Source organism: Anolis sagrei, chromosome 3, assembly GCF_037176765.1.
Source record: "Anolis sagrei isolate rAnoSag1 chromosome 3, rAnoSag1.mat, whole genome shotgun sequence".
NCBI lineage: Eukaryota > Metazoa > Chordata > Lepidosauria > Squamata > Dactyloidae > Anolis > Anolis sagrei.
In genome coordinates this window covers 2,171,662-2,460,019 of record NC_090023.1, presented here as the reverse complement: position 1 = coordinate 2,460,019, position 288,358 = coordinate 2,171,662, and the positions used below count along the sequence as shown (strand labels likewise).

Below are 288,358 nucleotides of genomic sequence, written 5' to 3'. Positions count from 1 at the left end.
GGAAGGCCAATGTAGAGGGCGTTACAGTAGTCCAGTCTTGAGATGACTGTGGCCTGGATCACCGTAGCCAGGTCGTCCCTGGACAGGGAGGGGGCCAGTCGTCTAGCCTGCCGCAGGTGAAAAAAGGTGGTTCTGCTTACGGTGGAGACCTGGGCCTCCATCCTCAGCAGAGGGTCCAAAAGGACTCCCAGGCTCTTGACCAACGAGGACGGGCATAGCGCCTCCTTGCCATCCAGGGTAGGCAGCGGGATGTCCCCACTGCCTGGTTGACCCAGCCATAAGATCTCCGTCTTTGCCGGATTCACCCTCAACCTGCTGGCACGCAGCCATCCAGTCACGGCCTCGAGGCACTGAGGGAAACAATCGGGTACAGAGTCCGGTCGGCCTTCCATCTTCAGCACCAGATGAGTGTCATCGGCATACTGATAACACCCCAGCCCAAAACCTCGAACCAGCTGAGCAAGTGGTCGCATATAGATGTTAAACAACAGAGGGGAGAGAATGGCCCCATGAGGAGGAACCCTACAAGAGAGAGAGAGGGGACCTCTCAGAGACCAGACCTCCCCTGGAAATGGCATTGATAACCCAGGAACAAAAATCCTAGTCCAGGAAAGGGGGGGTTTCTTTTCACAAAGAAAACGGGTGGGAACAACGCTCTACAATGTGATGGCAAATCAACTGAGAGATATAGAATGTGGGATGCCTGGCTCGAGAGCAGTACATGTGAAAAGGATCTTGGAGTCCTCGTGGACAACAAGTTAAACATGAGCCAGGAATGTGATGTGGCGGCAAAAAAAGCCAATGGGATTTTGGCCTCAGGCATCAATAGGAGCCTAGTGTCTAGATCTAAGGAAGTAATGCTCCCCCTCTATTCTGCTTTGGTTAGACCACACCTGGAATATTATGTCCAATTCTGGGCACCACAATTCAAGAGAGATATTGACAAGCTGGAATGTGTCCAGAGGAGGGCGACTAAAATGATAAAAGGTCTGGAGAACAAGCCCTATGAGGAGCGGCTTAAGGAGCTGGGCATGTTTAGCCGGAAGAAGAAAAGGCTGAGAGGAGACATGATAGCCATGTATAAAGATGTGAGAGGAAGCCACAGGGAGGAGGAGGGAGCAAGCTTGTTTTCTGCTTCCCTGGAGACTAGGACGCAATGGAACAATGGCTTCAAACTACAAGAGAGGAGATTCCATCTGAACATGAGGAAGAACTTCCTGACTGTGAGAGCCGTTCAGCAGTGGAACTCTCTGCCCCGGAGTGTGGTGGAGGCTCCTTCTTTGGAAGCTTTGAAACAGGGGCTGGATGGCCATCTGTCAGGGGTGATTTGAATGCAATATTCCTGCTTCTTGGCAGAATGGGGTTGGACTGGATGGCCCAGGAGGTCTCTTCCAACTCTTTGGTTCTATGATTCTATGATTCTATGATTCCTGAATAAAACTGATAGTTTGCTAGTGTGTGACGGGGGTAGGAAAATTCTCCATTTAATGTCACCTGACAACGTTGCTTGCCCTTTCCTTTTTTGTTGGTAGCAATTTGTCCGAATTGTGGCAGTCGCTCACAAGGGAGGAAGTGGTCGAAGAGCAGCTGATGGACAACCTTCTCGACCGGTTGGATACCCACCACTGCGCTGAGACCCAGGCTTCGGCCGTGTCGATCGCGGTGAGTTCGGCCTTCTCCTTAGAAGGCGATTATTTGATTGTGTTGTCGAAGGCTTTCATGGCCAGAATCACTGGTGGCCCTTCCACACAGCCATATAATCCAGAATACCAAGGCAGAAAATCCCACAATATGAGCTTTGAACTGGGTTGTCTGTCTCCACACTGTCATATATTCCAGTTCAGAGTGATGGGGAGATATTAGAAAAATAGATATTTATTCATGCATATATTGTATGTACTTTACCAGCACTGAAATGTATAGAAAAATCAGGTTCTCTCTGTGTAAGAAAGCCAGCAGGACAGAGAAGGAATGTTGAAAGAGGGAAGAGAAGGGGGACCTGTTATCTATACATTCCAGAGAGATTGGTACAACATAGCCCAGTGTATTCCTTCTAAGTAAGGAGCCTCTCTCTCTCCCTCCTGACAGGTCAAAGTAGGCCCTTTGATTGATGAATGTAAGCTGTAAGATACCCTCAGAAAAAATATAGAGACATGCCTTTTGTATGTTGGAAGATAGAATTTGATATTTCTATGATGCTGAAGTGACGTAGTGAATGATGTCAATGTATGTAGAAGCATGTTTCTTTGTTTGCCTGCATTTGTAGAGTTATAAAAGGCACAGACAACACCTTTATCGGGCACTCTGGTTGCTTTTGGGCACGGCTCCACTCCAGGGTCCCAGCTGGAAATAAAGCTGTACTTTTCTTTCTCCAGAAAGGATCTCTCTTGATATTCTCTCTCCTATCATTGTGCTGGTACGGCTGTACCAAAAGCTCCAACATCTTTTCTTTCTTTGAGTGTTTGCATGTACTCCAAAGTCCCATGCATTTTGTTATAAGGTAGCTTCCCTTGGTTTGCAATTATAGGGCCATTGTTAAGTTTTGGTTCTGCCCCTTTCCCCAAGGCTTTGGGAGGAGAGGGAACCATTTTAGGTCAGTCTTGCATTGGAAAGCTTAACTACAGGACGTGGATTAGCTCCACCTGTAGAGAAGCTTCGTTTCTCACAGCATCCGGGGGAAATCAGTTCCAAAGGACTCCAGCTGGAGAATCTACAAAGTCTTGACTGGTAGGTCTACTCGGGACCCAAGAAGCAGTTTGGAGCCGGGAGTAGAGCCCACACCAGCAAAGTTTAGAAAGTAGATTGCCGAAGGAGGGGTTAAAAAGGGATTTCCTCTTAAAGAAAAGAAACAGTTCACGAAGCCAGTTGCCTGTCCCTTGTGGACAAGATTAAGAAAGCCACCAGTTGATTCAAAGCCTTGAAGTATTTGTTTGACCTGTTGAAGATCTAAGAAGTATTTGATTGTTTGTTGAAGACTTAAGCAATAATAAAGGACTTTGTTAAACCTTCAAAGTTTCTAAAGACTGTATAGGAAAATCCTTAGGGCCTCTCACTCGAGGCACCCCGGCTTCCCTCTGGGCACAAAGAGCACGTCCTGTTCAAAAGCCAACTGCTATAGGCTCAGTGCGTGACAGCACTATCATGCTGCAACAAGAGCAGATAATTTGGGATTTTATTCAGCTGTGTGGACGGGGCCTGGGTTACTGTGAGTTTTTTGGGCTGAATGTTCATTTTCCAGCAACATTATCTCCTGACGTTTCACCTGCATCTGTGGCAGGCATCCTCAAAGATTTGTTGGAAGTGAGGCAAGTGGGGTGTATATATGCCTGTAGAATAATGTCCAGGGTGGGAGAAAGAACTCTTGCCTGTTTGAAGCGAGTGTGGATGTTGCAATTAGCAAGCTTGATCAGCATTGAGCAGCTAAGTTTGTAAAGACAGGAAGCAGAGAGGCTGTGAAGCTACAAGGCCATCCAATGCTAATCAAGGTGGTCAACTGCAACATTCACACTTGCCTCAAACAAATAAGGGTTCTTTCTCCCTCCCTGGATGTCATTTCACAGATTATAAATCTCACTTGCCTAGTTTCCAACAGACCTCACAAACTCTGAGGATGCCTGCCATAGATGTGGGCGAAAGGACAGGAGAGAATGCTTCTGGAACATGGCCATACCACCCAGAAAATTCACAGCAACCTAGTGATTCCGGCCATGAAAGTCTTCGATGTTGGGAATGACAATGAGGTTCATGCAGGTAATGATGAGGTTGCTCTAGATGTGGAGAATGACAATGGGATTCCTGTTCAAAGTGTCTTTTGTGATGAGAATGTTCCTGAAGGGTTTGGGGATGATGGTATGGTCCATTCTGTGAACAGCTCGGCACCTGGGCCAGTTGCAGAAATTAATGAGCCAGTAGATAGAAGGCATGTTTTCAATCAGTACAGGTAAACAACCCACTCTGTCAGACTGATAACAGAGTCAAGGCTGAAACGAAACCCGTTCCTTTCCGCTTGGGACAATGATCAGATTAGGGCAGTGGTATTTTCGTTGCTACTTCATAACGGTAATTTTGCTACTCTTATGAAGCATAATGGAAATATCTGATATGCAGGATGTATTTTCATTGTTACAAATTGAACATAATTAAAGCATAGTAATTGATCACAAAAACAATATGCTTGGGATGATGGGATGTGCAGTACCTTCAGCCGATTCAGCTCTGACTTCTACAGACCACTGAGACTCTCTCAAATTATAGACCTGGAACAAACTTGGCACACAGAACCCCAATGGCCAACAGAAAATACTGGAAGGCGTTGGGAGGAATAGATAATGATTTTTGGGAGATATAGTTCACCTACATACGGAGAGCACTGTGAACCCAAACAACTGTGCATTTGGACCAAATTTGGTACAAATACTCAATATGCCCAAATATGAACACTGGTGGAGTTTGGGGAAAACAGATCTTGACATGTGGGAGTTGCAGTTGCTGGGATGTATAGTTCCCTTGCCATCAAAGAGCATTCTGAACTCCAACAACAATGGAATTGAACCAAACTTGGCACACAGAACTCCCATTACCAACAGAAAATACTGGAGATGTTTGGGGAAAATAGATCTTGGCATTTGGGAGCTACTGGGATGTATAGCACCCCTGCCATCAAGGAGCATTCTGATCTCCAGCATAAATAGCAAGGGCCGGGTAGAAAGGCTGCCCACACAACCTTGCAATTTGGGCAGCCCTCCATCTGGCCCCCATGCCCTTCCGAGCTGGGAAAGGTGCGGGGGCTGGGCGGAGGGGCTGACCAGGAGTGCTAGCTTTTTGTCTGGCACAGGGGGTCGGCAGCCATTTTGGAGGGGGCAGAGCCAACCAAGGTAGCTTCGCGACCCCCCGAAAAGGGCCCAACGACCCCTCTGGGGGTCACGACCCCCAGGTTGAGAACCACTGGATTAGGGGATAAAAGTGCCAATTACAGAATCTGTGTTCAGACGAAGCATTGTTGGGAATTGAGAAGACCTCTTTCCTGGTCCTTGGAAGCCTTGCCTTGGATAGATTCTTGTGTTAAGTGTTTTTTGATTCATGATTCAAGTTTTGGAGTATTGCCTTGGAAGTTTCTGTATTTGTTTTTCATGAACTCTGATGGACTAATTTCCTGTCCTATTTGTTCCTGCTTATCTTTCTACTTAATTGGATTGACCTATTTTTATGGAGTGCTTTTTACTGCTACTGGTTTTAAACTATCTTCAATAAACTGCGGGCATTTCTATTCAGCTGTGTGATGTTTAAAGTCAGAAGGCTTTTCTGGCCTAGACTGCAACACAAATAAAGCAGGGAATGAGCAGCCTCCTCTTCCTCTCTTTGCCCCCCAGATCACGCAGGCTTTGTACCAGGTCATCTCCGTCCCAGAGTCCATAGCGGCCGTCCAGAGGCTCTACCCGGACCTCCTCATGACCTTCCTCGCCGAACTCTATTTCAGCAGCCGGGCGCATTTTTTGCCAGATTTTAACCAACTCTTGAGACAGAGCGGACGGGAGGAAGGCCTGGCAAGGTGTAGTACATGTCTTGGTGGAAATCTGAAGACCATCGCTCTGGAGTCCTGCTTGTCAGAGTAGCATTAGTAGCCCGCAGAATGTCCCTTTACTCTCAGTGTGATAAAAAACCCCAAAATACCCATGTTTGTTGCTTTAAGTAGAAACAAAATTATAGTTCTATTCACTGTAGGTCAAAAACACAAAACAAAACAGAAGAATCGTTATCACCAATATACAACAAACAATATCTCCAGTGAGTCTTCTTCTTTATACAACGATATGCAAACATATAGCAAAATAATACGGTCTCTCTACTTAATTATAAGTAGACTGTCCTAGTCTTGCCATAAACAGTTTCTCTGGCATTCCAAACTGCTCAGCTTCAGGACGCTGCATAACCACTCCCAGCAACAGCTAAAGGTTTCTTCAGCTCAAAACGAGCCATCAAGCTAAGCCAAAATGCAAAGCTCAAAGCTTGCAAGCCGTGCAGTGGTTCTCAACCTGGGGTCCCCAGATGTTTTTGGCCTACAACTCCCAGAAATCCCAGCCAGTTTACCAGCTGTTAGGATTTCTGGGAGTTGAAGGCCAAAAACATCTGGGGACCCCGGGTTGAGAACCACTGCGTTAGTGCCTTGTTGTATGCAGGAAGTGATAACACACCCAATTAACTTGTAGCAGCTGTAACAGAAAAGGTTCTGATCCCCCCTGCTACTTAGAAAAAGCCTGTTGTAAACCCCTAGTAGCAACACTGCATTCCAAAATCTATCTATCTCTCTATTTATGAAATCCAAAACACATCTGTTCCCAAGCATTTGGGATAAGAGAGACTCAACATGTATAATTCTTATAACCAAACCCTGTTTATGCTTTGGTTGGAGCTCTTTGTACAAACCAAAGTTTGCAAACATCCTTCAAGGGCAGCCCCACGTAGAGTGTTGTACAGTAGCCAAACAAGAGTCTAGTATAGTAAGAACGGGAGTAAAGGTATTTTTATATTTATTCTCAGCCCAATATGCCATTTTTGGCCTTGGTCCAAAATGAGTGGTTATGGTTGTGGTTGTGGTTGTGGTTGTTGTTGTTGTTAGGCCTGTGTGATCAATGCAAAAATGTTTCAATACTCATTACAAAATTTGGGGTTGGGGTGAAAATCATTTCCAAAGTGTTTCCGAAATTGGACGGGGTCCACATCGTAACAATAACAAATTAATAAATTTTATAAATAAATAAATAATAATAATAATAATAATAATAAATTATTATTATTATTATTATTATTATTATTATTATTATTATGTGTTGTGACAGTGGGGTAAACTGAGTGAGAAGTAGTTAACTTGTTATTGTTACAATGCGGACCCCATCAAATTTCGGAAACACTTTGGAAATGATTTTCACCCCAACCCCAAATTTTGTAATGAGTATTGAAACATTTTTGCATTGATCACACAGGCCTAACAACAACAACAACCACAACCACAACCACAACCACTCATTTTGGACCAAGGCCAAAAATGGCATATTGGGCTGAGAATAAATATAAAAATACCTTTACTCCCTTTCTTACTATACTAGACTCTTGTTTGGCTACTGTACGACACTCTACATGGGGCTGCCCTTGAAGGAGATTTGCAAACTTTGGTTTGTACAAAGAGCTCCAACCAAAGAATAAACAGGGTTTAGTTATAAGAATTATACATGTTGAGTCTCTCTTATCCCAAATGCTTGGGAACAGATGTGTTTGGGATTTCATAGATAGAAAGATAGAGAGATAGAGAGATAGACAGACAAATAGATAGATTTTGGAATGCAGTGTTGCTAATAGGGGTTTACAACATGTGATGCATATTTCGGAGGGAAAGGGAAACTACACTGTCACAGGGTTGTTGTGTTTTCCGGGCTGTGTGACCATGTTCCAGAAGCATTCTCTCCTGACGTTTTGACTGCATCTATGTGTCATGTATCATGTTCTGCAGTTGATGGTGGTTAGTGGTGGTAGGCCTTGCAGTTGGTGATGGAAGAGTTATTGCAAGTCTTAGTTCTAAAGGGTTGAGTAATCTCTAAGTAAGAGTTTATGGGTGAAAGCAATAAAGGGTGGAGGCATGCAAGAGATAGGCTGTGTCATGTGTTCTGCAGTTGATGGTGCTTGGTGATGGAAGGATTAATGTAAGTATTAGTTCTAAAGGGTTTAGTAATCTGTAAGTAAGAGTTTATGGGTGAAAGCAATTAAGGGTGGAAGTAAGCAAGAGATAGGTTGCAGTTGGGTATTTGTGGATATAAGGAGCGAGCCTTGGAAATGACCTTCGGGAGAAAAGTATTATCATGTTTTGGTGGTGGATGCTGCTGGTTTTTCCCCCAGGTCTGTTGGATTTTTGGATTTTTGGTATCCTGATCTTGGAACCCTGGAACCTTGAACCTTTGGACTGGCTTTTGACTACGGCACAGACTCTTGATCCGTGGACTTTGTTTATTGAACCAAATTTGTTTGAACACTGGACTGGACCCTTTGACTATGGTGTAGCTTTTGCTATTTCGGTGGTAGATGCTGCTGGTTTTCCCCCAGGTTTGTGGATTTTCGGTATCCTGAACTGTCTCCTCTACTCTTGGAACCCTGGAACCTTGAATCTCTGGACTGACTTTTGGCTATGTGTTGGGGTTCGGCCTGCGTGTGAACCTGAACCTCATTCTCTGATTGTATTTCCTGATGCTACTGAACATGTATTTTTCCCTGATGATAATGAAAATGTTGATTCTGAGGTCAGTGGCTTGGAAAGTGAAACTACACATTCTGATGAGAATGTTGCAGAGCCAAGCGGTGATAGCTCTCCAGAGGAGTTAACACCTGGCTTCCTTAATGAGGATAGAAAAGGACAGATTTGGAACAACAGGAGTGAATCGCAGAGTCTGTGAAGGTCAAGCAGATTAAGAGAAAAGGAAGCACAGGCTTCAAAGCCTGGAGGCGTGTCACGAAACAGTTTCTTCAGTTTTAAGTGCCTCTCGCTGGGTTGTCTCGTTAGATCAGGCATCGTTTAGACTGAGGCATTACCTTGGCAGATTTCCCGTTTCCCGTGGCCTACATCCCAAGAGGCTTCTAGTGCTCCAAGTACGGTTAGTGGATTGCTAACAGGTTCCAGGTTTTTACAGTGTTGCTTTTGGATTTTGGATCTAGTTCATGGATATTCTTGACTGCTGAATTTTCCTGTGGCTTTTTGACTTTGCATTTTCTTCTATTTTGTAACCATTTTCATCAATAAAAAGGGATTGTTTTTCCCCACAGTCAAGTGTGGTGGATGGTTATCTAATGGTCTCATTTCCTGCTCTGGGTTGCAACACTATGGTATAGACTCTTGATCCCGGGACTTTGCTCATTGAACTCTCGGCATTTGACCACTGGACTGGACCTTTTGACTATGTTATCTTGAACCTGCAACAGTGTTTGCTATCAGTTTTTGTTTTATATTCTTTGGCTGAGTGCTATCTTTATGCTTTATTTTTTAGACTATTCAAACAGCCAGACAGTAAGTGCTGCTTTAACTAAATTGTTTAACTCAAACTGGGAGTTTGTTTGATTCATTTCTGCCTCTATACCGGCAGAGTTCTGGCATCATGACACAGTGGCAGGCATCCTCAGACGTTGTGGGATCTGTTGGAAACTAGGGAAATGGGGTTTATATATCTGTGGAATGTCCAGGGTGGGAGAAACAACTCTTGTCTGTTGGAGGTAATTGTGAACGTTTCCATCGGCCACCCTGATTAGCATTCAATGGCCTGGCAGTTTCAGGTGTGGTATCTTACTGCCTGGGGGAATCCTTTGTTGAGGGGTGATTAGCTGTCCTTGATTGTTTCTTGTCTGGAGCTCCCCTGTTTTTTGGTGTTCTTTTTTGAGTGTTTTGAACCTGCAACCCAGATTCGAACCTGCGAACTTTCGGTCAGCAAGTTCAGCAGCTCAGCAGTTTAACCCACTTTATTTCTCGTGTCAGGGCAGCCAGTCAATTATATTACATTTCTAACAGAACAAAGCAAACAAACAGACAAAATACAAAATTTGTGAGTTTGGTAGTTGATTAAATGTCCTTTGACCAGTCTCTGGCCGCTTGGCGTGCTTCTGGTGTTGCTGCAAGAAGGTCCTCCCTTGTGCACGTGGCAGGGCTCAGGGTGCATTGCAGCAGGGGGTCAGTGGTTTGCTCTTCTCCACACTCACATGTTGTGGATTCCACTTTGTGGCCCCATTTCTTGAGGTTGGCTCTGCATCTCGTCGTGCCAGAGCACAGTCTGTTCAATGCCTTCCAAGTCACCCAGTCCTCTGTGTGCCCAGGGGGGAGTCTCTCATTAGGTATCAGCCATTGGTTGAGGTTCTGGGTTTGAGCCTGCCACTTTTGGACTCTCGCTTGCTGAGGAGTTCCAGCAAGTGTCTCTGTAGATCTTAGAAAACTATGTCTAGATTTAAGTCGTTGACATGCTGGCTGATACCCAAACAGGGGATGAGCTGGAGATGTCTCTGCCTTGGTCCTTTCACTATTGGCTGCTACTTCCCGGCGGATGTCAGGTGGTGCGATACTGGCTAAGCAGTGTCATTTCTCCCGTGGTGTGGGGCGCAGACACCCCGTGATAATGCGGCATGTCTCATTAAGAGCCACATCCACTGTTTTAGTGTGGTGAGATGTGTTCGACACTGGGCATGCATACTCAGCAGCGGAGTAGCACAGCGCAAGGGCAGATGTCTTCACTGTGTCTGGTTGTGATCCCCAGGTTGTGCCAGTCAGCTTTCGTATGATATTGTTTCTAGCACCCACTTTTTGCTTGATGTTCAGGCAGTGCTTCTTGTAGGTCAGAGCACGGTCCAGAGTGACTCCCAGGTATTTGGGTGTGCTGCAATGCTCCAGTGGGATTCCTTCCCAGGTGATCTTCAGAGCTCTGGATGCTTATCTGTTCTTTAGGTGAAAGGCACATATCTGTGTTTTAGATGGGTTAGGGATCAGACCTTGACCTTGAGGGAGCTGGGGGTGGTAACGGCCGACAGGGAGCTCTGGCGTGGGCTGGTCCATGAGGTCACGAAGAGTCGGAGACGACTGAACGAATGAACGAATGAACGAATGAAAGAGATCAGATGGTTTTCCCTGTCATAGGCAGTAAGAGCACCTAGAGCTTCGGAAAGCTTCTGTTCTACCATCTCAAAGCTCCCTGCTTGTGCAGTTTAACCCACTGCACCACCGGGAGGTATTAGCAGAGGAAAACTAAAGAGCTCATGTTTCTATTTGTCCAGCTTTGCAGTGGAGACGATCAAGCTGCTTCTGATCCGCATGGGCTGCCGCTACGAAGTCACCTTCATGGAGAAGATGCGTGGCTGGGTCATGCTCCAAAGCGCCAAGGAAGTGCTCGAAGGCGCCGCTCTGCTGGCCAAGTGAGGAATGAGCCGCCCTGTAGAGAAGTCCCCCAAAAGAGAATACAGCATTAGGGCAGAGCCACGGGACTACGCTCAGGCAATCAAAATGAAATGCAGAGATAGATCTTTAACATATGTAGTGCATAGTGTCTTCCGCCTGACATCGGCTAGTCTGTTTTCCAATGGCACATTATGGTAACGACCCTCTAACACTGTAGTGAGCATTATTTGGAATTCCGTGGAGGCAATTCTTAAGGAATTAAGTTTAATCTGATGGAAAACAATCCTTTTATTGAAGATAATTAAGAAGCAGGAAGGTAAAAAAAAAGGCACTTTAAAGAAATAGGTAAATCCAATTAGGTAGGAAGATAAGCAGGAACAAAGTAGTCCAGGGTAATAATCCAGCGAAGTCCATAAAAACAAAGTCAAAACATCCCAAATAAAATGCAAGAAATCAGGAAACATGAATCCAAGGTATGAATATAAAAGCATAGAATCCAAGAATCAAAACGATGAAACAAAGGCACTTAAAACATGAATTTTCCAAGCAAAGTTTTCATGAATAAGGATGAGATCTTGACTTGATTCCAAATGATGCTTCATCTGACTACATATCCTGTACTTGGGAGTTTTATCTCTTCGTTAGCTATGTCTCTAGCGCTCAGAAATTGGTTTAGCTTCATCTGAGAATTTTTTATCTTTTTCTCTCGGAGCCTGGCAGATCTCTGAAGCCACTGTTCGGCTCTCCTGTTTTGACTGATCTCCTCCCGTCTTTCTATTTGCTCATTAATTTTTGCAGCTGGGCCAAGTGCTGAGCTGTTTTTATGTCCCCTATCATGGGAACTCTCTGGTAACAATTCAGAGAGCACACCATGATTCCCATACCCCTCAGGGACATTCTCACGGGAAACTACACTTTGAAAAGGGATGTCCTGGTCATTCTCTGCATCAGTATCACTGGCAAAACCATTGCCATCTTGAAACTCATCCTGCAACTCATTGACATCACTCCCCATATCCAAAGCATCCTGATCCTGAAACACAATCACAGGCTGAGCTCCAACAAGTAGGTACTGAAACCTTCAGAAAATTTTAAAGACCCAATCGAGAGAAGGAGATGAGCACTAGATCGTCAGCATATATCAGGATGAAAATCTTTCTTTTCCTGATTACTAGTCAAGGAGAGTCAACTTTAGCTAAACAAGGCACTAAATCATTCAGATGTTAAAAAGAGACCTTGAAATCCTATTCACATGGCTTGAAAATAGTTCATGTGAATAGGATCTAGGAATCTCAGTAGACCACAAGCTGAACATGAGTCAACAGTGTGATTCGGCAGCTAAAAAGTCCAATGTGATTCTAGGATGCATCAATAGGAATACATTCTAGATCAGTGTTTCTCAACCTGGGGGTCGGGACCCCTGGAGGGGTCGCAAGGGGGTGTCAAAGGGGTCACCAAAGACCACCAGAAAACACAGTATTTTCTGTTGGTCATGAAGGTTCTGTGTGGGAAGTTTGGCCCAATTCAATTGTTGGTAGGGTTCAGAATGCTCTTTGTTTGTAGATGAACTATAAATCCCAGCAACTACAACTCCCAAATGTCAAGGTCTATTTTCCCCAAACCCCGCATTTGGGCATATTGGGAATTCATGCCAAGTTTGGACCAGATCCATCATTGTTGAGTCCACAGTGCTCTCTGGATGTAGGTGAACTACAACTCCCAAAACTCAAGGTCAATACCCACCAAACCCTTCCAGTATTTTCTGTTGGTCATGGGAGTTCTGTGTGCCAAGTTTGATTCAATGCCATCATTGGTGGAGTTCAGAATGCTCTTTGATTGTAGGTGAACTATAAATCCCAGCAATTACAACTCTCACAGGACAAAATCAATACCCTCCCCCAATCCCACCAGTATTCAAATTTGGATGTATTGGGTATTTGTGCCAAATTTGGTCCAGCGTATGAAAATACAGCCTGCATATCAGATATAAATAATAATAATAATAATAATAATAATAATAATAATAATAAACTTTATTTATACTCCGCCTCCATCCCCCCAAATAGACTCGGGGCGGCTTACATAAGGCCACACCCATCAATACAGTAAACACAATATAAACACAAAGAACACAACAGATAATCAAAAAATAAATTACATAAAATGCAAAACCATATTTGCATTACTATTCATAACAGCAAGAAAATGACAGTTATGAAGTAGCAATGAAAATAATTTTATGGTTGGGGGTCACCATAACATGATGAAGCGTATTAAGGGGTCGTGGCATTAAGAAGGTTGAGAACCAATGTTCGAGATGCAGGAAAGTCATAGGCCCCATCTACACTGTCATACAATCCGTTTTGAATCCAGATTGTCTGATTCGAACTGGATTATATGACAGCATAGACTCCAGTGTAGAATCCAGTTCAAAGCAGATAATCTGGATCCAGGAACTGGATTATATGGCAGTGTAGATCCAGCCATAGTCCCACTCTCTTCTGCTTTGGTCAGACCAGACCTGGAATAACCCTTTGGCCAGTTTTGGGCAACGCAATTCAAGAATGTAATGCATTTGGCTTATTTGTAAGACCATAGACTCACTTTGGCGACCTCCGTTGTCTTCCAGAGGCATGCTGCACTTTTCTTGCCCCGAGACCATACGGATCCTGGACTCCTTGTTCTCTCTGCTCACCAAAGGGACCGAAAGGCTCAAGCCAACAAACATGGCCTTCTTTGTGGAGGTAAGGAACCAAGAGGCCAGAAAGAATAGAAATGTAGCAGCCTTTAGAAGGAAAATAAAATAATAAAGGGAAATCATAAGAATTTAGAATAATATAGAAGATTTTTGTTCCTACCTGAATCTGAGAAGACCAGTTCTAAATTTGCAAGCATACAAAACCTGCAGATGATTGACACGGGGTCAGGTTGCTCTCGCCATTTTTGCTTTAGCCATGTTTGCTTTAGCCATGTTTGTTCTAGCCTGTTTATTCTAGTCGATGTTGACATAGATATGAAGTCAAGAAGAGAATTTGGCAGGACAAAGTAATCAATAATATCGATCCAAGACTTGGAACATCTAAGGTCATATGGTGAGAGAGCACCATCCTCTGACCACTTAATGTAAATAGCAGGCAATTTCAGAAATGCTTTTATTTTAAGTACATTCCTTCATGATTATTCATATTAAGAAATAAGTTATAATGACGTAATTAAGGCTGGATTGATTAGGAGATTGCCTTGATCAAATCTTATGTTATAAGCATATAAAAGTTATAATTCAATTAGAGATTTAAAGGAATTGAATATATACATGTCATATTAGGACAACGGGTGAAAGTTGAGATAAGTTATATAACCGAGCAGATGTTTGGGGTCACAATGTGCCTGCCAAGACCTGGTAAAGATGTCCTTGGCAACTATACATGAAAACACCTGTTAATGATTGTATTGTGCAAATGTCAGATCTTTTCTGCGCATGTGTAAAACAAGTAATTTTATGCTATCAAAACTGGAACAATTGCGACTTCAAAGTTGTGACAGACATTGGAACTGTTCACCCTATCCTCCGCGGAGATAGTAATAAACGCCAAGCTGCCTCCATCTTCCTTCCTTCTCCAAAAGCACTCTAATTATCTTGGGTAACGTATGTTCCGCAACAGGAAGAGATGAGAACCAAAGAAGAGAGAGAGAGAGAGGAAGAGATGGTTGGTGACTCCATAGCATCCAACATTTTGTGGAAAAAACCAAGATGCACCTGACCAACCAACATCACAATGGCAATAGGTCTTAAAGAGTTGGTCCTCCACTTTTGCAGAATGGCCATCTGTAGGAAGGGATTTAGTGGTGTCTTCTTCCTTGCCAGAACTGGGTTGGGCTGGTTGTCCTCTAGGGATCCCTTTCAAGTCCAGGATTCTAAGATTCCTTTCCATTTTTTCACTCCCTTTTTTGCTTCTGTCCTTACTTCCTATTTTAGTTGCTCCACTTCCAAGAGATTGACCAGCTCCCTTCCGAACAGATTTTTGAGATTCTCGACAATTGGACAAAGAATTCCTGTCCAGAGGTCCGCTCTCTGGCCCTCCGGGCATTCGGCATCCTGGCCATCCATCCAGATAAGGTGAGAAAGAAAGTTGCTACATCCAGAAATCTGGAACTACTGTATTTTTATGTCTTTCCCCCCAAAAAACATTAATTGTACAGGAAACAGCATTTTGATACATGTTTTCTGTAGAAGAATCACATCTCCGTTGCAGAAAAACCACATATATATCTTCACCGGGATTGTGGCGCAACTGGCTGGGAGTCAGCTGTATTAAGATCACTACTGACCAAAAGGTCATGAGTTCGAAGCCAGCCCGGGTCGGAGTGAGCTTCTGACCAAAATTGTGTAGCCTGTTGTTGACCTTTGCAGCCCAAAAGACAGTTGCATCTGTCAAGTAGGAAATTTAGGTACCACTTATGTGGGGAGGCTAATGTTGCACCTCAGAGTAGATTCACCTTGCTGAAAACACCAAACTGCACACAGCCAGAAGTCTTTATAGTTTATTAAAAAATAAAAAGGTAAAAAGTTCTTAAAAGCAAAGGTAATGTTCCAAAAGATCAATACAAAATAGCACTTTGAGAACACGACTAAGTCCTGAAACCATGAACACAAGAACTGCAAGATAATCCACACAAGCAAAGGCAAGCTTCTTGGTTAAGCGAAAAGTTGCTCTGACAAAAGTTTGGTCCCAAACACACAGCTTAATACCCTTTGCAAAACATGAAGGCATTTCTTTGGTCTCTGGCCTCCTTCTTGTTAGCTATTCTCACACTCCTTCGAACTCTGAATCCCAAACGGTCAGCCCAATCTAAGGTTCCCATTTCGTCAAAGTCAGTCTGTTCATTAGTGTCAGCCTGTTTCCCTTCCTGCTCATTATCAGGCTGAGAACTCTCCTCCTTCTCTGAGTCAATCTGCACCTGCCTATTTTCAGTATCAACAATCTCATTCCTTGCTGTGGGAAACTCACTATCTATAACAGGAACATTGTGAACCTGAATCCCATCATCCTCATCAGAGACACTCTGTGGTTCCAGCTGAGTCACAACAGCTAATTTAACAGATTTACGAGGCCATAAAAATCTCCAGGAAGTATGCAAAGAATGAGGAAGTACTTCATCAGTGTCACAAACGGACGGTGAAGCAACAGCTCCCCCGGTGGCCAGAATACTCTCATGAAAAAGCTGGAATGTTAAATAGCCTCTGTGTGTCTGTCTATATATGTTGTGAGTCTATGGCATTGAATGTTTGCCATGTATATGTACATTGTGATCTGCCCTGAGTCCCTTGTGGGGTGAGAAGGGCAGAATATAAATACTGTAAATAAATAAATAAATAAATAGATCTGTGCAAAATAACTCCCTAGAAGATTATTTTGGCATGTGCAGAAACCTGGCAGAAATTTCCCCCTGCGATTGGGAACAGTTCTTTGTATTTATCTATTTGTTTACAGGGTTGTTGTAGGTTTTTTCGGGCTATATGGCCATATTCTAGAGGCATTCTCTCCTGACGTTTCGCCTGCATCTCTGGCAAGCATCCTCAGAGGTAGTGAGGTCTGTTGGAACTAGGAAAAAGGGGTTTATATATCTGTGGAATGACCAGGGTGGGACAAAGGACGCTTGTCTGCTGGAGCTAGGTGTGAATGTTTCAACTGACCACCTTGATTAGCATTTGATGGCCTGGCAGTGCCTGGAGCAAACCTTTGTTGAGAGGTGATTAGATGTCCTTGTTTGGAATGACCAGGATGGGACAAAGGATGCTTGTCTGCTGGAGCTAGGTGTGAATGTTTCAACTGACCACCTTGATTAGCATTTGATGGCCTGGCAGTGCCTGGAGCAAACCTTTGTTGAGAGGTGATTAGATGTCCTTGCTTGTTTCCTCTCTGTTGCTGTGCTGTTGTAATTTTTGAGTTTTTTAATACTGGTAGCCAGATTTTGTTCACTCCAGGCTTTAGTTTTCCATTCATATCAATATGGTCTTGGCTCACCTTGTCTTTGTCCGAATACGTCTCAGCCCTCGTTACTGGGACATGAAAAAGGAACTGATGCTCGTCTGCTTCTTGTTTGTAGGTGGAGGATGTGAAGGCTCAGGTGCCCACCATGTTGTCCAGTTTGGAAGAAACGGATGCCAGGGTGGCCTTGGAGAGCATCCTTGCCATTCAGAGCATTCTGAAATTCATGCAGAGGAACGACCTTGTCAACCTGGCCGAGAAACTCCTTCCCTTATTCAGCAATGTAAGATGGAGAGTGCTTGCTTCGATGGCAAGGGGGCTGGATTAGATAGCCTTTGGGGGTCCCAAAGTGACACATCCCATGATTCCATAATATTGGACCATAGCAGTTAAAGTGGTGTCAAACTGCATTGATCTGATATCCCAAGTATTCTAATACTATCCCAAGTATTCCAATGGTATTCCAATGTGTTCCAATGTATTCCAATGTGTTCGCAGGCAGACGCCAAGGTCCGTGATTGCGCCGTCTCCCTCTTTGCGGAGCTGCCAGGTGTGGTGAAGAGGAAGGAGAAATACCTCATCCAAGAGCAGGTGACCCAAAGCCTGGTCCCGCTGCTCCTTCACTTGCAGGATGAAGACCCCGAAGTGGTGAAGGTGAGGCAGGCTTCGAGGTATTCACTCAGTCTGTTTGTTTTGTTTCGTTTAGTAGTGTATCAGGACTGCTGCCTTCCTGCTTTCTCCCTTCTCCAGCTCTGAGCTGGACATTAGGCTTGGGCGGTTTCGTTCGTTAATTTCGTAATTCATTATTAATTCGTATTTGAATTAGTTACGATCCAATATTGAGCCATGCAGGACTACTGTGAGAAGTAATTAAAAATCGAAACAATTTTTCCAATTTATTTCGTATTGTTTCGAAATCGATTCGTAATTGTTTCGAAATTGTTTCGAAATTGTTTCGAAATTGTTTTGTAATTATTTCCGTATGTCTGGTGCAAGTTTTATAGTTGTTGTTTGTTTAATCAGTGAAAAAAAAATATAATTATCACACCAACAGTCAACAACAGAGGGAGAGGGAAGCTTCAGAAGTTCCCTCTTTCCCATTTGGAGGGGTTTTTAGCGTATTGCGCAATCGCGTCCGCCATTAACGAATCGATTCGTAATTGTTTCGAAATTGCTTCGAAATTTTACGAAATTTCGTATATTTCAAACTTTTTTAAAGGAAAATTTCGGAATTCTTTTAAAAAACGAAACGCAAGGGCCCCCTAAAAACGAAACTAGTTTAGAACCAAATTTTTCCGTGGTTACCCAAGCCTACTGGACATATCTCGCAAAGTTCTGGCAACCCACGGTGGGCACGGTGGGCATAACTCTTTCTTTCCTTCTCCTCTTTCCCTCACACACCTTCTCCCTCTCTCTTTTCTTTTCCCTCCTTCCCTTGCTTTTCCTTATATATCTTCCCTCGGTTTTTCTTTCTTTTCTTTCTTGTCCCTTTCTTCTCTTTCTTTCTTCCCTCCCTTTATTAATTCACTAGCTGTACCCTGCCACGCGTTGCTGTGGCCCAGTCTGGTGATCTGGAAAATAATGCGGGATTGTGGCGCAGCTGGCCGAGTGTCAGCTGCATTAAGATCACTCTGACCAAAAGGTCATGAGTTCAAAGCCAGCCCGGGCTGGAGTGGGTGTCCAGCCATTGTGTAGCCCGTTGTCGACCTTTGCAGCCCGAAAGACAGTTGCATCTGTCAAGGAGGAAAATAAGGGACCACCTTGTGTGGGAGGCTAAATTTAACTAATTTATGAGGCCATAAAGAAAGAAGACTCCGGGGAATGTGGAATGCGGAAGAACTTCATCGGTGTCGTTGATGGACGATGAAAAGCAGCAACTCTCCTGGCGGCCAGAAAAAAGTTAAATAGCCTCGGTGTATTTGTGTGTTAAATGTTGTTTGTCAACTGGCATTGAATGTTTGCCATATATGTGTTGACTGTAATCCGCCCTGAGTCCCCTGCGGGGTGAGGAGAAGGGCGGAATATAAGAATTGTAAATAGATAAATTGTAAATAAAGTAATGGTTTCTAATATATGTAATTCCTTTATGCTTGTGGGTCAACAGTATTCCTTGTTGTTTCTATGTCAGTGTTCATGTGGAGAGTGTCTGGTTTCCCTACTCTGGAACATGCGACATATAATTGTCCTTCTTTAGGGGTCCCTTTCAAATCTATAATACTATATCTCTGTGTGTGTGTGTGAATCATATCTATCTATATCTATATCTATCTATGTATGGCTGGATGGCTCTTTGTCAGGAGGACTTTGATTACGTGTTCTTGCCCTCATGAAAGGAGTTGGATTGGATGGCCTTAAGTATTTTCTGTTGGTCATGGGGGTTCTGTGTGAGAAGTTTGCCCTGTGTGAGAAGTTTACCACTGACATCAACTTTAACCTTTTACTGTGAGATCAACAATTTTAACCTTTAACAAAAGAAAACAATTTTTTTTGTCATGGAAAGTACTCTCTTTCCAGCCCCTCTCCCTTGACCTTTTGATGGAAAGTACCTTCTTGTACTCTGCACTTTACTACAACCTTTGAAGTTAACCACAACACATCCTGTGTAAGAAAGTACTTTCTTGTACCTCTACATGTCACATCTTGTTCCTTAAAAACATTTTCTTCCATATCCCTCTTTTAAGTCAGAGAAAGGGTATGTTTCTCTTTTGCTGTTAATTTCATCCAACCCCTTGAATTTCACTCAAAGACCCTTTCATAGAATCATAGAATCATAGAATCAAAGAGTTGGAAGAGACCTCATGGGCCATCCAGTCCAACCCCATTCTGCCAAGAAGCAGGAATATTGCATTCAAATCACCCCTGACAAATGGCCATCCAGCCTCTGTTTAAAAGCTTCCAAAGAAGGAGCCTCCACCACACTCCGGGGCAGAGAGTTCCACTGCTGAACGGCTCTCACAGTCAGGAAGTTCTTCCTCAGGTTCAGATGGAATCTCCTCTCTTGTAGCTTGAAGCCATTGTTCCGCGTCCTAATCCCCAAGGAAGCAGAAAACAAGCTTGCTCCCTCCTCCTCCCTGTGGCTTCCTCTCACATATTTATACATGGCTATCATATCTCCTCTCAGCCTTCTCTTCTTCAGGCTAAACATGCCCAGTTCCCTAAGCCGCTCCTCATAGGGCTTGTTCTCCAGACCCATTTTAGTCATTTTAGTCGCCCTCCTCTGGACACATTCCAGCTTGTCAATATCTCTCTTGAATTGTGGTGCCCAGAATTGGACACAATATTCCAGATGTGGTCTAACCAAAGCGGAATAGAGCATGGGGAGCATTACTTCCTTAGATCTAGACACTAGGCTCCTATTGATGCAGGCCAAAATCCCATTCAACACCAGTAACTGTGCCATTGTTGTGCCTCCAACCTGAAGGTCCCCTCCTTCTTCTCCTTCATGCTACAGAATTGCCAGGATGCCCTCGCCAAGTGTTTTCGGTTCTTGGGTTGGTCCCTTCCGAAGAAGATCCACAGCAAAAAAGCATGGCACGACCACCCCCAGATTGCAGAGAACCTCTGCCGGCAAATCGTAAGTCCTCATCCATTTGGATCACCTTCTTCTCAGTGTATTCCACATTATCCATCTCCATCTGGAATTGCTTGGCCCAGAACTGGACACAGGGCTATTATTCCAGGCGAGGAAGTCTGACCAAAGAGAAGAGAGTTGGACTAGAACGTCCCTCGATCTTGACACAATATATTCCTACTGATGCAGCTCAGAATCACGTGTCAAGGGTCCCCAAAAAGTAGCTGGATTTGTATTACAGACACAAACGATATCTGCAGCATGCATGTTTCTATGTACTGTCGAAGGCTTTCATGGCCGGAATCACTGGGTTGTTGTAGGTTTTTTCGGGCTATATGGCCATGTTCTAGAGCAGTGTTTCTCAACCTGGGGGTCGGGACTCCTGGGGGGGTTGCGAGGGGGTGTCTGAGGGGTCGCCAAAGACCATCAGAAAACACAGTGTTTTCTATTGGTCATGGGGGTTCTGTGTAGAAAGTATAGCCCAATTCTCCCATTGTTGGAGTTCAGAATGCTCTTTGATTGTAGGTGAACTATAAATCCCAGCAACTACAACTCCCAAATGTCAAGGTCTATTTTCTCTAACCTCCTCCAGCATTCACATTTGGGCATGTTGAGTATTCGTGCCAAGTTTGGTCCAGATCCATCATTGTTTGAGTCCACAGTGCTCTCTGGATAAAGGTGAACTACAACTCCAAAACTCAAGGTCAATGCCTATCAAACCCTTCCAGTATTTAATGTTGGTCATAGGAATTCTGTGTGCCAAGACTGGTTCAATTCAGTCGTTGGTGGAGTTCAGAATGCTCATTGATTGTAAGTGAACTATGAATCTCAGCAACTACAACTCCCAAACGACAGCATCCATCTCCCCTTCAATCCCACTAGAATTCAAATGTGGGCATATCAGGCATTTGTGCCGAATTTGGTCCAGTAAATGTAAATACATCCTGCATATCAGATACTTACATGATGATTCATAACAGCAGCAAAATTACAGTTGTGAAGTCGCAACAAAAATGTTATGGTTGGGGGTCACCACAACATGAGAATTGTATTAAGGGGTCACGGCATTAGGGAGGTTGAGAACCACTGGTCTAGAGGCATTGTTATGTCGCGCGCTGGGCTTGAAACGAATTGCCTTTAAAACAGGACGTGCAACTTTAGCCCAGTGGGAAGCCAGGGGGCCCGAAGAGAAATTCTTAAGGATTTTCACCATGAACAGTCTCTAGAGGGCTTGTAAAACATAACAAAGTCTTTTTATTGGTGAACAATCAACAGAAACGTCTTTTGTCTTCAAAAGGTTAAACAAATGCTTCCAGGCTTTTGTGCAACTGGTGGCTTCTAACTGTTACCTATACTCTAAAGCAGTGTTTCTCAACCTGGGGGTCGGGACCCCTTTGGGGGTCGCGAGGGGGTGTCAGAGGGGTCGCCAAAGACCATCAGAAAACATAGTATTTTCTGTTGGTCATGGGGGTTCTGTGTGGGAAGTTTGGTCCAATTCTATCGTTGGTGGGGTTCAGAATGCTATTTCATTGTGGGTAAACTATAAATTCCAGCAACTACAACTCCTAAATGCTGAGGTCTATTTTCCCCAGACTCCACCAGTGTTCACATTTGGGGATATTGAGTATTTGTGCCAAGTTTAGTCTAGATCCATTATTGTTTGAATCCACAGTGCTCTCTGGATGTAGGTGAACTACAACTCCAAAAATTCAAGGTCAATGTCCACCAGACCCTCCCAGTATTTCCTCTTGGTCATGGGAGTTCTGTGTGCCAAGTTTGGTTCAATTCCATTGTTGGTGAACTTCAGAATACTCTTTGATTGTAGGTGAACTATAAATCCCAGCAACTACAATTCCCAAATGACAAAATCAATCCCCCCAACCACACCAGTATTCACATTTGGGCGTATTGGGTATTTGGGCCCAATTTGGTCCAGTGAATGAAAATACATTCTGCATATCAGATATTTACATTACGATTCATAACAGTAGCAAAATGACAGTGATGAAGTAGCAACGAAAATAATGTTATGGTTGGGGGTCACCACCACATGAGGAACTGTACTAAGGGGTCGCGGCATTAGGAAGGTTGAGAGCCACTGCTCTAAAGGAAAATCCCTTTCCAAATTTCTCCCAGGCTAACTGTGAACCTAAACCTAACTGATGTGGATCCACTACCGGGCTGAACTGCGTCTCAAAACCGAGTGGACCTACCAGTAGGCCTGTCGTCACTTAGCTGGAGTTCTTGATGTTTAAAGCTGCTATTCCCTCCGAAATTCCTCAGGGCTGTAAGGCTGTTTGCCTGGGAACCTCTGGGAATCATAGAATCATAGAATCAAAGAGTTGGAAGAGACCTCCTGGGCCATCCAGTCCAACCCCATTCTGCCAAGAAGCAGGAATATTGCATTCAAATCACCCCTGACAAATGGCCATCCAGCCTCTGCTTAAAAGCTTCCAAAGAAGGAGCCTCCACCACACTCCGGGGCAGAGAGTTCCACTGCTGAACGGCTCTCACAGTCAGGAAGTTCTTCCTCATGTTCAGATGGAATCTCCTCTCTTGTAGTTTGAAGCCATTGTTCCATTGCGTCCTAGTCTCCAGGGAAGCAGAAACCAAGCTTGCTCCCTCCTCCTCCCTGTGGCTTCCTCTCACATATTTATACATGGCTATCATATCTCCTCTCAGCCTTCTCTTCTTCAGGCTAAACATGCCCAGTTCCCTAAGCCGCTCCTCATAGGGCTTGTTCTCCAGACCCTTGATCATTTTAGTCTTAGATGCTCTTAAGACTGTTCTCCCCCGGGAAGTCTTAAGGGTTGAAGCCTTTGTACAGGAGAAATCTATACATGTCCTGTACATTGACTTTCTTTGCTGAGACTGACTGAAAATGGCTCCCTTCCCTTCTCAATTATCCTGAACGGGGGGCGGAACCAAACTTAACGATGATGGACAGGGGGCCTGCCCTATAACTGCAAACTTTCACAGGAAGCCACCCTTCTGCAAAATCCCAAGCCTTGGGCTGCAAGCAAACACTTAATACAAGGCAAATAAAGCGGGAGCTTCTGGTACAGCGGTACCAGCTCTGGCATTCTCTCCTGACATTTTGCCTGCATCTAGAGTGCCTTGGACTGCGAGAAGATCCAAGATCCACATCATGAGGAGACAGCAAAGCCTAGAGAAGGGAATGATGCTGGGGAAAGTGGAAGGCAAAAGGAAGAGGGGCCGACCAAGGGCAAGGTGGATGGATGGCATCCTTGAAGTGACTGGGCTGACCTTGAAGGAGCTGGGGGTGGTGACAGCCGACAGGGAGCTCTGGCGTGGGCTGGTCCATGAGGTCACGAAGAGTCGGAGACGACTGAACGAATGAACAATAACATGGCAAGCGACAGCGTTGAATCTGTTGTTTTGCTGTTGTAATTTTAGAGGTTTTTTTTAATACTGGTAACCAAATGTTGTTCGTATTCATAGTTTCCTCCTTTCTGTTGAACAACAGCAAAACAACAGAGAGGAAACAATCAGGGACATCTAATCACCTCTCAACAAAAGATTGCCCCAGGCACTAACAAGCCACACCAAACCACTGCCAGGCCATCAAATGCTAATCAAGGTGGTCAGCTGAAACATTCACACCTAGCTCCAACAGACAAGAGTTCTTTGTCCCACCCTGGTCATTCCACAGGTATATAAACCCACTTTCCTAGTTCCAACAGACCTCACAACCTCTGAGGATGCTTGCCACAGATGCAAGCGAAACGTCAGGAGAGAATGCCTCTAGAATATGGCCAGACAGCCCGAAAAAACCTACAACAACCCATGCATGTTTCTGCTGCTCCTCTCTGCTCTTCCCCTGCCTCTGTGTTCCTTTAATCAAGTGCACTGAAACAAGCTGAAAGTAAGTCATGACTACAAATAACCCTTTTCCGTACCTTTCTGTTTGCATGGCTAGTCGTGGAAGGTCAAGGCGATCCCGGCCGTCTTGCTGCAGTGTTTGGATCACCTTCAGTGCCCCCAGGTTTCCATCCGGAGAGCGGCCGCCATCTTTATTGGTAAGATAAAAAGCATTTAGTTTCCTAAGGCTGGATCTACGTTGCCTGATATCCCAGGATCTAATCCCAGATTATCTGGCAGTGTAAAAAGGTAAAGGTTGTCCCCTGACTGTGCCGATACAATTTTGTTTGCTTTGCATTTAATGTTTGTTGTAGTCCTAAGTTTGAGGGACTCTGCAGATAGGTGGCTTCTTTTGGCTGCAATCATAGGGCAAGCCACCTAGGACTAGGACGCGGAACAATGGCTTCTAACAACAAGAGAGGAGATTCCATCTGAACATGAGGAAGAACTTCCTGACTGTGAGAGCCGTTCAGCAGTGGAACTCTCTGCCCCGGAGTGTGGTGGAGGCTTCTTCTTTGGAAGCTTTTAAACAGAGGCTGGATGGCCATCTGTCAGGGGTGATTTGAATGCAATATTCCTGCTTCTTGGCAGAATGGGGTTGGACTGGATGGCCCAGGAGGTCTCTTCCAACTCTTGGATTCTAGGATTCTATGATTCTATGAATTATAGTTAGGTTCCCTGGTCCCGCCCCCTTTTTGGGTTTTGGAGGGAATAGGAGCCAATTTGGGTTCAGTCCACACAGAGAAGCCTTCCATGCAGGACATAATACCAAGAGCTCCTGTAGAAAGCTTCGTCTTCTACGGCTTGGCCGGGGAGATATACAGCCCACAGCTTGGACGAGGATCATATAGCCCTACAGTTTCTTTGCTGAAGGACTTCAGTCAGCCATCATGGAAACCTGAGTTCTTTTTCCCCTGGAAGTCTACAAAGCTCTGCTTGGTAAGGGTCACTCGCGGAAGCCAGACGCAGTTGGTACCGGGTGCAGGGGCTCCACGCCAACAGAGGCAAAGACAGACTGCCCAGATTAGGAGTTAAGGATTTCCCTATTAGTTACAGTTATGAAGATAGTGCCTGTTTCCTGTGGACAAGCTTGAGAGAGAGCCAATAGACTGTTAAGAAAGCCTTAAAGTACCTGTTTGTTTTCATTAATAAGGAACTTTGTAGAACCTTTGAGCAATCTAGAGACTCTGTTTTAAGGAAATCCAAAGGCCTTTAATCTGAGGCAGCCCCGGCGTCCCGTTGGGCACACAGAATTTATGTCCTGTCTACAGCCTTATGCACAGGCCCAGCGTGTGATAGCACACTGACATTAAGTCCAGTCATGTCTGACTCTAGGGGTTGGTGCTCATCTCCATTTCTAAGACCTTCCTGAAGGTCACTCCCAGTTGGTGAAGCTGGGGAATGCATGCTCGGACCCGTGGGGTCCCGCAAGGTTCCATTCTATCCCCCATGCTTTTTAATATCTACATGAAAACACTGGGTGAGGTTATCCGGAGTTCTGGAGTTGGGTGCCATCTGTATGCAGATGACACCCAACTCTACTACACATTTCCACCAAACTCCAAGGAAGCCTCCCAGACCTTGAACCATTGCCTGACAGCTGTGATGGACTAGATGAAGGCTAACAGGTTGAAGCTTAATCCAGACCAGACAGGTCCTCCTGGTCAGTCGTGGGGCCGACCAGGGTATTAGGTGGCAACCTGTGCTCAATGGGGTTACACTCCCCCTAAGGGCGCAGGTCCGTAGCTTGGGGGTCCTCCTGGACTCAACGCTGTCGCTTGATGCTCAGGTGTTGGCGGTGGCCGGGAGGGCCTTTGCACAACTCAAACTCATGCGCCAGCTGTACCATACGCCGTGAAGTCTGACTTGGCCAGGGTGGTCCATGGCTTGGTTACATCTAGATTGGACTATTGCAATGCACTCTATGTGGGGCTGCTCTTGAAGACGGCCCGGAAGTTTGATCTGGTACTGATGAGGAGATATTGGAAAAATAGATATTTATTGATTTATGCATAAATTGTATGTGTTGTTGTTGTTGTTCATTCGTTCAGTCGTCTCCGACTCTTCGTGACCTCATGGACCAGCCCACGCCAGAGCTCCCTGTCGGCCGTTACCACCCCCAGCTCCCTCAAGGTCAGTCCAGTCACTTCAAGGATGCCATCCATCCATCTTGCCCTTGGTCGGCCCCTCTTCCTTTTGCCTTCCACTTTCCCCAGCATAATTGTCTTCTCTAGGCTTTCCTGTCTCCTCATGATGTGGCCAAAGTACTTCAACTTTGTCTCTAGTATCTTTCCCTCCAGTGAGCAGTCGGGCTTTATTTCCTGGAGGATGGACTGGTTGGATCTTCTCGCAGTCCAAGGCACTCTCAGCACTTTCCTCCAACACCACAGCTCAAAAGCATCGATCTTCCTCCGCTCAGCCTTCCCTAAGGTCCAGCTCTCACATCCGTAGGTGACTACAGGGAAGACCATGGCTTTGACTAGGCGGATCTTTGTTGCCAGTCTGATGTCTCTGCTCTTGACTATTTTATCGAGACTGGACATTGCTCTCCTCCCAAGAAGTAAGCGTCTTCTGATTTCCTGGCTACAGTCTGCATCTGCAGTAATCTTTGCACCTAGAAATACAAAGTCTGTCACGGCCTCCACGGTTTCTCCCTCTATTTTCCAGTTGTCAATCATTCTTGTTGCCATAATCTTGGTTTTTTTGACGTTTAGCTGCAACCCGGCTTTTGCGCTTTCTTCTTTCACCTTGATTAGAAGGCTCCTCAGCTCCTCCTCGCTTTCGGCCATCAGAGTGGTGTCATCTGCATATCTGAGGTTGTTAATGTTTCTTCCAGCAATTTTCACCCCAGCTTTGCATTCATCCAGCCCCGCACATCGCATGATGTGTTCTGCATACAAGTTAAAAAGGTTGGGTGAGAGTATGCAGCCTTGCCGTACGCCTTTCATGTACTTTAAATATATAGAGAAATCAAGTTCTCTCTGTATAGGAAACACAAGCTACGTCCCAGGCACGGCCAAGAGGGAGGGGGACATTCCAGGAGAGAGATAAGCTCGTACTAGGAGCCACAGGCTGGTACAGCTAGGCTCTAAGGAAGGAGCTTCTTGACAGGTCCAAGTGGGCCCCTTGGTTGATGAAGCTATGCTTGCTCTTTAGAAACACAGACACATGCTTTTTGCATGTTAGAAGGTAGAATTTGATGCTATGATGACGCAGTGAGTGACGATAATGTATGTAGACGTATGTTCTTTGTTTGCTTGAACCTGGAATCTATAAAAGCCACAGTCCGTCCCTCTATCATTTGCTCTGGTTTGCTTTTGGGCGCTAGTCCACTCCAGGGCCCCAGCTGGAAATAAAAATCTGTGCTTTTTAGACCTCCGGAACTCTCTTTGCCTCTCCTAACAGCCTACATCTGGAGGGAGGGCCCAAGCTTGCTCACGCCTAGTCCACACACAGACCTTTGGTGCTAACATCATGGGATCTGGCACGTGTGTTCCTGATATGTCATATTTGGAGCCATAATAGTTACCTCCTTGACCAACGAGTCAAATTCCTGTCCTTTCCAGGCTGCATTGTCCAAAGCACCGAGCCAGCCGCCATCACTCCGGAGAAGAAAGAGCTGATCATACTGTGTAAGTCAAAGTAGCACAACAAGCACCAAAATATAGTTTCAGATCTATTTGTGGTGGGAAAGTCAAGGAGAAACCTGACTTGGGGAAGGGAACAGAGGGGATATGATCCATTTACACATTTATGGACGTTGATTGATAAGGATTTAGGGAGTTTGTGGGAAATTGTTGCTATTATTATTAGTAGCATTATTATTATTATTTATTGTGTTTATTTATGCCCCACGAGGAGGCCCATAGCATTGAGCCATGGCACATAGTGATGTCCATCTGCATCCATTGCACAGTGCAGACTCCACTTCTGATCCATTTTCTCTCCCTTGTGGCCTTTAGCCCTCTCCAAATTGCACCAGGATCCGGACCCTTCCGTCCGCTTGGCGGCCGTGCAAGCCACACGAATGGTGCAAGAGGCGTACGGGGCGTGCAGTGCTTCTCCTCGCAGCCAGACCTCCTTGCACCGCTTTACTGGGCAGGAGCGGCCAGAGGGCTTCTCCAACCGGGGACGATGGGACACTTTGGACCCGGCGTTGACCCACCGGTGGAATCCGGCCTCTCCCGCCTCCCACCGGATCGTGCCCAGCATTGCCAAGAAGAGGCCGTCCGGCTCCAACCGCCAGGCCTGATGCCACGACCCGGAAGAAGGGTCACCGCATTAGTGTGAAGAATTGGAGGACAACCCAAGGAGAGAGATGCTCAAGGCTGCAGCCAAACAGAACCGGAGATGTAGGTGAAAACAGGCAGAGACTGGAACTCTATGGGCTGAGATTCCGTTCCTGTCCTGGAATGAAGAGTGCTGTCCACACTCGTCCCAGTATATTCCGTCTTCCCCATCCCAAGGAACTGGAAACTCAAGGCAAACTCTTGGAAGGTGAGCATGCATTGCAGGACAGAAAGGGTTCTCCGACAAATCTTTTCCAACAACACAGGGAGTTTATTTATTTGTTTGTTTGTTTGTTGTGTCAGGGCAACCAGTCAATTGTATTACATTTCTAACAGAACAAAACAAAGAAACAGACAGATGTCTGTGTTTTAGATGGATTAGGGATCAGCTGGTTTTCCCTGTAATAGGCAGTCAGATCACCTAGAGCTTCAGAGAGCTTCTGTTCAGCCATCTCAAAGCTCCCTGCTTGAGTGGTGATGGCACGATCATCAGCATAGATGAAACTCTCTGTCCCTTCTGGCAGTGGCTGGTCATTTGTGTAGATGTTGAACATGGATGGAGCAAGCACGCTCCCCTGAGGCAGGCCGTTCTTCTGTTTCCGCCATCTGCTTCTCTGGCCCGGGAACTCAACAAAAAAGCTCCTGTTTGGTAGCAGGTTTCCTATGAGGAGGGTGAGGTGGTCGTCCTTTGTGATATTATACATTTTTCTCCGGAGGAGGCAGCAGTGGTTCACAGTATCATAGGCTGTCTTCATAGACCTGTCAACACAGGGAGTAAAACAGGGAATTATAGAACCATAGAATAGAGTTGGAAGAGACCCCAGAGGGCATCTAGTCCATGCAGGAAAAGTATTAAGGCAATTTGCTGGCCAACTTGCTAATCATCCAATTAACTGATTTCAGCCAGTTGTTTCTGCTTCAACAAGCGGCTCTTATCTTTATTTACGTTTCATTCATTGCAATAGCACTTACTCATTAGCACAATAACAAGAGAGAGAGAGAACAAATGATGTCTGCTATGGGTTGTTGTAGGTTTTTTCAGGCTGTCTGGCCATGTTCTAGAAGCATTCTCTCCTGACGTTTCGCCTGCATCTATGGCAAGCATCCTCAGAGATAGTGAGGTCTGTTGGAACTAGGAAAAAGTGGTTTATATATCTGTGGAAAGACCAGGGTGGGACAAAGGACTCTGGCGTTTTGGACTTCAACTCCCACAATTCCAAACAAACAGTAGGCTGTTAGGAATTGTGGGAGTTGGAGTCCAAAACACCTGGAGGGCCCAAGGTTGCCCATATCTGATCTATATGAATGATTTAGTGTCACATTTAGCTAAAATTGATTCTCCTTCATCAGTAATCAGAACAGAAAGATTTTCATCCTGATGTTGGAGTTTAACCTGGGATTGTGTTTCAGGATCAGGGTGCTTTGGATGTTGGAAGTAATGCTAATGAATTTCAAGATGGCAATGGTTTGGTTAATGATACTGATGCAGAGAAGGACCAGGAGACCCCTGTGCAAAGTGTAGTTTCCCATGAGAATGTCCCTGAAGGGTGTGGGGATGATGGTGAACTCCCTGAATTGCTACCTGAGGGTTCCCAGGATTTGGGGCTTGAAAACAACTGGGTAACTGGGCCAGCTGCGAGACTCAATGAGCAAATAGATAGACAAGAGGAAATTAGTCAAAACAGGCAGACCGAACAGTGCCTTCGGCGTTCTGCCAGGCTTCGACAGAAAAAGATAAGGGGATCTCAAGTAAAACGAAACCAATTCCTGAGTGCGTGGAATAGCTTAACGAGAGGATAAAAGTTCCAAGTATGGGAAATATAGTCAGATGAAGCATCATTTGGAATCAAATGTAGTCTTGTCCTTGTTGTATGGAAGCCTTGCTTGGAAGATTCTTGTCTAAGTGTCCAATTCTGGGCACCACAATTCAAGAGAGATATTGACAAGCTGGAATGTGTCCAGAGGAGGGCGACTCAAATGATCAAGGGTCTGGAGAACAAGCCCTATGAGGAGCGGCTTAGGGAACTGGGCATGTTTAGCCTGAAGAAGAGAAGGCTGAGAGGAGATATGATAGCCATGTATAAATATGTGAGAGGAAGCCACAGGGAGGAGGAGGGAGCAAGCTTGTTTTCTGCTTCCTTCGAGACTAGGACGCAACGGAACAATGGCTTCAAACTACAAGAGAGGAGATTCCATCTGAACATTAGGAAGAACTTCCTGACTGTGAGAGCCGTTCAGCAGTGGAACTCTCTGCCCCGGAGTGTGGTGGAGGCTCCTTCTTTGGAAGCTTTTAAGCAGAGGCTGGATGGCCATCTGTCAGGGGTGATTTGAATGCAATATTCCTGCTTCTTGGCAGAATGGGGGTGGACTGGATTATGGCCCATGAGGTCTCTTCCAACTCTATGATTCTATGATTCTATGATTCTAAGTATTTCTTGTTTCATGGTTTGGATTCTTGGATCGTATGAATGCCTACTCATGCCTTGGATTAATGTTTCTTGGTTTTCTGAATTATATTAGAGAAGGGTGGACTTTGTTTTTACGGACTTTGCTGAACTTTACTCTGGACTATTTTTGTTCCTGCTTATCTTCTTACCTAATTGGATTTACCTATTTCTTTTAAGTGCTTTTGTACTTGCTGCTTTTTAATTATCTTCAAGAAAAGGATTGTTTTTCAATCAACGGTGTGGTGTTTACAGTCAGAGGGCTTTTCCTGTTCTGGAGTGCAACAGATGTATGCAGACGATCTAGTGCTCATCTCCCTCTCTCAGTTGGGTCTTAAAAACCTTCTGAAGGCTTTCAGTACTTACTGCCAAGAGGAATATATGCTAATAAATTACTCCAAGACCAAGGTTATGGTTTTTGACAGACATTGCATTGCAGAAGAGAGAAAGATGGTGGCATTTTTGCCAAACACATATTTATTTCCATATCTCTTATCACCTTCACTTCTGTACCAAGCAGAACTATCTCTTGTCTCTTTCATATAATAACTATTTTTATTTCCAGGGCTTTAATGACCGGATGCATTCTGGACCCATTTTGGAGGCATGTGCGCTGGAAGGCCTGATCCGATGATGCTGAATGGATCACCTTGTCAACCATGTCCTTTGACCCAAGAGGACTCCATAGCTTCATTGTGGATGGTACGTTGACCACCTCCCATAAACACTTCATCCAAAGGCTACATCTACACTGGAGAATGAATGCAGTTTGACACCACTTGAACTGCCATGGCTCAATGCTATGGCATCCTGGGAGTTGTAGTTTAACAAGATCTTCCACCTTCTCTGCCAAAGAGTACAAGTGCCTCATCTAACTACATCTCCTAGGGTTCACTAAGACTGAGCTATGGCAGTTCAAGTGGTATCAAACTGAATTAATTTGACAGTGGAGATGCACCCAGAGACATCTCTATGTGTCGCTTGCCATGATTCCATGGGATTTATGGGCTCTTAGAATCATAGAATCATAGAATCAAAGAGTTGGAAGAGACCTCTTGGGCCATCCAGTCCAACCCCATTCTGCCAAGAAGCAGGAATATTGCATTCAAATCACCCCTGACAGATGGCCATCCAGCCTCTGTTTCAAAGCTTCCAAAGAAGGAGCCTCCACCACACTCCGGGGCAGAGAGTTCCACTGCTGAATGGCTCTCACAGTCAGGAAGTTCTTCCTCATGTTCAGATGGAATCTCCTCTCTTGTAGTTTGAAGCCATTGTTCCATTGCGTCCTAGTCTCCAAGGAAGCAGAAAACAAGCTTGCTCCCTCCTTCCTCTCACATATTTATACATGGCTATCATGTCTCCTCTTAGCCTTCTCTTCTTAAGGCTAAACATGCCCAGCTCCTTAAGCCACTCCTCATAGGGCTTGTTCTCCAGACCCTTGATCATTTTAGTCGCCCTCCTCTGGACACATTCCAACTTGTCAATATCTCTCTTGAATTGTGGTGCCCAGAATTGGACACAATATTCCAGATGTGGTCTAACCAAAGCGGAATAGAGCATGGGGAGCATGAGTTCCCTGGACCTAGACACTAGGCTCCTCTTGATGCAGGCCAAAATCCCATTGGCTTTTTTTGCCGCCACATCACATTGTTGGCTCATGTTTAACTTGTTGTCCACGAGAACTTCAAGATCTTTTTCACACGTACTGCTCTCGAGCCAGGCATTGTCCCCCATTCTGTATCTTTGCATTTCGTTTTTTCTGCCAAAGTGGAGTATCTTGCATTTGTCCCTGTTGAACTTCTTTGTGTTAGTTTTGGCCCTTCATCTCTCTAATCTGTCAAGATCCCTTTGAATCCTGCTCCTGTCCTCTGGAGTCTTGGCTCTCCCTCCCAATTTGGTGTCGTCTGCAAACTTGATGATCATGCCTTCTAGCCCTTCATCTAAGTCATTAATAAAGATTGGATTTATTCTTGGATTGTATTTATTTATTTATCGTACCAGGAGCAAACCAAGGGTACAGTTGTATTCTTGGATAAGGAATCCTCAGAGGTGGTTTGGCCCATTCTGTCCTCTAATATATAGCCTAAAGCATTGACCCCCAAACTTTGGGGGTTTTGAACTTCAACTCCCAGAACCCTTGGCAAGTTGACCAATACACTCCAATTCTGGGAGCTAAAGTCTAAAATATCTGGAAGTCAGACCTTTGTGAATCAACGGAGTGTGTTTGAAACTCATTTGCAGTTTCCATTCAAGAACTAAAGCCGGAGCTGACCCTGCTTGGCTTCAAAGATTGGATAGGAACTGGTTCTTTTCTTGTTGTTAATTCAGGCCAGAAATACAGCTTAATGGTGTAACATTAGAAAATGTGGACCATTTTCACTCCCTTGGCAGCCACCTCTCCACAAAAGTCAACATTGACACTGAAATACAACACCGCCTGAGCTCTGCGAGTGCAGCATTTTTCCGAATGAAGCACAGAGAGTTTGAGGCCCGGGACATCCGCAGGGAGACCAAGGGGCTTGTTTGTAAAGCTATTGCCCTCCCAACCCTGCTATATGCCTGCGAAACGTGGACTGTCTACAGATGTCAACATTGAGGCTGAAATACAACACCACTTGAGCTCTGCAAGTGCAGCTTTTTCCCGAATGAAGCAGAGAGTGTTTGAGGACCTGGACATCCGTAGGTAGACCAAGGTGCTTGTTTATAAAGCTATTGTCCTACGAACCCTGCTATATGCGTGCGAAACATGGACTGTCTACAGACATCAACATTGAGGCTGAAATACAACACTGCCTGAGCTCTGCAAGTGCAGCGTTTTTCCAAACGAAGGACAGAATGTTTGAGGACCGGGACATCCGTAGGGATACCAAGGAGCTTGTTTATAAAGCTATTGTCGTCCCAATCCTGCTAAATGCCTGCGAAATGTGGACTGTCTACAGCCGTCAACATTGAGGTTGAAATACAACACTGCCTGAGCTCTGCGAGTGTAGCATTCTTCCGAATGAAGCAGAAAGTGTTTGAGAACCGGGACATCCATAGGGAGACCAAGGGATTTGTTTATAAAGCTATTGTCCTCCTAACCCTGATAAATCCCTGCGAAACGTGGACTGTCTACAGACGTCAACATTGAGGCTGAAATACATCACCACTTGAGCTCTGCAAGTGCAGCTTTTTTCCGAATGAAGCAGAGAGTATTTGAGGACCGGGACATCTGTAGGGAGACCAAGGGGCTTGTTTATAAAGCTATTGTCCTCCCAACCCTGCTATATGCTTGCGAAACATGGACTATCTACAGACGTCAACATTGAGGCTGAAATACAACACCGCCTGAGCTCTGTGAGTGCAGCTTTTTTCCAAATGAAGCACAAGAGTGTTTGAGGACCAGGACATTCGTAAGGAAACCAAGGTGCTTGTTTATAAAGCTATTGTCCTCCCATCCCTGCTATATATGCGAAACGTGGACTGTCTACAGATGTCAATATTGAGGCTGAAATACAACACCACCTAAGCTCTGTGAATGCAGCTTTTTTCTGAATGAATCACAGGGTGTTTGAGGACCGGGACGTCCGTAGGGAGACCAAGGTGCTTGTTTATAAAGCTATTGTGCTCCCAACCCTGTGAAACGTGGACTGTCTACAGATGTCACATGCAACTCCTGGGACGCTTCCATCAGCGTTGCCTCCGAAAAATCCTGCAAATCTCTTGGGAAGACGAACTTTCTCCCGTAATTCTTTCAAGTAGTACCTTTAGTGTCATCAAAAATAATAATTAGGAATGACCGTCCTCTAGTGGCCTTGTAGAAAACAGCATCCAAGACTAGATTAACAAGAATACCTTACAACAGGCATGGGCAAACTTTGGCCATCCAGGTGTTTTGGACTTCAACTCCCACGATTCCTAACAGCCTACAGCTGTTAGGAATTGTGGGAGTTGAAGTCCAAAACATCTGGAGGGCCCAAATTTGCCCATGTCTTCCTTTCAAACACCAGATTCCACCTAAACAAGAAAGCTAAGCAGGGTTAGCCCTGGTTAGTACTTGGATGGGAGGCCAACAGTGAATCCCAGGTGATATTTCAGAAGAAAAAACTGGAGAGAAAAAAACCCACGAAATTCATACCATTGCCATACATTGGCAGGCAACTTAATTGTTTGAAATTTTGTTAATTTCTCCATTTTTAGTGACTTGGTTTGCAGACAAAATATTCCTATATTTTGGCACAGGACTTAACTGGGTGCTGAGAAAAAAAGATGTTTTTATGCAGAAAAGTTTTTCCTGCAAAATGTACCAGTTTTGGCAAAAAAAAAGTTTTATTTCAATGTATTATATCATCATCATCATCATCAGAGGGATTCTGGGAGTGAAACCAACGGTAGAAGAAGAGAAACATGTCCTAGCAGATGATGGGAAATGCAGTCAAAAACCAACATTGAGGGAAGTCAAGAGTAGAAAACTGCTTTAAAGTGCAAAAGACAAAGAGGGAATACCGTAAAAATACAATCCAGAGCTGAAGAGAAAACTGGCCAAAGAAGGCTCTCTCTCCATGGACAGTTCCTGGGGAAAATTGAGAGCCAAATGGACAAGGAAAAAACATGGCTGTGGCTCACCAATGGGACTCTGAAAAAGCAGACAAAGGAGGGCCTGATTCTGGCAGCCCAAGAACAAGCCATTCGAACCAAGGCCATCAAAGCCAGAATTGAAAAGTCAACAACAGATCCCAAGTGTCGACTCTGCAAGGAAGCAGGTGAAACAATAGATCCCATCCCCAGCTGCTACAAGAAGATCGCACAGACAGACTCCAAGCAGAGGCACAACACTGTTGATCAGATGATCCACTGGAACTTGTCACAAACACCATCAGCCTGCCACAAAGAACTGGTAGGGTCACAAGCCGGGAAAAGTTACAGAAAATGAACACGTCAAGCTACTCTGGGACTTCCGAATTCAGACTGACAGAGTTTTGGAGCACAAGACTGCTGACCTCACCATTGTGTTAAAAAACAAAGTATGGATGGTCGATGTTGCAATCCCATCCGACAGTAGGATTGAAGAGAAACAACTGGAAAAGCTGACACGATATGAGGGTTTAAAGATTGAACTGCAAAGACTCTGCCACAAGCCAGTCAAGGGGGTCCCAGTGGTGATCGGCACACTGGGTGCAGTGCCTAAAGACCTTGGCCTGCACTTAAACACAATTGGCTCTGATAAAATTACCATCTACCAGCTGCAAAAGGCCACCTTACTGGGATCTGCATGCATTATTTGCTGATCCATCATACAGCCCTAGACACTTGGGAAGTGTCCAATGTGTGATCCAATACAACAGCCAGCAGAGTGTCTGCTGTGGACTCATCTTGTTATGTTTCAAATAATAATAATAATAATAATAATAATAATAATAATAATAATATCACACAGTTCTAAATGCTTGGGAAGTGTTTGACTTGTGATTTTGTGATACAAAATACAGCACATACTGTATATCTCGTTAGTGGTGACATTACTGTGTTTTTGTGTCAGTAAAATAATATCCTTTATTATACTTTTATAATTACTGGTGTTATTGCTTACAACCTCTATATAGGTTGAAAAATAACAATAACAATAATACTAATACTACTATTAATAATAATAATAATAATAATAATAATAAGCTACTTTACTGGGATCTGCACACATTATTTGCCGATACATCACACAGTCCTAGACACTTGGGAAGTCTTACTCTCTTAGGCGATCCCTCGCTTTCCGAGGATGATTGTCTTCCAATATTTTTGTGGGTCCGTATGTGGCTGTGGAGCCCTCTTCTTGCTCTGCATCTTCTTCCGCAGTGAGGTCATTGGTTTCCATGTGGAAGGCAGTCCCGGTCGGGGTTGGCTTGACGCGCCTTCCTCCTGGCACGTTTCTCTCTTTCACCCTCCATTCGTACCTCCTCAAATTCTGCAGCACTGCTGGTCACAGCTGACCTCCAGCTGGAGCGCTCAAGGGCCAGGACTTCCCAGTTCTCAGTGTCTATGCCAGAGTCTTTAAGCCCATCTTTAAATCTCTTTTCCTGCCCAACAACATTCCGCTTTCCGTTCTTGAGTTCGGAGTAGAGCAACTGCTTTGGGAGACGGTGGTCAGGCATCTGGACAATGTGGCCGGTCCAGCGGAGTTGGTGGCGGAGGAGCATTTCTTCAATGCTGGTGGTCTTTGCTTCTTCCAGCACGCTGACGTTTGTCCGCTTGTCTTCCCAGGAGATTTGCAGGATTTTCTGGAGGCAGCGCTGATGGAATCGTTCCAGGAGTTGCATGTGACGTCTGTAGACAGTCCACGTTTCGCAGGCATAGAGCAGGGTTGGGAGAACAATAGCTTTATAGACAAGCACCTTGGTATCCCTACGGATGTCCCGGTCCTCAAACACTCTCTGCTTCATTCGGAAAAATGCTGCGCTCGCAGAGCTCAGGCAGTGTTGTAATTCGGTGTCGATGTTGACTTTGGTGGAGAGGTGGCTGCCAAGGGAGTGGAAATGGTCAACATTTTCTAATGTGACACCATTAAGCTGTATCTCTGGCATTGGAGAGGGGATGGCTGATGTCTGCTGGAACAGCACTTTGGTTTTTTTCAATGTTTAATGAGAGGCCGAGCTTCTCGTATGCTTCTGCAAAGGTGTTTAGAGTGGCTTGTAGATCTTCTTCTGAATGCGCACAGACGACATTGTCATCAGCATACTGGAGTTCTATAACAGATGTTGTTGTAACCTTGGTTTTGGCGCACTTTGGTTTTCTCGATGTTCAATGACAGGCCGGGCTTCTCGTATGCTTCTGCGAAGGTGTTTAGAGTGGCTTGTAGATCATCTTCTGAATGCGCACAGACGACATTGTCATCAGCATACTGGAGTTCTATAACAGATGTTGTTGTAACCTTGGTTTTGGCTTTCAGTCTGCTGAGGTTGAATAGCTTGCCATCTGTCCAATAGATGATTTCCACTCCGGTGGGAAGCTTCCCGTCAACAAGGTGAAGTATCATAGCGATGAAGATGGAGAATAAAATGTCCGACGTGTGATACAATTCAACAGCCAGCCGAGTGTCTGCTGTGGACTCATTTTGTTGTGTTTCAAATAATAATAATAATAATAATAATAATAATAATAATAATAACATCATCATCATAAAATGGGGAATTGGAAATGGAATTGGAAAAAGTTGGCATTTCAATTGCCACTGTCCTTGTTTGGCATTGGAGCACAAAAATAACAAATTGCCTTCTGTCGCTTTCTGTTTCCATTCAGGAGTGGCCCAGAAGAGACTGGAGAACGTACGGGGAAAAATAGAAGGAACCACAGAAACAAAGAAATGTCAACACAAGTCAATTAGTTTTGCTTTTAGGAGAATCCTTTTGTAAGCCAAGGCGGCAAAAAGTGCTCGTGAAAGGCACCTTCTTCCTACATTAGGATATCATAATGTGCTGAAATAAGCCATGTATTCATGTGTATACTATATAAATTTTAAACTGATGCCTTAGAACTTGTAGTCTTGCCTTTCTCTGTTTGTGTCTCATGAACACTTTTATTTCGGTCATAGAATCATAGAATCCTAGAGTTGGAAGAGACCTGGTGGGCCATCCAGTCCAGCCCCATTCTGCCAAGAAGCAGGAATACTGCATTCAAATCACCCCTGACAGATGGCCATCCAGCCCCTGTTTAAAAGCTTCCAAAGAAGGAGCCTCCACCACACTCCGGGGCAGAGAGTTCCACTGCTGAACGGCTCTCACAGTCAGGAAGTTCTTCCTCATGTTCAGGTGGAATCTCCTCTCTTGTAGTTTGAAGCCATTGTTCCATTGCGTCCTAGTTTCCAAGGAAGCAGAAAGGAAGCTTGCTCCCTCCTCCTCCCTGTGGCTTCCTCTCACATATTTATACATGGCTACCATGTCTCCTCTCAGCCTTCTCTTCTTCAGGCTAAACATGCCCAGCTCCTTAAGCCGCTCCTCATAGGGCTTGTTCTCCAGACCCTTCAATGACCAACATTGAAAGAACCAGTAAGACTTGAGTAAAAGATACATTTGGGTACAAAAATACCACAGTTTATAGAATCATAGAATCAAAGAGTTGGAAGAGACCTCATGGGCCATCCAGTCCAACCCCCTGCCAAGAAGCAGGAATATTGCATTCAAATCACCCCTGACAGATGGCCATCCAGCCTCTGCTTAAAAGCTTCCATGTATAAGAATTAGACCCTTATAGTCCAATCTATCTTCGAGACCGTATCTCCTTCTATGAACCGGCGCAGGCTTTAAGATCTACCAGAGAGGACCTCCTCTCGGTCCCACCTCCGTCTCAAGCTCAGTTGGTGGGGACGAGAGACAGGGCCTTCTCAGTGGTGGCCCCCTGGCTTTGGAATGCCCTCCAGAAGGATTTCACGATAGCCTCCACTCTCCAAACCCTCCACACACAATTAAAGACATGACTTTTCCAACATAATTTTAGAGTTTTTAAATTATTTATAATAGTAAAGAAAGAACAAAACGCAAACACAGGGGAACTCCAGACAAGAAACAATCAGGGACAGCTAATCACGTCTCAACAAAGGTTTTCCCCACGCCTAAAAACTATCTGGCCGTTAAATGCTAATCAAAGTACGTTTCCAAAATAATTTTAGAGTTTTTAAATTATTTATAATGGTAAATAAAGAACAAAACTCAAACACAGGGGAACTCCAGGCAAGAAACAATCAGGGACAGCTAATCACTTCTCAACAAAGGTTTCCCCCAGGCAGTAAGAAGTCACACCTAAACACTATCTGGCCATTAAATGCTAATCAAAGTACTTTTCCAAAATAATTTTAGAGTTTTTTAAATTATTTATAATGGTAAATAAAGAACAAAACTCAAACACAGGGGAACTCCAGGCAAGAAACAATCAGGGACAGCTAATCACTTCTCAACAAAGGTTTCCCCCAGGCAGTAAGAAGTCACACCTAAACACTATCTGGCCATTAAATGCTAATCAAAGTACTTTTCCAAAATAATTTTAGAGTTTTTAAATTATTTATAATGGTAAATAAAGAACAAAACTCAAACACAGGGGAACTCCAGGCAAGAAACAATCAGGGACAGCTAATCACTTCTCAACAAAGGTTTCCCCCAGGCAGTAAGAAGTCACACCTAAACACTATCTGGCCATTAAATGCTAATCAAAGTACTTTTCCAAAATAATTTTAGAGTTTTTAAATTATTTATAATGGGAAATAAAGAACAAAACTCAAACACAGGGGAACTCCAGGCAAGAAACAATCAGGGACAGCTAATCACTTCTCAACAAAGGTTTCCCCCAGGCAGTAAGAAGTCACACCTAAACACTATCTGGCCATTAAATGCTAATCAAAGTACTTTTCCAAAATAATTTTAGAGTTTTTAAATTATTTATAATGGTAAATAAAGAACAAAACTCAAACACAGGGGAACTCCAGGCAAGAAACAATCAGGGACAGCTAATCACTTCTCAACAAAGGTTTCCCCCAGGCAGTAAGAAGTCACACCTAAACACTATCTGGCCATTAAATGCTAATCAAAGTACTTTTCCAAAATAATTTTAGAGTTTTTAAATTATTTATAATGGTAAATAAAGAACAAAACTCAAACACAGGGGAACTCCAGGCAAGAAACAATCAGGGACAGCTAATCACTTCTCAACAAAGGTTTCCCCCAGGCAGTAAGAAGTCACACCTAAACACTATCTGGCCATTAAATGCTAATCAAAGTACTTTTCCAAAATAATTTTAGAGTTTTTAAATTATTTATAATGGGAAATAAAGAACAAAACTCAAACACAGGGGAACTCCAGGCAAGAAACAATCAGGGACAGCTAATCACTTCTCAACAAAGGTTTCCCCCAGGCAGTAAGAAGTCACACCTAAACACTATCTGGCCATTAAATGCTAATCAAAGTACTTTTCCAAAATAATTTTAGAGTTTTTAAATTATTTATAATAGTAAAGAAAGAACAAAACGCAAACACAGGGGAACTCCAGACAAGAAACAATCAGGGACAGCTAATCACGTCTCAACAAAGGTTTTCCCCACGCCTAAAAACTATCTGGCCGTTAAATGCTAATCAAAGTACGTTTCCAAAATAATTTTAGAGTTTTTAAATTATTTATAATGGTAAATAAAGAACAAAACTCAAACACAGGGGAACTCCAGGCAAGAAACAATCAGGGACAGCTAATCACTTCTCAACAAAGGTTTCCCCCAGGCAGTAAGAAGTCACACCTAAACACTATCTGGCCATTAAATGCTAATCAAAGTACTTTTCCAAAATAATTTTAGAGTTTTTTAAATTATTTATAATGGGAAATAAAGAACAAAACTCAAACACAGGGGAACTCCAGGCAAGAAACAATCAGGGACAGCTAATCACTTCTCAACAAAGGTTTCCCCCAGGCAGTAAGAAGTCACACCTAAACACTATCTGGCCATTAAATGCTAATCAAAGTACTTTTCCAAAATAATTTTAGAGTTTTTAAATTATTTATAATGGTAAATAAAGAACAAAACTCAAACACAGGGGAACTCCAGGCAAGAAACAATCAGGGACAGCTAATCACTTCTCAACAAAGGTTTCCCCCAGGCAGTAAGAAGTCACACCTAAACACTATCTGGCCATTAAATGCTAATCAAAGTACTTTTCCAAAATAATTTTAGAGTTTTTAAATTATTTATAATGGTAAATAAAGAACAAAACTCAAACACAGGGGAACTCCAGGCAAGAAACAATCAGGGACAGCTAATCACTTCTCAACAAAGGTTTCCCCCAGGCAGTAAGAAGTCACACCTAAACACTATCTGGCCATTAAATGCTAATCAAAGTACTTTTCCAAAATAATTTTAGAGTTTTTAAATTATTTATAATGGTAAATAAAGAACAAAACTCAAACACAGGGGAACTCCAGGCAAGAAACAATCAGGGACAGCTAATCACTTCTCAACAAAGGTTTCCCCCAGGCAGTAAGAAGTCACACCTAAACACTATCTGGCCATTAAATGCTAATCAAAGTACTTTTCCAAAATAATTTTAGAGTTTTTAAATTATTTATAATGGTAAATAAAGAACAAAACTCAAACACAGGGGAACTCCAGGCAAGAAACAATCAGGGACAGCTAATCACTTCTCAACAAAGGTTTCCCCCAGGCAGTAAGAAGTCACACCTAAACACTATCTGGCCATTAAATGCTAATCAAAGTACTTTTCCAAAATAATTTTAGAGTTTTTTAAATTATTTATAATGGGAAATAAAGAACAAAACTCAACCACGGGGGAACTCCAGGCAAGAAACAATCAGGGACAGCTAATCACTTCTCAACAAAGGTTTTCCCCCAGGCAGTAAGAAGCCACACCTAAAAACTATCTGGCCGTTAAATGCTAATCAAGGTGGCCAATTGAAACATTCAGGAGGAGTGGAACCCCGATCTGATTTCACTGGGGAGTGAATTCCACAGGCGAGGGGCCACCATCGAGAAGGCCCTGTCCCTTGTCCCCACCAGCTGTGTTTGCGAAGCTGGCGGGACTGAGAGCGGGGCCTCCCCAGCGGATCTTAGACTATGAGGTGGAACATAGAGGGAGATACGTTCGGACAAATAAGCTGGGCTGGCGTCGTATAGGGCTTTATAGGCCAAGACCAGCACTTTGAATTGTGTTTGGAAATGGACCGGCAGCCAGTGGAGTTGACATAACAGGGGGGTGGTATGCTCCCTGTATGATGCTCCAGTGAGCAATCTGGCTGCCGCTCGCTGGACCAGTTGAAGTTTCCGAACAGTCTTCAAGGGCAACCCCATGTAGAGTGCATTGCAGTAATCTAATCGGGATGTGACAAGAGCGTGGACCACGGTGGCCAGATCCGACTTCCCAAGGTACGGGCGCAGCTGGCGCACAAGTTTTAGTTGTGCATAAGCTCTCCTGGCCACCGCCGAGACCTGGGGTTCCAGGCTCAGCGATGAGTCCAGGATCACTCCCAAGCTGCGAACCTGCGTCTTCAGGAGGAGTGGAACCCCATCTAACACAGGCTGTAACTCTATGCCCTGTTTGGCCTTACAACTGACCAGTAGGACCTCTGTCTTGTCTGGATTCAGTTTCAATTTGTTAGCTCTCATCCAGTCCGACACAGCAGCCAAGCACCGGTTCAAGGTCTGGACAGCCTCCTTGGTGACAGGTGAGAAGGAGTGACAGATTTGGACATCATCTGCGTAGAGATAACATCTCAATCCGAAACTCCGGATGATCTCCCCCAGCGGCTTCATGTAGATGTTAAATAACATCAAGGACAGTACCGAACCCTGAGGGACTCCACAATACAACGGTTGTGAAGTCGAACAGGTGTCACCCAGTAACACCTCCTGAGACCGACCTTCCAGGAAGGATTGGAGCCACTGCAGAGCAGTACCTCCAAGTCCCATTTCTGTGAGGCATCCCAGAAGGATACCGTGGTCAAAGGTATCGAAGGTTGTAGGTTTTTCGGGCTGTCTGGCCATGTTCCAGAAGCATTCTCTCCTGACGTTTCGCCTGAGGCATCCTCAGAGGTTGTGAGGTCTGTTGGAAACTAGGAAAATTGAGTTTATATATCTGTGGAATAATGTCCAGGGTGGGAGAAAGAACTCTTGTCTGTTGGAGGCAAGGAAGGAAGGAGGTCACCTCTGAGGTGACCTCACCTCTGAGGATGCTTGCCATAGATGCAGGTGAAACGTCAGGAGAAATGCCTCTAGAACATGGCCATATAGCCTGAAAAAACCCACAAGAACTGAATTACGAAATAATTACGAAAATTGGAAAAAATTGTTTCGATCCTTAATTACTCCTCACACTATTCCTGCATGGCTCGATATTGAATCGTAAGCTAATTTAAATATGAATCAATAACGAATTACGAAATTAATGAACTGGATTGCCCAAGCCTAATTGTTAGCCACTCTGAGTCCCCCTGCGGGGGTGAGAAGAGCGGGGTAAAAATATTGTAAGTAAGTAAGTAAGTAAGTAAATAAATAAATACAACAACTCAGTGATTTCGGCCATGAAAGCCTTCGACAATACAAAAAAAATGTATCTCTTCCAATGATAATTCCCCGTATTCCATCGCATTGAGCCATGGCACTTTAAGTGGTACCAAATGGCATTATTTTGGCAGTTTAGCTGGCACCACAGCCTACAAAAGAGCCTTGCTTGGGATGAAGGCGTAGAGTCCGAAACAATTCTGATTTACGATTCCATCCGTTTGCAATATCCAAAGAGTTGCTATGAAAGTGTCATAGAATTCAATTAGGCATGGCATTGCAACCAGCAAAACAACACGCTATTGAAGTCTCCGGTAAAGCAAATTAGGGAGGGAACACTGCCCGCCCGTGGAGTTCATGTGGCAACCTGGCCCCACTGGGGATCTGCCACCTGGGGCCAGTTGCTCTCTTACCTGCTGATGACAACAGCACACCTGCCCAGGTAGCACACCTGGGAGGAAAAGCCAGCAACACCTCAGACCGAAGCGGAGAAGCAATCTGCTGCACTTTCTTGGATTTGGAGAGAGAGACGGAGCCAAAGCATCTCAATTTTTTGTCTGCAACCACCAAGCCAAGATGGCATCGGAATTTGAAGGCATCATGGTGAGTGTTTGGATGGAGGAGTGGGACAACTTGGGACCTCCATGTGTTTTGGACTTCAACTCTCACAATTCCTAACAGCCAGTCATAGTCCAACATTTCTAATCTCTGTTGTAGTCCTCCCTAAATTTCAAATTTCAGAACTCATGCTGCCTTGGGTCTCACTTGGACAGGAAGTGGGGATGTTAATGCAAATACAATAGAGATAGATGAAGAAATAGATGGGTGGATGGACAGATAGAGAGGTGAAAGAGCTGCTCAAAGAAAGGGGAAGTCTGCCATTATGAAATAAGGCAAAAGCTTGGCTCCAGTGACCAGGAAAATGATTGGGATTGAAAGATAGATAGATAGATAGATAGATAGATAGTTGGAATGGATGGGTAGATAGAAAGATAGATGGATGGGTAGGGAAATGAAGTTAAGAAGGAAGGCAAAGGCTCAGGTCCAGATACTGGTGAATGGACAGATTAGTAGATGAAGAGGAAGATGGATAGATGGGTAGAAGGATGGATGGATAGATAGATGGACGACTGGATGAAGTTAGGAAGAAAGACAAAGGCTCAGGTCAAGACACTGGATAGGTGATGGAGATTGATGGAATATTGGTAGATAGAAGGATAGATGGGTGAATGGAAAAAAATAGGTGGATAAAAGAATGGAGAGATGGAAAGGTGGCTGGATGGACGGATGGACAGAAAGACAGCCAGACAGATAGATAGATGAAGTTAAGAAGGAAGGCAAAGGCTTGGGTCCAAAACACTGGGTGATAGATGGATTGGCAAATGAACCAATGGATGAATAGATGGAAAGATCATCTGGAGAGGCCCTGCGCGGCTGGTGGGGACGAGGGACAGGGCCTTCTCGGTGGTGGCCCCACGACTCTGGAACTCTCTCCCTCTGGAGGCCAGAACCGCCCCATCCATCCTAGCATTTAGGAAACGGGTGAAGACGTGGCTGTGGAGTCAGGCCTTCGAGGAATGAGACAACACCATAGGAGTGGAAGTGGATATAGATCCATCTTATTAGGACGACTGACCACTGTAGTTTTATATTTAGTGTTTTTAAAGTTGTTTTGTAATTTGTGATATATGCTATTTTAATGAATGTATATGTTTTTATGGCTGTAAACTGGGCTGAGTCCCTCAACGAGGTTGAGAAACTCGGTATACAAAACTATGAAATAAATAAATAAATAAATAAAGATAGATGGATGGATGGATAGAAGGATGGATGGATGGATGGATGGATGGATGGATGGATGGACAGAGGTATGGGTAGAAGGAAAGCAAAGCCTTGGGTCCAGACACTGGATAAGTGATATAGATGTATAGATTGGTAGATGAATGGATGGATGGATGGACAGAAAAATAGGTGGATAAAAGAATGAAGAGATGGAATGTTGGCTGGATGGATGGACGGACAGAAAGACAGCCAGACAGATAGATAGATGAAGTTAAGAAGGAAGGCAAAGGCTTGGGTCCAAAACACTGGACAGATGGATTAATAGATGGAAAGATAGATGGATAGAAGGATGGATGGATGGATGAATAGAGGAATGGGTAGATGTATGGGTAGAAGGAAGGCAAAGCATTGGGTCCAGACACTGGACCCAATGATGTATGGATTGGTACATGAATAGATGCATGGATGGATGGATGGATGGATGGATAGATAGATAGATAGATAGATAGATAGATAGATAGATGATTGATAGATAAAGTTAAGAAGGAAAGCAAAAGCTTGGGTCCAAACACTGGGTGAGAGAGATGGATAGATGGATTGGCAAATGAACAGATTGATGAACTGATGGAAAGATAGATGGATAGAAGGATAGATGGATGTAGGGAGGGAGGGAGGGAGGGAGGGAGGGAGGGAGGGAGGGAGGGAGGGAGGGGGGATGGGTAGAAGGAAGGCAAAGCCTTGGGTCCAGACACTGGATAAGTGATATAAATGGATGGATTGGTAGATAAACAGATTGATGAATAGATGGATAGAAGGATGGATGGATGAATAGAGGAATGGGTAGATGTATGGGTAGAAGGAAGGCAAAACCTTGGGTCCAGACACTGGATAAGTGATATAGATGTATGGATTAGTACATGAATAGATGCATGGATGGATGGATGGAAAAATAGCTAGATAAAAGGATGGATGGATGGATAGAGGAATAGAGATAGATAGATAGATAGATAGATAGATAGATGATAGATAGATAGATAGATAGATAGATAGATAGATAGATAGATAGATGAAGTTAAGAAGGAAAGCAAAAGCTTGGGTCCAAACACTGGGTGATAGAGATGGATAGATGGATAGGCAAATGAACAGTTTGATGAATAGATGGAAAGATAGATGCATAGAAGGACAGATGGATAGATGGATGGAGGGAGGGAGGGATGGGTAGATGTATGGGTAGAAGAAAGGCAAAGCCTTAGGTCCAGACACTAGGTACGTGGTATAGATGGATGGATTGGTAGATGAATAGATGGATGGATGGAACAATAGGTAGATAAAAGGATGGATGGATGGATGGATGGAGAGGTGGGTAGATGTATGGGTAGAAGGAAGGCAAAGCCTTGGGTCTAGACACTGGATACATGATATAGATGGATGGATTGGTAGATGGATAGATGGATGGATAGATGGAAAAATATGTAGATAGATGGATGGGCAAGTAGGTAGACGAAGGCAAAGACATGAGTCCAGAGACTGGGTAAGAGATAGAGATGGATGGATGGATGGATGGATGGATGGATGGATGGACAGAAGGATAGATATATGGTTAATTAGATTAATGGATGGATAGATGGATGGATGGATGGATGGATGGATGGAGGGAGGGAGGGATGGGGAGATTAAATATTTACTAAAAAAAGGGGGAAGCCTGCAAATAGGAAGAGAATGAAAGTCTTGTGTCCAGAGTCCATGAAAAGAGACAGAACAACAAAATAAAAATGCTGGACTCTGGTTTCATGGAATTCTATAGCTGGAAGGGACCCCAAGGGTCATCTAGTCCAGCCCTTTCCCCTTGTTGTTCCTCTGCAGCCCAACTGGAAGGAGATTGTCAACAAGAAGCTCCGGTTCCCCGAGGGCCTGCTGTCTGCCATCCAGGATGGACACCTGGTGCGAGTCCAGCAGCTTCTGCAGGTGAGCGACGGGGTGTTGCGTCAGCTGGACGAGGCCGAGGACCGATCGTGGAGGGAAGCCCTCAACCTGGCCATCCGGACGGGTGGCGAGGAGATGACTAGGACCCTTCTGCGCATGGTCAAGTTCAATTTCCGCCAGGTAAGAGATGTTGACTAGTGGGATAGGCTGTTGCCTGGGAGTCTAGTGGAGTCTCCTTCTCTAGAGCATTTTAAGCAGAGGCTGGATGGCCATCCATCAGGAGGGCTTGAATGTTGTCTTCCTTTCTGGCAGAAAGGGTTGTACCATGTGGCCTTTGGGAGTCCACTCCAACTCTAACATCCTATCTATCTGTCCATCTATCTATCTATCTATCTATCTATCTATCTATCTATCTATCTATCCATCCATCCATCCATCCATCCATCCATCCATCTATCTATCCATCCAACCCTTCTTTCTTCCACCTACCAGTCTATCTATCCACCCATCTATCTTCCCACAGAGGCTGGATGGCCATTGTTGGGAGGACATGGATTGTGTCTTCCTTCCTGACAGAAGAGGGTTGGACTGAATGGCCTTTGGGGGTTCCTTCCAGTTCTAAAATTATGTCTATCTATCTGTCCATCTATCTACCTATCCATCCAACCATCCATCCTTCCACCTACTATTCTATCTATCCATCCTACCTACCCACAAAGGTTGGGTGACCATGTGTTGGGAAGGCTCCCTGGCTGAAGCGGGATGGACTGGCTGACTTTTGGGAACCCACGACCCTTCCTCCACCTCTAGGTCCATGAGGCCCTGCTCGTGGCAGTGGACACCAACCAGCCTGCAGTGGTGAAGCTGTTGCTGGACCGGTTGGACCAGGAGAAGAGCCTGAAGGTGGACACCAAGTCCTTCTCCCTGGCCTTCTTCGACAACGCCATTGACGACTCCCGCTTTGCCCCCGGCGTGACTCCGCTGACCCTGGCCTGTGAGAAGGACCTCTACGGGATCGTGGGCACACTGCTGAGCAAGGGCCACGCCATCGCACCACCCCATAAGGTCTCCTGCGCCTGCCTGGAGTGCTCCAACGGGCGCAAGTTCGACCTGCTCAAGTTCTCCTTGTCCCGCATCAACACCTACAAGGGCATCGCCAGCCGGGCACACCTCTCCGTGGCCAGTGAGGACGCCATGCTGACCGCCTTCAAGCTCAGCCGGGAGCTCAAGCGCCTCTCCAAGAAGGAGCCTGAGTTCAAGGTCTCTACTGCTCTCCCTCTTCATGCTTACTTCTCAGGGTGCATCTACACTGTAGAATTGGGTAGGTAGGTAAGCAGGCAGGTAGGCAGACAGATAGACAGATGAAGTTAAAAAGGAAGGCAAAGGTTCAGGTCCAGATACTGGTGAATAGACAGATTACTAGATGAAAAGGCAGATGGATAAATGGGTAGAAGGATAGATAGATCGCTAGATCGCTAGATCGCTAGATCGCTAGATCGCTAGATCGCTAGATCGCTAGATCGATAGATCGATAGATCGATAGATCGATAGATTGATAGATGAAGTTAAGAAGGAAGGCAAACATTCGGGTCAAGAGATTGGTTAAGTGATAGAGATTGGTGAATGGGCGGATTGGTAGATGAACAGGCAGATGGATAGATGGAAAGAAAGATAGATACATAAATGCTTGAATGAAAGAAATGGATGGATGGATAGATAGATAGATAGATAGATAGATAGATAGATAGATAGATAGATAGATAGATAGAGATAGACAGATGAAATTAAGAAGGAAGGCAAAGACTTGGGTCCAGAGACTGGTTAAGTGATAGAGATTGGTGAATGGACGGATTGGTAGATGAACAGGCAGATGGATAGATGTAAAGAAAGATAGATACATAAATGCTTGAATGAAAGAAATGGATAGATAGATAGATAGATAGATAGAGATAGACAGATGAAATTAAGAAGGAAGGCAAATACTCGGGTCCAGAGACTGGTTAAGTGATAGAGATTGGTGAATGGGACGGATTGGTAGATGAATAGGAGGATGGATAGATGATAGAAGGATAGATAGATGGTTGAATACATGGATGGATGGATGGATGGATGGATAGATAGATAGATTGTCCCCAAGGCTCCATCCACTGGCTGTCTCTACACTCTGTTTCTGCATCAATTCCACAGTGTTGTAGGGGCAACCAGTGGATGAAGCCTTAGGGTCAATTTGACCCCTGAAGGTGGGGTCTGGGGATCTTGTCTTCAACGCCTTCTCCTTCCAGCCGGAGTACCTGGCGCTGGAGCAGCTCTGCCAGGAGTTTGCCTTTGAGCTGCTGGGGATGTGCCGCAACCAGAGCGAAGTGACCGCTGTCCTGAACGATGACAATGACGTGGGGGACGCAGAGGAGGAGGGTGCCCTGGATGACCAGGCCTTCGAGGAGGGCATCCCCAACTTGGCCCGGCTCCGGCTGGCTGTCAACTACAACCAGAAACGGGTGAGCGGGGTTTGAAAATTAACTGCTCTGTTTGAGGGGAGGGGCTTCCTGAGTCTCAGAGGCGGGGCTTCCTGGTTATCCTATATAAACCAGTGTCTGAACCCAAGGGGCAGCTGGGCTTTCCACAGAAGTTGAGGAAGCAGGAACCCATTTTGTTTCCTTCTGCTTCAGGGTAAGCTTTATTTAAATTTAACAGCTTTCAGCGCTGCTTTCTTTGAGAGGCGGGGCTTCCTGAGTTTGAAAATTAACTGCTCTGTTTGAGGGGAGGGGCTTCCTGAGTCTCAGAGGCGGGGCTTCCTGGTTATCCTATATAAACCAGTGTCTGAACCCAAGGGGCAGCTGGGCTTTCCACAGAAGTTGAGGAAGCAGGAACCCATTTTGTTTCCTTCTGCTTCAGGGTAAGCTTTATTTAAATTTAACAGCTTTCAGCGCTGCTTTCTTTGAGAGGCGGGGCTTCCTGAGTTTGAAAATTAACTGCTCTGTTTGAGGGGAGGGGCTTCCTGAGTCTCAGAGGCGGGGCTTCCTGGTTATCCTATATAAACCAGTGTCTGAACCCAAGGGGCAGCTGGGCTTTCCACAGAAGTTGAGGAAGCAGGAACCCATTTTGTTTCCTTCTGCTTCAGGGTAAGCTTTATTTAAATTTAACAGCTTTCAGCGCTGCTTTCTTTGAGAGGCGGGGCTTCCTGAGTTTGAAAATTAACTGCTCTGTTTGAGGGGAGGGGCTTCCTGAGTCTCAGAGGCGGGGCTTCCTGGTTATCCTATATAAACCAGTGTCTGAACCCAAGGGGCAGCTGGGCTTTCCACAGAAGTTGAGGAAGCAGGAACCCATTTTGTTTCCTTCTGCTTCAGGGTAAGCTTTATTTAAATTTAACAGCTTTCAGCGCTGCTTTCTTTGAGAGGCGGGGCTTCCTGAGTTTGAAAATTAACTCGTACACTCAGTAACCTATACTTTCACCCCTGCATACAGACAACAACATCAAACACACACCAAGAGGAGGTCATTAGCAACCTCCAGATGGAACAAACACGAAAACTTCCCATCTCATGCACAAGCTGTGGCATGTTCAGCTTTTTCGCACTACAATTACTCAATTACATCTGCCCCAAGTGTACACAGATCACTCGCATGGAACACAGGATACGACAACTCGAGGACCGTATTAACACCCTTAAGGACATTCAGGAACTTGAGCTGTTCTTACACACCACACACCACACTGGCCTAGACACGCGGCCCATATCACACCAACATTACGGGGAGGCTCAACAGAACAGCACCTCAGATGTGGACAACCCTCAGGCTTGGAGAAATGTCACCCTTAGAAGGACACATAGGACCCGGAAGCCTCCTCAGAATACTTCCGCTCAGCTGCAGTTACACAATAGATTCCAAATTCTCACACAACTAGCACCTGACCAAGAAACACAACATATTGGGGAAGACCAGAATGGCTTAGATACTGATCAGTGGCTCATTCTTGATCAGTGTGCGGGGGATAGCCCTGACCGGGACAACACTTCACAACATTCACACTTGCACAATCCTGCAGGTGTACCATCCCCAACCATAGACCAGGAGCAACAGGAACACATACAGGAGAACTATAGGCTCTTGGACGAATCTCAATGGATTGTCCTTGACGAATGCACCGGGGATGTCGAGGAGGAGGACAACACTTTTCACCTACACAATTCACACCAACAGGATCACTTTTCTGGAGACCTACACACTACATTGCACAAAAGGGGCCCTGCCATTCCTGAAAGTAAACAGGTCTTGGTAGTAGGCGACTCCCTCCTTAGAGGAACGGAAGCTGTCATTTCCAGACCGGATGGGATGGCTCGAGAAATATGCTGCCTACCGGGGGCAAAAATACACCATATCACTCAGAGGCTCACCAGGCTCCTCAAGCCCTATCACCGTCCTCCCCTCATGTTGATTCATGTAGGAACCAATGATACTGCAAGGCATACGTTTCAAAAGATCACAAATGATTTTCGAGCTCTAGGAGCAATGCTAAAAGAATGTAATGTACAGGTGGTCTTTTCATCCCTCCTCCCTGTTGTAAGACACGGACCCACAAGAGCCAGAAAAATAGTACAGGTCAATGACTGGCTTAGAAAATGGTGTCAGGAGGAACGCTTTGGCTTCCTCGACCATGGCCTGCTATTCCAGGAGGATGGCCTACTGGCAAGGGATGGGGTGCATCTCACACAAGTAGGAAAACACCTTTTTGCTCACAGACTCGCAAACCTCATTAGACGCACTTTAAACTAGGTCCACCGGGGGAGGGGGACAACAGCCTTGCGAACACTACTTTACCCATAATGTCTGGGAATCGCCAGAAGGCTAAACGGAGGGCTGCACAAACACAACAAGGACCAAGTACCAAAAGCACAATAATCCCAATTAAACAGCTCAAGGGAAGATCCCAGGGGCTCACAAGTCTTTACACTAATGCACAGAGCATGGGAAATAAACAAGATGAACTCCAACTTCTAGCACTACACCACAAATATGATATCATAGCCATCACTGAAACCTGGTGGGATGACTCCTATCGCTGGAATGTAGATATCGAGGGGTATAACCTCTTTCACAGAAACCGAACAAAGGGGAGAGGAGGCGGAGTAGCCTTATATGTCAAAAACTCTTATGCGGCAGAAGAAATTCAAGACAGCAATCTGGGAAACCAGCTTGAAATCATCTGGATAAGAATCAAGGGAACTGGGACTCAAAAAGATGTCGTTGTAGGCGTCTACTACAGACCCCCAAGCCAGGAGGAAGATCTTGATGAAGTCTTCTGCCAACAGTTGACCAAACAGGCACAGAAAAGAGATGTAGTAGTCATGGGCGATTTCAACTATCCCGATATTTGCTGGAAAACAAACTCGGCCAAGAGTACAAGGTCCAACAAATTCCTCGCTTGCCTTGCAGACAATTTCATGGTCCAAAAGGTAGAAGAGGCAACAAGGGGATTGGCTACTCTTGATCTCATCCTAACAAATGCGGAGGACCTGATCATAGAATCATAGAATCATAGAATCATAGAATCATAGAGTTGGAAGAGACCTCATGGGCCATCCAGTCCAACCCCCTGCCAAGAAGCAGGAATATTGCATTCAAATCACCCCTGACAGATGGCCATCCAGCCTCTGCTTAAAAGCTTCCAAAGAAGGAGCCTCCACCACACTCCGGGGCAGAGAGTTCCACTGCTGAACGGCTCTCACAGTCAGGAAGTTCTTCCTAATGTTCAGATGGAATCTCCTCTCTTGTAGTTTGAAGCCATTGTTCCGCGTCCTAGTCTCCAAGGATGCGGTCGATGCGGTCGAAGTGGTAGGATCCTTAGGGGCAAGTGACCATGTGCTCCTGCAATTTGAGGTACAAAGGAAGGCCGAAACTAAGACAAGTCAAACCCGCATTTTGGACTTTAGGAGAGCTGACTTCCAAAAAATGAAGGAAACGCTGAGCAGCATTCAGTGGACACAGATACTAAAAGACAAGGGAGCTACGGATGGATGGGAATTTCTCAAGAGTGAAATACTCAAGACGCAATTGCAAACCGTGCCAACAAAAAGAAAAAATAGGACAAGTGCAAAGAAGCCAGAATGGATGTCCAAAGAACTTCTAACTGTGCTAAGACACAAAAGAGACATGCACAAGAAGTGGAAAAAGGGAGAAATCACCAAAGAAGAATTCAAACAAATAGCCAACACCTGTAGGGAAAAGGTCCGCAAAGCTAAAGCAAAAAACGAGCTCAGACTTGCCAGGGACATTAAAAACAATAAAAAGGGCTTCTATTCTTATGTCAGTAGAAAAAGGAAAAACAAGGAGGCGATAGGACCTCTTCGAGGAGAAGATGGGGCAATGCTGACAGGGGACAGGGAAAAGGCAGAACTACTTAATGCCTTCTTTGCCTCGGTCTTCTCACAAAAAGAGAGTCTTCAACCTCAGCAAGATGGAGTGGATGAGGGATTGGAGGACATCCAACCCCAAATTGGGAAAGAAGTCGTCCAGGAATACCTGGCCGCTCTTAATGAGTTCAAGTCCCCAGGGCCAGATCAACTACACCCAAGAGTACTGAAGGAACTAGCGGAAGTCATTTCGGAACCATTGGCAACCATCTTTGAGAGTTCTTGGAGAACGGGAGAAGTTCCAGCAGATTGGAGGAGGGCCAATGTGGTCCCAATCTTCAAGAAGGGAAAAAAGGATGACCCAAACAACGACCAATGTCCGGTCAGCCTCACGTCGATACCAGGCAAGATTCTGGAAAAGATTGTTAAGGAAGCGGTCTGCAAACACTTAGAAACAAATGCGGTCATCGCTAATAGTCAACATGGATTTATCAAAAACAAGTCATGCCAGACTAATCTGATCTCTTTCTTCGATAGAGCTACAAGCAGGGTAGATGCGGGGAATGCCGTGGATGTAGCGTACCTGGATTTCAGGAAGGCCTTCGACAAGGTCCCCCATGACCTTCTGGCAAGGAAACTAGTCCAATGTGGGCGAGGCAAAACTACGGTGAGGTGGATCTGTAATTGGTTAAGTGGGCGAACACAGAGAGTGCTCACTAATGCTTCCTCTTCATCTTGGAAAGAAGTGACGAGCGGAGTGCCGCAGGGTTCCGTCCTGGGCCCGGTCCTGTTCAACATCTTTATTAATGACTTAGATGAAGGGCTAGAAGGCAGGATCATCAAGTTTGCAGACGACACCAAATTGGGAGGGAGAGCCAATAGTCCAGAGGACAGGAGCAGGATTCAAAACGATCTTGACAGATTAGAGAGATGGGCCAAAACTAACAAAATGAAGTTCAACAGTGACAAATGCAAGATACTCCACTTTGGCAGAAAAAACGAAATGCAAAGATACAGAATGGGGGACGCCTGGCTCGAGAGCAGTACGTGTGAAAAAGATCTTGGAGTCCTCGTGGACAACAAGTTAAACATGAGCCAACAATGTGATGTGGCGGCAAAAAAAGCCAATGGGATTTTGGCCTGCATCAATAGGAGCATAGTGTCTAGATCTAAGGAAGTAATGCTACCCCTCTATTCTGCTTTGGTTAGACCACACCTGGAATCACATTGTGTCCAATTCTGGGCACCACAATTCAAGAGAGATATTGACAAGCTGGAATGTGTCCAGAGGAGGGCGACTAAAATGATCAAGGGTCTGGAGAACAAGCCCTATGAGGAGCGGCTTAGGGAACTGGGCATGTTTAGCCTGAAGAAGAGAAGGCTGAGAGGAGATATGATAGCCATGTATAAATATGTGAGAGGAAGCCACAGGGAGGAGGAGGGAGCAAGCTTGTTTTCTGCTTCCTTCGAGACTAGGACGCGGAACAATGGCTTCAAACTACAAGAGAGGAGATTCCATCTGAACATTAGGAAGAACTTCCTGACTGTGAGAGCCGTTCAGCAGTGGAACTCTCTGCCCCGGAGTGTGGTGGAGGCTCCTTCTTTGGAAGCTTTTAAGCAGAGGCTGGATGGCCATTTGTCAGGGGTGATTTGAATGCAATATTCCTGCTTCTTGGCAGAATGGGGTTGTACTGGATGGCCCATGAGGTCTCTTCCAACTCTTTGATTCTATGATTCTATGATTCTATGGTTTGTTGCGAGGTGGGAGGTGCATCACACCACAAAGAGGGATTTGCAGTCAGAGTTAGGAGGGACCCCCAAATACCATGCAGTCTGACCCCCCTCATGCCTGGCAGGAAAGCACAATCCAAGCCCTCCCAATAGAAGTTCATGCAAAAATTTGACGATATATTTCCATGTTTTGAAAAGGCAAAATCTTTTGAATGAATTAGCAGAAATTGATGAACTAACTCAGCAGTTCTCAACCTGGGGGGTCACGACCCCCAGGGGGGTTGTTCAGGCAATTCGGAGGGGTCGCGAGGCCACTTCCCTCTTCACCTGCTCAAAATGACTGGGCAAAGTCTCCCTTGCCTACCCGCCGGCAAATAAATAAATAAACTCCTGTGTAAAAGGTTGCTAGTGCCTCTCCAACTCCCAGAATCCCATTGTAGAGATGTGTTCCATATCCATTTATTACCAAGTAGCCCAAACTTCCAGGGTCATTATTCAATCAGACACTGAAGGCAAAGAGATCGTTCAATAGGTTTATTTGATCAAATCACCCTGCTGGGTGAACAAGAAAAGTGCCGCACAAAACTAAGACACAGCTCAGTTTTATGGTCAACACTTTGAGCATGCGCACAGGCTATTTTTGTGCCTCATCTTTATCTCTTCCTTTGTTTTCTTCTGGCACCAGTACTTATCCATATTCCTACGCCTGCGTTTCTTAGCAGCTGATTTCCCCTCCTGCGCCTGCTTGTTACTAAGCATTTCCCTTGTCCGAACTCTCTGCTTTGGCTGGTAATTTTCCACTCCTACCTCAACCCTACTCCCTTTCCTAGGGGTATCCAACTTCTAGTGTTTTGCCACATAGAAACAGGTTGGCCTTTGGTCTGACTGAACTATATACCTTGTTGGAATTCAACCCCACATCACTCAGTTCTAACTCTCGATGAGAAGCAGATAGATAGACTTAAGATAGGCTGAGTGAATCCCTTCCCCTTCATTCCTGAATATCTGTTGTAGCATTTTCTCTCACTCTCTATCCTTTCTCCTCCCATCCTAATGGATGACAGGATGCATTTGTTTAACACCTCGTAGTTGTTATTTTCATTAACCTTCCTTCCATTCAGAGTCTCTCTTTAGTTGTGTGTGAATTGGGAAAATGTAGTTTTGAGAGATTTTTCCTTTTGTTTGTACTTAGAAGTCACGGAGTTCAAGAGAAAGCTTCGACCCAATACTTTTCTATTCAGAAATGTAGTTCTTATATTTTTTAAAACTTTTAAGACTTTCATGCTAGCAACCCCTCTGCTATGTGCTCTTAACTCAAAACACTGCCCTTTTGTCAAAGCAAAACCCAGGCCAAGCAACAGCTCTTAACTCAAAACGCTCTTAAGTTGGAATGCTCTTAAATAGTGATTACTGTTTTGGGGAAATTTTCCTAACATACCTGTCATCTCCTCTCTCTCCCAGTTTGTAGCACACCCCATCTGCCAACAGGTCCTCTCCTCCATCTGGTGTGGGAGCCTTCCCAGCTGGAGGGGCAGTAACAGTCTCTGGAAAGTCTTTGTCTCCTGCTTCATCTTCCTGACCATGCCCTTTCTCTGCCTGGTCTACTGGTTCGCCCCCAAGTCCAAGGTGAGCGGCCCACATGGTAACTCTTTTTTCGATAGAGTTACAAGCTGGATAGCTGTGGGGAATGCTTGGATGTGGCGTACCTGGATTTCAGGTAGGCCTTCTTCGACAAGGTCCCCCATGACCTTCTGGAAAGGAAACTAGTCCAATGTGGGCGAGGCAAAACTACGGTGAGGTGGATCTGGAATTGGTTAAATGGACAAACCCAGAGGGTGATTCTCCTGAATGCTTCCTCTTCATCCTGGAAAGAAGTGACGAGTGGAGTGCCGCAGGGTCCCGTCCTGGGCCCGGTCCTGCTCAGGATCTTTATTAATGACTTAAATGAAGGGCTAGAAGGCGGGATCATCAAGTTTGCAGACGACACCAAATTGGGAGGGAGAGCCAATACTCCAGAGGACAGGAACAGGATTCAAAATGATCTTGACAGATTAGAGAGATGATTGGCCAAAACTAACAAAATGAAGTTCAACAGTGACAAATGCAAGATACTCCACTTTGGCAGGAAAAACGAAATGCAAAGAGACAGAATGGGGGACAATGCCTGGCTTGAGAGCAGTATGTGTGAAAAAGATCTTGGAGTCCTCGTGGACAACAAGTTAAACATGAGCCAACAATGTGATGTGGTGGCAAAAAAAGCCAATGGGATTTTGGCCTGCATCAAGAGGAGCCTAGTGTCTAGATCTAAGGAAGTAATGCTACCCATGCTCTATTCTGCTTTGGTTAGACCACACTTGGAATATTGTGTCCAGTTCTGGGCACCACAATTCCAGAGAGACATTGACAAGCTGGAATGTGTCCAGAGGAGGGCGACTAAAAGGATCAAGGGTCTGGAGAACAAGCCCTATGAGGAGCGGCTTAAGGAGCTGGGCATGTTTAGCCTGAAGAAGAGAAGGATGAGAGGAGACATGATGAGAGCCATGTATAAATATGTGAGAGGAAGCCACAGGGAGGAGGGAGCAAACTTATTTTCTGCTTCCTTGGAGACTAGGACGCAATGGAACAATGGCTTCAAAATACAAGAGAGGAGATTCCACCTGAACATGAGGAAGAACTTCCTGACTGTGAGATCCGTTCAGCAGTGGAACTCTCTGCCCCGGAGTGTGGTGGAGGCTCCTTCTTTGGAAGCTTTTAAGCAGAGGCTGGATGGCCATCTGTCAGGGGTGCTTTGAATGCAATATTCCTGCTTCTTGGCAGAATGGGGTTGGACTGGATGATGGCCCAGGAGGTCTCTTCCAATTCTTGGATTCTAAGGTCTGTGTACAATTCTGGGCAAAGCAATTCAAGAGAGACATCCACTCTAAGCTGGAAGGGGCCCAGAGGAAGAAAACAACTCAAAGGATTTAAGGTCTGGAGACCCTGAATAACACTATGCAACAAAATTTGAAAAATGCCTGTTCTTGGTTTGAAAGGGTTGCTTCCTGTTTAATTGTGCGGCCCTTACTTTGAAAGTAGTTTTTGTGGCTGCCACAATCAAGGTTGAATTGGTTGAGACTTGGTGATATATTCATTGAAAAACTAGAGCAAAATGTGTTGCAAAGGCTGGGTGTCCATCTGTTGGGAGGGCTTGATGGTGTCTTCCTGTCTGGTAGAAAGAAGGGTGTTGGACTGGATAGCCGTTGGGGTCCCTTCCAACAGATTCTATGATTCCACAATACTCTTTGTGCTGGTACGTCTGTACCAGGTGCTCCAACTTCATTTTCTTTCTATTGAGTGTTTGCATATATTCCAAGGTTCCATGCAATTGCAACAAGGTGGCTTCCCTTGGTTTGCAATCATAGGGCTAGCCACCTGTCTATCATCGTTAGGTTTTGGTTCCGCCCCTTGTTCAGGGCAATCGGAAGGGAAGGGAGCCATTTTTTAGTTAGTCTTAGCGAGGAAAGCTAAGTTAGAGGACGTAGACAAGCTTCACCTGCAGAAAAGCTTCATTTCTCAAGACATTCCGGGGGGAAATTCCCAAAGCTCTGGCTGGGAGCTTGCAGCCTCTCAGCCTTACAACATCTGAGGGAAACAGCCCTAAAGTCTTAAAGAAATTCCAGAGGGGAAACAGCTTTACAGACCCAAAGAACTCCAGCTGGAGAATCTACAAGCTTTGTCTGGTAGGTTTACTCAGTACCAAGACGCAGTTTGGAATCGGTAGTAGATCCCACACCAACAAAACGTAGATAACAGGCGGCCTGGGAGAGGTTAAAAAAGGATTTTCCTCTCAAAGTATAAGAACAATTAACGAAGACAGTTGCCTGTCCCTTGTGGACAAGATCAAGGAAGCCACCAGTTGATTTAAAGCCTTGAAGCATTGGTTTGACTCATTGAAGATTGTTGGGGTTCAGCCTGAGTTTGAACTTGAACCTGATTCTCTGTTTGTTCCTCCTGATGCTAATGAAAGTATATTTACTGATGCTAATGGAAATGTACCTCTTGATGCCAATGCTCCTGAAATTAGTGAGGAAGAAACTGCTGTAGGTTTGGAAAATGCCAATGTTCCTGAAATTAGTGAGGAAGGAACTTCTGTAGATTTGGAAAATGAAAGTACCAGTGTTCATGAGAATGTTTCAGAGGGAGACCTTGAACTTTCCCCCCCTTCTGCACCTGCTAACTGTAATGACAACAGAAGGGGCCAAATCTGGGAAGACAGAAATAAAACACTCAGTTTGCGTCGATCCTCCCGAATTCAAGAATTAAAAACATTGGCCTCAAGACAGAAGGGCGGTTCACGGAACCGATTCTTGAGTTTTAATTGCAATACGCCAGGCTGATTCCCTCAGTTCAGGCATCGTTTCAGAATTGATGAAGACCTTGGCAGTTCTCCCTGTTCCCTGGCCATAGTTTGGGAAGATTTCTAGGATATCAAGTACGGTTAGTGGATTGCTAACAGATTCCAGTATTTCTCAGAGAGGCTTTTGGTTTTGCTTTGTCCATTTAAATTCATGTTTGCTGATTTTGCTGTGGCTTTTGACTTGCATTTTTTCCTTTATTTTGTAACCATTTTTCTTCAATAAAAAAGGATTGTTTTTCACAGCCAAGTGTGGTGGATGGTTATCTTAGGCCTCGTTCTCTGCTCTGGATTGCAACAAAGATTTGAGAAATATCTGTTTAATTTGTTCAATAATAACGGACTCTGTTTAACCTTTCAAGCCATCTAAAGACCATTTCTTCAGGAAAATCCATGAGGGCCTCTTTCGTGGCGCCCTGGCTTCCCGCTGGGCACAAGGTGCAGGTCCTTTTTCAAAAGACAATTATTACAGGCCCAGCGCAGGACAGAACACTCCTATTTTACTATGAATTTCTTTATGAGGTTGGATGGACATCTGTCGGAAGGGCCTGGAAGTGCCCTTACAACAGATGGAGTGAATGCTCCTTGGTGTCAGAATAGCGTTAGTAACCTACAGAAAGTCTCAGCCCCTTTTACTCTCAGTGTGATAAAAACTCAAAAAATAGACATGGTTGTTGCTTTAAGTAGAAACAAAATATATAGTTCTATTCATAGAATCATAGAATGATAGAATCAAAGAGTTGGAAGAGACCTCCTGGGCCATCCAGTCCAACCCCATTCTGCCAAGAAGCAGGAATATTGCATTCAAATCACCCCTGACAGATGGCCATCCAGCCTCTGCTTAAAAGCTTCCAAAGAAGGAGCCTCCACCACACTCCGGGGCAGAGAGTTCCACTGCTGAACGGCTCTCACAGTCAGGAAGTTCTTCCTAATGTTCAGATGGAAACTCCTCTCTTGTAGTTTGAAGCCATTGTTCCATTGTGTCCTAGTCTCCAGGTAAGCAGAAAACAAGCTTGCTCCCTCCTCCTCCCTGTGGCTTCCTCTCACATATTTATACATGGCTATCATATCTCCTCTCAGCCTTCTCTTCTTCAGGCTAAACATGCCCAGTTCCCTAAGCCGCTCCTCATAGGGCTTGTTCTCCAGACCTTTTATCATTTGAGTCGCCCTCCTCTGGACACATTCCAGCTTGTCAATCTCTCTCTTGAATTGTGGTGCCCAGAATTGGACACAATATTCCAGATGTGGTCTAACCAAAGCAGAATAGAGGGGTAGCATTACTTCCCTAGATCTAGAAACTGTATTCACTGTAGATCAAAAACACAAAGCAAAACAGAAGTATTGTTCTCACCAACATACAACAAACAATATCTCCGGTGAGTCTTCTTGTTTATATGACGAATGTAAAGTAGAATGTTCTTAATAATAATAACAATAACAACAACAACAACAACAACACTTTATTTGTACTCCGCTACCATCTCCCCAAGGGACTTGGTGCGGCTTACATGAGGTCGAGCCCAATACAACAATACAAGCAATAATAACAATACAAGCAATTAAAAATAAAAACATAGACAATAAAATATGCAACAATTAACAATAAGACAACACACAATTAAAACTGTGGGAAGGCAAAATATAAAGTTAAAATAGGAAGTAATCTTGCCATAGACAAGCAGTTTCCTTGGCACTCCAAACGGTTTCCGGCTTCAGCTTCAGGACGCTGCATAACCACTCCCAGCAACAGCCAAAGGTTTCTTCAATTCAAACAAGCCATCAAGCTAAGCCAAATGCAAAGCTCAAAAACTTGCAAACCCAGTGCCTTGTTATATTTGCTGAAGCAGATAACGCAGCCAATTAACTAGTGGCAGCTGTGAAAGAAAAGGTTCTGATCCTCCCTGTTACTTAGAAAAAGCCTGTAGTAAACCTCTAGTAGCAACACTTGGGGCTGCCTTTTTGGCTGGCCAGAAATGACAATACAAAAAGCAGTCCTAGATTAAAGGGATCATAGAATCATAGAATCCTAGAATCATAGAATCAAAGAGTTGGAAGAGACCTCTTGGGCCATCATCCAGTCCAACCCCATTCTGCCAAGAAGCAGGAATATTGCATTCAAATCACCCCTGACAGATGGCCATCCAGCCTCTGTTTAAAAGCTTCCAAAGAAGGAGCCTCCACCACACTCCCTCCGGGGCAGAGAGTTCCACTGCTGAACGACTCTCACAGTCAGGAAGTTCTTCCTCACGTTCAGATGGAATCTCCTCTCTTGTAGTTTGAAGCCATTGTTCCATTGCGTCCTAGTCTCCAAGGAAGCAGAAAACAAGCTTGCTCCCTCCTCTCTGTGGCTTCCTCTCACATATTTATACATGGCTATCATATCCCCTCTCAGCCTTCTCTTCTTCAGGCTAAACATGCCCAGCTCCTTAAGCCGCTCCTCATAGGGCTTGTTCTCCAGACCTTTTATCATTTTAGTCGCTCTCCTGTGGACACATTCCAGAGGATCCCCAGAGGTCATCTAGTCCACCCCTATTCTGCCCAACATAGTCTCTTCAAATTCTGGGATTCTATGATTCTATGAATGCCGTGCATGGTCCTACAATAGCGCCCAACCTTTGCTTCCTCTTCCTCTTCCTCTTCCTCTCCTTCCAGGTGGGCAAGATGCTGAAGATCCCAGTGATCAAGTTCCTGCTGCACTCGGCTTCCTACGTCTGGTTCCTGGTTTTCCTTCTGGCGGAGTCTCTCGTTCTGGAGCACAACCACGGGACCTTTTCGGGGCGCAACCAGAGCCTCCTGGAGACCTCCCTCCACATGATTTGGGTGGCAGGTGGGCCTTCTTCTCCTCCTCTGTGACTTCGTTCTATCAAAAGTGCAAAGAGTTTCCATGTGCAAAAGCTTCGAGTAGAGAAACCTCATATTTTTCATCCCTGCACATTTCCCTCAATCTCTTGCTGGCTACTTGAAATCCTTGTGTTATTTTATGGGGGAAATAACCTTTTGAGTAGAGAATGAGCCTACAAGGAACATGCTTCAACGCATCATTCACCATCAACACATGATAAATTGCGATTTTCCCGAGGATTATTATTATTAGTAACAATTTCATCTTAGTTATTTGATCCTTGTACTTCAACTGTCCAACAGCACTAGGGGTCAGTCTAGATGACCTTGCGATGACTTCCAAGTTGACAATTCCCTGATTCTATGAAACCTTATAAGTCTCAAGCTCAGGTTCTTATAGTTCCCCGAAGGCCCTGTTGTAAGGGCCGCTGTAAGGGCAAGATGGAGAGGTCAGACTAGATAACCCTTGGGATGCCTTCTAACTTGATAATTCTCTGATACCATGAAACTTTGTAAGTCTCAGGCTAAGCCTTGCTGTAAGGGTCACTGTTTTGATTCGAACTCCTGCACCATTGAGGTGTCAGACTACATGGCCCTTGGGGTCCCTTCTTCTGATTCTGGACCTTCCCCAAAGGCTTTGTTCCAAGAGCTGCTATTGGAAGGGACCCCCAAGAGTCATCTAGTCTGACCTGTAGTGTGACAGGAGACTAGTTTAGTCTCCTTCAACCCTGCAGGTTAGACTAGATGACCCTTGGGGTCCCTTCATCTCATTCTGGTCCTTCTATCCCCCACAGAGGCTTTGTTCCAAGGGCCACCATTGGATGGGGAACCCCAAGGGTCATCTAGTCTGACCTGCAGTGTTGAAGGGGACTGGCTCAGCCTCCTGCACCATTGGGAGATCAGAGTAGATGACGCTTAGCACCCCTTCCTCTCATTCTGGAAGTTATATAACCTAAAGGTTTGTTCAAAGGACTCTCATTGGAAGGAACCCCCAAGGGTCATCTAGTCTGACTTGCAGTGGGTCAGACTAGATGACCCACTAGATGACACTACAGGTCAGACTAAATGTCCCTTGGGATCTCTTCTAACCCTTCAAGTACAAGGTAAACAGGCTATGGAGAGAGACTTAATTGGAGCAAAGGCACCAAGAAGAGTCCCAGCTGGCCCAATGGTGGCAGCCAGAGCTGACCCTTGCTTGCCTTTTCTCTGACCTTCCAGGCTTCTTCTGGTTCGAGTGCAAGGAGGTGTGGATCGAGGGCTTGCGCAGCTACCTGCTGGACTGGTGGAACTTCCTGGACATCGTCATCCTCAGCATGTACTTGGCCTCCTTTGTGCTTCGGGTCCTGATCTTCCTCAAGGGAGAGATCTCCTGCAAAGATGGTGGCGCTTCCTCCCAGGAGTGCCACTACTACACCCAGGCTGGTGAGACACTTTGGGAATAACACCCAAACCTTGTAATAAAAATAATTATCCAAAAGGTGTATATTTTTCCAGGTGGAGCACCCCTTGTGCTGGGGTGTCCCTCTTTCATCAAATGGCCCCAAAATACTGAAAGCAAGGAGATCATTCCATACGTTTATTTGATCAAAACACCCTGCTGGGTGCACAGAAGAAAGTGCCACACAAGACTGAGATAAAGCTCGGTTTTATAGTCAAAACCTTGAGCATCTGTGCAAGCTATTTTCTCTTATTTGTGCTTCATCTCTATTTCTTCCTTCTGTTGGGAGCAGGCATGTAGCTGGGGGGGGGGGGGGGGCTTGGGGAGCTTCAGCCCCCCCCCCCCCCCGAAATTCTGATAGTGGTCCGCAAAAAGGCCTTACTGGTACATTATTTAAACCGTTATGTTTATTCATATCATGATCTGATCACCATTCTCAATATATCCCATATGTATGGGGGTATTGGGGTAACGATACAAAAGGTTTGCTAGGGTAGACCCTCTTTCATTCAGACTCAGCCCTCCCCCCGAACCAAACTCAGCCCCCCCCCCCCCCGAAACAAAATCCTGGCTACGGGCCTGGTTGGGAGGGATCGGATGGTGTCTTCCTGCCTGGTAGAAACGGGTTGGACTGGATGGCCTTTGGGATCCCCTCCAACTCCAGGATTCTCTTACTACAGGAAAAGATACTGGGTGGCCATCTGTCGGGAGAGCTCGGATGGTGTCTTCGTTAATGGCAGCTGGGGGGGTGGACTGGATGGCCCTAGGGGTACCTTCAAATCCTAAGATTCTCTGATTACATAAAAAGAGGCTGAATAATCAGCTGTTGAGAGAGCTTGGATGGTGTCTCCCTTAATGGCAGATGGGGTGGACTGGATGGCCTTTGGGGTCCCTCCCATCTCAAGGACCCCCGGTTCTCTGTGTGCATGTCTGTGTGTTACAGTCCGTAGGGAGTGGCGGGCAGAAGACCCCCAGTTCCTGGCAGAGGTGCTCTTTGCGGTGACCAGCATGCTGAGCTTCACCCGCCTGGCCTACATCCTGCCGGCCCATGAGACCCTGGGCACCCTCCAGATCTCCATAGGGAAGATGATCGACGACATGATCCGGTAACCCTGTTGTTGTTGTTGTTGTTGTTGAGTAAATTGTGAATTCTTCACGATCAAGTAACATTTGCAAAACAAATTCCTCACGATCAAGCAATTTGCTAAGCAAAACCATGCACCGTGCAAACGTTTTTGCAATTTGCTTAGCAAAACCATGCTCCGAGCAAAACTTTTTGCAATTTGCTTATAAAAAACCATGCTCTGTGCAAACCTTTTTGCAATTTGCTTAGCAAAACTGTGCACTGTGCAAAACATTTTGCAATTTGCTTAGCAAAACCGTGCACTGTGCAAAACTTTTTGCAATTTGCTTAGCAAAACCATGCTCCGAACAAAACTTTTTGCAATTTGCTCAGCAAAACCATGCTCTGTGCAAACCTTTTTGCAAATTTGCTTAGCATAACCATGCACCATGCAAAACTTTTTGCAATTTGCTTAGCAAAACCATGCTCTGTGCAAACCTTTTTGCAATTTGCTCAGCAAAACCATGCTCTGTGCAAACCTTTTTGCAAATTTGCTTAGCATAACCATGCACCATGCAAAACTTTTTGCAATTTGCTTAGCAAAACCATGCTCCGAGCAAAACTGTTTGCAGTGCTTTGCACACCTGTCTGGAGCTGTGCAAACCTCGCACACTCTGGTATCTAGTGCCGCACGAAGGGTCCTTCTCCTCTTCTTTCTTCCAGGTTTATGTTCATCATGATGATCATCCTGACGGCCTTTTTGTGTGGGATGAACAACATCTATGTCCACTACCAAGAGTCCGAGCGGCTGGGAAGGTGGGTTGTCTGCCCCTCCTGAGGGTCAGCCTTGGCTTTCTTTGAGGTTCACCATCGCTTTTCTCTGAGGCTGAGAGAGTGTGACTCTCCAGGGTTCACCCAATGCGTTTCTATTTGTGAAGGAGCGTAAAACTTCTGCCACCAAATTTGTGAGGAAAGCCGGGCAATGATCAATATCAGCTTAGGAGCTGATTTATAAAGGGACTATTATTTACGGAAGTATTTATTTATTTGATAGCGTAGCGTTTAATGTCCCTGGTTTGGTTTTACTACTTATGCAGGCTGTTTGGCTTAGGAGTAAAGGTAACAGAGGCAAGGCTTGTAAAAAGAACAGTAACAAGCTTTATTAGAATACAACCAATTCAATGTTTCTTCACTAGAAGCACAAACTTAGTTGGTTACAATAGTAAGGTTTCATGAGTAACTTTAGGTACAGACTTTAAGAGGTTTCTGTAAGCAGATGTATCTTTCCCGGACAACTGTCCTAATAAAACAAATAAGCTAAAAGGCTTATTTAACAGAATTGGCTCCCAGCCAAACCTTGATTCTTAACCCAGAATCAATAACCCCTCTGTAGCTCTATCACTACTGGGTCGTTTCCTGTAACCCTTTTGGTCACAAATTAGTTCCCTGAAACTCCCACCAGAGATTTCAGTCTTCTCTGTAACTCTAACGGTCACAGACTTTTCCCTGTTTCTCCTACTAGAGAAATCAGTCTTCTCTGTAACTCTAACGGTCACAGACTCTTCCCTGTTTCTCCTATTAGAGAAATCAGTCCTTTCTGTAACTCTAACGGTCACAGACTCTTCCCTGTTTCTCCTACTAGAGAAATCAGTCCTTTCTGTAACTCTAACGGTCACAGACTAGTTCCCTGAATCTCCCACCAGAGATTTCAGTCTTCTCTGTAACTCTAACGGTCACAGACTAGTTCCCTGAACCTCCCACCAGAGATTTCAGTCTTCTCTGTAACTCTAACGGTCACAGACTAGTTCCCTGAATCTCCCACCAGAGATTTCAGTCTTCTCTGTAACTCTAAGGGTCACAGACTAGTTCCCTGAACCTCCCACCAGAGATTTCAGTCTTCTCTGTAACTCTAACGGTCACAGACTAGTTCCCTGAATCTCCCACCAGAGATTTCAGTCTTCTCTGTAACTCTAACGGTCACAGACTAGTTCCCTGAATCTCCCACCAGAGATTTCAGTCTTCTCTGTAACTCTAACGGTCACAGACTAGTTCCCTGAACCTCCCACCAGAGATTTCAGTCTTCTCTGTAACTCTAAGGGTCACAGACTAGTTCCCTGAATCTCCCACCAGAGATTTCAGTCTTCTCTGTAACTCTAACGGTCACAGACTAGTTCCCTGAACCTCCCACCAGAGATTTCAGTCTTCTCTGTAACTCTAACGGTCACAGACTAGTTCCCTGAATCTCCCACCAGAGATTTCAGTCTTCTCTGTAACTCTAAGGGTCACAGACTAGTTCCCTGAATCTCCCACCAGAGATTTCAGTCTTCTCTGTAACTCTAACGGTCACAGACTGCCTATTTCAAACAGCTGTGCAGCTAGGTGACAGTTGGCTCCACCCCCATTGCTATGGCAACTCAGCTCAAGCCAAGCCAGCCACCATCTCTAACAAAATATAATCCTACATACTTACCATTTATTAACTACTGTTTAAACAACACATAACCATAGGAATAAAAATACACATCGTCACACTATGGTTGAGTGGGGATTCAAACCCAGGCTTCCAGAGCCCTAGGCCAACACCCCAATTATACCTCCTTCTCTAGAAATATTTGAATATGGGAATGCTTCCTGCTAGGCAGAAGGTGGCTGGATTGGATGGCATTTGTGGGTCCCTTCCATATCTAGTGTAAGGTAGTCTATCTTTGCTTTGTCGGCATGAAACACTAGTAAACGTTAGAGGTATGCAAAGCGGTTGGAATCCAATTAGTAATTTATTTTGTAAATTTGGGTATCCCCGGGAGGGGTCCATTTTGTTTCTTAATCCAAATCTCCAAAGTTTTGTAATTGTTTCATTAAGATTTGTTCCATTAGTAGCAATGACAAAAAAATTTGAGGCTCGTTTCTCCAACATTTTTATGGCTGTCAAGATGAAACTTGGCACACTTTTGAGCAACATCTTTGACTTTAAGCCTGCCAAGTTCCAGAAAATTTTGATCATCCACTGATTTTTTGAGAATTTTTCAATGCTATGGGAATTTGGAAAATGTAAGTTTGGGGTTAGGTAATTTCAACAGAGGAAGGTAATAGACTGGATAATGCTTCAGAGGGATCCTGTTCCAATTCAGAGATTTGTATTAACGAATCATAGAAAACCTCTGAATTATGAAGCTGACTTCTGAAGCTTTGCACAGCCCTAGTAGGCATCTTCCAGGAGCGATTTAGTTGTGTGTTCCTGCTTGATCGACTAGGGTTAAGCTAGATGACCTTTGGAGGTCCCTTCTATGTATATATGAATCTGAATGCAAGTGGCTGGAAAGGTGAAGGCTTTCTTATACTGACAGAAGACAATGACCTGAAACAGACTGTTTTTAAAGAGCGGTGAACTCTCCTTCTGAAAGGATCTTTGAATGAAATTTGCCAATGCTAAGCAAGGGGCTTTGAATGAAATTAACAACAAAAGAGAAATATACCCTTTCTCTGTAGAAAAGGAGCAACACGGAAGAAAATGTTTTTAAGAAACAAGATGTGACATGTAGAGGTCAAACAAAGTTCAAACTCACATAGGAAGTTGTGTTGTGGTTAAGCCAAAGGTTGTGGCTAGGCACAGAGTCTGCAGGTACAAGAAGGTGCTTTCCCTCAAAAGGTCAAGGGAGGGGGGCTGGAAAGAGAGTACTTTCCATGACCAAAAAAAATGTTCTTGTTTACTTGAGTATAAAGGTCAGCAGAAACAGAGGAAGAACGCGGCAGTCACTTGAAGGGTAGCATCTCCGTATGCTGCCAGGCTGTCCGTCTTCTTCATGAAGAAACTAAAATAAACCTTGTTTTTTGATCTTTTTTTGAGGTTGTCTCCTTCCTTACGTGCTCCCGTGATGTGGACCTAAGAAGACCCAATTTAGGGTCTCTAACACTTCTTTTCCTAGTGTTATTGTTCTTGAGTGCACTTAATTCATTTCAAATTAATAGCAACCCAATCATGGGATTTTCATACGGTGTTTTCCATTGCTTTCCAATTTGGCTGAGAGAGTGTGACTAGCCCAAGTTGACCTGGTTGGTTTCAATACTTGAGTAGGAATTCAAACCCAGATCTCCCTAGTCCAACACTCAAACCATGGTAAATCCAAATTGGCATCTCTCTCCTTGGGTTCTCTTGGCTGGATGCCTTCAGAGAAGGTTTGCCACCATGGCTTGGTCTCCTTCTTAACTTGAGGTTAGATGGCCATCTTGGGGGAGTGCTTCCTGCACCTTCCTGAATGGTAGAATAGGGTTGGACTAGATGACCTTTGGGGTCCCTTCTGCCTATAATGGAATATAGAAATCCAGTGGACTCTCCTTCTCTGGAGGCGTTTAACAGAAGCTGGGTGGCCATCTGTCTGGAAGGCTTTGATTGTATGTTCTTGCATGGCAGAATGGAGCTGGACTAGATGACCTTTGGAGTTCCCTTCCAATTCCAGTAGAACATAGGGAGCCTTAGAACCTGGTGGACTCTCCTTCTCTAAACAGAGGCTGGATGACCATCTGTCAGAAGGGATTGGATTGTAACTTCCTGCCTGGCAGAAGGGGGTTGGACTAGATGACCTTTGAGGTTCCTTCTGTCTCTACTGGAATATAGACTGCCTAGAAATCCAGTGAAATCTCCTTCTCTGAAGGCTTTTAACAAGCAAGATGACCATCTGTTGGGAGGGCTTGGATTGTGCCTTCCTGATTGACAGAATGAAGCTGGACTAGATGACCTTTGGAGGTTCCTTCTATGTATATATGAGTCTGAATGCAAGTGGCTGGGAAGGTGAAGGCTTTCTTATACTGACAGAAGACTATGACCTGAAACAGACTATTTTTAAAGAGCGGTGAACTCTCCTTCTGAAAGGGTCTTTGAGTGAAATTTGCAAATGCTAAGCAAGGCTCTCTGTATGAAATTAACAACAAAAGAGAAATACACCCTTTCTCTGTAGAAAAGGAGCAACACGGAAGAAAATGTTTTTAAGAAACAAGATGTGACATGTAGAGGTCATGCAAAGTTCAAAGTCACATAGGAAGTTGTGTTGTGGTTAAGCCAAAGGTTGTGGTTAAGCACGGAGTCTGCAGGTACAAGAAGGTACTTTCCACCAAAAGGTCAAGGGAGGGGGGCTGGAAAGAGAGTACTTTCCATGACAAAAAAGATCTTCTTGTTTACTTGAGTATAAAAGTCAGCAGAAACAGAGGAAGGGCGCGGCAGTCACTTGAAGGGTAGCATCTCCGTATGCTGCCAGGCTGTCCGTCTTCTTCATGAAGAAACTAAAATAAACCTTGTTTTTTGATCTTTTTTTGGGATTGTCTCCTTCCTTACGTGCTCCCGTGATGTGGATCTAAGAAGACCCAATTTAGGGTCTCTAACACTTCTTTTCCTATTGTTATTGTTCTTGAGTGCCCTTAATTCATTTCAAATTAATGGCAACCCAATCGTGGGTTTTTCATATGATGTTTTCCGTTGCTTTCCAATTTGGCTGAGAGAGTGTGACTAGCCCAAGTTGACCTGGTTGGTTTCCATGCCTGAGTAGGAATTCAAACTCAGATCTCCCTAGTTCAACACTCAAACCATGGTGAATCCAAATTGGCATCTCTCTCCTTGGGTTCTCTTGGCTGGATGCCTTCAGAGAAGGTTTGCCACCATGGCTTGGCTTCCTTCTTAACTCAAGGTTGGATGGCCATCTTGGGGGAGTGCTTCCTGCACCTTCCTGAATGGTAGAATGGGGTTGGACTAGATGACCTTTGGGGTCCCTTCTGCCTATAATGGAATATAGAAATCCAGTGGACTCTCCTTCTCTGGAGGCATTTAACAGAAGCTGGGTGGCCATCTGTCTGGAAGGCTTTGATTGTATGTTCTTGCATGGCAGAATGGAGCTGGACTAGATGACCTTTGGAGTTCCCTTCCAATTCCAGTAGAACATAAGGAGCCTTAGAACCTGGTGGACTCTCCTCTAAACAGAGGCTGGATGACCATCTGTCAGAAGGGATTGGATTGTAACTTCCTGCCTGGCAGAAGGGGGTTGGACTAGATGACCTTTGAGGTTCCTTCTGTCTCTACTGGAATATAGACTGCCTAGAAATCCAGTGAAATCTCCTTCTCTGGAGGCTTTTAACAAGCAAGATGATCATCTGTTGGGAGGGCTTGGATTGTGCCTTCCTGATTGACAGAATGAAGCTGGACTAGATGACCTTTGGAGTTTCCTTCCAGTTCTAGTAGAATATAGACTGCGTCAGAACCTGGTGGACTATCTTTCCCTAAACAGAAGTTGGATGGCCATCCGTTGGGAGGGATTGAGATTGTGTGTTCCTGCCTGGCAGAAGAGGGCTGGACTAGATGACCTTTGGGGTTCCCTGCATATTGGAGCTTTCTTCCCTCGTTCTACAGCTTCAACGAGACCTTCCAGTTCCTCTTCTGGACCATGCTGGGGATGGAGGAGCACAACGTGGTGGACATGCCCCAGTTCTTTGTGGCCGAGTTGGTGGGCAGGATCCTCTATGGGATCTTCACCATCATCATGGTGGTCGTCCTCCTCAACATGCTCGTGGCCATGATCACCAACTCCTTCCAGAAAATCGAGGTGAGACCCAGGAACAAGGTCAAAAGTCTCTGCCTTTGAACCTCGGCCCAGGTCTTGGAGAAGAGGAGACGTGAGAGACAGGCTTAAGTGATGGCAAAGGAGGAGGAGGAAGGGCAAGGCTGCTTTCTGCTGCTCTGGAGACTTGGACACAAGGGAGCCATGCGTTCAAATTCCAAGAAAAGAGGTCCCACCTAAACATTAGGAAGAACTTACTGATAGTAAGAGCCATTTGGTGGGAATTTGCTGCTGTGGAGTCTCCTTCTCTGAGGGTTTTTAAGCAGAGGCTGGATGGCCATCTGTTGGGAGGGATTGGATGGTGTCTTCCTGCCTCACAGAAAGGGATGGCCTTTGAGGATCCCTTCCAACTATATGATTCTTCCCTTCCTTCCTCCCTCCCTCCCTCCTTTCTTTCCTTCTCTCCTCCCTTTCTTCTTTCTTTCCTTTTTCCTTTCCTTCTTTCCTTCCTTTTTCCTTCTCTTCTTCCTTCCTCCTCTCCTTCCTTCTCTCCACTTTTCCTTACTTACTCCCTCCCTCCCTCCCTTCTTTCCTTCCTTCCTTCCTTTTTCCTTCTCTCCATCTTTCCTTACTCCCTCCCTCCCCCTCCCTCCTTTCTTTCTTTCTTTCTTTCTTTCTTTCCTTCTCTCCTTTCTTCTTTCTGTCCTTCTTTCCTTACTCCCTTCCTTCCTTCTTCCTTCTTTCTCTCTTTCTTTCCTTACCCCCTTCCTTCCTTCTCTCCTTCTTTCCTTCTCTCCTACTTTCTTTACTCCCTTCCTTCCTTTCTTCCTTAATTTCTTCCTTCTTTTCTTTCTTCCTTCCTTCATTCTTTCCTTCTCTCCTTCCTTCCTTCCTTCCTTTCTTCCTTCCTTTTTCTTTTGTTCTTTCTTTCCTTCTTTTCCCCCCTTCCTTCCATCTTTCCTTCCTTCTTTTCTCTTTCTGTCCTTCCTTCCTTCTTTCCTTCCTTCTTTCCTTCCTGCAGAATGATGCTGACGTGGAGTGGAAGTTTGCCCGCTCGAAGCTCTACCTGTCCTACTTCCGGGAGGGCCTGACCCTGCCGGTCCCCTTCAACATCCTCCCCACCCCAAAGGCCGTCTTCTACGCTGCCAGGTAAGGCAGTCAGTTGGGATAATGGGAGGTTTTGTGTGAGTTTTGGGAGCCATAGCAAACAGAAATGCAATGGATGCACCCACTGGCCACCAATAGATGCAGTGGATGCACCCACTGACCACCAAGAAATACCAGGTGTACATCCACTGACCAATAAATGCAGTGGATACTTCCACTGACCACCAATAAATGCTATGGATTCAATGGCCACGCAGCTAGGAAAACAATACAATTTAGTGCCTAAAAGTCAATTTACTCCTTTGGTTTCCTTAGAAAGATTTGTTCAGAAGAGCTTTGCCACCACGGCCACCCTCTGAAGCAGAGAGAGTGTGTGACCTGTGCCCACCATCACCCACTAGTTTCTATGGAGGATTCAAACCCTGATCTTAGTCCCAAACCTCCCTGTTTGATACCACCCTTTCTGTGAATGAAGGATGACTCTGAATCCTATCAGTCTGAGGAAGAGAATCACCTCTTGGAGGGTGTAGGGTGCCCAAAGGCCACTTTCCCCAATGCAGTTGTGTATCATGCTTCCAGTCCATTTGCCGCGCTTGTTTCTGTCTCTCTGCTTTGTTCCTCAATCGAGACCTAACCTCAGAATATAAATGAAGTCGATAGGAACTTTAGAAGGGTCTACCCCAGGAGGAGAGACCCTGCGGCTCCACCAAAGAGGGATCGCTACGTTGGTGAGCAAAGAGAAGCCTAATTTTAAGCAATTTATTTTCCCTAAGTTCCCAAACAGAATCTCACCAAAGTTGAAGAAAGTGCCACCGAGATGGTTTATTAGCGATTCAGCTGAAAAGGATACAAAGCGGCAATCATTCGCCAAGCTAAGCATACATGTACACAAATAAATGCCATTTTTATAGAAAAAACAGAGTGTGTGGTTTGAATCCCCCACTCCCCGCCTGGCTTGAAGGTGATTGGCTGGCGCCTCAACAGCTGGGAGGAGGCTCGTCTGCCCCTCGAGTGCCTGGGCCAATCACAGGGCTTCTGCCGCCTTGGCGCGTCGACGAATCCGGTAGGGAGGAAGGTGAGACAAGGGAATACAATGCATTCTTGAATGGATTATGGAGTTACAGGAAATGTCTAGGGGGCCTAACGAGTCCAAACCGGCCTTCAAGAAAAGCCAACCTATTGTGTCGTGATTGATCTGAGATAAGCATTGATCACTTAATCCAGGTTTTCCTCTTGTGGTCAAACAGGGGCACAAAGGGGGAAACTTTGGTGAATGTCTTCAATGGAAAGGCTTGAAAGGAAACGGGTCAGGAGGAGGAGACTTTCCAAAGGTCCTCTTTCTTCCTATTGTAATGTGATTAAAAAGCCACAGAGAGTAAACCCAATTATCCTCCCTCAGTGTCCATAGTTCATATTATTCATAGGAAGGTCCATAAAGGGAAATATATCCACGAGGGGGAAAGAGAGTCCCTTGTTTGTGAGATGGGGGACCATCAGGAGCCCAGGTGTGCCTCAGGTGGAAAAAGTCAAATACTTTTGTGGCATGATTTTCACCAAATTGACCAAGGCTTAACCCTTATTATCCAGTCTGGTGTCCTTGCCCTTAGCAAAACTATAAGTTACTATCTCTTATGGCGGGGGGGGGGGGGTCATGTTCGACTTCATTCGTAACAATCATCCTTATCGTTGGCTGACCGCTTGCTCTTCTGCCTCCGCAGGGGCCTCCTCCGCTTCCTTTGCTGCTACAAACCCAAGCGGTCGCAGAAGTACCCTCCGATTGCGACCATCGTAAGTTACCTTTGACACGTGATCAGCATTTCTTAGAATCATAGAGTCTTCTATGGTTCTAAAGGCCATCTAGTCCCACCCCCCTGAAATGCAGGAAAAGCACAATCAAAGCACCCCAGACAGATGGCCATCCAGCCTCCAAGGAAGGAGGGAGAAGTCCAGGATGGATTCCAGAAGAACTGGGAGAGAATGCACATTCTGGCACCTTGGCCCTTCCTGCAGCCATGATAGGTTTTGCATTTGGATCTGCCAGTCCAGGTGACCAATAACACTATGTAACAAAATTTGGAAAATGTTCTGTTCCTGGTTTGAAAGTGTTATTTCCTATTTAATTGTGCAGCCCTTACTTTGAAACCAGTTGTTATCCTCCAGAAACTTTGTTTTTGTGGCTGCCATTGTGGAATTGGTTGCGCCATGAATTGCCCTTCAAAAACAGTCTTTAGACAATGTTGAAAGTAAAAAGGGTAAGCAAATGCAATTGAAAAGTGCAAAAGAAAACAAGGAAGTCTTAATCCAGACACAAATTAAAGTCTCTAACAAAGTCCCAAAAGAAACAGCAATCTTCCATCACACAACGGATGATGAACTAAGTCCTTAGCAACAGACACAAAGCAGATTCAATTGGAGTGAAAACAGCAGTATCAGGGGCGTTATTACCAGCAAAAGCTGACTGCTCCTGCTACTGATTTATAGCCCTGAATTCCCCATGCAGGGGTGCTAGGGCGTCTCCCAATTAGCTCAGCATTTTTATTTATTTATTTATTATTTATTATTTGCATTTGTTAACCGCCACTCTCAGCCCGGAGGCGACTCGTGGCGGTTTACAGAACATAGAACATAAAGACAACAGTTACAATAATTAGGAATATAACACACATCTTACTAACACACAACTAATTAAACTAAAAATCCGCTTCGTCTTGTTTGGGTCATAATCCATCTCGTCGTCATAGTCCATTCCGGTGGTCACACCAAAAAGCATAGCACATTAATTAAAGGCCTTTTCAAAGAGCCAGGTTTTCAGGCCCCTACGGAAGGCCATGAGGGACGGCGCCTGTCTAACTTCAGCAGGGAGGGAGTTCCACAGCCGGGGGGCCACCACGGAGAAGGCCCGCTCTCTAGTCCCCGCCAAGCGTGCCTGTGAGGCAGGCGGGACCGAGAGAAGGGTCTCCCCGGATGATCTCAAGGTCCTCGTGGGCTCGTAGGCCGAGATGCGGTACTCAAGGTATTTTGGGCCGGAACCGTTTAGGGCTTTGTAGGTTAGCACCAGCACCTTGAATTGGGCCCGGTAGCTGATCGGCAGCCAGTGGAGCTGGGACAGCAAGGGCGTTGTGCGCTCCCTGCGTCCCGCTCCGGTTAACAACATGGCTGCCGCGCGCTGGACTAGCTGGAGCTTCCGGGCCGTCTTCAAGGGCAGCCCCACGTAGAGAGCGTTGCAGTAGTCGAGGCGGGATGTGACCAAAGCGTGTACCACCGTGGCCAAGTCAGACTTCCCAAGATACGGGCGCAGCTGGCGCACGAGCCGAAGCTGTGCAAATGCTCCCCTGGTCACCGCTGAAACCTGGGGATCCAGGCTCAGCGATGAATCCAGGGTCACACCCAAGCTGCGAACCTGCGCCTTCAAGGGGAGTGCGACCCCGTCCAGCACAGGCTGTAACCCTATACCCTGTTCGGCCTTGCGACTGACCAGGAGTACCTCCGTCTTGTCTGGATTTAATTTCAGTTTGTTCGCCCTCATCCAGACCGTCACAGCGGCCAGGCACCGGTTCAGGACTTCGACAGCCTCCTTAGTAGCAGGTGGGAAGGAGTGACAGAGTTGGACGTCATCTGCGTACAGATGACACCGCACCCCGAAACTCCGGATGATCTCACCCAGCGGCTTCATGTAGATGTTAAACAGCATGGGAGACAATATGGAGCCCTGAGGAACACCACAGGTCAAAGGCCGTGGTGTTGAACAGGAGTCCCCCAATAACACCTTCTGGGTACGACCCTCCAGAAATGACTGGAGCCACCGCAAAGCGGTGCCCCCAAGGCCCATCCCTGCAAGGCGTCCCAGAAGAATACCGTGGTCGACGGTATCGAAGGCCGCTGAGAGGTCCAGGAGCACCAACAGGGACACACTCCCCCTGTCTAGCTCCCGGCGGAGATCATCCACTAAGGCGACCAAGACCGTCTCGGTACCATGCCCCGGTCTGAAGCCAGACTGTGCCGGATCCAGATAATCCGTGTCTCTCAAGAATACCTGGAGTTGTGAGGCCACCACGCTTTCCATGACTTTGCCCAAGAAGGGAAGATTGGAAACAGGCCGAAAGTTGTCAAATTTAGTGGGGTCCAGTGATGGTTTCTTCAACAGCGGCTTTATAATAGCCTGTTTTAGGCTCGCTGGAATCGTGCCTTCCCGAAGGGAGGCATTCACCACCACCGTTACCCACTCAGCCAATCCCCCTCTGGCCTCTTTCAGAAGCCAGGATGGGCAGGGGTCTAGGATGGACGTGGTAGGCCTCATTCCTCCAAGTATCTTGTCCACATCCTCGGGTTTCACAAACTGAAAAGAATCCATCAAAATAGGACAAACGGGTGCTTGTGTCACATCCACAGAGACTGCATTTAATGAGGCGTCCAGCCCAGAGCGGATCAAAGCGACTTTGTCTGCAAAGAACCGAGCAAATGCTTCACAGCGCGTGTCCGAGTTGTCAGGGCTCCCACCTGAAGTGGGGGGAGTTAAAAGACCTCTGACAATCCGAAACAACTCCGCCGGACGGTTTTTTGCAGACGCAATAGTGGCCGCAAAGAAAGTTTTCTTTGCGGCTTTTATTGCCGCGGCATATGCCCTTAAAAAGGACACAAACCGTGCTCGATTTGGCTCGCTTGGGTCCGAGCGCCACACGCTCTCTAGTTCCCTCTTCCTTCGCTTCATCGCTGCCAGCTCCTCAGTAAACCAAGGAGCAGGTTTAGCTCGGTTACTTGAGAGGGGACGTTCCGGAGCGATCCTGTCAATTGCCCTGGTCATCTCCCCATTCCAGAGAGCGACCAGGGCCTCGACATGGTCACCTACCGAGGTGGCGGGAAAATCCCCAAGAGCCATCAGGAATCCGTTCGGATCCATAAGCCTCCTGGGGCGGACCATCTTAATGGGTCCTCCACCCCTGCGGAGGTTAGGGGGCGCAGTGAGCCTAAATCTGATCAGGAAGTGGTCGGTCCATGGCAACGGAGAGATGGACAACTCCTCCACACCGCCACCCTGCTCCCATCCCTGACAGAAAACCAAGTCCAATGTGTGTCCAGCACAGTGGGTGGGGCCAGATATTTGCTGGGACAGCCCCATGGTTGCCATGGCAGACATGAAGTCCTGAGCCGCTCCTGTGAGGGTCGCCTCGGCATGGATGTTGAAGTCCCCCAGCACAAGAAGCCGTTGGGACTCCACCACCAGGCTCGAGACCACCCCCGCTAGCTCAGGCAGGGAGACTGTAGTACAGCGAGGTGGACGGTATACTACAAGAATCCCTATTCTGTCCCGGTCACCCACCCTCAGGTGGACGCATTCGAAATTTGTGGTCTGCGGGATGGGGCTCCTGGTCAGATGGATGGAATCCTAGCTAAACGCTGTCTGTGCTCTTCTCTTTTCGTCTCTTTAGAAATGAATTCTTGTTGGCTATTCTCACACTCCTTCGAACTCTGAATTCCAAACGGTCAGCCTGATCTAAGATTCCCGTTTCATCGAGGTCAGGCTGCTGACCTCCTTCTTGTTGGCTATTCTCTCACTCCTTCGAGCTCTGAATCCCAAACAGTCATCCTGATCTAAGATTCCCATTTCATCAAGGTCAGGCTGCTGACCTCCTTCTTGTTGGCTATTCTCACACTTCTTCGAACTCTGAATTCCAAATGGTCAGCCCGATCTAAGGTTCCCATTTCATCAAGGTCAGGCTGTGGGAGGGAACCTTAGATCGGGCTGACCATTTGGAATTCAGAGTTTGAAGGAGTGTGAGAATAGCCAACAAGAAGGAGGTCAGCAGCCTGACCTTGATGAAATGGGAATGGCGGGGACGAGAGATAGGGCCTTCTCGGTGGTGGCCCCCCGGCTGTGGAACACTCTCCCTGTAGACATCAGACAGGCACCCTCCCTTATGTCATTCCGCAGGAGCCTAAAGACTTGGTTATTTGAGAAGGCGTTTAACTAAGTGCTAAAACAATTGGTAATGACGACTGGAATGGAATATGGACTACGAGATGGGTTTATGATTCTACGAAGAGACGGTGCGGATGATTTAGTGTAATTATTTGATTGTTGTATTATTGATAGTTGTTGATATTTCGTTGTGCTATTGCTTTATTGTAAACTGTGTTTTTATATGTTGTACACCGCCGTGAGTCGCCCTAGGGCTGAGAACGGCGGTCAACAAATGAAGTAAATAAATAAATAAATAAGGTCAGCAGCCTGACCTTGATGAAACGGGAATCTTAGATCAGGCTGACCGTTTGGAATTCAGAGTTTGAAGGACTGTGAGAATAGCCAAGAAGAAGGAGGTCAGCAGCCTGACCTTGATGAAACGGGAATCTTAGATCGGGCTGACCGTTTGGAATTCAGAGCTTGAAGGAGTGTGAGAATAGCCAACAAGAAGGAGGTCAGCAGCCTGACCTTGATGAAACGGGAATCTTAGATCAGGCTGACCGTTTGGAATTCAGAGCTTGAAGGAGTGTGAGAATAGCCAAGAAGGAGGAGGTCAGCAGCCTGACCTTGATGAAACGGGAATCTTAGATCGGGCTGACCGTTTGGAATTCAGAGTTTGAAGGACTGTGAGAATAGCCAAGAAGAAGGAGGTCAGCAGCCTGACCTTGATGAAACGGGAATCTTAGATCAGGCTGACCGTTTGGAATTCAGAGTTTGAAGGACTGTGAGAATAGCCAAGAAGAAGGAGGTCAGCAGCCTGACCTTGATGAAACGGGAATCTTAGATCGGACTGACCGTTTGGAATTCAGAGTTCGAAGGAGTGTGAGAATAGCCAACAAGAAGGAAGTCAGCAGCCTGACCTTGATGAAACGGGAATTTTAGATCAGGCTGACCGTTTGGAATTCAGAGTTTGAAGGACTGTGAGAATAGCCAAGAAGAAGGAGGTCAGCAGCCTGACCTTGATGAAACGGGAATCTTAGATCGGGCTGACCGTTTGGAATTCAGAGCTCGAAGGAGTGTGAGAATAGCCAACAAGAAGGAGGTCAGCAGCCTGACCTTGATGAAACGGGAATCTTAGATCGGGCTGACCGTTTGGAATTCAGAGCTTGAAGGAGTGTGAGAATAGCCAACAAGAAGGAGGTCAGCAGCCTGACCTTGATGAAACGGGAATCTTAGATCGGGCTGACCGTTTGGAATTCTGAGCTTGAAGGAGTGTGAGAATAGCCAACAAGAAGGAGGTCAGCAGCCTGACCTTGATGAAACGGGAATCTTAGATCAGGCTGACCGTTTGGAATTCAGAGCTCGAAGGAGTGTGAGAATAGCCAAGAAGGAGGAGGTCAGCAGCCTGACCTTGATGAAACGGGAATCTTAGATCGGGCTGACCGTTTGGAATTCAGAGTTTGAAGGACTGTGAGAATAGCCAAGAAGAAGGAGGTCAGCAGCCTGACCTTGATGAAACGGGAATCTTAGATCGGGCTGACCGTTTGGAATTCAGAACTTGAAGGACTGTGAGAATAGCCAAGAAGAAGGAGGTCAGCAGCCTGACCTTGACGAAATGGGAACCTTAGATCAGGATGACCATTTGGAATTCAGAGTTCGAAGGAGTGTGAGAATAGCGAACAAGAAGGAGGTCAGCAGCCTGACCTTGATGAAATGGGAACCTTAGATCAGGATGACCGTTTGGAATTCAGAGTTCGAAGGAGTGTGAGAATAGCCAACAAGAAGGAAGTCAGCAGCCTGACCTTGATGAAACGGGAACCTTAGATCAGGCTGACCATTTGGAATTCAGGTTTCAAAGGAGTGTGAGAATAGCCAACAAGAAGGAGGTCAGCAGCCTGACCTTGATGAAACGGGAATCTTAGATCAGGCTGACCGTTTGGAATTCAGAGCTCGAAGGAGTGTGAGAATAGCCAAGAAGGAGGAGGTCAGCAGCCTGACCTTGATGAAACGGGAATCTTAGATCGGGCTGACCGTTTGGAATTCAGAGCTCGAAGGAGTGTGAGAATAGCCAAGAAGAAGGAGGTCAGCAGCCTGACCTTGATGAAACGGGAATCTTAGATCAGGCTGACCGTTTGGAATTCAGAGTTTGAAGGACTGTGAGAATAGCCAAGAAGAAGGAGGTCAGCAGCCTGACCTTGATGAAACGGGAATCTTAGATCGGGCTGACCGTTTGGAATTCAGAACTTGAAGGACTGTGAGAATAGCCAAGAAGAAGGAGGTCAGCAGCCTGACCTTGACGAAATGGGAACCTTAGATCAGGATGACCATTTGGAATTCAGAGTTCGAAGGAGTGTGAGAATAGCGAACAAGAAGGAGGTCAGCAGCCTGACCTTGATGAAACGGGAACCTTAGATCAGGATGACCGTTTGGAATTCAGAGTTCGAAGGAGTGTGAGAATAGCCAACAAGAAGGAAGTCAGCAGCCTGACCTTGATGAAACGGGAACCTTAGATCAGGCTGACCATTTGGAATTCAGGTTTCAAAGGAGTGTGAGAATAGCCAACAAGAAGGAGGTCAGCAGCCTGACCTTGATGAAACGGGAATCTTAGATCGGGCTGACTGTTTGGAATTCAGAGTTCGAAGGAGTGTGAGAATAGCCAACAAGAAGGAGGTCAGAGGCCAAAGAAATGCTTTCATGTATTGCAAAGGGTATTAAGCAGTGTGTTTGAAAACAAACCTTTGTCAGAGCAACTTTTCGTTCAACCGAGCAGCTTGTGCGCATTTGCCTGGATCATCTTGTAGTTCTTGTGTTCATGGTCTTGGGACTTTGTCATGTTCTCATGAGATTTTGTTTTGCAGGTGCCTCTGGAATCATGCTTCATAGTGCTTTGTTATATTGATCTTTTGGAACATTATTTGCTTTTAAGGACTTTTTTATCTTTTACTTTTCAATAAACTACAAATACTTCAGTCTGTGTGCAGTTTGGTGATCTCATCAAGATGAAACTATTCTGAGAGTGTTTTTCTCCCTCCGCTGGGCAACTAATTCCATCCATCTGCATGGAATTGGGACTCAGCTCAGGGCAAACCCAGGTGTCTCTGCTCTCTTTTCCCGTCTTTAGTCAAACCCGTCCATTGAAGAGGGCATCCTGAGGTCCGAAACGCGGCTGTCTTACCGTCGCCAGGTGCTGAAGGCTTTGGTCCAGCGCTACATCGACACGGCCAGGCGGGAGTTCGAGGAGGGACGCAGGAAAGGTCAGCCCCAGAGAGGGATGTCAGGAATACCCTTTGGACCTTAACAATGTTCTTGAACCCATGCTATCCGCCACCTCCCTTTGCACTCTCACATTTGCTATACACAGTTTTCTCTATGGAAGTCCACAAAGGTACACCGTCACACCCTTGTCATAATGTAGCATGGCAAAATCCTTTTACATATTTTTGATAGATAGCAATAGGGAGCTGAAGCAAATAATGGGGCAGGGTTTACAGTGGGGTTGGTATGGCCAGATCTTTGGGGAAATTGGTTCAGTTTGCCTCAAATTTGTATTAATAATTAAATTAGGGAAAACATCCATAGTCATAGTAAGTAAATACTAGTAAGCCCAATGATGTGGGCTTGTCCATGAGATCACGAAGAGTCTGAAGTGACTCAACGAATAAACAACAACAAGCCAAATGTCCTGGCTATTTGCATAAGTTGTCTCAATGGGTTCACAGTTATTTGCACAACCTTGCCTTGTGGTTTTGTCCTAATCAGCTTATATTGAGCAAATCTCAAGCAGAAATGCTCTGGGTTGTTGTAGTTTTTTTCGGGCTATATGGCCATATTCTAGAGCAGTGTTTCTCAACCTCCCTAATGCCGCAACCCCTTAATACATTTCCTCATGGTGTGGTGACCCCCAACCATAACATTATTTCCATTGGGTTGTTGTAGGTTTTTTCAGGCTAGATGGCCCTGTTCTAGAGGCATTCTCTCCTGATGTTTCGCCTGCATCTATGGCAAGCATCCTCAGACCTCACTACCTCTGAGGATGCTTGCCATAGATGCAGGTGAAATGTCAGGAGAGAATGCCTCTAGAACATGGCCATATAGCCTGAAAAACCTACAACAACCCAGTGATTCCGGCCATGGAAGCCTTCGACAATTATTTCCATTGCTACTTCATAACTGTTATTTTGCTACTGTTATGAATCGTAATGTAAATATCTGATATGCAATATCAGATATTTCATTAACTGGACCAAATTTGGCACAAATACCCAATACACCCAAATTAGAATACTGATTGAGTTGGGGGGGGGGGGTCATTTTGTCATTTGGGAGTTGTAGTTGCTGGGATTTATAGTTCTCCTACGATCAAAGAGCATTCTGAACTCCACCAATGATGGAATTGAACCAAACTTGGCACACAGAACTCCCACGACCAGCATAAAATACTGGAAGGGTTTGGTGGGCATTAACCTTGAGTTTTGGAGTTGTAGTTCACCTACATCCAGAGAGCACCGCGGACTCAAAACAATGATGGATCTGGACCAAACTTGGCATGAAAATCAATATGCCCAAATGTGAACTCTCCTGGAGTTTGGGGAAAATACGCTTGACATTTGGGAGTTGTAGTTGCTGGGATGTAGAGCTCACCTACAATTAAAACACCTTCTGAACCCCACCAATGATAGCCAAACTTCCCACACAGAACCCCCATGACCAGCCGAAAATGCTGTGTTTTCTGGTGGTCTTTGGCGACCCCTCTGACACCCCTTTGTGACCTCTCCAGGTGTCCCGAGCCCCAGGTTGAGAAACACTGTTCTAGAGGCATTCATAGAATCATAGAATCAAAGAGTTGGAAGAGACCTCATGGGCCATCCAGTCCAACCCCATTCTGCCAAGAAGCAGGAATATTGCATTCAAATCACCCCTGACAGATGGCCATCCAGCCTCTGCTTAAAAGCTTCCAAAGAAGGAGCCTCCACCACACTCCGGGGCAGAGAGTTCCACTGCTGAACGGCTCTCACAGTCAGGAAGTTCTTCCTAATGTTCAGATGGAATCTCCTCTCTTGTAGTTTGAAGCCATTGTTCCGCGTCCTAGTCTCCAAGGAAGCAGAAAACAAGCTTGCTCCCTCCTCCCTGTGGCTTCCTCTCACATATTTATACATGGCTATCATATCTCCTCTCAGCCTTCTCTTCTTCAGGCTAAACATGCCCAGTTCCCTAAGCCGCTCCTCATAGGGCTTGTTCTCCAGACCCTTGATCATTTTAGTCGCCCTCCTCTGGACACATTCCAGCTTGTCAATATCTCTCTTGAATTGTGGTATTGACAAGCTGGAATGTGTCCAGAGGAGTCTCTCCTGACATTTCGCCTGCATCTATGGCAAGCATCCTCGGAGGTAGTGAGGTCTGTTGGAACTAGGAAAAAGGGTTTATATATCTGTGGAATGACCAGGGTGGGACAAAGGACTCATGTCTGCTGGAGCTAGGTGTGAATGTTTCAACTGACCAATTTAATTAGCATTTGATGTCCTGGCAGTGCCTGGGGCAATCTTTTGTTGAGAGGTGATTAGATGTCCTTGTTTGTTTCCCCTCTGTTGTTTTGCTGTTGTAATTTTAGAGTTTTTTAAATACTGGTAGCCAGATTGTGTCCATTTTCATGGTTTCCTCCTTTCTGTTGAAGTTCTCCACGTACTTCTTGTGGATTTCAGTGGCTTCTCTGTGTAGTCTGACATGGTGGTTGTTGGTGTGGTCCAGCAATTCTGTGTTCTCAAATAATATTCTATGTCCAGGTTGGTTCATCAGGTGCTCTGCTATGGCTGACTTCTCTGGTTGAAGTGCCAGAGAAGTCAGCCATAGCAGAGCACCTGACGAACCAACCTGGTGTAGATCCAGCCCAAAACGCATAAAAGCAAGATAGTGATGATGATGATGATGATGATGATGATGATGATGATGATGATGCCTGTGTCTCTTTGGCCGCAGATCTGGGCAACCGCCTGACGGAGCTGAACAAGTCGGTGCAGCGCCTGCATTCAGAGGTGAAGCAGCTCCGGCGCTCGGTGGCCACCAACTCCATGGCCACCAACCCTTTGGATGGGGCTAGTGTCCTGCGCAGGTACATCATGAAGGTGCGCAACAGCTTCCAGAACTACGACTCCCATGACCCGGGCAGCTCTGGCCAGGCCTCTCCCGAGGAAGCCGTGGTGGTCCACCAGGAGGAGGAGAGCCTACCAGAAGGGGGAACGGACCCTCCAGAAAGCGCCAAAGGAGCGGAGACTGAAGAGGAGGGACCCCCAAAAGAGGAGGCCCCAACGGAAGAGTTGGATGTCCCCCAAAGTGGTCAATGATGTGTCTATGGAAAGGTGTTTGGTGTTGAGACTAGAGTCCCATAGAATCCTAGAGTTGGAGGGGTTCCCCAAAGGCCATCCAGTCTGACCCCTTCATCCCTCCCAACAGATAGTCATCCAGCTTCTGCTTAAAAACATCCAGAGAAGGAGACTATCAGACTCCCAGGAAGCATTGGAAGGGGGTCTCCAAAGACCATCCAGTCTGACCCCTTCATCCCTCCCAACAGATAGTCATCCAGCTTCTGCTTAAAAACATCAAGAGAAGGAGACTATCAGACTCCCAGGAAGCATTGGAAGGGGGTCTCCAAAGACCATCCAGTCTGACCCCTTCATCCCTCCCAACAGATGACCATCCAGCTTCTGCTTAAAAACATCCAGAGAACGAGACTATCAGACTCCCAGGAAGCATTGGAAGGGGGTCTCCAAAGACCATCCAGTCTGACCCCTTCATCCCTCCCAACAGATGGCCATCCAGCTTCTGCTTAAAAACATCCAGAGAAGGAGACTATCAGACTCCCAGGAAGCATTGGAAGGGGGTCTCCAAAGACCATCCAGTCTGACCCCTTCATCCCTCCCAACAGGTAATCATCCAGCTTCTGCTTAAAAACATCCAGAGAAGGAGACTATCAGACTTCCAGGAAGCATTGGAAGGGGGTCTCCAAAGACCATCCAGTCTGACCCCTTCATCCCTCCCAACAGATGACCATCCAGCTTCTGCTTAAAAACATCCAGAGAAGGAGACTATCAGACTTCCAGGAAGCATTGGAAGGGGGTCTCCAAAGACCATCCAGTCTGACCCCTTCATCCCTCCCAACAGATGACCATCCAGCTTCTGCTTAAAAACATCCAGAGAAGGAGACTACCAGACTTCCAGGAAGCATTGGAAGGGGGTCTCCAAAGACCATCCAGTCTGACCCCTTCATCCCTCCCAACAGATGGCCATCCAGCTTATGCTTATAAACATCCAGAGAAGGAGCCTATCAGACTCCCAGGAAGCATTGGAAGGGGGTCTCCAAAGACTATCCAGTCTGACCCCTTCATCCCTCCCAACAGATGACCATCCAGCTTCTGCTTAAAAACATCCAGAGAAGGAGACTATCAGACTCCCAGGAAGCATTGGAAGGGGGTCTCCAAAGACCGTCTAGTCTGACCCCCTCTTTGCTAGAAAGTAAGGCATCAGCCAATCCCTCCCGACAGATGGCCATCTAGTATCTACTTAAAAACCTCCAGAGAAGGAGACTCCATCAGAGTCCCAAGAATCCCTTTAGAGTTGGAAAGGAGTCTCCAAAGACCATCTAGCCCACCCCTCCCCTTCTGCTAGAAAGGAAGGCACAATTCAATCCCTCCTAACAGATGGCCATCCAGCCTCTGCTTAAAACCCTCCAACCCAGGAAGTATTAGAAGGGGGTCTCCAAAGATCATGCAGTCTGATCCTTCTATCAAGTGGGAAGGCACCATCCGATCCCTCCCAACAGATGGCCATCCAGCCTCTGCTTTAAAAGCTCCAGGGAAAGAGACTCTATCAGATTTCAAGGAAGCATTGGAAGGGGTCTCCAAAGATCATCCGCCCTGACCTCTTCTGCTACAAAGTAAGGCACCACCCAATCCCTCCTGACAGATGGCCATCCAGCCTCTGCTTTAAAACCTCCAGAGAAAGAGACTTGATCAGACTCCTAGGAAGCATTGGAAGGGATCTCCAAAGACCACCTAGTCTGACCCCTTCTGCTAGAAAGTAAGGCACCATCCGATCCCTCCCGACATATGGCCATCCAGCCTCTGCTTAGAAACCCCCAGAGAAGGAAGGAGACTCCATCAGACTCTCTAGAGTTGGAAGGGGGTCTCCAAAGGCCATCCAGTCTGACCCATTTTGCTTAGGCAGGAAGACACAATCCGTTCCCTCCCAACAGATGGCCATCCAGCTATCTGTTGGGATGGAGACTTTAGGAGACTTTCTAGAGTTGGAAGGGCGTCTCCAAAGGCCATCCCATCCGACCGCCTTCTGCCAAGCAGGAAGGCACAATCCGATCCCTCCCGACAGATGGCCATCCTCATAAAGATTTGTGGCTTTTCCCAGGTCGTTGTCCATTTTGGCCTCCCTTCTCTGGAAATAATAATAATAATAATAATAATAATAATAATAGATTTGTGGCTTTTCCCAGGCCGTTGTCCATTTTGGCCTCCCTTCTCTGGAAATTATTATTATTATTATTATTATTATTATTTCATTCCTTACCTGCCTCACCTCGTGGCTCAAGGCGGGTCACAACACAATCAATACATCTCAAAATACACAACCTCAGAGTCCATTTCCGTCCTGAAATACCGACAAGCTGCATATCTCCAAAACGTAATAGGGTTTCCTTAGCTCATTGTATACTTAGATGTAAATGCAGGCTTTCCAAAATCTGGAGGAAAACCTACTATTTAAGTCCTGAATTCTTTTGGCTGATATGTCTTTTCTCTGTATCTTTTCTGTTTGTTATTTGACTAATAACAATATTTTCTAATATTGTATTACTACCTTACATAAGTAAATGCACATGAACCTTAATAGAATAAATATATTATTAATATTATGCATTCTTGTGGCTTTTTTAATGATTTGACTGCAAACAACGGGGGGGGGGGGGTTGAAGATGGCAATATGCCTTTTATCCCTTATAGCAGTGTTTCTTAATTTGGGGTTCGGGACAGGGTGTCAGAGGGGTCGCCAAACACCACCAGAAAACACAGTATTTTATGTTGGTTGTGTGGGTTCTGTGTGGGAAGTTTGGCCCAATTGTATCACTGGTGGATTTCAGATTGCTCTTTGATTGTAGGTGAACTATAAATCCTAGCAAGTACAACTCCCAAATGTCAAGGTCTATTTTCCCCAAACTCCACCAGTGTTCACATTTGGGCATATTGAGTATTCGTGCCAAGTTTGGTCCAGATACATCATTGTTTGAGTCCACAGCGCTCTCTGGATGTAGGTGAACTACAACTCCCAAACCCAAGGTCAATGTCCGCCAAACCCTTCCAGTAATTTCTGTTGGTCATGGAGTTCTGCGTGGGAAGTTTGGTTAGTGGAGTTGAGAATGCTCTTTGATTGTAGGTGAACTATAAATCCCAGTAACTACAACTCCCAAATGTCAAGGTCTATTTTCCCCAAACTCCGCCAGTGTTCACATTTGGGCATATTAAGTCTTTGTGTAGAGTTTGGTCCAGATCCATCATTGTTTGAGTCCACAGTGCTCTCTGGATGTAGGTGAACTACAACTCCCAAACTCAAGGTCAATGCCAATCAGACCTTCCCAGTATTTTCTGTTGCTCAAGGGAATTCTGTGTGGGAAGTTTGGTTAGTGGAGTTCAGAATGCTCTTTGATTGTAGATGAACTATAAATCCCACTGCCAAATGTCAAGGTCTATTTTCCCCAAACTCCACCAGTGTTCACATTTGGGCATGTTGAGTATTCGTGCCAAGTTTGGTCCAGATCCATCATTATTTGAGTCCACAGCGCTCTCTGGATGAAGGTGAACTCCCAAACTCAAGGTCAATGTCCGCCAAACCCTTCCAGTATTTTCTGTTGGTCATGGAGTTCTGCGTGGGAAGTTTGGTTGGTGGAGTCCAGAATGCTCTTTGATTGTAGGTGAACTATAAATCCCAGCAACTACAACTCCCAAATGTCAAGGTCTATTTTCCCCAAACTCCACCAGTGTTCACATTTGGGCATATTGAGTATTTGTGCCAAGTTTGGTCTAGATCCATCATTGTTTGAGTCCACGGCGCTCTCTGGATGTAGGTGAACTACAACTCCCATACTCAAGGTCAATACCCATCAATGCCCATGCTGGTCATGGGAGTTCTGTGTGGGAAGTTTGGTTAGTGGAGTTGAGAATGCTCTTTGACTGTAGGTGAACTATAAATCCCAGCAATTACAACTCCCAAATGACAAAATCACACACACACACCAGCATTCAAATTTGGACATATCTTGGGGAAAGTAGCCTTCTTTCGGACTGCAACTCCCAGTATCCCCAGCCAAGACCACCAGAGGCCTGCAGCACGCAGAGTGTCTTTGGCCCCGGCCCTTTGCCAGCCACATCCTTCGGGGACTTGTGATCCTCCCAGAGCCACCGGCTATAAATAGCCCCATAGCGAGGCGGGGACTTCCCAAAAAAGCCCCTCCAGTTGGGACAACACCTGTCGCGTCAACAACAACAACAACGTCCAGCGACCGAGAGAGGCGGCCGGAGGAAGCCAAGCAAATTCCAAAGTGACCCCGAAGTGACGGTCTCTCCCTCCACAAAGCAGGTAAGGGGCTCACCATCCATTGCAGGGCAGCCAGGTTCCAAGACAACAACAACAACAACAACAACAACAACAACAACAACAACAACAACAATTTATTTCTTACCCGGCTCTCCTCATGGCTCGAGGAGGGTTACAGAAGAGTAGCCACTGGTCAGCATTTCTGATAGACCGCATTGGATCCATGTGCAAGGGCATCTTGTGTCAGGGCAACCAGTCAATTGTATTACATTTCTAACAGAACAAAACAAACAGACAAAACACAAAATTTGCAAGCTTGGTAGTTGATTAAATGTCCTTTGACCAGTATCTGTCCCCTTGGAGTGCCTCTGGTGTTGCCACAAGAAGGTCCTCCCTTGTGCATGTAGCAGGGCTCAGGGTGCATTGCAGCAGGTGGTCAGTGGTTGGCTCTTCGCCGCACTCGCATGTCGAGGATTCCACTTTGTGGCCCCATTACTGAAGGTTGGCTCTACATCTCGTGGTGCCAGAGCGCAGTCTGTTCAGCGCCTTCCAAGTCACCCAGTCTTCTGTGTCTCTCATTTGGTATCAGCCATGGATTGAGGTTCTGGGTTTGAGCCTGCCACTTTTGGACTCTCGCTTGCTGAGGTGTTCCAGCGAGTGTCTCCATAGATCTTAGAAAACTATTTCGTGATTTAAGTTGTTGACGTGCTGGCTAATACCCAAACAGGGGATGAGCTGGAGATGTCTCTGCCTTGGTCCTTTCACTATTGGCTGCTACTTCCCGGCGGATGTCAGGTGGTGTGATACCGGCTAAGCAGTGTAATGTTTCCAGTGGTTTAGGGCACAGACACCCTGTGATAATGCAGCATGTCTCATTAAGAGCCACATCTACTGTTTTAGTGTGGTGAGATGTGTTCCACACTGGGCATGCCTACTCAGCAGCAGAGTAGCACAGCACAAGGGCAGATGTCTTCACTGTGTCTGGTTGTGATCCCCAGGTTGTGCCAGTCAGCTTTCGTATGACATTGTTTCTAGCACCCACTTTTTGCTTGATGTTCAGGCAGTGCTTCTTGTAGGTCAGAGCACGGTCCAGAGTGACTCTCAGGTATTTGGGAGTGTTGCAATGCTCCAGTGGGATCCCTTCCCAGGTAATAATCCTCAGAGCTCAGGATGCTTGTCTGTTCTTGAGGTGAAAGGCACATGTCTGTGTTTTAGATGGGTTAGGGATCAGCTGGTTTTCCCTGTAATAGGCAGTAAGAGCACCTAGAGCTTCGGAGAGCTTCTGTTCTACCTTCTCAAAGCTCCCTGCTTGAGCAGTGATGGCACGATCATCAGCATAGATTAAACTGTCCCTTCTGGCAGTGGCTGGTCATTTGTGTAGATGTTGATCATGGATGGAGCAAGCACGCTCCCCTGAGGCAGGCCATTCATCTCAAGATGACGAGAATTCTTCCTTGTGTGTATGTATACATGTATTTTAGATTGTGTGCCTTGTATAATGACCTCTACTCTTCTTTGGTGATTTCTCCCTTTTTCCACTTCTTGTGTACACTGGTAGCACTTTATAGATATAGATTCCCTAGAACCCAAACCAGTATAGTCAGTGTTGTGTATGATGGGATTTGCAGTCCAACCGCAGCCTGGAGGGCCATGCTTTCCTATTCTCTGTGCATTCCTCCACAAGAATGTTGGTCTTGGCAAATGCTAATAGCTATAGCAATTGGCTGCAGACAACTGCAGTGGACAAAACTTCAGCTGAAGTTTTGTCTGTGATCTTCGTCACTATATCCTTTATCACAGACTTCCTCTCTTTGCCTCCTTGCTTAAGTGGTGCCTAATTTCTCTACTCACAGCTCACAGCTGTTTTCAAACTGCTTAGGTCAACAGTGAGCTGGGCTGAAGGTTGGGTGCTCATCCCGACCCAGGCTTCGAACTACCAATCTTTCGACTGGCGTAATCTATTGCTGCTGCCAATTAACCAGCTGTGCTAAAGCCTGGCCCTTTATTGTTTATTTATTTATTTTTCGTATTTATATTCCACCCTTCTCACCCTGCGGGGGACTCAGGGCAGATCACAATGGACACATACATGGCAAACGTTCAATGCCATAGACACACAACAGATATAGACTCAAAAAGGCGTCCCTAGATTCCTCGGTCCTAAATAACTACCAGCCAATTTCTAACCTCCCTTTCTTAGGCAAGGTTCTAGAGCGGGTGGTTGCCTCCCAACTCCAGGGATTCCTGGATGACACCGACTATCTAGATCCATCACAGTCTGGTTTTAGACGTGGCCATGGTGACATCGAGCATGCCCCCCCCCCAACAAGGGATGGTGACTTATAGTTCTGCAAAGGACAAAGGTACCAGACTGCACAATAGGGATTAAGTCTTGCTCAATTTGCCAAGGCCTTAACAACAATGAGGACCCCATGAAACTTCGGGAATAGCTAGACCTTGGCGTCTCTGCCTCTCTCGGGAGCTGTAGTTCTCCAAGGACAGGGAGCAAAGCTTGTTTCCAGAGACACCAGGTCCATTTGGGCCACTCAAGAACTCCTGCCAGGACCTTTGTGCAACACCCTTGCGTTTTAGCCATCCCCTATGGACACTCTTTCCCCACACATGGACAAACCTTATGAAATCTTGCCTTTTATGAACTTTAGATGTATGAAATGTGTTTTCTGATTTCTTTGTGTGGCAGAAGCCTTTCTCCTTTTCTTCTGCCCTTTGTTTCCCCTATATACACAAAGAAACTCCATCAAAGGGACTGCAAAGCCCCAAACATTCCAGGAATTTTTTTATCCACAACTTCCTTTTGCATGAACAATAGCCTGGGCAGCTGGTGGCCCTCGGAGGAATTGCCCAGCCCTCAGCTTGCCCCTTTGGCAAAAATCTTAATCATATTTCCTCCTGAAGGACAAAAGGTCCTCGAAAAACCTTTTGCCTTCGCACTGATTAACTCAGCTATCTCCACCAAGAAACAGTCACCCCAGTCTACACATGTTGATAGATCAGGCTGGCTTGAGATTTCCCCTTTGTCTCGCTGGCCACATGGCATTTCCTTTGTTCACTCCTTTCCCAGATTCCTTTGTGCTCCCTCATCCCGCCTCCATCTCTCCTGATTGGCTGTCGCCACCAGGTGGCAGAGGTCTCCCCATTGGTTCCTATGGACCACTGGAGCTTCCTGACTGGTCCAGAGGCACCGGGGGCAGGGAACAACAGGGAAGCCGGGGCGGGGAGTCTGAACTCTGCAACTTTGAATTTGCTATAAATATGCCTCTGATCAATATACTGGTATGTTTGTGGGTGAGCTATCCCCGCATTTACATCCAACTCAGCTGAATCACTCATTAAACCTCGATGCCTCTTCTTCGCCTTGGCAAGAGTATCATTTCAATTATTAATATTAATAAAATTGCTGGAATCAGGCTTCTCTGACGGCTCGCCAAGGTCATAGACCCTCTTTGGTGCGGTCCCAGGGGTCTCTCTTACTGGGGAGACCCTCCTAAAGTCCGTATTGACTTCAATGATACTGAGACGGCTATGGTCGCCTTGGTGGATGACCTCCGAAGAGAGCTTGACAGGGGGAGTGTGTCGCTATTGGTTCCCTGGATATCTCAGTGGCTTTCGATACCATCGACCATGGTATCCTTCTGGGGCAGCTCTCCGGGATGTGTCTTGGGGGCATTGCTCCTTCCTGGAGGGTTGCTCCCAGTTGGTGAAGCTGGGGGATACCTGCTTGGACCTGTGGCCTTTGACCTGTGGTGTCCCGCAAGGTTCCATTCTATCCCCCATGCTTTTCAATATCTACATGAAACCGCTCAGTGAGGTTATCTGGAGTTTTGGAGTTGGGTGCCATCTGTACGCAGATGACACCCAACTCTACTACTCATTTCCACCAAATTCCAAGGAAACCTCCCAGACCCTGAACCAGTGTCTGACAGCTGTGATGGACTGGATGAGGGCTAACAGGTTGAAGCTTAATCCAGACAAGACAGAGGTCCTCCTGGTTAGTCGTGGGTCCGACCAGGGTATTGGGTGGCAACCTGTGCTCGATGGGATTACACTCCCCTTGAAGGTGCAGGTCCATAGCTTAGGGGTCCTCCTGGACTCAACACTGTTGCTTGATGCTCAGGTGTCAGCGGTGGCTGGGAGGGCCTTTGCACAACTCAAACTTGTGCGCCAGCTGTGACCATACCTCGTGAAGTCTGACTTGGCCAGGGTGGTCCACGCCTTGGTTACATCCAAACTGGACTATTGCAATGCGCTCTATGTGGGGCTGCCCTTGAAGATAGCCCGGAAGTTTGATCTGGTACAGATTGCTGTAAGGTTGCATTATGATCAAGAAAAATATATAACCTCATTTTTCTTTCTGTGTAAAGGTGCAGAGAATGGAGAGGACTGTTTTGCAGATGTTGCTGGCGATGCATCTGATGTGGATCTTCCCAGGAGACATCCAGGTATGAAGGGGTTGCAAAGGGTGAGAAGCAGAGCAGAGTAGGCCAAAATGTAACTTTTCCAAGCATTGCATACATTACAATGGTCTGCCCCCCCCCCCCCCCCCTTAGCATCAGCATAAATGACTTGTCCAAGGCTGGCTAGTGAGCTTTTATTACTAAAGGACAACTCTAAACCCTGTTCTCCCAGGTTGCATCTACACTGTGGAACAAATAGTGTTTGGTGCCACTTCAACTGCCAAGGCACACACACACACACACCTTTTCAAAATATACGTCTTCATTAAATCACATTGAATCCTTTCTATCTATAGTCTGACCCCTTGTGGTTCAATCTGAGTGCTGCATACATATATATCTAGAGCCCAGCAGCTAATCCTTTCTAACTACATATTGCCCTCTTGTGGTTGTATCTCAACATTGCATCCATAGATACCTAGAGATTTGCAGCTAATCCTTTCTATCTATATACTGCCCTCTTGTAGTTGCACCTGAGTATTGCATCCATACATACCTAGAGATTTGCAGCTAATCCTTTCTATCTATATACTGCCCTCTTGTAGTTGCACCTCAGTGTTGCATCCATACATACCTAGAGATTTGCAGCTAATCCTTTCTATCTATATACTGCCCTCTTGTAGTTGCACCTCAGTGTTGCATCCATACATACCCAGAGGCCAGCTGCCAATCCTTTCTATCTATATACTGCCCTCTTGTAGTTGCACCTGAGTATTGCACCCATACATACCTAGAGGCCAGCAGCCAATTCTTTCTATCTATATACTGCCCTCTTGTAGTTGCACCTTATTGCATCTATACATACCTAGAGACCAGCAGCTAATCCTTTCTATCTATATACTGCCCTCTTGTAGTTGTACCTCAGTGTTGCATCTATACATACCTAGACCAGCAGCTAATCCTTTCTATCTATATACTGCCCTCTTGTAGTTGCACCTAAGTATTGCATCCATACATACCTAGAGACCAGCAGCTAATCCTTTCTATCTATATACTGTCCTCTTGTAGTTGCACCTAAGTATTGCATCCATACATACCTAGAGGCCATCAGCTAATCCTTTCTATCTATATACTGCCCTCTTGTAGTTGCACCTGAGTATTGCATCCATACATACCTAGAGGCCAGCAGCTAATCCTTTCTATCTACATGTTGCCCTCTTGTTGTTACACCTCAGTGTTGCATCCAGACATACCTAGAGGCCAGCAGCTAATCCTTTCTATCTATATACTGCCCTCTTGTGGTTGAGTACTGGATGCATGCATATCTATAGGCCAGTAGTTAATCCTTTCTATCTACATACTGTCCTCTTGTAATGGTGCCTGAGTGCTGCCTACATACATACCTTGAGACGAGTGACTAATCCTTTCCATCTATATACTTCCTTTGTGTGGTTGCACCTGAGCATTGCATACATAGAAACCTCATACATACAAACCTAGTGGCCAGAAACTGATCCTTTCTATCTATACACCATCCTCTTGTGGTTTTTTCTCAGCACTTCATCCATACATACCTAGAGGCCAGCAGCTAATCCTTTCTATCTACATACTGTCTACACCATCCTCTTGTGGTTGTATCTCAGCACTTCATCCATACATACCTAGAGGCTAGTAGCTGATCCTTTCTAGCTATATACTACCAGGTTTCACTTTTGGGGGCTCTCACCTCAAAACAGTGGTGGAGTGCTATTTGAAACCTCACACTGGATTTAAGTTGGCTAATGGAGGGTCTGTGTGCCAAGTGTGGTCCAGATCCATCACGTTATGGAGGAGCCTTTGAGGAACCAACCAACATACATAGATACATTGACCTATATGTGTGTATGTTAGATGTAAGCCAGGCATGGGCAAACTTCGACCCTTCCTCCAGGTGTTTGGAAATCCGAGACACCTGGAGGGCAGATGTTGGTCCATGCGTGGTGTAAGGGAGATGCTGTCTTTGGTCGCAGGTCTCTGGCTTCCCCATCCACCGACGTGACCTCTTCCCCGCCAAGGAGTCCCCTCTGGACCTGGCGTCCACTTCCTTTGATGACCAATACAAAGGTTGTGGGGAGCAGATGGAGGCCGAGCTGGAGGCCCTCAACCGGACCGAGTTTGCTGCCAACCGGTTGTATGCTGAGGCCTGGACGGAGGCAGCTTCCAGGTGGACAGAGCGGCGAATGTCCACCCCAAACCTGCCCCAAGGACTGAGGCCAGAGTACGCCATGGCGGTCATGGCCTACACAGCACAAGGACGTTTCCACCGGGACTTCAACGCAGCCGTCAGGGAGGCTGGCCGGACTAGGGAAGCCTATCTCCAGGGCTTCCACTTCAAGACCTTCCATTTCCTCTTGACCCGAGCCCTACAAGCCTTGGGGGTCACATCCCAGCCCCGTTGCCAGAAGGTCTACCGTGGGGTCCGCAACGTCCGCTTTGTCTCTGAGCGGCTCCGTCCAGTGCGCTTCGGCCACTTTGCTTCCTCTTCGCTCAAGAACGAGAGTGCAAAGCAGTTTGGGACGGACACCTTCTTCACCATCCAGACCTGCTTCGGGGTCAACGTCCAGAACTTCTCCTTCTTCCCCGGAGAAGAGGAGGTCCTCATCCCGCCCTTCGAGAAGTTCAAGGTGGCCAACTTCACCAAGACCCCCGAGACCACCTTCATCCACCTGCTCTCCCTTGAAGACCACAGCCTCCACAACTGCGTCTTCGTCAAAGGTAGGAAAAAGGGGTTCCCAAGCCACATGTGGCCGTGGTACTTCTGGCCATAGGATTTTATTCAACTGGGCTTCAAGCAGGATCACTCCATTCAGTCTTCGGCATCCCCAGATTAGATTACAGAGGGTTATATAGCTGGCATGCGTACAACATTTCATTGTCATTTGGTTAGAGATTATCTTATTAGATATTGGCAGGTCTCTTTAATGAGGCCACCCAACCCATTCCGTAAGCATTCACTGGTCACACTAGCTTACGTGACTAACACCACTTACACAGTGTGTAAAATCCACATTGAACTGGATTATATGGCAGTGTGGACTCAGATAATCCAATTCAAAACAGATATTCTGGATTATCTGACTTGATATTCTAGGTTATAGATATTGACAAGTTGGAATGTGTCCAGAGGAGGGCGACTAAAATGATCAAGGGTCTGGAGAACAAGCCCTATGAGGAGCGGCTTGGGGAGCTGGGCATGTTTAGCCTGAAGAAGAGAAGGCTGAGAGGGGATATGAGAGCCATGTATAAATATGTGAGAGGAAGCCACAGGGAGGAGGAGGGAGCAAGCTTGTTTTCTGCTTCCTTGGAGACTAGGACGCGGAACAATGGCTTCAAACTACAAGAGGGGAGATTCCATCTGAACATGAGGAAGAACTTCCTGACTGTGAGAGCCGTTCAGCAGTGGAACTCTCTGCCCCGGAGTGTGGTGGAGGCTCCTTCTTTGGAAGCTTTTAAGCAGAGGCTGGGTGGGCATCTGTCAGGGGTGATTTGAATGCAATATTCCTGCTTCTTGGCAGAAAGGGGTTGGACTGGATGGCCCAGGAGGTCTCTTCCAACTCTTTGATTCTAGGATTCTATATGGCTGTGTTCTTGTAGCTGCCCAGCTGTGATCCATGGAGATGCAAACTATTCAAAGCCATAGCTACTATGGAATTATGATAATTCATTCATTCATTCATCATTTGAACGTCTATGCGGCCACTCCCCTGGGGCTCGGAGCGGCTTACAAGAATGGCTAAAATCTAACAAAATTTAAAAACAATTTAAAACAATTTAAAAACAGCAATATCAAACATTAAAAGCCTGACGAAACAGGTATGTCTTCCATGCCCTGCGGAAAGCTGGTAAGTCCCGCAAGGCACGGACTTCAGGTGGCAGAGTATTCCAGAGTGAGGGTGCCACTGCTGTGAAGGCTCTGCGCCTGATTGCTGTTAGACTGGGAATTTCCAACAAATTTTGGTCCTCAGAGCGGAGGGATCTCTGGGGTTGGGAGGGGGTGAGGCGGTCCCTCAGGTCCATCGGCCCCAGACCATGCAAGGCCTTCAAGGTGAGTCCCATCCCTTTGAAAGTGATCTGGTGCTCAATGGGTAACCAATGCAGCTGCAGGAAGATTGGGGTGATGTGGCATCTCATCGGAATTCCCGCAAGAAGCTGAGCAGCTGCATTTCGTACCAACTTGAGCTTCCGGATCACCGACAGAGGAAGGCCAATGTAGAGGGCGTTACAGTAGTCCAGTCTGGAGATGACCGTAGCCAGGTCGTCCCTGGACAGGGAGGGGGCCAGCCGTCTAGCCTGCCGCAGATGGAAGAAGGTGGTTCTGCTCACGGTGGAGACCTGGGCCTCCATCGTCAGCAGAGGGTCCACAAGAACTCCCAGACTCTTGACCAACGAGGACGGGCGTAGTGCCTCACCATCCAGGGTAGGCGGCTGGATGTCCCCACTGCCCGGTGGACCCAGCCATAGGATCTCCGTCTTTGCTGGATTCACCCTCAACCTGCTGGCACACAGCCATCCAGTCACGGCGTCAATGAGGCACGGATGGAAACAATCGGGGACAGAGTCCGGTGGGCCTTCCATCTTCAGCACCAGCTGAGTGTCATCGGCGTACTGGTCACACTCCAGCCCAAAACGTCGGACCAGCTGAGCAAGTGGTTGCATATAGATTATGATTATTTCCTGCCCACTTCTCCTGCAGATTAAGGTGAAGAACAATAAATAACCTAATGTGTAGCACGAATAACAACAAGAACAACTAGGTTATATGGCTGTGTTCTTGTAGCTGCCCAGCTGTAATCCATGGAGATGCAGACTATTCAAGTCCATAGCTACTATGGGATTATGATTATGATTATTTCCTGCCCACTTCTCCTGTGGATTAAGGTGAGGAACAATAAATAACCTAATGTGTAGCACAAATAACAACAACAACAACAACAACAACAACAATGATATTCTAGGTTATATGGCTGTGTTCTTGTAGCTGCCCAGCTGGAGATGCAAACTATTCGAGGCCATAGCTACTATGGGATCATGATGATGATTATGATTTTTTCCTACCCACTTCTCCTGCAGATTAAGGTGAGGAACAATAAATAATCTAATGTGTAGCACGAATAACAACAACAACAACAACAACAATGGTATTCTAGGCGATATGGCTGTGTTCTTGTAGCTGCCCAGCTGCGATCCATGGAGATGCAAACTATTCAAGGCCATAGCTAGCTACTATGGGATTATGATTATGATTATGATTATTTCCTACCCACTTCTCCTGCGGATTAAGGTGAGGAACAATAAATAACCTAATGTGTAGCACAAATAACAACAACAACAACAACAATGGTATTCTAGGCTATATGGCTGTGTTCTTGTAACTGCCCAGCTGTAATTCATGGAGATGCAGACTACTCAAGTCCATAACTGCTATGGGATTATGATTATGATTATTTCCTGCCCACTTCTCCTGCGGATTAAGGTGAGGAACAATAAATAACCTAATGTGTAGCACAAATAACAACAACAACAACAACAACAACAACAACAACAACAACAATGATATTCTAGGCTATATGGCTGTGTTCTTGTAGCTGCCCAGCTGCGATCCATGGAGATGCAAACTATTCAAGGCCATAGCTACTATAGGATTATGATTATGATTATTTCCTACCCACTTCTCCTGTGGATTAAGGTGGGGAACAATAAATAACCTAATGTGTAGCACAAACAACAACAACAACAACAACAACAATGGTATTCTAGGCTATATGGCTGTGTTCTTGTAGCTGCCCAGCTGCGATCCATGGAGATGCAAACTATTCAAGGCCATAGCTACTATAGGATTATGATTATGATTATTTCCTACCCACTTCTCCTGTGGATTAAGGTGGGGAACAATAAATAACCTAATGTGTAGCACAAACAACAACAACAACAACAACAACAATGGTATTCTAGGCTATATGGCTGTGTTCTTGTAGCTGCCCAGCTGCGATCCATGGAGATGCAAACTATTCAAGGCCATAGCTACTATAGGATTATGATTATGATTATTTCCTACCCACTTCTCCTGTGGATTAAGGTGGGGAACAATAAATAACCTAATGTGTAGCACAAACAACAACAACAACAACAACAACAATGGTATTCTAGGCTATATGGCTGTGTTCTTGTAGCTGCCCAGCTGCGATCCATGGAGATGCAAACTATTCAAGGCCATAGCTAACTACTATGGGATTATGATTATGATTATTTCCTACCCACTTCTACTGTGGATTAAGGTGGGGAACATAAATAACCTGATGTGTAGCACAAATAACAACAACAACAACAACAACAACAACAATGATATTCTAAGTTATATGGCTGTGTTCTTGTAGCTGCCCAGCTGGAGATGCAAACTATTCAAGGCCATAGCTACTATGGGATTATGATGATGATTATGATTATTTCCTACCCACTTCTCCTGTGGATTAAGGTAGGGAACAATAAATAACCTAATGTGTAGCACAAATAACAACAACAACAACAACAACAATGGTATTCTAGGCTATATGGCTGTGTTCTTGTAACTGCCCAGCTGCGATCCATGGAGATGCAAACTATTCAAGGCCATAGCTAGCTACTATGGGATTATGATTATGATTATTTCCTACCCACTTCTCCTGTGGATTAAGGTGAGGAACAATAAATAATCTAATGTGTAGCACAAATAACAACAAGAACAACAACAACAATGATATTCTAGGTTATATGGCTGTGTTCTTGTAGCTGCCCAGCTGGAGATGCAAACTATTCGAGGCCATAGCTACTATAGGATTATGATTATGATTATTTCTTACCCACTTCTCATGTGGACTAAGGTAGGGAACAATAAATAACCTAATGTGTAGCACAAATAACAACAACAACAATGGTATTCTAGGCTATATGGCTGTGTTCTTGTAGCTGCCCAGCTGCGATCCATGGAGATGCAAACTATTCAAGGCCATAGCTTCTATAGGATTATGATTATGATTATTTCCTACCCACTTCTCCTGTAGATTAAGGTGGGGAACAATAAATAACCTAATGTGTAGCACGAATAACAACAAGAACAACAACAACAATGATATTCTAGGTTATATGGCTGTGTTCTTGTAGCTGCCCAGCTGGAGATGCAAACTATTCAAGGCCATAGCTACTATAGGATTATGATGATGATTATGATTATTTCCTACCCACTTCTCCTGTGGATTAAGGTAGGGAACAATAAATAACCTAATGTGTAGCACAAATAACAACAACAACAACAACAATGGTATTCTAGGCTATATGGCTGTGTTCTTGTAGCTGCCCAGCTGCGATCCATGGAGATGCAAACTATTCAAGGCCATAGCTACTATGGGATTATGATTATGATTATTTCCTAGTCACTTCTCCTGCAGATTAAGGTGGGGAACAATAAATAACCTAATGTGTAGCACAAATAACAACAACAATGATATTCTAGGTTATATGGCTGTGTTCTTGTAGCTGCCCAGCTGTGATCCATGGAGATGCAAACTATTCAAGGCCATAGCTACTATGGGATTATGATTATGATTATTTCCTACCCACTTCTCCTGTAGATTAAAGTGGGGAACAATAACAAATAACCTAATGTGTAGCATGAATAACAACAACAACAACAACCATAATAAAGTGTTTCCTCACTTATCGCAGGCGTTATATTCCAGGACCACCTGCGAAAAGTGAAAATCTGTGAATTATTTCTAAAAATGTTTTAAAAAATTCTTTAAAATTGGTGGATTGTCTGAACTTGTTGAAATTTGGTATGTTAAGAGAGGAGGATGTGCTGTAGCAGTATATCAAGTTTCATCAAGACTGGTGTAAAAATGAGGGAGGGAGAACACCCTGGATTTTCCCCAGTGCCAGTGCTGTTTTCCACATAGTGTTGGGGTTCAGCCTGAGTTTGAATTTGAACCTGATTCTCTGTTTGTTCCTCCTGATGCCAATGAAAATATATTTACTGATGCTAATGGAAATGTACCTCTTGATGCCAATGCTCCTGAAATTAGTGAGAAAGAAACTTCTGTAGGTTTGGAAAATGCCAATGTTCCTGAAATTAGTGAGGAAGGAACTTCTGTAGATTTGGAAAATGAAAGTACCCGTGTTCATGAGAATGTTTCAGAGGGAAGCCATGACCTTTCACTCCCTTCTGCACCTGGGAACCTTAATGAGAATAGAAGGGGCCAGATTCGACAAGGCAGGAGTGAATCACTCAGCTTGCGAAGGTCTTCCAGATTAAAAGAAATACAAACATTGGCTTCAAAGCAGAGGGGCGGTTCACGGAACAAATTCTTTGGCTTGAAGTGCCTTCCGCCGGGCTGACTTTCTCAGTTCAAGCATCGTTTCAGATTAATGAAGACCTTGGCAGTTCTCCCGGTTTCCCCTGGCCATGGTTTTGAAAGATTTCTAGGATATCAAGTACGGTTAGTGAATCACTAAACAGGTTCCAGTATTTTGCAGTGTGGCTTTGGGTTTTGTTCTTGTGCATTTAAATTCATGTTTGCTGATTTTGCTGTGGCTTTTGACTTGCATTTTTCCTTTATTTTGTAATCATTTTTCTTCAATAAAAAAGGATTGTTTTTCACAGTCAAGTGTGGTGGATAGTTATCTTAGGGCCTCGTTCCCTGCTCTGGATTGCAACACATATTGTGCTATCACCAATATCACGTTTGCCATTAACGAATCAATTCGGAACTTTCGGAAGTTTCGGAAAGTTCCGACTTTTTTCGGAAAAATTCAAAAATGACTTTAGAATCGAACCACCAGCGTCCTCTAGATCCTAAACGAATTTTGATCCATTTTTTGATCAACCAAGCCTAATTTCCAGCTCTGATTTTATCCTCAAAGGGTGAAATACTTTTATAAAAATGCATGCTCTGTTTACGATCACTTGCTTTCTTTTTTTTCTCCTTTGCAGAGAAAAGGTGCAAAACGCAAAGGTGCAACTTCAGTTCAGGTGAGTGACTGACAACAATGGAGGTTTCCCTTTCATATTTGAGGAGCACTTCTGTGCTGTCGCACGCTGAGCCTGTGCATATGACTGTAGACAGGACATAAATTCTGTGTGCCCAACGGGACGCCGGGGCTGCCTCAGATTAAAGGCCTTTGGATTTCCTTAAAACAGAGTCTTTAGATTGCTTAAAGGTTCAACAAAGTTCTTTATGAATGAAAACAAACAGGTACTTCAAGGCTTTCTTAACAGTCTATTGACTGTCTCTCAATCTTGTCCACAGGGAACAGGCACTATCTTCTTAACTGTATACTAACTAATGGGGAAATCCTTAACTTCTAATCTGGGCAGTTTGTCTTTGCCTCTGTTGGCGTGGAGCCCCTGCACCCGGTACCAACTGCGTCTGGCTTCCATGAGCGACCCTTACCAAGCAGAGATTTGTAGACTTCCAGGGGAAAAGAAGGAGTTCACGTTTCAGTAATGACTGGCTGAAGTCCTTCAGCAAAGGAGCTGTAAGGCTGTATGATCCTCGGCCAAGCTGTGGGCTGTATATCTCCCCGGCCAAGCCGTAGAAGACGAAGCTTTCTACAGGAGCTCTTGGTGTTATGTCCTGCATGGAAAGCTTCTCTGTGTGGACTGAACTCAAAAAGACTCCTATTCCCTCCAAAAACCCAAAAAGGGGGCGGGACCAGGGAACCTAACTATAATTGACAGGTGGCTTGCCCTATGATTGCAGCCAAAAGAAGCCACCTATCTGCAGAGTCCCTGAAACTTAGGACTACAACAAACATTAAATGCAAAGCAAACAAAATTGGAGCTCCTGGTACAGCTGTACCTGCACAACTTCTCTCTGCCAACGCCTCTGCTTCTCTCTCTACAGGTGCCGGCCTCAGCCACCTCTCTGCACATGCCCAGGTGCCCTTCCTTCTCTGGGGAGCCCTATTCCTTGTGGCCATCCTCTTCGAGTCCCCAGGACTCCTCTGACCGCTGACCTGGGGCCTGTTTTGCTCCTGGAAAAAGCAAAACAACACAAAACTAAGACAATATAATCATATTATAAATATTTCTCTTGCATTAGATTCAGGATCTGGTGCTGGTTGTCACTGCGGGTAGGCTCACAATGTAGCATGAATGCATTTTAACCACCATGGCTCTATGCTACAGGATTGTGGGAGCTGTAGTTTTACGAGACCTTTCGCCTGCTCTGCAAAGAGTGTATCTTCATTATAGCATGAACGTGGTTTGACTCCATATTAACTGCCATGGTGCAAATGTCAGAAGAAATTCAATGTACAGATTTGACAAACATGAATGTAATATGATGTGTGGGAATGAATGGAAGAATGGAAGGGTGTGTGGTTGGAGTTAATAATTTTGGAAACACCAATATAATATCAAGGCCTGCAATGACTAACTACCTGCTTGCTGGAACTGTGATCAAAACTTGCTAATGAGAATTGATAAGAGCTGTGACAATGGTTCTTTCAAGTTACGGAAATGTTTGTAATATTCCTTATGTTAAGAAGGAAGTCAACATAAGATCAACACCAATCAAGAAGAGTCAACATCTGGCCAGGAAACTGAGATGGAGCCAGGATGGAAGTCATCTATTATTAATCTACAACTTTGGGATGACACCAGCAGAATATTCATATAAAAGACTCAGTCTAAGAATGCTCAAAGTGTGGCAGACCTGAGGAGTCTGGTCCACCCGCCATGCTCTGCTCCATGGGAAGGAGAGTGATGGTGTATTCGGAGAGTGTCAGATATGCTCTGGGAAAGCATGATTCTGGTCACTTTGGGCCTTCTTTCTCAAGGGAAGAGGAAGAAGTGCGCTTTTGGAGTCTTGGATTTTGTGCAGGGAGTCAGGTTCTGCGGTAGGGAAAACAGAGATCTGGTCCTTGGCACTGTACCTAGGAAAAGGATGCATTTTGGAGTTTTGAAGTTATAAAGTTATGCAAAGTTTGGAACTGTGCGTTGGCAGGCTGCAGGAAAGCAGGGTCTGCCAAAGTGGAGTATCTTGCAGAAAAAATGAAATGCAAAGATACAGAATGGGGGACGCCTGGCTCGAGAGCAGTACGTGTGAAAAAGATCTTGGAGTCTTCGTGGGCAACAAGTTAAACATGAGCCAACAATGTGATGTGGCGGCAAAAAAGCCAATGGGATTTTGGCCTGCATCAATAGGAGCCTAGTGTCTAGATCTAGGGAAGTCATGCTCCCCATGCTCTATTCCGCCTTGGTCAGACCACACCTGGAATATTGTGTCCAATTCTGGGCACCACAATTCAAGAGAGATATTGACAAGCTGGAATGTGTCCAGAGGAGAGCGACTCAAATGATCAAGGGTCTGGAGAACAAGCTCTATGAGGAGCGGCTTAAGGAGCTGGGCATGTTTAGCCTGAAGAAGAGAAGGATGAGAGGAGACATGATAGCCATGTATATAAATATGTGAGAGGAAGCCACAGGGAGGAGGGAGCAAGTTTCTTTTCTGCTTCCTTGGAGACTAGGACGCAGAACAATGGCTTCAAACTACAAGAGAGGAGATTCCATCTGAACATGAGGAAGAACTTCCTGACTGTGAGAGCCGTTCAGCAGTGGAACTCTCTGCCCCAGAGGGAGTGTGGTGGAGGCTCCTTCTTTGGAAGCTTTTAAGCAGAGGCTGGATGGCCATCTGTCAGGGGTGATTTGAATGCAATATTCCTGCTTCTTGGCAGAATGGGGTTGGACTGGATGATGGCCCAGGAGGTCACACCTCTGAGGATGCCTGCCATAGATGCAGGCGAAACGTCAGGAGAAATGCCTCTAGAACATGGCTCTATAGCCCGAAAAAACCCACAAGAACCTAGTGATTCCAGCCATGAAAGCCTTCGACAATCTCTTCCAACTCTTTGATTCTAGGATTCTATGATTCTATAATACAGCACAAAACATTTTATCCCCTTTGGCAGCCATTGAAAAGACCTGCTCCCTCCCCTGATTGGCTAGGAACAAGCTAGGTTCTTACCAGTCATTGGTTGGGGATTCCCTATGATGTCAGAGGTGGGTGGAGTCTCCCTTCTAGCGGGGAAAAAGGAGAGCTGCTATTCGTCTATTTGAAGCTGGAGTCATTTGGAAGACCCTCCCAGGAAGAAAAGGGCAAGACTTGAGAAATGGTCTGAAATAGTCCAGGATGGGATTATGGTGTTTACAATAGCAGCCAGCTTTGAGGACAAAAATCAAATCTTCTGCAAATATACACACTGAATAGGAAATATATAATGCAATACAGATCTCACTGAAGCACATCTCCCATCTGGCTATGGTAGCACCCTGTTTTTGTGTGTACATGTGTTTAATAATAAAGCATAAACCCGAATCAAAACACAATATTTTTTTTAATGTTTTGTCACAGCAAAGCTCTGTAAGTGGTGTGCGGTCATTGTCATCTTTGGATGGTCATTGTCTCTAGCCTGAGGAGCAATGCCCACCCAGTTTTTCTATTCAATTTGGTAAATGATTAGATTAATCCTCCCAGGAATGCTTGGGGCTGGGCTGAGGCCTGAAACCCAGCTAAGATCTGTAAAAACATGTGTGTGTGTGTGTATAGCTATTAGTTATAGTTATAGTTATAGTTATAGTTATAGTTATAGTTATTATTATTGGAGGAGGGGATCAATTTTTCAGTAACACCAGGATTCCCAAGCATGGAGTCATGTCAGTTAAAGTGATGCCAAACATGTCAGAAAACCACTGGATAGGTACGTGATTTATAGTTTTCTCCTTCACAATCATGCCCTCCCTAAAGATACTATGCACCAGACTGATTGTCTCAGAGACAAACTAGAAAACTCAACCCAAACATAGCAGAGTCCTTATCAGTTTTCAGCAGAATCTTTACTGCACAGCCTGACCTTGAGCCGCTCACTATTTAAGAAAACTCAGTTTTCATCCAAACTCAAGAGTGGAGGCTTTTAATCTTGACACATTGCTATACACACACATTAGGATGGCCTGATCTCCTATCGGTCCTTTAATTACATGTCATCACCTACTTAACCCTTAAGTAGGTGTGCAACCACATGTCCATTAGAACTGTATTTTCAACCAGTTTTGCACAATAGGGTTACAATCAATGCAAACCTATCAAAGCAGTGCATGATTTACCTTTAAAAAAAGCAGTAATCCCAGGGGTGATCGGCACACTGGGTGCAGTGCCTAAACACCTTGGCCTGCACTTAAACACAATTGGCGCTGACAAAATTACCACCTGTCAGCTGCAAAAGACCACTTTACTGGGATCTGCACACATTATTCACCGATACATCACACAGTCTTAGACACTTGGGAAGGATCCGATGTGTGAACCAATACAACAGCCAGCAGAGTAATCTTGTTTGCTGTGGACTCATCTTGTTGTGTTTCAACTAATAATAATAATAATAATAATAATAAATGTATGACCTGCCTCTACCTGCAGCTCAAGGCAGGATGCAACATCATTTTAAAAAGGGATCAAAGACTACTAAAAGACATACAACAAGATACACAAAGTGAAAATACAAGTTAAAATCCACTAGTGAAATGCAGATTAAAATTCACAACTTAAAATTGGCCGGGTGGGTAAACAAAGTAATATTTGAAGACAATATCCTTGAAACAAGAGTTCAAGGGCCAGAATCCCTGGCAGGTGGCAAGCTTCCTCTGCGACATCTGTCTTGAAAAGCACAACAACAACAACAACAAAACATCGATGCTATGTGTGACACATAGGTAAACATCTTCTCTCCCTGCCTGCTTTTCTGCATGGCATTTGGGCCTTTGGGGCTTGCACAATAAACGTTTCACCACAAAATAGTCTTGGGATTTTGCTTTATGAGTCCAAGTGTATTTGCAAATTTTTGAAGCACATAATCTCTCTCTCTCCCCCCCCCCCCTTCTCTCTCCCCCTCTCTCTCTCTCTCTGACCATCTTTTCTTGGGAGGGCTTGCGTTGTGCCTTCCTGCATGGCCGAAGGGGCTGGACTGGATGGCCTTTGGGGGTCCCTTCCCACTCTAGCATCCAATGGTTTTAGGCTGGACTGGATGGCCTTTGGGGGTCTCTTCCCACTCCAGGATCCAATGGTTTTAGGCTGGACTGGATGGCCTTTGGGGGTCCTTTCCCACTCTAGGATCCGATGGTTTTAGGCTGGACTGGATGGCCTTTGGGGGTCCCTTCCCACTCTAGCATCCGATGGTTTTAGGCTGGACTGGATGGCCTTTGGGGGCCCCTTCCCATTCCAGCATCCGATGGTTTTAGGCTGGCCTGGATGGCCTTTGGGGGTCCCTTCCCACTCTAGCATCCGATGGTTTTAGGCTGGACTGGATGGCCTTTGGGGGTCCCTTCCCACTCTAGCATCCGATGGTTTTAGGCTGGACTGGATGGCCTTTGGGGGTCCCTTCCCACTCTAGCATCCGATGGTTTTAGGCTGGACTGGATGGCCTTTGGGGGTCCCTTCCCACTCTAGCATCCGATGGTTTTAGGCTGGACTGGATGGCCTTTGGGGGTCCCTTCCCACTCTAGCATCCGATGGTTTTAGGCTGGACTGGATGGCCTTTGGACCCCCTCTCTTTGGTCGTCTTTTCTAGGAAGGGCTTGTGTTGTGCCTTCCTGCATGGCTGAAGGGGCTGGACTGGATGGCCTTTGGGGGTCCCTTCCCACTCCAGCATCCGATGGTTTTAGGCTGGACTGGATGTCCTTTGGGGGTCCCTTCCTACTCTAGCATCCAATGGTTTTAGGCTGGACTGGATGGCCTTTGGGGGTCCCTTCCCACTCTAGCATCCGATGGTTTTAGGCTGGCCTGGATGGCCTTTGGGGGTCCCTTCCCACTCTAGCATCTGATGGTTTTAGGCTGGACTGGATGGCCTTTGGGGGTCCCTTCCCACTCTAGCATCTGATGGTTTTAGGCTGGCCTGGATGGCCTTTGGGGGTCCCTTCCCACTCTAGCATCCGATGGTTTTAGGCTGGACTGGATGGCCTTTGGGGGTCCCTTCCCACTCTAGCATCTGATGGTTTTAGGCTGGCCTGGATGGCCTTTGGGGGTCCCTTCCCACTCTAGCATCTGATGGTTTTAGGCTGGCCTGGATGGCCTTTGGGGGTCCCTTCCCACTCTAGCATCCGATGGTTTTAGGCTGGACTGGATGGCCTTTGGGGGTCCCTTCCCACTCTAGCATCTGATGGTTTTAGGCTGGCCTGGATGGCCTTTGGGGGTCCCTTCCCACTCTAGCATCCGATGGTTTTAGGCTGGACTGGATGGCCTTTGGGGGTCCCTTCCCACTCTAGCATCTGATGGTTTTAGGCTGGCCTGGATGGCCTTTGGGGGTCCCTTCCCACTCTAGCATCCGATGGTTTTAGGCTGGACTGGATGGCCTTTGGGGGTCCCTTCCCACTCTAGCATCTGATGGTTTTAGGCTGGCCTGGATGGCCTTTGGGGGTCCCTTCCCACTCTAGCATCCGATGGTTTTAGGCTGGACTGGATGGCCTTTGGGGGTCCCTTCCCACTCTAGCATCCGATGGTTTTAGGCTGGCCTGGATGGCCTTTGGGGGTCCCTTCCCACTCTAGCATCTGATGGTTTTAGGCTGGACTGGATGGCCTTTGGGGGTCCCTTCCCACTCTAGCATCTGATGGTTTTAGGCTGGCCTGGATGGCCTTTGGGGGTCCCTTCCCACTCTAGCATCCGATGGTTTTAGGCTGGCCTGGATGGCCTTTGGGGGTCCCTTCCCACTCTAGCATCCGATGGTTTTAGGCTGGACTGGATGGCCTTTGGGGGTCCCTTCCCACTCTAGCATCCAATGGTTTTAGGCTGGACAGGATGGCCTTTGGGGGTCCCTTCCCATTTTAGGATCTGATGGTTTTAGGCTGGACTGGATGGCCTTTGGGGGTCCCTTCCCACTCTAGCATCCGATGGTTTTAGGCTGGACTGGATAGCCTTTGGGGGTCCCTTCCCACTCTAGCATCCAATGGTTTTAGGCTGGACAGGATGGCCTTTGGGGGTCCCTTCCCATTTTAGGATCTGATGGTTTTAGGCTGGACTGGATAGCCTTTGGGGGTCCCTTCCCACTCTAGCATCCAATGGTTTTACTCTGGACTGAATGGCCTTTGGGGGTCCCTTCCCACTCTAGCATCCGATGATTTTAGGCTGGACTGGATGGCCTTTGGGGATCCCTTCCCACTCCAGCATCCAATGGTTTTAGGCTGGACTGGATGGCTTTTGGGGGTCCCTTCCCACTCTAGCATCCGATGGTTTTAGGCTGGCCTGGATGGCCTTTGGGGGTCCCTTCCCACTCTAGCATCTGATGGTTTTAGGCTGGCCTGGATGGCCTTTGGGGGTCCCTTCCCACTCTAGCATCCGATGGTTTTAGGCTGGACTGGATGGCCTTTGGGGGTCCCTTCCCACTCTAGCATCCGATGGTTTTAGGCTGGACTGGATGGCCTTTGGGGGTCCCTTCCCACTCTAGCATCCGATGGTTTTAGGCTGGACTGGATGGCCTTTGGGGGTCCCTTCCCACTCCAGCATCTGATGGTTTTAGGCTGGACTGGATGGCCTTTGGGGGTCCCTTCCCACTCCAGCATCCGATGGTTTTAGGCTGGACTGGATGGCCTTTGGGGGTCCCTTCCCACTCTAGCATCCGATGGTTTTAGGCTGGACTGGATGGCCTTTGGGAGTCCCTTCCCACTCCAGCATCCGATGGTTTTAGGCTGGACTGGATGGCCTTTGGGGGTCCCTTCCCACTCTAGCATCCGATGGTTTTAGACTGGACTGGATAGCCTTTGGGGGTCCCTTCCCACTCCAGCATCCAATGGTTTTAGGCTGGACTGGATGGCCTTTGGGGGTCCCTTCCCACTCCAGCATCCAATGGTTTTAGGCTGGACTGGATGGCCTTTGGGGGTCCCTTCCCACTCCAGCATCCAATGGTTTTTGGCTGGACTGGATGGCCTTTGGGGGTCTCTTCCCATTCCAGCATCCAATGGTTTTAGGCTGGACTGGATGGCCTTTGGGGATCCCTTCCCATTCCAGCATCCAATGGTTTTAGGCTGGACTGGATGGCCTTTGGGGGTCCCTTCCCACTCCAGCATCCAATGGTTTTAGGCTGGACTGGATGGCCTTTGGGGGTCCCTTCCCACTCCAGGATCCGATGGTTTTAGGCTAGACTGGATGACCTTTGGAGGTCCCTTCCCACTCTAGCATCCAATGGTTTTACTTGCTGTCTAAGAGCTACATGGTCCTCATCCTTGCTGTAAGCTTTTGCTTGATCATCTCACATACTTAAGGACCGCAACTTTGTGCTGCAAGTGACGACAACACCTAGATAGGCCAGACAAATGCAAGGAGCATGAGTTCAACCAATGGCGTCCCCTTGACTTTCAAGCTATCTGCAATGCGACACAATGCCATGTCCTATATCCTTTTGGGCTCCCTCCTGACCCATCATCCACCTTCCTTCCCTCTCTTCTCTTCTACCAGCTCTGAATAATGGATGTCCCTGTCCAAAGCCATCAACGTGTGAGATGCTTCTTGGGGCGGAAGAGGACGGGAAAAGAGAGGAATGCTAGAGCTCGAGAGATGCCACTTTGGCTCCTAGTTTGGAATTGCAGATGGTTAGATGGGACACCAGAAGGCCATCTAGTCCAACCCCTTGTCATGGATGCAGGAAACCCATCCAGGGCTGAGCAAGGCAGTCTGCAATCAGTTAGAAAGGAATGCTATGGTTACTAAAAGCATGGATTTCTGAAAAACACCTCATGCCAGACTCATCTTGTCTCCTTTTTCGTGCTTGGTAGGTGCAGGGAATGCTGTGGATGGAGCATGAGAGCTCACAGAGAGAGGGAATGAACCATCATTGCGAGACCCAGTTGTTGCAATCCAGAGCAGGGAACGAGGCCCTAAGATAACTCTCCACCACACTTGGCTGTGAAAAACAATCCTTTTTTATTGAAGAAAAATGGTTACAAAATAAAGGAAAAATGCAAGTCAAAAGCCACAGCAAAATCAGCAAACATGAATTTAAATGGACAAAGCAAAACCAAAAGCCTCACTGGGAAATACTGGAACCTGTTAGCAATCCACTAACCGTACTTGATATCCTAGAAATCTTCCCAAACTATGGCCAGGGAACCGGGAGAACTGCCAAGGTTTTCATCAATTCTGAAACGATGCCTGAACTGAGGCAATCAGCCGGGCGTATTGCAATTAAAACTCAAGAATCGGTTCCGTGAACCGCCCTTCTGTTTTGAAGCCAATGTTTTTAATTCTTGAATTCGGGAGGATCGACGCAAACTGAGTGATTTACTTCTGTCTTCCCAAATTTGGCCCCTTCTGTTGTCATTACAGTTAACAGGTGCAGAAGGGAGGGAAAGGTCAAGGTCTCCCTCTGAAACATTCTCATGAACACTGGTACTTTCATTTTCCAAATCTACAGAAGTTCCTTCCTCACTAATTTCAGGAACATTGGCATTTTCCAAACCTACAGCAGTTTCTTCCTCACTCATTTCAGGAACATTGGCATTTTCCAAACCTACAGCAGTTTCTTCCTCACTAATTTCAGGAGCATTGGCATCAAGAGGTACATTTCCATTAGCATCAGTAAATATATTTTCATTAGCATCAGGAGGAACAAACAGAGAATCAGGTTCAAGTTCAAACTCAGGCTGAACCCCAACACCAGTAGGGATATTCTCATGAGAAACTGCCCTTTGCACTGGGGCCTCTCTGTCATTGTCTGCCTGAAAATCATTGACCAAACCATCTCCATCTTGCACCTCAGCCTCGGCACCATCATTTAAGATCTTGGAGTCTTGGTGAATCATAGAATCGTAGTATCTTAGAATCCTACAGTTAGAAGAGACCTGGTGGGCCATCATCCAGTCCAACCCCATTCTGCCAAGAAGCAAGAAAATTGCCTTCAAAGCACCCCCGACAGATGGCTATCCAGCCTCTGTTTAAAAGTCTCCAAAGAAAGAGCCTCCACCACATTCTATGTGGGTTCCACCACAGTGGAACCCACATAGCAGAGGGTTCCACTGCTAAACAGCTCTGACAGTCAGGAAGTTCTTAATGTGGAATCTCCTTTCTTGTAGTTTGAAGCCATTGCTCCATTGCATCCTAATCTCCATGGAAGCAGAAAACAAGCTTGCTCCCTCCTCCCTAGGACTTCCCCTCACATATTTATACATGGCCCTCATCCTGTCTCCTCTCAGCCTTCTCTTCTTCAGGCTAAACATGACCGGCTCCTTAAGCCGCTCCTCATAGGGCTTGTTCTCCAGACCCTTGATCAGTTTAGTCACCCTCTTCATCTGAACACATTCCAACTTGTCAATATCTCCCTTCAATTGTGATGCCCATAATGGGACACAATATTCCAGGTGTGGTCTAACCAAGGGCATGGGGAGCCTGACTTCCCTGGATGTAGACACTGGACTCCTATTGACGCAGGCCAAGACACCATTGGCTTTTTTAGCTGCAGCATCACATTCCTGGCTCATGTTTAACTTGTTGTCCACGAGGACCCCAAGATCTTTTTCACACGTACTGCTCTCAAACCAGGCATTGTCCCCCATTCTGTATCTTTGCATTTCGTTTTTTCTGCCTAAGTGGAGTCTCTTGCATTTGTCCCCGTTGAACTTCATTGTGTTCGTTTTGGCCCATCCTCTCTCTCATCTGTTCAGATGGTTTTGAATTCTTCCCCTGTCTTCTAGAGTATTGGCTATCCCTCCCCATTTGGTGTCATCTGCAAAGTTGATGGTCCTGCTTTCTAAGCCTTCAAGAACAAGTGGAACGTGAGCCAAGAGTGTGATGCAGCAGATCAAAAACCCAATAGATTCTGGGCTGCATCCAAAGCAGTCGAGTGTCCAGTTCAGGAGAGGTCATGGTACCTCTCTATTCTGCTTTGGTCACACCTCTTCACCTGGAATCACACTGTGTCCAGTTCTGGGCACCACAAAGGCATTCGACACAGTGAATCGCAGCGCTCTCTGGACCATCCTCCACAAAATCGGGTGCCCAAACAAATTTGTGAACATCCTGCGGCTCCTCCATGATGACATGATGGCAACAGTCTTGGACAGCAGTGGCTCCCAAAGTGACCCATTTAAGGTGGAATCGGGTGTCAAACAGGGATGTCTTATTGTCCCAACTTTTTTCTCCATCTTCATCGCTATGATACTTCACCTTGTTGATGGGAAGCTTCCTAGCAGAGTGGAAATCATCTATTGGACAGACGGCAAGCTATTCAACCTCAGCAGACTGAAAGCCAAAACCAAGGTCACAACAACATCGGTTATAGAACTCCAGTATGCTGATGACAATGTCGTCTGTGCGCATTCAGAAGAAGATCTACAAGCCACTCTAAACACCTTCGCAGAAGCATATGAGAAGCTCGGCCTGTCACTGAACATTGAGAAAACCAAGGTGCTGTTCCAGCAGTCGCCAGCCAATCCCTCTCCAATGCCAGAGATACAGCTTAATGGTGTAACATTAGAAAATGTGGACCATTTCCGCTCCCTTGGCAGCCACCTCTCCACCAAAGTCAACATCGACGCCGAAATACAACACCGCCTGAGCTCTGCAAGTGCAGCATTTTCCAGAATGAAGCAGAGAGTGTTTGCGGACCGGGACATCCGTAGGGATACCAAGGGGCTTGTTTATAAAGCTATTGTCTTCCCAACCCTGCTCTATGCCTGTGAGACGTGGACTGTCTACAGACATCACATGCAGCTCCTGGAGCGTTTCCATCAGCGCTGCCTCCGGAAAATCCTGCAAATCTCCTGGGAAGACAAGCGGACAAACGTCAGTGTGCTGGAAGAAGCAAAGACCACCAGCATTGAAGCGATGGTCCTCCAACATCAACTCCGCTGGGCCGGCCACGTTGTCCGGATGCCTGACCACCGTCTCCCAAAGCAGTTGCTCTACTCCGAACTTAAGAACGGAAAACGGAATGTTGGTGGACAGGAAAGGAGATTTAAAGATGGGCTCAAAGCCAACCTTAAAACCTCTGGCATAGACACTGAGAACTGGGAAGCCCTGGCCCTTGAGCGCTCCAACTGGAGGACAGCTGTGACCAGCAGTGCTGCAGAATTTGAGGAGGCACGAGTGGAGGGTGAAAGAGAGAAACGTGTCAGGAGGAAGGCGCGTCAAGCCAACCCCGACCGGGACCGCCTTCCACCTGGAAACCAATGCCCTCACTATGGAAGAAGATGCAGAGCAAGAATAGGGCTCCACAGCCACATACGGACCCGCAAGGAAATCCATAATGGAAGACCATCTTACTCGTCCAACGAGGGATCGCCTAAGTAAGTAAGTAAGTAAGTTCTGGGCACCACAGTTTGAAAGCAAGATTGACTCTAAGCTAGAAGGTGGATAGAGGAGGAGAGTGACTAAAAGTGCCAAAGGTCTGGAGACCATGAATAATCCCTCTGAGGAGCGTCTTAAAGAGCTGTGCCTGTTCTGCTTGGAGAAGAGAAGGTTGAGAGGAGACATGAGGAGATCCATGGATCAATATGTGAAAGGATGCTAAAAGGAAGAGGGAGTAGTGCTTCCTCTCTGCAGCCCTTGAAACTAGAACTCAATGGAGCCATGGGTTCAAATGATAGGAGAGGAGATTCCACCTGAACATTAAGAAGAACTTCCTGACCGTAAGAAGAGATGCTCAGCAGTGGAACTCTCTGCCTCGGAGTCTGAAGGAAGCTCCTTCCTTGAAGGCTTTTAAACAGAGGCTAGGTGGCCATCTGTCAGGGGTGCTTTGGTTGTGCTTTTCCTGCATGGCAGAAGGGGGTTGGACTAGATGGCCCATGGGGTCTCTTCCAAGTCTAGGAATCCGGGATTCTAAGGATTCCTATCTCTGGGTTAAGAACTTCAGACAAAATAGAGGACATACCTGCCTAAGGTTGTCTTTCCCTCTTAGATGCCAATTGGAAACAGAAATATGGACAACCTGGTGGATCCCAATAGTCCAAATGTCCTGCACCCTAGCTCCACAATCCTACATCTCCCATCTTCGAGCCCCTCTTTCCTCCTTGCAAGACTCTTGATTCATCCTCAAGTTTCAGGACAGGAACACTGACCCACCTTTGGCCAAGTATCCATGACCAATGAGGACCTGTTGCCTCCCAAGTCAACGAGATAGCATAAGAGCCAAAGCCAATCAAGCTGAGAAAGATCTTCAATGTGGCCCTGGCTTACAGTATAACCCCATTATTGTGCTTCCTTGGTGAGACTTTTGCTGGATGGCCATCTGTTGGGAGAGCTTAGATGGTGTCTTCCTGCTTGTCAAGATTGGATTGAATGGCCTTTGAACATATCCTCCAACTCTAGTGGAATATAGATTGCCTGGGAGTCTGGTGGAGCTTCTTTCTCTGGAGGCATCTAAACAGAGGCTGGATGGCTTTCTGTTGGGAGGGCTTGGATTGTGTCTTCCCATATAGCAAAACAAGGCTGGACTGGAAGCCCTTTCAGGGTCTCTAGGATTTGAGAGCCTGAATGTCTATCTGTCAGGAGGGCTCAGATGGTGCCTTCCTTCCTGGCAGAAGGGGGATGGACTGGATGGCCTTTGGAGGTCCCTTCCATCTCTAGGATTTTCTGATTAGATAAAAGGAAGATGGATGGCCATCTGTTGGGAGGGCTCTGGTGGTGCCTTTCTTCCTGGCAGAAGGGGGATGGACTGGATGGCCTTTGGAGGTCTCTGTCATATCTAGGATTTTCTGATTATATAAAAGGAAGCTGGATGGCCATCTGTTGGGAGGGCTCTGGTGGTGCCTTTCTTCCTGGCAGAAGGGGGATGGACTGGATGGCCTTTGGAGGTCTCTGTCATATCTAGGATTTTCTGATTATATAAAAGGAAGCTGGATGGCCATCTGTTGAGAGGGCTCTGGTGGTGCCTTTCTTCCTGGCAGAAGGGGGATGGACTGGATGGCCTTTTGAGGTCCCTTCCATCTCTAGGATTTTCTGATTACATAAAAGGAAGCTGGATGGCCATCTGTTGGGAGGGCTCGGATGGTACCTTTCTTCCTGGCAGAAGGGGGATGGACTGGATGGCCTTTGGAGGTCCCTTCCAAGTCTGTACTTCTTCCTTCCTTGGAGAAGGTGAGACCTGCCCAAAGCCACCCTGTGAGCTCCCAGGACCGAGCAGGGATTTGAACCCAAATCTCCCAAAGTTTTAGCCCAGCACTAACTCAACTCAACTGGGGTGCCTTTGGGGTTCCTACTTGAAGTGGGGGCAAAATCATGGTGCCACCAATGCCCCCACTGCCTGGCAGTCAAAGGGCAATGAGCTGAGGTGTGTTTCTTCAGACCTTCTTGAAGGAAGGGAGAGAGTTGCCCCAAGAAGTGTTGCATAGTCCCATCAGAAGGCAGGCCCAGAGCAAAGGAGCAGCCCTGCAGTGCGGTGGCCGAGACCCAGGCTGACCCTTCTCCATGGGGAGCTCTTTGCACCAAAGTCCTTGAAGGATGTCCTCTCACCTGAGATCCCCGTGCAGCCGGTGGAGCGGAAGAGGGTTGATGGGTGAGAGGAGAGGAAAGAAGAGAGGAGAGGAAGAAACACAAAGGGAAAGGAAGGAAAGGAGAGAGGGAGAAAGGGAATAAGGGAGGAGAAAGGAAAGGAGAAGAAAAGGAGAGGAGGAAGGAAGGAAGGAGAGGAGATTAAAGATGAAGGAGAGGAAGAAACACAAAGGGAAGGGAAGGAAGGAAATGCAAAGAAAGAAAATAAGAGAGGGAGAAAGAGAAATAGAGAGAAGAAAGGAGAAGGAAGGAAGGAAGGAAGGAAGGAAGGAAGGAAGGAAGGAAGGAAGGAAGGAAGGAGAGGAGATTAAAGATGAAGGCGAGGAAGAAACACAAAGGGAAGGGAAGGAAGAAAAGGCAAAGAAAGAAAAGGAGAGGGGGAGAAAGAGAAACAGGGAGAGGAAAGGAGAAGAGAAGAAAGGAAAGGAATGGGAAGGGAGACAAGGGAAGGAAGGAAGGAAGGAAGGAAGGAAGGAAGGAAGGAAGGAAGGAAGGAAGGAAGGAAGGAAGAAGAGGAGATGAAAGATGAAGGAGAGGAAGAAAAACAAAAGGAAGGGAAGGAAGGGAAGGCAAAGAAAGAAAAGGAGAGAGGGAGAAAGAGAAATAGGGAGGGGAAAGGAGAAGAGAAGAAAGGAAAGGAACTGGGAGGACAAGAAAAGGAGAGGAGGAAAGAAGGAAGGGAGGGAGGAATAAGAGGAGATGAGAAGAAAGATTAAGGAGAGGAAGAAACACAAAAGGAAGGAAAGGAAGGAAAGGCAAAGAAAGAAAACGAGAGAGGGAGAAAGAGAAACGGAGAGGAAAGGAGAAGAGAAGAAAAAGGAAGGAAGGAAGGAAAGAAGGAAGGAAGGAAGGAAGGAAGGAAGGAAGGAGAGGAGATGAAAGAAGGAGAGGAAGAAACAAAGGGAAGCAAAGGAAGGCAAGGAAGGAAATGCAAAGAAAGAAAAGGAGAGAAAGAGAAAGAGGGAGAGAAGAAAACAAAGGAAAGGAATGAGAAGGAAGAAAGACAAGAAAAGGAGAGGAGAGGAAAGAAGGAAGGAAAGGAGAAGAGGGGGAGGAGGGAAGGAAGGAGAGGAGAGGAAAGAAGAGGAGGGAAAAGGAGGGAAGAGGAAATAAGAAGATGAGGGGGAAAGAGAGAACAAAAAAGATGCACAAAGGAAAGCAAAGAAGGAAAGGAAAATAAAGAAAAGAAGAGGGGGAGAGAAGAGGGGGAGAGGAGAGGAAAGGAAGACAAGAAAAGGACCATAGAGGAGAGGAAACAAGAAAGAGAAGTAAAGGAGAGGAGAGCAAAGGAAGAAGCATAAAGGAAAGCAAAGGAAGGCAAAAAGGGAATGAAGAAAAAGGCGGGGGCAGGAAGAGAATTAGGAAGAGGGGAAGAGAACAAAGGAAAGGAGCAGAAAGGAAGGAAGAAAAGAAAATGACAAGAAAGGAAAGGAGAGGAGAGGAGAGCAAAGGAAACTAAAGGAAAGCAAAATAAAGCAAGGAATGGAGAAGACAGAAGAGAAAAGGAAAGAGAAAGAGGGAGATAAGAAGAGAGCAAAGGAAAGCAAAGGAAAAGAATATAGTGTTTAGATCAACCTTCCTAATTCTGCGACCCCTTAGTACAGGTCCTCATGTGGTGGTGACCCCCAACCATAACGTTATTTTTTTGCTACTTCATAACTGTAATTTTGCTACTATTATGAATTGTAATGTAAATATCTTATATACAGGATGGATTTTCAGTCACTGGACCAAATTTGGCACACATACCCGATACGCCCAAAATTTGATTATTGGTGGGGTTGGGGGTGATTGATTTTGTCATTTGGTAATGCTGGAGTTGCTGGGATTTATAGTTCACCTTAAATCAAAGAGCCTTCTGAACTCCATCAATGATGGAATTGAATCAAACATGGCACACAGAGTTCCCATGACCAAGAGAAAATACTGGGAAGGTCTGGTGGACATTGACCTTGAGTTTTTGGAGTTGTAGTTCACCTATATCTAGACAGTGGGCTCAAGCAATGATGGATCTGGACCAAACTTGGCACCAATACTCAATATGCCCAATATGTGAACACTGGTGGAGTTTGGGGAAAATAAACCTTGACATTTGGGAATTGTAGTTGGTGGGATTTATAGTTCACCTACAACCAAAGAGCATTCTGAACTCCACCAACAGTGAAATCAAACCTAACTTGGCACACAGTACTCCCATGGGTGATAGACAATACTGGAAGGGTTTGGTGGGCATGGACCTTGAGTTTGGGAGTTGTAGTTCACCTCCATCCAGAGAGCACTGTGGGCTCAAACAATGACGGATCTGGACCAAACCTGGCACAATATGCCCAAATGTGAACACAGATGGAGTTTGGAGAAAATAGACCTTGCCATTTGGGAGTTGTAGTTGTTGGGATTTATAGTTCACCCACAATGAAATCATAGAATCATAGAATCAAAGAGTTGGAAGAGACCTCATGGGCCATCCAGTCCAGCCCCATTCTGCCAAGAAGCAGGAATATTGCATTCAAATCACCCCTGACAGATGGCCATCCAGCCTCTGCTTAAAAGCTTCCAAAGAAGGAGCCTCCACCACACTCCGGGGCAGAGAGTTCCACTGCTGAACGGCTCTCACAGTCAGGAAGTTCTTCCTCATGTTCAGATGGAATCTCCTCTCTTGTAGTTTGAAGCCATTGTTCCGCGTCCTAGTCTCCAAGGAAGCAGAAAACAAGCTTGCTCCCTCCTCCCTGTGGCTTCCTCTCACATATTTATACATGGCTATCATATCTCCTCTCAGCCTTCTCTTCTTCAGGCTAAACATGCCCAGTTCCCTAAGCCGCTCCTCATAGGGCTTGTTCTCCAGACCCTCTAAGCCGCTCCTCATAGGGCTTGTTCTCCAGCATTCTGAACCCCACCAATGATAGAATTGGACCAAACTTTCCACACAGAACCCCACATGACCAACAGACAATACTGTGTTTTCTGCTGGTCTTTGGTGACCCCTCTGACACCCCCTCGCGACCCCCACAGGGGTCCCGACCCCCAGGTTGAGAAACACTGGTTTCGATGGAGGGAAGGCTCAGTCCCGCTCTCTTTTGCTTTGGACAAACCTCACCTGGAATAACACTATGCCACCCATTTTTGGTTCCTGGGTTATCAATGTCATCTCCGAATTGGTTCTGTCATAACAACATGGACAAAGTTTATTAAACTGCACCAACTTTGTTTTTGTGGGAGGGTCATCATCCCGCAGCCCATTTGGCTCTCGTTTTCCAATGAATTTCTCATCATCGAGTCTCAACCAATTCAACCTAGTTTGTGGCATCCACCAAAACAAAGTTTCTGGACTAGAACAACCACGTTCCAAGTAAGAACCGCACAATTAAACAGGAACAAAGACATAACTGTGAAATCAGAGGTGACCCCACCCCACCTGGATTCAAAAGCAGGGAATTCATAGTTTTGCCAAGGACACCAGGCTGGAATGATCCCATAATCCCCTATCTCTCCTCCATGTGGGAACCTAACGCTCTTTCCATGGCCCCACATGGCAATGCCCCTGTAATCCACACTTTATGGACCTTTCTATGAACTTTCAGAAACCTTTTCCTCCCCAAGCCTGATGAACTTCCACTACGATGGTTAGACTTTTTGCTGAGTGGGATGGGTTGATATGATTTCTTTCCCCTCTTTTATGAATGTATACCTTATGAACCCCATATGTGTCTATAAAATATGAAATGTCACCTTTTCGTGAACTCAGTCACACATGGGCTCCAGGAGACTTCCTCTTCCTTCCTGGGCCAGATAAGCCCCCAAACAATAAGGACTCAACAGAAACTCTTGCATGAACAATAGGACAATGGGCACCATCTTTCAGACGTCAGAGTTTGCCCATCTGGAGGATGTGCCCCATAGCCAATTCAATCATTCCTCACCACAGGGGACATCCTGCCTTAGGAGGGTATTGATGTCCCCACAGCCTCCTTCTTTGTTGACATTCTTTGGGCCGATACCAGAAGTCAGATACTATCAATGGAACCATATCTCCGACCCAAGATTTCAAAGAGTCTGACTTTTGGGTCAGACAAAGACATATATTCCAAACACTCAGCACAATAGAAGAAGCCTGCTTGAGGACTTAAAAAGTTATCGCCAGTAATTGTACAAACATTAAGTCACCTAATCCACTCATCTTTTCCTCCTGGTTCATTGTTTCCCGCTCCCCATTGGCTGAGAGGCCGAAGCGGCGCTGACTTTCTCATTGGCTGAGGTACGCCTAAGCTGGCCACACCTCCCCTCCAGCTGATGACTCCAACCAATCAGCATGAAGCCGGCTAAGGGGGGCGGGAATAGGAAGTTTGAATTTGACAGCTCTGTTTCTCTATAGAAATGTACTATTCTGCCTTGCAAAACATGTCAGTTTTTGGCAAGGGATTGCAGCTTGACATCCGTAGCAGCTGGAATGAAAATAAAGGCAACTCGGTGGCATTTTCTTCAACTTGTTGAGACTTTTTTATTGGAAAATCAGGGAAAACTCTATTGGGTGCCTCCTTTCTCACCAGGGCAGAAAGGACTCTCTTTGATGGGTCTGACTGGTCTCTGCCTTCTGGCAAAGACCCCTAAATTCTTGCTCGATATCACTACTCGCTGAAAGGTCATGAGTTCAAATCCAGCCTGGGTTGGAGTGAGCTTCCGACCAATTTGTGTAGCTTGCTGTCGACTTTTGCGGCCTGAAAGACAGTTGCATCTGTCAAGTAGGAAATTTAGGTACCGCTTACGCGGGGAGGCTAATTTAACTAATTTACAACAGCATAAAAATCTCCAGCAAGCATGCAAAGAATGAGGAAGTACTCCATTCAGTGTCAGAAATGGACGGTGAAGCAACAGCTCCCCTGGTGGCCAGAATACCCTCATCAAAAAGCTGGAATGTTAAATAGCCTCAGTCTCTATAAGTTGTATGTCTATGGCATTGAACGTTTGCCGGGTAGATATATCCACAGATATATAAACTCCTTTTTCCTTGTTCCAACAGACCTCACTACCTCTGAGGATGCTTGCCATAGATGCAGGCGAAATGTCAGGAGAGAATGCCTCTAGACCATGGCCATATAGCCCGAAAAAACCTACAACAACCCAGTGATTACAGCCTTTGACAATACATTGGAAGGGATTGATAGCTCAGTGACGACACAAAGAAGAGCCTTTATTGTTACCTTTATTGTTACCACTTTTTCTCTCTCTCTCCTGACTCCCTGCTTTTTATTAAAGGAGAAGATCTGCCAGGTGGGACATACAGGTGAGAAGCGAAGGGGCAAAGCGGTGCAGCAGGGAGCAGGTGTGTCTCCTGAAGCCGAAATGGGAATGGGAACCATCTCCTGGCTTCCTAATCTTCTCGGCAACCCTTGTGGCAATCGGTTCCCTTTTAGTGGGACTGCAAATCCATTCCACGTTTTGACACAGTCCTTAAAAGAGAGATCCAGGCAAGTCCAGCTCTTTCCATCCAAACCTAGAATGGATTCATTGGCCTGGAAACCATTTGGCCACCATTATTTCCATTGGTACACCATCACAGAAAGTGGAAGCCAGTGGGAAACACTAGGGGAAAGCTACATTATTACAGGAGTATTGACTCCATCAAGGAAAGCTCGAGTTTGCAAGGCAGTAGAAGACCAGGAGTGCATCTACATAAGAATCCTACATAAGGAGACCCTTTTCCTTTTCGATTGTGTGCCAGATCTGTGAGGAATGCAGCATTTTGAACACTTGCCTCCTTCCTTCCAAGAAGCCTGAATGAAGAAGGATGGTGAGCATGAATGAGAGAATGAAGGGATTATGAGTGGATGTTAGAGTGGATGTGATGTTTCCCCCTTTTGTTTGCGGGTCCAATTCTTTCTCTGAAAGTGTCTGTCCCACTGACAATGGATTAAAGAACATTTTCAGGTTCAAAAAGTATTCACGATAGAGGGGTGCCAACACTCTTCTGCAGAAGAGGCCTTGCAAAATTAGCACTCCCAGGATTTCCCAAAGCATGGAGCCATGGCAGGTCAAGCAGAATTCAAACAGCATCCATTTCACAGTGTGGATGCCTCTCCAAGAATTCTTGGAGGTTATTGGTAGTTTGAGTTTCAAGGTGCATCTCCACCAAATGAATGCAGTTTGACAACCACTTTAACAGTTGCAGCTCAGTGCTTTGGGATCCCAGGAGTTGTAGCTTCACAAGACCTTTCTCTGTCAGAGTGTGCTGTTGCCTCCCCAAACTACAACTCCCAGGGTCCCACTGCAAGGAGCCATGGCAATTTGAGTCTCCTTTGGGAGAGAAAAAGCAGGGTATAAATACTAATATTATGAAGGAGAAGGAGAAGGAGAAAGAAGAAGGAGAAGGTGAAGGAGAAGGAGAAGGTGAAGGTGAAGGTGGTGAGGGAGAAGGTGAAGGTGAAGGAGAAGGAGAAGGAGGAGGAGAAGGAGGAGAAGGAGGAAGTGAAGGAGAAGGAGAAGGAGAAGGAGAAGGAGAAGGAGGAAGTGAAGGAGAAGGAGGAAGTGAAGGAGAAGGAGGAAGAAGTGAAGGAGAAGGAGGAGAAGGAGGACGTGAAGGAGGAGGAGGAGGAGGAAGTGAAGGAGGAGGAGGAAGTGAAGGAGAAGGAAAAGGAGGAAGTGAAGGAGAAAGTGAAGGTGAAGGAGAAGGTGGAGGAGAAGGAGAAGGAGGAAGTGAAGGAGGAGAAGGTGAAGGGGGAAGAGGAGAAAATGAAGGGGTGGAAGTGAAGCTACCACTATCCTATAGCACTGAGCCATGGCAGTTCAAGAGGTGTCAAAACAGGTTAATTCTGCAGTGTAGACGCTCCACAGGACTCTTGGAGGTCCACTGATGGTGTCAGCTGGAGAGCAGACAAGAGGAACACAACTTCACAATTTCCACGCCATAGTTTGCACAGTACTCCCCAAAGGCCATGCAGTCCAACCCCTTTTCTGCCAGGTAGGCGGATACCATCCAAGCTCTCCCAACAGATGGCCATACATCTAAAAACCTCCAGAGAAGGAAAGAGACTACGGGCAGTTCTTTAGATTAGTTTTCTTAAGTGGAATTTCTTAAGGTACATTTATAAGTGTAACTCCAGCCATATATATATATATATATATATATATATATATATATACACACACACACACACACACACACACACACATATACATGTGTGTGTGTGTGCGTGTGTGTGTGCGTGTGTTTTAGGGAGCATTTCTGACCCTGTGTGAATGGGATTTCGGGAAATGTGGCTTGTTGTGGAAACAAGGAGATAGAGCTTCAGTGGAGTGACCTGTTCCCACTGATAATAACTCTTCCAGGAGTGAATGTCTCTTCTTCAAGATGGATTTATCTCACTTCCTGCTGTCTCAGCCTCGTTGTTCTTAACTAGGAAGAACAACGTCCTGTAACTGAGCTTCCAAACTGTAAGACTGAACTAAAAGCTTTCTTTTCCCTCCCAGAGCCCTGAGGAAAGGGGCGGAACTAAAGAACTTAACGATGATAGACAGGTGGCTGGCCCTATGGCTGCCCTATGGGAAAAACTCTCACATCCTGTAACTGAGCTTCTAAACTGTAAGCCTGAACTAAAAACTTTCTTTTCCCTCCCAGAACCCTGGGGAGAGGGGCGGAACTAAAGAACTTAACCATGATAGGCAGGTGGCTGGCCCTATGGCTGCAGCCTGGAAGGAACCACCCAACTGCAATATGCAGGGCCAAAACAAACACATGCATAGAAAGGAAGTTTAGGCTTCTGGTACAGCTGTACCAGCACACTATCTGGTACAGCTGTAGGAGTCATTTGTAAGTCAGGGACGGCCTGCCCGTAAACCTCGGATCCGACACACGGAGACTCAGACGGCCTGCCCCATGATGAGGACGCTCATGATGAAGACCATGGCGAAGAAGACCCACATGAAGAAGCGGTCCATGACCTTGGCCACCTTCTTCCACTCCCCAGTCCGTTTGGAGGCCGCCTTCTGGTCCCGGAAGCAGTTGGCGATGTACTCCACGTTATGGAGGATGCTGCTGCCCTGGCGGCAGAGGCACCCACCCTTGGCACAGGGTGCAGCCCCCCCGGGACCCCCCTCCAGGTCCACAAATGCCTCCCCAGGAGAAGCCGGGCCCCTGGCTTTCTCGCCGACCACCTGGGCCTTGGATGAAGAGTCCGGCTCCGGTCGAGGGCTCCGGCAACTCTCCCCGACTTCGTAGACGAAGAAGATGCGGGCCATGTAGTGCAGGATGAGGGTCTTGGCCCACTGCGGGACCGGCTTGGCCCCGGGGCCACAGTGGTGGATGTTCATGATGAAGATGGTCAGGGCGGTGGAGGCCGTGATCATGGTCATGGTGGCGATGTAGTACTTCCCTGGAGTGGAGAGAGGGAGAGACACAACAGAGGAGGAATGGGAGTTGCAGAGTGGGAAGGGCCCCCCAAAGGGCACCCAGTCCAACCCCCTTTTTTCTACAGCCATGGTACCAGAAGCCTAAATCTCCTTTCTATGCATGTGTTTGTTTTGGCCCTGCATTTTGCAGTTGGGTGGTTCCTTCCAGGCTGCAGCCATAGCGCCAGCCACCTGCCTATCATCGTTAAGTTCTTTAGTTCCATCCCTTCCCCCAGGGTGCTGGGAAGGAAAAGAAAGCTTTTAGTTCAGTCTTACAGTTTAGAAGCTCAGTTACAGGACGTGAGAGCTTTTCCCATAGGGCAGCCATAGGGCCAGCCACCTGCCTATCATCATTAAGTTCTTTAGTTCCGCCCCTTTCCCCAGGGTTCTGGGAGGGAAAAGAAAGTTTTTCGTTCAGTCTTACAGTTTAGAAGCTCAGTTACAGGACGTGAGAGCTTTTCTCATAGGGCAGCCATAAGGCCAGCCACCTGCCTATCATCATTAAGTTCTTTAGTTCCGCCCCTTTCCCCAGGGTTCTGGGAGGGAAAAGAAAGTTTTTAGTACAGTCTTACAGTTTGGAAGCTCAGTTACCGGACGTGAGAGCTTTTCCCATAGGGCAGCCATAGGGCCAGCCACCTGCCTATCATCATTAAGTTCTTTAGTTCCGCCCCTTTCCCCAGGGTTCTGGGAGGGAAAAGAAAGTTTTTAGTACAGTCTTACAGTTTGGAAGCTCAGTTACCGGACGTGAGAGCTTTTCCCATAGGGCAGCCATAGGGCCAGCCACCTGCCTATCATCGTTACGTTCTTTATTTCTACCCCTTTCCCCAGGGATCTGGGAGGGAAAAGAAAGTTTTTAGTTCAGTCTTACAGTTTGGAAGCTCAGTTACAGGACGTGAGAGCTTTTCCCATAGGGCAGCCATAGGGCCAGCCACCTGCCTATCATCGTTACGTTCTTTAGTTCCGCCCCTTTCCCCAAGGTTCTGGGAGGGAAAAGAAAGTTTTTAGTTCAGTCTTACAGTTTGGAAGCTCAGTTACAGGACATGAGAGCTTTTCCCATAGAGCAGCCATAGGGCCAGCCACCTGCCTATCATCGTTAAGTTCTTTAGTTCCGCCCCTCTCCCCAGGGTTCTGGGAGGGAAAAGTAAGTTTTTAGTTCAGTCTTACAGTTTAGAAACTCAGTTACAGGATGTGAGAGCTTTTCCCATAGGGCAGCCATAGGGCCAGCCACCTACCTATCATCGTAAAGTTCTTTAGTTCCGCCCCTTTCCCCAGGGTTCTGGGAGGGAAGATTTTTAGTTCAGTCTTACAGTTTAGAAGCTCAGTTACAGGACGTGAGAGCTTTTCCCATAGGGCAGCCATAGGGCCAGCCACCTGCCTATCATCGTTAAGTTCTTTAGTTCCGCCCCTTTCCCCAGGGTTCTGGGAGGGAAAAGAAAGTTTTTAGTTCAGTCTTACAGTTTAGAAGCTCAGTCACAGGACGTGAGAGCTTTTCCCATAGGGCAGCCATAGGGCCAGCCACCTGCCTATCATCGTTAAGTTCTTTAGTTCTGCCCCTTTCCCCAGGGTTCTGGGAAGGAAAAGAAAGTTTTTAGTTCAGTCTTACTGTTTGGAAGCTCAGTTACAGGACGTGAGAGCTTTTCCCACCTGTAGAGAAGCTCAGTTTCTTACAAAGCTCCGGGGGGAAATAGTCCCAAAGCTTCTGGAGAAGACACTTCTCAAAGCTCTGGCTGGGGAACTTACAGCCTCACAGCTCTACAAGCCTCTGGGGAAGACAGCCCTAAAGCTTCTGAAGAAAACAGTTTTACAGATCCAAAGGTCTCCAGCTGGAAAATTTTGGCCAGTAAGGTTTACTCAGGTACCCAAAAAGCAAATTGGAACCGGGAGTAAGGCCCCACGCCAGCCAGCTTGCCCAGGGAGGGGTCGGAGGGTTTTCCTTGTAAAATAAAGAAATAGTTCACGAAGCAAGCTGCCTGTCCTTTGTGGGCACGTTAAGAAGAATGTGTGTGTTTTGTTGAAGATCTAAACAATAATAAAGAACTTTGTTAAACTTTCCAAGTTTTTAAAGACCTTGTTTAGGAAAAACCATAGGGCCTCTCAGCCGAGGCACCCCGGCGTCCCGCTGGGCACAAAGAGCTTGCCATAGATGCAGGTGAAACGTCAGGAGAGATTGCTTCTAGAACATGGCCATATAGCCCAAAAAACCTACAACAACCCAATGATTTAAGAATAAACTTCCAAAGGAGTTTGGATGAAAGCCAGAGCTCAAGTGTGCTTATTCGAGCCGTAGCAAACTAGGATTTTGCGAGAGCAAACTAAGCCAGCACGAGCGATGCTCCGCCTCTTTCTCCGCCTATTTCCCTTTGCTAGGGCAGCGTTGTGAGCATAAGCTTGTGCCGCAGCAAACTACAGGAAGCTTGCGCTCGGGCTTGCTCCGAAGCCCCGCCTTTTCCCCCCCGAGGCTGCTCTCTCTCTTGCTAGCGTGCCTGTTTTCCATTGCAGAGGGCAGGGATGTGAGCGTATGCTCACAGTTGAATTCTGCCAACTGCGAGAGTACACTCGCATCGCTTCCCTAGCAAGGGAAAACAGGCACACTAGCAAGAGAGAAAGCAGCCTCGGGGGGAAAAAGGTGGGGCTTCGGAGCGAGCTCAAGCACAAGCTCGCTCTCGCTTCCAGTAGTTTGCTACGGCTCTTAAAGTGGTGAGCTACTATGCAAGATCAGAGACCATGCTATTAACTCTCTGCTAACTGTAACCAAGACTCTGCAGTCTTTCAGGGATCAGAACTAACTACAACAACCCAACGATTGAAGAATAAACTTCTAAAGGAGTTCGAATGAAAGCCAGAGCTCAAGTGTGCTTATTCAAGCGGTGAGCTACTCTACAAGATCAGAGACCATGCTATTAACTCTCTGCTAACTGTAACCAAGACTCTGCAGTCTTTCAGGGATCAGAACTAACTACAACAACCCAACGATTGAAGAATAAACTTCTAAAGGAGTTCGAATGAAAGCCAGAGCTCAAGTGTGCTTATTCAAGCGGTGAGCTACTATACAAGATCAGAGACCATGCTATTAACTCTCTGCTAACTGTAACCAAGACTCTGCAGTCTTTCAGGGATCAGAACTAACTACAACAACCCAACGATTGAAGAATAAACTTCTAAAGGAGTTCGAATGAAAGCCAGAGCTCAAGTGTGCTTATTCAAGCGGTGAGCTACTCTACAAGATCAGAGACCATGCTATTAACTCTCTGCTAACTGTAACCAAGACTCTGCAGTCTTTCAGGGATCAGAACTAACTACAACAACCCAACGATTGAAGAATAAACTTCTAAAGGAGTTCGAATGAAAGCCAGAGCTCAAGTGTGCTTATTCAAGCGGTGAGCTACTATACAAGATCAGAGACCATGCTATTAACTCTCTGCTAACTGTAACCAAGACTCTGCAGTCTTTCAGGGATCAGAACTAACTACAACAACCCAACGATTGAAGAATAAACTTCTAAAGGAGTTCGAATGAAAGCCAGAGCTCAAGTGTGCTTATTCAAGCGGTGAGCTACTATACAAGATCAGAGACCATGCTATTAACTCTCTGCTAACTGTAACCAAGACTCTGCAGTCTTTCAGGGATCAGAACTAACTACAACAACCCAACGATTGAAGAATAAACTTCTAAAGGAGTTCGAATGAAAGCCAGAGCTCAAGTGTGCTTATTCAAGCGGTGAGCTACTCTACAAGATCAGAGACCATGCTATTAACTCTCTGCTAACTGTAACCAAGACTCTGCAGTCTTTCAGGGATCAGAACTAACTACAACAACCCAACGATTGAAGAATAAACTTCTAAAGGAGTTCGAATGAAAGCCAGAGCTCAAGTGTGCTTATTCAAGCGGTGAGCTACTATACAAGATCAGAGACCATGCTATTAACTCTCTGCTAACTGTAACCAAGACTCTGCAGTCTTTCAGGGATCAGAACTAACTACAACAACCCAACGATTGAAGAATAAACTTCTAAAGGAGTTCGAATGAAAGCCAGAGCTCAAGTGTGCTTATTCAAGCGGTGAGCTACTCTACAAGATCAGAGACCATGCTATTAACTCTCTGCTAACTGTAACCAAGACTCTGCAGTCTTTCAGGGATCAGAACTAACTACAACAACCCAACGATTGAAGAATAAACTTCTAAAGGAGTTCGAATGAAAGCCAGAGCTCAAGTGTGCTTATTCAAGCGGTGAGCTACTATACAAGATCAGAGACCATGCTATTAACTCTCTGCTAACTGTAACCAAGACTCTGCAGTCTTTCAGGGATCAGAACTAACTACAACAACCCAACGATTGAAGAATAAACTTCTAAAGGAGTTCGAATGAAAGCCAGAGCTCAAGTGTGCTTATTCAAGCGGTGAGCTACTCTACAAGATCAGAGACCATGCTATTAACTCTCTGCTAACTGTAACCAAGACTCTGCAGTCTTTCAGGGATCAGAACTAACTACAACAACCCAACGATTGAAGAATAAACTTCTAAAGGAGTTCGAATGAAAGCCAGAGCTCAAGTGTGCTTATTCAAGCGGTGAGCTACTATACAAGATCAGAGACCATGCTATTAACTCTCTGCTAACTGTAACCAAGACTCTGCAGTCTTTCAGGGATCAGAACTAACTACAACAACCCAACGATTGAAGAATAAACTTCTAAAGGAGTTCGAATGAAAGCCAGAGCTCAAGTGTGCTTATTCAAGCGGTGAGCTACTATACAAGATCAGAGACCATGCTATTAACTCTCTGCTAACTGTAACCAAGACTCTGCAGTCTTTCAGGGATCAGAACTAACTACAACAACCCAACGATTGAAGAATAAACTTCTAAAGGAGTTCGAATGAAAGCCAGAGCTCAAGTGTGCTTATTCAAGCGGTGAGCTACTATACAAGATCAGAGACCATGCTATTAACTCTCTGCTAACTGTAACCAAGACTCTGCAGTCTTTCAGGGATCAGAACTAACTACAACAACCCAACGATTGAAGAATAAACTTCTAAAGGAGTTCGAATGAAAGCCAGAGCTCAAGTGTGCTTATTCAAGCGGTGAGCTACTATACAAGATCAGAGACCATGCTATTAACTCTCTGCTAACTGTAACCAAGACTCTGCAGTCTTTCAGGGATCAGAACTAACTACAACAACCCAACGATTGAAGAATAAACTTCTAAAGGAGTTCGAATGAAAGCCAGAGCTCAAGTGTGCTTATTCAAGCGGTGAGCTACTATACAAGATCAGAGACCATGCTATTAACTCTCTGCTAACTGTGACCAAGACTCTGCAGCCTTTCAGGGATCAGAACTAACTGCTTGCCTTTGAGACAGTCTGTCCCATTGAGAAGCTGGAGGAGGCTGTGAGAGGAGAAATTCACGTGACTACCTAGCAGGGGTGTTGTGTGTGTTTTTTTACTCTTTCTCCCTTCAACTCTCATGACACAAACAACCCTGTTCCTCTCTTGCATTGCTTTTCTACCCCATTTTGGGTGTGCCCTGTTTCCCTCTGGCAGGTCAACTTACCGATGAGGGGTACGTTCTCAGAGGGAGGCATGCTTTCGGCCACCAGGAGCTGGAAGACGGTGAGGGCCAGGAGGACGGTGACCCCAAGGGAAACCTTCTCCCCTGAGTCAGCCGGCAGGTAGAAGCCCAGCGGGGCCAGGAAGGAGATCATGACGCAGGGCAGGAGCAGGTTGAAGATGTAGAAGGAGGCCCGACGTTTGAGGTGCAACGTATAGGTAACATCTGGGTAGGGCTCTGAGCAGCAGCCATAGGTGATGACGTTGCGCCGGGCCGGCATGCCCAGCACCTCCCACTCCACATTGGCCACAAAGTCCGTCAGATCCCCGGTCTCCTGTTTGTTCAGCAGGTCAATCTGGTTCCCGTTGTAGGTCCACGAGCCGTAGGTCAGCCGGCACTGCTGCCCATCGAAGGGGAAGTAGGAGACATCCACCTTGCAGGAGCTTTTGGTGATGGCTGGAGAGTCCCAGGTGATCTGCCCGTCGTGGCGGATGACCACGTTGGTCTCCATGGAGCCCGTGAACTGGTCGTCCGCACTGGAAGGGGACACATGGGTCAGGGAGTTCAGGAAGAATATGTCAGTTTCTGTATTTTGGGTTATGTACTAGATTTCCAAAATGTGCTTTTAAAGCTGGAAGCATGTGTATGTAATAATGTCCAACCGGGATAGTGTTAACGAACCACTGAATGTTGTATGAATCCTAGAAAGGTATATGTGTGTCAGTTCGTGCTTCCTGTGTGTGACGCCGGATGCTTTCAATGGAATGTGAAGGAGGCGCGTCTACTGTTTAAGCAGTGAGCTACTATACAAGATCAGAGACCATGCTATTAACTCTCTGCTAACTGTAACCAAGACTCTGCAGTCTTTCAGGGATCAGAACTAACTACAACAACCCAACGATTGAAGAATAAACTTCTAAAGGAGTTCGAATGAAAGCCAGAGCTCAAGTGTGCTTATTCATGCGGTGAGCTACTCTACAAGATCAGAGACCATGCTATTAAGTCTCTGCTAACTGTAACCAAGACTCTGCAGTCTTTCAGGGATCAGAATTAACTGCTTGCCTTTGAGAAGGCTCAGCGTAGCCATTACTGATTTGTCTCTTGCTGGAGACAGATGCTGAAATGTAACTCTGCTGTATATAGCTGTAAATAAAGCTAATTGTTTTATTACTTTATGGCTATGTGCCGGGACAGCTTGATTGCCTCGCCAAATTAATCTTCCCTCAATCTGGACACGAGACCCCTTTGGATGCATCTGCTGGAAGATGACCATACAGCGCAAAATACTCACAGCAACCCAGTGATTCCAGCCATGAAAGTCTTCAATAATACATCCTAGGATTGCATTGGGCTTTTGAGCTGCTGCATCACACATTTGACTTATATTCAGTTTGAGGTCTACTAAGACTCCTAGATCCATTTCACATGGACTGTCTTAGTAGCAGAATTCAAAGCAATCACAGATCGGAGAGATGGGCCAAAACTAACAGAATGAAGTTCAACAGGGACAAATGCAAGATACTCCACTTAGGCAGAAAAAAAAGAAAATGCAAAGAGACAGAATGGGGGACGATGCCTGACTTGAGAGCAGTACGTGTGAAAAAGATCTTGGAGTCCTCATGGACAACAAGTTAAACATGAGCCAGGAATGTGATGCGGCGGCAAAGAAAGCCAATGGGATTTTGGCCTTTGGCATCAATAGGAGCATAGTGTCTAGATCCAGGGAAGTAATGCTCCCCATGCTCTATTCTGCCTTGGTGAGACCACACCTGGAATACTGTGTCCAACTCTGGACACTACAATTCAAGAGAGATATTGACAAGCTGGAATGTGTCCAGGGGAGAGCGACTCAAATGATCAAGGGTCTGGAGAACAAGCCCTATGAGGAACGGCTTAAGGAGCTGTTTAGCCTAAAAAAGAGAAAGATGAGAGGAGATATGATAGCCATGTATAAATATGTGAGAGGAAGCCACAGGGAGGAGGAGGGAGCAAGCTTGTTTTCTGCTTCCCTGGAGACTAGGATGTGAAACAATGGCTTCAAACTACAAGAAAGGAGGTTCCATCTGTACATTAGGAAGAACTTCCTGACTGTGAGAGCCGTTCAGCAGTGGAACTCTCTGCCCCGGAGGGTGGTGGAGGCTCCTTCTTTGGAAGCTTTTAAGCAGAGGCTGGATGGCCCTCTGTCAGGGGTGATTTGAATGCAATATTCCTGCTTCTTGGCAGAATGGGGTTGGACTGGATGAAGGCCCATGAGGTCTCTTCCAACTCTAGGATTCTATGTTCAGCAGTGGAACTCTCTGCCCCGGAGAGAGTGTGGTGGAGGCTCCTTCTTTGGAAGCTTTGAAACAGAGGCTGGATGGCCATCTGTCAGGGGTGATTTGAATGCAATATTCCTGCTTCTTGGCAGAATGGGGTTGGACTGGATGAAGGCCCATGAGGTCTCTTCCAACTCTAGGATTCTATGTTCAGCAGTGGAACTCTCTGCCCCGGAGAGAGTGTGGTGTAGGCTCCTTCTTTGGAAGCTTTTAAGCAGAGGCTGGATGGCCATCTGTCAGGGGTGATTTGAATGCAATATTCCTGCTTCTTGGCAGAATGGGGTTGGACTGGATGGCCCAGGAGGTCTCTTCCAACTCTGTGATTCTAGGATTCTATGATTCTATGAAATGATTGGGGTCTGGCCAAGACTGAAGATATCATCCTAAATAGATTAAGGCCTAAATGGCATTATGGAAAACTGCAAAAGGAAGTGAAGAACTCATGAACTGCTGAACTGAACTGTGATAAAAACATACTGGTGAGAACTCCTGACATTGCTGACCTGTTGAACTGTGGTTGAAAACAACATGTTTACATGGTCAAAGACAATAACTCTTTAAGTTAAGAGAGTCAAACAATGGTTCCTTACGTTAAGAAGGAAAAGCAACACCTGTCCGGGACTGATGGACTCAACATGTTATAGCTGGATAACAAATTAATCAATTTAGAACAACGGCAGAAATCTATATATATAAATCTGTTAAATTGGTTCAACGGGACAGCAAAACTCCACAACTCCCCAGCGAAACTGCACCAAAATTGCCATGCCCATAACACAACCCACAAGGTACAAACATATCTACTCAAAATGAAAAACAACACAACAACACACTCACAAGGTACTCAAAATATCTACTCAAAATGAAAAACAACACAACAACACACTCACAAAACGGCAAAACAACACAACTCAAAAAAACCCCAATGAAACTTAACCAAAAAAATCTGTTAAATTGGTTCAATGGGACAGCAAAACTCCACAACCCCCCAATGAAACTTAACCAAAATTGCCATGCCCATAACACAACCCACAAGGTACAAACATATCTACTCAAAATGAAAAACAACACAACAACACACTCACAAAATGGCAAAACAACAAAACTCAAAACCCCCCAATGAAACTTAACCAAAATTGCCATGCCCATAACACAACCCACAAGGTACAAACATATCTACTCAAAATGAAAAACAACACAACAACACACTCACTAAACGGCAAAACAACAAAACTCAACCCCCCCCCATGAAACTTAACCAAAATTGCCATGCCCATAACACAACTGACAAGGTACAAACATATCTACTCAAAATGAAAAACAACACAACAACACACTCACAAAATGGCAAAACAACAAAACTCAACCCCCCCCCAATGAAACTTAACCAAAATTGCCATGCCCATAACACAACCCACAAGGTACAAACATATCTACTCAAAATGAAAAACAACACAACAACACACTCACAAAACGGCAAAACAACAAAACTAAAAAAAAACCAATGAAACTTTACCAAAGTTTTCTATATATCTACAAAATATAACTAGAATAATAATTTCTTTATTTGACCAGTCATATGACCATTTTAAGATTTACACACGAGTAAAAGGCAAGGCAAAAAGGAGAGGACAACAGCTGACCTTCTATTTCCAGTCAGAGTCTTATTTTCCTGGTTCTTCTTTTAGGAAATGTGCTTTTTTCTTGATAGCTTCTATATAAATTAAAATGTAATGTTCGTTTGTGGGATTAACATAACTCAGAAACCTTTGGGCTAACCGACACCAAATTTGGACACAATACACCTATCAGGCCAACAAGTGATCATCACTCATAAAAACACTGAAATCACAGTGAAAGAGACTTAAAAAGCAAAAAAAAAATTAAATTACAATGCATGCACAAAATACATTACAATGCATGCACAAAACCACATATATACACAAACACACACATATACACTAGGCCTGGGCGGTTTCGTTCGTTAATTTTGTACTTCGTTAAATATTCGTTAATTTTAGCAATTACAAAACGATTACAAAACTTATTTTTAAACCCGGAAGTGTTTTTAAATATCGAAACGGCAGGCGCCAAAAAGTTTTGTATTTCCGTCCATTTCGGAAATACGTAAGATGGCCGCCTGGCGATGCTTGCTGGGAGCTCTCCTCTCTCTCCTCTCTTAGCCAGTCAGAGGCAGAGCCTGAAAGAGGAGGAGGAGGAGGAGGAGGAGAGGGCGGGGAAGGCGCCGGCTGAGCAAGCGAGCGAGAGGGCGAGCGGCGAGCGAGAGGGCGAGCGAGAGGGCGAGCGGCGAGCGAGAGGGCGAGCGGCGAGCGAGAGGGCGAGCGAGAGGGCGAGCGAGAGGGCGAGCGGCGAGCAAGAGGGCGAGCGACCCTCAGCGGGAAGGCGGCCCGTCCCTCCTTCCTCACCTTTGCGGTGGGTGTACTTCATTCTCCCAATTCCTTAGCGGAGGGCTGTGCTTTGTTCTCCAAATTCCTTAGCGGAGGGCTGGGCTAGATGGCCTTTGGGGAGCCCTTCTCCCAATTTCGCATTGCTTCGGAGGAGCCGGGCCCGACTCGGCGGCAGCGCTTGAGGGCCCGCCAGAGTGAGTGCCTGCCTTCCCTCCTTAATAATAATTTCTCCTCCCTATTCTACTAAATTAATAGTTAAATTTAAAAAATATTGAAAAAATATTGAAAACAAAGGGTGCCATCTTTACAAAATGTTTTGTAAATATTAACGAAATTTCGTAAATACCGAACTTTTTTAAGGGAAAATTTTGTAATTATTTTAAATATCGAAACAAAAAAAAACCCCAGTTACAAATCGATTTTAGAAACAATTTTTTGCGTTGTTACCCAGGCCTAATATATACACACACAAAACACATATACACAGACTGGGCCACAGCAACGTGTGGCAGGGGACGGCTAGCACTATAGAAGAGACCTTCTTCCTTTCCAAAAGTGTGGCAGACTGCAGGAATGGAGGGTCTGTACCCCCGCCTCTTTCTCCAAGGGACAGAGAGAGGTGGTGTATTCACAGAATTGGGTTTAAGGTCTACTACAGTGGTTCTCAACCTGGGGTCCCCAGATGTTTTGGGCCTACAACTCCCAGAAATCCCAGCCAATTTACCAGCTGTTAGGATTTCTGGGAGTTGTAGGCCAAAAACATCTGGGGACCCCAGGTTGAGAACCACTGGTCTACTAAGACATCTGGATCCCTTTTGCACTTACTCTTTCCAAGCTAGGTCTCCGACCCATCTTATATCTCTGCAGAACTGGACACAGGGTTGTTAATCTGGTTATTAATCTTGTTTGACTCTCTTAACTTAAAGAGAGTCAAAAGTTGCACATCGCAAGTGTTGAACCTCACTCAGCACATAGAAGATGGTTTTGAAAGGCAACAGATCACAGGAGCTGTCTTCATAGACCTGTCAGTAGCCTATGATACTGTGAACCACCGCTGCCTCCTCCTGAGGAAAATGTCTAATATCACAAAGGACGACCACCTCACCCGCCTCATAGGAAACCTGCTACAAAACAGGAGCTTTTTTGTTGAGTTCCAGGGCCAGAGAAGCAGATGGCGGAAACAGAAGAACGGCCTGCCTCAGGGGAGCGTGCTTGCTCCATCCATGTTCAACATCTACACAAATGACCAGCCACTGCCAGAAGGGACAGAGAGTTTCATCTATGCTGATGATCGTGCCATCACCGCTCAAGCAGGGACCTTTGAGATGGTAGAACAGAAGCTTTCCGAAGCTCTAGGTGCTCTTACTGCCTATTACAGGGAAAACCAGCTGATCCCCAACCCATCTAAAACACAGACATGTGCCTTTCATCTCAAGAACAGACAAGCATCCCGAGCTCTGAGGATTATTACCTGGGAAGGAATCCCACTGGAGCATTGCAGCGCACCCAAATACCTGGGAGGAGTCACTCTGGACCATGCTCTGACCTACAAGAAGCACTGCCTGAACATCAAACAAAAAGTGGGCACTAGAAACAATATCATACGAAAGCTGACTGGCACAACCTGGGGATCACAACCAGACACAGTGAAGACATCTGCCCTTGCGTTATGCTACTCTGCTGCTGAGTATGCATGCCCAGTGTGGAACACATCTCACCACACTAAAGCAGTGGATGTGGCTCTTAATGAGACATGCCGCATTATCAGATGGGGTGTCTGCGCCCTACATCACTGGAGATATTGCACTGCTTAGCCGGTATCGCACCACCTGACATCCGCCGGGATGTAGCAGCCAATAGTGAAAGGACCAAGGCAGAGACATCTCCAGCTCATCCCTTGTTTGGGTATCAACCAGCACATCAATGACTAAATAGTTTTCTAAGATCTACAGAGACACTCGCTGGAACACCTCAGCAAGCAGGAGTCCAAAAGTGGCAGGCTCAAACCCAGAACCTCAATCCATGGGTGATACCAGATGAGAGACTCCCCCCTGGGCACACAGAAGACTTGAAAGCGCTGAACAGACTGCGCTCTGGCACCACGAGATGCAGAGCCAACCTTCAGAAATGGGGCTACAAAGTGGAATCCTCGACATGTGAGTGTGGAGAAGAGCAAACCACTGACCACCTGCTGCAATGCACCCTGAGCCCTGCCACATGCACAAGGGAGGCCCTTCTTGCAGCAACACCAGAAGCACTCCAAGTGGCCAGATACTGGTCAAAGGACATTTAATCAACTCTCATACTCACAAATTTTGTAATCTGCTTGTTTGCTTTGTTCTGTTAGAAATGTAATATAATTTGACTGGTTGTTCTGACACGACAAATAAATAAACTTAAAGAGTTATTGTCTCCGACTATGTAAACATGTTGTTTTCAACCACAGTTCAACAGAATAGAGCGGGACTACGACTCCCCTCAATCTGGACCAGGGACCTTTAAATGAAGGCCGTGGACCGAATCTGGCCAGCCATGTCATTATACGTGGTCCTCCTCCAGAAACCAGACTCCAACCCCAATGGAGTAGAACAACTACTGCCCCCCTTCCTCTCCCCTCTGCCCCACTTTGGGACCCACTTGTTGTAAAGGACGATGTCCGGCCTCCAGACGTAGCTGCTAGGGATGCGGATGGAGTCGATGCCATCGTAGGCCTCCCTTTCCCAGCTCAGGTAGGCGTCCACCCACACCTGCCGGATCCACAGGTATGCCGTCAGGATCTGGTTCCGCTCGTCCTGAAATGCAAGAAGAGGTCAGGTGGGGGCAAAAGGACTATATCGATGAGGTCATTCACTTGCATTCATTTCAGACTCATAGGATCCTGGAGTTGGAAGGGGGCTCCTAAAGGCAATCTACTCCAACTCCATTCTGCCAGGAAGGAATCCACAAAAGTCCCCTGTTCAGCCTCTGTTTCAGACTTCACTGCTCCCAGGCAATATAGGTCCCATTCAAGTTGGAAAGGACCCCCAAAGGCCATCTAGACCAACCAAGCCCATCCATGCTCTGTTTAAAGGCCTCCGGGGAAGAGGCTCCCCTGGACTCCCAGGCAGTGTATTCCAGATATCCCATAGCAAAAGGGGGTTGGACTAAGTAGCCTTTGGTGTTCCCTTCCGAATAATTTATTTTATGGGCAAATCAATTATTCAGAAGCAAAGAAAAGGGAGAAAACAGAAAAACTAATATAAGAATGTGATACAAATAATAAATAAATAATACCATCTGTGAATCGTTTTCAGTGCTTCCAATGCGGGCCTCCTGCCTTATCAAAGAGACTGGACTAGATGACCTTAAGGGACCCCTGGGGGGAAATCTAATAAAATTCAGTATCAGTGAAAAGGGCAAGGTGTTGGAGCAGGTGGTTGCCTCTCAGCTTCAGGGCTTCCTGGATGACATCAACTACCTGGACCAGTCACAGTCTGGTTTCAGGCCTGGCCACGGCACTGAGACAGCCTTGGTCGCCTTGGTGGATGACCTCTGCAGAGAGCTGGACAGGGGGAGTGTGACTTTGTTGGTTCTTTTGGACATCTCAGCGGCTTTCGATACCATCGATCATGGTATCCTTCTGGGACGACTCTCCGGGATGGGTCTCGGGGGCACGGTTCTGTCATGGCTCTGATCCTTCCTGGAGGGTCGATCCCAGATGGTGAAGCTGGGAGACGCCTGCTCTGACCCCTGGCTGTTGACCTGTGGGGTCCCGCAAGGCTCTATTCTGTCTCCCATGCTCTTTACCATCTACATGAAACCGCTGGGAGAGGTCACCCGGAGTTTTGGAGTTAGGTGCCATCTCTACGCAGATGACACACAACTCTACTACTCTTTTCCACCTAATTCCAAGGAAGCCCCTCGGGTGCTGGACGAGTGCCTGGCCGCTGTGTCTATCTGGATGAGGATGAACAAGCTGAAGATCAATCCCGACAAGACAGAGGTCCTCCTGGTCGATCGTAAACCGGATCGGGGTATAGGGTGGCAACCTGTGTTGGACGGGGTTACACTCCCCCTGAAGCCACAGGTCTGCAGTTTGGGAGTCCTCCTGGATTCTTCGCTCACGCTTGAGGCTCAGGCGTCAGCGGTGGCCGGGAGGGCTTTCGCACAACTGAGACTTTGTGCGCCAACTGCAGCCATACCTCGTGAAGGCAGATCTGGCTGGAGTGGTCCATGTCTTAGTCACCTCCAGATTGGACTACTGTAATGCGCTCTACATGGGGCTGCCCTTGAAAACGGCTCGGAAATTTCAGTTAGTCCAACGGCCGGCGGCCAGATTGTTAACTGGGGCTCCTTACAGAGAGAGGTCAACCCTCCTGTTCAAGGAGCTCCACTGGCTACCATTCATTTTCTGGACCCAATTCGAGGTGCAGGTTCTTACCTACAAAGCCCTGAATGGTTTGGGACCCACCTACCTGCATGACCGCATTTCTGTCAGAATGGTTATAGTTATTTCATATGTATGTTTTTCAATGTGTTTGTATTAGTGTTGCTATGTATGAGTATTACTTCTTAAAGATGGATTCAGCTGTGTGTTAGAATTGTTATTAAAAGGCAGAGAGAGAGAGAACCTTGAGACAGAGATAACAGAAATTCCTTTGCCAAGAGAAGAAAAAGGGAGTCACCCAGCTTGAAGGACAGGATGTTTATTCTTGCCTGTATGTCTTGTGCTGTGTTCGTCGCCATTGTTAGTTCTAAGATGTAGTCTGTGTGTATAGACGTTTTAAGTAAAACTACCTTAGAAGAAGAATGCTGCCTGCGTTTGTTTATTTTGAAACCACATGCTTGCTGTGCCCAGACTGGAGAGTCTGACTGCTAACAATTTCTGTGTATGAACCCTCACAATCTCTTCAATCATCTGGAGAAGCCCTGCTCACGTTTCCACCTGCATCGCAAACGCGATTGGTGGGGATGAGGGAGAGGGCCTTCTCGGTGGTGGCCCCTCGACTTTGGAACTCACTTCCTAAGGACATCAGGCATGCCCCATCTCTGGCAGTCTTTAGGAGGAGCTTGAAAACGTGGTGATGCAAGTGATGCAAGTGAACCCTTGCATTATGTCCTCTGAAAGCACTTTATACTGATTTAGGACTGCTTGTTCGCCCCACCTCCTATACCTTGTTCATGCCCAGCATTATTTGTTAACTTAATTACATTTGGCCCAGCCATAGTTTTAAATGTGTTTTGTGCTATTGTGGTTGTTATTGCTTGTATTGATGTATTGTGGGCTCGGCTGCACCGAGTCCCTTGGGAGATGGTAGAGAGGGGTATAAATAAAGTCTTCTTATTTATTATTATTATAAAAGATCCATTTCTGAATCAGAATTCAACGTGTCACATCAGTGAATCGTTTTCGGTGCTTCTAACACGGGCCTCCTGCCTTCTCAAAGAGGCTGGACTTGATGATCCTGCCTTCTAACCCTTCATTCATGACTTAGATGAAGGGCTAGAAGGCAGGATCATCAAGTTTGCAGACGACACCAAATTGGGAGGGAGAGCCAAGACTGCAGAGGACAGGAGCAGGATTCAAAGGGATCTTGACAGATGAGAGAGATGATGGGCCAAAACTAACAAAATGAAGTTCAACAGGGACAAATGCAAGATACTCCACTTTGGCAGAAAAAATGAAATGCAAAGATACTGAATGGGGGACAATGAGGCCTGGCTCGAGAGCAGTACGAGTGAAAAAGATCTTGGAGTCCTCGTGGACGACAAGTTAAACATGAGCCAGGAATGTGATGTGGCGGTAAAAAAAGCCAATGGGATTTTGGCCTGCATCAAGAGGAGCCTAGTGTCTAGATCTAGGGAAGTCATGCTCCCCATTGGGGTTGGACTGGATGATGGCCCACGAGGTCTCTTCCAACTCTTTGATTCTATGATTCTATGATTCTAGATGACCTCAAGGTGCCCCCTTCCCTATGGGACTCCTGGCCAAACAGAGCCTTACCATGTCTATGATCTGAGAGAGAGTGACCTGGAGGGTGACGTTGAGGGCGCGGTCCGTGTCCTCCGCCGGGCGCAGTGCGTTCGAGTAATTGGCAAAGAGGTCGCTCAGAAGCTTGTAGGCAAACCTTCCTTGGGCCCCAGAGACACCTGGGAAAGGGGAGGACAAAGGTCGAGACAAAGGGCAGAGCAAGGTCAATGGTCAAGTGAACTACATCTCCCAGGGTCACAAAGAAGAGGCTGTTGTTGATCTTTTTTATTTTCCAAGGTGAACATATTATAACAGGCCTGGGCCAACTTCAGCCCTCCCTCCGGGTGTTTTGGACTTCAACTCCCACAATTCCAAATATTCTACTGATATGCAGATTGAATGAAAAGTAATGCCTCCACCTTGGTACCTCTTCAACAGATGGCAGTACTGGTATGCAGCAGGTACTGGCTTGTTCAGTAGACTCTCCTCTACAGTTCCATTTTGGTGGGAAGCCTTAGCATTGAATGGTTGTGTTGTTAAAGTGCGAAGTATGGAACCTTGCACAGATGGTAGGTCAATGCGACTTAAGCAATGTGCAGTCATTGAATTCTTGACAGCAGAAGGTGTCACCCTGAAGGAGATACATCAGAGAATGAAAGCTGTTTATGGTGATTATGTTGATGTGAGTACTGTGCGTTGGGCGAGTAATTTTAAAGATGTTGAGATGACACCTTGAAGGTGGAGGCATTACTTTTCATTCAACCCATGTACTTTACACTTTAACAACACAACTGCTCAATCCTAAGGCTTTCTGCCAAAATGGAAATGTAGAGGAGAGTCTACTGAACAAGCCAGTACCTGCCGCATACGAGCACTGCAATCAGTTGAGGAGTTACCAAGATGGAGGCATTACTTTTCATTCAACCCTCATACTTTTCACTTTAACAATACAACAATTCAATGCTAAGGCTTTCTGCCAAAATGGAACTGTAGAGGAGAGTCTACTGAACAAGCCAGTACCTGCCACATCTGTTGAAGAGTTATGAAGGTGGAGGCATTACTTTTCATTCCACCCTCGTACTTTGCACTTTAACAACACAACCGCTCAATGCTAAGGCTTCCCACCAAAATTGGAACTGGAGAGGAGAGTCTTCTGAACAAGCCAGTACCTGCCACATACCAGGACTGCTATTTGTTGAGGAGTTACGAAGGTGGAGGCATTACTTTTTATTCAACCCTCGTATAAACATAAAATATATTCATATCTTATATCTATATTCACGGCAGTGAAAGTGGTGCCAAACCGCATTCATTCCACCAAACGACAATTCCCGGGACTCCATTGCATCAGTTGAATCCAGACTGTGGAACAAATGCAGTTTGGCACCACTTTGATGCAAAGGAATCCTGGGAATTGTAGTTTTGCAAGGCCCCAACCTTCTAAAGACCTTGTGCAATGAATGGCTCGATGCTATGGGCACCTGGGAGTTGTAGTTTTGCCTGGTCTTGACCCTTCTTGACCCCAACTCCCAGGATCCCGTCGCCTTGAGCCACGGCAGCTGAAGTGGTTCCAAACTGCATCAGTTTAGCAGTGTAGATCCACCCTGAGAGCAAGTAGAGGGAAGGTAATGAACAGGAAAGGTGGGATTTGAAGCCCTTCCTTCCCTTCCCTTCCTCCTTCCTTGCTTCCTTCCTTCCTTCCTTCCTTCCTTCCTTCCTTCCTTCCTTCCTTGCATCCTTCCTTCCCTCCCTCCCTCCCTCCCTCCTTCCTTCCCTCCTTGCGTCCTTCCTTCCCTTCCCTCCCTCCCTTCCTTCCTTCCTTCCTTCCTTCCTTCCTTCCTTCCTTCCTTCCTTCCTTCCTTGTGTCCTTCCTTCTCTCCCTCCCTTCTTCCTTACTTCCTTCCCTCACTCCTTCCTTCCTTCCTTCCTTGTGTCCTTCCTTCTCTCCCTCCCTTCTTCCTTACTTCCTTCCCTCACTCCTTCCTTCCTTCCTTCCTTCATTCCTTCCTTGCGCCCTTCCTTCGCCCTTCCTTCCCTCCTTCCTTCCTTCCCTCCCTCCTTCCTTCCTTCCTTCCTTGCGCCCTTCCTTCGCTCCTTCCTTCCTTCCTTCCTTCCTTCCTTCCTTCCTTCCTTGCGCCCTTCCTTCCCTCTTCCTTCCCTCCCTCCCTCCTTCCTTCCTTCCTTCCTTCCTTCCTTGCATCCTTCCTTCCTTCCCTCCCTCCCTCCCTCCTTCCTTCCTTCCTTCCTTCCTTCCTTCCTTCCTTCCTTCCTTCCCTCCTTCCTTCCTTCCTTCCTTCCTTCCTTGCATCCTTCCTTCCCTCCGTGCTGCCCTGTCCTCACCTGAAACTTGAATGCCAGGTGTCCCCTTTCTCCGGCAGGTGCGCCTATTGACATCTTGGAGCTTGGCTTACAGATCAAGGCAGGCCTTTTTTCCAATTAGGAAAAGGTACATTTCGAAGGAGGCGGGCGGGTGGGCACAGGTGACTGAATTGCAATTTACCTGATGGCCACACCTGGCCAAACGTCCCCCCCCCCCCCATAAATGCCAGGTTTCTACGGAGCCTTTCCAACCCCTCCTATATTTTCCAAACATAGGCTGAGGATCAAAGCAAGCCGGGAGGTGCGTTGGCTGAGAGAAATCTACCTGCTCCCTCCAGGTGGGAGGTCAAAGCAGAAACCTTAGAATCTGCAGGAGAGACGGAGAGAGGAAAGATGGAAGGGGAAAGCAACAAACCAGCTTTGCAAAAGGAAGACAGGTAAGACTTACCTGGCACCTGGAAGCATCCCAATAACAGCAGGTAAGTACGGAGGAAAGGGTGCGGAGGCATCTTGGGGTTCCTGCAGATAGTTCTGAAATGCAGCCAGAGGGAGGGATTAATTCGCGGCACCCAAAGGACCTCAATCCAGTTTCCTGGGGGACGCAGGTAAGGAAGGAGGGAGGGAAGGGTGCACACCTGGGCTCAGGTGAAAGGAGTTCCTTCGGCCCTCTCTCTTGCTTTCTCTCTGCTTTCTCTCTGGCGTGTGATGCTCTTTGGCGGAGGAAGAGGCCACAGAAGGATGCTCCTTCGTCCTCCTCACCTGCCCAAAGGACAAATGAGCAGACGGTGGCATCTAGCGACGGATCAGATCAGGAATCACAATGAAGAGGAGCTCAAGGAGCCGGGGATGCTGAGCCTGGAGAAGGAAGAGGCCGAGAGGAAGAGCCTCCAGAGCTGAGCGTAAATATTTGAAAGGCTGTCACCCTTGGGGAGGGATCACAGTCGTGTTCTGCAGCAGCCGAGGACAGGGAGTCAGATGGCAGGGAAAGGGAGTCCTCCAAGGCAGGAGGAAGAACGGCCTTGGACATCACAGCCATTTCACTTAGGAATATGCTGCAGCCAAATATAAACTGCCAAGGAGTCCAGTAGCATCTCCTTCCTTTCTTCCTTCCTTCCTTCCTTCCTTCCACCCATCCATGTTTCCTTCCTTCATTCCTTCCACCCATCCATGTTTCCTTCCTTTCTTCCTTCCTTCCTTCCACCCATCCATGTTTCCTTCCTTCATTCCTTCCACCCATCCATGTTTCCTTCCTTTCTTCCTTCCTTCCTTCCTTCCTTCCTTCCTTCCTTCCTTCCACCCATCCATGTTTCCTTCCTTCCCTCCTTCCTTCCTTCCTTCCTTCCACCCATCCATGTTTCCTTCCTTCCTTCCTTCCTGCCTTCCTTCCTTCCTTCCTTCCTTCCACCCACCCATCCATGTTTCCTTCCTTCCTTCCTTCCTTCCTTCCTTCCTTCCTTCCTTCCACCCATCCATGTTTCCTTCCTTCCTTCCTTCCTTCCTTCCTTCCTTCCTGCCTTCCTTCCTTCCTTCCTTCCTTCCTTCCACCCACCCATCCATGTTTCCTTCCTTCCTTTCTTCCTTCCTTCCTTCCTTCCTTCCTTCCTTCCTTCCTTCCTTCCACCCATCCATGTTTCCTTCCTTCCTTCCTTCCTTCCTTCCTTCCTTCCTTCCTTCCTGCCTTCCTTCCTTCCTTCCTTCCTTCCTTCCTTCCTTCCTTCCTTCCACCCACCCATCCATGTTTCCTTCCTTCCTTCTTTCCTCCTTTCTTCCTTTCTTCCTTCCTTCCTTCCTTCCTTCCTTCCTTCCTTCCTTCCTTCCACCCATCCATGTTTCCTTCCTTCCTTCCTTCCTTCCATCCACCCATCCATGTTTCCTTCCTTCCTTCTTTCCTCCTTTCTTTCATCCTTCCTTCCTTCCTTCCTTCCTTCCTTCCTTCCTTCCATTTTTCCTTCCTTCCTTCCTTCCATCTTTCCTTCCTTCCTTTTATCCATCCATCCCTCCATCCATCCGTCTTTCCTTCCTTCAATCCATCTTTCCTTCCTTCCTTCCTTCCTTCCTTTTATCCATCCATCCCTCCATCCATCCATCTGTCTTTCCTTCCTTCAATCCATCTTTCCTTCCTTCCTTCCTTCCTTCCTTCCTTCCTTCCTTCCTTCCTTCCTTCCTTTTTTCCTTCCTTCCTTCCATCTTTCCTTCCTTCATTTTATCCATCCATCCCTCCATCCATCTGTCTTTCCTTCCTTCAATCCATCTTTCCTTCCTTCCTTCCTTCCTTCCTTCCTTCCTTCCTTCCATCCGTCTTTCCTTCCTTCATTCCTTCCAGTAGCAGGCACAAACCCAGCACCTCAATCCGTGGGTGATACCAGATGAGAGACTCCCCCCTGGGCACTCAGAAGACTGGGCGACTTGGAAGGCGCTGAACAGACTGCGCTCTGGCCCCACGAGATGCAGAGCCAACCTCAAGAAATGGGGGCACAAAGTGGAGTCCATGACGTGCGAGTGTGGAGAAGAGCCAACCACTGACCACCTGCTGCAATGCACCCTGAGCCCTGCCACATGATGCACCAGGGAGGACCTTCTTGCGGCAACACCAGAGGCACTCCAAGTGGCCAGAGACTGGTCAAAGGACATTTAACCAAATACCAAATTTGCAAAATCTGTGTGTGTTTTTTTTCCTTTCTTTTTAATCTCTGTGTTTGTTTTGCTCTGTTAGAATTGAAATACAATGGTTGCTGATGACACGATAAAATAAATAAATAAATAAATAAATTCCTTCCATCCATTTTTCCTTCCTTCCTTTCATCCATCCATCTTTCCTTCCATCTATCTTTCCTTCTTTCCTTTCTTCCATCCATTTTTCCATCCTTCATTCCTTCCTTCCATACATCTTTCCTTATACATCTTTCCTTCCTTCCTTCCTTCCTTCCTTCCTTCCATCCATCCATCTTTCCTTCCTTCAATCCATCTTTCCTTCCTTCCTTCAATCTATCTTTCCTTCCTTCCTTCCTTCCTTCCTTCCTTCCTTCCATCCATCTTTCTTTCCTTCCTTCCATGCATCCTTCCTTCCGTCCTTCCTTCCTTCCTTTCATCCATCCATCTTTCCTTCCTTCAATCTATCTTTCCTTCCTTCCTTCCTTCCTTCCTTCCTTCCTTCCTTCCTTCCTTCCATCTTTCTTTCCTTCCTTCCATGCATCCTTCCTTCCGTCCTTCCTTCCTTTCATCCATCCATCTTTCCTTCCTTCAATCTATCTTTCCTTCCTTCTATCCATCTTTCTTTCCTTCCTTCCATGCATCCTTCCTTCCTTTCATCCATCCGTCTTTCCTTCCTTCATTCCTTCCTTCCATCCATCTTTCCTTCCTTCCCTGGAGGTTTAGAAGCAGAGGTTGGATGGCCATCTGTCAGGAGGGCTTTGACTATAACTTCCTTTAGGGAGGGCAGAAGGGGACTCGATTGAATGGCCACTGCAATCTCTTCCAACTCTCTGACTCGATGATTGATTGATTGATCGATTTGTACGCTCCTTCATGTGTTGTGTCTTCCCGCCTGGCAGAAAGGAGGGGACTGAATTGTTAGAACATTGGTTGAAATGTAAGGAAATGTTGTTTGTAGTTTAAACTGTGTGTGGTGTAGCAATGCAGTGTAAGAGCTAAATGCATAGAACTGTGAGGCTGGATGGCCATCTGTCAGGGGTGATTTGAATGCAACATTCCTGCTTCTTGGCAGAATGGGGTTGGACTGGATGGCCCAGGAGGTCTCTTCCAACTCTTCGATTCTATGATTCTGAGAGCATAACTTCTGAGTGTCCCAGTAATCTGTTTACATTCCAGGGAATCAGATTGCCATGCGGATGAGCTTCCAGTGATGTACAGGCATGGGTAAACCCAGACCCAGGGGCTCTTTTCTCAGTCGCTACTCTCTCTTCACTATCCAAGCCTTCCTTCCTTCCCTCTTTCCTCCCCCCTTCTCCTTCCCTTCCACCCTTCCGTCCTTCCTTCTATTTCTTTCTTTCCTCTTCTTCCTCTATTCCTTTCTACCCTTTTGTCCCTTCTCTTTCCTTCCTCCTTCCCTTCCTTGTCTTTCCTTCTCTTTTATCCTTTCCTTCCATCCATCCTTCTCTTCCACCCTTTCATCCTTCCTTCCCTTTTCCTCCTCCTTCCCTCTCCCTTTCTCCTTCCATCCTTCTTTTCCTCCATTTCATTCATCCTTTCATTCCTTCCGCCTTCTCTTCCTCCCTTCCTCCGCTTCCACTTCCATCCTTCCCTTCCTTCCATCCTTCTCTTCCTCCCTTCTCTCCACCCTTTCATCCTTCCTTCCCGTCTTTCCCTCCTCCTTCCCTCTCCCTTTCTCCTTCCATCCTTCTCTTCCTCCTTTTCATCCTTCCTTCCCTTTTGTCTTTTCCTCCTCCTTCCCTCTCCCTTTCTCCTTCCATCCTTCTCTTCCTTTCATCCTTTCTTTCCTTCCTCCTTCTCTTCCTTCCTTCCTCCCCTTCCACTCTTTCATCCTTTCCTTCCTTCTCTTTATCCTTCCATCCTTCCCTTCCTCCCTTTATTCTTCCTTCCTGCCGTCCTTCTCTTCCTCCCTTTCACCCTTCCTTCCTCCTTCCCTTCCACTCTTTCATCCCTCCCTTGTCTTTCCTTCCTTCTCATTTATCCTTCCCTTCCTTCCTTCTTTTCCACCCTTTCATCCTTCCCTTGTCTTTCCCTCCTCCTTCCCTCTTTCTCCTTCCATCCTTCTCTTCCTCCCTTTCATCCTTCCTTCTCTTTCCTTCCTCCCATCACCGGGCAGCCAGTCCTTCTAGCAGGGAGTGCCAGCATGCGTCCACCAAGTTAGAAAGTTTGCCCATGCCAGCTTAGGTGGACAGTAAACTGGGCTGAAGGCCGGGTGCTTACCCGACCCGGGCTTCAAACTGCCATCCTTTCGATTGGTAAGCTGTACTGTGTAATAGATTGTGCCTCCAATGTGTACACTCTGAGAATGTCATCCTGCCAAATGTGTTGGATGTCGGGAGGAAGGCAGAGAAAGAACCAAGCAAGCAGGAAACAATACTATAAACTTTTTTTATTGGTTTACCTTAGAAATTCTTTTCCAGAGAAACAGACAAAAAAATAATCTGGATCTTTTATTTATAGTTTCATTAAAAACCTTTACATAATGTCCATGCGTCTCCCTCCCTGCCACAGATCCCCCCCCACACACCCCCGGCTTCCCAGTCCAGAGGGCTGGCCGGAGCCCCAAATGTCCACCTGGACGGACACAGCAGTAGTGTCCACTCCAGCCCTGGACCCTCCCAATCCCTTCCGCTGCCTGGGACCCAGGCGACTCTTGTGCAAACGTGGCTTCCAGATGCTTTGCTTGCAGACACACACACACACAATGAACACACGCACAGTCACAGGCCTGGAAAGCCCCTTCCTCAAAATCAGACCAACGAAGCATGGAGGGGCAACACACCCCGACTTTAGACACACAGAAAGACTCTGGCATGGGCCAACTTCGGCCCTCCCTCCAGGTGTTTTGGACTTCAACTCCCACAATTCCTAACAGCCGGTAGGCTGTTAGGAATTGTGGGAGTTGAAGTCCAAAACACCTGGAGGGAGGGCCGAAGTTGGCCCATGCCTGCCCTAAAGGCTTGCAGAGCAATCAGAAGACATGGAGCCATTTGGAAGGCCACCTTGATCTTGACCTGCAGCTGCAAAAGCAGGCCGGGCTTGACCGCTGAGTGACCGCACACGCTCCATAGTGAGGAAAAGCCTCAGAGAAGAAGCTCCACAAACCCACAGACAGACATACTTCCCCCAACGAGATCATGAAGGTGCTTCGCTACCTTGCGTCCTTCGCTCGACCACCTTTATTGATTCAGCAACTGGGAGAAGAAGGCATCTCTGGGTTCCCAAAAAGTCTTCACGCACCACCCAAAACAAGCCAGGAAAAGATGGGTGCTGTAGTCCCTGGCTGGGTGCACCAAGGAGGGGGCAAAGGGGGGGATTTGTGCCCTCCAAAAAAACAGAGCCAATGGTAAAGAGAGGGAAGGGGCTCTGGTCAGTCGGGTCACTGGGCGCCCAGGGTGAGTTCCCTCAGGTAGGAGCGGGTGAGACCCCGCAGCTCCTCCAAGGCGTAGTCCTCGGGCATGGGCAGCCGGCCAATGTGGGGGGCCAGCAGGCGCAAGGGCAGGTGGGGGGCAGCCAAGGAAGAGGAGGTGGAGGTGGAAGGGCCCGCCGGGTGCTGCAGGCTCAGGATGGCCCTCAGGATGTCCGCGTTGCGCTTGGCCATTTCTGCGGACGGAGGGAGAGAGAGGTGTCAGCAACATCGGCCGCACAGCAAGGCAGGAACAGATCAATCACAGCCACCTAGGCTATAAACTACTTTATTTTACAGCTATAAACATTAGAATCTACTTAACACTCAGCACATCGTAAATTTACTTCTTTTCCATCCGAAAAAAGCTCCTTCTTTGGAAGCTTTGAAACAGAGGCTGGATGGCCATCTGTCAGGGGTGATTTGAATGCAGTATTCCTGCTTCTTGTCAGAATGGGGTTGGACTGGATGGCCCAGGAGGTCTCTTCCAACTCTTTGATTCTATGATCGTAACATCGCAAACTTCCTAACTGTTATCAGTACTAGTCCACACCTCCTGCATTCCAAAATCCAGAGTGACGTATGACGTACGATGCTACGTCCATTTGTTCTATACACTTGATTTATGACCTCTCTAGGAATTCCGTTCCCTCCATGGTTCAGTTAACTCTTTCCACACAGGAATACATTACACTCGACACATAGCTACTGCATTTTAAACATACATGCATACTCTGAAATCTACACTGCAAATTGCAAACAACTTCAACAAGAGGAACATCGGGGAATTTCTCCCTAAAAGCAGCAGAGTATCTTAAAGTACAAAAAGAATACCTAGTATAGAGCACGCATGGGCAAACTTTGGCCCTCCTCCAGGTGTTTTGGGCCTCAACTCCCACAAGTAAGTAATACAGTGTTCCTGTCAAGAGTCAATTTCTGATGGCATGAAAACAGCACAAATTCTCTCCATGACATCCTGACTTAATCATCCTGGCTGACATTTTGAAGCCAGCAGAAGGTGCTGGAAACCTTGTATTGAAACTTGTGAAGCAACAAGCTCTAATAAGGAAACTGAGAAGAGGGGGGGAGATGGGCAGGAAAGGTGTATAAAAGGAAGTAGTGGTGGGAAAAAGTCAGTGGTGTCTTTCTTTGCTGCAGAGATACAAGCAATATATCCATTTCAAAGCAAAAGTGGCTTGTGAGTGGTTATTTAATATTGCTATATAGATCCTACAGTCTTACAGTTCCTTCGATACTTCACAGTTCGCTTATTGCGGACTCCGTTTCGCGGTTTTTGTTTTCGCTCTCTTTGCCTTCCTCTACTTCCTCCTGGCTTCCCTTAATACAATGCAGTTTTCTTTTGCTGTACAGTGGTCCCTCACTTATCGCAGGTGTTACGTTCCAGGACCACCCACGATAAGTGAAATTCCGCGAAGTAGGGACGCTCCCTCCCCCTCCCCCTCCCCCTAGAATCATAGAATCAAAGAGTTGGAAGAGACCTCAGGGGGCCATTCAGTCCCACCCCATTCTGCCAAGAAGCAGGAATATTGCATTCAAATCACCCCTGACAGATGGCCATCCAGCCTCTGCTTAAAAGCCTCCAAAGAAGGAGCCTCCACCACACTCCGGGGCAGAGAGTTCCACTGCTGAACGGCTCTCACAGGAAGTTCTTCCTCATATTCAGGTGGAATCTCCTCTCCTCTTTACCTTCCTCTCGGGCTCCGCGACACCTCTTAACGCCTCCTCAGTTGTGGGGCCCAAGCGGCAGCAAGAGGCCCAGGCGGTGACGAGGAGGAAGAGGAAGGTAAAGAGGATGAGGAGGGAAGAAGAGACGCTCCCGGAGGGAAGAAGCAGCTTTGGCAAGAGGCCCAGTCAGCGATGAGGTGCCTCCCTCTCTTTCACTCAGTGTTCCCTCGCTACTTAAATTCTTTTAAAAACAAAAAGCCTCCTCTGCTGGGCCCTACGATGCCTCCACCGCCTCCACTCGTGGGGCCCAAGCAGCAGGAAGAGACCCAGGGTGGGGCAAAGAACTCTTGTCTGTTGGAGCTAGGTATGAATGTTTCAACTGACCACCTTGATTAGCATTTGACAAAGAACTCTTGTCTGTTGGAGCTAGGTATGAATGTTTCAACTGACCACCTTGATTAGCATTTGATGGCCTGGCAGTGCCTGGGGCAATCTTTTGTTGAGAGGTGAAAGCCTTCGAGAAAAAGTCATTATGTTTGGTTTTGCTGTCCGGAGGGGTCTGGAATGAAGGGAAGGACTCGAAGTCAGGAAAGCAAAGCCCGGGACTCACCAGACTGGGCCAACCTGTCCTTGGCACTGTGGCAGGGGAGCAGCTCTATCCGGCTGCAGAGCGAGACCACCTTGGTGTGCAGCTCCTCCAGTTCGTAGCTGGAACAATCCGTCTGGAAGCAAAAGGCAGGAAGGAGACAAGCATCACTCACCAAGAGGAAAGGAAGCAGAGGGGAATCTTATCATTAGCACCTGACTCATTTATTTCGTGTCAAAAGCATTGCATAGAATGTTGTCAAGCAATGCTTTTATGAAAGTCTTTCATAACTTTATAGGCAAGCACCTTCCTGAAAGTCTTTCATATCCTTCCCTAGGCAGGCATGCTCCTAAAACCCATCCTCAGCCATTTATCAAATGTACATTCTGCATTTTCCTCAGAATGGGATTCAAGATGTGAGAGGAGGCTCTGTGAGAGTGAAGCTGTTTATCTGCATGAGGAAGAAGCCCAGCATCAATGCAAAGAAGGATGAATAAGACTTCATTTGTGTTGTAGAAACCTTGTTCTTGCAAATAGTGCAACTATATTATTTTACTAGGAAAAAAGCCTCCTATGGAAGAGATAACATTTATTTATTTATTTACAACATGTCTACCCCGCCCTTCTCAACTCCTGAGGCTGGACTCAGCAGCTAACACTGGCAACACTTCAATGCCGCAATATTACAATACAACAACAATATAAAACCATAAATACACAATAGATTGAAAACAATAACATTAATTATACAGTCATATAACTGTTTCCATTATCATAACAATCATATGGTCCAGTTCAATGTCCAAAGTGCCGTTGTGCCTGCTAGCCAAAAGCCTGGTTCCAAAACCACAATTTCAGTTTTTTCCTAAAGGAAAGGAGGGAGGACCCGATCTAATCTCGCTGGGGAGCGAATTCCAAAAGGGGTCACCATCAAGAAGGCCCTGTCCCTCGTCCCTACCAGGCGGTTTGCGAGGCCGGTGGGACCGAGAGCAGGGCCTCCCCAGTGGCTCTTAAACTACGAGGCAGAACGTAGAGGGAGATACGTTTGGACAAGTAAGCTGGGCCGGAGCGGTATAGGGCTTTATAGGACAAAACCAGCACTTTGAATTGTGCTCAGAAATGGACCGGCAGCCAGTGCAGTTGACATAGCAATCTAATGAGCAATCTGGCTGTAACCCGTTGGACTAATTGAAATTTCTGAACAGTCTTCAAAGGCAACCTCACGTAGAGTGTGTTGCAGTAATCTATCCGGGATGTAACCATTTGTCAGAGTGTTTTTGTTCTTTTTATCACTTTGGGCTACTGGTGCTGGGTCATGCTGCTGATAAGTTACTCTGCTATACATTCATGGGGAGGGTCTTTTGTTAATAAGCCCACTTGCCCACCATATTCCACTTCTGAATAGGTCTGTCCATCAGGAAGTTCCTCCTAATATTCCGGTGGGATCTCTTTTCCTGGAGACGGAATCCATGGCTCCATTGAGTCCTGGTCTCCAGAGGAGAACAAAACAAGCTTTGCCCCTTTCTCTTCAACATGACTTCCTTTCAGATATTTACACCTGGCTCTCACGTCCCCTTCTCTCAACCTTCTTTTCTCCAAGCTAAGCAGACCCAGCTCCCTCAGCCATGCTTCATAGGGCTTGGTTTCCAAACCTTTGATCATTCCACCTAAACATGAGGAAGAACTTCCTGTTCAAGAGTGGAATCTGCAGCTGCCTCAGAGTCTGGAGGAGTCTCCTCCTCTGGGGGGTTCTATATATGATTGTGTGTCTTTTTCTGACTGTCAAATGACTGACGGAAGATGAGAAATGAAAGGTCCAAGAAGTGCCAACAGCCACGAGGTGGGGCATATAAACCCCCTCAGTTCCATCCCAGGGAGCGCTACCTACCTGCTGAATCCGGTTGAGCATCTCGATGACCTGGATGTAGTCCAGGAAGACCAGCCCCGCCGTGTCCCAGTCCTGGATGAGGGCGCTGCGTTCCGGCACAGACAGGTCTTCTAGGAATCCCTTCAGGTAGGTGTACTTCTCGTTGATGATGGCATCTGAAGAGAATTGACAAGAGCGACAAAAGTTTTAGATATGGCTAATACTTCCCTGCCACCCAACGGTCAAGCACTCAACACTTCGCAGTGTCTTGGATCAGCCTGGTGTTGGATGGAACCCCAGGCCGTCTCCATGCCATTACTTGGCCAGAGGAAAGAATGTCATCATCTGAGGAAACCTTCAGAAAGTGCAAATAATCGAGGCCTAGTCTGAGAAGAAACAGATAATGAGAACGGTTCAAACTGATTTAGAGGCTGGCAAAACTGAACTCTCCTGTATTGAAGGAGGTGGGGTTTCACGGGGTAGTAAATGTCAGGATTTGGAAATTACTGAAATTGCTGAAGAGACCCTAAACAACTTCTAAAAGGCACCAAATGGGCAAAGTGGCCACTTGCACACACCAAAGAGCCCATAAACAACTTCTAAAAGGCACCAAGTGGGCAAAGTGGCCCCTGGCACACACCAAAGATGCCCTAAACAACTACTAAAAGGCACCAAATGGGCAAAGTGGCCCCTGGCACACACTAAAGAGGCACTAAACAACTAGGTATTTTTAATTATTAAAATGTGAGTCAGGCACTAAAAGGGTTAAGTGGATGCAATGACTCAGAAAAGCTGCAGTTCAATATAAGCAAGTGTGCCCGTAGCTTAGCAGCCATCAGTCTGAGGCAAACCTCAGTGGGAGAAAGGTCTCAGTCTGTGAGAGAAGCCTCAGTGTGAGGTAGGCCTCATTATGAGAAGGCCTCATATGTGAAGCTCCAACTTTTTTGTGTAGTTCTTGTAAATAGTACAACTATATTATTTTACTACAAAGAAAAACCTTCTATGGAAGAGATCACATTGGTCTCTGTGTTTTTGTTCTTTCTATCACTTTGGGCTACTGATGCTGGGTCACACTGCTGAGAAGTTACTCTGCTGTGTATTTATGAGGAGGGTGTCTTGTTAATAAGCTCATTCACCCAACTGGCACCGGGATTGTGGCGCAGCTGGCTGAGTGTCAGCTGCATTAAAATCACTCTGACCAAAAGGTCATGAGTTCGAAGCCAGCCCAGGTTGGAGTGGGCTTCCAACCAATTGTGTGTAGCCTGTTGTCGACCTTTGCAACCCGAAAGACAGTTGCATCTGTCAAGTAGGAAAATAAGGTACCACCTTAAAGTGTGGGGAGGCTAAATTAACTGATTTATGAGGCCATAAAGAAGCACTCCAGCGAGGAAGCATGCGGGGAATGCGGAAGTGCTTCATCAATGTCGCAGATGGACGAGGAAAGCGACAGCTCCCCTGGTGGCCAGAAAAAGCTAAATAGCCTCTGTGTATGTCTGTATATGTTGGTATGTCAAAAATTGGCATTGAATGTTTGCCATATATGTGTACACTGTAATCCGCCCTAAGTCCCCTGCAGGGTGAGGGGAAGGGTGGAATATAAAAGCTGTAAATAAAATAAATAAATAAATAAATAAATAACTATTACCTGTCCTTTTCTAAGTGATAGCAGAGTTAATACCTCTGGTCTAACCACCTGTAAAACAGTTGTTAATGCAATGGGAGTAGTAGAAAGGTTGTAGTTATACTGAAGGAAGGATGGGTTGGAGAATGTTTTGGAGAATTGCTGCCAAGAGTAGTGAGGAAGAAGAAACTCCAAAAGTTGTATATTTTGGATATACTTTGCATGCTGCTGCAAGAAAGGAGAAAGAAAAAGCCTTCCTGCTTATTTGGGAAAGAATAAAATCTCTGTGTGTTTTGTATAAATATGTGAGAGGAAGTCACAGGGAGGCTTCCCTGGAGACTAGGACGCAATGGAACAATGGCTTCAAACTACAAGAGAGGAGATTCCATCTGAACATGAGGAAGAACCTCCTGACTGTGAGAGTCGTTCAGCAGTGGAACTCTCTGCCCTGGAGTGTGGTGGAGGCTCCTTCCTCCTTTGGAGGCTTTGAAGCAGAGGCTGTATGGCCATCTATCAGGGGTTATTTGAATGCAATATTCCTGCTTCTTGGCAGAATGGGGTTGGACTGGATGATGGCCCAAGAGGTCTCTTCCAACTGTAGGATTCTAGGATTCTATGTTGTTCAAGTAGAAGACAACTCATTATGGGGTTGGACTGGATGGCCCATAAGGTCTCTTCCAACTCTTTGATTCTATGATTCATTACAACTTTTGGATACCTGGCTTCTTAACCAGAACTAACAGAGGCACATCTGAAAAAAAGAGGGGTTTTTATGTATTTATTTATTTGCTGCATTTGTTGACCGCCGTTCTCAGCCCTTTAGGGCGACTCACGGCGGTGTACAACATATAAAAAAACAATTTACAATAAACCAATCATCACTAATAAACAATAATATAATTACACTAAATAATCCGCTCCGTCTTATCGTAGAATCATAACCAATCTCGTAAACCATATTCCGTTCCAGTTGTCATTACCAGTTAATGTAGCACTCAGTTGAATGCCCTCTCAAATAGCCATGTCTTTAGGCTCTTACGGAAAGACATAAGGGAGGGCGCCTGTCTGATGTCAACAGGGAGGGTGTTCCACAGCCGGGGGGCCACCACCGAGAAGGCCCTTTCTCTCGTCCCCGCCAGGCGGGCCTGTGAGGCAGGCGGGATCGAGAGAAGGGCCTCCCCAGACGATCTCAAGGCCCTCGTGGGCTCATAGGCCGAGATGCGGTCAGAAAGGTATTTTGGGCCGGAACCGTTTAGGGCTTTGTAGGATAACACCAGCACCTTAAATTGGGCCCGGTAGCAGGTCGGCAGCCAGTGGAGCTGGAACAACAAGGGCGTTGTATGCTCCCTGCGTCCCGCTCCTATTAGTAACATGGCTGCCGCGCGCTGGACTAGCTGAAGCTTCCGGGCCGTCTTCAAGGGCAGCCCCACGTAGAGAGCGTTGCAGTAGTCAAGGCGGGATGTGACCAGAGCGTGTACCACCGTGGCCAAGTCAGACTTTATGTCTGCATAGAACCCTTGACATCAAATCCAGAGTTTCGTGCACATTCTTTATTTGCAACTTTCTTTCTGTGATGCATTGACCAGGTATTCAAACTTAATTCCAAGACACTCTTGCGAGCCACTCAACATTGTCAGAGGGGTTTTGCAAATGCTTGACACCCAGGAGGGAGGCCCTTACCTGAGGCCAGGTGCCTGACCACCAGGCGGTGGCATGGGCTCCAGTGCCCAGCCTTGAAGAGGTGCAGGGCCTCCAGCGGGGCGTCCCCCTCCTTCCGGGCACGGGTGGCCTTGGCCTCGTGGATCCACTCCGGCGGGAGGCACAGCTTCTCTGTCAGGAAGGCCTCCTTCTCCCACGAGTCGGGTGTCTCCACCAGCTGGCAGTGGCGGCCCAGCACTTCGCGCACTGCCCTCTCACGCAGCCTGCAATAGAAAGCAAGGAGGTAAGGCTCTCATGGGAAACCAAGCCCTATTAGGAATGGCTGTGGGAGTCCCGAATGTGGAGCTTGAAGGTGAGAAGGTTACATGGAGACATGGAAGGAAGATCCAAATATCTGGTAGGAGCTCACATTGAGGAGAAGGGGCAAAGCTTGCTCTCTGTGGCTCCAAAGAGGACACAATGGAGTCACAGATTCCAATTGCAGGAAAAAAAGATGACAATCAATGCCATTTCCTAATTGCTTCTATCATAAAGACACAGGAAAAGTTTATTAAATTGCACAAACTTTGTCCTTGAGGGGACGGACATCCTGCTGCAGCACATTTTGCTCTAGTTTTTGCTCAAGTCTCAACCAATTCATTCTGCTCGAGTCTCAACCTCATTTGTGGCAGCCATAAACTTTCTCAAGGATAGTAACCGTATTTTCTGGTGTACTAGATGACTTTTTAAGCCTGGAAAATTTTATGAAAAGTTGGGAGTCGTCTAGTACGCCAGGTATAAATTATTATTATTATTATTATTATTATTAATCTATATAAATAAAAATGTAATGTTCGTTTGTGGGATTAACAGAACTCAAAAACCACTGGATGAATTGACACCAAATTTGGACACAAGACACTTAACAACCCAAAGTAGGTCCTTCACTCAAAAAAAAATGGATTTTGTCATTTGGGAGTTGTAGTTGCTGGGATTTATAGTTTACCTACAATCAAAGAGCATTCTGAACCTCGCCAACGATGGAATTGAATCAAACTTGGCACACAGTTCTCCCATGACCAACAGAAAATACTGGAAGGGTTTGGTGGGCAGTGTCCTTTGGTTTTGGAGTTGTAGTTCACCTACATCCAGAGAGCACTGTGGACTCAAACAATGATGGATCCGGACCAAACTCTACACGAATGCTCAATATGCCCAAATGTGAACACTGGTGGGCCCACAAGCACCCCCACACCCACACTTACTGGGCGCTGGGGGTGTGGAGCAGCACAAAGACGGCCCACTCCCAGAGGCCCTGGCTCTCCAGCTGGGCGGCGTAGCTGGCGTTGAGGACCCCCTGGCACTGCTCCGAGAGGTGCGTGTAGTTCAGGGCCCGCAGCGCCTCCCAGAGATGCCAGCTCAGGCGGTGGTCCAGCGGGTCGGCCGTGATGCTCCGGGGGTCCAGCAGCTGGTGCAGGTCGTAGCACCTGCAAGAGGGGCACAGGACTCACATTAGCACTGGAGCACACACATACACACATGCATGCAGTCGATAAAAAGATCCTGATTAGAGGAGCAGACATGCCAAGGGCTTGGAGAAAACAAGCAGGTTTTACTGTAAGGCAGGCATGTGCAAATGTCAACTCTCCCTCCAGGAGTTTTGGGCTTCAGCTCCCACAATTCCCAACAGCCAGCTGGTATAATTTGTGGGAGTTGAAGTCCAAAACACCTGGAGGGAGGGCCCAAGTTTGCCCATGCCTGATCTAGACATTGTGCTGCCTGGCTGTGGAAGGGGCTGCTTCAGATGGAAAGTGGATCCTCCATCTTTGAAGGGTTAAACAGAGGGCGGATGAGGATCTCTCAGAAGCACTTTAGTTGTGTCTTCCTGCCTGGCAGAATGGTGTTGGACTAGGTGGCAATCCCTTGCAATTCCTCTTCCAATTCTATGATTCTATGAAATGTTTCTACCTAAAGAACAGGCAAGCATCCCGAGTTCTGAGGATTATTACCTGGGAAGGAATCCCACTGGAGCATTGCAGCGCACCCAAATACCTGGGAAGTCACTCTGGACCGTGCTCTGACCTACAAGAAGCACTGCCTGAACATCAAGCAAAAAGTGGGCGCCAGAAACAATATCATACGAAATCTGACTGGCACAACCTGGGGATCACAACCAGACACAGTGAAGACATTTGCCCTTATGCTATGCTACTCTGCTGCTGAGAATGCATGCCCAGTGTGGAACACATCTCACCACGCTAAAACAGTGGATGTGGCTCTTAATGAGACATGCCGCATCATCACGGGGTGCCTGCGCCCTACACCACTGGAGAAATGACACTGCTTAGCTGGTATTGCACCACCTGACATCTGCTGGAAAGTAGCAGCCAATAGTGAAAGGACCAAGGCAGAGACATCTCCAGCTCATCCCTTGTTTGAGTACCAGCCAGCATGCCAACAACTTAAATCTAGAAATAGTTTTCTAAGATCTACAGAGACACTCTCTGGAACACCTCAGCAAGCGAGAGTCCAAAAGTGGCAGGCTCAAACCCAGAATACCAAAGGAGAGACTCCCCCCTGGGCACACAAAAGACTGGGCGACTTGGAAGGCGCTGAACAGACTGCGCTCGGGCACCACAAGATGCAGAGCCAACCTCAAGAAATGGGGCCACAAAGTGGAATCCTCGACATGCGAGTGCGGAGAAGAGCCAACCACTGGCCACCTGCTGCAATGCACCCTGAGCCCTGCCACATGCACAAGGGAGGACCTTCTTGCGGCAACACCAGAAGCACTCCAAGTGGCCAGATACTGGTCAAAGGACATCTAATAGACTGCCAAGCTTGCAAATCTTGTGTTTTGTTTGTCTGTTTGTTTGTTTAAAAATGCAATGCAATATTCTGGTCTGCCCCTGACACAATAAATAAATAAATAAACATATGAAGGGAAGGAAGGAAGGAAGGAAGGAAGGAAGGAAGGATGGAAGGAAGGAAGGAAGGAGGGAAGGAGGGAGATAACCTGTTTACGATTACTCCCTGGGGTCCGGAGTTCAGGATCTGAGTTGCAGGGGAGAGAACAGGAATAGGAAGCAAGTGCTCACCTGTCGCTGTAGAGTTTGAGGAGGTGGAAGCAGACGTCTCGCACGGCGTGTTGTGCATCCCCTTCCTCCACGAGGCATCCGGAATCTTCCAAATAAGGAGGCAGTGGAGGGCAGGCATACTTCTCGTTCTCTGGAGAGTCCTGAGGGGCGCAAGGGCAACACAACGGGTCACAGATGGAGGCGGCTTTACTATTACTATTTTTATTTGTAGCCCACTTTCTCTCTCTCTCAAAAAACTCCCTTTTTTACAGTAAAACCAATACAATACAATGGAGGGCCCATTGAACATGACCAACTGACGGGGCCCTGGCTCTCCCTTCTTCACAGAATTAGGAGAAAATATTACAATTGAGAGGATGCAAAACAGGAACTCAGGGATGGAAGAGTCTTATGAAGTCTTAGGATACTGCTGCATTATCATCATCATCATCATAAGAACAGACAAGCATCCCGAGCTCTGAGGATTACCTGGGAAGGAATCCCACTGGAGCATTGCAGCGCACCCAAATACCTGGGAGTCACTTTGGACCGTGCTCTGACCTACAAGAAGCACTGCCTGAACATCAAACAAAAAGTGGGCGCTAGAAACAACATCATACGAAAGCTGACTGGCACAACCTGGGGATCACAACCAGACACAGTGAAGACATCTGCCCTTGCGCTATGCTACTCTGCTGCTGAGTATGCATGCCCAGTGTGGAACACATCTCATCACACTAAAACAGTGGATGTGGCTCTTAATGAGACATGCCGCATTATCACGGGGTGTCTGCGACCCACACCACTGGAGAAATTACACTGCTTAGCCGGTATTGCACCACCTGACATCCGCCGGGAAGTAGCAGCCAATAGTGAAAGGACCAAGGCAGAGATATCTCCAGCTCATCCCCTGTTTGGGTATCAGCCAGCACGTCAACGACTTAAATCAAGACATAGTTTTCTTAGAACTACAGAGACACTCGCTGGAACACCCCAGCAAGCGAGAGTCCAAAAGTGGCAGGCCCAAACCCAGCACCTCAATTCATGGGTGATACCAGATGAGAGACTCCCCCCTGGGCACTCAGAAGACTGGGCAACTTGGAAGGCGCTGAACAGATTGCGCTCTGGCACCACGAGATGCAGAGCCAATCTTAAGAAATGGGGCTACAGGGTGGAATCCTCGGCATGCGAGTGTGGAGAAGAACAAACCACTGACCACCTGCTGCAATGCACCCTGAGTCCTGCCACATGCACGATGGAGGACCTTCTTGCGGCAACCCCAGAGGCACTCCAAGTGGCCAGATACTGGTCAAAGGACATTTAACCAAATACCAAATTTACAACATCTGTGTGGTTTTTTTTCTTTTTTTTTCTTTTTCATTTTAATCTCTGTGTTTGTTTTGCTCTGTTAGAATTGTAAAACAGTGGTTGCTGATGACACGATAAATAAATAAATCATCATCATTTGTATCCTGATTTTATGTCTCAATCCAAGTGCAAAGCAAACGAATATAACTTCAATTTAATCTGTTTTAATGTTTGTGTATCTGTAGATTTTAAATTGTATTGAAATGCTTTTATTGTAAGCTGCTTTGAGCCTCCTTGTGAAGAGAAAACCAGGGTATAAATAACAAAAACAACAACAACAACAACAACAACAAAAGCCAATGGGACTGCATCAATAGGAGCATAGTGTCTAGATCTAGGGAAGTCATGCTCCCCATGCTCTATTCCGCCTTGGTAAGACAACACCTGGAATATTGTGTCCAGTTCTGGGCACCACAATTCAAGAGAGATATTGACAAGCTGGAATGTGTCCAGAGGAGGGCGACTAAAATGATCAAGGGTCTGGAGAACAAGCCCTATGAGGAGCGGCTTAAGGAGCTGGGCATGTTTAGCCTTCAGAAGAGAAGGATGAGAGGAGATATGATGATTGCCATGTCTAAATATGTGAGAGGAAGCCACAGGGAGGAGGAGGGAGCAAGCTTCCTTTCTGCTTCCTTGGAGACTAGGACACAATGGAACAATGGCTTCAAACTACAAGAGAGGAGATTCCATCTGAACATGAGGAAGAACTTCCTGACTGTGAGAACCATTCAGCAGTGGAACTCTCTGCCCTGGAGTGTGGTGGAGGCTCCTTCTTTGAAAGATTTTAAACACACACACATACTTCCCAAACAGAGTAAACCAGGGGTCCTCAAACTAAGGCCCGAGGGCTGGATACGGCCCTCCAAGGTCATTTACCCAGCCCTCACTCAGGGTCAACCTAAGTCTGAAACAACTTGAAAGCACACAACAACAAGAACAATCCCATCTCATCAGCCAAAAGCAGGCCCAGACTTCCTATTGAAATATGAATATGTTCGTAAATTGCTCTTCATTTTAATTATTGTATTGTTTTAAAATGTTTTTTTGCACTACAAATAAGATAAGTGCAGTCTGCATAGGAATTCATTAATTTTTTTTCAAATTACAATCTGGCCCTCCAATAGTTTGAGGGATTGTCACCTGGTCCTCTGCTTAAAACGTTTGAGGAACCCTGGAGTAAACAATCATCAAAAGTAAAAAGGAAGTCAAGAAACATTTTTTTTCCTTTTTTCCCCACTTTCTATTCACGATAATGTTGGGTTGTTGTAGGTTTTTTCGGGCTATACGGCCATGTTCTAGAGGCATTCTCTCCTGACGTTTCACCTGCATCTATGACAAGCATCCTCTGAAGTAGTGAGGTCCTCACAACCTCTGAGGATGCTTGCCATAGATGCAGGCGAAATGTCAGGAGAGAATGCCTCTAGAACATGGCCGTATAGCCCGAAAAACCTACAACAACCCAGTGATTCCAGCCATTATTATTATTTTTATTACTAATTATTAAACTTTATTTGTACCCCGCTAGCATCTCCCAAGGGACTCGATGCGGCTTACAAAGGCCAAGGCCTCAACACAACAACAACAAACAATAACAATACAATTCAAAGCAAGTTAAAAAATTAAACACATAAGCAATAACAAACATGACACCATTACACAATAAAACCAGGGCTGGGCCAGTGATGGGTACAGGCCATGAAAGCCTTCGACATTACATGATATTGTTCTCCCACTTTCAATGTAAATAATACGTTGTATGTTTTTTCTCTCTCTCTAAATCTCCTTTCAAACTACAAGAGAGGAGATTCCATCTGAACATTAGGAAGAACTTCCTGACTGTGAGAGCCGTTCAGCAGTGGAACTCTCTGCGTGGTGGAGGCTCCTTCTTTGGAAGCTTTTAAGCAGAGGCTGGATGGCCATCTGTCAGTGGTGATTTGAATGCAATATTCCTGCTTCTTGGCAGAATGGGGTTGGACTGGATGATGGCCCAGGAGGTCTCTTCCAACTCTTTGATTCTAGGATTCTATGATTCCCGATAAAACTTTAATAAAAAAAATATGAAAGAAAGCATCACACTCACCTGGAAGGCGTCTTCGTAGAGGGCCAGGGCCCGAGAAAGGGGCGCTGTGGAGGGCAGCAGGTACCAGAGGTGGATGCCCAGGCACCGCTTCCAGTCCAGCTGGGAACAGACGTTGAGGCTTCTCCTCTCGGACAAGCGCCACACCTGCAAAGGGGAAGCAAGAAGGTCAAGCTGGACCAGAGCCAGAGGGAGCCTGCTTGGGCTCCCTCTCCCTCCACAAAGCCTGGTGAGAGAAGCAGCGGAGGCACAGTGCGCTGGACTCACCGGCTTCCCGGCTAAGAGGGCGTAGATGTTCAGCCTCTCCTCCTGGATGAAGCAGTCGGCCTGGAGCTGGTGCCAGTCGGCCAACTGCAGGGCCAAGAGCTCACGCACTTCTTGGCTCCCAACCAGCTGGGAAAGGAGCAGCGCCAACCGGTGGTCCCCTAAAACACAAGATTTATTTATTATTATTTATTTATTTGCTTTACTTCTATGTATTTATTATTTATTTATTTACTATTCTTGCATACCGCTGTATCTCAAGCCCGAGGGCGACTCACAGCGGTTTCCAAACAGCAAAGACAATAAAAGCAGCAATAATTAATATACAATGACAGTTAAATTACACATTTCCATTAATAGCTAATAAACAATCATCAATACACAGTTATCACAGTTCTATACCGCCTTTCTCAGTCGGAATGGCAACTCAAGGCGGTTTACATAGTAAAGGTTATCATAACAATATCAAAGAAGACAATTAAAAACACATTATACAAGATATACAGATCAAAACAATCATTATCATAAGCCTCAGCAAACAAATCAGAATCCATAGTCATAATCCTTATACCAATTCCTATGTTCGGTTGTACCATCTTCATGTATTCATTGCACTATTTAGCCAAACGCTTGTTCGTAAAGCCAAGTCTTGACCTTCCTCTGGAATGCCAGCAGTGAAGGGGCCTGTCTGATGTCCACAGGTAGGGCATTCCACAGCCGAGGGGCCACCACCGAGAAGGCCCTGTCCCTCGTCCCCGCCAACCGCGCCTGCGATGCAGGTGGGACCGAGAGCAGGGCCTCCTCAGACGATCTTAATGTCCTAGTCGGTTCATAGGTGGAGATGCGTTCGGAGAGGTAAGTAGGGCCAGAACCGTTTAGGGCTTTATAGGCTAAAGCCAGCACCTTGAATTGTGCCCGGTAGCAGATTGGCAGCCAGTGGAGATGGCGCAGCAGAGGAGTTGTATGCTCCCTGAGTGCCGCTCCCGTTAGCAACCTGGCTGCCGAGCGTTGGACCATTTGAAGCTTCCGAGCAGTCTTCAAGGGCAACCCCACGTAGAGAGCGTTGCAGTAGTCTAAGCGGGATGTAACCAGAGCGTGGACTACCGTGGCCAAGTCAGACTTCCCAAGGTACGGGCGCAGCTGGCGCACGAGTTTTAACTGTGCGAATGCTCCCCTGGTCACTGCCGAAACCTGGGGTTCCAGGGTCAGTGATGAGTCCAGGGTCACACCCAAGCTGCGAACCTGTGTCTTCAGGGGGAGTGCGACCCCCATCCAACACAGGCTGTAACCCTATGCCCTGTTCGGCCTTGCGACTGACCAGGAGTACCTGGCCAAGATGATGATGATGATGATGATGATGATTATTATTATTATTATTATTATTTCCTTCAGACTTCCCAAGGAACGAGTGCAGCTGGCACACAAGAGCGCCTTTTTAAAACATACTTCTCATGCTGTTGTGGTATTTATGGAGTGGAACAACTACTTTCAAAGTAACTGCTGCACAATTGAACAGGAAATAACACTTTCAAACCAGGAAGAGATTTTTTTTCTCCAAATTTTGTTACCTAGTGTAATCCCTCTGAGGAGGAAGAAGCTTAATGAGCTAGGTACGTTTAGCTTGGAGACGAGAGGGTTAAAAGAGGACAGGATGGCCATATTTAACTACCTGAAAGGAGGTCACATTTGAGGACATTTGTTTTCTGCTGCTCTGTATCTTGGGAAGTCTGACTTGGCCACGGTGGTACACGCTCTTGTCACATCCCGCCTAGACTACTGCAACGCTCTCTACGTGGGGCTGCCCCTGAAGACGGCCCGGAAGCTGCAACTAGTCCAATGCGCGGCAGCCATTATTCTAACGGGAGCGGAGCGCAGGGAGCACACAACCCCCCTGTTGCACCAGCTCCACTGGCTGCCGATTTGCTACCGGGCCCAATTCAAGGTGTTGGTACTGGCCTATAAAGCCCTAAACGGTTCCGGCCCAAGATACCTATTTGACCGCATTTCGGCCTATGAACCCACCCGGACTTTGAGATCTTCCGGGGAGGCCCTGCTCTCGATCCCGCCGGCCTCTCAAGCACGGTTGGCGGGGACGAGAGATAGGGCCTTCTCGCTGGTGGCTCCTCGGCCGTGGAACGCCCTTCCTGTAGATGTTAGGCTGGCACCATCTCTCACGACATTCCGTAGAAAGTTGAAGACCTGGATGTTTGTGCAGGCGTTTGAGTAATTCAGTGCAATTCTGTTAATTGAACATAGGAACGGAACAATGGACGACGAATTTGGATCACGCTTGGATGATGAGGCGATTGTGATAACTGTGTATTGATGATGGTTTATTAGCTAGTAATGGAAATGTGTAATTTAACTGTTTTGCATATTAATTATTGCTGTTTTTATTGTCTTGCTGTTTGCTGTCTGGAAACCGCTGTGAGTCGCCCTCGGGCTTGAGATACAGCGGTATACAAGAATAGTAAATAAATAAATAAATAAATAGGGACTGGGAAACAATGGAGCAATGGATCATTCAGATGGCAGGAACATAGATTCCACGTCAACATTAAGAAGAACTTCCTGATGCTAAGAGTTGACTGGCAGGGGAATGGGCTGCCTAGGAGGCTCTTTAAGCACCGGGATTGTGGTGCAACTGGCTGAGTGTCAGCTGCATTAAGATCACTCTGACCAAAAGGTCATGAGTTCGAAGCCAGCCCGGGCTGGAGTGGGTGTCCAGCCATTGTGTAGCCCGTTGTCGACCTTTGCAACCCGAAAGACAGTTGCATCTGTCAAGTAGGAAAATAAGGCACCACCTTGTGTGGGAGGCTAAATTTAACTAATTTATGAGGCCATAAATAAAAAGACTCCGGGGAATGTGGAATGCGGAAGAACTTCATCGGTGTCGTTGATGGACGATGAAAAGCAGCAGCTCCCCCGGCGGCCAGAAAAAAGTTAAATAGCCTTGGTATTTGTGTGTTAAATGTTGTTTGTCAAACTGGCATTGAATGTTTGCCATATATGTGTTGACTGTAATCCGCCCTGAGTCCCCTGCGGGGTGAGAAGGGCGGAATATAAGAACTGTAAATAAATAAATAAAATAAATTTAAGCAGAGGCTGGATGGCCATCATTTGGAAGGGCACCGATCGTGGCAGAAGGGGGTTGGACTGGAGGGCCAGTGGGGTCCTATGACTCTCACCGGAGTTCTGTGCCAGGCGGCAGGCTTCCTTGATCTGCTTCCCGGTGAGGTGGCTGAAGACGGCTTCCGGGGGGTTGCTGTTCTGGCTGAGGGCCACCTCCTGCCGGATCCGCTCGGCCGCGGTGCGGGAGAGCCAGCGGGAGAAGGCCTTCCTGCGCTCCAGGGACTGGATGTACTCCGTGGGGCTGCCCAGGCAGGCCTCCAGCTCCTTCAGGCGGCCCCACAGCGCCTCGCACAGGCTCCAGACCAGGCCCCACGCCTTCACCACCCCTGGGAAGAAAGAGAGAGAGAGAGAGAGAGAGAGATGGGCTTTGGTTCTTTCTGAGTCTCTTCCTAGTAAGTGGTGCTCTGTGAGATCTTGAAAGAGATCTACCCCCTCCTCCTTGTGTGGTGTGAATGACATTGTGTGGATTAGGGCCGTGGTTCTCAACCTTCCTAATGCCATGACCCCTGAATACAGTCCCTCATGTTGTGGTGACCCCCAACCATAACATTGTTTTTGTTGCTACTTCATAACTATAATTTTGCTATTGTTATGAATTGTCATGTAAATATCTGTAATAATGTATAAATATGTGAGAGGAAGCCACAGGGAGGAGGAGGGAGCAAGCTTGTTTTCTGCTTCCTTGGAGACTAGGACGCAAGGGAACAATGGCTTCAAACTCCAAGAGAGGAGATTCCATCTGAACATGAGGAAGAACTTCCTGACTGTGAGAGCCGTTCAGCAGTGGAACTCTCTGCCCTGGAGTGTGTTGGAGGCTCCTTCTTTGGAAGCTTTTAAGCAGAGGCTGGATGGCCATCTGTCAGGGGTGCTTTGAAGGGAATAGAGCTTAATTAAGGAGATTCCACCTGAACATGAGGAAGAACTTCCTGAACAGAACGTCAACAGGCAAGCCAGACTGAAGCATCCCAAAAACAATTCTAATAAAGAGGGGTTTTTCACAGCGCTTCTGACTCCTGCAGCTTTCCCTCCACATAAAACATTAATATCTGGAATATTGTGTCCAATTCTGGGCACCACAATTCAAGAGAGATATTGACAAGCTGGAATGTGTCCAGAGGAGGGCGACTCAAATGATCAAGAGTCTGGAGAACAAGCCCTATGAGGAGCGGCTTAAGGAACTGGGCATGTTTAGCCTGAAGAAGAGAAGGATGAGAGGAGATATGATGAGAGCCATGTATAAATATGTGAGAGGAAGCCACAGGGAGGAGGAGGGAGCAAGCTTGTTTTCTGCTTCCTTGGAGACTAGGACGCAATGGAGCAATGGCTTCAAACTACAAGAGAGGAGATTCCATCTGAACATGAGGAAGAACTTCCTGACTGTGAGAGCCGTTCAGCAGTGGAACTCTCTGCCCCAGAGTGTGGTGGAGGCTCCTTCTCTGGAAGCTTTGAAACAGAGGCTGGATGGCCATCTGTCAGGGGTGATTTGAATGCAATATTCCTGCTTCTTGGCAGAATGGGGTTGGACTGGATGGCCCAGGAGGTCTCTTCCAACTCTAGGATTCTATGATTCTATCTGATATGCAGGATGTATTTTCATTCACTGGACCAAACTGGGCACAAACACCCAATGCAACCACATGTAGGATTGATTTTGTAATTTGGGAGTTGTAGTTGCTGGGATTTATAGTTCACCTATAATCAAAGAGCATTCTGAACTCCATCAGCAATGGATCTGAACCTAATTTGCCACACAGAACTCCCATGGCCAACGGAAAACACTAGAAACACTAGACAAGCATGGCAAGCATCCTCACTACCTCTGAGGATGCTTGCCATAGATGCAGGCGAAACGTCAGGAGAAATGCCTCTCGAACATGGCCCTATAGCCCGAAAAAACCCACAAGAACCTAACACTAGAAAGGTTTGGTGGGTATTGACCTTGAGTTTGGGAGTTGTAGTTCACCTATATCCAGAGAGTACCGTGGACTCACGCAATGGTGGATCTGGACCAAACTTGGCACGAATACTCAATATGCGCAAATGTGAACACTGGTGGAGCCTGGGGGAAATAGACCCTGACTTTTGGGAGTTGTAGTTGCTGGGATTTCTAGTTCATTACAATCAAAGAACATTCTGAACTCCACCAACGATAGAATTGGCTCAAACTTCCCACATGGAATCCCCATGACCATCAGAAAATGCTGTGTTTTATTATTGTCTTTGGCGACCCCTCTGACACCCCTTCGTGACCCCCAGGTTGAGAAACACTGCATTAGGGTCTGGCTTGCCAAGGTTGAAGACACCATCCTAAGACATTTGGAACCTGGAAAACTGCATTATGGAGAAACAAAGGCCGTGAAGAAAAGTGCTGAGGAAGGAAAACGATTAAACTGCTGACACAACTGATTTGAGAACGTTTTAGTGCAAACAGGACATGTTTACATGGTCAGAAACAACAATTCTGCAAGTTAAGGAAGTCAAAAACAATGCTCCTTGTGTTGAGGAAGAAAAACAATATCTGGGTTGCTGTGAGTTTTCTGGGCTGTCTGGAAATGTTCCAGAAGCATTCTCTCCTGGGAGTGTATATATCTATGGAATGTATTGTCGAAGGCTTTCATGGCCGGAATCACTGGGTTGTTGTAGGTTTTTCTGGGCTATATGGCCATGGTCTAGAGGCATTCTCTCCTGACGTTTCGCCTGCATCTATGGCAAGCATCCTCAGAGGTAGTGAGGTCTGTTGGAACTGGGAAAATGGGTTAATATATCTGTGGAATGGCCAGGGTGGGACAAAGGACTTTTGTCTGCTGGAGCTGGGTGTGAATGTTTCAACTGACCACCTTGATTAGCATTTAATGTCTCGGAAGTGCCTGGGGGGAATCTTTTGTTGAGAGTGATTTGATGTGCCTGATTGTTTCCTCTCTGTTGTTTTGCTGTTGTAATTTTTTAGTTTTTTAATACTGGTAGCCAGATTTTGTTCATTTTCATGGTTTCTTCCTATCTGTGGAATGTCCAGTGTGGGAGAAAGAACTCTTCTCTGCTTGAGGCAAGTGTGAATGTTGCAATTGGATAGCTTGATTTGCACTGAATGGTTTCGCAGCTTCAAAGCTGGGGGAATCCTTTGTTGGGAAGTGTTAGCTGGTCCTGATTGTTTCCTGCCTGGACCCACCCTGGACATTTCACAGATATATAAACCTCACTTGCCTAGTCTCCAACGGACCTCACAACCTCTGAGGATACCTGCCGTAGATGTGGGTGCAATGTCAGGAGATAGTGCTTCTGGAGGAACTTGGGGCTATTCAGAAAAGTACTAATGAGTTGCTACACTCAGAAAACCTTATCCCCAACCCCAGGCTGTCGTATAAATCAATGCAAACAAGAGGATAGAGATAGGATTGAGAGCACACCTTCACGGTGCTCTTCCATGACTCCAACGAGGTAGGAGCCACATCTAAAGGTATATTTCTGGTTTCCCTCCACAGCAGACTCCCTTGACACCGGACGTCCAGCTGCAGGCTCACCTTCGCTTTCCTCTGGGTCTCCGCAGACCTCCGCAGTCCAGGCTGCGTACTCATGGATGGCAGCCACGCCGGGGTTGGGGGTCAGAAGTGGGCAGGGCTCCTCCAGGTGGACCGTGCTGTGCGCCAGCTTGATTTCCAAGGGCGCCAGGTACAAGGGCAGGTCCTCCTCGGCCGTCTCTCCTTCCAAGGTCAGCTTCTCTATGTGGACTTTGAAGGGGGACTCTGAGAGCCTGTGGAGAAAAAGCCAGGCAGGCCTCAGGAAGGGGAAAGCAGCAGGCACCTCCATGGAGTTGTAAAGAGGTGCAGGTGGAGTCAAGAAATCGCTCTGGTCAACTGTCCAGAAACTCCACTGGGGACTGTCCTGATTTGCCCTTCAAAAACCAGCCTTAATACAATGTTGAAAGTAAAAGAAAAATGCTTTACTTCAGCAAACACAAAGGATCACCAAAGGCAGTTGAAAAATGCAAACAAAAGCAAAGAAGTCTTAAGGCAGACACAACATTAAAGTCTCTTGTAAAATCCCAAAAGAAACAGCAGTCTTACATCAGACAACGGGCAATGATCACTAAATCCTCAGAAGCAGACTTGAAGCAGGTTCCATTGGAGCAGTGGTTCTCAACCTGGGGTCCCCAGATGTTTTTGGCCTACAACTCCCAGAAATCCCAGCTAGTTTACCATCTGTTAGGATTTCTGGGAGTTGTAGGCCAAAAACATCTGGGGACCCCAGGTTGAGAACCACTGCATTAGAGCAAAAACATCAGCATCCAAATTGCTGTTACCAGCGAAAGCTGACTGCTCCTGCTTATGATTTACAGCCCTGAATTCCCCACCCAGGAGGTGCTAGGGTGTCTCCCAATTAGCTCTGCGTTTCTAGCAGCTATTCTAGTCTGTGCCCTGTCTCCTTTCGCCTCTCCAGAAAAGTGGGCACTTGCAAGACCTCGTCGTCTGATTCCTCTTCCAATTCCTGAGCACTTCCCTGCTCCCCTTCCTCTTCAAAAGAAGAGGAATCAAAAGAAGAGGAGATATGGTAGCCATGGATAAATATGTGAGAGGAAGCCACAGGGAAGAGGGAGCAAGCTTGTTTTCTGCTTCCTTGGAGATTAGGACAAGGAACAATGGCTTCAAACTACAAGAGAGGAGATTCCATCTAAACATGAGGAAGAACTTGAGACTGTGAGAGCCGTTCAGCAATGGAACTCTCTGCCCCGGAGTGTGGTGGAGGCTCCTTTCTTGGAAGCTTTTAAACAGAGGCTGGATGGCCATCTGTCGGGGGTGATTTGAATGCAATATTCCTGCTTCTTGGCAGAATGGGGTTGGACTGGATGGCCCAGGAGGTCTCTTCCAACTCTTTGATTCTATGATTCTATGAATCCCTAACAGGGCCATAGCCACAAACAGCAACCATTTCCCTATAACAGACATGGGCAAACTTCGGCCCTCCCTCCAGGTGTTCTGGACTTCAACCCCCATAATTCCTAACAGCCGGTAAAGTGTTAGTATCTGTGTGAGTTGGAATCCAAAACACCTGGAGGAGGACCGAAGTTTGCCCATGCCTGCTTATAACATATTGTCTGAAGCTGGGAAATGCACTGTACTGGAAAAGCCCTCCAAGCTCAGCCAAAAAGGGACAGATCCTCCTTTTCCTCCCACAGATTTTTAAAAATTCCTGTTAAACTTCAGGTCAAATTATGCAGAGAGCTGGCAGCTGGCAGGCAAAATGAGGCCTTCTGGTGAATAGGCAGTGGGTGGGGTATTTGGGGGGATTGTATTCATTATATTTTACACAGTACTATTTAATTTCTAATTTTACTTTTAAACTATGATCTGATTACGTGGTTGTTGGCCACCTTGAGTCCCCATTTCGGTATCCTGACCTGTTTCCTGAATTCTTGGAACCTTGAATCTCTGGACTGGCTATTGACTACAGTGTAGACTCTTGATCCTTGGACTTTAATCATTGAAGTCTCAGCGTTTGACTACTGGACTGAACCTTTTGACAACGGTGTTCTCCCAAACCTGCATTGGCCTTTGCTACCAGCCTTTGTTTATATTCTGTGGCTGAGTGCTATCTGTATGTTTTATATTTGGATTATGAAACAGTCAGGCAGTAAGTGCTACTTACTGTACAGTAAGTGGGTGCTAGAAACAACATCATACGAAAGTTGACTGGCACAACCTGGGGATCACAACCAGACACAGTGAAGACATCTGCCCTTGCGCTGTGCTACTCTGCTGCTGAGTATGCATGCCCAGTGTAGAACACATCTCACCACGCTAAAACAGTGTGTGTGGCTCTTAATGAGATATGCCGCATTATCACGAGGTGTCTGCGCCCCACACCACTGGAGAAATTACACTGCTTAGCCGGTATTGCACCACCTGACATCCGCCGGGAAGTAGCAGCCAAGAGTGAAAGGACCAAGGCAGAGACATCTCCAGCTCATCCCTTGTTTGGGTATCAGCCAGCATGTCAACGACTTAAATCAAGAAATAGTTTTCTAAGATCTACAGAGACACTCGCTGGAACACCCCAGCAAGCGAGAGTCCAAAAGTGGCAGGCTCAAACCCAGAACCTCAATCAATGGCTGATACCAAAAGAGAGACTCCCCCCTGGGCACACAGAAGACTGGGTGACTTGGAAGGCGCTGAATATGAGATGCAGAGCCAACCTTAAGAAATGGGGCTACAAAGTGGAATCCACGACATGCGAGTGTGGAGAGGAGCAAACCACTGACCACCTGCTGCAATGCAACCTGAGCCCTGCCACATGCACAAGGGAGGACTTTCTTGCAACAACACCAGAAGCACTCCAAGTGGCCAGAGATTGGTCAAAGGACATTTAATAGAATACCAAGTTTGCAAATTTTGTGTTTTGTTTGTTTGTCTATTTTTTAATGCAATACAACTGGTTTGGTTCACTCCTGACACGATAGATAGATAAAGAAAGAAAGAAAGAAGTGCTGTTTTAATTAAACAGTTTAACACAAGCTGGGTGCTTGTTTGGGTTCAGCTCTGCCGGTACGCAGGCAGAGGTGAATCAAAACAAACATATAGCTTGTGTCAAACTGGCATCGTGACAGAGAGCATGACTCACGGTTTGGGGGCAACCGGCGCAGGCAGGAATCCGTAGTCCATGGACTCGTTCCGGAGGTCCTTGGCTTCTCCGGAGGTGCTCAGGCGCTCCCCGCTGTGGGCCAGGAGCCAGCTGGGCCCCCATCCGACGCGGAAGGAGCGGCCCATGAAGAGGCCCATGTCCTTCAGCAGCCGCCCCTTCCCACAGGCGACCGACTTCTCCAGGGGGACCAGCGACAGGTTCCTGCGGGTGCCGACGGTCTTCAGGGTCGCCTCGGGGACCTGGCCGGGCGCTGCAAAGACCGGGGTCAAGGGCGAGAGGGCCGGCCAGGGCAGCGAGGGAGGCGGACCCGCCAGGGAGGAAGACCTCTGGGGACGGCCGTCCTGGAGGAGGGAGGAGACCCCCGACAGCCTCGACTGCAGCAGCCCACCGACTGAGGGGAGACCGGGACAGAAGGGGTCAGCGTTAGGAAGGCAAACTTCGGAAAACAGAGGAGGCAAAGCTAGAAACACCACAAGCAGGGGACCGTCCAATTCTGGGCACCACAATTCTAGAGAGATATTGACAAGCTGGAATGTGTCCAGAGGAGGGCGACTCAAATGATCAAGGGTCTGGAGAACAAGCCCTATGAGGAGCGGCTTAAGGAGCTGGGCATGTTTAGCCTGAAGAAGAGAAGGCTGAGAGGAGATATGATAGCCATGTATAAATATGTGAGAGGAAGCCACAGGGAGGAGGGAGCAAGCTTGTTTTCTGCTTCCCTGGAGACTAGGACGCAATGGAACAATGGCTTCAAACTACAAGAGAGGAGATTCCACCTGAACATGAGGAAGAACTTCCTGACTGTGAGAGCTGTTCAGCAGTGGAACTCTCTGCCCCGGAGGGAGTGTGGTGGAGGCTCCTTCTTTGGAAGCTTTTAAACAGAGGCTGGATGGCCATCTGTCAGGGGTGATTTGAATGCAATATTCCTGCTTTTTGGCAGAATGGGGTTGGACTGGATGATGGCCCAGGAGGTCTCTTCCAACTTTAGGATTCTATTGTATGATTCTCTCCTGACATTTCACCCACATCTAGGGCAGGCATCCTTAGAGACTGTGAAGTCTGTTGGAAACTAGGCAAGTGAGAGTTATATATCTGTGGAGTAATGTCCAGGGTGGAAGAAAGAACTGTTATGTATTGTCGAAGGCTTTCATGGCCGGAATCACTGGGTTGTTGTAGGTTTTTTCAGGCTGTACGGCCATGGTCTAGAGGCATTCTCTCCTGACGTTTCGCCTGCACTTTGGCAAGCATCCTTAGAGGTAGTGACAAAAGAGACATCTAATTACCTCTCAACAAAAGTTTGCCCCAGGCGCAGTCAGGCCATTGAATGCTAATCAAGGTGGTCAGTTGAAACATTCACACCTAGCTCCAGCACACAAGAGTCCTTTGTCCCACCCTGGTCATTCCACAGATATATAAACCCTTTTGCCTAGTTCCAACAGACCTCACTACCTCTGAGGATGCTTGCCAAAGTGCAGGCGAAACGTCAGGAGAGAATGCCTCTTGACCATGGCCATATAGCCCAAAAAACCTACAACAACCCAAAGAACTCTTATCTGCTTGAGACAAGTGTGAATGTTGCAATTGGCCACCTTAATAAGCATTGAATGGCCTTGCAGCTTCAAAGCCTGGCTGGTTGCTGCCTGGGGGCATCCTGTGTTGGGAGGTGTCAGCTGGCCCTGATTGATTCATGTCTGGAATTCCCCTGCGTTTTGAGTGTTGCTCTTTATTTACTGTGGGCAAAACGTCAGGAGAGAATGCTCTTGGAACATAGCCATACAGGCCAGAAAACTCACAGCAACACAATAATTGCGGCCATGAGTGCCTTAGGACAACACAAAGAATTTATGTTCCACAGTTGAAGAGATGCCTTTTCTAGCAAAGCCTTTCGAAGAGGGTTCAGTCCAAATCTTGAAAGGTCTAAGACTGCGTTAATGACTCAATGGAAACAGTGACAATGAATTCTTTCGCGTTCCAAACTTTTCTACACAATTTCAAACCTGTTGCATGTGCACACCGCCCTTATATCTTGTGGTATGTGGGCAAAGCATCGCAGATATTTGAGTAAGGAATACAGAGTGTGGCTCTTGCTGTACCTGAGAGACGGCTCTTCTGGCCTTGCACCAAGGCGGCGATGGGCGTCCGGGGGGAGCAGATCTCTAGGGAGGTGTCTGGTGGAGCGGCCTGTCTCCTCAAACGATGGTCCAGGATCAAGTCCAAGTCGTCATCGTCCACCAGCAAGGAGGCTTTCATGATCTGGAAAACAAGGGCAGATGGAAGGACCATTCACGTGGTCAGCTTTAAAAAAAAAAGATCCAAAAAGTATATAGCAGGCAGGGGCAACCTGCCAGAAGGGACAGAGAGTTTCATCTATGCTGACGATCATGCCATCACCACACAAGCAGGAAACTTTGAAATGGTTGAACAGAAGCGCTCAAAAGCTTTAAGTGCTCTTAGTGCCTATTACAGGGAATATCTTCTGATTCTTAATCCATCTAAAATGCAGATGTGTGCTTTTCACCTTAAGAACAGACAAGCATCTCAAGCTCTGGGGATGACCTGGGAAGGAATCCCACGGGAGCATTGCAACGCACCCAAATACCTGGGAGTCACCCTGGATCGTGCTCTGACCTTGTTCCATCCATGATCAAAATCTACACAAATGGCCAGCCACTGCCAGAAGGGACAGAGAGTTTCATCTATGCTGATGATCGTACCATCACCGCTCAAGCAGGGAGCTTTGAGACGGTAGAACAGAAGCTCTCCGAAGCTCTAGGTGCTCTTATCGCCTATTACAGGGAAAACCAGCTGATCCCTAATCCATCTAAAACACAGACATGTGCCTTTCACCTTAAGAACAGACAAGCATCCCGAGCTCTGAGGATCACCTGGGAAGGAAGGAATCCCACTGGAGCATTGCAGCGCACCCAAATACCCGGGAGTCACTCTGGATCATGGTCTGACCTACAAGAAGCACCGCCTGCATATCAAGCAAAAAGTGGGCACTAGAAATAATACCATACACAAGCTGACTGGCACAACCTGGGGATCACAACCAGAAACAGTGAAGACATCTGCCCTTGCGCTATGCTACTCTGCTGCTGAGTACGCATGCCCAGTGTGGAACACATCTCACCACACTAAAACAGTGGATGTGGATCTTCATTAGACATGCCACATTATCACAGAATGTCTACGCCCTACACCACTGGATAAATTATGCTGTTTAGCTGGTATAGTACCACCTGACATCTGTCAGGAAGTAGCAGCCAGTAATGACAGGACTAAGAGAGTGACATCTCCAGCCCATCCTCTGTTCAGATATCAGTCAGCATGCCAATGGCTTAAATCAAGAAACAGCTTCCTAAGATCAAGAGAGATACTCATAGGAACACTCAGAACATTTTTTCTTCAAATGTCCCTACTACAATAGGATCCGGTCTTACTACCTAGAGCCTCTGCTGGAGAATCATACTCATTTAGAGAATAAGGAGAAATTGCACATCCTCCTACAGGGTTCAGATAAAAATTCGATTTAAAAATTGACCCTTTTTACGCAAAAAGCACTGGCTATCCGTGAGAAGATGGAAGCAGAGGGAGGTGAAGGAAATTCAAACTTAAAAACTTAATATGGACATGCCACTAGTTTTACCTTCCCCCAGCCCCTGCCCAAACCCTACTTTAAGGAATTAATCAATTTTTAATCTTTTAATTTTTTTATCTTGTAGTTGCTCAATCGTTTAGGAGTGGGTTGACAGGCCAGTAGGCCGGGATGCCTTGTATTCATATATGGTTTTACTGTATGTATGGGCAAATGTGTATGTTTTGTATGTTTTGCATGTTTTGATATGGTCAAAATTGACTAATCAATAAAGAATTATTGAAATCTACTCATAGGAATACCTCAGCAAGCAAGAGTACAAAAGTGGCAGGTGAAAACCTGGAACCTCAATCCATGGCTGATACCAAATGAGAGACTCCCTTCTGGGCACACAAATGACTGGGAGACTTGGAAGGCGCTAAACAGACTGTGCTCTGGCACCACGAGATGCAGAGCCAACCTTAAGAAATGAGGCCTCAAACTGGAGTCCACAGCATGCAGGCATGGAAAAGAGCAAACCACAGACCACCTACTACAATGCATCCTGAGCCCTACTACAAACACAATGGAGGACCTTCTCACAGCAACACCAGAGGCACTCCAAGTAGCCACATTCTGGTCAAAGGACATTTAGCACCATGCCAAGTTTTTAAAACTTTGTTTGTGATTTTAAATGCATTTTAACTGTACCCTCAACTTGCTTCTAACACAATCTATATAAATACCAATGTAATGTTCGTTTGTGGGATTAACATAACTCAAAAACCACAAGATGACATGACACAAAATTTGTCCAGAAGACACTTAACGAACCAACAAGTGACCTTCACTCATAAAAACACTGAAAAACACAGTGGAAGGGACTTTAAAACCCTCAAAACCTAAATGATGGTACAGTGCATGCGTGGAAACAACTCCCCTGGCCCCACACCCTCCTGCTCAAGGGAAAGCGCTGGCCATACCAGCTTTGAGAGGAAAGAAAGAGGTAGAGAAGTAAGAGAGGAGGGAAAGAAAAAGTGGGAAGGGAAGGAAAAAGAGAGAAGAAGAAGTAAGGAAGGAGAAATGGAAAGAAAAAAGAGGGAAGGAATGAAAGCAGAGAGATAGAGAAGGAAGGAAAGAAATAAAGAGAAAGAATGAAGGAAAGAGACATAGGAAAAATGGAGAGAAGGAGGAAGGGAAAGAGGGGAGGAAGGAGAGAAGGAAGGAAGGAAGGAAAGAGGTAGAGAAGGAAGGAAGAAGAGAAAGAGGAAGGGAAGGAAAAAGTGGGGAAGGAAGGAAAAAGGGAGGGGAAGAATGAAGGAAGGAGAAAAGGAAAGAAAAAAGAGGGAAGGAATGAAGGTGGAAGGGAAGGAAGAGGAGAAAGAAAGAAGGAAGGAAGGAAGGAAGGAAAGAGAAATAATGAAGGAAAGAGACATAGGAAAAATGGAGAGAAGGAGGAAGGGAAAGAGGGAAGCAAGGAGAGAAGAAAGGAAGGAAGGAAAGAGGTAGAGAAGGAAGGAAGAAGAGAAAGAGGAAGGGAAGGAAAAAGTGGGGAAGGAAGGAAAAAGGGAGGGGAAGAATGAAGGAAGGAGAAAAAGAAAGAAAAAAGAGGGAAGGAATGAAGGTGGAAGGGAAGGAAGGAGAGAAAGAAAGAAAGAAGGAAGGAAGGAAGGAAGGAAGGAAGGAGAAAGAATGAAGGAAAGAGACATAGGAAAAATGGAGAGAAGGTGGAAGGGAAAGAGGGAAGGAAGGAGAGAAGGAAGGAAGGAAAGAGGTAGAGAAGGAAGGAAGAAGAGAAAGAGGAAGGGAAGGAAAAAGTGGGGAAGGAAGGAAAAAGGGAGGTGAAGAATGAAGGAAGGAGAAAAGGAAAGAAAAAAGAGAGAAGGAATGAAGGTGGAAGAGAAGGAAGGAAAGAAAGAAGGAAGGAAGGAAAGAATGAAGGAAATAGACATAGGAAAGGATGGAGAGAAGGAGGAAGGGAAAGAGGGAAGCAAAGAGAGAAGAAAGGAAGGAACGAGGTAAAGAAGGAAGAAGAGAAAGCAGAAGGGACCGAAAGAGGGGGGGATAAGGAAGGAAAGAGTCAGGGAAGGAAGGAACCAGACTGAGGCCACAGCAAAGCGTGGCTGGGGACAGCTAGTCTATATTAATAAAAATGTAATGTTAGTTTGTGGGATTAACATAACTTAAAAACCACTGGACAAATTGACACCAAATTTGGACAAAAGACACCTCTCAGGCCAACGAGTGACCATCATTCATAAAAACACTGAAAAACACAGCGGAAGGGGCTTAAAAAGCAATATATACACACACACACACACACACACACACACACACTACAATGCACACACACACTACACACACTCAAACACACACACACACACACACACACACATTACAATGCATGCACAAAACCATACACACACACACTCAAACACACACACACACACACACACAAAACACATATACACAGACTGGGCCACAGCAATGCGTGACAGGGGACAGCTAGTAGATAGGTAGATAAATAAATGGGCAAACGTTGTCCCTCCCCTCGAGGTGTTTTGGACTCCAACTCCCTCTGGCAGAAGAGGGGCAGCAACCCCCACCCAAGAGTCCTGTATGTGCCAGGTATGCAGGTGAGAGCAGCAAGAGGCCAGGGAATCACCTGTAAGGTGTGGGGGTTGATTTCCAGGGAGGAGGCGATGTGGGCCGAGGCTGGGACGGGCTCCTGCTCCTCCGCCAGGCCCCGCTCCTCCTCTTCCTCTTCCTCCGCTGAAGAAAAGGCCTGGGGCGCCTCCTGCGTGATGTCCGCCATGTCACTGTCCAGCTCCATGCCTTTGGCCAGCGTCTCTGCGTCGGAGCTCTGAGGAACAAGGAGGCACAACATGAATGAGAGAGTGTTGCACCCTAGCCCTGAGACACCTCTCGCCCAGCACCACACCAGAGGCCAGGAGTCCAAATAGCAATATGTTTACTGAATCAAGCATATTAAAAGGGGGGGGGAGGGAACACGACTGTTATATCCACAAGTAGCAAGCAGGATAGACCTTGCAATACACAAAACAAGCCAGAGGTCGATAAAACTCTTTCAAGAAAGCCAAGGAAACATTGCAGGAACTAGAAATCCATAAAACATGGAATAATAATAATCTATATAAATAAAAATGTAATGTTCGTTTGTGGGATTAACAGAACTCAAAAATCACTGGATGAATTGACACCAAATTTGGACACAAGACACCTATCAGGTCAACGAGTGTCCATCGCCCCTAAAAACAACGAAAAACACAGCAGAAGGGACTTAAAAAGCCAAAAAACAAAAATTACATTACAAAGCATGCACAAAACCACATATATACACATATACACAAATATATACACACAGAACACATACACAGACTGGGCCAGAGCAACGCGTGGCAGGGGACAGCTAGGTATAAATAAAAATGTAATGTTTGTTTGTGGGATTAACATAACTCAAAAACCACTGGACGAATTGACACCAAATTTGGACACAATGCACCTCTCAGGCTAATAAGTGACCATCTCTCATGAAAACACTGAAAAACAGATCTGAAGAGACTTAAAAGCCAAAAAAATACATTACAGTACATTCACAAAACCACACACATATGCAAACACACAAAAATGTGCACACACATACACACACAAAAAACATATACACAAACTGGGCCACAGCAACGCGTGGCAGGGGATGGCTAGTAATAATAATAATAATAATAATAATAATAATAATAATAATAATTTTATTTATATACCGCTCTATCTCCCCGATGGGACTCAGAGCGGTTCCCAGGTAACATCACAAAACATACAAAGTAAAGCAACATAACCATAAGATTAACAAAACAATTTATGATCCAAGGTAACTCCAGGATGGAACATGAACACAGGAAACAATTCCAGGCAAAAACTCTTCCAAGGAACATAGACAAAGGCAGGAACATAAAACAAGAACCCTGGCAATACAAATCCCATGATCTTGAGAACACGAACAGAAGACCGTTCTCACCTCTCTCAAAGATGTCTTCTCTGAAAAGCTGGGAATCAAACACCTAATTGAAGCCCAACATCATCCTTATCGCATCTGGACGTGCAACTCCTCTCTCGACTAGTTTGGGAATGTCTTCTTTTGGACCTGCTTTTCAGGCCTTGCGTTCTGAGATCTAATCTGCACTCCCTAGTGACCTGTCCGCCCTCCCCATCTTCCCAAGGCCTTTTCTCCAGGGAAACTTCAGTTTCACTTTCCCTGGTATGCACAGGCCAACCTGTCCCAGGCTGGCCTGTCTGCAAATCTCCCGGAATGCTCTCAGAGACTTCATTTTGAAACCCACCATCCTCAGCAGAATCATCTAGCTCAGTGTTTCTCAACCTTCCTAATGCCGAGACCCCTTAATACAGTTCCTCATGTGTGGTGACCCCCAACCATAACATTGTTTTTGTTGCTACTTCATAACTGTCATTTTTGCTACTGTTATGAATCAGAATGTAAATATCTGATATGCAGGATGTATTCTCATTCACTGGACCAAAATTTGGCACAAATGCCCGATTCACCAAAATCTGAATCCTGGTGGGGTTGAGGACGGGGGGTTGATTTTGTCATTTGGGAGTTGTAGTTGCTGGGGTTTACAGTTCACCTACAATCAAAGAGCATTCTGAACTCCACCAACGATAGAATTGAACCAAACTTAGCACACAGGACTCCCATGACCAACAGAAAATACTGGAAGGGTTAGGTGGGCATTGACTTTGAGCTTGGAAGGGTTAGGTGGGCATTGACCTTGAGCCTGGAAGGGTTAGGTGGGCATTGACTTTGAGCTTGGAAGGGTTAGGTGGGCATTGACCTTGAGCCTGGAAGGGTTAGGTGGGCATTGACTTTGAGCCTGGAAGGGTTAGGTGGGCATTGACCTCGAGCTTGGAAGGGTTAGGTGGGCATTGACCTCGAGCTTGGAAGGGTTAGATTGGCATTGACTTTGAGCTTGGAAGGGTTAGGTGGGCATTGACCTCGAGCTTGGAAGGGTTAGGTGGGCATTGACCTCGAGCTTGGAAGGGTTAGGTGGGCATTGACCTTGAGCTTGGAAGGGTTAGGTGGGCATTGACTTTGAGCTTGGAAGGGTTAGGTGGGCATCGACTTTGAGCTTGGAAGGGTTAGGTGGGCATTGACTTTGAGCTTGGAAGGGTTAGGTGGGCACTGACATTGAGCTTGGAAGGGTTAGGTGGGCATCGACCTTGAGCTTGGAAGGGTTAGGTGGGCATTGACCTCGAGCTTGGAAGGGTTAGGTGGGCATTGACCTTGAGCTTGGAAGGGTTAGGTGGGCATCGACTTTGAGCTTGGAAGGGTTAGGTGGGCATTGACCTTGAGCTTGGAAGGGTTAGGTGGGCATCGACTTTGAGCTTGGAAGGGTTAGGTGGGCATCGACCTTGAGCTTGGAAGGGTTAGGTGCGCATTGACCTCGAGCTTGGAAGGGTTAGGTGGGCATTGACCTTGAGCTTGGAAGGGTTGGGTGGGCATTGACCTTGAGCTTGGAAGGGTTAGGTGGGCATCGACTTTGAGCTTGGAAGGGTTAGGTGGGCATTGACCTTGAGCTTGGAAGGGTTAGGTGGGCATTGACCTTGAGCTTGGAAGGGTTAGGTGGGCATTGACTTTGAGCTTGGAAGGGTTAGGTGGGCATCGACTTTGAGCTTGGAAGGGTTAGGTGGGCATCGACCTTGAGCTTGGAAGGGTTAGGTGCGCATTGACCTCGAGCTTGGAAGGGTTAGGTGGGCATTGACCTTGAGCTTGGAAGGGTTAGGTGGGCATTGACCTTGAGCTTGGAAGGGTTAGGTGCGCATTGACCTTGAGCTTGGAAGGGTTAGGTGGGCATCGCCTTGAGCTTGGAAGGGTTAGGTGGGCATTGACCTTGAGCTTGGGAGTTGTAGTTCACCTACAGCTAGAGAATACTGTTGGACTCTAACAATGGTGGATCTGGACCAAACTTGGCATGGATACTCCATATGTCCAAATGTGAACAGTGACCATCAGAAAGTACTGTGCTTTCTGATGGTCTTTGGTGACCCCTCTGACACCTCCTCATGACCCCCTCAGGGGTCCCAACCCCCAGGTTGAGAAACATTGATCTAGCTCTTGCCAGACTACAGAAGAGAGAACTGTTGGGTGAGTGGGCTTCTTAACAGAAGATCTTCTCCATAAATGTACAGCAGAGTAACTTCTTAGCAGCAGCGTGACCCACCACCAGGAGCCCAAAGTGAGAAAACACAAACACACAGACCAAGGTTATCTCTTTTATAGGAGGCTTTTCTTTGTAGCAAAATTATATGATTGCTTTATTCACAACAGGGGTCCTCAAACTAAGGCCCCGGGTCCGGATACGGCCCTCCAAGGTCATTTATCCGGCCCTCGCTCAGGGTCAACCTAAGTCTGAAACTACTTGATGATCCTATCTCATCAGCTAAAAGCAGGCCCACACTTCCCATTGAAATACTCATAAGTTTATATTTGTTAAAATTGTTCTTCATTTTAATTATTGTATTGTTTTTAACTCTTTGATTACACTACAAGTAAAATATGTGCAGCGTGCATAGGAATTCATTCGTTTTTTTCAAATTATAATCCGGCCCTCCAACAGTTTGAGGGACTGTGACCTGGCCCTTTCTTTAAAAAGTTTAAGGACCCCTGCTTTACAAGAACAAGGTTTCCACAACACAAATAAAGTTCAACCTTCACACGCGAGGCCTTCTCATACTGAGGTTTACCTCACAGACTAAGGCCTACCTCACTGTGAAGCCTACTCTCACAGATTAAGTCTTTCAATATAAAGGAAATACTATCTTTAGATTTCTTTTTTCATTTTATTTTACATGATAAAATTTCAATTTTTTTTAAAGCGTCGAATACCGATACGGCAGTGCCGCTTCAACTTCTGCTCTCTTTGCCATTCATTACCTGTTCCGTCTTTTTCATTCAGATTTTTTTGAGTCCACTGATTTGCCAACAACATTTACGTCTTTTCTGAGCAACAACTCATGCTTTTGATTTGCCATAAGTAATGGATTGTAGGGCTGGGCGGTTTCGTTTCGTTAATTCGTAATTCGTTAATAATTCGTTAATTTTTTTAATTACAAAACGATAACGAACCATTCTGGAGCAATTTTTTTAAAAAACGAATTTTTAAACACTTTTGTAAATGCTTCGTATTTCGTTATTGTATTCGTTTCGTTATTGTTCTGAGGTCGTTTCGTTATTATTTCCGCATGTCTGGGGCAAGTTTTTTGTTTAATTAGTGAAAAAAAAATTATAATATCACACCAACAGTCAACAACAGAGGGAGAGGGAAGCTTCAGAAGTTTTTGGAGGTTTTTTAGCGTATTTCGCGGTCGCGTCCGCCATTAACGAATCGATTCGTTAATGTTTTGTAATTTTTTTTCACATTTACGAAACTTCGTAAATATCGAACTTTTTAAAAGGAAAATTTTGTAATTATTTTAAATAACGAAACGCAAAAAACCCCAAAAAAACGAATCGATTTTAGAAACAATTTTTTCCGTTGTTACCCAGGCCTAATGGATTGGTAGCACTGCAGTGTCACAAGGTTCTTAGCAACCTTCTCAAACCTTCTCAGGACAAGGACAAGAGCACTGCATCATCTGCAAAGAGCAGAAATGATCTTTCCTGCAAAGGTACGTTCTGGGATGGATGGAGGTGGCAATCTTATCATGGCAGGACTGCACAGCAAGTCTGTTACAAGCTGGGACCCCTTTCCCTCCCCTTCTCCAGCCATTTGCATTCTCCTGCTCATCCGACCAGACCTAATTTGAGGTTCTCTGGCAATTTTTATAGTTGCTGAAGGCTTTCATGGCCAGAATCACTGGGTTGCTGTGAGTTTCTCAGGCTGTATGGCCATGTCCCAGCAGCATTGTCTTCTAACGTTTCGCCTGCATCTGTGGCTAATGGCATATTCAGTAGTCCTGTTGGCAGTGAAGCAAGTAGAGCAGTGTTTCTCAACCTGGGGGTCAGGACCCCTGGGGGGGTTGCGAGGGGGTGTCAGAGGGGTCCCCAAAGACTATCAGAATATACAATATTTTCTGTTGGTCATGGGGGTTCTGTGTGGGAAGTTTGGCCTAATTCTATCATGGGGGGGGGGGTTCAGAATACTCTTTGATTGTAGGTGAACTATACATCCCAGCAACTAAAACTCCCAAATGTCAAGGTCTATTTTCCCCAAACTCCACCAGAGTCCACATTTGGACATATTGAGTGTTCGTGCCAAGTATGGTCCAGATTGATCATTGTTTGAGTCCACAGTGGTCTCTGGATTTAGGTGAACTACAACTCCCAAACTCAAGGTCAATGCCCACCAAGATGTCCTAGCATTTTCTGTTGCTCATGGGATTTCTGTGTGGCCAGGTCTGATTCAATTCCATCGTTGGTGGAGTTCAGAAAGCTCTTTGATTGTAAGTGAACTATAAATCCCAGCAACTACAACTCCCAAATGACAACATCAATCTCCTCCAACCCCACCAGTATTCAAATTTGGGCGTATCGGGTATTTGTGCCAAATTTGGTCCAGTGAATGAAAATCCATCCTGCATTTCAGATATTTACATTACAATTCATAACTAGCGAAATTACAGTTATGAAGTAGCAACGAAAATAATGTTATGGTTGGGGGTCATGACAACATAAGGAACTGTATTAAGGGGTCGCGACATTAGGTAGGTTGAGAACCACTGAAGTAGAATGTATATACCTGGACATTCCACAGGAATATATACATTCCACTTGCCTTACAGCAAACAGAACCTCTGAAGATGTTAGCCACAGAAGCAGGCAAAACTTCAGAAGAGAATGCTGCTCAAAACTACGGTGAGGTGGATCTGTAATTGGTTAAGTGGACGAACACAGAGAGTGCTCACTAATGCTTCCTCTTCATCTTGGAAAGAAGTGACAAGTGGAGTGCTGCAGGGTTCCGTCCTGGGCCCGGTCCTGTTCAACATCTTTATTAATGACTTAGATGAAGGGCTAGAAGGCATGATCATCAAGTTTGCAGATGACACCAAACTGGGAGGGATAGCCAAGACTCCAGAGGACAGGAGCAGGATTCAAAGGGATCTTGACAGATTAGAGAGATGATTGGCCAAAACTCACACAATGAAGTTCAACAGGGAGAAATGCAAGATACTCCACTTTGGCAGGAAAAATGAAATGCAAAGATACAGAATGGGGGACAATGCCTGGCTCGAGAGCAGTACGTGTGAAAAAGATCTTGGAGTCCTCGTGGACAACAAGTTAAACATGAGCCAACAATGTGATGTGGCGGCAAAAAAAGCCAATGGAATTTTGGCCTGCATCAATAGGAGCCTAGTGTCTAGATCCAGGGAAGTCCTGCTACCCCTCTATTCTGCTTTGGTTAGACCACATCTGGAATACTGTGTCCAATTCTGGGCACCACAATTCAAGAGAGATATTGACAATCTGGAATGTGTCCAGAGGAGGGCGACTAAAATGATAAAGGGTCTGGAGAACAAGCCCTATGAGGAGCGGCTTAGGGAACTGGGCATATTTAGCCTGAAGAAGAGAAGGCTGAGAGGAGATATGATGAGGGCCATGTATAAATATGTGAGAGGAAGCCACAGGGAGGAGGAGGGAGCGAGCTTGTTTTCTGCTTCCTTGGAGACTAGGACGCGGAACAATGGCTTCAAACTACAAGAGAGGAGATTCCATCTGAACATGAGGAAGACCTTCCTGACTGTGAGAGCCGTTCAGTAGTGGAACTCTCTGCCCCAGAGTGTGGTGGAGGCTCCTTCTTTGGAAGCTTTTAAGCAGGGGCTGGATGGCCATTTGTCAGGGGTGCTTTGAATGCAATATTCCTGCTTCTTGGCAGAATGGGGTTGGACTGGATGATGGCCCATGAGGTCTCTTCCAACTCTTTGATTCTATGATTCTATGGCCAGAAAAACTCTGCTTCCATGTAGAGAGCATTGCAGTAGTCTATACGGGATGTTACCAGAGCGTGGACCATCGTGGCCAAGTCAGACTTCCCAAGGTACGGGCGCAGCTGGCACACAAGTTTTAATTGTGCAAATGCTCCCCTGGCCACCACTGAGACCAGGCTCAGTGATGAATCCAAGATCACACCCAAGCTGCGAACCTGCCTCTTCATGGGGAGTGTCATCCCATCCAACACAGGCTTGTAAGCCACTCTGAGTCCGGGGTGAGAAGGGCGGCATATAAATGTTGTAAATAAAGAAATAAATACATAAAGTGGAGGTGTGAAGTGGAAGGAAATAGCAGATTCAGCAAACAAGTAAGAACTTTATGGTGCCTATCAGGCTAAGTAAAGGAAGGGGGGAGAATATGTCTGACACTTGCTGCTCGATGGAACTCAGTGGAAAACAAGGCCCGACTGCCACTGCCCAGATGCCAGTTGAAGTGTCGTACTCAAGACAGGCCAGAAACCATTTCGGGCAAAAATGAGGGGATGCACCCCCCATGAAAATCTGAAGGGCAGCATTGCGGACATTACAGACATAATGAGCAAAGGTAGAACTGTGTTAAAGCAAGACAAGAAAAAAGGGGAATGCAACCATCTGTTGATGAAGAAAAATGAGAGAAAGATTCCTAGCTGCTGCACTGGCTGTGGATGAAAGGATCTGAGGCAGTAGCCTCTCCCACTGGCTATATATACTCTCAATGGGAGAGTGGGCGGGGCTACCACCTAAAAGTGTCTAATAAGTCTTCTAGAAGATTCCGAACTGTCTGCGCAGGCGCAGGAAATACCATATGTGCAATTCACAGGGACCACGACGGGGAAACCATTTCGGGCAAAAATGAGGGAGGGGATACAACCCCCATGAAAATCTGAAAGGCAGCATTGCGGATATTACAGACACAATGAGCAAATGTAGAACTGTGTTAAAGCAAGACACCAAAAAAGGGGAATGCAACCATCCATTTTTAATGTTGCCCTCACTCCACCTCCATCGAAAGCAGGAAAGGCCTGCTCAAGAGATGAGCCATAGTATGCATATCACGACTCTTACATGCCTGAAGGGTGAAAAAGGGGGGCAGAAAGTGCCGGATCATACCCCAAGGCCTCTCCTCAAGCATCGCAGACACATAAAACGCACATCCATCGGGCGGTTTTTCCCTCCACATGAGGGACGCGTCTTAAAGAAAGTGGTGGTCAACATCCCATAACCATGACAAAATAAAAAATAAAATTAAAATAAAATAGTAAAAAATTCACACAGTCCAGAAATGCTAATCAAAGATGAAGACAAATTAGAGATAGATTCCTAGCTGCTGCAATGGCGGTGGATGAAAGGATCTGAGGCAGTAGCCCCTCCCACTGGCTATATATATATATACTCTCAAGGGGAGAGTGGGCGGGGCTACCACCTAAAAGTGTCTAATAAGTCTAGAAGATTTCGAACTGTCTGCGCAGGCGCAGGAAATACCATATGTGCAATTCACAGGGACCACGACGGGGAAACCATTTCGGGCAAAAATGAGGGAGGGAACGCAACCCCATGAAAATCTGAAGGGCAGCGTTGCGGACATTACAAACATAACGAGCAAATGTATAACTGTGTTAAAGCAAGACAACAAAAAAGGGGAATGCAACCATCCATTTTTAATGTTGCCCTCACTCCACCTCCATCGAAAGCAGGAAAGGCTTGCTCAAGAGATGAGCCATAGTATGCATATCACGACTGTTACATGCCTGAAGGGTGAAAACGGGGGGCAGAAAGTGCCGGATCATACCCCAAGGCCTCTCCTCCAGCATCGCAGACACATAAAACGCGCATTCATCAGGCGTTTTTTCCCCTCCACGTGCGTCTTAAAGAAAGTGGTGGTCAATATCCCATAACCACAACAAAATAAAAAATAAAATAAAAATAAAATAGTAAAAATTCACGCAGTCCAGAAACGCTAGTCAAAGATGAAGAAAAATGAGAGAAAGATTCCTAGCAGCTGCAATGGCGGTGGATGAAAGGATCTGAGGCAGTAGCCCCGCCCACTGGCTATATATATATATATATATATATATACTCTCAAGGGGACAGTGGGCGGGGCTACCGCCTAAAAGTATCTAATAAATTTTCTAGAACAGGGGTCCCCAAACGAATTTTTTACCCGGCCCTCACTCAGTATTATAATAATAATAATAATAATAATAATAATAATAAACTTTACAAACCCCGCCACCATCTCCCCAATGGGGATTCGGAGCAGCTTACATGGGGCCAAGCCCGGACAACATAATACAGCAATTAAATCAAAGTATATACATCAGACAACAACAACATTATCAAAATGGCATTAGAATAATAATAATAATAAATAAATAAATAAATAAATAAATAAAAATTCCAATAGACACAATCACGATAGAGATGACAATGGGCGGGCCACATATTCCGAATAAAAAACAATTAACAGACTATGATGAGATAAAATAAGAGTAGGACGTTTAAATGGAACTCATATCAACCTAAGTCTGAAACAACTTGAAAGCACCCAAAAAACAACAATCCTACCTCATCAGCCAAAAATTCCCATTGAAATACTAATAAATTTATATTTGTTAAAATTGTTCTTGATTTCAATTAATGTATTGTTCTTAAGTGTTTTTTGCACTATAAATAAGATATGTGCAGTGTGCATAGGCATTAATTCATTTTTTTTTTCAAATTATAATCTGACCCTCCAACAGTTTGAGGGACTGTGACCTGGCCCTCTGTTTTAAAAGTCTGTGGACCCTTGTTCTAGAAGATTCCAAACTGTCTGCGCAAGTGCCGGAAATACCATATGTGCGATTCACAGGGACCACGATGGGGAAACCATTTCGAGCAAAAATGAGGGAGTGAATGCAGCCCCCATGAAAATTAGAAGGGCAGCGTTGCGGACATTAGAGACATAACGAGCAAATGTAGAACTGTATTAAAGCAAGACAACAAAAAAGGGGAATGCAACCATCCGTTTTTAATGTTGCCCTCACTCCACCTCCATCACCAAAAGAAATAGTTTTAGCCATTTTTCCTCACAGTGTTGGGATAAAGCAAGGAGGAGAGGGGGGAAATATCACAAACAGACTTTGGCTTGTTTGGTTTCCAAGGTGGCCGGGCCTGCCGCTTAGTCATGTGATTCTTCCCATTCCGCGTCCGCCGCTCCTCCCCTCACCTTGGCGGGAACTGCAGGTTTCCCATTCAGAGCCGCCTGCTGCTGGGAGGCCAGCTGTCCGGCGGGGGGCACTTGGGACGTCTTCAGCTTCTTGGCCTCGGCTTTGGAGGGCTGGCCTTCCTCTTCCTCCTCGTCGGAATCGCGCAAGCCATATTTGGAGAAGTGAGAGACCTGGGAGGAGAAATAAAAGCACCGACCGGTAGGCTGTTAGGAATTGTGGGAGTTGAAGTCCAAAACACCCAAGTTTGCCCATGCCTGCTGCACATTTTCAGTATTTATTTATTTATTTACAGCATTTATAGAATCATAGAATCATAGGATCAAAGAGTTGGAAGAGACCTCATGGGCCATCCAGTCCAACCCCATTCTGCCAAGAAGCAGGAATATTGCATTCAAATCACCCCTGACAAATGGCCATCCAGCCTCTGCTTAAAAGCTTCCAAAGAAGGAGCCTCCACCACACTCCGGGGCAGAGAGTTCCACTGCTGAATGGCTCTCACAGTCAGGAAGTTCTTCCTCATGTTCAGATGGAATCTCCTCTCTTGTAGTTTGAAGCCATTGTTCCATTGCGTCCTAGTCTCCAAGGAAGCAGAAAACAAGCTTGCTCCCTCCTCCTCCCTGTGGCTTCCTCTCACATATTTATACATGGCTATCATGTCTCCTCTCAGCCTTCTCTTCTTCAGGCTAAACATGCCCAGTTCCCTAAGCCGCTCCTCATAGGGCTTGTTCTCCAGACCCTTGATCATTTTAGTCGCCCTCCTCTGGACACATTCCAGCTTGTCAATATCTCTCTTCAATTGTGGTGCCCAGAATTGGACACAATATTCCAGGTGTGGTCTAACCAAAACAGAATAGAGCATGGGGAGCATGACTTCCCTAGATCTAGACACTATGCTCCTATTAATGCAGGCCAAAATCCCATTGGCTTTTTTTGCCGCCACATCACATTCCTGGCTCATGTTTAACTTGTTGTCCACGAGGACTCCAAGATCTTTTTCACATGTACTGCTCTCGAGCCAGGCCTTGTCCCCCATTCTGTCTCTTTGCATTTCATTTTTTCTGCCAAAGTGGAGTATCTTGCATTTGTCACTGTTGAACTTCATTTTGTTAGTTTTGGCCCATCTCTCTAATCTCACCCCACAGGGGACTCAGGGCGGCTCACAATGCACATATACATGGCAAACATTCAATGCCATAGACACACCACATATATAGGAGACACAGAGGCTATTTAATATTCCAGCTTCATGAGGGTATGCTTTTTGAATTCCGGCCACCGGGGGAGATGTAGCTTCACCACCCACTTGTGACACTGACGGAGTACTTCCTCATTCTTTTGCACACTGCTGTGGAGTTTTATGGTGTCGTAAATTACCGTATATACTAGAGTATAAGCTGACCCGAATATAAGCCGAGGCACCTAATTTTACCACAAAAAACTGCAAAAATGTATTGACTCGAGTATAAGCTGAGGGTGAGAAATTTAGCTTGTACTGGTAATCATCAGTAGGTTAAATGTTTTTGAGTATTTACATACAATTGTAATTTAAGATAAGACTGCCCAACTCTGATAAAACCATTATTCTAACCTCCTTCAATGTAAATGTGCTTACGTATTACCAATAATGATAAAGTAAAATAATAAATGCAATAACATGTAATAATAATAATAATAATAATACTGTAAATAATGGAGATTTAATAATATTGCTCATAATAAAGTAATAAATGTAATAATAACTATAGAGTAAATTAATAAATGTAATAATAATAAATAAACTAAAATAATAAACGTAATAAAATAATAATAGATGAAAATAATGTAAATGTAATAATAACAGAGTAAAATAATAAATGTAATTAAAATAATACTAATAACAGAGCAAAATAATAAATAACCTTGACTCGAGTATAAGCCGAGGGGAACTTTTTCAGCCTAAAAAAGGGGCTGAAAAACTAGGCTTATACTCGAGTATATACAGTAGTTAAATTAGCCTCTCCACATAAGCGGTACTTAAATTTCCTACTTGACAGATGCAAGTGTCTTTCGGGCTGTAAAGGTTGACAGCAAGCTAGACAAATGGCTGGAAGCTCACTCCGACTCGGGTTGGCGTCGAATTCTTGACCCCTTGGTCAATGGTGATTTTAATGCAGCTGACTCCCAAACAGCTGCGCCACAACCCGGCCCATCATGGAGGTGTTGCCCTCCAGAACAGGAATAACCCTAACTTTAAAACACCACACGTTGAGTAGGGAAAACAATCCTTTTATTAAAGATAAGTAAAAGTAACAAAGTTTTGAAAAGGCACTTTAAAGGGATAGATAAATCCAATTAGGTAAAAAGATAAGCAGGAACAAATTAGTCCAAGGTAGAGTTCAGCAATGTCCAAAAGCAAAATCCACTTTCTCTAATATAATCCAAAAAAACAGTAATACATTCATCCAAAGCCTGAGCAGGTAATCACAAGAAACAAAAATCCAAACAGGAAACAAGAAATCTTTAAGCATGAATCTTCCAAGCAAGGCTTCTATGAGACGAAGACAAGAACTTAGCAGGATTCCAAACAATGCTTCATCTGGCAATATTTTCCATGCTTGGAACTTTTACGCTTTTCCAAGCCCTCAGAAACTGGTTTCGCTTTCCCTTAGCGGCTCTTATCTTTTTCTATCGAAGTCTGGCAGAACGCCGAAGGCCTTGCTCGGCCTGCCTGTTTTGACTAATCTCGGCCCACCTATCTATATGCTCATTAGTCTCTGCAGGTGCCGAGTTGTTTTCAACTCTCTGGGAACTCTCTGGGAGCAATTCAGGGAGTAAACCATCACCTCTATCATGGGAAACTACACTTGGAAAAAGTGCCTCTATGTCATTAAATAAATAAACAAACAAACAAACTTTATTTATACCCTACCAGCATCACCCCAATGGGGACTTAGCCAAGCCCAGACAACATATTACAGCAAAATAAAACCAAAACATAAGCAACAAGCAATAACATCATAATTACATAAAATATGAATACATTATCAATATAACAGTACAATAAACACAATCACAGTGACAGTGGGCAGGCCACATGTGCAGGATAATATGTTAAAAACTCGAATGAGATAAGAAGAGGAGCAAGTTATTTGCAAGAGGGAGCTCATAAAAAAAACAGGGTTGTGGAACCAAATTTTCCCATTTGGGGGGGGGGGGGGGGCGTGTATTCCAGTGACAGAAGCGTTGAGGGAAGCAGTAGTGTCATGTTGTGCACCTACTCACCAAAGACACAGCAGAAGAGCCAGGTTTTAAGGTCCTTTTTAAAGGTTTCTAGGGTAAGGGCTTTCCTGATCTCTCCAGGTATTGAGTGCCAGGGTCAGGGAGCCACAGAGGAGAAGGCTCTCTCCCTTGTGCCCACAAGACAAGCTTGTGAAACTGGCAGGGGCGAAAGGAGGGCCTCCCCCGAAGATCGAAGGGCCCGGGTTGGTTCATGGAGAGAGATACGGTCACGAAGGTAGGCGGGTCCCAAACCGTTTAGGGCTTTGTAGGTGATAACCTGTACCTTGAATTGGGCCCGGAAAATAAACGGCAGCTAGTGGAGCTCCTTAAACAGGGGGGTCAACTGCTCCCTGTAACTAGCCCCAGTTATTAATTTGGCTGCCGAACATTGGACAAGTTGCAATTTCTGGGCCGATTTCAAGGGTAGCCCCACGTAGAGTGCATTGCAGTAGTCCAGTCTAGAAGTAACTAAGGCGTGGACCACCGTGGTCAAGTCAGCCTTCTCTGCATCAATACCACTGACCAAACCATTGCCATCTTGAACCTCATTGACATCATTCCCCACATCCAAAGCACCTTATCGCGAAACACAATCACAACAACAGAAGGCTCATTTTCCGTTGTTGTCTTACCTTAAAGACCCACGACCCGGTTTCGGGGCGGTACTCCTTGAACTGGGCCCCCTGCTTCCGAGAGGCGGCCTCCAGCCGTCCTTCGTAGTTCATCTCCGCCAGCCGCTCGGGGCTCTTGATCAGGCAGCGAGAGGTCTTGTCCGTGGGCCAAACACCATCCAGAGTGACTTCGGCCGGCCTGTGGGAGAGGAAACGCTAGAACACGCCTCGCTCAACAAACACAGCTGGGCATCCCTCAGGGGCCAACCAAACGAGGGGAGCCAGAGGGAACCCAACGCCATTACCTGTTCAGGCCTTCCCCAACGGGAGGCTTTGGCTCATCATCCGGGTAGACGATGACCTCCTTCCTGCGGATGTGAACAATCTCGTCCAGGTTCAAGTCCGTGAGGTTGACTTCACCCTCAAAGCAGATTGAGCCATAACCTGAAGGGAAGAGACCCAGCACAGTCTCAGTCCACACCTGAATCCCGCCACAGAACACCTTCCGGCCTATGAATTGCCTAACTGCCCATGAGAAGGTAATCTCCAGCCAACCATAACATAGCAACAGCCTAAACTGATCAAAGGCCTGGAAGCCATGACTCCCTCTGAGGGAGTTGGGGATGTTTACCTTGGAAAAAAGCTCTAGGATACTATGGTTATCCGATCCTGGCTCACCAATGGACTCAACAATGATGGATCTGGAACAAACTTGGCACAAATACTCAACATGCCCAAATGTGAACACTGCTGGAGTTTGGGGGAAATAGACCTTGACATTTGGGAATTATAGTTGCTGGGATTTATAGTTCACCTACAATCAAAGAGCATTCTGAACCCCACCAAGGGTAGAATTGGGCCAAACTTCCCACACAGAACCCCCATGACCAACAGACAAATACTGTGTTTTTGTCAGGATTATTGAAAGTATGCATGTATGTTTTTTCAATGTGTTTCAATATGTTTAACAATGGTGTTCATATGTATTCAAGATGGATTCAGTTATGTTCAATTGTATGCTGGAATTGTTGTTGTAAGAGACAGAGAGGCAGAGAAGGAAAGACCTTGACAGAAGTAAGATAACAAGTTCCCTCTGTCTGGGAAGAATTAGGGAGTGGCTGGCTTACAGCCAAAGTGAAACTGATAAGCAGATGTTCTGAATACTGTTTTGTGCTGTGCTTTGTAGTTCATGATGTAGCCAGCTGAGAAGTAGACGTGTATTGAGATGTACTAAGTAAACTTGAAGTTATTTCTGAAACTGGAAGACTGCAGTGTCCTGTTTTGTGTCTGTGTGATCTAGTAACCTCAACTCCGCTGCACGTAGACCCCAGAGTCTTCACTCTGACAGTTTTCTCATGGTCTAGGCGACTCCTCTGACACCCCCTTGCAACTTTCCAACCCCCCCACCCCACCCCGGGGTCTTGACCTCCAGGTTGAGAAACTCTGGCTTAGACTGTATCTTTCTGCCTGGTGGGCAGATACAGGGATTCAGTCCAACTCTAGCAGGTTTCAGCGGTGACCAGGGGAGCATTTGCACAATTAAAACTTGTGCGCCAGTTGCGCCCGTACCTTGGGAAGTCTGACTTGGCCACGGTAGTCCACGCACTGGTTACATCCCATATAGACTACTGCAACGCTCTCTACGTGGGGTTGCCTTTGAAGACTGCTCGGAAGCTTCAGATGGTCCAGCGGGCGGCAGCCAGGTTGCTAACGGGAGTGGCACTCAGGGAGCACACCACTCCTCTGTTGCGCCAGCTCCACTGGCTGCCAGTTTGCTACCGGGCACAATTCACAGTGCTGGCTTTAGCCTTTAAAGCCCTAAACGGTTCTGGCCCGACCTATCTGTCCGAACGCATCACCCCCTATGAACCAGTTAGGACACTAAGATCGTCCGGGGAGGCCCTGCTCTCGATCCCGCCAGCCTCGCAGGCACGACTGACAGGGACGAGAGACAGGGCCTTCTCAGTGGTACCCCCTCGGCTGTGGAACGTCCTTCCCACAGACATCAGCTCGGCCCCCTCCTTGCTGGCATTCAGGAGAAGAGTGAAGACTTGGCTCTTTGAACAGGCGTTTAATTAAGCAGTGCAATCAATTGATTGAGATTGGAACTTGGAACTTGGAATAATAGACGAGGAGATTGGATTATGACTTTATTGATGAGACGTGATGGATTAGTTATATGGATGTATTGTTGTTTATTGTTATACTGATGTATTGCTATGTGATTTAGTTGCTTTAGTTACTGTTTTTTAAATGCTAATACTATTGTTGTGCACTTTGTATATTGACCTGGTCGTAAACCGCACTGTCGCCTACGGGCTGAGAGAGTGTGGTATACAAATAAAGTAAATAAATAAATAAATAAATAATAGCATTCTATAAAATGTTATTTTACAAATTAAGCAACAAAACATCATGTTTTGCAACCTATAGTCAGAAAAATCAGTCCAATACATAGTAACGTTATGTCATAATTACTGTATTTATGAATTTAGCACCAACACATCGCAACGTATTGAAACAGCTGTGGAACCGGGTGAGCGGCAGACTGCGTTGGATAATATAGAACGTTGGATGAGCGAAGGTTGGAGAAGCGAGACTCTACAGTACAGTTAATTGGTGGCTTTCCATAATACCAATAGTTATGTTATAATGTGTATACTTTGGAAATAATAATAATAATAATAATAATCACACTAAAAAACCAAATTTCTGGAAGAGAGAAAGCTTTAAAGCAGTGTTTCTCAACCTTCCTAATGCCACGACCCCTTAATACAGTTCCTCATTTTGTGGTGACCCCCAACCATAACGTTTTTGTTGCTACTTCATAACTGCAATTCTGCTCCTGTTATGAATTGTAAATATTCAATATGCAGGATGTATTTTCATTCACTGGACCAAATTTGGCACAAATATTCGATATACCCACATTTGAATACTGGTGGGGTTGGCAGGGGATTGATTTTGTCATTTGGGAGTTGTAGTTGCTGGGATTTATAGTTCACCTAAACTCAAAGAGCATTGTGAACTCCACCAATGATGGAATTGGACGAAATTTGGCACACAGAACTCCCATGACCAACATAAAATATTGGAAGGGTTAGGTGAGCATTGACCTTGAGTTTTGGAGTTGTAGTTCACCTACATCCAGAGAGCACTGTGGACTCAAACCAAGATGGAGTTGGATCAAACTTGACATGAATACTCAATATGAATACTATGAATATGAATAACAATATGAATGACATGAATACTACTAATAATAGTATGATACAATTATATATTTATATATTTATATTACATGTAATATTACTAATAATATTACAGTATAATTGATATAGCAATATTTAAAACTGATCTTGTACTATGTTAATAATATATTGTATGTATATATACCTTGTAAGCCGCTCTGAGTCCCCTTTGGGGTGAGAAGAGCGGCATATAAATGCCGTAAATAAATAAAAATAAATAAATAAATATGCCAAAATGTGGACACTAGTGGAGTTTGGGGAAATAGACCTTGACATTTGGGAGTTGTAGTCACTGGGATGTATAGACCACCTACAATTAAAGAGCATTCTGAACCCCACCCATGATAGAATTGGGCCAAACTTCCCACACAGAACCCCCATGACCAACAGAAAATACTGTGTTTTCTGATTGTCTTTGGCGACCCCTCTGACGACCCCCTCAGGGGTCCCGACCCTCAGGTTGAGAAACACTGCTTTAAAGCATGAACGTCAGGGAGGAGGGCCCCTCCTTGAGGTCTTCTAAAATATGGAGGTGGGAATTTGAGTAAGAGGTGCGTGTGCTCACCTTTGCGGCCAATGGTGAAGCCCGACACGATGCACTCCCCTTGGTCGTCGGTCATTTTGGCCAGCTCTTCCATTGAAGGAACGGTGTAATACCCGGCCCGCGTTAAGACAATCCCTGGAAGAAGCACAACCGGGTTACTCAAGGGCACACTTCTCAGCCACTTTGGCAGCAAGTGCAGTGATTTAAGGGCAGAGCAAAGTGAAGGGAAACACATTGTAGTTTTGTTAATTTTAATGTGCAAACTGAAAGAAACAGAGCTCTGTAGTTAAAACCTCATGTAGATTAGAGCAGAGCTTTCAAAACATTTCAGGTTGGTGACAAACTCCTTCGACATGCAGCCATTCGTGGCACAGAAATTCAGTTTTACTAGCAAATCCCCAGGTTGAGATGCCTTGTTTTGAGGGACTTACCCTTCTTCAGGATTTCTATGACTTCTTCATACGAGTCTGTGGTTCACAATAAATCCGTTATCAACCATACGAAGCTGGCCCTACAGTTTGGTTTTCAAAAGTGAGCAAACAAGGTATCTCAACCCGGGGACCCTTGGCGGATATCATTTCGGAGTATATGGACAATATTTTGGACAATAGTTTACGTTCTCAAGGACAATTCTAAGACTGTGTAAATATTATCCTTTGTTTGGAAAGTTCAAACAAAAGAGTGAAAATACAAACACAGTATATCTTATTATTTTCTTCTCGTGACTTATTTGCAACTGTGAACAGATTTACGTAGCTAATGATAACATAACACGGTGTGGATAACAGTCTGCAACTTTCGTTTTGTTATTGATTATAGATATCTGGGCTCCACAGTCACCTACGGACCCAACGCCAGGACACCGAACTTGGAGAACCATCATCCTCGGACTACGAGGGATCACCTAAGTAAGTAAGATATCTGTGTTTCTTTGACACTAGTGTTAGGGGCCACACGGGACCCTTGAAGAACCCATCCTGGCCCCACTCCTGTGTCAAGGGCCCCCTTCTTAGACTGTGCTCTGACCTACAAGAAGCACTGCCTGAACATCAAGCAAAAAGTGGGTGCTAGAAACAATATCATACATAAGCTGACTGGCACAACCTGGGGATCACAACCAGATACAGTGAAGACATCTCCCCTTGCGCTGTGCTACTCTGCTGCTGAGTACGCATGCCCAGTGTGGAACACATCTCACCACACTAAAACAGTGGATGTGGCTCTTAATGAGGCATGCTGCATTATCACGGGGTGTCTGCGCCCTACACCACTGGAAAGATTAAACTGCTTAGCCGGTATTGCACCACCTGACATCCACCGGGAAGTAGCAGCCAATAGTGAAAGGACCAAGGCAGAGACATCTCCAGCTCATCCCTTGTTTGGGCATCAGCCAGCACGTCAATGACTTAAATCTAGAAATAGTTTTATAAGATCAACAGAGACACTTGCTGGAACACCTCAGCAAGCGAGAGTCCAAAAGTGGCAGGCTCAAACCCAGAACCTCAATCCATGCCTTGAGAGACTCCTCCCTGGGCACACAGCGGACTGGGCGACTTGGAAGGCACTGAACAGACTGCGCTCTGGCACCACGAGATGCAGAGCCAACCTCAAGAAATAGGGCCACAAAGTGGAATAATCCACGACATGCGAGTGTGGAGAAGAGCAAACCACTGACCACCTGCTGCAATGCAACCTGAGCCCTGCCACATGCACAATGGAGGATGTTCTTATAGTAACAACAGAGGCACTCTAAGGGGCCAGATACTGGTCAAAGGACATTTAATCAACTACCAAGCTTGCAAACTTTGTGTTTTGTTTGACCATTTGCTTTTTTATTATTATTTTAATTTATTTTTGTCGTGTTAGGAGTGACTCCTGGTGTGAGAGAATTGGCCGTCTGCAAGGACGTCGCCTAGGGGACGCCCACATGATTTGATGCTTTTATCATCCTTGTGGGAGGCTGCTCTCATGTCCCCGCATGAGGAGCTGGAGCTGATAGAGGGAGCTCATCTGCCTCTCCCCGGATTCGAACCTGCAACCTGTCGGTCTTCAGTCCTGCCGGCACAGGGGTTTAACCCACTGCGCCACAGGGGCTATTTTTTTATCATGTCAGGAGCGAACCAAACAGTTGTACTTCATTTTTTAAAATTTATTTATTTATTTACTTTGCTTGTATACCGCAGTTTCTCAGCCCGTAGGCAACTCAACGCGGTTCACAACAAGAGCAAAAAGTCAATCCGGCAACATACAGAATTTAAAAACCATTAACAACATAATATACAGAATAATGACACATGCAATACAACTGTTTCATAGAATCATAGAATCAAAGAGTTGGAAGAGACCTCCTGGGCCATCATCCAGTCCAACCCCATTCTGCCAAGAAGCAGGAATATTGCATTCAAAACACCCCTGACAGATGGCCATCCAGCCTCTGTTTGTTTGGTTCACTCCTGACATGATAAATAAATTTAAAAAAAATGCCAGCATCAGATCCTCTGGAGATGCCAGCTACAGACACAAGAGAAGTGTCAGGAGAAAATGCAGGCAAAATGTCAGGAGAAAATGCTGCAAGAATGCAGTCATCCAGCCCAAAATTACACAACACCCCAATTTTGCATTTGTAAGAAGGCCCATAAATGTGCTCACGACTAGAGACCTCAGAGACCACACCCACTCAACACCTGGGCCAGGTTTTACAGTTCAGAAAAGGAGGCCAGAGCATTTGGATACCTGCCGGCGCTGTCACCTGCCCGCTCCCCCGGGTGGCTGCGGCCTGCTCTTTCCGCCTGCAAGCCTGGCACCTGGCGGCATTTCCTGGGAGAGGAGCGGGATGCCCCGGACGGACCCAAGCCTCACCCGCAGGATGCAGCTCATGCACTCTGTCCGCCCCCTCCTCCGGGTCGTCTTGCAGGGAGTCTTCGTGGCCAAAGGTCTCCTCGCTGCTGCTTTCCAGCCCATTGCGCAGCGGCGGACGCCGGTTCAGGACCGCGATGGTGTCGTCCGCAATGTGATTGTGATGCTTGTGGGCGGCCTCCTCGGGGCTCTGCGAGAGGAACCTGACCCCCGGGTTGCCGTAGAACTGCGTCATGTCACGAGAGGTGGAAGGGTATTCCCCGTCCTCTGGCTCCCCGTCCAGACGGTGGTTCTCGCCGCTCTCGTCCACTGACCGAGAGAGGAAGCTGAATCTGAGGGAAGCAAAGTCACAAGGGTGAAATGCTGCAGCAAAGGAGGGCTAATTCCACTGCATGCGAGGACGGGGATCAGGGACTCCAACACTCAGAGGGATACAATCGAAGTGTCATTCATACTCCAGAGACAACAGGCAGCTTGAAAGCATCATAATTTTAAACTGTGATTTAAATTATGTTTAAGTATTTAAAAGCATGGCATACTGAAGGGGGGGGGGGGCAGGGTTGTTGTGTGCTGCTCTGCAGACTGGGGGACACAATGCAGCCAAGGTTTCAAACTGCAGGAAAAGAGATTCCAAACCCTAAGAAGAAATTCCTGACAGTAAAAAGAGCTGCTTGGCAGTGGAAGATGCTGACTCAGAGTCCAGTGGAATCTCCTTCCTTCTCTGGAGGTTTTTAAAGCAGAGGCTGGGTGGCCATCTGTCGGGAGGGATCAGATTGTGTCTTTCTCCCTGGCAGAAGAGGGTTGGACTGGATGGATGTAGCATAGACACCAAGAACTGGGAAGCCCTGGTCCTTGAGCGCTCTACCGGCTGTTAGGAACTGTGGGAGTTGCAGTCCAAAACGCCTGGAGAGCTGAAGTTGGCCCATGCCTGCTAAATACCATTCTGATTTGCTCAAAGGCTTCCCTTTCATCAAAACAGGGCAATCTATGGGACCGGCAGCTGTCGGGATGGCATCCTTTTCCGAAGCCGAGCCAGACACACAGCTTTCCTCACAAGGGCCTCCTTTGTTTTCTTTCCCTCCTCTGCCAGCTGCATGCAGGACCAGATCTGGCCCGCTCTCTCTGCCCCACTTTTGTTAAAGGATGAAGCGGTTACAACTGAAGGGAGATGTTGGCTCTAAGCTGGAATGTGTCCAGAGGAGGGCGACTCAAATGATCAAGGGTTTGGAGAACAAGCTCTATGAGGAGCGGCTTAAAGAGCTGGGCATGTTTAGCTTGCAGAAGAGAAAGCTGAGAGGAGACAGGACGAGGGCCATGGATCAAGATGTGAGAGGAAGCCACAGGGAGGAGGAGGGAGCAAGCTTGTTTTTTGCTGCCCTGGAAACTGGGACGCAATGGAGCAATGGCTTCAAACTACAAGAGAGGAGATTCCATCTGAACATGAGGAAGGACTTCCTGACTGTGAGAGCCGTTCAGCAGTGGAACTCTCTGCCCCGGAGTGTGGTAGAGGCTCCTTCTTTGGAGGCTTTTAAGCACAGGCTGGATGGCCATCTGTCGGGGGTGCTTTGAATGCAATTTTCCTGCTTCTTGGCAGAATGAGGTTGGACTGGATGGCCCAGGAGGTCTCTTCCAACTCTTTGATTCTATGAAAAACCCCTTTATTAGGAAGGGAGGCCGAGAGCGGGAGGCCACGGCCGAAGGACGCACCGTTCTCCATTCTGTGGGGACTCCGAGGGGGAGGCCTGGTCGTTGCCTTCGCTGGGAGAGAAGAGGCTGCTAGTGTTGAGGTTCTTCAGGACCAGCTTCTTAATGCTCTTCCTGAAACAAGAGAGAGAGAGAGTCACAGTCTTGGAGTAAGGACATGTCACGGGAATGTCACCAAGGAGAAGAAGCTGAGCATGGGTTAAAGCAGGTGTGGGCAAACTTGGGCCCTCCAAGTGTTTTGGACTTCAACTCCCACAATTCCTAAGAGCCAGTCTGTTAGGGATTGTGGGACTTGAAGTCAAAGGGCTAAGTTTGCCCATGCCTGCTTTAGTAGCCCACAGAGACCTAAAAACTTGGTTCTTCCGATGTGCCTTTGGAGAGTGACCATGTATCCCATTTCTGTCTGTTCCGTCTACAGTGTCGTCCTCATGATGCACTTTCCCCCATCCTTAATGAAGGCTTAACCCCACGGTTTGTCCCTTAGGAGCTCCTCCCTCACAAATACACTTTTCCCACTGCTATCTCATCCAGGGTTTAGCACAGCTGGTAAATCAAACTCAACCAAAAACAGCTGAAACAAACCACCTCCTTCTGTTCTGTCTGTCGGTGTATCGTCTATACAAAGCAGCATTCAATATTTGCCATGAATGTGGACTGTGATCCACTCTGAGTCCCCTTCAGGGTGAGAAGGACGGAATACAAATAAAGTGTTGTTGTTGTTGTTATTTTATCTTGTGCATTTAGCCCTCCCATTGTGTTTGATTTTTCTTTGTTATTTTGCACTGTTTATTTTATCTTGTTGTTTATGTATTTTATTGTGATGTAATTTTTCGTTGTTTTGTATTTTATTTTGCTGTATTGTATTTTGCCTCTATAATGGTCTGAATTTTACTAGACAGAGCAGATATTGGTACTAGTGGTTCAGCCGAATTCTCCATGCCGTTAACCTCAGTTTCTGTACTTCCGGGTAAAATACCCGGCCCTCCTGTGACGTCAACAGGTCTACCCTGCTGGGGAACCTGAAGAAAACTCTCTTGGACATTCGAAGCAGAGGAGAGAACCAGGGCTGTCTTGGCCACCAAGGGGTTACCAAGATGCAACTCGCGTTCTCCCTCTGAATTTTTGCTGCAACTCTCAATAGCAGGGGAAAGGGAGGGAAAGCATATTATTATTATTATTATTATTATTATTATTATTATTATTATTGAGAAATAAAAAAATGCTTGCTTTGCAGCTGAGAGAGGTGCGCATCCTGTTTAAGCTGCCTTCCCTGCACTTTGGAGCAGGAACCTTTTTGTCAAAGACCTACCCTCCTCCCCCTTCAAAAACTCCATGTAATTCACGGAGAGACTGGCTACTCACTTGGGCATGAAGGCCCCGTTGGAGAGGGCAGGCTCGTCGTCATCCAGGCCATCAAAGAGGTGGGACTTGGAGGAGCCCGTGGTCTGCAAGGCCTTTGGCCGCACGCGGGTGGCTGGGCGAGGGGTCAGCTTGTAGTGGGTGGGGGTGGTCAGCGCCTTCTGGGCCGCTGGGTTGGTGGGCTTCAGCCTCTGAAAACCAAACACAAGAAGCGATGGGCCTCAGCCATTGTCCGATCAGACCCAGAGCTGGCCAGTTACGTTTGTCCTATGGGCGAGAGGGCTTATTAAAAAGACCCTCCTCATAAATGTACAGCAGAATAACTTATTAGCAGCAGCGTGACCCAGCACCAGTAGCCCAAACTGCTAGAAAGAACACAAACACACAGACCAATGTGACCTCTTCCTTACGAGGCTTTTCTTTATAGCAAAACAATATAGTTGCACTATTTACAAGAACAAGGTTTCCATGACACATTATAAAGTTCTTTATACTTCCTTCTTTGCTTCCACACTGAGCATCTTTCTCATGCAGATAAATAGCTTCACTCTCACAGAGGTTCCTCTCACACCAAAATTACCAAAAGCCTCACACATTAGCTTTTGACACACAGCAGCCTTCACACAGGAGTTTTACACATGAGGTCTTCAACCTGGGGCTTCTCTTGCCGAGTTCTCACACCAGGCCTCTCACACTCTGAGACCTACCTCACATTGAGGCCTACTAACACTGAGGTTTACCTCACACTGAGGCCTCTCTCTGACTGAAGCCTCTTCATACTGAGGGCAACTAACACCGAAAGAATACTAAGTTACAGCCACACCTTATATTGAATGCAGCATTTGCTGAGTCACTGCATCCATTTAACCCTTCCAGTGCTTGACTCACATTTTTGTAATTAAAAATACCTAGTTAATTGTTAATATTTCTGCCAACATTCCAACTGAGATTGTGAGTATGATGGGGGTGAGTTTAAAGCCTATTTTAAGTGCATTTATTACATTTTAATCTGTCTTTACCACACTATTTAGTTGTTTAACTTTTGTATTGTGGGTTGTTGTAGATTTTTGGGCTATATGGCCATGTTCTAGAAGCATTCTCTCCTGATGTTTCGCCTGCATCTATGGCAGGCATCCTCAGAGGTTGTGAGGTCTGTATTGTGTTTTTAAAACTTGACTTTAGTGTGGGATTGTCAGCTGCCTTGAGTCCCCATGGTGAGAAACATGTGGCATAAATAGAGTTAATAAATAATAATAATCATAATAATTATCATAATTTTGCTCCTGGAGTTCCAGCTCCTCCTGCTATTTGAGTGAGAGAAAAACTCTTGTCTTGGTCCAGACCAGGCCTAGTTTCACATCCTCCCTGCCATGTTCCCCCTTTAGCAGCGGTTCTCAACCTGGAGGTCGAGACCCCCAGAGGGGTCGTTCGGCCAATTTGGAGGGTTGCGAGGCCGCCTCCTTTGGCCCCACCCCCTTCGCCTGCTCAAAATGGTTGGGCAAAGTCTCCCTCGCCTGCCAGCCGGCAAGCACAAAAACCAGGCAAGGGGGGCTCCGCTCAAGGCCCGGCCTCACACGAAGCCTCCCTCGCCTAGTCTCCCCGCTTTCCGGCTGTTGGGATTGCGAGGCAGGCGAAGGAGGCTTCATCCGAGGCCAGGTCTCGACCGGAGCCGCCCTTGCCTGGCCGAGAGCCAGGCAAAGAGACTCTGCTCGAGGCCTGGCATTGCACGAAGCCTCCTTCTCCTCGCTTGCCGGCTGGCGAGGTTGCAAGGCAGGTGAGGGATGCTTCATATCCCCTAAATCGTCGTCAATTCCTCCCAACCACCTCCAGTATTTTCTGTTTGACATGGAAGTTCTGTGTGCCAGGTTTGATCTGTAATTTGTGAAGGTCTCAGTGGTCTGTGGAAGTCAGAGCTGAATAGGTTGAAGGTATCTCAAATCCCATCATCTGTTTTCCATATTCCCCCAAATACATTTTTCCCTGATTAATCACTATGCTTTAATTATGTTGAATTTGTAACAATGAAAACACATTCTGCATATCAGATATTGACATTACAATTTGTAACAGTAGCAAAATTACAGTTCTAAAGGAGCAACGAAAATAATTTTATGGTTGGGGGTCACCACAACATGAGGGTCCCTATTTAGGGGTCACGGCATTGGAAGGGTTGAGAACCACTGCCCTATAGCCATCCTCCCTTCATCACCCCACAGAGCCAGGGAATCCCTTCCCTGCTTACCTCTTCTTTCTTCTTGGGGTCAGACATGGGGTTCCGGAAGAGCGGGGAGTCCCCGAAGGGCGAGTACGTCAAGCTGTTAAGGTGCTGCTGCAGAATCGCTTGCTGGGCGGCCGAAGCATTTGGGTCCGTCAAAGCTAAGAAGTCAGAAGCAGAGCAGAAACACCCATTGGTCCAACGTCCAGCAAGGGAGACAGAAGACCGGGTTGCGACTATACCAGAAGCTGAAAGTGTCAAAGCCACCCCTGCCCAGGAGCAACTCCTCATCCATGCTGCCTGTCTAATCTAGTCTTAGTCAAGCCAGTAAAGGGAATTCTAGTTTCATGTTTCCAGTTGTTCATGTCCCATGCTTCCAAGGTTTAAGAATTGTTCCTGAATTTAGTGTGTTGGATTTTATACTGACTTTTCTGCCACATCCCTTTGTTTGCCACAGCACTGGCTGTGGTGCAGCTGTCTGGGAGTCAGCTGTATTAAATCACCACTCATGAGTTCGAAGCGAGACCGGGTCGGAGTATGCTCCTGACCATTCGTCTAGCTTGCTGTCGACCTTTGCAGTCTAAAAGACAGTTGCATCAGACAAGTAGGAAATTTAGTACCGCTTATGCGGGGAGGCTAATTTAACTAATTTATGACGCCATAAAAATCTCCAGCAGCCAGCAAAAGAATGAGGAAGTACTCCATCAAGGACTTGTTGTCACAAGTGGACAGTGAAGCGGCAGCTCCCCCAGTGGCCGGAATTCGAACATATCCTCATGAAGCTGGAATATTAAATTGCCTCTGTGTTTCTGTCTATATATGTTGTGTATCTATGGCAGGGGTCCTCAAACTACGGCCCAAGGACCGGATACGGCCCTCCAAGGTCATTTACCCGGCCCTCGCTCAGGTCAACCTAAGTCTGAAATGACTTGAAAGCACATAACAACAACAACAATCCTTTCTCATCAGCCAAAATCAGGCCCACACTTTCCACTGAAATACTAATAAGTTTATATTTGTTAAAATTGTTCTTCATTTTAATTCTTGTATCGTTTTTAAGTGGGTTTTTTTGCACTACAAATAAGATATGTGCAGTGTGCATAGGAATTCATTCATGTTTTTTTCAAATTATAATCCGGCCCTCCAACACTTTGAGGGACTATGACCTGGCCCTCTGTCTAAAAAGTTTGAGGACCTCTGATCTATGGCATTGCATGTTTGCCATGTATATGTGCACCGTATCCGCCCAAAAAATGAACAGACTCAGAAGTGAGTGGACAGATCAAAAGACAACCTGGCAAAATGGCACGACCTAAAAGAATCTCACACCTCCGCATCTGTATGCCTGTCCACTGTGCCCTGCCTCATGTACAGAGGAAACTGTCCGAAACCGACTGCGCAGGCGCAGGAAATACCATATGTGCGATTTCACAGGGACTACGATGGAGAAAATAATAAACCCGTGCGAGTCCCCTGCGGGGTGAGAAGGGCGGATGTGCAGAAGTTATTGATACTATGTATATGTTTAACTGTTAGAATATGTTTGTGTTGGTAACAGTAGCTGAAACTAGAGTTAACTGGTTGTATCCACAGTGAGGTTGCCAAGGAGACCAGGCAGGAGAGTGAGAAGTGGGCGAAGCCAAGCAAGAAAATGTTATCTGCGTCTTTGAAAAGAAGCAGTTCAGTTGGGAGTTGAGAGTCGGAGTTAGCAGTTGAGAGTGGAGAGTGGAGAAGCAGTGTGTGTGAATAGCCGGAGGTTTCTTCAGTCTAGGAAGGCTGAAGGGAGAAACCTAAATAGTTTCTTTAGTCAGAGAGGACTAAGGGAAGCTTGTTTAGATCACTAGTCAGGGAAGGACTAGAGATCAAGGATTTGATCAAGAAAAGATCAAATCGGGAGGCTATTTACATTAGGAAATAAAGGTTGCTTACCTGTAACCGTATTTCTTCGAGTGTTATTCCGTGAAATTCGCACCTATGGGTTTTCCCCTGCGCCTGCGCAGCAATCCGGAAGTTCTAAAGATTTAATAGATTTTTAAATGATTATTTTAAATGATTATTTGCGGACGCGGAAGCCCCGCCCATGTCCCCGCCCCCTTGGGCGCCCTTCGCCGCGGCGTGCGGCTCCTGGGTAGTTCCCCAGCGCTAAACAGCAGCCAGGCAACGGCATGACAGAGGGGAGGAAGGGCGGGTTGTGCGAATTTCACGGAATAACACTCGAAGAAATACGGTTACAGGTAAGCAACCTTTATTTTTTCTTCGTGTATTCCGTGAAATGCGCACCTATGGGTGAGATAGCAAGCTACTGACCTGGAGGTGGGTCATGCCACACAGGAAAAAAGAACTGCCCTGCCGAAAGCAGCGTCCTTCTTGGCATGTATATCCAATTTGTAGTGAGAGGCAAACGTGGAAGGTGTAGACCACGTAGCTGCTCTACAGATCTGGTCCAGCGGCACCCCTCGCAGGAAGGCTTGGGAAGTAGAGACTGACCGAGTGGAGTGAGCCACCAGATGAGATGGGGGTTCTTTTCCCGCCAATTGGTAGGCTAGGCGAATCGTCGAAACGATCCAGGAAGCCAATCCCTGTGAGGACACAGGGTGGCCCAGAGTGTCTTTCCTGTACTTTAAAAAGAGTTTGGGAGACTTCCTGTAAGAGGACGTCCTATGTAAATAGAACGAGAGTGCTCTTTTAACATCAAGGGAGTGAAGGGTCACCTCCAACGGGGAGGTTGGATTTGTAAAGAATGCTGGTAAAATAATGTCTTCCGACATGTGAAACTGGGAAACAACTTTGGGAAGAAACGTAACGTCGGTTCGAAGGACGACCTTGTCATCATGGAACCTAATGTAAGGTGGGTCTGAACGGAGAGCCGTGAGCTCACTGCTTCTTCTAGCGGATGTAATGGCCACTAGGAATGCAGTCTTCCAGGAAAGGTGAGAAATCTCATTGGAGGCCATGGGCTCAAAGGGAGGTTTTGACAACTGGGACAGTACTAACTCCAAGCTCCATTGAGGGGCGGGAGGGGAGGCAGGAGGGTGGACATTCTTGTATCCTTTTAGAAACAATTGAACCAAATGGTCTTGAAAAAGGGACGGCAAGCCAGCTTTTCTACGGAAAGATGAAATGGCCGCTAGGTAGCATTTGACAGATGAGAGAGAGGAGCATTTGTTGGAGAGGTGTACCAAGAAATCTAGCACCACCGGGGTAGGTGCTGTAGTGGGGTTGTGTCCTGCCGAGTTTGCAAAGGATGTAAAGAGGGACCATTTGTAGTTGTATGATTTGGTAGTGTTCGGTTTGTGAGCGGCAAGAATTATACGGGATACTGCATCAGACAAGTTTATTGAGGCTTGATCCTCCACGCTGTAAGACGGAGGGATTGGAGGTCTGGGTGAAGCACCAGCCCGTTCTCCACCGTGAGGAGGTCCGGGGTGGGGTCGAATTTGAGGAATTGGCTGTTGGAGAGTAGGAGGAGTGGGGCAAACCAATGCTGGCGTGGCCACCACGGGGTGATTAGGATGCAGTCTGATCTGTCTTGGATTATCTTGGCTATGACTGGAGATAGGAGGGGGAGCGGGGGGAAGATGTATAGGAGGCCTGGTGTCCAGTGGAATAGGAAGGCGTCTCCGAGACAACCTGGGGATGCGCGAGGGTGGAGTCTTGCGCAGTAGAGAGGGCAATGAGTGTTCGAAGGGGAGGCAAAAAGGTCTATCCTGGGGGTGCCCCATTTGCGTGTGATGAGTTTGAATTGTGTTGGGTGGAGATGCCATTCGTGATTGTTTTTTGCTGTTCTGCTCAGGGAGTCCGCTAAAATGTTGTCCTGTCCCGGGAGGTGGATGGCTGTGAGAAGGACATTGTGTTGAATGCACCATTCCCAGATGCGTGTGACGATTGAGAGAAGTGTTTGTGACCTCGTTCCTCCCTGTTTGTTTATGTAGTATTTGACAGCTGTGTTGTCTGTCACAATCTGGACCACACGATTGGATACAATTCGGACGAAGGCCCGAAGAGCTTTCTCCACCGCCATCATTTCGAGGGCGTTGATGTGGAATTTCTGGTCTTGTCGGGTCCAGTGCCCGCTGACCTGGAACCCCTTGAGGTGAGCTCCCCAACCCGAGTTGGAGGCGTCCGTCGTGAGGGACGCAGAGGGACGGGGTTGGTTGAATGGAATTCCCAAGAGAACATTGCGTGCTTTTGTCCACCATACAAGGGAGTGGAGGACAGAGTGGGGTGGATGAAGGACCCGAGACTGTGAGTCGCGGAGAGGGTCGAAGGTTCTGATGAACCAGTTTTGAAGGGGCCGCATTCGGAGGCGTGCGAATGGGGTCACGTTTGTGGTGGAGGACATGTGACCCAGGATGGACTGGATAGTCCAAGCGGAGGCCTGCTGAGAGTGTTGGAGGGTAGTAATGGCCTGTTTGAGGTTGGAAAATCGGTCTTCCGGGAGGTACGCTTTCTGGCGTATGGTGTCTAGGATAGCTCCGATGAATTGGATACGTTGCGTCGGTTGGAGATGGGATTTTTCCTGGTTGATAACCAGTCCGAGGACCTGTAAAAGAGACAAGGTGTAATGAATATCTTTACACAACTGAGGCCTTGAGGACGAGCAAAATAACCAATCATCAAGGTACGGAAAAACCGTAACGCCCTGTTGGCGGAGATGTGCGGCTACAACGGCCATGCACTTAGTGAATACTCTGGGTGCCGTGGACAAACCAAACGGGAGAGAATTGAAGGAAAAATGTTTGTCCTGAACTGCAAAGGTCAGAAACCTGCGATGTGATGGTCTGATTGAGATATGGAAGTATGCGTCTCGTAGGTCTATCGTGGCTAGCCACGAGTTTTCAGGGATGAAAGGGAGAATGTTAGGTAGAGTGACCATGCGGAATTTGCGTGGTGTGATGAAAGTGTTGAGTCTACGGAGATCTAGAATGGGTCGAAGGCCACCATCTCTTTTATCTACTAAGAAGTATCGAGAGTAGAAACAGGTGGCGGTTGTGTGAGAAGGGGTGGCAGAGATAGCTCCTTTATGAAGGAGAGAGTTTATTTCGTCCCAAATGGCTTGAGAGGGTTGAGTGAAAAGAATAGTGCCAACCTGTGGATAGGTATTGAACTCTATTGCATAACCCCTGTTTACTATATCGAGAACCCAGGTGTCTGTGGTTATGGATTGCCATTGTGGAAGGAATTGATGAAGCCTGTTTAAGTATGTAAGTGGGGGGATGGGGGGTGAGGTGATAGGTAAAGGTGTGTCAAAAACGGCGTTTATTGGTATTGGAGGGTCTGGTACCACGGTACTGACCTCTAGAGGGGAGTGAAGGACGTCTTGCAGCTGTAGCTGGGGCGTATGGTCTTTGTCTGCCCCTGTAAAAAGAAGTGTTATAAGGCCTGTTATAAAACTGGGGCCGGTAGTAGTAGGAGCCCCACCTTTGGCGTTGGTAGGTGTAGGGCTGTTGATCATACTTGTATACAGTTTGTTTCATTTTGTGGGAATGCTCCAATTGTGAATCTGTTTCAGGGTTGAAGAGGCCCGCCTCATCCATAGGGAGGTTCTCAATGAGGGCACGTTGTGATTGGGAAAGAATTGCAGCTCTCAGCCAGGCGTGGCGTCTGAGAGCAACCGATCCCGCAATCAATTTGCCTGAGGTGTCAGCTGTATTTTTTGCTAGATCTTTCTGTAGTTTGGCTAGCAACAGTGCTTCTTGAGCAAAGGCCTTAGCCAGCGGTTGCTCAGCTGGTGGTAATAAGTCTAAATATGGGGATATTTTATTCCAAAGTAGGGTCTGGTAGACACTCATATAGACCCCATAGTGTGCCATGCGGGCAAAGAGGCATGCTGAGGAGTAAAATTTTTTAGCCATAGAGTCCAATTTTCTCCCTTCTTTATCGGAGGGAGATGACTGGTTAATTTGGATTGGCTTTGGTTGAGCATCAGTTACTACAGAGTTTGCTTTGGGCATTTTGGATAGCCATGAGGCTGAAGATAAGTCAATACGGTACAAATTTTCTGCCCTTTTTGGGGTTGCTGGAACCAGGGATGGGGCAACCCCTGTATTTTTAAGGATTTTCAAGAGATAAGGCAGTGTGGGCAACACAGTGGATGCAGGTGCCTGTTGTTCAGTAGAAGTAAAGCATGGATCTGTGACTGTATCAGAAGGCTCTGGAGTGGTAAGGTTCAGGGTCCTTGCCAGCCTGATCATAAGGGCTGAGAATTTTTTAAAATCCTCTAGGTGCTGAGGTGATGGGTCAGAGTCTGTTACCGGGTCCTGGATAACAGGAGTATCCTCATTGGACTCCAGATCAATAGTATCAGTCTCTGGTTGAGGAGGCATGCGAGGGTCATGAGGGAGTGATTGAGGATCCACCTCGGGGTGAAGGTCTGGTGGTTGAGAGAGTGTAGCCGTAGGTGGTGCACGAGGAGGTTGTGGGTACCTGGGGTCAGGGTATTGATAGGCATGGGGCCCCCTAAAATGGTCAGGGGGGGGAGGGTAGTAGAAAGGGTATGGGAAGGGAGGTGGAGGGGGGGGATAGAGGTGGTAAGGGTACTCCTGGTACCCATAGGTTTGATAGTGTTCAGGAGGAAGAGATCGCACCTTCTTGGGTGGAGGGTGGGGGGGGGGTCGGGGGTTGGTTTGCATGAGGGGATGGAGAGCGCTGGCGGCGTCTAGAGGATTGCGCCGAAGTGCTTGGCTGTATGGGGGAAGGAGTTTCCCCTGGTACCGGTTGCGGAGAGTTTGGAGAGGGGGGGGGAGAGGCCTGAGAAGGAGGCAAGGGAGGGGGAGAGAGAGAGAGATCGGGTGGCTGCTCCGGCTCCAGGTGGGGGGCTAGGAGCTCGAGTGGAGGGAGGTGGGAGGGATCCTCCATTTCCAGCATGTTTGGGAGCGGTTCCTGCAGCTGCAGGGTGGAACCGGAGAGGTGAGGCACCGTTTCAAGGATAGGAGGACTCAAGGGCTGAACACCAGTGAGTTGCCGTCCCTTTTTCTGTTTAGTAGGTTTCTCTTTCGTTTTTGCAGGCTTCGTGGCCTGTTTAGAAAGCTTTGCTTTTTTTCTCGGCTGCTCCTCAAGGGAAGCATTTGCCTGAGTAGAATCACGCCTATCCCCAACGCGTGGGGAGGGAGGCTGAGCAACTTCTTGAATCGGGGAGGATTGGGAGGGAGCGGGGAGCATCTGGGGCGCTAGGGCCCGTTCATACAACAAAGCTTTTAATCTGGCATCTCTGCCTTTGCGAGCCCTGGTGGTGAAGCTCAAGCAAATTTCACATGTCTGGAGGTTGTGAGTTTCTCCAAGACAGAGAAGGCATTTTGAATGCCTATCGGCCTCAGGGAGGTTAACTCCGCAGGCCGAACAATTTTTAAAGTAAAGGGAAGACATCTTAGCCTGTTCAGGAGAAAGAATAGTCGTGCCGGTCCGCGTTCAGGAGAGGAGAAGGTAGGTAGTCGAAAAACAGTCCAAAAGTCAGGGAAAGTGTAGGTAAATCGAAGAGCGAAGTCCGGAGATGCTGCCTGTTTGGCGCGGAAAAAGGAACTACCCAGGAGCCGCACGCCGCGGCGAAGGGCGCCCAAGGGGGCGGGGACATGGGCGGGGCTTCCGCGTCCGCAAATAATCATTTAAAATAATCATTTAAAAATCTATTAAATCTTTAGAACTTCCGGATTGCTGCGCAGGCGCAGGGGAAAACCCATAGGTGCGCATTTCACGGAATACACGAAGAAAAAACATTGTTTATTAAAGTGCTTCACCTCAGTAAAAGTCAATCACAAGTTGTGTCATCTAGAAGAGTAAACTGTATTGCAAACCAAGTTACATTCAAAGTTCTATAAGTTATTCCAAGTTATTTAACAGCCTGCAACCATACGCTTTGTACATAATAAACTTATTAACTTTTGTTGAAGACCGTGTCATCTCCATTAATCTGCGTCTGGGGAGCCAGATCACATCGGCAATACCTCACGTTGGTGGCAGTTACCTTAATTTACAAGTAATAACTGGCCTCCCCTATAACAAATTCTTATCAACAATTGAGGCCTGAGATTAATTACACCCATGATCATCCACACCTGTATAATTGGTGGCAAAATTTAAGAACAGTCTGTGCAATTGGTGACAGCGGGTGGGTTCTTTAAAGTTAAAAACCCTATACCCTGTCCATTGTTGGAATAGCACCTTCGTAATTGGCACAATTGTACAACTGGTGCGTGCAGACTTCGCAAATATACATACTGTAAATAAATAAATAAAATATTGTGCCCTGATTCTTTGTCTTCCTGTTTTTTTTCAAGCAACTCTTGTATCTTGAATCTTATGGACTATTTTATACATTTGGACTTGGGTGTTTTTTACTATTTTTACTGAACTGCTTCTTATATATTCTTCTTGTTGTTTTATATTGGTCTGGATTGTGCTGGTTAAGTACAGAGGTGCTCCTGCCCTGGAATACAACACTGAGATATACTTACCCACGGCAGGCTGGGGGGCTCCGAAGCCAAGGGTGGCTGTCGAGGTATTAAATCCAGGCGTGCCGAAGGTGCCGGTCCCCAGCGTGCCCCCGGGCTTTGGCTGGGCGCCCCCAAACAAGGAAGTCTGGCCAGCACTGAGGGCTACGGAAGGAGGAGGAGGAGAAACAGGGGTTGGTGGCAGGACCTCCCAAACACCCAGAAGCAACCAATGTGCCCAGGTCTCCTGCGTCTCTAGGGAGGACGGTTGCAAAGGGGCTTTCTCCCCTCTTGCTTTGTCAGAGAAGGAATATATATCCTGCATATGCCATCAACTGGAGACCCCTGCCCTCAGCACCAACTGCCGCTCTGGGCCAGAGTGAAGGGGGGGGGGGCAGGGGATTGTTCCACCTTGTCTCCTGTGCTATTCTAATAATATAATATAATCCAATCTATATAAATAAAAATGTAATGTTCGTTTGTGATACCATCAGAACTCAAAAACCACTGGACGAGTTGATACCAAATTTGGACACAAGACACCTAACAACCCAATGTATGTCCTTCACTAAAAAAAAACAACTGATTTTGTCATTTGGGAGTTGTAGTTGCTGGGATTTCTAGTTCACCTACAATCAAAGAGCATTCTGAACCCCACCAACGATGGAATTGAACCAAACTTGGCACACAGTTCTCCCATGACCAACAGAAAATACTGGAAGGGTTTGGTGGGTAGTGTCCTTTGGTTTTGGAGTTGTAGTTCACCTACATCCAGATATCACTGTGGACACAAACAATGATGGATCTGGACCAAACTCTACAAGAATACTCAATATGCCCAAATGTGAACACTGGTGGAGTTTGTGGCAAATAGAATCTTGACATTTGGGAGTTGTAGTTGCTGGGATTTATAGTTCACCTGCAATCACAGAACATTCTGAACACCATCAACGATAGAATTGGTCCAAACCTCCTACACAGAACCCCCAATGTGGGCCACAGCAACGCGTGGCAGGGGACGGCTAATATAATATAATATAATATAATATAATGTAATGTAATGTAATATAATATAATATAATATATTGTATATACATTTAATATTTATGATATTATAATGTAATGCAATATAATACTAGTAACATGATATTGTAATTATATATTTATATTACATGTAATGTCACTAATAATATTACAATATAATTGGTATAGTACAATATAGCAGTGTTTAATGCTGATATTGTACTATGCTAATAGTATAGTGCAGTGTTTCTCAACCTGGGGGTCGGGACCCCTGGGGGGGGGGTCGCAAGGGGGTGTCGCCAAAGACCATCAGAAAACACCGTATTGTTTTCTGTTGGTCATGGGGGTTCTGTGTGGGACGTTTGGCACAATTCCATTGTTTGTGGGTTTCAGAATGCTCTTTGATTGTAGGTGAACTATAAATCCCAGCAACCACAACTCCCAAATGTCAAGGTCTATTTTCCCCAAACTCTACATTCACATTCAGGCATATTGGGTATTCATGCCAAGTGTGGTCCAGGTCTATTATGGTATGAGTCTACTGTGCTCTCTGGATGTAGGTGAACTACAACTCCAGAACTCAAGGTCAATGCCCACCAAACCCTTCCAGTATTTTTGGTTGGTTATGGGAGTTCTGTATGCCAAGTTTGGTTCAATTACATAGTTGGTGGAGTTCAGAGTGCTCTTTGGTTGTAGGTAAACTATAAATTCCAGCAACTACAACTCCCAAATGACAAATTCAGTCCCCTCCCAACCCAACCGGCATTCAAATTTGGGCATATTGGGTATTTGTGCCAAATTTGGTCCATTTGGTTAAGCAGGGGCTGGATGGCCATCTGTCAGGGGTGATTTGAATGCAATATTCATGCTTCTTGGCAGGGGGTTGGACTGGATGACCCATGAGGTTTCTTCCAAGTCTTTGATTCTTTGATTGAAAATAAATCCTGTATATCTGGTATTACATGACGATTCGGAACAGCAGCAAAATTACGGTATGAAGTAGCAACAAAAATAATGTTATGGTTGGGGGTCATCACAACACGAGGAACTGGATTAAGGGGTCGCGGCATTAGGAAGGTTGAGAAACACTGGTATAGAGTATTGTATGTATATATACCTTGCAAGCTGCTCTGAGACCCCCTCGGGGTGAGAAGGGCGGAATATAAATGTCGTAAATAAAAAATCAATAAATATATTGAAAAGGCACATTTCAAAAAACAATGCCCATGAAACCTAGGAATTCCCTCAGTCCCAGGGGGAAGAATCAACTGCAACTTCAGTTACTAACTACAGCAGTGGTTCTCAACCTTCCTAATGCCGCGACCCCTTAGTACAGTTCCTCACGTTGTGGTGACCCCCAACCATAACATTTTCATTGCTACTTCATTCATAACTGTAATTTTGCTACTGCTATGAATTCTAATGGAAATATCTGATATGCAGGATGTATTTTTAAATCCCAAATACCCAATATGCCCAAATTTGAATACTGGTGGGGTTGGGGGGGATTGATTTTGTCATTTCGGAGCTGTAGTTGCTGGGATTTATAGTTCACCTATAATTAAAGAGCATTCTGAACACCACCAATGATGAAATTGAACCAAACTTGGCACACAGAACTCCCATGGCCAAGAGAAAATACTGGGAGGATCTGGTGGACATTGACCTTGAACTTTTGGAGTTGTAGTTCGCCTATATCCAGAGAGCACTGTGGACTCAAACAATGATGGATCTGGACCAAACTTGGCACGAATACTCAAAATGCTGACATGTGAACGCTGGAGGAGTTTGAGAAAATAGACCTTAACATTTGGGAGTTGTAGTTGCTGGGATTTATAGTTCACCTACAATGAAATAACATTCTGAACCCCACCAACTATAGAATTGGACCAAACTTCCCACACAGAACCCATGACCAACAGAAAATACTATGTATTGTCGAAGGCTTTCATGGCTGGAATCACTAGGTTCTTGTGGGTTTTTTCGGGCTATAGAGCCATGTTCTAGAGGCATTTCTCCTGACGTTTCGCCTGCATCTATGGCAAGCATCCTCAGACCTCACAACCTCTGAGGATGCTTGCCATAGATGCAGGCGAAACGTCAGGAGAAATGCCTCTAGAACATGGCTCTATAGCCCGAAAGAACCCACAAGAACCTAGAAAATACTATGTTTTCTGATGGTCTTTGGTGACCCCTCTGACACTCCGTCGTGACCCCCACAGGGGTCCCGATCCCCAGGTTGAGAAACACTGAACTACAGGCATGGGCCAACTTCGAATCTCCAGGTGTTTTGAATTTACACTCCCACAATTGTGGGAATGGAAGTCTGAAACAGCTGGAGAGCCAAAGTTGGCTCATGGCTACTCCAGAGCCTTTGAAGCAGAGGCTGGATTGGATGGCTATCTCTTGGGAGAAAATGGATTGTGTTTATCTGAATGGCAGAAGAGGTCTGGACTCGAGGTCTGGACACCAATTCTATGATTCCAGTACATGGCAATAGGATTTGTGAGATAGGAATGCTATGATAAAAATGCCACAGAAAGAAGACCTGATCTTTGGGTGGACAAAGGCAAGTTTGTCCTCTAGCAAAACCAGCAAACCATTGTGGTGGGTGTCCAGTCACTGCCATCTCACTGTGAGATATGCTGAGCTCCAACTGAGACCTTGCTGGTCTACAGGGCAATACCCATTCCTTACCTGTCCCAAATCCCGTTCCGAGACCCGTTCCCAGGGCACCTGCAGCTGGCTTGTTCCCAAAGAGGGTATTCCCAGTGGTGTTTGCACCAAAACCTACAAATGGAAAACCAAGGGTCAGGAGGTTTAATGTTCAGGAGAGCCCTCTGCCCAAGTGCCATCGTATTTGGCCTGCTTCCTTCCATGCACACAAAGTCCTTATGAGGATGATGCAAACAGAAAAAGTTGAAACATTCACACCTAGCTCCAGCAGACAGGAGTCCTTTGTCCCACCCTGGTTATTCCACAGATATATAAACCTTCAATGGCTTCTCTGTCCACAAGCATATGGACAATTTCAACAGAAAGGAGGAAACCATGAAAAGGAACAAAATCTGGCTACCAGTATTAAAAAAACTCTAAAATTGTAACAGCAAAACAACAGAGAGGAAACAACCAGGCACGTCTAATCACCTCTCAATAAAAGATCCCCCAGGCACTGCCAGGCCATCAAATGCTAATCAAGGTGGTCAGTTAAAACGTTCACGCCTAGATCCAGCAGACAAGAGTCCTTTGCCCCACCCTGGTCATTCCACAGATATATAAACCTTTTTTCCTGGTTCCAACAGACCTTACAACCTCTGAGGAAGCTTGCCATAGATGCAGGCAAAACGTCAGGAGAGAATGCCTCTAGAACATGGCCATATAGCCCGAAAAAACTTACAACAACCCAGTGATTCCGGTCATGAAAGCCTTCAACAATACAGAAAAAGAGCACTAGCTGTCATAATAGCACAGTGCCCCTGTTTCCCAAACAACTGCACCCAGGACCCTCACAAAAGGAAACAGGCACCAATTCAAAGCTCCACATGAATTGTTCTGGAAAGACAAGTTACTCCTATCAGAGTGAAAATTTTCGGGGTGCTATGCGCAGCAGATGAGGTTACTAGATCACACAGACACAACTCAGGACACTGCAGTTTTCCAGTTTCAAAATAGCATAAAGTTTACTACGCATATCTATACATGTCCATTCTAAGCAGGCAAAATCAGGAACTACAAAGCACAGCTTCAGTACAGTTTCAGAACATCTGCTTATCAGGCTCTCTGGCTGTAAGCCGGATACTCCCTATTTCTTTCCAGCCAGAGAAACTCGTTATCTAACTTCTGTCAAGGTCTCTTCTCTCTGCCTCTCTGTCTCTTATAATAACAATTCCAAAACACAGTTGAATGCAACAGAATCCATCTTGAATACATATGAACACCATTCATAATCATATAGAAACACATTGAAAAAACATACATGCATACCTTCAATAATCCTGACAATTCCTCTGCTCTTATCAAAACTCAAAGCATCTGTTATGAAGGTGGGAAGACCACCCTCCATTATTAAGACTCTCAACCAAAAATGGGTTGTTCTGGAAGCCCAGCAGGCACACAACAGAGAAGCCAGTATTATGTGCAGTTTGCTCCTGGCATTCTCTTATCCAGACACTCACAGGCAAAATGCGTATGGAGGCCAAAAAAAAGGGGGGGGGGGTTCCCTTGTGCAAAAGTGAGATTTTACCGAAGAAAACGCACATGTATTTCTAGAAAGCTTTTTTGAGCCCTATTTTTGCTCCAACGCCAAGCATATTGACATACAGACTGGTGTTTGGAAATGCGCTGGGATGTGCAAACATAACACAAAGACAGAAAAAATATTTATTTTCTCCTTCAACAGGGAGAAAACAGAAATGACACTCCTTCCATCATTTCACAGGTGAAACCCCACACTCCATAACAACAACAACAACAACAACAACAACAACAACAACAACAACCTTTATTTATAACCTGCCACCGTCTCCCCAAAGGGACTTGGGGTGGCAAACATGAGGCCAAGCCCAAAAATACTACAGCAAAGTTAGACACAAAGCAACAGACAAATTACATCAAAAACAAAATACATAAAGTAACAAAATAAAGTAAAATAAACAGTACGAAATAACATAATAAAATCAAACAGAAACGGCAACAACAACAACAACAAATGTTATTTATACCCCGCCACCATCTCCCCAAAGGGGACTTGAGGTGGCTAACATAAGAAAAGCCCAAAAATACTACAGCAAAGTTAGACACAAAGCAACAGACAAATTACATCAAAAACAAAATACATAAAGTAACAAAATAAAATAAAATAAACAGTATGAAATAACATAATAAAAGCAAACAGAAAGGGCAACAACAACAACAACAAATGTTATTTATACCCCGCCACCATCTCCCCAAAGGGACTTAGGGTGGCTAACATGAGGCCAAGCCCAAAAATAATACAGCAAAGTTAGACACAAAACAACAGACATATTACATCAAAAACAAAATACATAAAGTAACAAAATAAAGTAAAATAAACAGTACAAAATAACATAATAAAATCAAGCAGAAAGGGTGGGCCAAATGCACAAGATAAAATGTAAAACGTTAAAAACCTGGGTGAGATAGGGGAAAAAAGGTATATTTGTGAGGGAGGAGTCCAAGAAAGGGGAGCAGTGGGGTTTGGCTTTATTAAGGACAGGGGGAAAGTCCTTGTTCCAGAAATTCAAGCAGACACTGAGCCTGGAATCTCCTGCAGAAGAAACACCCCCCAACTCTGCTGGGACTCTCCCCAGTTCCTCCTGGATCACAGTTTAGCTGGCAATACCGACTCCTAGGGACCTTCATCCCAAGGGACGCTCTGGGATGCTGAACACAACAGTGAATAAGATGCACTCACTTTTCTGCAAAGGTGCCCAAGAGAAAGGGTCTGCTTCATCTCTTACCAAAAATTCCAGTTGTGGTTCCAAACGAAGGTGCGCTGGTGGTGGTGGTTCCAAACCCGGTAGGCTTGTTGCTGAACAGGGACTGAAAGTTTAAAACACATGGAAATGTTGAGGCTTCACAGAATCATATACACAGAGTCAACACATGGCAAGTGAAATCTGGTGCATTCTCCTTCTCTGAAGGTTTTTAAGCAGAGACTAGATGGATAGCTGTCAGAAAGACTTGGATGGTGTCTTCCCTGATGGAAGAAGGCAGTTGGATTGGATGACCCTTGGTGCCTCTTCCAACAAGGATTCTGTGGTGCTTTCCCTTTATTCGTTGTGAAGGAGCATCTAGAAAGCACATCGTCCAGCATGCTCTGCCCCATGGCTGCCCCAGAATCATAGAATCCTAGAATCAAGAGAGTTGGAAGAGACCTCCTGGGCCATCCAGTCCAACCCTGTTCTGGCAAGAAGCAGGAATATTGCATTCAAATCACCCCTGACAGATGGCCATCCAGCCTCTGCTTCAAAGCTTCCAAAGGAGCCTCCAGCACACTCGGGGGCAGAGAGTTCCACTGCTGAACGGCTCTCACAGTCAGGAAGTTCTTCCTCATGTTCAGGTGGAATCTCCTCTCTTGTAGTTTGAAGCCATTGTTCCCTTACGCCCAGGTCTCCAGGAAAGCTCCCTCCTCCCTGTGGCTTCCTCTCACATATTTCTACACGGCCCTCATCATATCTCCTCTCATCCTTCTCTTCTTCAGGCTAAACATGCCCAGCTCCTTAAGCCGCTCCTCATAGGGCTTGTTCTCCAGACCCTTGATCATTTGAGTCGCCCTCCTCTGGACACATTCCAGCTTGTCAACATCTCCCTTCAATTGTGGTGCCCAGAATTGGACACAATATTCCAGGTAAAGTGGTCTAACCAAGGCGGAAGAGAGCATGGGGAGCATGACTTCCCTAGATCTAGACACTAGGCTCCTATTGATGCAGGCCAAAATCTCATTGGCTTTTTTTGCTGCCACATCACATTGTTGGCTCATGTTTAACTTGTTGTCCACGAGGACTCCAAGATCTTTTTCACACAAGGGGACCAGCTGCTGCTCTATCTCCTTTAATGCACACCTATTTGAAAGGGAGATGCTGCTGCAACAGGCCTCTCCTCAGCCTCAGGAAAGAGGAGAGAGACCATCTGGTGCAGTGGTTCTCAACCTGGGGTCCCCAGATGTTTTGGGCCTCCAACTCCCAGAAATCCCAGCCAGTTTACCAGCTGTTAGGATTTCTGGGAGTTGAAGGCCAAAAACATCTGAGGACCCCAGGTTGATAACCACTGATCTGGTGAGTGACTCCAAGGCAGAACTACACTTCCCAAGAGCCAACACTCCAGAGGACAGGAGCAGGATTCACAACGATCTTGACAGATTAGAGAGATGGGCCAAAACTAACAAAATGAGGTTCAACAGTGACAAATGCAAGAGACTCCACTTTGGCAGGAAAAACGAAATGTAAAGATACAGAATGGGGGACGATGAGGCCTGGCTCGAGAGCAGGACGTGTGAAAAAGATCTTGGAGTCCTCATGGGGAGGAAGTTAAACATGAGCCAGGAATGTGATGTGGCGGCAAAAAAAGCCAACGGGATTTTGGCCTGCATCAATAGGAGCATAGTGTCTAGATCTAGGGAAGTCATGCTCCCCATGCTCTATTCCGCTTTGGTTAGACCACACCTGGAATATTGTGTCCAATTCTGGGCACCACAATTCAAGAGAGATATTGACAAGCTGGAATGTGTCCAGAGGAGGGCGACTCAAAGGATCAAGGGTCTGGAGAACAAGCCCTATGAGGAGCGGCTTAGGGAGCTGGGCATGTTTAGCCTGAAGAAGAGAAGTCTGAGAGGAGATATGATAGCCATGTATAAGTATGTGAGAGGAAGTCACAGGGAGGAGGAGGGAGCAGGCTTCCTTTCTGCTTCCCTGGAGACTAGGACGGAATGGAAGAATGGCTTCAAACTGCAAGAGAGGAGATTCCATCTGAACCTGAGGAAGAACTTCCTGACTGTGAGAGACGTTCAGCAGTGGAACTCTCTGCCCCGGAGTGTGGTGGAGGCTCCTTCTTTGGAAGCTGTTAAACAGAGGCTGGATGGCCATCTCTCAGGGGTGCTTTGAATGCGATTTCCCTGCTTCTTGGCAGAAAGGGGTTGGACTGGATGGCCCATGAGGTCTCTTCCAACTCTAGGATTCTATGATTCTATAAGATTCCATAATACTGAGCCGTGTCAGTTACAGTGGTGTCAAACTACACTGATTCTACAGTGCAAAGACGCACTCCATGTGGCTTGGCTGGAGCTGAAATCCTTGTCACTAAAAAAAGGACTGCATTTCTAGAAAGCCACATGCTCTCCACATCTTCCCCCAGCGAGACCTTGCGGCTTTTTGATGACATACCGAGCCGCCAACTCCAAATCCGGTGCTGGCCGTTCCAAAGAGTCCCGTCGCTTGTCCGAAGGCGGTGGCCGTGTTCGTGTTGGCGGCCGTTCCAAAGAGGCCCGGGGTCTGCGAGGGCTGCGTGGCTCCAAACAGGCCCTGCAGACACAAAAGGGGCTATTATTATTATTATTATTATTTATTAAACTTTATTTGTTTATTTGTTTATAGCACGTCATGAGGAGACAGGAAAGCCTAGAGAAGGGAATGATGCTGGGGAAAGTGGAAGGCAAAAGGAAGAGGGGCCGACCAAGGGCAAGATGGATGGATGGCATCCTTGAAGTGACTGGACTGAACTTGAAGGAGCTGGGGGTGGTGACGGCCGACAGGGAGCTCTGGCGTGGGCTGGTCCATGAGGTCACGAAGAGTCGGAGACGACTGAACGAATGAACAACAAAGCATCTCCCGAAGGACTCGATGCGGCTTACAAAGGCCAACGCCTCAACACACAACATAACAATACAAAACCTAAGGCAAATTAAAAACAATTAACGCAATATAAACAACAAGCAATAAACAATACGCTCTGAGAAAAAGGGAGCCTGCAGCACATTCCTTGACTGTTCTGCAGACCAGGGACTACTCCTTCAGATCAGGAAAAGCGACATTAAACATAACCAGGGCTTGATTCAGCCAAGCTTTGGCCATGCCGAACATCGAGCTTCAACCCAGTGCAATCCCATGCAGAAGACTGGCAATGATTTTCGTTTCGTTTAATGCGCCAGACATGGGATCTAAATGCGTGCCCATTGCTGACGACTGTTTCATTCCTTTCTGAATACAGGGCAGGGCCCAGAAGTCCTGGAACCATTCAGGGGCCACCAAACTGCTCAAATTTGCAGAATTTGATAAACTAACTTGTCTTCTATAGAAAGAAAAATGTAATGTTAGTTTGTGGGATCAACGTAACTCAAAAACAACTGGACAAATTTATTTATTTATTTACTTCATTTGTATACCGCTATTCTCAGCCCTAAGGCGACTCACAGCGGTTAACAACAATCAAGCAAAGCAACACAAGGCAAAACAATCAAAGCAAAAATTCAATGCGGCATCAACAAGTTATTTAAAAACAATTAACACAGAAGCAGACTAAACTATTAAACAGTAGCAAACATTCAAGTGGCGTCTCATAACTAGAATCATGATCCAAACTCGTCAATTGTAGTTCCATTTCCTGAATTCATTGCACTGCCTATTCAAACGCCTGCTCAAATAACCAGGTTTTCACTTTTCTCCGGAATACCATCAATGAGGGAGCCAATCTAATGTCCGTGGGAAGGGCGTTCCACAGCCAAGGGGCCACCACCAAAACTTGGACACAATACACCTCTCAGGCCAACAAGTGACCATCACTCATAAAAAACACTAAAAAATACAGCAGAAGAAGCTTAAAAAGTCAAAAAACAAAAAAATACATTACAACACATGCGCAAAACCACATATATATTTGCAAACACACTTATACACAAATATATGCACACACATATACATACACAAAACACATATACACAGACTGGGCCACAGCAACGCATGGAAGGGGACGGCTAGTCTTAGAAATAAAAAAATAACTGGAAGCCTTTTGTAGAATATATAAGTAGAACATTTAAAGACTGGCCCATAATAGTGCTGAGTGATTAAAAATACGTTATCAGAAAAAAGAGCAAGATTCGGATAAAATGTCGCACAACGAGGTCACCTTTTAATACTTTATGTAAAATGTACATGTATAAAAAATATACACTGCTTGATCAGACAAATTATTGCAAGACTCAATCTCAGTGTAGGGTCGGGATGTTTTCTTTCAAATAAGATACATACGTTTTATTGGAAAGTTGGGGTTTTTTTTGTCGTGTCAGGAGTGACTTGAGAAACTGCAAGTCGCTTCTGGTGTGAGAGAATTGGCCGTCTACAAGGACGTTGCCCAGGGGACAATGCCCGGATGTTTTGATGTTTTCTCATCCTTGTGGGAGGCTCCTCTCATGTCCCCACATGAGGAGCTGGAGATGACAGAGGGAGCTCATCCGCCTCTCCCCGGATTCGAACCTGCGACCTGTCGGTCTTCAGTCCAGCCGGCACAGGGGTTTAACCCACTGCGCCACCGGGGGCTCCATTATTGGAAAGTGTAAAATTACTATTGTTTATGTACTGCGGTAATGTTAAAATGTGTATAATGTGAAAATAATAATAAATAAAATTTATGTTAAAAGAAGAGTGGGCACGAGTTGGACTGGATGAGGAACTATTATAAGAGGTTTGCGCCTGTGTATGCTGGGCAATATCTCAGGCCAGGGCTTCTTAAACGTTTCCCACTCTCGACCCTTTTCCACCTGAGAAATGTTTACATGGCCCTGAGTATATACCATATATACTCAAGTATAAGCCTTTTTTTAGGCTGAAAAAGTTCTCTCGGCTCAAGTCAAGGTTATTTATTATTTTACTCTGTTATTATTACTATATTTATTATTATTATTATTATCATCATCATCATCATCATCATCAGTCAGCACGTCAACAACTTAAATCTAGAAATAGTTTTCTAAGATCTACAGAGACACTCGCTGGAACCTCAGCAAGCGAGAGTCCAAAAGTGGCAGGCTCAAACCCAGAACCTCAATCGATGGCTGATACCCAATGAGAGACTCCCCCCTGGGCACACTGAAGACGGGGCGGCTTGGAAGGCACTGAACAGACTGCACTCTGGCACCACAAGCTGCACAGACAACCTTAGGAAATGGGGCCACAAAGTGGAATCCACGACATGTGCGTGTGGAGAAGAGCCAACCCCTGACCACCTGCTGCAATGCACCCTGAGCCCTGCCACATGCACAAGGGAGGACCTTCTTGCAGCAACACCAGAGGCACTCCAAGTGGTCAGCTACCGGTCAAAGGACATTTAACCAACTACCAAACTCACAAATTTTGTATTTTGTCTGTTTGTTTGTTTGCTTTGTTCTGTTAGAAATATAATTGACTGGCTGCCCTGACACGACAAATAAATAATAATAATAATAATAATAATGATTATTATTATTACTGCATAGAATGCCGTTACAGGTCATATACAAGCATATAATCTAGAATACATGTGTATACACACACAGAAGAAAGGAATACAAGATATAGAAGTGTTGCATCATTAAACAAGCTATGCAGCTAAAACACCAAAATGCAATATAATACGAAACAGACAGACAAAGAATTTCAGTTCCTTGCCATTCTTTCAAAGCAAACCAAGAGACCTGCCTGGCACATTGGAGTATTATTCCCACCTGCCATCATTAGCATTCTTGGAGGAGAATTCAAAGCCACAGCTGTGTTAGTCTAGCTTCAGATGCATCAATGCCTTTCAGAGTTGCTACAACAGGTATGGGCAAACTTCGGCCCTCCTCCACTCTGTTAGGAATTGTGGGAGTTGAAGTCTAAAACACATGGAAGGAGGGTGGAAGTTTGCCCATGCCTGTGCTACAAAATCCCTTTGCATCACTTGAATAAATGGACCACCAAGCGTCTAACTCAGAAGGAGGCAGCCTCCCATCTCTTGAGGAGCAAAGAGGCAACTTGGCCCTCCAACAACAACACTGAGACTGCTGCTCTCAGCATCCCCTCCGTTGATGGGGCAGATAGGGGACTGCTGGGAATTGCAGTCCCACTGCATCTAGAGAGGCCCCAACATTGCTGCCTCCACCTTTTAAGTTATTAGAGTGCTTATCTCCTTACCATCGTGTTTGTGTTGGGCTGCCCCAGGGTGCTGGTGTTGCCAAAGGAAAAGCCAGTGTTTGCGGTCGTGATCTGTCCAAAGGGCTTGTTGAAGAGGCTGGTGGTCTGCTGCTGGGGCTGGCCAAAGAGGCTGGTGGTCCCGGCCCCAAAACCAGTCGTACCTGTGAGAGAGGGGAGCAGTGCCATCACAGGTCTTTCAATGACGCAGAGAGCATGTGGGGGTCACAGGTAACATTCACTGTAGCAGGCAGCTAGGATCTCAAGGTTTGGATCGTCCTGAAGATTTATTTTATTTATTTATTTACGGCATTTATATGCTGCCCTTCTTACCCCGAAGGAGACTCAGAGCGGCTCAAGAATTATACATAATAATAATAATAATAATAATACACCAGACATCATAATAATAATAATAATAATAATAATAATAATAATAATAATTGCAAGAAGATTTCGCAAACAGACTACAAGCAGAGGCACAACACCCTTGCTCAGATGATTCATTGGAACTTGTGCCACAAATCCCATCTGCCTGCGACAAAGAACTGGTGGGATCACAAGCCTGAAAAAGTTACAGAAAATGAACACGTCAAACTCCTCTGGGACTTCCGAATTGAGACGGACAGAGTTTTGGAACACAAGACTCCTGACCTCACAATCGTGTTAAAAAACGAAGTATGGATTGTCAATGTTGCAATCCCAGGTGACAGCAAATTGAAGAGAAACAACTGGAAAAGCTGACACAATAGGAGGATTTAAAAATCAAGCTGCAAAGGCTGTGGCACAAACCAGTCAAGGGGGTCCCAGTGGTGATCGGCACACTGGGTGCAGTGCCTAAAGACTTTGGCCTGCACTTAAACACAATCGGCGCTGACAAGATTACCATCTTCCAGCTGCAAAAGGACAGCTTACTGGGATCTGCAGTCATTATTCACCGATACATCACACCGTTCTAGACACTTGGGAAGGGTCCGACGTGTGATCCAATTCAACAGCCAGCAGAGTGTCTGCTGTGGACTCATCTTGTTGTGTTTCAAATAATAATAACAACAATAACAACAACAACAATAGTACAGCAGACATCACGATTGTGGAAAAGAAAAAAGTCTGGATTATTGATGTCGCCATTCCAGGCGACAGCCGCATTGAGGAAAAACAGGAAAAACTCAGCCATTTTCAGGGTCTTGAAATGGAACTGCAAAGGCTCTGGCATCAACCAGTCCAGGTGGTCCCAGTGGTCAATAGCGCACTGGTTGCCATGCCAAAAGATCTCAGCCGGCATTTGGAAACAATAAACATCGACAGAATCATGATCTGTCAACTGCAAAAGGCCACCTGACTTGGATCTGCACGCATCATTCGGAAATACATCGCACAGTCCTAGACACTTGGGAAGGGTTCGACTTGTGATTCTGTGATACAAAATCCAGCAGAGAGATCTTGTTTGCTATGACATACTGTGCTTTTGTGTCAGTAAAATAAGAAGAAGAAGCAGCAGCAGCCTGCCCAGCAGATGCCCACAGAGTTCAGTACTTACTGGCCCCGAAGCCGGTCTTATTCTGTCCGTAGGAAAAGCCTGTGTTGGTGGTGGAGGAGCCAAAGAGCCCCGTAGCTGCGCTGGACGTTGCAGTGGATGAGCCAAACAGCCCCGGGGCGGCTACAGCCCCCACAGGGTTGGAGGGGCCCTTCCTGTTGGCTTGGTAGTCCTCCAGGCGAAGCTCCTGCGGAAGAAATACGAATTGAGCAGAGTCAAGTCACCGCTGCGACCCCGCATCAATCCATCCCCAAATGCAAACACACCACCTCAGCAGCAATAATGGAAGAGCATAATTGCTCTGTCCTGATACATTACATTGCCCTATCTCCAAGTGTTTATACATTTTTTAATCTTTGCAATTGGCCCTGCCCTCTGTGATTATTCTCAGTGTTTAATGTTCTGATTTTTTATTGTTGCGCTGTTTATTTATATTGGTTTTGTATCTTATGTTATTTAATTTTCTTATTTTTTGTTGTGATCTTGTGTTATATTCCCTGAATACAGGAACAATCCCCTGCAAAATACCCTGAAAAGCACTTTAATTACCCATTGGTTTGCTCTCTACTCTTGGTTTAAAACCCTCCTACTAGGCACATCCTTTGTTAATGTCCAGCATTTACTTTTAAAGTTTTAACTATTACATCTGGCCCAGCCATAGGTTTTTAAATTCTTCTGTGTTACTGTCCATGTCTGAGTTATACTAATTGTACTGTTTATTTTGCTTATTGCTTGTTGTTTTTATTATTGTTTGTTATTTATCGATGTGTTGTTGGGCTTGGTCTCATGTAAGCCCCTCTGAATCCCTTGGGGAGATGGTAGTGGGGTATAAATAAAGTTTTATTATTGTTGTTGTTGTTTTACTGTATTGATGGGCGTGGCCTCATGTAAGCCAGCCCAAGTCCCATTGGAGAGATGGTGGCGGGGTATAAATAAATTAAATTATTATTATTATTATTATTATTATTATTATTATTATTATTATTGTCACAGGGATTAGAAGCTCCCTTTCAGAGAGCTGGACACATATTCAAGGGTTGCTTCTGCAAAAGCAGAAAAGGCCCTGTCTCGTGTCTACCCCTCTGTTTAAGGAGCTCCACTGGCTGCCATTTATTTTCCGAGCCCAATTCAAGGTGCAGGTGCTCACCTACAAAGCCCTGAACGGCTTGGGACCACCCTACCTGCGTGACCGCATCTCCATCTACGAACCCACACGCTCGCTCCGGTCATCTGGGGAGGCCCTGCTCGTGATCCCACCTACGTCGCAAGCGCGCTTGGTGGGGACACGAGACAGGGCCTTTTCTGTGGCGGCCCCCCGACTTTGGAATGCCCTTCCAAAAGATCTTCGCCAGGCCCAACTTTAGCAGCTTTCAGAAAGAGCCTAAAAACTTGGCTGTTCCGATGTGCCTTCTCAGATTAGGAATCCCCCACCCAAGTCCTAGAAGCACTTTAGTACAATTAACATTACTGCACACCGTACTATTTTATTCCTATGCTCCTCCTGCCACTCCAGCACTTTTAACCCTGTACCCCATTGTGCTGGCCGGCCCAGTTTTAAAGTGTCATGATGTATTGTTATTGTCGTTGTTGCTTGCTTAACTATTGATTTGCTGTGTTTTTTACTGTTGTGTTATGTTTCTACTGTATTGTGTTTTGAGGCTTCGGCCTGTGTAAGCCGCATCGAGTCCTCCGGGAGATGCTAGCGGGGTACAAATAAAGTTAATAATAATAATAATAATAATAATAATAATAAAAAGCAGGTTCTGGGAACTCCAGCGCAGCATCATTTCTAACCAAATGTGTGACCCACAGGAAAATCCCCCTTTTCCTCTCCCCTGTGTCTCCCTCCCCTTCGTTCCTCTTAAAAGGCGATGCCAACAAAACCATTTGTGTCCATGTGCTGCCAAAGCAAGCACCACCACTCTTGTAATAATACAAGGGACTAAAACTAATGTAAAACAGCAGAGGGAAGAGTCTTGTTTTCCCTCCTACACTGCCAATATAATCCAGATTATAAAAGTAGATAATCCACATGATCTGCTTTGACATGGAATATATGAGTCTACACTGCCACATAATCAGGTTCAAAGCAGATAATCTGGAATTTATATGGCAGTGTAGAAGGGGCCTGAGACACAATGGAGCCAGGGTTCAAATGGAAGGGGAAAAGGATTCCACCTAAACATTAGGAAGAACATCCTGATGATCACAGCTGTTAAGCAGTGGAATCTGCTTCTGCCTGTTTATGTCAGACTAGCCACCCCCTGCCATGCGTTGCTGTGGCCCAGTTTCTGTATATGTGTTTTGTGTGTATATATATTTATGTATATATGTGTGTTTGCGTGTATGTGTAGTTTTGCGCATGCGTTGTAATGTTTTTTGGTTTTTAGCATTTAAAGTCCCTTCTGTTGCATTTTTCAGTGTTTTTATGAGTGATGGTCACTCATTGGCCTGAGAGGTGTCTTGTGTCCAAATTTGGTCTCAATTCGTCCAGTGGTTTTTGAGTTCTGTTAATCCCACAAACGAACATTACATTTTTATTTTGTACTAGCTGTCCCCAGCCACACATTGCTGTGGCCCAGTCTGGTGATCTCAAAAATAAAGTAATGAAAAAGTGTTGGTTTCTAATATATGTAATGTCTTTCTGCTTGTGGATACTTCTTGTTGTTTCTTTGTCAGTGTGGATGTAGAGATTGCCTGGTTTGCCTGCTCTGGAACATGGAACGTATGATTGTCCTTTAGGGGTCCCTTTCAAATCTATGATACTATATCTCTCTGTGTGTGTGAATCATATCTATCTATATCTATGGCTGGATGGCTCTTTGTCAGGAGGGCTTTGATTACATTTTCTTGCTCTCGTGAAGGGAGTTGGACTGGATGGCCTTAAGTATTTCCTGATGGTCATGGGGGTTCTGTGCAGGAGGTTTGCCCTAATGATATCATTCATGGGCTTCAGAGTGCACTTTGATTGTAGGTGGACTATAAATCCCAGTAACTACAACTCCCAAATGTGAAGATCTATTTCCCCCAAGCTCCATTTGTGTTCATATTTGGGCATATGGAATATTTGTGCCATGTTTGGTCCAGATCCATCATTGTTTGAGTCCACAGTGCTCTCTGGATGTAGGTGAACTACAACTCCCAAACTCAAAGTCAATGCCCACCAAACCCTTCCAGGGTTTTGGTCATGGGAGGCCTGTGTGCCATGTTTGGTTCAATTCCACCATTGGTGGAGTTCAGAATGCATTTTGATTGTAGGTACACTATAAATCCCAGCAACGACAATTCCCAAATGACAAAATCAATTTTTTTGAGTGGAGGACATACATTGGACTGTTAGGTGTCTTGTGTCCAAATTTGGTGACAATTCCCCCAGTGGTTTTTGAGTTCTGATGGTATCACAAACGAGCATTACATTTTTATTTATATAGATAACATCACCATATAATGGTATAGTACAATATAGTAATATATAATACTGACATTGTACTATGCTAATAATAGAATATATTGTATGCATATATATCTTGCAAGCCGCTCTGAGTACCCTTCGGGGCGAGAAGGGCGGCATATAAATGTCGTAAATCTATATATATATATAAATGCTCTGTGCATAATGAGTACCTTAAAAACAAAAGAACCAATGAATGAAATGACACCAAATTTGGCAACAAAATGTCTCACAACACAAGGAGTGACCTTCACTCAAAAAATTATGATTTTGTCATTTGGGAGTCGTTGCTGGGATTTATAGTTCAGCTACAATTAAAGAGCATTCTGAACTCTATCAACGATGGAATTGAACCAAACTTGGGACACAGAACTCCCATGACCAACAGAAAACACTGGAAGGGTTTGGTGGGCATTGACTTTGAGTTTGGGAGTTGTAGTTCACCTATATCCAGAGAGCACTGTGGACTCAAACAATGATGGATCTGGACCAAACTTGGCATGAATATTCCATGTGTCCAAATATGAATACAGATGGAGTCTGGGGGAAATAGACCTTGACATTTGGGAGTTGTAGTTACTGGGATTTATAGTTCACCTACACTCAAAGAGCATCCTGAACCCCACCAACGATAGAATTGGGGCAAACTTGCCACACTGAACCCCCATGACCAACAGAAAATACTCGTTTACACACAAGCATAAAGAAGGGGGAGGAAGGAGGGATGAGAGAGGGGAGGGGGAAAGGAAGGAGTGTGTGAGAGAGAAAGAGAGCAAGAGAAGAAAGGAAGAGAGAAGAAATGAGGAAGTGAGGCCAGGCAGAGACCTCAAAACTCTTACTATAGGCCACAGCAACACGTGGCAGGGCACAGCTAGTAGTACGATATAGTAATATATAATACTGACATTGTACTATGCTAATAATAGAATATATTGTATGCATATATATCTTGCAAGCCGCTCTGAGTCCCCTTCAGGGCGAGAAGGGCAGCATATAAATGTCGTAAATAAATAAATATTTATTTATTTATTTACTTACTTCGCTTATATACCGCAATTCTCAACCCGAGGGCGACTCATTGCGGTGTACAACATAGAAAACAGGTGCAAAATACAAAACACAGTGTAAAATAATCCAACAATTCAACATTATCAAAAACATCTCATCAAACATCAACATTACTACAAAAGCCATTCCGAGTCGTCTCATCGTCAAATCTACAATCCGATATCATTTCCGTTGAATAAGAACATCCTGACAATCACAGATGTTCAACAGTGGAATCTGCTTATTCCTGTTGATTTCAGATGGATTTAGCACCTTCTGAAAGCAAATTCCACATATAGATACGGGCAGAAACACAGGTATACACACAGAAACAAGACACTGGACAGACGGACCTCTAACGATTTGCTTTCGTACTCCTTCATTGCAGTGATACACTGGTGCTTGGTGCTGATGTTGGTGCTGACTCCAGACTTCACCATGGTGTCCGTCCCAGTCGGCGGCTGTAAGAAGGCAAAAGGGAAACATATTGGACTCACGCGTCCAGAAGTGCAGGCAGTTATCACACAGAGGTGCAACAGCACTCCCTTCGGAGGCCAGAAGACTGTTAAAAGGCCTTGCATGATGCACAAAATCCAGGTGCAGATTCCTGCTCAGTCACAGGCCTCCTAGGTGACTGATTTCTTGCCCAGGCAGAGAACAAGGCCAGAAGCACTTAGGGGAAAGGATCCCAAGATAGCTTTGTTTGTGTTGATACAGAGGGGGAAAGAACATCCTGCTACTCAGCCACCTTCCCTCCTGGCCTGAGTTTGTTGCCATGCCTTCTGCTATACTATCAACAACCCCACCCGGGCTATTCATGACTCATCTTTCCGCAGCCTGGCTCTCTGGTTCTCCTCCTTTCATTCCTCTTGAAAGGAAAACCCCTTTCTGCCTTTTGCTTGAGCTGACAAGTCCAAGTCCAAAAGCTAAGCCTGAGAATGCTGGGATACTTCCTGCAAAGGAGGGACTCACGTTGAACTTAATGGTAGTCCCAGTCGGAACCGCAGTAAAGCTCGTTGACCCAAAGAGAGAGCCGGACGTTCCTCCGAAGGGGTTGGAGGTGGTGTTGGTGGTTCCAAACAGGCCCCCGCTGCTGGTACTCGTCCCAAAGTCTGCAAAAAAAGGGAAAGAAAGGTAAAGGTTGTCCCCTGACATGAAGTCCAGTCATGTCGGACTCTGGGGTGTGGTGCTCATCTCCATTTCTAAGCCGAAGAGCCAGTGTTGTCCGTAGACACCTCCAAGGTCATGTGGCCGGCATGACTGCATGGAGCGCCGTTACCTTCCCGCCAGAGCAGTAACTATTGGTCTACTCACATTTACATGTTTTCAAACTGCTAGGTTGACAAAAGCTAGAGCTGACGGTGGAAGCTCACACTGCTCCCCGGAATCAAAACTGTGACCATTCGGTCAACAAGCTCAGCAGCTCAGCGCTTTAACCCACTGCGCCACCGGGGGCTCCCCATAAATTAGTATAAAACTAATAAAAATAGAAGGAGCATAAGCAGCTAAGTATCTTTTGACCAAAAACGGGCAACAGCAATGGCACTGTCTGTAACCTTTAACAATTCTTCCTCTGTGTGTGAGGCAGAGCATTGTGGGCAAGCACACAGATGCAGAGTAGTCTGCTCTGCTCCACAGTCGCACTAGGTGGAGGATTCTTCTAGTTCATGCCATTTGGCCAGGTTGTCTTTGGATCTGCCCACTCCACTTCTGAGTCTGTTCAGGGACTTCCAAGTTGACCATTCATGGTTTGCCCCTGGAAGAAGACCCTTGGCGGGGGGCATCCAATTGAGATTTACTGGTTTAGCTGCCCAGGCTCTTGCTCAGGGAACATTAAGGGGAGTGATGGTTCTCTTGAAGTTTTCCTTTCAGTTGAGTCTACTGAGAGGAATACTCCGAATTGATCTTGCCAAAAACCAACAGGCAACCATCATAAGTGCCTATGCACCAACACTAGATGCTGACGAAGACATCAAGGAGAAATTCTACTGTCAGCTGGACACCGCCCTATCGGGGATACCTAAGGAGGACAAAATCATCCTCCTGGGGGACTTTAATGCAAGAGTCGGGCGAGACTTCGGCCTGTGGCCAGGGACCATCGGAAAAGAGGGGGTTGGAAACAGCAACTCAAACGGCATCCTGCTTCTCACCAAATGTGCGGAACACAACCTTGCCATCACCAACACACTCTTCTGCCAGATAAACAAGTTCAAGATCCACAATTGTCAACATGTGTGGCCCTTTGGTTTTTGGTGTATACACAAACTTGGTTTCATACACAAAATTGTAAAAAAAAAATTGCATGCAACATTATGTACATGCCTTGTATAAGGTGCATATCACTCAGAAACGAATCTCATGTTTAGCCTTGGGTCTTATCTCTAAGACATTTCATTGTGTATATGCTATATTTTTTTAAAATGCTAAATATGGAACTGTTCTGGGAGAAGGGATATTTAACCTGTAATACTTATCCATATTCTTCTAGAATTATAAGTCACATCTTCCTCCTACACAATTTGTAGTCTTCCTGATAAGAAGCACCTCATGAGCAAGATTATCATAACTTTTATTATTTTCTGTATCGACAGCGAGTTTGATAGCTCGCTCACAAGAAGAGAAAAAAGGTGGCCCACCTGAGCACAACTATGGTTCCTGCAATCGCACTGTGCAGAGGGCGACCAGAAACAACTAGGAGAGGGATACTCACTGCCAAAGCCCACCGGCTTGCTCTGTGCAAAGGCATTGTTCTGGGATGAGAAGAGGCCTCCCCCGGTGCTCGCCGTTCCAAACAAGCCCGTGGAGGTTCCAGTGGACGTCCCAAAGCCAAAGCCGGTGCTGGTGGAAGAGGTGGCCGGCTGGCTAAAGGTGCTTGAACCAAAGAGCCCTCCTGAAACCAGAAACAGGATCCAATCAGACCAGGCTGGGACAAGAGGGTAGTCAAGGAAGGCATTGAGGGAACGAAAAGCAACAGGGATACTCTACCAGGTTTGGTCTGTGCGCTCCCAAAGAGCCCTCCAGTGTTATTGTTGGATCCAAACGCAGACGTCCCAAATGCTCCTCCGCTTGTGGTGCCGAAGCCAGCATCTGCAAAACATGAACAGGACTTGAGAAGCGTGGTCTGGAGATCAGAAAGGGTCTGGAACTTCTGGGTAAGCGCCTGGCCTTGCAGGCAGGAGCTGTCATGGCTGACCTACAGGAAGTAAGGCTATTTCAAAGGGAAGGCATCCTGTAGGGCCACAGCCTCTGGCCAGCTGTGGCTCTTTGGGATGCTGGAAGTGCTACACAGACAGCTGCATCCATTCACAGCCACTCAAAACCAGAAATCAGATGAACAGAATATTGTGTTTCCATTACTCCAGGGACTCAAGGGACGTTAATATATGCTACTAAGGAGGCTGTCGAGGTCCTGAACCGGTGCTTGGCCGCTGTGACGGTCTGGATGGGGGCGAACAAATTGAAATTGAATCCAGACAAGACAGAGGTACTCCTGGTCAGTCGCAAGGCCGAACAGGGTATAGGGTTACAGCCTGTGTTGGATGGGGTCGCACTCCCCCTGAAGACGCAGGTTCGCAGTTTGGGTGTGATCCTGGACTCATCGCTGAGCCTGGAGCCCCAGGTTTCGGCGGTGACCAGGGGAGCATTCGCACAGTTAAAACTCGCGCGCCAACTGCGCCCGTACCTTGGGAAGTCTGACTTGGCCACGGTAGTCCACGCTCTGGTTACATCCCGTTTGGACTACTGCAACGCTCTCTACGTGGGGTTGCCTTTGAAGACGGCCAGGAAGCTCCAACTAGTCCAATGTTCGGCAGCAATGATACTAACGGGAGCAGAGCGCAGGGAGCATACAACTCCTCTGCTGCACCAGCTCCACTGGCTGCCGATCTGCTACCGGGCTCAATTCAAAGTGCTGGCGTTGGCCTTTAAAGCCCTAAACGGTTCTGGCCCAACTTACCTATCCGAACGTATCTCGGCCTATCAGCCCGCCAGGACCCTAAGATCTTCTGGGGAGGCCCTGCTCTCTATCCCGCCTGCTTCACAGGTGCGGCTGGCGGGTACGAGAGACAGGGCCTTTTCTGTGGTGGCCCCGCGGCTATGGAACGCCCTGCCCTTGGAGGTAAGATCAGCCCCTTCATTGATGATATTCCAAAGAAGATTGAAGACCTGGATGTTTAGGCAGGCATTTGGTTAACCCAATGCAACGAATGGTAACTGACTAAAGGACTGGCAACATGGATGACGAACTGGATCACGTTTTTAGTTAAGAGTCGAACTGGATTGGTATTGATGCATGAATTGTGTTTTTATGTTTTTTATGCTTTTAACTTTTTTACTGTTGATTGTTATATTATGTTGTAAACCGCGTTGAGTCGCCGGCTAGGCTGAGAAACGGCGGTATATAAATATAGCAAATAAATAAATAAATAAATAAATAAAGGAGAGGCCCTGCTCTCGGTCCCACCACCTTCGCAAGCGCGTTTGGTGGGAATGAGAGACAGGGCCTTCTCTATGGTGGGCCCTCGGCTATGGAACTCTCTCCAGAGCGAGATTAGATCTGCCCCCTCCCTCTTGTCCTTCAGGAGGCTAGTGAAATCCTGAATGTTTCAACTGAACACCTTGATTAGCATATAATGGTCTGACAGTGCCTGGAGCAAACTTTCGTTGTGAGGTGATTAGATGTCCTTGTTTGTTTCCTCTCTGTTGTTGTGACACAGCATTTTATTTGAGAACACAGAAATGCTGGACCACTCTCACAACCACCATGTCAGACTACACAGAGAAGCCATTGAAATTTCAACAGAAAGGAGGAAACCATGGAAATGAACAAAATCTGGCTACCAGTATTAAAAAACTCTAAAATTACTACAGCACAACAACAGAGAGGAAACAAACAAGGACATCTAATCAACCCTCAACAAAAGTTTGCTCCAGGCACTGCCAGGCCATTATATGCTAATCAAGGTGGCCAGTGGAAACATTCACACCTAGCTCCAGCAGACAAGAGTCCTTTGTCCCACCATAGTCATTCCACAGATATAAAAACCCTTTTCCTAGTTCCAACAGACCTCATTACCTCTGAGGATGCTTGCCATAGATGCAGGCGAAACGTCAGGAGAGAATGCCTCTAGAACATGGCCATACAGCCCGAAAAAACCTACAACAACCCAGTGATTCCGGCCATGAAAGCCTTCGACAATACAACAAGCAGAACTTCCTGTATTTTTATTCAATGCCACTTACTCTGTCCAAAGGTTGACGCCCCAAAGCCCCCCGTGTTGCCTCCGAAAGGCGTTCCGAATGATTTGTTAAACATTTTGAAGCTGTTTCAGGTTCTCAAAGCCTAAACAGAATAGAAAGAGAAAAAAAAAGACTGCGTTAGACAAACCCAGTCCTAAGAAATCCATGTTTGGCATAATTTAGAAAAATATCAAACAAATGCAGACATTTCAGGGATAGAAAATAAACGCATACCAATTTTTTTCCACATAAAGCTAGAAAACCTTTGGAGACAAAAAGAGAAGGACCCTATGAACAGTCCTGGATCCCTCACTGGGTTCTGTTATAACCTGGTCAGGCTGTCTGGGTGAGTCTGGAAGGCACTGCTTTTGTGCTGGCTGCACTTCTATCAGATTTGAAGGGAATAATACAGGGTTAGTCAAAATGCATAGGCCAATAAGCCATTCAATTGAATGGCTTATTGGCCTATGCATTTTGACTAACCCTGTACTTTGGTGTTCCTTGGGGCTTCTCTTTCACAGGTTAATTAAGGTCTCTCGTGTTAGGAGGATTAATCAGAACATATGCTCCGAGGGAGAATCAACATGAAGATCACATTCATCTTTATCTCTCATGTTCATCAGGTTCAAACCATGTCATGCTCAAGCAATGCTTATACATCCCTCTTCTGGGATTCTGAAATCCAAAATTCCCCAAAATCCAAACTTTGCCTCATGCGAGGCTAAGACAGCGACACTTCCGCTTTCTAAATGCTCATGCTTCAGGCACAAAATTATACAAAAAAACAAATTACATCAGAAAATAAATTAAAATAACAAAATGAAATACTAAAGCAAATTCACACAATATAAAATCGAACAGGATGGGTAGGACAAATCGATAAGATAAAATGATAAAACCCTGGGTGAGGTAGGAATAGAAAATATGTAATTGATGTGAGCACAAGAAAATAAAACAGTGGGGTCATTAATAAAGATTTTGAACAGAACTGGGCCCAGGACTGAACCCTACGGCACTCCTCTAGTCAGCAAAATGACACTAGTTACATTTTGCTGCCTAAGTTGGGGCAGAAAAGGATAGGCCTTCAGTCACCCAAGTCAAGGTGTAGTACCCAAAGCCAGCCAAGTTGTCTTGATGCATGAGGCAGAAAATCCCACAACATATCTTCTTATCAGTAGGAAATGAATAACTTGTTCTATTTATGTCCGGCATTGAATGTTTGCCGCTTATATGCTGTGCTCCACCCTGAGTCCCCTTTGGGGTGAGAAGGGTGGAATATAAATGGTTTAAAATAAATAAATAAATAAAATACAAAATGCTTAATAATTATACCATCTGGCTATGTGAATAAAGTGTATATGAAATAAATTTGTTTTCAGACTTGAGTCCCATCTCCACAATATCTCTTCATGTGTGTCTATGCAAATACAGGTATTTCAAAATCCTAAGCATTTCGGGTCTCAAGCATTTTGGGCTACTTTGACCAATACACAAGAGTGGACTGGATGAAAGTGAACACAAAAGACTCAGTCCAGATAAAGTAAAGTGGAATGGCAATGAAACTGTTCTAGGTGGATCATAAAATCATAGACTGGGAAGAGACCACATATTTTATTTTGTATTTCACTTTTTAAAGTGTTTATGATGTGATTTTAAAGTGTTTACTATGTGATTACCATCGGACTATGTGATTTTAATAATTGACGTATCTGTTTTATGTGTTTTTAATATAGATGTTTTAACCAATTGTGTTTTTAATTATTGCCAATATGTGAAGATGATCTGAGTACCCCTTCGAGTTGAGACAGGTGTGGTACAAATACAGTAAATAAATGAATACTATAAGTTACTATAAGTAAATACTATAAGTTACTATAAATAAATACTATAAATAAATACTATAAGGCACTATAAATATTATACTTATGTGGAGTGTACCACAATGACCTTAATAAGTACATTCCACAGAAATAGATGGTATGCTGGACAAATAACACATGGCAATTTTGAGCTGCTGCTGCTGCTTTGGTATTATTATTGATGCATCATGTAAAATATTTGTTTCAAATTGCCCTCAATGTGTGAATACACAGAAAGACAAGATATAAACTGAACAATTAAGTTGCACATCCACCCATTGCAGACTATGTGGCTTCTGAATTCAAACACGGTCATAATAGCATAACTTTCAGGATCAATAATATACTTTAGCTTCTACCAAGAACAGTCTCCAACCACAAAATAATTCAAGAAAGGAGGCTGCCCAGTTTGACACACATAAACACATACACACACACCCTTTTGCCCTCCTTCAGGGCAAAACAGTTGCTACATAAGCTATTGGTTTCTACTTCAAACCTAACATGTTTGTAGAATTTCTCATCTATCTATGTATATAATAAAAGTCAAAACTTGTATGCGGAGGACAAAAGTGTGGCGGGAGGAGTATGTGCCAGCGTTCTGATTGGCTGCCGCTGTGGTGCTATTTGCATATGGTCTCTGATTGGCCAGCTTCAATAGGAGCCCCTGGTGGAGAAAAGAGTTCATGACAGAAATGGGGACATGAGAAGGAAATTTGCATATGGTCTCTGATTGGCCAGCCTCAATTCCAAGATTCCGAGATGACAAAGAGAGGAAAGGAAAAGCCCAGAGGGGGCTGAGTCAGAACGTTACCAATACAGACCACTCTTGGTACACAGAGTCCCCATAACCCACTCTACATCCTGGTGCGGTTTGGAGGAGGATGCACCATGGATGATGGGACTTGTAATACCTGCACTCCCTTCCTAAGACCATTACAACTGCTAACAATGATAGATCAGGACAACAATTTACACAGAGAGCCCGCATGACCCACTCTACATCCTGGTGCAGTTTGGAAGAAGTTGACAATGGATGATGGGACTTGCAGTCACTTCACTCACTTCCTGAGACCCTCGCCAATGACTGATCAAGACCAAATATGGCACACAGAGTCCCCATAACCCACTCTACATCCTGGTGCACTTTCGAGGACAAACCATGGATGATGGGACTTCAAGTACCTCCACTCCCTTCCCAAGACTTCTGCAACCCTAATCTAATGTCTGATCAAGACCAAACTTGGCACACAGAGCACCCTTGACCCACTCTACATCCCGATGCTGTTTGGAGAAGGACGGACGATGGATGATGGGACTTTCAGTGCGGTTCAGGGCAGGATGGGCCACTAATGATGGGATTTGCAGTACCTTCACCCAATTCACTTCCCACAGAACATTGTAGCCCCTACAAATCAGAGACCAGGCCCAAACTTGGCACACAGAGTACTCATGGCCCACTCTACATCCTGATGCAGTTCTAAGGGGGATGGGCCATGGATGATGGGACTTGCAGTATCTTTACTCACTTACTGAAACCACGGCGACCCTGAACCAATGACTGATCAATACCAAACTTGGCACACAGAACCCCCGTGACCCTATCTATCTATCTATTTTATTTATTTATTTGGAAGTTTTCTATACCGGCCTTCTCTACATCCTGTTTAACACCAAACTTGGCATACAGAACGGCCATTACCCACTTTCTCAAATAACCCGGGCAGCGCCGGGTCCCCAAGCTAGTAGGAAATATAAATACACCTCTGTGTGTGTGTGAGAGAGAGAGAGAGAGAGAAAGAGAGAGAGAGAGAGCATGCTTATGTGGACAAAAGCCTAGTTTCCATTTTCCTATAGCCACAAAACTTGTCATATGCAAAAATGTGCAGACTTACAATTATCCTTACAATTGTTTTATGATGTGTGTAGTACAGATTGAAAGTGTTTCCAATTTCATTTGTTTTATGAAGTTTGAAATATTTATATACACAATAGCTGTCCCCTGCCACACGTTGCTGTGGCCCAGTTTGGTGATCTGGAAAATAAAGTAATGAGAAAGTGTTTGTTTGTAATATATGTAATGTCTTTATGCTTGTGGGTCAACAGTATGTCTTGCTGTTTTTTGTCATGTTGATGTGGAGATGGTCTGGTTTGCCCACCCTGGAACATGCAACATATTATTGTCCTTCTTTAGGGCTCCCTTTCAAATCTATGGTACTATATCTGTGTGTGCGTGAATCATATCTATCTATCTATATCTAGGGCTGGATGGCACTTTGTCAGGAGGACTTTGATTACGTTTTCTTGCCCTGGTGAAGGGAGTTCGACTGGATGGCCTTAAGTATTTTCTGTTGGTCATGGGGGTTCTGTGTGGGAAGTTTGCCCCGATTCTGTTGTCCGTGGGGTTCAGAAGGCTCTTTGATTGAAGGTGAACTGTGAATCCCAGTCACTACAACTCCCAAATGTCAAGGTCTATTTTCCCCAAACTCCATCTGTGTTCATATTTGGGCGTATTGAGTGCATGTGCCAAGTTTGGTCCAGATCCATCATTGTTTGAGTCCACAGTGCTCTCTGGATGGAGGTGAACTACAACTCCCAAACTCAAAGTCAATGCCCACCAAACACTGGTAGTATTTTCTGTTGGTCATGGGAGGCCTGTGTGCCAAGTTTGGTTCAACTCCATTGGTGGAGTTCAGAATGCTCTTTGATTGTAGGTGAACTATAAATCCCAGCAACTCTAACTCCCAAACGACAAAATCATAATTTTTCGAGTGATGGTCACTCCTTGTGTGGTGAGACGTTTTGTTGCCAAATTTGGTGGGGGGTTTTTTGTTCATTGGTTCTTTTGTTTTTAAGATACTCATTATGCACAGAGCATTTCTATATATATAGATAAATAAATAAATATAATAATAATAATAATAATAATGTGATATCTAGGAGATGGGAGCCACATCTAACACAAAGTTAAGTTGTATTTCAAATACACCTCATACATGTAACCAAAATGCAATTTCATAATAGTTTTTAACAATTTTGCTCCTCAAACAAAGTTTGTATACACAGAACCATGAGAAAGCAAAGAACAACAGGTGGATAATTTAGGAAGACTTTGGATTTCTAGATAAGAATAAAAACCATGTATCTACATGAATATGATTTACCTTGCACTCTATGGTTTTTTCTTCATCCCCTAAGAACCCTAACCTTGGTTTTTGCTTCACGTAACCTATTTTACACATTACATAACCCACCAGCTCTCTTCCATCCCTGTTTGTTTTGATTAGCAGGAGGAGTTTCAAGGTTTCAGGCTGAAATCACAGGTAGCCCTGCTCCAGAAGGGCCTTTAACTGGATATGCCTAGGGCTGAAGCTGAACGCTTCTGCATGACAAATATTTCTGTTATGAGAAAAGTATGTGCCTGAAATATATTGCTTCTTGCTCATGAGGCCCTGAATGGCTTGGGATAGGTTGATTCCTCAAACAGCTTCCTTCAATAGGAACCTGACTGTATGAGATCCTATTTTGAGGTTTCATTCCATGTTTCCTCACCAAGAGGTCAAACTGCCTCTGATCTCAAGGCATCCTCCTTCAGAGAAAACAACTCTACAAGGAAACAGCAACAGAGAAATTCATCAAGTAGTTCAATTACATCATCCATAGCTTAAAGGGGGAACTTTTTAATTCTCAAGACCTAAATTAACAAACTCATTAATGAAACATCTGTACTACTACTCAGCTATTAATTATTACAGATAAATTAAAAATCAAATTTTGACTCAATGTTTTTAATTCCCTCTGGCCCATCGACTTCTGCCTCCCACCCAAAGCATTAATTATGATGTTCTCGGCAGTATTCCTTGAGAGATTCACTTCCAATTCGTGAATAAAGACTTGATCTCAGTACAAGTATTATCCATCTCAGGAATGCAAGGATGTCTGCGAGAATGGCCCACTGTTGACTGTTAAGAGCCACTCCTAAGGTCATGCTACTTCCACCTTTTAACTCTGAACTCTCAGTGGTGGCCCCTCACCTATGGAATTCACTCCCCGGGGAAATTAGATCAGCGACATCCCTCCTTTCCTTTAGAAAGAAATTAAAAACATGGATTTGGGACCAGGCGCTTGGGCAATCTGGCAGATAAATAAAGGACTACGACAACCGATAGGAATAGACAATGTAGAATGAAATATGGACTCTGAGTTGGCGAATGCTGAGCTGAGATTGGACTGTGACATATATTGAATCTTTTTTAACTGTTATAACTGTTTTAATTGCTGTTTTATTCGTTTATCTGTATTATTGTGTAGGCATCAAATTGTGCCTTTTTGTAAGCCGCCCTGAGTCCCCCCTCGGGGGTTGAGAAGGGCAGGGTAGAAGTACACAAAATAAAATAATAAATAAATACGAAATAAACTCTCCCTGACCGGAATGATTATAAACACTCACTTACTCTACCCACCCAAACACATGTACAATCACCTAGCAGTTGAGGTAATGCATCTCTGATAACACAGACTAAATTTCCAAAAAGCTTCTGATGAAAACACAATATATTAAGTTCTTCAGATACACAAAGGTCCCATTATTCTCCCTGCAACAAACAGACGTGAGCCATTCCAGTAGAACATCATAATAAACACACATATGAATTTACAGATATATTTGCTTTTTATATTACATTTTAAATGTTGAATTGTTTTTATAATTGTTTTAACTGTATTTTAATATTTGTTTTAACTGTATTTTGATATTTGTTATGGCATCGAATCTCTGCCGACTGTGAACCGCCTTGAGTCGCCTATGGCTTAGAAAAGCAGTATACAAATGCGGTAAACAAAATAATAAATAAATATGAATGTGGCTGATCCCCAGCTCCACTATTTTAAAAACCTATACACAGATCAATCAGCAAAATTAGCATTAATTACCAGCCTCACACTTGGGAAGATGGGAAGGGTTCAAGTTTACAGGTTGTTGTTATTATTATTATTATTTAAAACTTTTATATTCCGATCTTCTCAACCTCCGTAGAGGGACTCAGACTGGCTTACAGCAAGAATTCAATGCTAATAGTACAATCTAAAAACATCATATAATAACGTGTTAAAATACATATCGATTAAAAGTACAAATAAGCCAAATCGCCAAGATAAAATCATGTCCAACTCAGTCCGAATGTGTGATCAATAACTTTGTTCTGTAGCCAGTTTCAGCCATTACTCTGGGAATGCTTCCTTCCATAGCCAGGATTTCACCAGCCTCCTGAAGGACAGGAGGGAGGGGGCAGATCTGATCTCAATCGGGAGAGAGTTCCATAGCCAAGGGGCCACCACAGAAAAGGCTCTGTCTCTCGTTCCCGCCATTAGTTAGTCCCAATGACAGTAGATGCCTTAAAGCAAAGGGTGGGCCATCAAGGCTTTATATTTGTGGCCCTGAACCCACACCATACCAATTTTTCTGAACTAAAAAAAAGAACCCCAGCAAGCTTCCTCTCCCAAAGCCTCCAGGAACAGCAGAAACCCTCTGCAATTACTAGCAGCTCCTTCTGCACTATTTAACACAAAAAACTACTTTCCAAAACCAGAAGCAAATCTCTGTCTACTTCCAGCCAGCCTGTTGCCAGACCAAGTCCACTCATCCAACACTTCCTTAAAACAGGCAACACATAAGCAAATCTCACCACTGTTTTGGTAAGTCTCCTCTATCCAGAACAAACAATGTGACTCTCGATGAGGCCACCTCAGCAATCCCTTAGCCCCAAACTTCTCTGCTTGAAGGAGGGCCTCATCTTTCCCCTCCCTTCTTCTTCTATGACTTCCCATTGCCCACCCCATGTTCAACATTGAGAGGCCAGAGAGTTCCTTGCAAATTGTGCCAGAAATTTCATTGGGAAATGAGTCCAGGCTTCGACGCAAAAATTTGAGAAATGCAGACGAGCTGGAATGTGTAAATGGTGAAAGGTCTGAAAACCAGGTGGCTGAGGGAGTGGAGTACATTCAGCCTGGAAAAAAAGAGGGCTGAGAGAAGGAGCCATGCTTAAACATTTGAAAGGAGGCCACATTAAAGAGAAAGGAAGCATAATGGAATCAAACTCTAGGAGAAGAGATTCCACTAAACATTAGGAAGAACTTCCTGATGATTGGAGGTGTTTGATTGTGGAATATTCTGCAGGTGAAGGTTTTGGAACAGATGCTGGATGACCATCTGTTGTGAGAGCTTGGATTGGATCTTCCTGACTGGAAGATGAGGGCTGGACTGGACGGCCTTAAGGGGGTCCCTTGCAACTCTAGGTGCTTGGAGTCTTGTTTGATAATAGTATTAATAATAACAGCAACAACAATAATAAAGAGCCGTTCAGCAGTGGAACTCTCTGCCCCAAAGTGTGGTGGAGGCTCCTTCTATGGAAGCTTTTAAGCAGAGGCTTGGTGGCCATCTGTCGGGGGTGCTTTGAATGCAATTTTCCTGCTACTTGATTCTATGAAATATATTACCCACGTCTCCTTGCGGCTAGAGGCAAGGGGACAACAGGGTTAAAACAGGGAGGTGAAATATAAAATATAATATAGGGCTCATTGTTCTATGTTTGCTTTTATACATTTGTTATAATACTGCTGTTGTATGTTGTTTTATGTTATCATTACATATTTAATGTGTTATATTTTAATTATGCTGTTTAGGTTTGTCCCCACGTAAGCCGCCTCGAGTCCCTTCGGGGAGATGGAGGCCGAGTACAAAAATAAAGTTATTATTATATTATTATTAATATATACACACACATAAGATATACACAGACTACTCTAGAAACTTCATTTTTGTGACTGTCACAAACTAGATTGAATTGGTTGAAACTTAAGGTGAAAAGGGAGCAGGCTTGCTGTCTGCTGCCCTGGAAACTAGGACTAAGAGCAATGGTTTCAAATTACAGGAAAGGGGATTCCACCTAAACATTAGGAGGAACTTCCTGACTGTAAGAAGAGTTGTTCAGCAGTGGAACTCTCTGCCTCGGAGTGTGGTGGAAGTGTCTTCATTGGAGGCTTTTGAATATCTGTCAGGGGTACTTTGTGCTTTCTCTTGCATGGCAGGGGATTGGACTGGACTGAAAAACTATAGCTAAATGTGCTGCAGGATGTCCCACCAAAACAAAGTTTTTGCAGTTTAATAAACTTTCCCTGTGTTTTTATGACAGAACCAATTAGGAAATAACATTTATAACCCAGGAACAAAAACTGTGTTACATATATTATTATTGTGTTTTTCCGTGTTTTTATGACTGATGGTCACTCATTGGCCTGATAGGTGTCTTGTGTCCAAATTTGGTGTCAATTCGCTCAGTGGTTAAATATAAATATAACACATTGTATATAATATGCAGTATTAAATATAATAATACAACACAGTAATAATTTATATAATAATAAAAATTAATATATTTAATATAATATATGTTATAATTAATATAACAATCATATTATAATAATATAGTAATATGTATTATAATAATCATTAAAATTAAATAGTTAATATAATAATAAAATCTATATAAATAAAAATGTTATTATTATTATACTAATATTGTGCTATGCTAATAATATAATATATTGTATGAATATATATCTTGTAAGCCGCTCTGAGTCCCCTTCGAGGTGAGAAGGGCGGCATATAAATGGTGTAAATAAATAAATAAAATAAATAATATATATCATAATAATAAATATATTTATTATTATTATTACTATTATTAAACTTTATTTGTACCCCGCTAGCATCTCCCGAAGGACTTGATGTGGCTTACAAAGGCCAAGGCCTCAACACAACAACAGCAAAACAGTAACAATACAGTTTAAAGCAAATTAAAACATAAGCAATAACAAAACAATACATAAATTATGCAATAAAAACCAGGGCCGGGCCAGTGATGGGTATAGGTTAAAAAAGTGCTGGGTGTGGCAGGTGGTATTTTGGATTTCCGGGCAAGTGCAGAGTGCAGAGAGTCTTAAACTCTAATAAAGTGCTTCTGGGAGTAGTGCTGGAGATTATCCTATTCCGGAAAGGCACATCGGAATAGCCAGGTCTTCAAATTCTTCCTAAAGACTGCCAGCGTGGGTGCTAGTCTAATGTCTTTGGGGAGGGTGTTCCAGAGTCAGGGGGCCAGCACAGAGAAGGCCCTGTCCCTCATCCCCACCAAACGCGCCTGCGACGCAGGTGGGATCGCGAGCAGGGCCTCTCTGGATGAACGGAGGGAGCGCGTGGGTTCGTAGATGGAGATGCGGTCACGCAGGTAGGCAGGTCCCAAACCGTTTAGGGCTTTGTAGGTAAGCACCTGCACCTTGAATTGGGTTCGGTAGATAACCGGCAGCCAATGGAACTCCTTAAACAGGAGGGTTGACCTCTCTCTGTAAGGAGCGCCAGTTAACATCCTGGCTGCTGCCCGTTGGACCAGTTGGAACTTCTGAGCCGTTTTCAAGGGCAGCCCCACGTAGAGCGCATTACAGTAATCCAATCTAGAGGTGACCAAGGCATGGACCACCCCGGCCAGGTCAGCCTTCGCGAGGTACAGTCGCAGTTGGCGCACGAGTCTCAAATACAAATACAGTAAAGAATAAATAAATAAATAAATAAAGCTTGTATGAAAATATATCTTGTAAGCTGCTCTGAGTCCCCTTTGGGGTGAGAAGGGCAGCATATAAATGGTGTAAATAAATGATAAATAAATAGTATATATCATAATAATAAATATATATAATATAAATAATACAATATGCAGTATAACAATAAATATTAAATATGTATCATAACATAACAACGAATCATAATACATCGGCCATCTGTCAGGAGTGTTTGGATGGGTCTTTCTTGGGGGGTCTGTTTGGATGGCCTTTGGGGGCCCCTTCTCTTTCCTTTTCTCTACATTGGCAGTCTTCAGAAAGAACTTGAAGACCTGGCTGTTCCGATGTGCCTTTCCAGATTAGGAATCTCCAATACCAAGTCCTAGAAGCACTTTAGTAGAATTAAGATTGCTGCACACCGCACACTGCACTTACTTATAATCCTACATACCTCCTGCCACACCAGCACTTTTAATCTTGCACCTATCACTCTGGCCCGGCCCAGTTTTATCGTGTCTTTCGAAAGAAGGTTAAAACCTGGCTCTTTGAGCAAGCGTTTGGCTAATCAGTGCAATCGAACATAGGATGACGGTAAATTGAACATAGGAATGGCACAAGGATTATGAGACCGGATTTTGCTTTGTGATCGAGGCATTATGAATGATTAATTGTGTATTTGTTATTGTGTATGATGTGTTTTAACTGTTATTGTTGTGTTAATTTACATTGTGTAAACCGCATTGAGTCGCCTAATTAGGTTGAGAAACGCGGTATAGAAATAAAGCAAATAATAATAATAATATTGTTTTTATTGTTGTTGTTCATACTGCTTAACTGTTTTTGATTTGCTTTAGGTGTTGTATTGTGTTTTGAGGCCTTGGCCTATGTAAGCCGCATCGAGTCCTTCGGGAGATGCTAGCGGGGTACAAATAAAGTTATAATAATATTACTAAAATAGTTAATATAATAATAAAATCTATATAAATAAAATTATTATTATTATTATTATACTGATATTGTGCTATGGTAACTGTTTATTAATTGTGTAATGTGTTAGGTTGTTAACTGTTTCTATACTGTAGCACTGAATTTTTGCTGTTTGTATTTGCTGTGAACCGCTGTGAGTCGCCTTCGGGCTGAGAAGTAAGATTAATAAATAAATAAATAAAATGGTAATAATATAACATAATGTATGAAAATATATCTTGTAAGCTGCTCTGAGTCTCCTTCGAGATGAGAAGGGTGGCATATAAATAAGTAAATAATATATATCACAATAATAAATAAAATAAATAAATAATATATATATATATATATATATATATATATATATATCATAAGTATATTTAAAATAAATAATATATTATACAGTATAACAATAAATATATTAAATATGTATCATAACATAACAAGTAATCATAATACACCGGCCATCTGTCGGGAGTGTTTGGATGGGTCTTTCTTGGGGGGTCTGTTTGGATGGCCTTTGGGGGCCCCTTCCCTTCCCTCCCTCCCTCCCTGTGGGCCCGGCCTTTACCCGCTCGTGGGCCTGGAGGCGCCGGAGAAGGCAGGGCCCTCGCCCGGCTCTCCTCCCGCTCCTCCCGCGGCGGCCTCTCCTTCTCCTCCTCCTCCTCCTCTTCCGCGGGCCAAGAGTCTCCTCAGAAGCCGCGCCTCAGAAGCACCAGCAACGACGACAAGGAACGACGCCTCCTTCTCTTCTCCTCCTCACGCGAGAAGCGGTTGCGGGCTGCGTCAGGAGCACGCACGGCGACGCACGGGCCGTCCTACGTCACCGCCGCCTCCCATTGGCCCGTCGCAGTCTCCACCTCCCCGTGGAAAAGAGCGCCATTGGCCGGGCCTCAAGTTGAGACAGAATCCTCGCCCTTGATTGGACGCGCTGCCGACCAATCGGATTCCGTTTTCCTTACATCGCAAACGGGGATTGGAGAGGAAGGAGAGGAACTAAAAACAAGGAGAGGAAGAAGTGGCTTCCTGGAAGTGGGCGGGGCTAATATCTCCCCCGACTCATTGGGTTGGCCTGCGGGTATCCATGGCAACCTGCTTCAAGGAAAAAAGGCGCCTGGGAGCGGAGACTAGGCCGCGATTTCCCCTCAAGGCCCCGGTTGGGCCTAACGAGGCGGGCCGAGCGAGGAAGGGCCCCGCGGTCGGCGGCAGCGGTGAGTGGCGAAGCGCGGAGACCATTCGGTCATTGGTTAAATGTGAATGTTGCCACTGGCCACCTTGGTTAGCCTTGAATGGCCTTGCAGCATCAAAGCCTGGCAGCTTCCTGCCTGTTTATTAGCATTGAATGGCCTTGCAGCTTCAAAGCCTGGCAGTTTCCTGGCTGTTTATTAGCATTGAGTGGCCTTGTAGCTTCAAAGCCTGGCTGCTTCCTGCCTGTATCTGTGGAAGGTCCAGGGTGGGAGAAAGAACTCTTGTCTGCTGGAGGCAAGTGTGAATGTTTCCATTGGCCATTTCATTAGCCTCAAATGACCTTGCAGCTTCAAAGCCTGGCTGCTTCCTGCCTGTTTATATATCTGTAGAAGGGCCAGGGTGGGAGAAAGAACTCTTGCCTGTTGGAGGAAAGTGTGAATGTTTCCATTGGCCACATTGATCAGCGTTGAATGGCCTTGCAGCTTCAAAACCTGGCTACTTCCTGCCTGTTTATTAGTATTGAATGGCCTTGCAGCTTCAAAGCCTGGCTGCTTCCTGCCTGTTTATATATCTGTGGAAGGTCCAGTGTGGGAGAAAGGACTCTTGTCTGCTGGAGGGAAGTGTGAATGTTTCCATTGGCCACTTCGATTAGCATTGAATGGCCTTGCAGATTCAAAGCCTGGCTGCTTCCTGCCTGTTCATATATCTCTGGAAGTTCCAGGGTGGGAGAAAGAACTCTTGTCTGCAGGATGCAAGTTTGAATGTTTCCATGGGCCACCTTCATTAGTATTGAATGGCCTTGCAACTTCAAAGCCTGGCTGCTTCCTGCCTGATTATGTATTTGTGGAAGGTCCCGGGTGAGAGAAAGAACTCTTGTCTGTTGGAGGCAAGTGTGAATGTTTCCATTGGCCACCTTGATTAGCATTGAATGGCCTTGCGGCTTCAAAGCCTGGCTGCTTCCTGCCTTATTATATATTTGTGTGTGTGTGTGTGTGTGTGTGTGTGTATAGTAAGCTGCTCTGAGACCCCTTTGGTGTGAGAAGGTTGATATATATAATACTACTACTAATAATATTTATTATTATATAATAATAATAATATGATATTATAATTACATGTTTTATATTACATGTAATATTACTAATAATATGGTATAGTACAATATGGAAATATATAATACTGATATTGAAGTATGCTAATAGAATAATAGAATCCTAGAGTTGGAAGAGACGTGGTGGGCCATCATCCAGTCCAGCCCCATTCTGCCAAGAAGCAGGAATATTGCATTCAAAGCACCCCTGACAGATGGCCATCCAGCCCCTGTTTAAAAGCCTCCAAAGAAGGAGCCTCCACCACACTCCACTGCTGAACGGCTCTCACAGACAGGAAGTTCTTCCTCATGTTCAGATGGAATCTCCTTTCTTGTAGTTTAAAGCCATTGTTCCATTGCGTCCTAGTCTCCAGGGAAGCAGAAAACATCTCTCTCCTTCCCATGGATCAGAGCATGGCGGGTGAAACAGACTCCTCAGGTCTGCCACACTTTGAGCATTATTAGATTGAGTCTTTTATAGGAATGTTCTGCTGATGTCGTCCCAAAGTTGCAAAATAATGACCGTCGTCTTCCATCCTGGCTCCATCTCAGTTTCCCAGCAAGATGTTGATCTTCTTGATTGGTGTTGACAAACACAAGACTTGTGTTGACTTCCTTCTTAACATAAGGAATGTTGTAAACATTTCTCTTAACCTGAAATAATCATTGACACAGTCCTTATCACAGTTTACTTTTCAGTTCTCATTAGCAGGTTTTAATCATAGTCCAGCAAGTAGTTATGTTATGAACCCAAAGAGGTTCCTGTTCTTTTGTGCAGAGTGTTCAAGGAATAGAATCATAGAATCATAGAATAATCATTGTCACAGTCCTTATCATAGTTTACTTTTCAGTTCTCATTAGCAGGTTTTAATCACAGTCCAACAAGTAGTTATGTTATGAACCCAAAGAGGTTCCTGTTCTTTTGTTCAGTGTTCAAAGAATAGTAATGCAGTTTAGACCAATGAGACACTTCAGAGACCAAATTTGGTTTTGACCCTATTCATGTAACATTTATTGAAATACAATAATCACAGAATCATATCAGAATCACATCAAGGGAGAGCTCTCGTGCACACACACATTCATGCATACACACAGGTAAAGATGATCAGTCTTTTCCAAGGAGGTGCGGACGCTCCGTTGCCTTGGATCAGGAAGCGTGCATGTTCTTGGGGTCCGCTGCATTAAATAGGCCAAAATCCATTTTTCCTATTTTTAATAATCAAGCTGTTCCATCCCTTTTAAGTCCCGTACTTTTCAAGTTCAGGACATCCACGTGACTTATGGGGTACACCTGCACACTCCTTACACTCCTTACACGCTCGGCCGCACACCTTATTGTTCATTGTCATTCAGCTATGCCTTGCTGCTTCCTCGCTTCGACTGCCAAGTCCAACCCATAATATCATGCTTTGCACGGACACCATGTTGTAGTTTCTTCAGGCCGGTTCTTCTTCTACATGCATTCAAACATTCATTCCTTACAGTTAGTCATTGCAAACATTTCCTTAACTTGAAAGAACCATTGTCACAGTCCTTATCACGGTTTACTTTTCAGTTCTCATTAGCAACTTTTAATTACAATCCAGCAAGCAAATTTAGTCATTGCAGGCCTTAATATTATACTGGTGCTCCCAAAATTATTAACTCCATCCATACATTCTTCCATTTATTCCCACACATATATTAAATCCACATTGATCAAATCTGCAATGATATTTTCGTGACAACTTCAGCCCTCCCTCCAGTTGTTTTGGACTTTAGCTCCCACAATTCTTAACAACTGTTAAACAAGCTAGGATTTCTGGGAGCTGACGTCCAAAACATCTGGAGGAGCAATTGAGAAACTCTTCACTAAGGAAACCCATAGTTTAAGAAGCCGTGGGCCAGGGAGCAGGGGTTGAGGCTGCAGAGGGAAAATAATTGGCTGCTGCTGCCTGTTTGCTTTGGAGAGGGCTACATTAGGGTTACTTACTTAGGTGATCCCTCGTTGGCCGAGTAGGATAGTCTTCCAGGATCAGTATTCTGGTGGGTCCGTGGGTGGCTGTGAAGCCCTATTCTTGACCTGCATCTTCTCCCATAGTGAGGGCATCAGTTTCTAGGTGGAAGGCAGTCTTGGTCAGGGTTGGCGTGATGCACCTTCCTCTTGACACGTTTCTCTCTTTCGCCCTCCATTCGTGCCTCTTCAAATTCTACAGCACTGCTGGTCACAGCTGACCTCCAGCTGGAGCGCTCAAGAGCCAGGGCTTCCCAGTTCTCGGTGTCTATGCCATGGTATTCCCTGTAGTAACCTACGGATGTGAGAGCTGGACCTTAGGGAAGGCTGAGCGAAGGAAGATCGATGCTTTTGAGCTGTGGTGCTGGAGGAAAGTTCTGAGAGTGCCTTGGACTGCGAGAAGATCCAACCAGTCCATCCTCCAGGAAATAAAGCCCGACTGCTCACTGGAGGGAAAGATACTAGAGACAAAGTTGAAGTACTTTGGCCACATCATGAGGAGACAGGAAAGCCTGGAGAAGACAATGATGCTGGGGAAAGTGGAAGGCAAAAGGAAGAGGGGCCGACCAAGGGAAAGATGGATGGATGGCATCCTTGAAGTGACTGGACTGACCTTGAAGGAGCTGGGGGTGGTGACGGCCGACAGGGAGCTCTGGCGTGGGCTGGTCCAGGAGGTCACAAAGAGTCGGAGATGACTGAACGAATGAACAACAACAACAACAACTTGAGCCCATCTTTCAATCTCTTTTCCTGCCCACCAACATTCCATTTTCTGTTCTTGAGTTTGGAGTAGAGCAACTGCTTTGGGAGACGGTGGTTGGGTATTCGGACAACATGGCCGGTCCAGTGGAGTTGATAGTGGAGGAGCATTGCTTCAATGCTGGTGGTCTTTGCTTCTTCCAGCACGCTGACATTTGTCTGCCTGTCTTCCCAAGAGATTTGCAGGATTTTTCGGAAGTAGCACTGATGGAATCGTTCCAGGAGTTGCATGTGACGTCTGTAGACAGTCCACATCTCGCAGGCATATAGCAGGTTTGGGAGGACAATAGCTTTATAAACAAACCCCTTGGTCTCCCTACGGATGTTCCAGTCCTCAAACACTCTCTGCTTCATTCGGAAAAAATGCTGCACTCACAGAGCTCAGGTGTTGTTGTATTTCGGTGTCAATGTTGACGTCTGTAGATAGTCCACGTTTCACAGGTGTATAGCAGGTTTGGAAGGACAAAACAATCCCCTTGGTATCCCTATGGATATCCCAGTCCTCAAACACTCTCTGCTTCATTTGGAAAAATGCTGCACTCACAGAGCTCAGGTGGTGTTGTATTTCGGTGTCAATGTTGACGTCTGTAGATAGTCCACGTTTCACAGGTGTATAATGGGGTTGGGAGGACAATAGCTTTATAAACAAGCACCTTGGTATCCCTATGGATGTCCCAGTCCTCATTCGGGAAAATGCTGCACTCGCAGAGCTCAGGTGATGTTGTATTTTGGTGTCGATGTTGACTTTGGTGGAGAGGTGGCTGCCAAGGGAGTGGAAATGGTCAACATTTTCTAGTGTTACACCATTAAGCTGTATTTCTGGCATTGGGGAGGGATTGGCTGGTGACTGCTGGAAGAGCACTTTGGTTTTCTTAATAATAATAATAATAATAATAATACTTTATTTATACCCCGCTACCATCTCCCTCAGGACTCGGTGCGGCTTACAAGAGGCCGAGCGCAAATACATCATAAAACATAACAACAACAAACAACAATAAATAACTCATAACAAAGCAAACAATACAACAATGACACAACACATTTTAAACACCTGTGGCAGGGCCAAATGTAAGGATTAAAATTTTAAAAATGCTGGGCATGTTCAAGGGAAATAGGACAGATATTTTAGGGATAGGTGGGCATGCAGACAATTCTAGTCTCTCATAAAGTTCATATAGGACGTATTGCTTAGGATTTCTTATTCTGGGAAGGCACACTGGAACATCCACGTTTTCAAGCTCCTTCTAAAGACTGCCGACGTTGGGGCCTGCCTGATGTCCTTGGGGAGGGAGTTCCAAAGTCGTGGGGCCACCACCGAGAAGGCCCTGTCCCTCATTCCCACCAATCGCGCTTGCGAAGTAGGTGGGATCGTGAGCAGGGCCTCTCCAGATGAACGAAGAGATCATGTGGGTTCGTATACAGAAATGCGGTCACGCAGGTAGATTCTTGATATTCAATGACAGGCCGAGCTTCTCAAGCCCCAGTCTGTTTCCCCAGGTATGTGGCCCAGGTTTGCTCACATTAGATTAACACAAAAGACAGCTGATTCGGCTTAAAAAAGATATAGGATCCATTAAATAAACAATCCTATTGAAAACCCTAATTTGAAACAGTTTGGGGACATAGCAGCATCCCTTCCTTGCTTGGGATGCTACTTGTTGCCATTGAATGTCCAGAAACCCACATCTGACCCTGTTCTGAAAGGCAGCAGTTTCCAGATAGATCTGTCTCTGAAGCCAACACAATGGAAAGGGCTTGGGCACGCTATGACCAACCTCTCCACAAGAGGTTTCTGCAACGCCATCACATTTGTGCACCCCAGGCTCTATGGGACACACCCTCGGCCCAGGAGGGAGGTTGATTCAAAGCCAGAGATTGACCACCCTTCACCTGGAACTCATACACAATGGACTTAACCAGGGAGAAGAATCCCAAGAACACTTTGCGTGCGACTTGAGGAAGCGAACTCCAGACTGCAGAGGCTTATGCTGAAGGAAAGCCCATTAACCTTTTCCCAGGGATCATTAGGCTGTCTGCTTTCCAGGGCCAAACGGTCAGCCCAGGGTCACTTCCTCCTCCTTGAGACGCAGAAGAGTGTGGTCAGTGGCCAGCGGGCAGGACAGCCTCCCCGGGGGGTGGTCAAGCTCTTTATGTGCAGTTATTTACAGCCAATAATCTCATCAGTGGACCCTGGTCCTTTAATAAATGGACTGTCTTAACTGGGCTGGCAGATTGAAAGGTACCATTGGCTTTTCCTACTCACAGATTCAACCATCCACGGGAACAAAATATTTGGGGACGAAATCAAAGAAGCAGACCTTGATTTTGCCATTTATTATAAAGAGCTCTATTTTACTACGTCATTTATACTGATGGACTTGAGCACCTCGAGCCATGAGGAGAGACCGGTAAGAAATATTATTATGTCATAAGTACTTTTTAAAACATTAAATAGGTTCTTTTATTCTGCTTTCAGTGAGACAGGTTGCATGAGGCACTTCCAGAGAAAGAAGTAGACACAGACTCCAGTACTGGGTTTTATAATAATTACTGTATATACTCAAGTATAAGCCTAGTTTTTCAGTCCTTTTTTTAGGCTGAAAAAGTCTTCCCCGGCTTATACTCGAGTCAATGTTCTTTATTATTTTACTTTATTGTTATTATTATTATTACATTTCATATTTTATTATTGTTGTTATTACTACATTTATTATTTTATTCTATTATTACTGTTATTACATTCCATTATTTTACTCTATTATTATTATTATTATTATTATTATTTTACTCTATTTATTATTATTGGAGGGCATGTAAGCATATTTACATTGAAGAAGGTTAGAATAATGATTTAATCAGAGTTGGACAGTCTCATCTTGAATTATAGTTTTATGTAAATATTCAAAATCATTTAACCTAAGGATGCCTAAATTAATATAATTTTACTGGTATCTATTTTTATTTTGAAATTTACCAGTAGCTGCTGCATTTCCCACCCTCGGCTTATATTCGAGTCAATCCATTTTCCCAGGTTTTTTGGTAAAATTAGGTGCCTCGGCTTATATTTGGGTCGGCTTATACTCGAGTATATACGGGATTTTGTTTTTTTGTATTATGTGTTTTACTGTATTGTATTCTATTTTTAAAAGGGCTTGGCCTCCTGTTTAGCTGCCCTGAGTCCCCATTGGGAAGATGGTGGTGGGTATAAATAAAGATTATTATTATTAGCTTGTGAGCCAGCTGCGCCCGTACCTTGGGAAGTCTGACTTGGCCACAGTAGTCCACGCTCTGGTTACATCCCGTCTAGACTACTGCAATGCTCTCTACGTGGGGTTGCCTTTGAAGACCACTCAGAAGCTTCAATTGGTTCAACGTTCGGCAGCCATGATACTAACAGGAGCGGCACTCAGGGAGCATACAACTCCACTGTTGCGCCAACTCCACTGGCTACCAATTTGCTACCAGGCACAATTCAAAGTTCTGGCGTTGGCCTATAAAGCCCTAAACGGTTCTGGCCCAAATTACCTATCTGAATGCATCTCCGCCTACGAACCCACTAGGATTTTAAGATCTTCTGGGGAGGCCCTGCTCTCGATCCTGCCTGCAACACAGGCACGTTTGGCGGGGACGAGGGACAGGGCCTTCTCAGTGGTGGCCCCTCGGCTGTGGAACGCCCTTCCTACGGACATTAGATCGGCCCCCTCATTAGTGGTATTTCGGAGAAAAGTGAAAACCTGGTTATTTGAACAGGCGTTTGGATAGGCAATGCAATGAATATAGGAAAACGGAACTACAGATGACGAGCTGGATCATGATTCTAGTTATGAGATGTTAATGAGTTGTTTACTGATGTGTAATTACTTAGTATATTATTGTGTTAATTGTTTTTAAATGGTTTGTATGATGCTAGCATTGAATTTTTGCTCCTGCTGTTGTTAACCGCGTTGAGCTGCCTAAAGGCTGAGAAACTGCGGTATACAAATAAAGTAAGTAAATAAATATTACATTATTATTATTATTATTAAGAGGAGGTGGCTGTTCATGATAGTGTTCAGTTGGTCTGACACACAAGTTGTTTTTCCACCAAGAGTTCATCAAATCAGCAATGTCAACAGTTAATCATTTGTTTCAAGTCTCATCAGCAATTTTTAATTACAGTCCATTAGTTCTTCACCTGTTCCTTGTACGTTTCCAGGCCTCTTTCCTTAGAATGGTATCTTCAGCCCAATTAGGCTGCATTTGTACAACTTTCATACAATGTCACTCAAACTATACGTTTTTTTCATCACATTATTACAATTGGGTTGTTGTAGGTTTTTTCAGGCTATATGGCCATGTTCTAGAGGCATTCTCTCCTGACGTTTCGCCTGCATCTATGGCAAGCATCCTCAGAGGTAGTGAGGATGCTTGCCATAGATGCAGGCGAAACGTCAAGAGAGAATGCCTACAACAACCCAGTGATTCTGGCCATGAAAGACTTCGACAATACGTTATTACTATTATTGTTATCGTTATCATCTACAGATTTGTGTATCTGCGGTGGACTTGGGACCAAACCCCAGCAGATACTGACAACTTCAAAATACTTTCCCCAAGCATTTTAGATCAGAGATATGCAACCTGACCCTGAGTAGGAGATTCAGGCAATGTCTTCCATGCCTGCTACTAAAAACACAGACATTCCCCCACAAACCTTAGCCAGCTGTTTTGTGCACTTTAACCGATTTGATTTTGTAAAAATGGGAAAAAATATCTTTAAATGGATCTGAGAGGCTGGTGAATGTGTACAAGGGATCCATGGGTGCTTTGGTGAGCTCTGGGTGCTAAGTTTGGAGACTGCAACTGCAGGTGCAATTGGTGGGGACGAGGGAGAGGGCTTTCTCGGTGGTGGCCCCCTAACTCTGGAACTCACTTACCAAGGACATCAGGCATGCCCCAACATTGGCAATCTTTAGGAGGAGCCTAAAGCAATATGTCCTCAGAATGCACTTTACTATTGGATTAGGTTGGACTGCGCTCCCCCATTTTTTAAAACCCTACACCAGATTTATCCTACCTTGTTCGTGCCCAGCATTTATTTTTTAAATTTTCAATTATTACATTTGGCCCAGCCATTGGTTTTTAAATCTTTGTGTGTTATTGTTTATTGTTTATATGTGATTTATATTAATTGTATTGTATTTATTGTTTTTGTTTACTGCTTTCTTTTTGTTTTTATTGATGTGTTGTTGGGCTTAGGCTCATGTAAGCTGCTCCAAGTCCCTTGGGGAGATATTTATTTCATTTGTCGTGTCAGGGCAACCAGTCAATGGTTTTACATTTCTAACAGAACAAAACGAACAAACAGACAAAATACAAAATTTGCGAGTTTGGTAGTTAATTAAATGTCCTTTGACCAGTATCTGGCCACTTGGAGTGCCTCTGGTGTTGCTGCAAGAAGGTCCTCCCTTGTGCATGTGGCAGAGCTCAGGTTGCATTGCAGCAGGTGGTCAGTGGTTTGTTCTTCTCCGCATTCGCATGTCGTGGATTCCACTTTGTGGCCCCATTTCTTGAGGTTGGCTCTGCATCTCGTGGTGCCAGAGCGCAGTCTGTTCAGCGCCTTCCAAGTCGCATCCAGTCCTCTGTGTGCCCAGGGGGGAGTCTCTCCTTTTGCATCAGCCATTGGTTGAGGTTCTGGGTTTGAGCCTGCCACTTTTGGACTCTTGCTTGCTGAGGCGTTCCAGCGAGTGTCTCTGTAGATCTTAGAAAACTATTTCTGGATTTAAGTCGTTGACGTGCTGGCTGATATCCAAACAGGGGATGAGCTGGAGATGTCTCTGCCTTGGTCCTTTCACTATTGGCTGCTACTTCCCGGCGGATGTCAGGTGGTGCAATACCAGCTAGACAGTGTAATTTCCCCAGTGGTGTAGAGCGCAGACATCCCGTGATAATGCCACATGTCTCATTAAGAGCCACATCCACTGTTTTAGCGTGGTGAGATGTGTTCCACACTGGGCATGCATACTCAGCAGCAGAGTAGCATAGCGCAAGGGCAGATGTCTTCATTGTGTCTGGTTGCGATCCCCAGGTTGTGCCAGTCAGCTTTCGTATGATATTGTTTCTAGCACCCACTTTTTGCTTGATGTTCAGCAGTGGCCTTGGGGAGATGATGGCGGGGTATAAATAAAGTATTATTATTATTATTATTATTATTATTATTATTGCCTTTAAGGCACCATAAAACACCTTGTCATGTTTATGCCCTCAGGGAGTGATGATAGCTGGAATAAGCCATGCTTCTGGTAAAGTACATTGAACTTTCTGTAACCACTGGGCTTTGGTTCCAGGATCACCTGTGTATACAAAAATCTGTGCATGCTGAAATCCCAATTTATACAATGGGAAACTGGCCAGATGCGCTGTACCGCAAGCACCTGGGTTTGAATGTGTCCACCTGAGGGTGGGGAACCGTGACAGTGTGGGGTTTCTGCTGGTGTACCGTCCACCCCGCGACCCAGTAGTTTCCCTGTCTGAGCTAGCGGAGGTAGTTTCTAATTCGGCCCTGATCTCCCAGCACTTGGTGGTGTTGGGAGATTTTAACATTCATGCTGAGACTTCCTTGTCAGGCGCAGCTCAGGACTTTATGGCCGCCATGACGACCATGGGACTGTCGCAAATTATATCAGGACCCACCCATCAGGCTGGACACACTCTTGACCTAGTCTTTGTAGCGGACAGTGGAATGATCAGAGTGGAAGAACAAAACATCCTTCCAGTGTCATGGTCAGATCATTATCTGGTTAGCTTTAGGCTTGCTGCGACCCCTAACCTTCGCAGGGGTGGAGGACAAATTAAGATGGTCCGCCCCAGGAGACTGATGGATCCGGATGGTTTCCTGAGGAATCTTGGGGTTCTTCCTGCCATGGAACCTGGCGATCCTGTTGACGCCTTGGTCGATCTTTACAACAAGGAGATGTCCAGGGTGATAAATACGATCGCTCCCGAACGCCCCATCTCGCTGCGTCATGACAGGCCGTCTCCTTGGTTTACCGGGGAGTTGGTTGTGATGAAGCACACGAGAAGGGGGCTAGAGCGCAAGTGGAGGAAATCTCGGGACGTGTCTGATCAAGCACGGGCTAAGGCCTCTCTTAAGGCATACTCCGTGGCTATACGGGCGGCCAGGGAATCTTTCACGACCGCCCGGATAGCGTCTGCAACAAATAGGTCATCAGAACTGTTTCGGGTTGTTGGGGAGCTCCTTCACCCACCTGTGGTGGAGGAGACCCCTGACGACCCAGCAGCTCGGTGTTGCGATTTCGCACACCACTTTGCAGGCAAGGTTGCCCAGATACGTCTTGAGCTTGACTCCAATTCTATCGCAGTGCCAGGGGAGGTGACCGAGGCATCTGCTTGTCCAATTTTGTGGGATTCTTTTCGGCTTGTTCTTCCTGAGACCGTGGGGGAGGTTCTTGGGGCGGTGAGGGCGACCACCTCGGCTCTTGACCCTTGCCCATCCTGGCTTATTAAATCTGCCAAGGAGGGGTTGGTTGATTGGTTTGTGTTGATCATCAATGCATCGTTGGAGCAAGGGATCTTTCCATCCAGCTTGAAACAGGCTGTGGTTCGTCCACTCCTGAAGAAGTCATCCCTTGACTCTACGGTGCTGAACAACTACAGACCGATTTCCAACCTCCCTTTCTTGGGTAAGGTGCTGGAGCGGGTGGTTGCCCTCCAGCTCCAGAGCTTCCTGGATGACATCAATTACCTGGATCGGGCACAGTCTGGTTTCAGGCCTGGTCATGGCACCGAGACAGCCTTGGTCGCCTTGGTGGATGACCTCCGTAGAGGACTGGACAGGGGGAGTGTAACCCTGCTGGTCCTCTTGGACATCTCAGCGGCTTTCGATACCATCGATCATGGTATCCTTCTGGGTCGGCTCTCGGGGATGGGCCTTGGGGGCACGGTTCTATCGTGGCTCCGGTCCTTCCTGGAGGGACGAACCCAGATGGTGAAGCTGGGAGATGCCTGCTCGGACCCCTGGCCTTTGACCTGTGGGGTCCCGCAAGGCTCTATTCTATCTCCCATGCTTTTCAACATCTACATGAAACCGTTGGGAGAGGTCATCCGGAGTTTTGGAGTTGGGTGCCATCTCTACGCAGATGACGCACAACTCTACTACTCTTTTCCACCTAATTCCAAGGAGGCCTCTCAGGTGCTAGACGAGTGCCTGGCCGCTGTGTCTATCTGGATGAGGACGAACAAGCTGAAGATCAATCCCGACAAGACAGAGGTCCTCCTGGTTGATCGTAAACCAGACCGGGGTATAGGGTGGCAACCTGTGTTGGACGGGGTTACACTCCCCCTGAAGCCACAGGTCCGCAGCTTGGGAGTCCTCCTGGATTCATCGCTTACGCTTGAGGCTCAGGCGTCGGCGGTGGCCGGGGGGGCTTTTGCACAACTGAGACTTGTGCGCCAGCTGCGTCCGTACCTCGCGAAGGCTGATCTGGCCGGGGTGGTCCATGCCTTAGTCACCTCTAGATTGGACTACTGCAATGCGCTCTACGTAGGGCTGCCCTTGAAAACGGCTCGGAAATTCCAACTGGTTCAACGGGCAGCAGCCAGGATATTAACTGGGGCCCCTTACAGAGAGAGGTCAACCCTCCTGTTCAAGGAGCTCCACTGGCTGCCGTTTATTTACCGAGCCCAATTTAAGGTGCAGGTGCTTACCTACAAAGCCCTGAACGGTTTGGGACCATCCTACCTTCGAGACCGCATCACAGTCTACGAACCCACACGCTCGCTCCGGTCATCAGGAGAGGCCCTGCTCGTGATTCCACCCGCCTCACAGGCGCGTTTGGTGGGGACGCGGGACAGGGCCTTCTCTGTGGTGGCCCCCCGCCTCTGGAATGCCCTCCCGAAAGATCTCAGACAGGCCCCCACCTTGGCGGTTTTTAGAAAAAACCTGAAAACCTGGCTATTCCAACGTGCCTTCTCAGATTAGGAACCCCACTATCAAAGCCCAGAAGCACTTTAGTAGAGCCAAGACCATTCTCAACGCACACCGCACTTTTACTTTAATCTCATATCCCCCGACACTTTTTCAGCACTTTTAACCCTGTACCCCACTCCAGCCGGCTCAGTTTCTTTTTAATATGTCCTGTTGTATTGTGTATTGCCACTGTTCTCTGCTTTAACTGTTTTATTTGCTATGTTTTGTATTGTTGTATTGTTGTATTGTGTTGTGCTGGGTTCCGGCCTGTTGTGAGCCGCATCGAATCCCTTTGGGAGATGCTAGCGGGGTACAAATAAAGTTTAATAAAATAATAATAATAATATCATAGTGTTGTGTTGTCGAAGGCTTTCCTGGCTGGAATCTCTGGTTTGCTGTGAGTTTTCCAGGATGAGCAACACTCAAAAAACAGGGGAATTTCAGACAGGAAACAGTCAGGGCCAGCTATCACCTCCTAACAAAGGAGTCCCCCAGGCAGGAATCATCCATTAAATGCTAATCAAGGTGGCGAATTGCAGCATGCACACTTGCCTCCAACAGACAAGAGTTCTTTCTCCCACCCTGGACATTCCAGCGATACATAAGTCTCACTTGCCTAGTTTTCAACAAACCTCACAACCTCTGAGGATGCCTGCCATAGATGTGGGCGAAACATCAGGATTGCATGCTTCTGGGACATGGGCAGACAGCCTGGAAAACTCATGACAACGCTATAATAGTGTTCCTTATAAAAATGACAAAACCAACGTTTGCTATTCTGGATTTATATATATATATATATATTCAAGCCATGAATGTAGAATCCGTGGGTATGGAAGGCTGACATTATATGTGTGCCCACCTTCCCACATCCACCGCATAGGGAAGTGCAGTAGAACCCGAGGCACTTTTTGCCACTTGTGAAGAGTCAGAAGAACCAGGTTTGTGAATGAAGAGACCTTCCCAGAGAGGTGTGTCTGTGGGAGGCCTGCACAACAGGAAACTCCTCTTTGGAGGAGACTCCCAGTTGGACACACCTAGTTATGCAAACATCAGGTTACCTTTCGGGCCTCCTTGTGGGAAAGACGGCACCATCTCACCTTTCTTTGTCTCGGTTGAGGAGAAGGGCGAGCTCTTGATTTAAGGAAGAGTTGCCCACCTCCTCCCAGAGGGTGAGTCCAGCTTCTTTTTTACCTGGGGCACAGGTGCAAACCTGGGCCCTCCCCTCCAGGTGTTTTGGACTTCAACTCCCACAATTCCCAGATTCTTGGAGGAAGAATGGAGAAATGTGTGTATAAGAGGGAAAGCAAGACCGATAAAGAGAGGTTTCATCACCTTTAATTTTCTGAAAATCAGGTTAATAGATCATCATATCAATTATGAGCTATGCTAATAATATAATATATTGTATGCTGCACATATAATATTGATAATAATATTATAGTGTCATACAATATAATATTAATACAAGAATTATATCTTTTGTATTACATGTAATATTACTAATAATATTATAGTATGGTGTTATAGTACAGTATCATAATATGTAATACTGATATTGTGCTGTGCTAATAATATATTGTATACACATATAATATTGATAATAATATTATAGTATAATACAATATAAGAATTATATATTTTGTATTACATATAATACTACTAATAATATTACAGTATAATGTTTTAGTACAATATAGTAATATATAATACTAATATTGTGCTGTGCTATAATATATATAGATTAAATAAATATAGATTTATATATAGATTATAAATATATTAAATAAATAAATATAGATTTATATATAGATTATAAATTTATTTATTTATTTATTTGATGCACTTATTAACCGCCATTCTCAGCCCATTAGGGCGACACATGGCGGTGTACAGTACACATAAGAGACAATTACAAAAGGCAGTTTCAACAACATCTAAACTAACAACACTTACAGACTACACTAAAAATCCGCTTCGTCTCATAGTGGAATCATAACCCGTCTCATATTCCTTGTTCCATTCCAATTCTTCATTACCGTAATGTAAGCACTTAATTAAATGCCCTCTCGAACAGCCATGTCTTAAGGCTTTTTCGAAAGGACATGAGGGAGGGTGCCTGTCTGATGTGTGCAGGGAGAGTGTTCCACAGCCGGGGGGCCACCACCGAGAAGGCCCTATCCCTCGTCCCCGCCAGGCGTGCCTGTGAGGCAGGCGGGATCGAGAGAAGGGCCTCCCCAGACGATCTCAAGGTCCTCGTGGGCTCATAGGCCAAGATGCGGTCCGAGAGGTATTTATAAATATATATAGATTAAATAAATAAATATAATATATATATTTATATAATAAAATATATAGAGATTAAATAAATAAATATAAATGGATGTGGGACCAGGCCTTCGGGTAGGCTGGCAGATGGACAAAGACAACCAACAATGACCACAGTAGGAAAGGACAATGACAATGCTAAATGGTTTACGGACTTGGACTTGGTGACCACTGACCACAAGATGTATTTTAATTGCTGCTAGTTTATTGTCTGATTGTTTTAACCAGTTATAACTGTGATGTTATGTCTTAAATTTGTGTATTGTATATTGCATAGTATGTTGTAATTGTTAGGCATCAAATTGTGCCTTGTGTAAGCCGCCCTGAGTCCCCCCTCGGGGGTTGAGAAGGGCGGGGTAGAAGCACCCCAAATAAATAAATAAATAAATAATATTGTATACACATATAATATTGATAAAATATTATAATGTAATACAATATAATAATAATGCAATATAAGAATTATATATTTTATATTACATGTAATATTACTAATAATATTACTAATAATGTTACTAATAATATTATATTCCATAAATAAGGGGCCACGATCGAGAAGGCTCTATACCTAGTAGATGACAAATGATAGGTGCTAATAATATATTGTATACACATACAATATTGTTAATAATATTATGATGTAATACAATATAATAATAATGCAATAGAAGAATTATATATTTTATATTACATGTAATATTACTAATAATATTACAGAATAGTGTTATAGTACCATATAGTAATATCTAATACTAATACTGTGCTGTGCTAATAATATATTGTATAAACATATAATATTGATAATAATATCATAATGTAATACAATATAATAATAATGCAACATAAGAATTATATATTTTATATTACATGTAATATTACTAATAATATTACAGTATAGTGTTGTAGTTCATTGATAATATTATAATGTAATACAATATAATAATAATAATAATAATACAATATAAGAATTATATATTTTGTATTACATGTAATATTACTAATAATATTACAGTATAGTGTTATAGTACCATATAGTAATATATAATACTAATATTGTGCTGTGCTAATAATATATTGTATACACATATAATATTGATAATATAATGTAATGCAATATAATACTAATAATAATACAATATAAGAATTATATATCTTGTATTATATATAATATTACTAACAATATTACAGTATAGTGTTTTAGTACAATATAGCAATATATAATACTAATATTGTGCTGTACTAATGATATATTTTATACACATTTAATATTGATAATAATATTATGATGTAATACAATATAATAATAATGCAATATAAGAATTATATATTTTATATTACATATATTACTAACAATATTACAATAAAGTTAGTACAATATAGTAATATATAATACTAATATTGTGCTGTGCTAATATATTGTATACACATATAATATTGATAATAATATTATAGTGTAATACAATATAATAATAATACAATATAAGAATTATATATTTTGTATTACATGTAATATTACTAATAATATTACAGTATAGTGTTATAGTATAATATATAATACTAATATTGTGCTGTGCTAATAATATATTGTATACACATATAATATTGATAATAATATTATAATGTAATACAATATAATAATAATGCAATATAAGAATTATATATTTTATATTACATGTAATATTACTAATAATATTACTAATAATATTACATTCCATAAATAAGGGGCCACGGTTGAGAAGGCTCTGTACCTAGTAGATGACAAATGATAGGTGCTAATAATATATTGTATACACACATAATATTGATAATAATATTATAGTGTAATACAATATAAAAGTAATAATAATGCAATGTAAGAATTATATGTTTTATATTACATGTAATACTACTAATAATATTACAGTATAAGGTTATAGTACAATATAGTAATATATAATGCTAATATTGTGCTGTACTAATAATATATTTTATACACACATAATATTGATAATAATATTATAGTGTAATACAATACAATAATAATAATAATAATAATAATAATAATAATACAATATAAGAATTATATATCTTGTATTACATGTAATATTACTAATATAGTGGTATAGTACAATATAGTGGTGTAGTATAGTGGTATAGTACAATATGGGAATGTATGGTACTGATGTTGTGCTATGCTAATAATATAATATATTGTATTTACTTATAACTTGTAAGCCCTTTGGGGTGAGAAGGGTGGCATAGAAATGTCGTAAATAAATAAATACCTTTCTGTCCCTCTTCCTTTCTTCCCTCATCCTTCCTTTTCATCCAATTTGTGTGTGTGTGTGTGTGTGTGTGTTCAGACCTGGATTAACAGTCAGTGTTCTTTTCCTCTTTAGCTGCCAAGGCAGAGCTGGAGAGCACATGGCCCTCCCCCAGCTGCTGCTCCTTGACCACAACTCCCATCATCCCTAACCAGGAGTCGCAACACCTGGGGAGCCCTGCGTCCCTCTCCCTGCTCCCTGTGCCAAGACAAGGTGTACATTCCCAGCGCTGAAGGCTGGGCAGGATGTTCCAGGTGCCGGTGCCCTTGGACCGGGACCGGGCCCTCTTCCGGCTCCGGTTCACTGCATTGGCAGTAGGGACCGTCTGCTGCCCACTCTTCGGCTTCCTCTTCTGCGTGATCTGGTCCCTCTTCTTCCACTTCCAGGAAGCCACCTCCACCCACTGCAAGGTAAGCGCTGCCATTTATTGCATAGGATCATAGCGTTACAAGATTATCTAAACCTCTCATAGAGGATAGGGAAGCGTTGAACACATAATAAGAAGAATAATAATTTACTGGTTGTAGGTTCTTTGGGCTATATGGCCATGTTCTCGAGGCATTCTCTCCTGACGTTTCGCCTGCATCTATGGCAAGCATCCTCAGAGGTAGTGAGGTCTGTTGGAAATAGGAAAAAGTGTTTATATATCTGTGGAAGGACCAGGGTGGGACAAAGGACTCTTGTCTGCTGCTTGTCTAGGTGTGAATGTTTCAACTGACCACCTTGATTAGCATTTGATTGCTTGGCAGTGCCTGGAGCAATCTCTTGTTGAGGGGTGATTAGATGTGCCTGATTGTTTCCTCTCTGTTGTTGTACCGTTCTAATTTTAGAGTTTTTTAATACTGGTAACCAGATTTTGTTCATTTTGGTGGTTGAAATTGTCCCACATGCTTGCGTATTTCAATGGCTTCAGTGCTCCAGGCACTGTCAGGCCATTATATGCTAATCAAGGTGGTTCAATCCCATCGTTGCTGGAGTTCAGAATGCTCTTTGATTGTAGGTATACTGTACATCCCAACAACTAAAACTCCCAAATTACAAAATCAATTCTTTTGAGTGAGGGTCACTCGTTGGCCTGATAGATGTCTTGTGTCCAAATTTGGTGTAAATTCATCCAATAGTTTTTGAGTTCTGTTAATCCCACAAACAAACATTACATTAGGTTCTTGTGGGTTTTTTTCGGGCTATAGAGCCATGTTCTAGAGGCATTGCTCCTGACGTTTCGCCTGCATCTATGGCAAGCATCCTCAGAGGTAGTGAGGTCTGTTGGAGTTAGGACAATGGATTTATATATCTGTGGAATGGCTGGGGTGGGGCAAGGAGCTCTTCCCTGCTGGAGCTAGGTGTGAATGTTTCAGCTGATCACCTCACAGAAAGATGGAGTAGCTATGGGGAGCCCTCTCAGCCCGGTCATAGCTAACTTCTACATGGAACACTTTGAAAAACAAGCCCTGGAGACAGCAACCAAAAAGCCCACGATATGGTTCAGATATGTGGATGACACCTTCACCATTTGGAGCCATGGAGAAGAAGAACTCAACAGGTTCCTGGACCATCTTAACAGCATCCACCCAAACATCCAGTTCACCATGGAAAAAGAAAATGAAGGAAGACTGCCTTTTCTAGATGTCCTCGTCATCCGCAAACCAGATCAACAATTGGGTCACACTGTCTACAGAAAACCCACACACACAGATAGATATCTACATCAAAACTCCAACCATCACCCAAGTCAAAAAAGAAGCACCATTAAAGCCTTGGCAGACCGTGCAAAAAGAATCTGCGAAGCCCACCTCCTCCAAGATGGACTGAACCACCTCAACTGGGCTCTCCAGGCCAATGGAGACTCCACCTCAGGCATCAGAAGAGCTGCAGGACCACCGAGAAGAAGCCACGAGAGTCAAGTCAAAGATCCACCCAGAGGGAAAGTCCTCTTGTCATACGTCAAGGGAACCACTGACCGCATAGGGAAGCTGATGAGGAAACACAACATACAAACAATCTACAAACCCACCAAGAAAATCCAACAAATGCTACGTTCAGCAAAGGACAAGAGGGATCCTCTCACCTCTGCAGGAGTCTACCGTGTACCAGGCAGCTGTGGACAAGAAGTCTCCATAAGGACCACCAAACGCAGCGTTGCCGAGACATGCATCAAGGAACAGGAAAGGCACTGCAGACTCTTTCAACCAGAGAAGTCAGCCATAGCAGAGCACCTGATGAACCAACCTGGACACAGCATATGATTTGAGAACACAGAAGTGCTGGACCACTCTCACAACCACCATGTCAGACTACACAGAGAAGCCATTGAAATCCACAAGCATGTGGACAATTTCAACAGAAAGGAAGAGACCATGAAAATGAACAAAATCTGGCTACCAGTATTAAAAAACTCTAAAATCACAACTGCAAAACAACAGAGAGGAAACAACCAGGCACAGATTAACACCTCCCAGCAAGAGATTTTCCCAGGCTCAGGCAGGCCTTCAAATGCTAATGAAGCTGAAACATTCACACCTAACTGCAGCTGGGAAGAGCTCCTTGCCCCACCCCAGCCATTCCACAGATATATAAACCCATTTTTCCTACTTCCAACAGACCTTCTCAACCTCTGAGGATGCTTGCCATAGATGCAGGCGAAACGTCAGGAGAAATGCCTCTAGAACATGGCCCTATAGCCCGAAAAAACCCACAAGAACCTAGTGAGTCCAGCCATGAAAGCCTTCGACAATACATTAAACATTACATTCTTATTTATATAGATACCAGGCGTGGGCCAACTTCAGCCCTCCCAAGGTGTTTTGGACTTCAATTTAAGAAAGAAATAGCCACCAGGACTCCTAAGATCCTTCTTGGGCTATCTTGGCCGCACCAGAAGGGACGGGACTGGTGGGCCAGAGAAGGTCAGTGGTGCTCTTGGTTGCAGTTGTGTCCCTTCCAAACCTGCAGGTCCCCAACTACCTGCCCTCCATCAGCGCAGCGATTGGCGGCGACACCCCCGAGCGCTACGTCTGGCGCTTCTGCATCGGCCTCCACTCGGGGCCCCGCTTCCTGGTGGCCGTGGTCTACTGGAACTACTATGGGAGCTGCCACTGCACCCGCCGCTGGTACCACTGCCTCTGCAACGCAGCCTTCACCCTCAACCTGATGGAGAACGTGGCCCTCCTGCTCCTCACCTACGTCTCCTCCTCCGAGAACTACTGTAAGTCATAGTGGTTTTTGAGTTATGTTAATCCCGCAAATGAACATTACATTTTTATTTATATAGATTAAAATAGCACAGGAGACAAGGTGGAACTGTCCCCTGCCCCCCTCTCTCTTCACGATATAGTCATTGTAGCAGAGAGAGGGCTACTGTGGAATTAATGACACCATTTATATTCCACCCTTCTCACCCCAAAGGGGACTCAGGGCGGATTACAGAAGACATACACGGCAAACATTCAATGCCATTAGACATACAGACCAGACAGACAGACAGAGGTGTGTGTTGATATTTTTCAATTTTCGGCGTCCTGGAGGTTATGCTCAATTCCGGCCACAGGGAGTGCTGTTGCTCCATTCTCTATGACAACAAGCCCTTTAATCACAGACTTTCCTCCTCTTCTTTGATTACCGGATTTTTAAGGTGCTGTAAAACACCTCCCTGCTTAAGCAGTGCCTAATTTCTCTACTCACCGCTCACACCTTCAAACTGCTTAGGTGGACAGTAATCTAGGTTGAAGGTCTGGTGCTCACCCAGACCCAGTCTCAAACTACCAACCTTTTGGTTGAGAAAGATCTATTGCTGCTGGTGATTAACCAGCTGTGCTAAAGCCCGGCCTTGCTTTGCCTTGTTTGGGATGCTGATTGAAGAGAATGTCCCCATGTACTGTATCCACAGAGACAACCATCCACATCCTGACCATATTTCAAAACTTCCCAAAAGCTGGAGAATCCTAGAGTTGGGAGAGGGCAGAAGGGCTTTTCCTCCTTGCTTCCTCACTCTCCCTTTGGGTTTCCTCTCCTCTCGTATCCGCAGTCATCCACCAGAGCGCCTTCATCCTCTTCATCGCCTCGGCCCTCAGCCACATGTTCCTGACCTGCATGTTGTGGCGGATGACCAAGAAGCACACCATCAGTCCAGAGGTAGGGAGCCTTCTTTCACCTTCTCGCCCTTCAATCATTGGTACATCCACAAATTTGCACATTTCTTTGTTTGAAGCTTCTATCTACAGCATGTCAACCCAACAGGGTCCCTCAGTTGACGTATGATAGAGAAACATGCTAAGGTTGTTCAATATGCAAGTGAAAATATTGAAAATCAGACCAAAACAGTCAAAACAGCCAGAGTAGCCAGTGGTCATTTTAATAGACAAAGGACCTTCAAAATGGCAGATGGTAGCTGGTAGGCTGTTGGGATTTGTGGGAGTTGATGTCCAAAACACCTGGAGGGCCCAAGTTTGCCCGTGCCATATCACATGCAATTCCTGGAACGATTCCATCGGCACTACCCCCGAAAAATCCTGCAGATCTCTTGGGAAGACAGGCAGATAAATGTCAGCGTGCTAGAAGAAGCGAAGACCACCAACATTAAAAACTCTAGCATAGACACGGAGAACTGGGAAGCCCTGGCCCTTGAGCGCTCCAACTGGAGGTCAGCTGTGACCAGCAGTGCTGCAGAATTTGAAGAGGCACGAATGGAGGGCGAAAGAGAGAAACGTGCCAAGAGGAAGGTGTGTCTTTTTTGGTGAGGGTACTGAAAATAAGGTGTGTTTTGCAATCAATGGCATCTTCCAATTGAAGAAATGCTATGTGTCTTTGACAATATACTGTGTGTCTGTTTCCACACAAAGACTAGCCTCCAGGGGGCAGCATTTCCCTGTTTGTCCTGCCCTTGTGCTCCTTTCCCATTCTCTGAGCATTTTTTGAAGTTCAAGAACTCCTAAATCTTTGGCTTTGGTCTTCTTTCTAAAGAATTCCAGGGACCTGGGTGGGAGGCATCCAATGGAACAGGCTTAAAAACCCAAAATACACCATGTATACATATACACATATACTCATATCCATATACACATTCATACACACACACACACACTTATATATATCCACAAGCACACACAAATATACATATATACATACACACATAGATACATATACACATGCACACATATACATATACACATGCTTACACACACAGAGATATGCATATAGACAAGCACACTCATGTACACAATATTCATATACACATATAAACACACAAATACACAAATATATACACACATTACATATACACATACACGCACACATACATATACATATACACAGGCACACACATGTACATATACACATACATACTCATATATATACTCACCTGACAATGGAATTGGACAATGCTTGAGAATAATGAGACGCTGATGATGTTGCTTTTATTGCTTTTGTGATGTCTTATACTATAATGTTTTTTATCTATTATGTTTTATGTATACTGATTTGTTGGAAACCGCCTTGAGTCGCCAATTGGCTGAGAAAGGCGGTATACAAATACAGTAAGTAAATAAATAAATAAAGATACACACAAATATTCATATAGACAAGCACACACATATAAACAATATGTATATACACATATAAACACATGAATACACAAATATATACACACACACATATATACACCCACATATATATATATATATATATATACACACACACACACACACACACACATATATATATATATATATACACACACACACACACACATATATATACATATATAGGAGCTGGGGGTGGTGACGGCCGACAGGGAGCTCTGGCATGGGATGGTCCATGAGGTCACGAAGAGTCGGAGACGACTGAACGAATGAACAACAGCAACATATATACACAAATATACACACACACATAAACACATATATACACGCACAAAATACATATACAAAGACTGGGCCACAGCAACGCATGGCAGGGAACGGCTAAGAATAATATAAAATAATAATATATAATAATTATAATAATTATTATAATAAATATAATATTAAAATATCTCCAATATCCTAGGCCCTTGGGAAGAGATGGATATTCAGAGATAAATCCCAGACACTTTGACTAATAAGCATGAGTGCTGTGTTGTTATGTACAAGTAAATCTATAATAACAATAATAATAATAATAATAATAATAATGTGTGCTGTGTTGTTGTGTACATGTAAATATAATAATCATGATGATTTTATTCCTTACCCTCCTCTCCTTGTGTGTTTTGACTGTCACAGCACAGTCAAAACACACAAACATTGCAAACGTTCTGTAAACACACATACTAAAATGTAGTTCTATAAAAGATACGTATGGAAAAGTATGTCCTTCCCACAGCAACGGATGTTTTTGCAGTTTTATCAACTTTCCCCATGTTTTTATGATAGACCCAGTTAGGAAATGGTATTTATAACCCAGGAACAGAAATGGCTTTACATTGAGTTGGTTTCAGTTTGGAAGCCAATGGAGATCCTGGTTTAGGGGGCATCAACACGGGGGCCGGAAGGAAGGAAAGAAGGAAGGAGCCGTAGTAGCGGATGTGTGCTGTGGGCAGGAAGCGGGGCGGCCGGGGGAGGAAGGAGCCTTGCGGAGCCCCGATAGAGAGAGGCAGACCACCAAGGACGCCCGGAAGGAAAGGGCGGAGGCCTGGAGCAGAAGAATGCGGGAAGGATGATGGGTTGGTCCAGCTGTGGATTGCGGCTTCCTTTGCACGCCTGGACCTTTTCCTTCCAGAACTGAGCAGGGTTTGGCTGCAAATTAATGCCTTTTGACCCCTGCTGAACTGCCACAGCTCAATGCTTTGGAATTGTGGGAGTTGTAGTTTAGTGAGGCTGACACTCACTGGCAGTGAAGGTGAAAGACCTCATAACACTTACTTACTTACTTAGGTGATCCCTCATAGCTCAAGGGTGATGGTCTTCCAGATGTGGGTCTGTAGGTGGCCGTGGAGCCCTAGTCTTGACCCGCATCTTCTCCCACAGTGAGGACATCGCTTTCCAGGTGGAAGGTGGTCCCAGTCTGGGTTGGCTTGATGCATCTTACTCTTGGCATGTTTCTACCTTTCGCCCTCCATTCGTGCCTCTTCGAATTCCACAGCACTGCTGGTCACAGCTGACCTCCAGTTAGAGTGCTCAAGGGCCAGGGCTTCCCTGTTCTCAGTGTCTATGCCAACTCTAAATCTCTTTTCCTGCCCACCAACATTCCGTTTTCCGTTCTTGACTTCAGAGTAGAGCAACTGCTTTGGGCGACGGTGGTCGGGCATCCGGACAATGTGACCAGTCCAGCAGAGTTGATGGCGGAGGACCACTGCTTCAATGCTGGTGGTCTTTGCTTTTTCCAGCATGCTGACATTTGTCCGCTTGTCTTCCCAAGAGATTTGTAGGATTTTTTGGAGGCAACGCTGATGGAATCGTTCCAGGAGTTGCATATGACATCTGTAGACAGTCCACATCTTGCAGGCATTACTTTACTTAGGCGATCCCTCGTTGGCCGAGTAGGATAGTCTTCCAAGATCAGTGTACTGGTGAGTCCGTAGGTGACTGTGGAGCCCTAGTCTTGATCCACATCTTATCCCACAGTGAGGACATCGGTTTCCAGGTGGAACGTGGTCCCGGTCTGGGTTGGCTTGATGCATCTTCCTCTTGGCACGTTTCTCTCTTTCACCCTCCTTCGAATTCTGCAGCACTGCTGTTCACAGCTGACCTCCAGTTAGAGCACTCAAGGGCCAGGGCTTCCCAGTTCTCGGTGTCTATGCCACAGTTTTAAATATTGACTTTGAGCCCATCTTTAAATCTCTTTTTTCTGCCCTCCAACATTCTGTTTCCCGTTCTTGAGTTCGAAATAGAGCAACTGCTTTGGGAGACGGTGGTCGGGCATTCATACAACGTGGCCTTCAGTCCAGCGGAGTTGATGGCGGAGGACCATCACTTCAATGCTGATGGTCTTTGCTTCTTCCAGCACAATATTTCCCTGCCTGTCTTCCCAAGAGATTTACAGGATTTTTCGGAGGCAACGCTGATGGAATCGTTCCAGGAGTTGCATGTGATGTCTGTAGACTGTCCACGTTTCACAGGCGTAGAGCAGGGTTGGGAGGACAATGACTTTATAGACATGCACCTTGATCTGCCTACGGATGTCCCAGTCCTCAAACATTCTCTACTTCATTCGGAAGAATGCTGCACTTGCAGAGCTCAGGCGGTGTCCTATTTCAGTGACAATGTTGACCACGTTTCACAGGTGTAAAACAGGGTTGGGAGGACAACAACTTTATAAACAAGCCCCTTGATCTCCTGACGGATGACCTGGTCCTCAAACACTCTTTGCTTCATTCAGAAGAATGCTGCACTCGCAGAGCTCAGGTGGTGTCCTATTTCAGTGACAATGTTGACCATGTTTCGCAGGTGTGTAACAGGCTTGGGAGGACAATAGATTCATATACAAGCACCTTGGTCTCCCTTCTAATATCCCGGTCCTCAAACACTCTCTGCTTGATTTGGAAGAATGCTGCACTCGCAGAGCTCAGGTGGTGTCATATTTCAGTGACAATGTTGACCACTGAGTTGTTGTAGGACTTTTTCGGGCTGCATGGCCATGGTCTAGAGGCATTCTCTCCTGACATTTCGCCTGCATCTATGGCAAGCATTCTCAGAGGTAGTGAGGTCTGTTGGAACAAGGAAAAATATGACACCACCTGAGGATGCTTGCCATAGATGCAGGCGAAACGTCAGGAGAGAATGCCTCTAGACCATGGCCATACAGCCTGAAGAAACCTACCACAAACCAGTGATTCCGGCCATGAAAGCCTTCGACAATACAATGTTGACCACGTTTCGCAGGCGTATAACAGGGTTGGGAGGACAATAGATTCATAAACAAGCATTTTGGTCCCCCTTCGAATATCCCGGTCCTCAAACACTCTCTGTTTGCTTCAGAAGAATGCTGCACTCGCAGAGCTCAGGTGGTGTCCTATTTCAGTGACAATGTTGACCACGTTTCGCAGGTTTATAACAGGGTTGGGAGGACAATAGCTTCATAAACAAGCACCTTGGTCTCCCTTCGAATATCCCGGTCCTCAAACACTCTCTGCTTGAATAGGAAGAATGCTGCACTTGCAGAGCTCAGCTGGTGTCATATTTCAGTGACAATGTTGACCACGTTTCATGGGCGTATAACAGGGTTGGGAGGACTATAGATTCATAAACAATCACCTTGGTCTCCCTTCAAATATCCCGGTCCTCAAACACTCTCTGTTTGCTTCGGAAGAATGCTGCACTCGCAGAGCTCAGGCGGTGTCATATTTCAGTGACAATGTTGACCACGTTTCGCAGGTGTATAACAGGGTTAGGAGGACAATAGATTCATAAACAAGCACCTTGGTCTCCCTTCGAATATCCTGGTCCTCAAACACTCTCTGCTTGATTTGGAAGAATGCTACACTCGCAGAGCTCAGGCGGTGTTATGTTTCAGTGTCAATGTTGACTTTTGTGGAGAGGTGGCTGCCAAGGGAGCGGAAATGGTCAACATTTTCTAATGTTACACTATTTAGCTGTATTTTTAGCATTGGAGAGGGATTGCTGGTGACTTCTGGAAGAATACTTTGGTTTTCTGGCTGTTCAATGACAGGCTGAGCTTCTCGTATGCTTCTGCGAAGGTGTTTAGAGTGGCTTGTAGGTCTTCTTCTGAATGCGCGCAGACGACATTGTCATCAGCATATTGGAGTTCTATAACAGACGTCGTAGATCTTATTCTGTGTGGCTTGGAGGTCATATCACTACAGCTCTCATGAATGCATTCACAGCACTACGTCATGGCATGTCTCTAAATGCATTCATTCTTCAGTGTAGATCAGGCATGTGCAAACTTCGGCTACCTAGGTGTTTTGGACTCCAACTCCCACCATTCCTAACAGCCTCAGGCCCTTTCCTTTGGCCCCTCAGCCACTTAAGCGGCTGAGGGGCCAAAGGAAAGGGCCTGAGGCAGTTAGGAATGGTGGGAGTTGGAGTCCAAAACACCTGGAAGGAAGGCCAAAGTTTGCCCGTGCTTGCTTTAGTTCCTTCCCTTTTTGCTGCATTGTTGTCATCCCTCTTTCTCTCTCTATTTTTCAAAAAAATATATTTCGAAATGCGATGAATCACCATAGGAAATCTCTCCCTCTCTCTCTTATTTGCATTTCTTGACGAAAACAAATGGAAACTGCTGTCGTGGTGTCAATATTCCCGCTGCCGTGGGTGTCTGTGGAGGCGGTGGGATTTCCCCAAACCTCGCAGGGCTGTTGTGATGAGTACAGAGGTGGGAAGGAGAAGCATATATACCTCAATCTCCTCTAAAAAGGGTTATGGGAACGATAGTGTCCCAGATTTCAGAATAATCTTTGAGTATAGGTGGGCTATAAATCCCAACAACTACAACTCCCATATGACAAGGTCTGCTTTTCCCATACTCCACCAGTGTTCACATTTGGACATACTGCGTATTCGTGGCACGTTTGGCCCAGATCCATCATTGTTGGAGTCTAGGGTTCTCTGGATGTAGGTGAACTATAACTCCAAAACTCAAGGTCAATGCCCACCAAAACTTTCCAGTATTTTATGTTGGTCATGAGAGTTCTGTGTACCAAGTTGGGTTCAATTCCATCATTGGTGGAGTTCAGGATGCTCTTGGATTGTAGGTGGAATTAGAAATCCCAGCAACTACAACTCCCAGATGACAAAATCAATCCAGCCCCAACCCCACCAGTATCATTCACATTGGTGGAGTTCAGAATGTTCTTTGATTGTAGGTGGGCTATAAATCCCAACAACTACAACTCCCAAATGTCAAGGTCTGTTTTCCCCAAACTCCACCAGTGTTCACATTTGGACATATTGCGTATTCGTGACACGTTTGGTCCAGATCCATCATTGTTGGAGTCTAGTGTTCTCTGGATGTAGGTCAACTATAACTCCAAAACCCAAGGTCAATGCCCACCAAAACCTTCCAGTATTTTATGTTGGTCATAGCAGTTCTGTGTGCCAAGTTGGGTTCAATTCCATCATTGGTGGAGTTCAGGGTGCTCTTTGATTGTAGGTGGAACTAGAAATCCCAACAACTACAACTCCCAAATGTCAAGGTTTGTTTTCCCCAAACTCCCATCTGTGTTCACATTTGGACATATTGCGTATTCGTGGCACGTTTGGTCCAGATCCATCATTGTTGGAGTCTAGTGTTCTCTGGATGTAGGTGAACTATAACTCCAAAACCCAAGGTCAATGCCCACCAAAACCATCCAGTATTTTCTGTTGGTCATAGGAATTCTGTGTGCCAAGTTTGGTTCAATTCCATCATTGGTGGAGTTCAGGATGCTCTTGGATTGTAGGTGGAACTAGAAATCCCAGCAACTACAACTCCCAAATGACAAAATCAGTCCCTTGCCCAACTCCACCAGTATTCAAATCTGGGTGTATTGGGTATTTGTGTCAAATTTTGTCCAGTGAATCAAAATACATCCTGAGTATCAGATGTTTACATTAAGATTCATAGCAGTAGCAATGAAAAAAATGTGATGGTTGGGGGTCACCACAACATGAGGAACTGTATTAAAGGGTCGCGGCATCAGGAAGGTGGAGAAACACAGTCGATTTCTAGCATAAGTTTTCATGGAGGTTCCTTTTTCTCAGTGGCTGGAATCCTGATGCAGGTATGTAGTTATGTCCACCTTTTTGTGGGCTTGACTTAGTAGCCTCTCCTGTCCTGGTCATAGAATCCTAGAGTTGGAAGAGACCTCCTGGGCCATCATCATCCAGTCCAACCCCATTCTGCCAAGAAGCAGGAATATTGCATTCAAAGCACCCCTGACAGATGGCCATCCAGCCTCTGTTTAAAAGCTTCCAAGGAAGGAGCCTCCACCACACTCCACAAGGGGCAGAGAGTTCCACTACTGAACGGCTCTCACAGTCAGGAAGTTCTTCCTCATGTTCAGAAGGAATCTCCTCTCTTGTAGTTTGAAGCCATTGTTCCATTGCGTCCTAGTCTCCAAAGAAGCAGAAAGGAAGCTTGCTCCCTCCTCCTCCCTGTGGCTTCCTCTCACATATTTATACATGGCTATCATATCTCCTCTCAGCCTTCTCTTCTTCAGGCTAAACATGCCCAGCTCCTTCAGCCGCTCCTCATAGGGCTTGTTCTCCAGAAACTTGATCATGTGAGTCACCCTCCTCTGGACACATTCCAGCTTAAGAGTCAACCTCTCTCTTGAATTGTGGTGCCCAGAATGGGACACAATAATCCAGGTAAAGTGGTCTGACCAAGGCAGAATAGAGCATGGGGAGCATGACTTCCCTGGATCTATTGATGCAGGCCAAAATCCCATTGGCTTTATTTGTCACCACATCACATTGTTGGCTCATGTTTAACTTGCTGTCCACGAGGACTCCAAGATCTTTTTCACACGTACTGGTCAACCCAACAACAGGGAGTAAATGTCACCCACCCCATTGCATTTGCCCGGGGAAGACGTTGCCTCCTTCCTCGTGGCTGCTGCCCAGCAAAGGAAAAGAGTTGTGGTCATGGCTGGTGTGTCACAATTGCGGCCAAGCCGCCTTCCTCTTTTCCTCCGGCCTTCCACCTTCCCAAGCATCACGGTCTGTGTTTTACACAGGTCACGAGTTTTTAAAAATGATTTTATCGGTTTAGATTAGTTGTGTGTTTAACTTTATTTTAATGTTTGTATGCTTTGGGTTTTAATGTATATATTGTGTGAATATATACATTAAAACATGTTCAACATCTTCATTCATGACTTAGATGAGGGGCTAGAAGGCAGGATCATCAAGTTTGCAGATGACACCAAATGGGGAGGGAGAGTCAATAGTCCAGAGGACAGGAGCAGGATTCAAAACGATCTTGACAGATTAGAGAGATGATTGGCCAAAACTAACACAATGAAGTTCAACAGGGACAAATGCAAGATACTCCACTTAGGCAGGAAAAATGAAATGCAAAAATACAAAATGGGGGACAATGCCTGGCTCGAGAGCAGGACGTGTGAAAAAGATCTTGGAGTCCTTGTGGACAACAAGTTAAACATGAGCCAGGAATGTGATGTGGCGGCAAAAAAAGCCAATGGGATTTTGGCCTGCATCAAGAGGAGCCTAGTGTCTAGATCTAAGGAAGTAATGCTACCCCTTTCTTCTGCTTTGGTTAGACCACACCTGGAATATTGTGTCCAATTCTGGGCACCACAATTCAAGAGAGATATTGACAAGCTGGAATGTGTCCAGAGGAGGGCGACTCAAATGATCAAGGGTCTGGAGAACAAGCCCTATAAGGAGCGGATTAAGGAGCTGGGCATGTTTAGCCTGAAGAAGAGAAGGCTGAGAGGAAACATGATGAGGGTCATGCAAAAATATGTGAGGGGAAGTCACAGGGAAGAGGAGGGAGCAAGCTTGTTTTCTGCTTCCCCGGAGACTAGGCTTCAAACTACAAGAGAGGAGATTCCATCTGAACATTAGGAAGAACTTCCTGATTGTGAGAGTCGTTCAGCAGTGGAACTCTCTGCCCCGGAGGGAGTGTGGTGGAGGCTCCTTCTTTGGAGGCTTTGAAACAGAGGCTGGATGGCCATCTGTCATATTGGCCATATTGCTTTGAATGCAATATTCCTGTTTCTTGGCAGAATGGGGTTGGACTGGATGACCCATGAGGTCTCTTCCAACTCTTTGATTCTAGGATTCTATGAATGCTAAATTCCAGAGCCAAGTTTTCACCAGCTTTCTAAAGGTCAGGAGACATGGGGCAGTTCTAATTTCCAGTGGGAGAGAGTTCCAGAGCTGAGGGGCCACCACCGAGAAGGCCCTGTCCCTCGTCCCCACCAGACACGGGGATGAATATGAGGAAGAACATGAGGAAGAACTTTCTGACAATGTGAGCCGTTCAGCAGTGGAACTCTCTGCCCCAGAGTGTGGTGGAGGCTCCTTCTTTGGAAGCTTTTAAGCAGAGGCTGGATGGCCATCTGTCAGGGGTGCTTTGAATGCAATATTCCTGTTTCTTGGCAGAATGGGGTTGGACTGGATAACAGCCCAGGAGGTCTCTTCCAACTCTTAGATTCTATGATTCTATGAAAAGCCCCCTCTCTTCCTCTCCTCCTCTCGCCTGTCTCTCTGCAGGAGCGCAGGTCCTACAAGTGGAAATGGTGGCTGTTCCTCTTCAACCTCTTCACGTTCTCCGTGGCCGCCTGCTTCTACTTCCGACACAACTGGTACTGCGAGGCCGGAGGTAAGGCCAGCCTCTCTCTCGGAGCCTTTTCTGTGCCATTTGTCCATCCTCACAACCCCTTCCTGATCTTTCGTGGCCCTCAGCAACCCCCCCAATCTCCAAACTGATACCTTTGGGGCCAAAAGTGATGTTGAGTTGCAGCTCTTAAAGCCTCCGGGTGCAACAGTTTTCCTTTAAAGTCATTTGGGAGGGACCCCCAAAGGCCATCTAGTCCAAAATGACTCGGGGGGCATTTGGGGAATTGTAGTCCACAAAAGAAACTGCTGCTGAACCTAATGGAGGACGCTCTCCCATTGCCAACGGAAGTGGAGATTGAAATGCAGTGGTTCCCAGTAGGCTTGGGCAATCCATGGTTCTAAATGGTTCTAAAGTACTTACAAAACTAAAGTTCTGGTGGTGAAAATTTCAGAACTCAACAAAACTTTCAAAATTTAATTATTATTTCATTATTGATGATTTTAATGACAGAACCAATTAGGAACTGCCATTTATAATGAAATTTTGAGAGTTTTGTTAGAGTTCTGAAATTTTCACCACCAGAACTTTAGTTTTGTAAGTACTTTAGAACCATTTAGAACCATGGATTGCCCAATAAAAATGTCATAAAAATTTGCTGTGATGTGGCAGCAAAAAAAGCCAATGGGATTTTGGCCTGCATCAATAGGAGCCTAGTGTCTAGATCTAAGGAAGTAATGCTACCCCTCTATTCTGCTTTGGTTAGACCACATCTGGAATATTGTGTCCAATTCTGGGCACCACAATTCAAGAGAGAGATTGACTCTAAGCTGGAATGTGTCCAGAGGAGGGCGACTCAAATGATCAAGGGTCTGGAGAACAAGCCCTATGAGGAGCGGCTTAGGGAACTGGGCATGTTTAGCCTGAAGAAGAGAAGGCTGAGAGGAGATATGATGAGGGCCATGTATAAATATGTGAGAGGAAGCCACAGGGAGGAGGAGGGAGCAAGCTTGTTTTCTGCTTCCTTGGAGACGAGGACGCAAGGGAACAATGGCTTCAAACTACAAGAGAGGAGATTCCATCTGAACATGAGGAAGAACTTCCTGACTGTGAGAGCCGTTCAGCAGTGGAACTCTCTGCCCCGGAGTGTGGTGGAGGCTCCTTCTTTGGAAGCTTTTAAGCAGAGGCTGGATGGCCATCTCTCGGGGGTGATTTGAATGCAATATTCCTGCTTCTTGGCAGAATGGGGTTGGACTGGATGATTGCCCATGAGGTCTCTTCCAACTCTAGGATTCTATGATTCTATGATTCTAAGCCTAGTTCCCAGCTCAGGCCTTTCTTATGCCTCCTGCCTGGTGTTTGTTGCTCTTGTTGTGTGCCTTTGAGCCACTTCTGACTTAGGTTGACCCTCAGGCACACCTATCACAAGGGTTTCCTGGCAGCAGCAACAGCAAAATAATAATAATAATAATAATAATAATAATAATAATAATAATAATATAGAGTAAAATAATGGAAATATAACAATAACAGTAATAAAGAAGTAAAATAATAAATGTAATAACAATAATAATAGAGTAGAATAATAAATGTAATAATAATAATAATAATAATAATAATAATAATAATAATAAATGTAATAAAATAACAATAATAACAGAGTAAAATAATAAATAACCTTGACTCGAGTATAAGCCAAGTGGAACTTTTTCAGCCTAAAAAAGGGGCTGAAAAACTAGGCTTATACTAGAGTATATACAGTACTTCTCATTCCAATAATAATAGAATAAAATAATAAATGCAATAATAATAGAGAAAAATAATGGAAATGTAATAACAGTAATAATAGAGTAAAATAATGTAATAATAATAATAATAAATATAGTAAAATAATAAATGTAAAAATAAAAATAATATTGTAAAGTAATGTAAATGGAATAATAACAATAGTAATAAAGTAAAATAATAAATGTAATAGTAATAATAATGCAAATAATAAAGAGTAAATTAATAAATATCATAAAAATTATATTATTATTATTATTATTATTATTATTTTACTGACACAAAAACACAGTATGTCATAGCTCGATTTCGTACCAAAAAATCACAAATTATTATTATTATTATTATTATTATTATGGTTATTGATATCCTGCTTTTTCTCTCCATACAGACACTCAAAGTGGCTCACAATTAAAAGCATTACAATACAACTTCAAATATACAAACATAGAATCTAATCACAATACATCTTGTATTGTCGAAGGCTTTCATGGCTGGAATCACTAGGTTCTTGTGGGTTTTTTCGGGCTATAGGGCCATGTTCTAGAGGCATTCTCTCCTGACGTTTTGTCTGCATCTATGGCAAGCATCCTCAGAAGTAGTGAGGTCAAGTGCCTCTAGAACATGGCTCTATAGCCCGAAAAAACCCACAAGAACAATACATCTTCTTATATACAACTAGCTGTGCCCTGCCACGCGTTGCTGTGGCCTATAGTAAGACTTTTCAAAGTAGAGGTAGATATCTGGACTATTATGAAAGAGAGGTATGTACGTACTGTTCCTTCCCCCTTCCTCTCCTTTCTTCCTTCTCTACCTCCTTCTTTCTTTCATTCCTTCTTTGGCTCTTTGGTTTCATCCTTCTTTCTTTCCTTCATTCCCTCCTCCTTTCTCTACTTCTTCGTCTCCTTTCTTCCCTCCCTGTTTCTTTCCTTTCACTTATTTCCTTTTTTCTTTCCTTCCTTCTTTCCTGCCTTTCCTTTCCTTTTTCTTTCCTTTCTCCTTTCTCTTCTTCCTTCCTTCGGTACCTCTTTATTTCCTTCCTTCCCTCCCTCCCTCCCTCCCTCCCTCCCTCCCTCCTTCCTTCCCTCCCTCCCTCCCTCCCTCCTTCCTTCCTTCCTTCCTTCCTTCCTTTCTTCCTTCCCAATGCCCACCAAACCCTTTTAGTGTTTTCTGTTGGTCAGGGGAGTCCTGTGTGCCAAAATTGGTTCAATTCCATCATTGCTGGAGTTCAGAATGCTCTTTGATTGTAGGTGAACTATAAATCCCAGCAACTACAACTCCCAAACGTCAAAGTCTATTTTCCCCAAACTCCACCAGTGTTCACACTTGGGCATATTGAGTATTTGTGCCAAGTTTGGTCCAGATCTATCATTGTTTGCGTTCACAGTGCTCTTTGATTGTAGGTGAACTATAAATCCCAGCAACTACAACCCCAAATGTCATAGTCTGTTTTCCCCAAACTCCACCAGTGTTTGCACTTGGGCATATAGAGTACTCATGCCAAGTTTGGTCCAGATCCACCATTGTTTGAGTCCACAGTGCTCTCTAGATGTAGGTGAACTACAACTCCAAAGCTCAAAGTCAATGCCCACCAAAACCTTCTAGTGTTTTCTGTTGGTCATGGGAGTCCTTTGTGCCAAGTTTGCTTCAATTCCATCATTGGTGGGGTTCAGAATGCTCTTTGATTGTAGGTGAACTATAAATCCCATCAACTACAACTCCCAAATGACAAAATCATAATTTTTTGAGTGATGGTCACTCCTTGTGTTGTGAGACGTTTTGTTGCCAAATTTGGTGTGATTTCGGTCATTGGTTCTTTGGTTTTTAAGGTACTCATTACGACCAGAGCATTTTTATATATATAGATAATATAAATGTTTATTTATACCCCACTTTTTCTCTCCACAGCAGAGGTTTGCAAACATTGCTTTCCCTTGAGGCTGAGAGAGTGAGAACTCCCCTCCCTTGAAGTCACACTCTCTCAGCCTCAGAGGAAGGCACGGCTGGGAGGAGATTTGGTGGCTGGGAGGGGAGATTTCCATGGCCAAGATTTGAATTCTAGCCTCTTAGTTCAACACTCAAATGGCCACATGGGGCTGGGTGTGTGGTCCGGCTCAGAGCAGCTGTGGGGTCCCTTTCTTGACCCCTTGAGTTCAAAAGGGCAGTTGGGGACCCTTTCCCATTCTGCTTCCTCACCTGTCTCCTCCTCCCGCAGTGTACACCATCTTTGCCTTCCTGGAGTACCTGGTGGTGCTCTCCAACATGGCCTTCCACTTGACCGCCTGGTGGGACTTTGGCAGCAAGGAGCTGGTGGTCAGTTCCCAGCCGGAGGAGAAGCGCTTCTAGCAGAGACCTTTCCTCGGGCCTTCGCTCCCCTCCCACCTTCTCCTCATGGCTGGACGTCCTTCAGATCCCTCGTGAGGAGGCCTCACCTGCGTGAAGTCGGGGAGACCCCAAAGGCCATCCAGTCCAGCCCCCTTCTGCTGTTTTAACCCTTCAGACAAGCCTTAGCCAGGTGGTCCTGGTGCCAGAGGTGAACTATGTGGTGAAACTGGACACTCTTTGTGATGACGACCCAAGCGCACACCCCGCTGCCAAGTCAAGGCCAGAGGAGGGTGGGAAGAAGGCCACCACGTCTCCCGCCACGTCCCTCAAAGGCGTAAGT

General features: G+C 45.7%; 6 protein-coding genes across 11 annotated transcripts; 3 read left to right on the top strand and 3 right to left on the bottom strand.

The window, feature by feature from the left end:
- Window positions 1–31,747: 31,747 nt before the first annotated feature.
- Window positions 31,748–85,511, top strand: LOC132770300 (short transient receptor potential channel 2-like). The gene is made up of 14 exons (XM_060767171.2): window positions 31,748–31,790; window positions 47,694–47,992; window positions 48,623–49,072; window positions 50,095–50,307; window positions 57,355–57,519; window positions 62,939–63,113; window positions 64,346–64,549; window positions 65,509–65,671; window positions 66,352–66,444; window positions 72,020–72,212; window positions 73,189–73,316; window positions 74,993–75,062; window positions 82,295–82,427; window positions 85,147–85,511. Exons 1-14 carry the CDS (start codon window positions 31,748–31,750, stop codon window positions 85,509–85,511), a joined length of 2,694 nt encoding a protein of 897 aa, XP_060623154.2.
- A 4,201-nt stretch (window positions 85,512–89,712) lies between these two features.
- On the top strand, window positions 89,713–105,547 carry ART1 (ADP-ribosyltransferase 1). Its single transcript, XM_060766992.2, has 5 exons — window positions 89,713–89,805; window positions 94,146–94,223; window positions 96,188–96,932; window positions 103,180–103,218; window positions 104,093–105,547. Exons 2-5 carry the CDS (start codon window positions 94,155–94,157, stop codon window positions 104,194–104,196), a joined length of 957 nt encoding a protein of 318 aa, XP_060622975.2. The 5' UTR covers window positions 89,713–89,805; window positions 94,146–94,154; the 3' UTR covers window positions 104,197–105,547.
- Window positions 105,548–124,903: 19,356 nt separating this feature from the next.
- Window positions 124,904–145,579, bottom strand: CHRNA10 (cholinergic receptor nicotinic alpha 10 subunit). 2 transcript variants are annotated; one of them, XM_067466407.1, is made up of 6 exons: window positions 145,270–145,579; window positions 145,083–145,165; window positions 142,349–142,494; window positions 139,003–139,157; window positions 131,646–132,178; window positions 124,904–126,082 (listed from the first exon to the last, which is right to left on the bottom strand). In XM_067466407.1, the coding sequence occupies exons 2-6, from the start codon at window positions 145,141–145,143 to the stop codon at window positions 125,571–125,573; spliced, it is 1,407 nt and encodes a 468-aa protein (XP_067322508.1). In that variant the 5' UTR covers window positions 145,144–145,165; window positions 145,270–145,579; the 3' UTR covers window positions 124,904–125,570. The 2 variants fall into 2 exon arrangements, with proteins under 2 accessions (XP_067322508.1, XP_067322507.1); XM_067466406.1 differs by having other exon boundaries at window positions 145,083–145,579.
- Window positions 145,580–149,678: 4,099 nt separating this feature from the next.
- Window positions 149,679–251,837, bottom strand: NUP98 (nucleoporin 98 and 96 precursor). 2 transcript variants are annotated; one of them, XM_067466404.1, is made up of 33 exons: window positions 251,625–251,837; window positions 239,622–239,721; window positions 237,366–237,467; window positions 237,091–237,270; window positions 235,353–235,492; window positions 234,734–234,841; window positions 229,886–230,069; window positions 228,349–228,509; window positions 224,590–224,727; window positions 222,169–222,250; window positions 219,386–219,478; window positions 215,690–215,830; window positions 207,267–207,400; window positions 205,028–205,215; window positions 203,669–203,779; window positions 201,839–202,293; window positions 199,127–199,240; window positions 195,616–195,754; window positions 195,332–195,509; window positions 191,441–191,611; window positions 180,899–181,096; window positions 176,750–176,909; window positions 174,639–175,050; window positions 171,545–171,774; window positions 168,083–168,352; window positions 164,898–165,055; window positions 164,634–164,777; window positions 161,207–161,346; window positions 159,374–159,595; window positions 158,151–158,392; window positions 154,871–155,025; window positions 153,007–153,118; window positions 149,679–150,907 (listed from the first exon to the last, which is right to left on the bottom strand). In XM_067466404.1, the coding sequence occupies exons 2-33, from the start codon at window positions 239,692–239,694 to the stop codon at window positions 150,684–150,686; spliced, it is 5,559 nt and encodes a 1,852-aa protein (XP_067322505.1). In that variant the 5' UTR covers window positions 239,695–239,721; window positions 251,625–251,837; the 3' UTR covers window positions 149,679–150,683. The 2 variants fall into 2 exon arrangements, with proteins under 2 accessions (XP_067322505.1, XP_067322506.1); XM_067466405.1 differs by having other exon boundaries at window positions 201,965–202,293; window positions 251,625–251,836.
- Window positions 208,632–214,779, bottom strand: LOC137096690 (uncharacterized). Of its 2 annotated transcripts, XM_067466403.1 has the most exons (3): window positions 212,536–214,779; window positions 209,547–211,782; window positions 208,632–209,252 (listed from the first exon to the last, which is right to left on the bottom strand). In XM_067466403.1, the coding sequence occupies exons 1-2, from the start codon at window positions 213,869–213,871 to the stop codon at window positions 209,558–209,560; spliced, it is 3,561 nt and encodes a 1,186-aa protein (XP_067322504.1). In that variant the 5' UTR covers window positions 213,872–214,779; the 3' UTR covers window positions 208,632–209,252; window positions 209,547–209,557. The 2 variants fall into 2 exon arrangements, with proteins under 2 accessions (XP_067322504.1, XP_067322503.1); XM_067466402.1 differs by lacking the exon at window positions 208,632–209,252 and having other exon boundaries at window positions 209,323–211,782.
- A 218-nt stretch (window positions 251,838–252,055) lies between the features above and the next one.
- PGAP2 (post-GPI attachment to proteins 2) lies at window positions 252,056–288,134 on the top strand. Of its 3 annotated transcripts, XM_060771324.2 has the most exons (7): window positions 252,056–252,264; window positions 258,355–258,497; window positions 269,764–270,098; window positions 272,641–272,893; window positions 273,713–273,819; window positions 283,845–283,953; window positions 287,909–288,134. In XM_060771324.2, the coding sequence occupies exons 3-7, from the start codon at window positions 269,934–269,936 to the stop codon at window positions 288,037–288,039; spliced, it is 765 nt and encodes a 254-aa protein (XP_060627307.2). In that variant the 5' UTR covers window positions 252,056–252,264; window positions 258,355–258,497; window positions 269,764–269,933; the 3' UTR covers window positions 288,040–288,134. The 3 variants fall into 3 exon arrangements, with proteins under 3 accessions (XP_060627307.2, XP_060627309.2, XP_060627310.2); XM_060771326.2 differs by lacking the exon at window positions 258,355–258,497; XM_060771327.2 differs by lacking the exons at window positions 252,056–252,264; window positions 258,355–258,497 and adding an exon at window positions 266,082–266,229.
- Window positions 288,135–288,358: the final 224 nt, after the last annotated feature.

What these genes read in the sequence shown, in the direction of transcription:
- LOC137096690 (XM_067466403.1), bottom strand. Translation starts at nt 213,871, where the DNA reads ATGCAAACCAACCCCCGACCCCCCCCCCACCCTCCACCCAAGAAGGTG. An exon ending in TCCTTCACTCCCCTCTAGAG is followed by an intron (nt 211,783 to 212,535) that starts GTCAGTACCGTG and finishes TCTCTTTTACAG; the next exon opens with GTCCTCGGACTGGTTATCAA.
- LOC132770300 (XM_060767171.2), top strand. Translation starts at nt 31,748, where the DNA reads ATGTCCTTTGACCCAAGAGGACTCCATAGCTTCATTGTGGATG. An exon ending in AGAAGGAGCCTGAGTTCAAG is followed by an intron (nt 49,073 to 50,094) that starts GTCTCTACTGCT and finishes TTCTCCTTCCAG; the next exon opens with CCGGAGTACCTGGCGCTGGA. An exon ending in CCACTACTACACCCAGGCTG is followed by an intron (nt 64,550 to 65,508) that starts GTGAGACACTTT and finishes TGTGTGTTACAG; the next exon opens with TCCGTAGGGAGTGGCGGGCA.
- CHRNA10 (XM_067466406.1), bottom strand. Translation starts at nt 145,143, where the DNA reads ATGCCTCCGCACCCTTTCCTCCGTACTTACCTGCTGTTATTGGGATGC. An exon ending in TCTCTCAGATCATAGACATG is followed by an intron (nt 139,158 to 142,348) that starts GTAAGGCTCTGT and finishes CTTGCATTTCAG; the next exon opens with GACGAGCGGAACCAGATCCT. An exon ending in TGAGAACGTACCCCTCATCG is followed by an intron (nt 126,083 to 131,645) that starts GTAAGTTGACCT and finishes TCTCCACTCCAG; the next exon opens with GGAAGTACTACATCGCCACC.
- NUP98 (XM_067466404.1), bottom strand. Translation starts at nt 239,694, where the DNA reads ATGTTTAACAAATCATTCGGAACGCCTTTCGGAGGCAACACGGGGGGC. An exon ending in CGGAACGGGATTTGGGACAG is followed by an intron (nt 215,831 to 219,385) that starts GTAAGGAATGGG and finishes CTCCTTCCGTAG; the next exon opens with CCCTCAGTGCTGGCCAGACT. An exon ending in CTCCACACCCCCAGCGCCCA is followed by an intron (nt 158,393 to 159,373) that starts GTAAGTGTGGGT and finishes TTTCTATTGCAG; the next exon opens with GCTGCGTGAGAGGGCAGTGC.
- PGAP2 (XM_060771326.2), top strand. Translation starts at nt 269,934, where the DNA reads ATGTTCCAGGTGCCGGTGCCCTTGGACCGGGACCGGGCCCTCTTCCGG. An exon ending in CTCCTCCTCCGAGAACTACT is followed by an intron (nt 272,894 to 273,712) that starts GTAAGTCATAGT and finishes TCGTATCCGCAG; the next exon opens with TCATCCACCAGAGCGCCTTC. An exon ending in AGCACACCATCAGTCCAGAG is followed by an intron (nt 273,820 to 283,844) that starts GTAGGGAGCCTT and finishes GTCTCTCTGCAG; the next exon opens with GAGCGCAGGTCCTACAAGTG.
- ART1 (XM_060766992.2), top strand. Translation starts at nt 94,155, where the DNA reads ATGGAGAGGACTGTTTTGCAGATGTTGCTGGCGATGCATCTGATGTGG. An exon ending in TCTTCCCAGGAGACATCCAG is followed by an intron (nt 94,224 to 96,187) that starts GTATGAAGGGGT and finishes CTTTGGTCGCAG; the next exon opens with GTCTCTGGCTTCCCCATCCA. An exon ending in AAGGTGCAACTTCAGTTCAG is followed by an intron (nt 103,219 to 104,092) that starts GTGAGTGACTGA and finishes CTCTCTCTACAG; the next exon opens with GTGCCGGCCTCAGCCACCTC.